The following is a 288,358-nucleotide window of genomic DNA, read 5'->3' as shown; positions in this document are numbered from 1 at the left end:
CCTAACTAACCTAGGATATCACACAACACCCAGCCATCACGAGGCAGAGAAAATCCCTGACCCCGCCGGGAATCGAACCCGGGAACCCGGGTGTGGGAAGCGAGAACACTACCGCACGACCACGAGATGCGGACACGTCAAATGAATCTGAAACGTTCTGAGAACGCAATCGTGTACAGCATCTAACTAGTGCGCTGTTCCATCCACAGCCAAACGGCCAAGCGGAAAGTTTGTCAGACCATTCAAGCATTGCAATTGTTTCACGACTCATATCGCTCGCACCCAGGAGATGACCACCACCGGCGGAACTGCTTCACCGCCGCCGTCATCGCACACTGCTCCACCTGCTCCACCTTCCTCACCACCGGTGCTGAAGGAAGGCCGCAAGTTTCGCTTCGCGGCGCATGATATTGTCTTTGACAGGGTTTTTAGCGGCATCAGACGGTGGGCGCGAGGCAAGATCGTCCGTCGATTTGGCGCTTGCATGTATCTTCTTTCAGATCCAGATGGATTGCAGCGCCGCCATCAAAATCAACTTCGCCTCTGGCATGTACACGATGATCTTTCAGTTTCTCTTCCCACAAATTCACGGGTCCAGAGGCCAGCGCGGCCGCAGCAGCTGCCAGAGGGTTTCATCACGACACCGCGGGACGACCCAAAGGAGACGGAGCTTTCGCCTCCTTCGCCTCCTCTCTTCCTACCGATGGAGCTGGACGCTCCCACACTGCAACAGTCGCCGCCTCCTTCATCTGGTTCAAGACAGCAGCAGGTGGACGCGTACATTTCTGGTCGTTTCGCAGGTGATGTTTCCGCCAGAGCGCAGGCCGGGTGGTGGGGTATGGCCAGAAGCTTGACGTCCTCTGCAGCCACAGCTTCCAACCCGACGATGCCCCCACACTCCTGCATACCCCGCAGTAGTCGCACTCCCTACACGACAACGGTCCGTATCTTTGGAGTGGAGAAATGTTCTGGTGTAACCGAAGAAGAAGAAGGCAAGACCAGAGAAAGCGGTGTGGCGACGTCAGCGAATAGCCCGTTGACAATGACCGTGCCGCGCCATGAGCAACCTCTGCAAGAAGTGAATACACTCCTGGAAATGGAAAAAAGAACACATTGACACCGGTGTGTCAGACCCACCGTACTTGCTCCGGACACTGCGAGAGGGCTGTACAAGCAATGATCACACGCACGGCACAGCGGACACACCAGCAACCGCGGTGTTGGCCGTCGAATGGCGCTAGCTGCGCAGCATTTGTGCACCACCGCCGTCAGTGTCAGCCAGTTTGCCGTGGCATACGGAGCTCCATCGCAGTCTTTAACACTGGTAGCATGCCGCGACAGCGTGGACGTGAATCGTATTTGCAGTTGACGGACTTTGAGCGAGGGCGTATAGTGGGCATGCGGGAGGCCGGGTGGACGTACCGCCGAATTGCTCAAAACGTGGGGCGTGAGGTCTCCACAGTACATCGATGTTGTCGCCAGTGGTCGGCGGAAGGTGCACGTGCCCGTCGACCTTGGACCGGACTGCAGCGAAGCACGGATGGACGCCAAGACCGTAGGATCCTACGCAGTGCCGTAGGGGACCGCACCGCCACTTCCCAGCAAATTAGGGACACTGTTGCTCCTGGGGTATCGGCGAGGACCATTCGCAACCGTCTCTATGAAGCTGGGCTACGGTCCCGCACACCGTTAGGCCGTCTTCCGCTCAAGCCCCAACATCGTGCAGCCCGTGTCGCGACAGGCGTGAATGGAGGGACGAATGGAGACGTGTCGTCTTCAGCGATGAGAGTCGCTTCTGCCTTGGTGCCAATGATGGTCGTATGCGTGTTTGGCGCCGTGCAGGTGAGCGCCACAATCAGGACTGCATACGACCGAGGCACACAGGGCCAACAGCCGGCATCATGGGAGCGATCTCCTACACTGGCCGTACACCTCTGGTGATCGTCGAGGGGACACTGAATAGTGCACGGTACATCCAAACCGTCATCGAACCCATCGCTCTACCATTCCTAGACCGACAAGGGAACTTGCTGTTCCAACAGGACAATGCACGTCCGCATGTATCCCGTGCCATCCAACGTGCTCTAGAAGGTGTAAGTCAACTACCCTGGCCAGCAAGATCTCCCGATCTGTCCCCCATTGAGCATGTTTGGGACTGGATGAAGCGTCGTCTCACGCGGTCTGCATGTCCAGCACGAACGCTGGTCCAACTGAGGCGCCAGGTGGAAATGGCATGGCAAGCCGTTCCACAGGACTACATCCAGCATCTCTACGATCGTCTCCATAGGAGAATAGCAGCCTGCATTGCTGCGAAAGGTGGATATACACTGTACTAGTGCCGACATTGTGCATGCTCTGTTGCCTGTGTGTATGTGCCTGTGGTTCTGTCAGTGTGATCATGTGATGTATCTGACCCCAGGAATGTGTCAATAAAGTTTCCCCTTCCTGGGACAATGAATTCACGGTGTTGTTATTTCAATTTCCAGGAGTGTATAAGCGCCACTCCTGCCTGCCTCGGCCGGACATTCGCAGAGCATTAGCGCGGCATAGCAGAGAGTGCTACGATATCGGATTGCAGTGACCGATATCCATTGCTTGTTTGAACATTGTGTATAGCAAGAACTCGGATTTATGTTGCATGTCGCCCATCGCTTGCGACACCTTTGTCCATTAAAGTTAATTACTGTCAATCTTCTTTATAGAAATAAAACTACTAATATTAATTGCTCGATTTCTTGTATAAATTCCGAGAATGCTGGATTCCTTAAGCATCCTATATGACATGAGTGAGCAAGACCCAACATGGGGTACCGATGAAGAAATGAGGGGTGCTTTGCACAAGTACTGTATGATCATAATCAGTCTTCCTATAGGAAGTAGTGAAGTTGCTGCGAAGAGGAGAATCTTCGAAAAGTGTTTGGGAAGAGTCTCTTCTCATTTCTTCTCCGAATCAAAAGGAAGGTGTCACAAGGCTTCTTCAACACCACTCGCAAAATTAGTGTCTTTGGTGTAGCCTCAAAATTCACACCTTTACATAATAAAGACAAAATTGCATGTTCAAATCTTTCTCCGTAAAGATAAACTTCGAATGTCGTGCGATTAAAATTTCACAAACAATTTGGAAATGAGAGCACAAGAGTATTCTGAAGGCGAGGAATAAAAACTGTAAATGACGCCACAACTCAACTTAGAAAGCTCGTTCAAATGAACGTAGGTTGCAGTGGCTATGCAGGGATGAAAATGTTTTGCGTAGGATAGACCAGCGAGGAGAGCTGATTCAAACCAGTTTCAGACTGAAGACCACAACATCAAGGTTTCAATGTTTGCTCTGTAGTTTATTGACTTGACATTTCTTTCTTGTTACGCATGGTTCGCTCTTTGGGATGACCTCAACCAAGGTGATAGCAATCGGCTGTTTGGAATACTAGGGAGTGAAAAAAATTGGAAATCTGCGGTATGTTCCTATTGGACCAAACTACTGATGTCAGCGGTCCCTACGCCTACAAACTACTTAATCTAACTAAGGACAACACACACACACATCCATACCGGAGGGAGGATTCGAACCTACGACGGTGGGGGGGGGGGGGGGGGGGAGCCGCGCGAACTGTGGCAAGGCGCCCGAGACCACGCAGTTACCCCTCCACGGCTAGGGACTGGACACTTGGTGGTCACACCATAGATTACTACTTGTCCATCCCATTAAATGTAGTAAAACGACTAGAAAGAGAGATGAAACTCTTTACTTACAATGGCGTAGAGGGCTCGAGACATTTTTTGATTTCTTTTTAAAATTAATATTTCTGACACTAAACTTTCAGTTTGATTAAAAATGTCGAAGGACAAAAGCATGATGTGAAGAATAGTTTAGTGCTGTATTACAGTCTGTGGTGGAAATTAAAAGGGACGTTACATCAAGACGGAAATGGTGCTGTTCATGACTCGGGGTTCCTTATGAGTTCTGCGAATGACAAACACACGGCGTAAGGTCGTCTTTACGGAGTAAGGCGAGCGTGCATGAGGTGCTTTAAACAGCACGTACCGACCAGAAGGTGAGGAAATTTTGCAATGTCTGACACTGAAGACTTATTCTGTCATATTACGTGTTCTTCAACCTATTTCCGTAAGATTGCAGAAAATGGAGATTATTAAAAACAAGTTTGTCACTATTCATGGTATGAGGTGCTTTTAGAAAATTCATATAAGCTAGACACTCGATGAGAAGATCAAAATGCTTCCCTTTAGTGAGTGCCTGTGAAATGTTGCTGTTCTCATTATGTTTACAGTATCTCGACAGGTATCACTGATTTGTCAAAAAAATTACTGGAAATTGCGTCCAGAAGTCCTCTTGTTTGTCCAATATAGTATGCACACCAGCATGTGAAACTCTTTTCAATGTGCCACCGTCCTGCTTCCGGGATTATTTAGTTCTGTTTAGTAAACTACACAACATGAAAACCTGTTGTTTGTTATCGGTCTTCCAGTTTCAGCTGACTATATTTTAGGAAGTACATAATAGGTAAGTTATGTCGACAAGCATTTTTCTAGGATTTTCTGTGACTGTTGATATATAGTTTTACTGAATTGTCAGATGTATTCATCGACATAACATGAGTACTATAAAGTATTTTATATGTTTCTGAAGTGCTGGCTGTAACTGGAATATATCAATAAATTGCGATTTTTCCATTACGAAGCATCCAGAACAAGGTGTAGAACATCAAGAACAGGTCCGATACTTAGTTTGTTTGCGACGTTTCGGCACCCGGCATAAAAAATGAAATTAGCTGCAAGCAAATCAACGGACTAGCATACGCTCGGCCAAATGACACGAGTGATTACAGTGTTGTTGGCGTACTATTTTTCTCTGACAGCTAAATTTGTAGGGCTTGAAATCCTATGAACACCGATTTACATAGATAATCCCTAAAGGATGCTTATGGTGAAGTTTTTTTCTTCCCAGCCACGCTCACGCTTTCTCTGTAAAACCACAGGGTGCCGCGAACGGCTTAGCTGTTTATGTACCCAAATGTATAGATACACTTTAAGGTCCAAAATTACTTCCAATTATTTTTATTACACTTTGCAGCATAATGGGAGTTCACATCGACACATCAGTATTTTGCACCGTGCAAGTTTTAATGTTTGTGAGCAACAGTCATCAAATGCTGTATGATTTTGCAATATCCGGTATTTTTAAGTCTCTGTTGTTGGTAGCGTGGGACTACAGAAGTTGAGTGGAAGAACGTGTTCAGATATAAGCTCAGTGACACTTACATAACACTGCCAATTCAATTATAATTTAAAAATTAAACGTGTATTTCTAATTATTGGTGAAAATGATTTCTACCCCGAGTTTATCTTCAGACGACCGTTCAGAACACACTACACATAATCAACAGTACGCTTAAAGTACGATGCATTTGTAAGGTAAAAATCTCCTAACTTGTAACGAATGTGGGACTTTCTGATTATCACTGGTGTAGGCCTATACTACAGAAGACACAATGGACTCCTTACTATCGCACAGTACAGTAAACTATAAATTATACGACATGGCTACTACATTAAGCGGATAATGTAAAAGTCCGACAAAAACATACTTAGGCGTGAATCGAGTTAAAGATAAATAAATAAAATAATATGGCCACGTAGTTTCAGGTGTCATATGACAATTTGCTTAATATGTCTTATTGGTCTACTTGACAAAGCCTGTTCCATGATCTTTATTTCAATTTCTTTGTGAGATCCATGACGATAATTTCTTTTTCCTCCAATATCTTCTGCCTTACTTCCAACATATCGGTCACGGTGGATGCCAAGGGCTTTTGGCACAGCACTCCTGGCAACTGACCAAAGCTTTTAAAGTTTTTTTCTCCACCTGTTCTGTGAGCTTTTATGTGACTCCTTAGGTACTTCCAATCCTTTTGTCAGTATCTGTCAGTCACTGGCAAACGCTAAGTTCGATTTTAAATAGGAAAAACAGGCTAAATTTGTATACCTTTCCCTGATAGACGGCAGCGCCCCCCACCAAAACAAACTCCAATATCTTAGCGTATGATAGTGTTTTACTAAACTTCATTAATGTGGATTGTCATTTAATTAGTTTCACAATACGTTTAAGTTACGACTGGAAATGTAACAAACGTTTGTGTAATACAGTACTGATACACAAATGGAGTTCATCCTATTGGAGGAAAACACAATATTTATTTTCGATCTACGTATCCAGAAAGTACAATGTCATATCTGTAAGTGAAACAGGTCGGATGTGAAAAGGCCGTAAGAACTATCTCCTCTGTAATGCGAATAAAATATAATAATATTATCGACATAATGTCCGCCCCTGATAGCTGTGTGGTCAGCGCAACGAAATGTCATACCTAACGGCCCGGGTTCGATTCCCGGCTGGGTCGGGGATTTCCTCCGCTCAGGGACTGGGTGCTGTGTTGTACTTCTCATCATTATTTCATCCCCATCGACGCGCAAGTCGCCGAAGTGGCGTCAACTCGAAAGACTTGCACCAGGCGAACGGTCTACCCGATGGGGGGCCCTAGCCACACGGCATTTCCATCGACATAATCCTCCATAAGAATTATAAAAATGGATCTACATATGTACGTATGTTCCCCATTTCCTCCTAAAACGGTGGACCGATTTCAAGTAAATATGGTAGACATATCATTTACTGTCTGGAAAGAATAGCTGTGGGAATAAGAAACACCCATCTATCCTTCGTTTAATTATTCCGTATGTGACAATGAGAATTTAGAGACTTGCAACAAACTTTATAGATAATTTGAAAACTTTACGAAACTTCTTCTCACTGACGACCTCCACAGAATGATGAAAGAAATAACTTTACCTTATTTCTGTACTTACTGCATTCATGACACATATGGCAAGACAGTAGTCGCTTATACCACAGAATGTATCAAAAAAATTACATCAATGAGCAACACCTAGTTAAAGATATATGACGCCATAAACACTGACTGCGTCAAAACCTACTGAAACAAGCAATAAGTTTAAATTTATTGATTCGTTCCTACTAACTCTGTTCGCAACACATTTCGCACACGGTATCCACATATTACGCTGAATGCTCCTAGAAAAATACATCATACGGCGACACATATTTCAGGAGATTTGACCTCGTAAACACTGAGACGCGTGAAAAACCGCTGCATCGTGCATGACGTTTTAATGTATTACTTCTTTATTAGTAACTCTAATAGCGACATATTTCGCTGACAGTGGACACATATACCACTGGATGTACCTCGTGCCGGTCACAGTCTCCTTTTGCAGCATTCTAAGCCAAGCAAGCGCCACCACCCTGGGACAACTCGCGCCACAGAGGCGCCGATTGCTACGGAAATAAATCATGTTATTTTCACTGCCTATATGACTCCACGACGGCTGAGGGACTGGTTCGTCGTACTTGCTTCTCTAGGTCCTTTCTGACCCTATTCCGCTATGTTAATCCATACTTAAACACAGAAGTCGTTTATTATACAAGGCAGAAATTTTGTCGACTCCTTTGTGCCTTTCCTTATTATTATCCATCGACGATACTTTCCTGCAGACAACCGCATTCTCAGTGAATAATCTTACAGTACTACAGATTATACCCGATAAATTGTTTCTGTTGTCGTGTTTCTGTCATTGGCATTTGCAAACGCTTGCATTTTTATCCACGCCTAAATGAAGTTTCTGTACAGTGCATCGAATGGTTCTGTATTAGATTACAAATATCAAACGATAATCCTTTTTAGTATATTAGTGGGTAACCAGCGAACAATCTGAGAATGATGATGATTAATGTACTGATTTTTATCAGTGAAAAATTTTTCAAGGCCCCAAAAACTTTATGGAGATGTTCCATATGATCATATCTTGGTTACCATGGGAAATGTTGTACAGTGTCTAATATATTTCAGAAGTATAATAAGGTGGAATCTACCTGTTCACTTCCATTTACTATTTGAAAGACACTGTACGTGGGAATAATCCAACTATACTTGACAGGAGACTGGATTGTGGATTTCTTCGTGGGGAGGATGCAGTGTGTTACGTTGGATAGTGAGGCAGCGCCAAAGATACTAGAAACGTTAGACTTGCACCAGAGAAGTTTGTTGCTGTTCATGTTGAACGAGAACATGTGAAACATTATGACTCAGAATTTTTTGATTGGAAACTCTTAAATTAGTTTAAATAAATGAAACTTCATTAAAATTCTACATCTCTCTTCTTCATGTTTACGTATTTATTTCGCAACATAGTTATCCTGGCGGCGAACTCATATCTCCCAAAAAGAGACCCGTTTCTTGACACCATCAATGTAGAATGTTTGACTTTGTTGACGGAGCCCCAACCTCACCTCTGTTTGCACAGCTTCATCACTATCAAAGTGAAGTCCTCTAAGGTGTTCCTTAAGTTTGGGAAACAGACGAGAACTGTATGGGGCAAAGTCGCGATTGAATGTAGGTTGATCGGTGACTGTGGACCCAAGGCGTCAAATTGCTGCAGGCATCGCAGTGCTCGTGTATGTTTTGGTACTGATAATCTGTGGTCTAACTCTTCAAGTTCTTGCTTTCAGTTTTCTAAGTGTGTCTCACGCTTCAACACACACTGAAGAGCAAAAGGAACTGGTACACCTGCCTAATATCGTGTAGGCCCACCGCCAACACTCTGAAGTGCAGCAACAGACGCGGCATGGATTCGACTAATGTCTGAAGTACTGTTGAAGGAACCTGACACCATGAATCCTGCACGGGTGTCCATACATCCGTAAGAGTACGAGAGGGTGGAGATATTTTCCGAACAGTACGTTGCAAGGGATCCCGGATACGCTCAATAATGTTCATGGTCGGAGCTTTTGGTGGCCAGGGAATGTGTTTAAACTCAGAAGAGTGTTACTGGAGCCACTCTGTAGAAATTCTGGACGTTTGGGGTGTCGCATTGTCCTGCTAGAATTACCCAAGTACGTCGGAATGCACAATGGACGTGAATGGATGCAGGTGATCAGACAGGATGCTTACGTACGTGTCACCTGTCAGAGTCGTATGAAAAAGTATCAGGGGTTCCATATCACTCCAATTGCACATGCCCCACACCATTACAGAGACTCCACCAGTTTCAACAGTTCCCTACTGGCGTACAAGGTTCCATGAATTCATGAGATTGTCTCCATACCCGTAGACATCCATCCGCTCGATACAATGTGAAACGAGACTCGTCAGACGAGGCAACATGTTTCCAGTCATCAACAGGCCAATTTCAACGTTGACTCGTTAGACGAGGCAACATGTTTCCAGTCATCAACAGTCCACTTTCGATGTTGACGGGCAGAGGCGAGACGCAAAGCATTGTGTCGTGCAGTCATCAAGGGTACACGAGTTGGCCTTCGGTTCCTATAGCACATATCAATGATGTTTCATTGAATGGTTCTCACGCTGACTCTTGTTGATGACCCAGCATTGAAATCGTGTAGCAATTTGCGGAAGGGCTGCACTTCTGTTGAGCCGCATGACTGCTACGGTCGCAGATTCGAATCCTGCCTCGGGCATGGATGTGTGTGATCTCCTTAGGTTAGTTAGGTTAAAGTAATTCTAAGTTCTAGGGGACTGATGACCACAGATGTTAAGTCCCATAGTGCTCAGAGCCATTTGAACCATTTTTTTTTTTTTTTTTTTTTGCACTTCTGTTACACTGAATGATTCTCTTCAGTCGTCGTTGGTCCTGTTCTTGCAGGAGCTTTTCCCGGCCGCAGCGATGTCGGCGGTTCGATCTTTTACTGGATTCCTGATATTCATGGTACACTCGTGAAATGGTCGTACGGGGGAATCCTCACTTCATCGCTACCTCGGAGATACTGTATCCTATCGCTCATAAGCCGACTATAACACTATGTTCAAATTCACTTAAATCTTGATAACGTGCCATTCAAACAACAGTAACCGCTCTAACAACTGCGCCAGACACTTTTTGTCTTACATAGGCGTTGCCGACAACAGCGCCGTAGTTTGCCTGTCTGCCTGTTTATACAGGGTGATCCATCTGAAGTTTCGGATGAAATTATATCGAAAACTATACATCGGGTAAAAATAGTGGGTAAGACAAGTTCGTAAGCTCAAAGGAGGCATCAAATGATGCTACACGTTACCTCCAGCCCTCGCCCCCCCCCCCCCCCTTGGGTGGGGCGTGGGGCAGCTTTTGAATCGTAAATGGAAACACCCATTTCTTATTGCAGATTCGGATTCTCCATAAAAAAAAAGTAATCAAGTTTTGCCTGAAACCGTTTTTACACCGGTGACAGATGGCGCTAAAATCGAGAAAATAAAATAAAATTGAGGAAGAACTTCGATTTATTTAGAATTATCCGAGAAAGACGCATCAAATAGATAAAAAAATGTCCACCAATCCTTTCGTTAAGCCAAATTAAGCTTTTTTGTACAAAATGTACTGTATCCTACTTTTAGCTTTACCCAGGAACAACGACATGAACGTAGTAGAATGATGTTCCCATGGGGTGCTTCATTATTGTGAGTGCCGTTGCTTCTCATAATTTCGGGTGCTTAATTAATGAAATTAGCCACGATGAATTTGTTCAAGATTATCCCCATTTTCCTCAATGCATAAAGTCAATCGTCTGCGAAAGTTGTCCACAGTTTTGAACAGCACATCCCGTGGTATGGCTGCACACGCTGTTCGAATGCGTTGCTCGATATTGTTTCGGGTTGTGGGCTGTCTTTCATAAACAAAATTTTTTAAATGACCCCACAAGAAAATGTCTGATGTTTGGTCTGGTGATCATGGAGGCCACCGACCAAAGGACCAATAATGACAATCATGACGATTTAATTCGCCATTGTTTTTGAATGTGGCTTCATTGGTGAACATAAAGTATCTAAAGAAATCATTGTCACCTTTTATCATTTCCAAGGCCCATTGGCAGAAATGCCTGTGTCAGTGTGATATGGTACGCATGATATTTATGTGCCTTCAAAATCTTCAAAACAGTTGATTTCGTTATTCCAGGTTGTCTCTGAATCGCACGACTACTAATTTCGGGATCCAGTTGAACACAGGCGAAAACGATAAGGGTACGAGCAACATTTTCGTTGTATTCGCGATGACAAGGTGGACGGTGCATGTATCCCTTTCGAGCTCGTTGAGTGCAGTTTCGAATAATGTTGTTGCTTAGATATCGTCTGTTTGCGGAACGATCCGCATACAATTGCGTAGCTGCAGCGAATTTGTTATGGCAGTCAACTAAAATTAACAGCATATGCACAATCTCTGTAGGAGGAAAGTGAGCCATGTTTCGCTGAAGAGTAATTTACTTTAGTCATTTGATGTTTACGGTTGGCAGTCTATAAGCGAAGTGACGTCTGATCGCGTTGCAACGACCTTCATACTGAGCCATAGTTCGCAGTTTGGCGGCGGTAGCGCCACAGTCGGGTGAGTAATGCAATTGTAAAGAGTTCTCTTACGAGATTTTGATACCATTCCGCCTCCCTCCATCAAAAACTTTGGTGGGTAGGATACATTCTAATAAAAAAATAGGTTAATTTGGCGTAATGAAAGAACTGGTGCACATTTTGTATCGATTCGATGCGTCCTTCTCGGATCATTGGAAATAAACCGGAGTTCTTCCCCAATTTTAATTTTTTCTCGATTTCAGCGCCATCTGTCAATGGTTTAAAAATGTTTCAGACAAAACTTGATTACTTTTTATGGAGAAACTGAATCTGCAATGAAAAATGAGTGTTTCCATTTAAGATTTAAAGGTTGACAACCCCCCACCCTGTCCAAGGGGGCGGGGCCTGGGAGTCACGTGTAGTATCATTTGATGTCCCCCTTCGAGCTTACGAACTTGTCTTACCCACTATTGTTACCAGATGTATAGTTTTCGAGATAATCTCATCCGAATCTTCAGATGGACCACCCTGTATATCTCTGTATTTGGATATGAATGCCTAAAAGAATTTTCTTGGTGCTTCAGTGTATATAAATGAAGCAAACTGTTCTAGGTGAGCTGCAAACTAGCGGTGTGATGCTTAACGGTGAAGACTGTTGCTTCAGAGTTATGTGAGCTGTTGGGCTGCTGCGACACGATATGAGTGGACGCTGGCTGACTGACTCGCTACCGCACGTGCTTTGGTCACTCAGGAAAAAAAGAGCAGCAAGTAGGACGGCGAGGCCGGCGAGGCGGGGACGCAGATACAGGCGGAGGCCGAGATAGACGGTCCGATTGCCGCGCCGGCATGCGGCTATTAGCGCCCTGTACTGGCCCGCCCGCACCCCAGGTCCGCATCGGTGGGCCGTTCCTCCTGCGTCGACTTCCCGATTCGTCCGCCGCCCAGCGGGTCGCGACCTCCGTGACTCAACAGGCCACAGGGAGTGCCGCGCTCAGTCGGTACGGACCGGTGAGCGTTGCTACTCAGCTCAGCTTAGCTTAACAGCTGTGACTACGTGAGGTACACAGCGAGGAGGAGGAGAAACGCACACTGAGGCGCAAACCAGGCGGTTCACCCAGCAGAAGAAAATACAGGATAACTATAAAGTCCATAAACACAACGTAAAAAATGATACAGTAGATGAAAGAGATATTCTCAATAATCTTTTTAACGTGGTGCCAGCAAGTTAGTCTGAAAGACAGCCGACAGTTTGCCACCGACTTTAGTTGCTGAAAATCGCTTCAAACCAGGCAGAGACACCATTTTGCGAGTTATGATTTTCCCGTTGTCAGTCGGTAGTGAATGTACTCCTACGAAAATAATTTAGTTTGGACGGTGAACGTGTGCTAATGGTTGAGGTATGCCGGCCGGGATGGCGGAGCTGTTCTAGGCGCTACAGCCCGGAACCGCGCGACCGCTACGGTCGCAGGTTCGAATCCTGCCTCGGGCATGGATGTGTGTGATGTCCTTAGGTTAGTTAGGTTTAAGTAGTTCTAAGTTCTAGGGGACTGATGACTTCAGAAGTTGAGTCCCATAGTGCTCAGAGCCATTTGGACCATTTTTTGGTTGAGTATTGGACTATGCTTCGTTACACAGAAGATTATGTTTTGGTGGAGACAAGTAGTTGAACTAACCGGAAATTGAACCTAGGTTCTGGTAGTTATATTGTAAACAGTAGGTAAAGGGAAGCAAAATGGTTGCCAGCCTAATTACGAAAACTGGTACCAAGGGAGTACGCTGTTCATTAAGAAAACAAACTATTGCCTATGTCTTTTACTTGGTACTAAACTCTGTTTTGCAAACAGGTCATTCAACAATAGCACATTCTAGCAATTCTTCGCACACTAATTTACCATAAGCAACAGAAATGGAATCTTAAAACGTTCAGCCACTCACTAACAGTCACTGTCTATATTCAGAATAAGAAAGCTAATACTGATTACTAAAGAAAAATTACTGATGGAGGAGAACAACTAATATAGATATGTGGAGTAATTACCATTTAATTATTTAAAAATACTGATGTAGCAAAGCTCTATAAACTGATATGGCAACTGATGTGATAACTGTATGTTTCCTTTGAAAGCATATTCTTCTTTCTACTCAGTACATCATAAATAAAACAAGGGGTTCTTGAATCTGTTGTGGTCTCATCAGTTGTAACCATTTAATCTTTAAATAGCACAAAAACTATTAAAATGGATACTGCATTTCACAAATGCTTTTACAGTAATAATGACTGAAATACCGGATCAGCATTTAGTAAGGACGGTTAACTTCTAGTCTGACACAACGAGGAAACACTTTTAAACACAAATACAAGAGTATTGTCACTTTTATAAACCGGTGCAGCAGGTATTCATTATGTTGACCCTTACTGCAACGTCCAATGTCCACTTATTATCATCACTGATTTATTCAGTCACTTTCAATGCTGAATATATTTGACTAAGTATGACTGTTAATTGAAGTAATTACTTCTTTTTCTTGCATCTATACTTAAGCAAAACTTCAACTGTTCTTGAATTGTATTCACAGTTGTGAATTCGGACAACCGTCGTCTGTATAATGGAATGACTACAAAGGAAATTAGTGCCAGACCGGGGCTAGAACTCGGATTTCCCGTTTTACGAGAGCGGTCGCTTTAACTGCCTTGGCTATCCGTGCACAACTCATGGCCAGACCCAAAATTCCATGTCGTCGTTCATACATCACAACCTGCACTCCGATGGAGCAGTGAATAATACTTCTTAACAGCACAGGTAATCCAATATCGTATTTAACAACTCCAGCGTGAAATTTTACGTGAGCTGTACAGAGACAAAACTAACCGAATGTCTAAGAAAATCACTACTCCACAAAAGTTAATGAACACTATTAAATTAATGCATATAATGATACTCTCCAATTCAGCTAATGCGACACTCGGATACAACCTCTGAAAATAAAGTTCGGTGTATGAAGTCAATACGGTCGATCGGGCAACACCGGCGACTCACAACGCTGCACCTCTGAGAACAGGACAATGAACGAGCATAGGGTCAATTTAAAATTTTGTTTTAACCTTGACAAGACACCGAAAGAAACGAATGCAATGCTGATACGTGTTTATGGGGATCAATCACTGTCCATGAAGTGTGTGTGCGAGTGGTTTCCCGGTTTTCGAGGAGGCCGCGAAAGTGTTTCTGACAATCCCCGTAGCGGACGACCGGTGACCGCCGTCAGTGATGAAAACAATGAGAAAGCGAGGATATTAATCACGAACAACCGTCGAGTAACTGTGCGCATGATAGCAGATGAACTGCAGATGAACCGTGAATCCGTGTGACAAATCCTTACCCAGGAGTTAGGGAAGAAGAAACGTGTTGCCGTCTTCGGCCACACCACTTGCCTGATGATCAGAGGCAGCTACCCTTAGAGTCTTCCCAGGATTTTGTCGAAAAGTTGGATGCGACACCCATTTCTTGAACCGTACTGTCAGTAAGGATGAAACCTGGTGTATGCATTACGACCCTAAAACGAAACAGCAAAGAATGGAATGGCGTTTTCTGACATCACCTCGTCGGAAAAAGGTCAGAGCCGAAAAATCACACATCATAACGAAGTTCGTCACCTTTTTCGATAGTCAAGGCTTTTTCCACAAGGAATTTCTACCTGAGGGAACGACGCTGAAATTTTGACCCGTTTCATGGAAAGTCTACGCAGATTATGACCCCAGTACGCACAGCAAGGTTCTTGGTTTTTTGTTCACGACAGCGCTAGCCCACACGAAGCCAATATCGTGAAACAGTTCGTAACAATATAGGGGGTGGTGCAACTTGAACATCCACCATACTCACCGGATCTCAATCCTCCAGACTTCTTCCTATCCCCTCGACTCATACTTGCTTTGAAAGGAGAGAGATTTGACGATATTTCTGACATCCAACGAAATGTGACGCGGCCTTTTGAACACCATACCAAAGAACACTTCATGCAAAGCTTCGAAGACATGTATCGCAGAGCTCAGCGGTGCATGATTATGGGCGGTGACTATTTCGAAGGACAATAAGGTAACTGTATTGTAATTCTGTCAGAGACATCAAAGGACTTGAAAGAGCAGTTGAACGGAATGGACAGTGTCTTGAAAAGAGGATATAAGATGAACATCAACAAAAGCAAAACGAGAATAATGGAATGTAGTCGAATTAAGTCAGGTGATGCTGAAGGAATTAGATTAGGAAATGAGACTCTTAAAGTAGTAAAGGAGTTTTGCTATTTGGGGAGCAAAATAACTGATGATGGCCGAAGTAGAGAGGATATAAAATGTAGACTGGCAATGGCAAGGAAAGCGTTTCTGAAGAAGAGAAATTTGTTAACATCGAGTATAGATTTAAGTGTCAGGAAGTCATTTCTGAAAGTATTTGTATGGAGTGTAGCCATGTATGGAAGTGAAACATGGACAAGAAGAGAATAGAAGCTTTAGAAATGTGGTGCTACAGAAGAATGCTGAAGATTAGATGGGTAGATCACATAACTAATGAGGGAGTATTGAATAGGATTGGGGAGAAGAGAAGTTTGTGGCACAACTTGACCAGAAGAAGCGATCGGTTGGTAGGACATGTTCTGAGGCATCAAGGTATCACCAATTTAGTATTGGAGGGCAGCGTGGAGGGTAAAAATCGTAGAGGGAGACCAAGAGATGAATACACTAAGCAGATTCAGAAGGATGTAGGTTGCGGTAGGTACTGGGAGATGAAGAAGCTTGCACAGGATAGAGTAGCATGGAGAGCTGCATGAAACCAGTCTCAGGACTGAAGACAACAACAACAACAATAAGGTAACTGTAGGTCATAGTCCAAAAAAATGGTTCAAGTGGCTCTTAGCACTATGGGACGTAACATATGAGGTCAACAGTCCCCCAGACTTAGAACTGCTTAAACCTAACTAGCCTAAGGCCCGCACACACATCCATACCGGAGGCAGGATTCTAACCTGCGACCGTAGCAGCAGCGCGGTTCAAGACTGAAGCGCCTAGAACCGCTCGCCCACAAAGGCCGGCTGTTCATAGTTCATCTACGTTAAAATTACAGGACTTTTCACCGAACGTCATTATCAGAGGTTGTATATTGCATCACTAGGAAAAGGGTCCTATCTAGGTATCGTGACAAAAGAGCAATCCAAGGTTTTCGACGTGAAGTTGAAGTAAAACAGGTTATTATTTGCATATAAAGCACTGGTCCACGCAGGTCTTCAGATTGTGGTGTTTGCTGTGGCGATCTTTTGATGCTAAAATGCAGGTATCAAACTTACTCATGGTATTTAAAGGTTCTGAAAATTCTCTCTTCGGCGGCGGATTTCTGTGATTCACAGCTAATGAATGCCATCTTCCCCAACCGAGGCATTATTAATCAGTCTTGCCGTTTTCCTTGCCTGCTTCAACATACAAGATGTGATCAGTTTGCATGATAGCCACAGACTGAATATGCTGCAGATACTCCTTTCGGTTCTGTCGAGCAATTCAACCTTTTCTGTCCTCGCCGTGTGAATTTCGTACCGGATTAACTTCCCGCTAGATTTTTGCATCAGTACTAACTTACGTTCCCTATGCATGCACCAGTTCTAAAGTACTGTTTTAACAAAACAGCATTTAAACAGAACGTAGATTTGAAAATTACATGCACAGATTAATTACAGTGAGATAAAATAACAGGAAATATAAATAAGCATTTTAGTAGATGCTTAACCAAAGAACGTGGTGACGCAGATGTCACAATACGCATGAGAAGGTAAATAAATTACTTAATATATGTACAGCCAATATTGTACAAAAATGGTACCAGAGGACTGCGCGAGGGTCTTGATGTTACAAGGTGATACAAAATCTACCCACTGAGCAATTGCACAATTGAATATCCCTCAGGCAATAGAGTTAAAAATCCTTCGTAAGCGATTATGAGTGGAACTATACAAGTTGCAGCTCCTGCGAGCCTGAAGCAACGGCGACTAACTACACCGTCTCCGTTCTGCATTGATATACAGAACCATCTTGATGACTTCATAACCAAATTATCTTAGTGACGAAGACACTTTTCATTTTTCGTGGGAGGTCAACTGAAACAGAGACTCCACAAGCAAATGGCGCACACGTCCGGGATTCCGAGCTACTGTGCATGATGTTCTGTGCCTTCCCCCCCCCCCCAAAGAAAAAAAGGAAAAACAAGTGTTAGGACACTCCGTCTTTGATCAGACAACTTTCAACAGTATCGCCTGTCTCGACATGCTGCAGTTGTGACTCATGCCTCTACTTGAAACTGACAGCTGGGAGTTCATCTTTCAGTATGACACACCTCCACATTTCCGTAACTGCAGTTACCGACCTGGCACTGTCCGACTGGCTACCACTGTCACCAGACTTGACACCTTTGGAGTTTCTCTTGTGGAGTTACATCAAAGGAAAAGTGTACGTTCCACCTCTACCATAGAACCTTGAAGATTCGCGACACTGTATCGCAGCAGTTTCTTTTACCGTTACTCCTGACGTAATAGGTCAGGTGTGGTGAAATAGCTCTATTATTTCCTTTTTCTTTAATTTCCCCTTATTTAATTGAAGTGCTGACGTGATTTCATTAAAAACATAGTGAAAGGCAATAATCGCCGAAGATCCAAAGAACATATTTGATAAATCGATACTTCCAGAAACTGTGTAGGGGGTGACTGTAAAGCCACCGAAAAATGTGAAAGAGTTCTGTTCATCTGTCATATTCTTGATAGCTTATCTGTTGTTAGTGGGGGCTCAAGCTCAGCAGATGTCTGTCAGGTCACCTCTTAACTGTTTACTGGATAAATATTTCTTACATCTCTGTATTTTGTCATCATTGATATGAACCGTCAGTCTGCCTCCTTACCATTTGTTCAGTTTACTTTGTGAGATTATATGTTTCAGGGAAAGACAAGCGAGATTGGCGTCGGACTATTCGGAGACCACCGATAGGACACTATTGGTTTTCTTTCGTTAATCGTTTTTCCAGTACGAGCCAGATACTATATCAGTTACGAGTCACATATTATGTTTGATCATTTTCCTGTTGCACACAACGTTTTATAGTGAGTATGACGTGGGTCTGATCGGTTACTGTTCCCGAACAATGATGCCTGTCAGTCTTCTCACGGCCCTGATAAAACTCAAATTGTTACGATAAAAGAATCAGAAGATGGGCTACAATAAGGTAACCTATCACATAAAACCATACAAACTTCTATGAGCTGCACCGCATCGTGATATTTATGCAAAAAGTATCTAGCGTCTATTTGGGTTGCCTCCATGTTGCGACTGTTATTCTATATTGAGTTAAATAACTAGAAAATTGCTAAATTAATGTTGCATCTTTGAGAAAGCTACACAGCGATCCTCTCATTGCGAAACGGGAGGTAACGTCAGACGTAGCGCCCAGTATGGGGCCCAATCATAAGAAAATTTCCATTACTGTTTGAAATTTTGTATTGTGCCTTTTTGATTCATATACGATAATCGAATCTAGATCAAACAAACATGTTATCTGGAGAGGATTTAATAAAGAGAAACAGGCATGCTAAAGACTAAAATGACAAGAATTTTAAGAAGATTTTTCTTTCTGTAAATGGAGGCAGCACAACAATTTTTTTTCACATATATATTAGCGGAAAATTCAAAACTCAAGTTTAATGATAACAAATTTTAATGATAACAAATCTGTAAATCACATTGTTCAAAAAGTTGGTGATCAAAATAACAGGCAGCGCACACACACGATGGACTGCAGATGACTTCCTGCTGTTTTAAAATGTATCGCCCACTTGTTTAACTGCACATTGAAATAACTTTTGCTGTGCATAATTGTAGCATTTACTATTTGTACTGCAAGGCAAATTAATTTTCAGTAACATTTATCATCATGTGGTATGATCAAAATTGAAAAGGCAGTGCCAATGGATCACGTAGAGGAAATGAATATTGAATCTGATGTCAATGGTAACAGCAATGCCAAAGACGTCAACAGAGGAAATGTATCATGCTACTTCTACTCAGTCATTATCTACTGACGAAATTCGAGGCACTAGTGAAAGTGTAGATCCATTTAGAAATTTGCTTAGAAAGATAGTAGCTACGATCGATACACATGAGCAGGAGTAAGCCACGCGAATTTCAGCTCAGGCAAACGCTACCCATATGAGGCGTTCGGCCAGTGAATTAGTTATTTGCGTGGCAAACTGTTTGTTACTTTCTTGCATGCATCCTGACAATACTTGTCCAGGAAGACCTTCTAAAACTGATCAAATGTTTTGCAAGAATCAGCAGCTTTAGTTGTTCACGTGGGTCCTTCGCCCTAGATAGTAAAGAATGAAGCCAGTGATGTTATAAAATTGCAGACAACTCAGGATACAGTTCTGAGTATGGCGCAGCAGCAAATGGTAGAAAATTTAGTCCCTGAACCCAAAGAAGTGCAACGAGAGCGCCTAGACGCTCAATGCCAAGGAATTTGTACCGTTCTTACAATGTGGTTAGAGGGAAGGGGTAAATAAGTTAATGAAAAATTGAATACCGAGTGGAAAGATGCTATAAAGTCAGCTAGTGCTGGAAAATCACCCAAATCGGGTACCGTAGGTGAAGAAATTGAGAGTGATTTAGAAAACTTAAAACATGTACTAAATCACAATATTCCTGATTTGATGCAATAGCGTATCTGCTCCAACTCAGTAACCTGCACCGCGAAGTCATGGCAATAAAGGCACAACAGCATGGAGGGGGTCCGCTACAGATTGCACTTACGAAATCTATGAGACAGTGAATCCTTACAACCGAACTTATCACAATTAGGCAGGACACATTACTACCGACTCGTCGGAGGTGATGCAATTGGAAGAAAGATTATTGAAGCATCGCCAGTTTCAGGTGATTTCACCCAAAAAGTAATCTCCACATCCAACTGTCTTTATGAAAACCGTTAGAGGTGTCCTTCCTAAGCCTTGGAACTAAAGAAAGAGGATTCAATTTTCCGCGGCGTTTATTCAGGGAGAGGGGCAAATGAAGCTGCTGAGAACTGCAAAAAATACGGTCAGGCTATATTTTATTTCTTTTCAAAACGCGTTAATTTCATGTCGTGCATAAGCGATCTTGGCTCGGTCACAGTGGAACCGATATTGGTGGATTGCGCTGATGACCGACGTCATCCGAAGACGTCCGATGTTTCCAGATCAGTATGGCACTGCATTCGCGGTCGTAATATAGCCGACCTCATCACCCAAACGTACAGATTTTGCACGACAATCGGTGAAATTCAAATCAGCTGGAACTTTTTTCGGTCATAATGGCCGACGCTATACGAAACATGGGCTGTGTGAAAATGGATAAGTTTAGTCAGAGGAATGGTTTGTGGTGTCTTGAGGATGAAAAATATCATAATCGAAATATAGCTCAAAATCTGTGGACTGAAATCGCTGGTTTTTGGAAACCACATAAAGGCACAATCCTTATCGGAAATTCTAGGTGTAGGTTATAGCCTCGAAAAATAAGTTTTTCAAGTGACAAGGACGGTGTATCTTATGATTAAAGTTACTATAGTGGATATGTTTAGGTTTTAGTAGGTGGACATTAGCTGTCTACAAATTATTGTTACTGCTTACTGGCGTTTTTATGCCAGTAGGCTGGTTATTCTGTTCCATGAAGTAGTTTGTAAGCGTAGTTCCCTTATGTTTTTCCAATCTACAGTGCCTTAAGTGTTCAGGGTATCTTAATCCAGACTTCGTGTTTGTCATTCACACGTACGCTGCATGACAGTCATTGCAAGTTAACTGAAGAATGTCTGTACAACTTCAAATAAATTCAGCAAAACAGATTTCTAGGGCTTGCTTATGGATGTGATCTGAGCTCTATTAAAACTCAGATACACTAAAGATGCAATTCTGGCTCAAGTGAAACTAGAAGTGACGCTTCGATATTTGACATCTGGCGATTACATCTTTCCAATGATTAGGCGTAGACCGCGTTCTGAAAAGTGTAGTTCCAAAGTTTTTGTGTATTACGTTGGATGTTATTTACCATGGCCTGAATACTAACGTAAAAGCTAATATTTTCACTCTTGCACCCCAAATACTACGAAATTTTTAATCTGACTTTTGGTCGTACGCTTTGTGCAAGGGCCCTCAAAGACAAAGTAATGTAGTTGATTTTCGTTGTAAAAAGCTACACTGAATATGAAATAATACTACCACCAGAAATCAAGTTATGTCCGTTCTCAAATCCATTGAGCAAGTGTTCAAAGAGCAGAGAAGTTTCCAGTACTAGAATATCATTTTCTGAAAGTACCTAGTGCCAGTACTGCATTAATACACACGGTTTTTAGAATAAAGTGAGTTGCTGTGAAAGCGCAAATCTACTTTTCATTAGTTAAATAATAATTGCTTACTCACAAACAAATTTTATCCACTCATCATTCCCAAGGACAGTGCGTCGTAGTATCCATGCCATCCATGGAGGTTATAATCTAACCTACTTCATACTCAGACCCGATTCTAACTTAACCTAATCTGCTCGACCCTGCTAAAAATTGACGAGTGAGATCGTACGCACCGTAACCAAGCTATCGTCTGAAATTATCGGGTGACATCTGGCGAAGGCGTGTGACGATCTTTCTCAGTGCCGCTGAAACGCAGCCACAGGCCTAATTTTTGGGCTATGTTTTGAGTTTTGGCGTTATTTTAAGTGCTCTGCGTTATTACACTAATAGTATACCTATATAGTTGTGTTACATATAACTTTAGTGACTATTGCGATCTGTAGTTAATTGAATATTACTGTTATTATCTAGACAAATTTTTTAAGATTTTAAACGGCCGTGAGCGAGAAGTGTGTGAGCTGCCGTAGGAAAGTTGGTTCTGGAGTTTATGCAGCTGTTGTGACAGATGGTTAGGTTGGGGGGAATGAAGTAGAAAGGGAATTGGTAATGTAAATGGGCCTCTTCCATGGCATTGCAAATTATGTTCAATGTATAGCAACATAGTTGAACAGGAAGGGAGGATTAGAGCACATAAGGGTGAATTGGATAGTGCTTGGGAGGAACTGATGAGGTGAAGGGGGCTGAAGGTTGAAGACAGGCGAGAAGTGTTTGCAAGCAAGTGGGAACGCAGAAAGAGAACAGCACCTGACAGTTTCATCATTGGCAGAAACAATGGATTTTCCTTGTTGCTTCAGTTAACTAAGGAACAGCCTCATGTAGATTAAGTGTAGTTAACACTCAACAGACCGTTACCAAGAAACCATTTGAGAAAAAAAGAAAAAAAAGCAGAAACTAGGAAGTAAGTTCTCTTTTTAGGAAGTGGCCATGGAAGAGGTGTGGGCAAGATCTTGCAGAAAATATTAGGTGACAGCTAGCAGATTCCAAGTTTTTTCAAGCCCAGGAGATATCTTATTCAAGTGATAGAGGATGCAGAATCATTGTGAAAAGGTTTTAGAAAGTAGGAATATGTTATGATACTGGGTGGAGCTGGAACAGTATTGAAAGGGATCAAGGCTACAGTATTGAGTGTGACCTGTTAAAGATAGTATCTGCAATGAAACATACAAATGTTGGCCTGTTCCTGCTTTCAGGCGGTATGATTGGGCCCAGTTTAACAGCTCTGGCAGGAGGGGTAATGTGGATGAGTTTGGTTCCTGTTCATACTATTGGTAGGTGGGACTTCACAAGGCATGGCCTGCGTCTCAGTAGGAAAGGAAAGGGTAAACTGGCTTGATGATAAAAAAATCTTAAAGGTGGGAGCACTGAATAATACTTTTTTTTTAGCCTAAGATGAAATGCTTAATGAGGGACTCAGATAAACAGACACTAGAGATGTTAAAATATCAGAAAATTCTCATAAAATTAGAGTGAAAAATAATGTTAGTATTTTTTAACTTTAAATGCGAAAATTTTAGGTCGCACGTTACTGTGACTGTATTTGACACTGAATCAAACAACAAATTTACTCTTACCAGTCACTTTTTATTTATCTCACGTCCTGGTTTAAAGGTTTTAATGTCGCCAGAACTGTTTGCCAACCTTTCACGTGGATATTGGTTTAATCGTTAGCAACGCAAATGAAATACAGTAAGTAAGACGGATAATTAACAATTACTGAGTAGCAACAGGAGGTAAAATAAATTGTCACAAAACGCAACTGGAACTGAGGCACATAACCAGCGAATTACAGCAAAATTTGAATACGAATCCGGAGGAGAGACACAATCGGGATTATAAATTGAGGTGAATCTCAGAGAAGCGTTCCCGAATAACTGATCCCACGAACAGCATATAGCTCCGACCATCATCACCCGAGATTCCAAGGGTCCGCGTTCGAGACTCCGTCGGACATACAATTATTAAAACCTACCAGAAAGCTTGAAAACAGCGCACTTTTCAGTGTACAGTGATTCATTCTGAAATAAGGTCTCTAGGCTGTGGATAAACCATTTCTTCGCAATATACTTTCCTCCATGAATGCTAGTAGGCGAGTTTGTTGTATCTTGGAACACTTTTTAGACTTTTCCCTGTAGGCAGCCGCGTGATAGAAGTTCATTGTATTTTCTTATTCCATTTATAAACCACAACTTTCACTTTATATGTGCTGAAGTCTTCTTGTGAAATTACAAAAAAGCACTGCGGAAAAGTGATGTACTCCGGAATGTGAAAAACTGTTCCAAGATATAAGAAAACTACTCTATTCACATTTTAAAGTGTTGCAGTTCACAAAATCTTATCAGTACTGTATTTAAAAGTGTGTGTGCGTGTGTGAATGTGTTACATTGTTACTCTACTAGACGCCAATAATCAGTTAGTGAAATCAATTTAAGGAGAAGTAACATCAGAAACCAGTAACACATTAAAAACATTTTGAAACGAAACATATTGGAAACTTACAAAAAAAATCATTTTCAAGACAGATGAAATTGTTAAGACATTAAAAGAAACTCATTTATTTTGCAACGATCATGTGTTCGGTGGTAAATGAATTCTGTTTCAAGGTACAAGAATATACACGACTGAAAAAGTATGACTTGAAGTCTACAGGTCTGAGCTAGCATGGTACTGTCTCCAGTGCGATAGATCTATTATGATCATCTCAGCCCCTTATGGCCGGCGTTGAAGCGCGCTTGTAGGTACCGCGGTGGTGGCCCTACGAAGATATTATGATTCCGTATCATCGGCAGAGGGCTCCCTAGCAGACTCGTCGGGAAGTCAGTCAGATAACTAAGCCCTAGCGACTTAAGAGGGCTATTCTGAGAGTGAATGCGTGTATAGCGGTGCTGTAGTGAGATCGCATATCTACAAGGTGCATAGTGACATTTCTGATTAGCGATGACACAAACCCATGTATCCGGCATCATTTGATGACATAAGTGATACGATTGATGTATAGAGAAGCGAAGCAAGTTCCTGATGGTGCAGGGTGTATCCGGCTGTGCGTGCAGCAATTTGACGCTGTTTGCAATCTGGAGCAAGTTGGCTTTTGATGATTGGCACAGGTTTTTGGGAACTATTCTGAGCATGCACTCATAAAAGTGAGCATCGTATGTGTTCGATGCATCGGCGTGTTAATAGTATAACTAAAAGTTAATGCTTGAGCTGAATAGGATCTACTAGATCTAATTGTTTTAAATCAATTTTAATGGTTATGTTGTTTTCTAAAAAAAAGTAAAAATTTGTGAGTCATGTTATTATGATGTAATTCTTCATGCTTTCCCGGCGATCTGTTGACATCTTGGTATTCGGGAATCCAGCCGGATGTTCGCGTCGTTCTCGCACGATATTTCAACAGCGTGCCTCGCTGTCTTCTTCAGGTGCTACCTGAGACTGGTCCTTGGGTCGATCGAGTCCAGTATTTAGGCCTGGGAGGAGCTAGGCGTTCCGTCTTCGGTCCGCGCCGACTCGAGTGTTCACTCTGTGGTCCGCGCCCGCCAGACTCGGCTTCAATGGACCCCTGCAGTCGCGGACATTCCGACTGCCGTCCGCGCCCGTTTTGGCCGTCCCCAACGGTTGTGGACGTCATCTGAGGTGTACAAAGTACGCCGAGCTATCAGTTAGTTTTACTAGTTTTATTGTAAAGTATTTTAACGTTTCTGTTACAGAAGTAGAATGGTCTTAATGCTTCAGTCCTTCAGCTATTGCTTTATAGGCTTATGGTTGTTTACATGCTGATTAGTGCAGATACATTAAAATGAAATCATTGTTCTCTTTGGGTAATTACTCTCTTTCTGGCTGACTGATTTAATGTCAGCATTGTTTTGGTCCATATTCGCATGCATTAATACACTCCTGGAAATGGAAAAAAGAACACATTGACACCGGTGTGTCAGACCCACCATACTTACTCCGGACACTGCGAGAGGGCTGTACAAGCAATGATCACACGCACGGCACAGCGGACACACCAGGAACCGCGGTGTTGGCCGTCGAATGGCGCTAGCTGCGCAGCATTTGTGCACCGCCGCCGTCAGTGTCAGCCAGTTTGCCGTGGCATACGGAGCTCCATCGCAGTCTTAAACACTGGTAGCATGCCGCGACAGCGTGGACGTGAACCGTATGTGCAGTTGACGGACTTTGAGCGAGGGCGTATAGTGGGCATGCGGGAGGCCGGATGGACGTACCGCCGAATTGCTCAACACGTGGGGCGTGAGGTCTCCACAGTACATCGATGTTGTCGCCAGTGGTCGGCGGAAGGTGCACTTGCCCGTCGACCTGGGACCGGACCGCAGCGACGCACGGATGCATGCCAAAACCGTAGGATCCTACGCAGTGCCGTAGGGGACCGCACCGCCACTTCCCAGCAAATTAGGGACACTGTTGCTCCTGGGGTATCGGCGAGGACCATTCGCAACCGTCTCCATGAAGCTGGGCTACGGTCCCGCACACCGTTAGGCCGTCTGCCGCTCACGCCCCAACATCGTGCAGCCCGCCTCCAGTGGTGTCGCAACAGGCGTGAATGGGGGGACGAATGGAGACGTGTCGTCTTCAGCGAAGAGAGTCACTTCTGCCTTGGTGCCAATGATGGTCGTATGCGTGTTTGGCGCCGTGCAGGTGAGCGCCACATCAGGACTGCATACGACCGAGGCACAAAGGGCCAACACCCGGCATCATGGTGTGGGGAGCGATCTCCTACGCTGGCCGTACACCTCTGGACACTGAATAGTGCACGATACATCCAAACCGTCATCGAACCCATATCGTTCTACCATTCCTAGACCGGCAAGGGAACTTGTTCCAACAGGGCAATGCACGTCCGCATGTATCCCGTGCCACCCAACGTGCTCTACAAGGTGTAAGTCAACTACCCTGGCCAGCAAGATCTCCGGATCTGTCCCCCATTGAGCATGTTTGGGACTGGATGAAGCGTCGTCTCACGCGGCCTGCACGTCCAGCACCAACGCTGGTCCAACTGAGGCGCCAGGTGGAAATGGCATGGCAAGCCGTTCCACAGGACTACATCCAGCATCTCTACGATCGTCTCCATGGGAGAATAGCAGCCTGTGAAAGGTAGATATACACTGTACTAGTGCCGACATTGTGCATGCTCTGTTGCCTGTGTCTATGTGGCTGTGGTTCTGTCAGTGTGATCATGTGATGTATCTGACCCCAGAAATGTGTCAATAAAGTTTTCCCTTCCTGGGACAATGAATTCACGGTGTTCTTATTTCAATTTCCAGGAGTGTAAGTCGCATCTTGTGACTATTTCTCAATGTAATCTTTCTACCTTTTGGTTGTGTTATCAAACTGTATCTAACTGTTTGACAGTTTTGCCCGTGAGCTTCTGTGGCTTCCGAACTGCTATAACGAGAATCTTACATAATTCCTGGATTCAGTATTACGCAAGAATTCTGTGAAACCTATTTTCTTTTATGCTTGTTAATTTCAAGTTTTCAAGACCGTTGGGTCAAGTTGGTTCAACTTGTCTAAATGATTAAAGTTTGATCATCTTTGCTGCTGCTTGTGAAGTCTCATAAACTACAAGTAAAATAAAGGCTTCTGAATTTTGTTGTAAATAACTTATCTGTGACCTAGTATCTTCAACTTACTGAAATCCTCTGTAGCTGCTTCGACGTCACCTAACTCGTTTTGAAAATGTGGAGAAATTTACTCAAAGTAAAGCTCTTTAGCTGAAGATGAGGAATCCTAAGGCATCGACTGCACACCCACCAGCGCAGTGCAGCGAAACGGCATCAGGAAGGCGCTGACCTGCGCGCCAATGGAAACAGCGGGCAGAGCCGCACCGCCCGGAAGGCAGAGTTCAGCGCCCCCTGTCAGCGCTGATTTAACCAGCCGCCCATTGCTGGTCGGCCCAACTTCGGTCGTAGACTCAGAGCGTGTCGGTACTGAGTAACAGGACGATACTAAGCCTGCGTTCTGCGAGTAGTAATAGGGAGTGAATTTAATGGCATGTAGGAGGCACGAGAAGCACAGGAAATCATTTCATAACGAGAAGTTTCTTTCATTTTTGGAAATAAAGTGTACTATTAATTTCAAAGTTGAATGTACAGATCATTTTGGAATCTTGGCACTGGCCATGGCCACGTCTCTCCTTTCTTCTTCGCGTTGGTGCTGACTTCCAGATTAGCTAACACAACAGAACAGTTAACAATATCTCGCCGATAACTATAAAATATAACACAAAACTTAAACATGTAGAACTCGTAATATTTACAAACGCTGCACGAAACACAGTCTCATAACAACGAAAAGCATAGAAAATGCCGCAAACTGCTTATGGCGGTTTCTAATGTGCATTCCTTTACTTGATTCTCAAGTAGGTCACTAGCCTGAAACATCAGAAAATGCCACGGGTTCCTAGGCGCAGCATCATCGTCCAGGTACAACATTCTTCCCCTCAGCAAGATATTCAGCATAACTTCTGTGATGTTTGGAAAATAGGACAAACGTACTGACGGAACTGAAGGTATGCAGCAGGCGGTGTGACAGCTGAGGCGGTATCAGCATTTTACACGGAAATCAAAAATTCAGGTTAGGTTTCTGGTGTGACCAAAAGTTCCAACCTACCAGGAAGTTTCAAGGTAGCGCACGCTCCGTTACAAAATGGGTCAAATGGCTCTGAGCACTATGCAACTTAACTTCTGAGGTCATCAGTAGCCTAGAACTTAGAACTAATTAAACCTAACTAAGCTAAGGACATCACACACATCCATGCCTGAGGCAGGATTCGAACCTGCGACCGTAGCAGTCGCTCGGCTCCAGACTGCAGCGCCTAGAACCGTGCGGCCACTCAGGCCGGCGCTCCGTTGCAAATTGAAAGTTTCGTTCAGTTAATAGAGAAAGTTTAAAAATGAGTCTGAAAATTAATTGTAACAAGAGTAAAGCAAAGTTTCATCAACACATCGAAAGGAAAATAATACAAATTAACGCTGAGCTAAATAAGTTGCTGAGATTTTGTTGACGACGTCCACTGTAAGAACAGAAAAGGAAATAACATGAAAAGCAAAAAAATTCCGATGAAAACTGAATAAATTCTCAAATCTGAGACTGTATGCTTTCAGTCGGTGTATATGGCCAGTTCTGGCTATTGGGAGTGACACTCGGCGCTGTTAATCACAAGTCTATTAAGAAATTAAGGGTTTCTTCACTTGATAAGTAACGAGGTGTATGCTGGGAATTACTACAGGAAATAAGGGAACTAATAAATAGAATAGAGAACAACTGGAACTGATGACGGATTTTACACCTAAGCCTACATTCATAATAATTCGCAAGTCATATTGAAGTAGTAGTAGTAGTAGTAGTAGTAGTAGTAGCTTTATTCATCTCTAGATCGTTTTATACAAGGATATAGGCTAGGGGGTACGTATTTCTAGAAAGGAATAAAAAAGAAGGAAAAAACCTAAAGTGAAGGTGTTATGTGGAATGTTGGATATTTTATAATTATTATTATTATTTATTTCTATAACATTTTTTTGTCAAGCATCTACTCTGTTTTAGCTAAGTAATCTTTCAATGTATAAAAATGTATTGCATAACAAGTACATTTTAGCTGCCTTTTTAAATAAGTGTATTTTGCAATTTCTTTTTGTGTATGTGCATGGTGAACGGCATTGCCCATTAAACATGATATTAGGTCGTCATCCCGAGCATTTGACCTATTGAGTGCAGGAAGACTGACTGCTTAAACTCCTCTGTGCGTGCAGTACTTAGTCTACTATGGTCTCTACGGGCCCTAAGCCAGAGCGTCTCTGCCGTGGGAGAGTTAAATCTGCACCGGGAATCCTCCAAGTTTCAGTTTGTTCTGCCTGACCTTTAATTCATTTTCCTGATTACGTCTTGGTGTCCTTCACGGGAACTGACGTTACTCTATAATTCTGTCTCTTCAGTCTAGAACCGCGTCGCAGGTTCGAATCCTGCCTCTTGCACGGATGTGTGTGATGTCCCTAGGTTCGTTAGATTTAATTAGTTCTATGTTCTAGGCGACTGATGACCTCATAAGTTAAGTCACATAGTGCTCAGAGCCATTTCCATTTTTTGAAACAATCCTGTCTCAATGTTTTCTTCACTACTACTTCTTTTTTTGTCTTAAGACATTTATAAGACCAGCGTGGTTTGGGTAAAATTGTGAACTAGCTTTCGCTCTCTGTATTTTATTACTGCCACCTCCAGAATCATGAGGTATGTTAAAGCGTTCAGGTGGCCTTTTCGCGGCAGTGGGCGTCTAATGGGTGATGATGCAGGCAGTGATCAGAGGATAGCTTCCACCTTCCACGCAGGTCTTTTAGAGACCTAGACCTTGAGGGAGCTTCCAGTGGGCGTCGCAGCTGCTGAGTCTCTCTCCCGGAGTGACCCGCGGCCTTCGGCCCACGCGTCGACTCCCGCGGGAGCAGCGGGGTGCCGGCAGGCCGCCAGATCGCGGCCGTGCTCTGCGCCCCGCGAGTCACGGCCCAGGAACGCGGGCCACGCCGCTGCCAGCGCATTCCCCACGCTAATGGCTCAAGGCAGCCTTCCCAGAATACCTCCCCTCCCCCCTACCGCTGCCCGCGACTCGGCCTAGCGTGGCAGTAATATCTCACTCCAACCAGTCCAGTCGCGGCGTTCTTGCTCATATTCGTTATACACTACAGGTCATTAAAATTGCTAAACCACGAAGATGACGTGCTACAGACTCGAAATTTAACCGACAGGAAGAAGATGCTGTGATATGCAAAAGATTAGCTTTTCACAGCATTCACACAAGGCTGGCGCCGGTGGCGACACCTACAACGTGCTGACGCGAAGAAAGTTTCCAACTGATTTCTCATACACAAACAGCAGTTGACCAGTGTTGCCTGGTGAAACGTTGTTGTGATGATTCGTGTAAGAAGCAGAAATGCGAACCATCACGTTTCCGGTCTTGATAAAGGTCGGATTGTAGCCTATCGCGACTGCGGTTTATTGTATCGCGACATTACTGCTCGCGTTGGTCGAGATCCAATGACTGTTAGCAGAATGTGGAATCGGTGGTTTCAGGAGAGTAATACGGAACGCCGTGCTGGATCCCAACGGCCTCGTATCACTAGCAGACTAGATGACAGGAATCTTATGCGCGTGGCTGTAACGGATCGTGCAGCCACGTCTCGATCCCTAAGTCAACAGATGGGGACGTTTGTAAGACAACAACCATCTGCACGAACAGTTCGACGACGTTTGCAGCAGCATGGATTATCAGCTCGGACACCATGGATGCGGTTACCCTTGACACTGCATCACAGACAGGAGCGCCTGCGATGGTGTAATCAACAAGGGTGCAGGAATGGCAAAACGTCACTTTTTCTGAGGAATCCAGGTTCTGTTTACAGCATCATGATGGTCGCATCCGTGTTTGGTGACATCGCGGTGAATGCACATTGGAAGCGTGTATTCGTCACCACCACACTAGCGTACCGTCCGGCGTGATGGTATGGGGTGCCATTGGTTACACGTCTCGGTTACCTCTCGTTCGCGTTGACGGCACTTTGAGCAATGTACGTTACATTTCAGATGTGTTGCGACTCGTGGCTCTACCCTTCGTTCGATCCCTGCGAAACCTTACATTTCAGCAGGATAATGCATGACCGCATGTTGCAGGTCCAGTACGGGCCTTTCTGGATACAGAAAATGTTCGACTGCTGCCCTGGTCAGCACATTCTCCAGATCTCTCACCAATTGCAAAAGTCTGGTCAATGGTATGGTGGCCGAGCAAGTGACTCATCACAATACGCCAGTCACTACTCTTGATGAACTGTGGTATCGTGTTGAAGCTGCATGAGCAGCTGTACCTGTACACGCCATCCAAGCTCTGTTTGGCTCAATGCCCAGGCGTATCAAGGCCGTTATTACACCCATAGGTGGTTGTTCTGGGTACTGATTTCTCAGGATCTACGGACCCAAATTCCGTGAAAATGTAACCACATGTCAGTTCTAGTATAATATATTTTTCCAATGAATACCCGTTTAGGATCTGCATTTCTTCTTGGTGTAGCAATTTTAATGACCAGTAATGTATACTGCGACAGCAGGGCGCCAGGCCCCCAGTAAGCCACGCTGTTGAGTGCGCCATCCGGTGAATATGAACACTGCCTTTTGTACTTGTTGTAGAATGGGCTTTACAAAAGTGGTGAAGCAAGTTTAAATATCGAGGGCCCTTAACACTGATCTAAATGGAGGGAGAGGGGCACGGAATTTAACAGTACATTCGCAATCTGATCAATATCTACTAGCGGAAATTAAAATGAGGTGTCACTACTCTTCGCTTTTATGGCGTCATGTCTATCCTTCCTCAAGAGCCGAAACAAGAGAAGACAGTACGGAGGATGCTGGGGTCTGGAGTGAAGTCGACGTTCAGACTCATGCCAAAGGTGTTCCATCAGATTCAGGTTGGGACTCTGAGCAGACCAGTCCATTTCAGGAATGTTGTTACCCACAATTAAATGTTCATTTACCGGCATGAATACGCAACGCTGCACAAAGTCTTCATATGCTTCTGCATTTACCGTTTTCTTAAGCACAGTAAGGGAGTAAGGGCACCACAACCTATCCACGAAAAACACCCCAATATCCTTCATACTTCTCTGTTGGCACTACAGATGATGGCAGCTAACATTTTCCAGACGACTACCAATCTGAAACTCTTCCGCCAGATTGCCACAGGGTGTAGCGTGAGTCACCATTCCAAACCACTAGTTTCCAGTCGTCCACTGTCCAATGGCCTCGATCTTTACACCACCTTAAGTGACACTTAGCGTCGACTGCAGAAATGTGTGACGTCTGAAGACCTGCTCATCAATTGTAGCCAGTTGTTTAGACTCGATGCTAGGGCTTTGGACCTCACGCGTTATTACTTCCGCTGATTTCATCATGCATTTTGTTACAGTCGGCGTCCGTAATGATCGACGGTTCCTTTCCATCAGCACATCAGGTCTTCATGGTCTTGATTTAGCTGTGTTGTTTCCTTGTTTTTCCACTTCACAATCACATTACCAACGTCGACTTGGTCAGATTTAGAAGAGCTGAAGAGTCCGATGTGGATTCGGTACTCGGGTGACATGCAGTGCCTAGCCCACGTCTGACCTCACTGCGTTGTCTTGAGAGGTCCGCCTTCCTACATCACAATACTCTGCGCTTCCTCTGATACTGATATCTAGTAGTCTATACCCCGAAGATATGGAACTATCCGTCACAGTTCAGTCTTATTAACTACACCACAGCGAAAAATCACTATTAACTAACAATAAGTCTCTCCATCCTAAAATGAAACTGAAAGATTCGGAGCACTACTTATTTATGAAGTGTGTACACAAATGTACCAAGTAACCATGGCGCTCCAACTCACGTTTTCACTAAGTGGAAAGAGCAAGGTTATCCCGATTTTACCATCTTTACCATCGCCTGAATTGCAAGCAGACATAAACGACAGTTCTCCGTCGTTGCAGGCACTGACTTTTGCAGACTGTTTCCAGATTGAAAGTTCCTGGTAGATTAAAACTGTGTGCCGGACCGAGACTCGATCTCGGGACCTTTGCCTTTCGCGGGCAAGTGCTCTACCGAGCTACCCAAGCACGACTCACCACCCGTCCCCACACCTTTAATTCCGCCAGTATCTCGTCTCCTGCATACCTCGCAGAACTGTGTAGTTTGGAAGGTAGGAGATGAGGTACTGACGGAATTAAAGCTGTGAGGACGGGTCGTGAGTCGTGCTTGGGTAGCTCAGTTGGCATGGCCAGAAAGAGGGGTAAGAAGGTGACGAACTAATATATACCCAAGCAATGCCAGATAATGAGCAAGTATTTTATGTTAGTGGATGTGCACTGATCAGCCAAAATATTATGACCACCTACCCAATAGCCAGTAAGTCCACCTTTTGCATGCCTAACAGTAGCGATGCTTTATGACAAACAAGCAATGCAGCCTTGGTAGGTCGCTGGACGGAGTTGGCACATGGCCTAATTCCCATAAATTCTGGGGAGGGGAATCCACAAGTTCTGACACCACATTCCATCAGATCCCAGATGTTTTCGATCTAGTTCAGATTCGGTAAATTGGTAGGCCAGCACATCAGTTGTAAATCGCCAGTATGTTCCTCGAGCCACTTCGTCACATTCCTATCCTTGTGACATTGCGCATTATCTCGCTGAAAAAGGCCACTGCCATCAGGAAACGTGATCGTCATGAAGGGGTGTACGTGGTCTGCAACCAGTGTACGATACTCCTTGGCCGTCATATGCCATGCACAACCTCAACTGGACCAATGAATGCTCAGTTGAATGTTCCCAGAGCATAATGGAGCCAGCTTGCCCACATCATGTAGCACAGGTGTCAAGGAGGTGTTTCCCAGGAAGACGTCGGATTCACTCCATCCTATCAGCATGCTGAAGAAGATATAGGCATTCATGTTCCACACCTCCTCCTAAACCATTTGTATGATATCATCAATCCTTGGTACAAATATCACTTACAGACTGGAATTAACCACTGTTGAGGTGAGAACCATCTTTGTCTCAAATGGGTGGTGGGGTTGAAGAAGGAGTGTAGTTAATGATGCACATATAGCCACACTATACTCATCCAGTATATGAGAAAGAGAGCACATAGTGACCAACTTTACATATAATTTCAAAGCTTTACAAGCCTTTTTCTCGCATACACCCCCACAAAATGATGAAAGTAAGAATGTTTATCGCTTATTACGTCTTAGCTCTTCATGCAGAAAACTTGCCGTTTTGGGCATGTTCCTTCGTTTATGACTGACTGTATGCGCAACGTATTTTGAAGACTGTATTTGCATATACTAATAAATGTACTTGCAAAAACATAGCATTGTATGACACACTGTTCAGAAGATACAATGTCATAAACCTGAGATACTTGAAAAAGCTGTCATGTATGACGTTAATTTAATACTTCTTCACTGACAACCCTATTTACAACAAATTTCTCAGAGACTATCCACATGTATCACGGAATGTACACGTCTGCAAAATAATGTTATTGTATGACATACATTTCAGGAGCTATGATGTCATAGACATTGAACTGCATGAAAATCAAGATGAGATTCAGAAGACATACAGGTCAAATATGTGTGCAATTATGTTTTAATTGTGCTAAATAAGGCTGCAATATAAGTAAAAAATGCATACATGGGCAAAGCCATGGGTTAAAAGCACATCCTAAATTCCTGAATTGATTTCAGCCAAGTGAGGCACACATATTATGATTTACTGTCTGGAAAGAACCATTGTGGGGATAAAAGAACCAGCAGCCCCCAACTGGGTTGGTGGTGATAATGTGGAGAGAGAATGTGGGTTGGAGGAGATGGACAGACAGAGATGGGAAGGAGGAAATCGCCATAATTAAGCAGAGGAGGTGGTGGACAGACAGGGGTGAAGGGGGTACAGACAGAGAAGGAAGAGGAGGAGATGAACAGAGGGAGGGGCTGAAGAGGATATGGCTGTACAAAGGGGGGGGGGGGGGTAGATGGACAGGAATAGAGGAAGGAGAAGATGAACAGAGAGAGGGAGGGGTAGGAAAAGTTTTAGAGGGGGGAAGGAGATGGATGAGGGGAAAATACTGATGGATAGCAGTAGGAGAAGTCGGACAATGGATGGGAACAGGAGGAAAAGGTCAGTGGCAGAAAGGAAGGAGAAGTGGAGAGTGACATGATAAAGGAGGAGATGGACAGAGGGTGAGGAGAAGGAAATGGACTGAGGAAAGGAACAGGAGGAGATGGATTGAGAGAGGGGAGAGAGGAGAAGACGGAAGATAGGAGATCAACAGAGAGAGGAGGGATGAGGAAAAGGGCAGAAAGAAAGGGAGGAGAAGATTGAAAGAGTGCGTGGTAGAGTAGGAGATGGACAGAGAGAGAGAGAGAGAGAGAGAGAGAGAGAGAGAGAGAGAGAGGGAGAGAGTGGGAAGATGGAGCTGAGCAAAGAGGGGAGAGAAGGAGACGGTTTAATAGAATATCGGAATTAATAAATTAGTTGGAGTCTGACAGAAAGAAGAAGGTTCTGCTGCTAGGTAGTTTGCTCGGTAGAGGTATGGGCTAGCAGTTGCAGTAAGAGTTGGGGAGTGAGTACCACGTCACCAGCGTTGTCAAGCCTAGTGCGGGGTTGGCTCAGGTGACTGACAGCATTGGGGAGTTATGTAGGAATTTTGCAAAAGAGAATCAGGTAGTGATTGTGGGTGGAGCAGAGCATAGTCTTGACATGGATGGGGAATATGATATACATGGTGACTTTGTAAAAATGGCTACTCAAACTGGTGGCACTAATGAGCAGTTCGTGAAACGATTTCAGCGTCATGATCGGCCACACCTTAATGCTGCTGTTAGGCAAGATAAAATAGGGCTGGAGAAGGCACTGATGGCAGAGGGCATGGCTCACATTGCAGTGGTGGCAGTTGAGTCTACCAATAAATCAGGTTTCACTAGGCATGGCCTGCACCTCAGTATGTATGGGAAGGGGAGGCTGCCAAAACTTATAGGTGACAGTGTAGTGGGTCGTGGTGGGATCACTCATTGAAAAAATTCTGTGGTAGTTGGTGTTCGAGGTGCACCTTTTCTAGACTGAACTCAGCAGATAGGTATACTTGTTTGAATGAAGTGTCTCTAACAAAAGAATCGCCTTCAGAGGAGGTAAGGTACCCAAGTAGAGAAGGAATTATCATATTTCATCAAATTAAAATAGATATTAGTGATTAAGTTAGCGAACTGCTTATAGATGTTGATTCTTAACATTTCTGGTACATCGGAGCATCACTTAAATAATTTGACAATTCAGAGGCTTACTTTACCAGGAGACAGATTAGCTGGCTGTTTTTCAAGGAGTTCCTTGCGGAGTGGGGGAGTAGCCATGTGCGTAAAAAACAGTATTCCATTTGAGTCCATAGACGTGTCACGGCACTGCACTGAACGGGTATGTGAATGTTGTGCTGGGGCAGTTGAATTTAGTGAAACTAAACTTCTAATTGTTGTTGTTTATACGTCCCGTAACTCTGGCTTCAGAGCATTTCTATTCAAGCTAGAGAGGGTTCTCGATTCAATTTATAGCGAGTACCAAAAATTAGTCCTGTGTGGTGACATGATTGTCCATGAGAAAGGGTGTTGGTGGATCTCCTAATTTCGTCTGATCTGATGCAGATTGTGTTTTTTCAATCCACGGTGCATGGGAACAGGTGCACAGCCATAGACAATATTTTTATTCATTCTTCATTACTATTTGGAATTCTGCTAGTGGAAGGGTGAATGGCTTTTCAGTCTGGGATGCACAAATGTAACACTAAAAGGCTTCTGAAGTCAAATAAATGTCACATATAACTACAAACTACTCGTATGTAGGAAAGCTAATCCACTGGCAAATAAAGAGTTCTTTAAACTTCGTTAAGGAACTAAAGTGAGTGGATGTTTATAGAGCCGATAACATAGATGACAAATATAATGCTTTCTTTAACACATTTCTTATGCTCTCTGAGAGATGCTTTCCATTAGAACGTTCTAAAAGGAGTATTTAGCAGTAAAAGGCAGCCTGGGTGGCTGACTAGTGGGATAAGGATATCAAGTAGAACAAAGCAGGGATTATATTAAAGTATTACAAGTAGTCACAATCCAGCTACGGTAGCCCATTACAGACAGTATTGTAAGGTGCTTAAAAACGTTATTAGAAAGATAAAAAGTAAGTGTCACAAAACAGAATGGGTAAATCACAATATGAAAGTAAAACCATATGGTCAGTTGTGAAAGAAGTGTCTGACCAGCAGCACAAGGTCGACGAAATAAAGTCAGTTTGTAGTAAAAATATTTCTGTTACTGATAAGTCTGATATATGTACAGTCTTTGACAATTATTTTCTGAGCATTTCTGGTGAATTAAATAAAAACGTTGTTTCTACAGGGACTCATAAAAATCTCTTGGAAGATGCCTTCCCGAGATTGATGTCGGAAATACTTCTCTGTGATACTGGCAAGGGGGAGACTGAGTCAGTAACTGAATCACTGAAGACTAAGGACTCTCATGGATATGATGGAGCAGAATATTAAAGTACTGTGCTGCACATGTTTGCCCAGTACTTGGACGCATTTGTAATTTTCCTTTAAGATGGACAGTTGCCTGCACAACGAAAGTACTCACTAGTAAGGCCGTTTTATAAAAGGGGAGAAAGGGATAATGTAGACAATTTTAGACCTACTTCTATACCATCAGTGTTTGCTAATTTTTTTGAAAAGGATGTGTATGTAAGGATAATTGATCATTTTATATCACATAATTTGCTATCAAGTGTACTGTTTGGCTTTAGAAGTCGCTTAGCAGCAGAAAATGCTATATTCTTTTTTTTATGAGATACTGGATGGGCTAAACAAAAGGAATCGAACGCTAGGCATTTTTTAAATCTAACTAAGGCGTTTGATTGTGTTGATCACATATATTGCTCCAGCAGTTGGGACATTACGGAATACGGGGAGTAGTTCACAATTGATTCACCTCTTACTTTAACAACAGATGGCAAAATTCATTATTCACAGTGTTGAGAATGGCTGTGATGGGGGTCTGAGTGGGGTATGTTCAAATAGATAGTGCCCCAGGGATCAATGATGGGTCCACTCCTCTCCCTTATTTATATAAATGACATGCCTCTAGTATTACAGGAAATTAAAAAATATTTGTGTTTGCTGATGACACTAGCCTAGTAGTAAAGCATGTTGTGTACAACACTGGCTCTGCAGTTAATGACATATGTTCATGGCTTGTAGTAAATAAACTAATGCTAAATCACAGTAAGAAACAGTTTTTGCAGTTTCTAACACACAATTCAACAAAGTTCAACGTTTGAATTTCACAGAATTGGCATATGATTAGTGAAACTGAACAGTTCAAATTTCTAGGTGGCCAGATAGATAGGTAATTGTCGTGGAAAACCCCCGTTTAGAATCTTGTACAAAGACTTCATGCTGGCAATTTTACTACTCGAGAGATATCTGAAGTTTAGTGATCGTTGGACACGAAAATTAGTCGACTTCGCTTATTTTCATCGCTTATGTCGTATGGTATTATATTTTGCAGTAACTCTTCCCTTTCTTAAAGGAGACTTTTGGCTCAAAAATGGGCGGTTCAGGCAATAAGTAGTGCTATGTTCGAGAACCTCTTGTCGACCCCTTTTCACTAGTCTGTGTATTCTGACATTGAGCTCTATACACATATATATTCTTTACTGTCGTTTATTGTTCACAGTATCAGCTTATTCCCAATAATTAGCAGCTTTCACTCAGTTAATACTAGGCAGAAATCGAATGTGCATTTGGATCCCACTTCAATACGCTAACACAAGAATTCAAAAATCTTAGCAGTAATCTACGTGCTTTCAAATCCAAACTGAAGAGTTTCCCGATGGCTCACCCCTTTTATACTGTTAAGGAGTTTCTTGAAACGTTAAGCTGATTCCTGTGTTATATTGTTGATTGCGTTTACTTAAACCAAAGGCTTGTCTTTTTTGGGTTCATAAACATTTCAACTTCTCTGAGATTACTTTTATGTTGTAGTTTCATATACGGACACGTTCCATGACCTTGGGGATTTGCTGCTCAATTTTTTCCTACGGAACTAGACGTGTAAATAAAATAAAATAAATTAAATCGACAACTCAGCAGTATATATGATGGGGTGCCCTTCCCAAAAACCGTCAGGCACAGTCTTTATGTTGTTTAGGTAGGTATTTATAGGTTTCTTTTCGCAATATTTCGCTGGAGTCTGCCCAAACAAATACTGTATCTTGAGGTTAAAGCTCTTCTTTCTGTGTTTGCTTTAACAATGCGTATGTTTTGGATACGGTGCGCCTTTAGCAAAACGCAATTTTTTTTTTGTAACCCAAACATGTTTTACTGCAGTTACAGCACCTTCAGGGGGCCTTTATTTTGTGGTTGTTAAAGATAAAGAATGTTCTTTACTATTTGTATACATGTAACTATTAGTTTTTAAATCGTAATTACAGTTCTTAGAAAAAAAGCACAGAGAATTATGAATTCATACCTTCTTACCAGAAGGTGTGATTCTTATGTATTATGTTTCTACAGTGACTGCTTTGTTTCACAGTTTGTCATCTGCAAGCACTTACACCTTAAAGTAGATAAATTATTTAAGCTAAAGTTACGATTTGAAAATTGTTCTGGCTATGCCTGAAATTAATTACTTCTGTGTGTGTCTATTTACATTATGTTTCACGTACGTTTTATTTTTCCTCATCTACACCACTGTCAAACATTATACACTCCTGGAAATGGAAAAAAGAACACATTGACACCGGTGTGTCAGACCCACCATACTTGCTCCGGACACTGCGAGAGGGCTGTACAAGCAATGATCACACGCACGGCACAGCGGACACACCAGGAACCGCGGTGTTGGCCGTCGAATGGCGCTAGCTGCGCAGCATTTGTGCACCGCCGCCGTCAGTGTCAGCCAGTTTGCCGTGGCGTACGGAGCTCCATCGCAGTCTTAAACACTGGTAGCATGCCGCGACAGCGTGGACGTGAACCGTATATGCAGCTGACGGACTTTGAGTGAGGGCGTATAGTGGGCATGCGGGAGGCCGGATGGACGACCGCCGAATTGCTCAACACGTGGGGCGTGAGGTCTCCACAGTACACCGATGTTGTCGCCAGTGGTCGACGGAAGGTGCACGTGCCCGTCGACCTGGGACCGGACCGCAGCGACCCACGGATGCACGCCAAGACCATAGGATCCTACGCAGTGCCGTAGGGGACCGCACCGCCACTTCCCAGCAAATTAGGGACACTGTTGCTCCTGGGGTATCGGCGAGGACCATTCGCAACCGTCTCCATGAAGCTGGGCTACGGTCCCGCACACCGTTAGGCCGTCTTCCGCTCACGCCCCAACATCGTGCAGCCCGCCTCCAGTGGTGTCGCGACAGGCGTGAATGGAGGGACGAATGGAGACGTGTCGTCTTCAGCGATGAGAGTCGCTTCTGCCTTGGTGCCAATGATGGTCGTATGCGTGTTTGGCGCCATGCAGGTGAGCGCCACAATCAGGACTGCATACGACCGAGGCACACAGGGCCAACACCTGGCATCATGGTGTGGGGAGCGATCTCCTAAACTGGCCTTACACCTCTGGTGATCGTCGAGGGGACACTGAATAGTGCACAGTACATACAAACCGTCATCGAACCCATCGTTCTACCATTCCTAGACCGGCAAGGGAACTTGCTGTTCCAACAGGACAATGCACGTCCGCATGTATCCCGTGCCACCCAACGTGCTCTAGAAGGTGTAAGTCAACTACCCTGGCCAGCAAGATCTCCGGATCTGTCCCCCATTGAGCATATTTGGGACTGGATGAAGCGTCGTCTCACGCAGTCTGCACGTCCAGCACGAACGCTGGTCCAACTGAGGCGCCAGGTGGAAATGGCATGGCAAGCCGTTCCACAAGACTACATCCAGCATCTCTACGATCGTCTCCATGGGAGAATAGCAGCCTGCATTGCTGTGAAAGGTGGATATACACTGTACTAGTGCCGACATTGTGCATGCTCTGTTGCCTGTGTCTATGTGCCTGTGGTTCTGTCAGTGTGATCATGTGATGTATCTGACCCCAGGAATGTGTCAATAAAGTTTCCCCTTCCTGGGACAATGAATTAACGGTGTTCTTATTTCAGTTTCCAGGAGTGTATATTGAACAGACACAATAAAAAAAAAAAAATGCACTGACACCCCTGAAAGAATCAGCACAACCGCCAGGAACACCTTCAACTGTTCCTCGGTCAGCCATCTTGTTTTTACAGCTTCCACTGTTCCACTGTCCGCCATGTTTGTTTTTACAGCAGGTAAACAGTGAAACAGTGACAGTGACTGTTCAATATATAGTGTTTGATAGTGGTGAAGATGAGGGAAAAGGAAATGTGAAACATAGTGTAAATAATGTGAAACATAATGTAAATACACACACACACACACACACACACACACACACACACACACATATATATATATATATATATATATATATATATATATATATATATATATATATATATATATTAGGCATAGCTGCAACAATTTTCAAATAGTAATTTTGGCTTAAATTATTTATCTAGTTTAAGGTGTAAGTGGTTACATATGACAAACTGTGAAACAAAACAGTCACTGTAGAAACGGTCAACATCAGAAAAACCACGCCATGTGGCAAAAAGGTATGAATTCATAATTTTACGTGCTTTTTCCAAATATCTATGATTACGATGTAAAAAAAAATAGTTACATGTATACAAACAGTAAAGAACATTCTTTATCTTTAACAGCCATAAAATAAAAGCCCACTGAAGATGCTGTAACGTCAGTGAAACATGTTTGGGTTAGAAAACAAAATTGTGGTGGTCTAAAGGCGGACCGTATTCAGAAACATACGTACTGCTCATTATGTGTACCATGCAATGTGTTGTGTTGATGGGAAGCATCTGTTTGTTTCACATGAACAAAATAATTTTGAAAGTAAATTCTACGTGCCTTTGCAATAAAGGGTACCATATTAGTGTAGTGAAATGTTTGGTTTACACGTGATACAGAGTGTTAGATGCTTCATCTCTGCCTCTAACATTTTCCTACAAATATATCACATAGCTTTCTACCTGATATTTTATGCACAGTCATAACTATGCCACAAAATGGACTACACCAGTCAGCCTACACATGTCCCACCTGATGTGCCAGCAATGGTCTTGAGACGTAGGTGGCGGTGGTGGAAATATTCAAAACAGAGCCGTAATAGCGACTAGCTATTGCTGAAGCAGCACATCATCATTAACCAGTTATTCCAGAAGCAGCAGATCACCAGCTGATGGCTGTGGGGATGGGTTGCTCTGGACACCGCCAACAGCAGGTTGCTTTGGCAGTATCAGATCAGCTGCAAACGCCGTTACTGCATCAATTATCCACTGACACCATTCATCATCAAACCAAGCTATGATATTAAATACAAAAACATCTTTACTTCATGATTTGTGTCGTGTCAGAGGGTGATTGGCGCAGTTGAGGAATTTACAGATGATCTGTTATCGCAACAAAAAGCTTTCGTTTGGATGTACATTTATATACCAATTGTACCTGGTTGCAAGATTAGTCCACTGCAGAATTGTTGAGTGACATCATCTAGTAAGAGGTGTCCCTGCCCTTGCCAGCCCATCTCGTCTATACCTAACGCTCATGCCAGACAACACAGGATGACGACCGCTCCTGGGCGTAAACTAAGGCTGCTTGATAGCCGTCAGCCGTTCATTCCCGCCACTTTAATGTGGGTTTAGCAGGCGTGGTTAGTAGAAACCGAAAATTTTTAGCTCCATGTAAGTCATTAGATTACATTACCTACTCTCATGTAAGCTCCCACCAAGTGAAATGAAAAGTAGTGTGCCAGGGAAGTCCAGGGAAAGCCTAAGAGAGTATTAGTTTTAACTAGTAGTTTAGAAAGTTTTATCAAGGCGAGATGATCCATGTCCAAGTAGATGGACATCTAATTTTAAATATTCTCTGTATCATTATGTTTTAAATTAATATTTAATTATAAACTTTATGTATCCCTTTCAACTTAATGTCCTTAAAAGAATATTATCCGTTTTTCCTTATGTTTAGATTAGGACTTTTAATTGATTTATGAGAATCAGTCAACAAGGGAACATAATTTTTAATTTTTTGTATAATTATCATTTCTTTTTGTGTAAAACGTGTGGAGTATATGCCCAAATCTGTTGCTTTTACTAGTATCTTGCCATCTAAAGAGAAATTAATTTCTCCGAAGGATGGCTATCTCCCTCTTGAAGTCATTGGTAAGGTCAGGTTATGGACTTTTGCAGACCGATCAAGACTGTCGTTGGCAAGGCCAAGGCAACCATTACACGCAACCCATACAAAGAAAGAACCCTTAATATAACCAGATTTTAACAGCTAATTAAATTACGAATCGCATGACCTCAGTAACGGATCGATTATACACTCCTGGAAATTGAAATAAGAACACCGTGAATTCATTGTCCCAGGAAGGGGAAACTTTATTGACACATTCCTGGGGTCAGATACATCACATGATCACACTGACAGAACCACAGGCACATAGACACAGGCAACAGAGCATGCACAATGTCGGCACTAGTACAGTGTATATCCACCTTTCGCAGCAATGCAGGCTGCTATTCTCCCATGGAGACGATCGTAGAGATGCTGGATGTAGTCCTGTGGAACGGCTTGCCATGCCATTTCCATCTGGCACCTCAGTTAGACCAGCGTTCGTGCTGGACGTGCAGACCGCGTGAGACGACACTTCATCCAGTCCCAAACATGCTCAATGGGGGACACATCCGGAGATCTTGCTGGCCAGGGTAGTTGACTTACACCTTCTAGAGCACGTTGGGTGGCACGGGATACATGCGGACGTGCATTGCCCTGTTGGAACAAGTTCCCTTGCCGGTCTAGGAATGGTAGAACGATGGGTTCGATGACGGGTTGGATGTACCGTGCACTATTCAGTGTCCCCTCGATGATCACCAGAGATGTACGGCAAGTGTAGGAGATCGCTCCCCACACCATGATGCCGGGTGTTGGCCCTGTGTGCCTCGGTCGTATGCAGTCCTGATTGTGGCGCTCACCTGCACGGCGCCAAACACGCATACGACCATCATTGGCACCAAGGCAGAAGCGACTCTCATCGCTGAAGACGACACGTCTCCATTCGTCCCTCCATTCACGCCTGTCGCGACACCACTGGAGGCGGGCTGCACGATGTTGGGGCGTGAGCGGAAGACGGCCTAACGGTGTGCGGGACCGTAGCCCAGCTTCATGGAGACGGTTGCGAATGGTCCTCGCCGATACCCCAGGAGCAACAGTGTCCCTAATTTGCTGGGAAGTGGCGGTGCGGTCCCCTACGGCACTGCGTATGATCCTACGGTCTTGGCGTGCATCCGTGGGTCGCTGCGGTCTGGTCCCAGGTCGACGGGGACGTGCACCTTCCGCCGACCACTGGCGACAACATCGATGTACTGTGGAGACCTCACGCCCCAAGTGTTGAGCAATTCGGCGGTCGTCCACCCGGCCTCCCACATGCCCACTATACGCCCTCGCTCAAAGTCCGTCAACTGCACATACGGTTCACGTCCACGCTGTCGTGGCATGCTACCAGTGTTTGCGATGGAGCTCCGTATGCTACGGCAAACTGGCTGACACTGACGGCGGCGGTGCACAAATGCTGCGCATTCGACGGCCAACACCGCGGTTCCTGGTGTGTCCGCTGTGCCTTGCATGTGATCATTGCTTGTACAGCCCTCTCGCAGTGTCCGGAGCAAGTATGGTGGGTCTGACACACCGGTGTCAATGTGTTCTGTTTTCCATTTCCAGGAGTGTATGTACATTCTAAGAGGGGAGAGAAAGCAGTATTAAGGGATTATGTGAATGGGACGGTAATTGGTAGATGTGATGTGGATTTACACATTGACAAATGATTACAATTTCAGAAAAAAAGTATATTAATTCATCAGAGAGAGCTAAACAAACTAAACAAGTCAATGACACTTTGGTCCAACTCTGGCCCTTATGCAAGCAGCTATTCGGCTTCACATTGATTGAGAGACTTTTTGAATGACTTCCTGAGGAATGGGCGTGTAGTTAGCACACCGCTCATCAGTTTAGAGACCGGAGCAGCTATTTCTTAATCAAGAAGCTTCTCAGTTTGCCTCACAAGGGCTGGGTGTGTCCCGCTTGCTAACAGAGCCCGGCAGACCGGATGGTCACCCATCCAAGTTCTAGACCAGCCAGACAGAACTTAACTTTGGTGATCTGACGGGAACCTGTGTAACCACTGCGGCAAGGCCGTGTGCTTAATATCCACTCCAAGACAAAAAAGGAAATGATAACAATTCTGGAAAACTGAATGATCTAGTCAACTGAAGGAGCTGCACAAACTGAGGAAATAAATAGCGCATTGGTGCACCTCTGGCCCTTATGCAAGCAGTTATTCGGATTTTTATTGACTGAGAGAGTTCTTGAATATCCTCCTGAGGAACGTCGTGCCAAGTTCTGACCAACTGTTAGATCGTCAAAATATCGAGGTGGCTGGAGGGCCCTGTCCATAATTCTTCAAGTGTTCTCAAGTGGTGAGACATTCGGTGCCCTTGCTGGCCAAGGTAGCGTTTGGCAAGCACGAAGACAAGCTGTAGAAACTCTAGCCAAGTGTGAGCGGGCGCCTTCTTGCTGAAATGTAAGACCAGGATAGCTTGCAGTGAAGGGCAACTAAACCGGGTGCGCGATATCATCGACGTACCGCTGTGCTGTAAAGATGTCGGAGATGACAACCAAAGAGTTGCAGTAATGACATGAAATGGCATCCCGGACCATCACTCCTGATTGTCGGGCCATATGGCTGGCGACAGTCAGGTTGGTACCCCACTGCTGTCTGGGGCATCTTCAGACGCGTCTTCTTTATCGGGATACAGTTCTAGCGGAACTCATCACTGAACACAAACCTATTCCAGTCATTCAGGTTCCAGGCCGAAGACGTGTCTGGAGACGCTCCAGACAGCTTTAGGATACCAACGCTCCAGACAGCTTTAGGATACCAGCCTGACTGCCGTCCGATACAAGGCCCGACAACCAGGAGATACGATGTCGGGTGCAATATCATTTCATACGGGGCCCGTTTGGTTGACGTGGATAGCATATCCACGTCACTCTTACAGCACAGCGACACATCGGCGACAATCTACGCCTCGTTTTGTTAGCCTTCAAGGCAATCCATTGGGCTTACATATCAACAACATAATACCCGCCCGCACATTGCGAGTGTTTTTATTCCTTGTCTTCGTGCTTGCCAAACCTTACCTTGGCCACAAGGTCGCTGGACCTCTTCGCAATTGAAAAATGTCTGAAACATTATGGGCAAGGCCCCATGACCACCAACGGGATTTTGACGATCTAACGCGTTAATTGGACAGAACTTGGCACAGCATCCGTGAGGGGGATATTCAAGAACTCTCTCAATCAATAAAAATCCTAATAACTGCTTGCAAAAGGGCCATTTACTTCCTCATTTTGTGCAGCTCTTTCAGTCAAATAAATAATTCAATTTTTACTAGAATTGTTACCATTTAGTTTTCTTTGACTTAGAGTGGATGTTAAGCCGCTGGTTCCCGTCAGATCACCCAAGTTGAGCGCTGTCGTGCTCGGCTAGCACTTGGATGGATGACCATCCGGTCTGCCGGGCGCTGTTGGCAAGCGGGATGCACTCAGCCGTTGTGAGGCAAACTGAGGAGCTACTTGATTGAGAAGTAGCAGATCCTGTCTCGTAAAATGAAATACGGCCTGGAGAGCGGTGCGCTGACCACATGCCTCTCCATATACGCACCCAGTGACGCCTGCGAGCTGAGGATAACACAGTGGTCGGTCGGTCCGGTTGGGTCTTCATAACGTGTTCGCGTATTGTTTAGTTTTTTAGTGGCTATTAAGCAAGTACGTAAAATTAATGCTCAGATCTCTCACTGAAAATGCACGAATTTCCGAAACTACCACAGTATTATGGAACATTTGGGCTGCCAGAGCCCTTGTCTGATTACCATAAATCACTTTTAATCTTTTAATGAAAATCACGATATGACAGTAGGTATTAGGGAAAGCCACTGCTATCACAGAGGTAGTTTCACCTCTGCGTCTTCACATTGGAGCCACTTTAGAGCGTAATCCCCAATCATAGAGATAGAAAAGTCCTCGCCTATGCCTTAAGGACATAACAAGGTTATTACTGTGTAGCCACCCCAAAGGATTGGCAATGCTGATTATGTTAACCATGGAGGCACACTAGCCGGCTTTATTGGCGAGTTTCTACATAAAAACGTTAGACCATTTACAAATGTTCCCATGCAAGACGTTTGTGACGTAAAGGAGGAGGAGGTATCACGAGACATACCAGAGTTGGTGAAACATAAGTTACAGTCCAGCTATTTTCAGCAGCGAGGAGAATTATCCACTTCAAATACAGCTTTGCATCACCTCGGTTCCGAGAGTTCCGGAACCCGTACAGAAAACTAGAATAGAGATCAACATAAACATCATTTTCGCCCTTTTTATTGTTCATGAAAACCACTCGTTGAATGTAGTACCAATATACAGCGAGACCTTCAGAGGTTGTGGTCCAGATTGCTCTACACACCGATACCTCTAATACCCAGTAGCACGTCCTCTTCCATTGATGCATGCCTGTATTTGTCGTGACATACTGTCCACAAGTTCATCAAGGTACTGTTGGCCTGATTGTCCCACTCTTCAACGGAGGTTCGTCGTAGATCCCTCAGAGTGGTTGACGGGTCACGTCGTCCGTAAAAAGCCCTTTTCAATCCACCCCAGGCATGTTCGATACGGTTCATGTCTGGAGAACCTACTGGCCACTCTAGTCGAGCGATGTTGTTTTCCTGAAGGTAGTCACTCACAAGATGTGGACGATGGGGGCGCAAATTGTCGCCAAGATGAAGAAAGCCTCGCCAATATTCTGTCGATATGGTTGCACTATCGGCCGTATCGTACAGCCGTTACAGCGTCTCCCATGACTATCAGCAACGTACGTCGGCCCCACATAATGCCACCCCAAAACAGCAGGTAACCTCCATCTTGCTGCACTCGCTGGACAGTGCGTCTGAGGCGCTCAGCGTGACCGAGTTGCCTCCAAACACGTCTATGACGATAGTCTGGTTGAAGGCATAAGCGACATTCATCGGGGAAGATAACTTGATGCCAATCCTGAGCTGCCAATTCGGCATGTTGTTGGGCCCATCTGTACCGCGGTGCATGGTGTCGTGTTTGCAAAGATGGACCTCGCCATGGACGTCGGGAGTGAAGATGCGCATGATTCAGCCTATTGCGCACAGTTTGAGTCGTAACACGATATCCTGTGGCTGAACAAAAAGCATTATTCAACATAGTGGTGTTGCTGTCATGGTTCCTCCGAGTCGTAATCCGTAGGTAGCAGTCATCCAATGCAGTAGTAGCGCTTGGGTGGCCTGAGCGTTGCAAATGGTTGAGTTACGGAAACACAAGCCCTATACAGCCTTCCGGGTTGAATGACTGGAACTGATCGGCTGTCGGACCCCCTCCGTCTAATAGGCGCTGCTCATGCCTCATTGTATACATCTTTGAGCGGGTTTAGTGACATCTCATAACATTCAAAGAGACTGTGTCTGTGATCAAAACCCACAGTCAAAGTCTGTCTTTAGGAGTTCTGGGAACTGTTGTGTTCCTCTTTTCGCGTCCCGAGATTGTCAGTGTCAATTTCCAGTTCTTGTAACAGTCCCTGAAAAGCTTCAATATCGTCTTTGCTACGTTCTGCCAAAATAATATGTCGTAAATGTTCAGGAAATTTGATTAAGCAAATGCGGATGAGTTCTGAGGGGCTGTATGGCTTTGAGTGGTACTGATTCTTGTGTAACATTTCACAGGACTGGAAAATTCAGATTCTTCGGAATGTTTCATCATTATGATGCTATGTTTTACTCGGTCTTGAGTAGCTAGAAATCAATATGCTGACAGGAAGGCATGATAAAATTCTCCTTCACTGTGACAATCGTGAATGACCGATCGCATTCTTACAGCTAGTTCATTCTCTAAGTAGCCACACATGAATTCTAATTTGTGCTCCAATGACCAGTTGGGAGGAAAACAATGAGAGAATTGAAACTTCCTGGCAGATTAAAACTGTGTGCCCGACCGAGACAGAAATCGGGACCATTGCCTTTCGCGGGCAGGTGCTCTATCATCTGAGCTACCGAACCACGACTCACGCCCGGTCTCACAGCTTCACTTCTGCCAGTATCTCGTCTCCTACCTTCCAGACATTACAGAAGCTCTCCTGCAAACCTTGCAGAACTAGCACTGCTGAAAGATAGGATACTGTGGAGACATGGCTTAGCCACAGTCCGGGGGATGTTTCCAGATGGTAGAGCACTTGCCCGCGAAAGGCAAAGGTTCCGAGTTCGAGACTCGGTCGGCCACACAGTTTTAATCTGCCAGGAAGTTTCATATCAGCGTACACTCCGCTGCAGAGTGAAAATCCCATTCTGGAAACATCCCCCAGCCTGTGGCTAAGCCATGTCTCCACAGTATCCTTTCTTTTAGGAGTGCTGGTTCTGCAAGGTTCGCAGGAGAGCTTCTGTAAAGTTTGGAAGGTAGGAGACGAGATACTGGCAGACGTGAAGCTGTGAGACCGGGCGTGAGTCGTACTTCGGTAGCTCAGATGGTAGAGAACTTGCTCGCGAAAGGCAAAGATCCCGAGTTCGAGTCTCGGTCTCGGTCTGATAAGCTACGATCGTCGGCACTATCATTTTTCAATTTACTTTGGAGCCTAGTGTTACGTTTTTCACACGCCATAATTATTTACATCTACATCTACTTCCATAATCCGCAAGCCACCCCACGGTGTGTAGTGGAGGGTATCCTGAGTACCTCTATCGGTTCTCCCTTCTATTCCAGTCTCGTATTGTTCGTGGAAAGAAGGATTGTCGGTATGCTTCAGTGTGAGCTCTAATATCTCTGATTTTATCCTCTTGGCCTCTTCACGAGATATCGTAGGAGGGAGCAATATACTGCTTGACTCTTCGGTGAAGTTATGTTCTCGAAACTTTAACAAAAGCCCCTACCGAGCTACTGAGCGTCTCTCCTGCAGAGTCTTCCACTGGAGTTTATCTATCATCTCCGTAACGCTGTCGCGATTACTAAATGATCCTGTAACGAAGCGCGCTGCTCTCCGTTGGATCCTCTCTATCTCTTCTATCAACGCTATCTAGTATGGGTCCCACACCGCTGAGCAGTATTCAAGCAGTGGGCGAACAAGCGTACTGTAACCTACTTCCTCTGTTTTCGGATAGCATTTCCTTAGGATTCTTCCAATGAATCTCAGTCTTTCATCTGCTTTGCCTACGATCAAATTTATATGATCATTCCATTTTAAATCACTCCTAATGCGTACGCCCAGATAATTTATGGAATTAACTATTTCCATTTGCTGACCTGCTATTTTGTAGCTAAATGACAAGGGATCTATCTTTCTATGTATTCGCAGCACATTACACTTTTCTACATTGAGATTGAATTGCCATTCCCTGCACCATGCGTCAAATCGCTGCAGATCCTCCTGCATTTCAGTACAATTTTCCATTCTTACAATCTCTCGATGCACCACAGCATCATCTGCAAAAAGCCTCAGTGAACTTCCGATGTCATCCACAAGGTCATTTATGTATATTGTGGATAGCAACGGACCTATGACACTCCCCTGCTGCACACCTGAAATCACTCTTACTTCGGAAAACTTCTCTCCAATGAGAATGACATGCTGCGTTCTGTTATCTAGGAACTCTTCAATCCAATCACACAATTGGTCTGATAGTCCAAATGCTCTTACTCTGTTCATCTAACGACTGTAGGGAACTGTATGGAACGCCTTGCGGAAGTCAAGAAACACGGCATCTACCTGTGAACTCGTGTCTATGGCCCTCTGAGTCTCGTGGACGAATAGCGTGAGCTGGGTTACACACGACCGCCTTTTTCGAAACCCATCCTGATTCCTACAGAGTAGATTTCTAGTCTCCAGAAAAGTCATTATACTCGAACATAATACGTGTTCCAAAACTCTACAACTGATCGACGTTAGAGATATAGGTCTATAGTTCTGCACATCTGTTCGACGTCCCTTCTTCGAAACGGGGATGACCTGTGCCCTTTTCCAATCCTTTGGAACGCTACGCTCGTCTAGAGACCTAGGGTACACCGCTGCAAGAAGGGGGGCAAGCTCCTTCGCGTAATATGTATAAAATGGAAGTGGTATCCTATCAGGTCCAGCGGCATTTCCTGTTTTGAGCGATTTTAATTGTTTCTCTATCCCTCTGTCGTCTATTTCGATATCTACCATTTGGTCATCTGTGCGACAATCTAGAGAAGGAACTGCAGTGCAGTCTTCCTCTGTGAAACAGCTTTGGAAAAAGACATTTAGTATTTCGGCCTTTAGTCTGTCATCCTGTGTTTCAGTACCATTTTGGTCACAGAGTGTCTGGGCATTTTGTTTTGATCCACCTACCCCTTTGACATAAGACCAAAATTTTTTAGGATTTTCTGCCAAGTCAGTACATAGAACTTTATTTCACACGATAACAAGGAAAGCACAATTTGAAGAGCAAAAATAAGAAAACACTTCAACATAGCACTGAAAATAATATCTAGTAAATCGCAAGCGCAGCTGCGAAATACTTGCTACAAATCTACATGCTTGCCACAACTGTTTTACTGTACAAAAATGACAGACTGCAACTACAAAGGAGATTGTCTCTACAATTAAGTGCTAGCAATAAACAAAAGCTACACTAATTACAGTAACTACAAGAAAAAATCAGAAGATTCCAGTGAAATATCCTCGGCTAAGGGTCGACATATGAAACGTCCCCTTAGAAACATTAATGAATTACTGTGCTGGTAAACCACTTACGTTATTAGATTTTCAAAAAGCTGAGCAAAATTGAACGTACTCAGACATTTCTCTCTTTACTTATTCTGATGATCACTAAACTGACACACAATATTTTTAGCGCATCGCAATCTGACTTTCAATAATCCCTACAAAAGAATGGCCCTGACTAACAATAACCTATGCCTTTCATGAATCACTTACGTCACAAAAATCTTCGTTACTCGAACTACTGCAATACAGTGAGCGCCAACACTGCCAGCTAAATAAAAGATTCAAGCTACTGAAGGCACTAACTACGGACAGGCATAGTTAGCAAATGAAAGATTTTGATAGAGAACAAACAATGTATTTACCTTAATAGTCTTCAAAAGTCATTTTATATATATATATATATAAGTTCATGACATCCAGTCTTACAGATTTACTCTTTCTGATCTTTCTGATGGACACACGTCCAGATCGTCTACTCTCAAAATTCTGCCATCTCTCTCCCCACATCCACCACTGCTGGTGGCTCACCTCCAACCGCGCAACGCTACGTGCTGTTCATATCCAGTTGCCCAACACTAAGATAGCGAATATTCCAACAATGCCAACCAGCCACAGACTGCACATAGCACAGCCAGTGGTTTTCATACGGAGGGATTCGTGGCGTTACCAATATAAAAACCTAAACAGCCTAATTCATTAATTTTGCTAAGGGGACGTTTCGATGATCCCACACCGCGCAACAGTATTCTAAAAGAGGACGAACAAGCGTAGTGTAGGCTTCTCCTTAATAGGTCTGTTACATTTTCTAAGTGTCCTTCCAATAAAACGTAGTCTTCCCCATGACATTTTCTATGTGTTCCTTCCAACTTAAATTGTTCATAATTGTAATACCTAGGTAGTTAGTTGAATTTAAGGCTTTCAGATTAGACAGATTTATCGTGTAACTGAAGTTTAACGCATTCCTTTTAGCACTCATGTGGATGACCTCACACTTTTCGTTATTTAAGGTAAACTGCCACTTTTCGCACCATTCCGATATTTCTTCAAAATCGTTTTGCAGTTTGTTTTGATCTTCTGATGACTTTATTAGTCGATAAACGACAGCGTCATCTGCAAACAACCGACGACGGCTGCTCAGATTGTCTCCCAAATCGTTTATATAGATAAGGAAGATCAAAGGGCCTATAACACTACCTTGGGGAACGCCAGAAATCACTTCTGTTTTACTCGATGAATTTCCGTCAATTACTACGAACTGTGACCTCTCTGACAGGAAATCACAAATCCAGTCACATAACTAAGACGACATTCCAGAAGCACGCTATTTCACTACGAGCCGCTTGTGTGGCACAGTGTCAAAAGCCTTCTGGAAATCCATAAATACGGGATGCACCTGAAATCCCTTGTCAATAGCACTGAGCTCTTCATGTGAATAAAGAGCTAGTTGTGTTTCACAAGAACGATGTTTTCTAAACCCATGTTCACTGTGTGTCAATAGAACGTTTTTTTCCAAGGTAATTCATTATGTTCGTACACAATGTATGTTCTAAAATCCTGATGCAGATAGACGCTAACGATATGGGCCTGTAATTTAGTGGATTACTCCTACTACCTTTCTTGAATATTGGTGTGACCTGTGCAACTTTCCAGTCTTTCGGTACGTATCTTTCGTCGAGTGAACGCTTGTACATGATTGTGAAGTCTGGAGCTAATGCATCAGCATACTCCGGAAGGAACCTATTTGGTATACAGTCTGAACTAGAAGACTTGCTTTTAATAAGTGATTTAAATTGCTACACTACTCCTAGGATATTGACTTCCACGTTACTCATGTTGGAAGCTGTTCTCGATTCCAGTTCTGGTATATTTGCTTCGTCTTCATTTATGTAGCGATAAACGCGCAAATCCTAGTAGTTATGGAAATGTGACAGCGCATCATAGTGTGAAAGCAGTTTTCACAAACAGTGCTCAGCAAGTGGTCCGAAACGTTGCATCCAAAGTTTCTGAAAGAAGACACGACATGAAAACCCAAGAACATTTAACTTCACGTGTCATATGCCCCGTTATTGTTCATTATAATCTTATTTATTTTACATATTTCACATCTCATACTGTTTTACGCGGTCTTACCTGTTTTACACATTTTCAAATTTCACAACATTTATATCAGCGCCGGTCGCGTAACCGTTGCTTTCTTTCGCCTGCACCCTCTTCCGTTCTTTCTCTTTCTACCTCACCCCTATCACCGCAAGTTGCAATTGTGTACCCCCGTGCTGCACACATATGACTACTTTCAAACTTGTTTTACACTGCTACATTTCCACTTTTAGTGTATCAATTTGTCTTTATATGTAATTAATCTTGCCATTTTATGTCCAGAAGTTATCCATTTCACCATGTTTTTATATCACTTTATTAAAATGGTATGTAACTGGCACACGTATGAACCACTTTTGATTATGCTTTCACATTCAGTTACCCTCAGTGAATATGTGATTATGAATAAATGATTGCAAAGAGTTTTCAGCGCTCCCCCATCAGCACCAGGATTTAAAACTGTCATCTAATATTTATGTGCAACGTATATAGTTAATCAGTTCAACTAACGAATGCACATCAGCTGCGTAGTTGCCTTATGCTTTTTTTTATTCCGTTTGTACGTACAAATTCACGTTTCACAATTGTGGAATACTTTTGTTTTCATTTTTCCCAAGTAGATTTGTTGATGACTGTCAAGCCGAAACTGGTTATCTGTTCAAATCAGATAAAACATGACCGAAGGTTTTAATTTTTACGTTTTATTGATATGTCAATGTCACCGGTTTCTCTAGAGGTCAATGCCAGCTGTTCATGATTTAGTTTTTATTTGTGTTCCAACAATAGCGGAAGTGCGTTGGCAACGTGTATTAATACTGTCTCACATTGGTGGCATAAGGCTTTGCCGTTACGAAAAGAGCTGATAGCTTGCATGAAGTGGACGACCAAATAATTCGGATTACTTGTTACCGCGACCCGTTACGCTGCTGGCCCATCACAATGCAATTTGGCAGCGAGGTAATAAACGAATTCGCAATAAGAGGGAAACGACGAACTGTTAGGGGTATTAGCAGTCTCTAATACCTACCTATCTGGTAAACATCTGTTCTCATAAAATACGTAATGGTGAACAGTCTTTTTTATAATCTACAGACTACCCAATACTGTCGAATTCAGGCGCCTTTTACAAGCAGCTCATGACTTCAATACAAAAGATTAGCTTCTTTTTCAAAAGTTTAATTATTTATTGAAGCATCTGATTTGAGTTTGCAACTAAAAGTAATTATTTATATAGCTAAGATCGATAAATGTAGAAACAATATGATCCCTAGGTAATTCCGTAATCGAATGCAATTTCAGTAATTTAGTGGCAGTGGTATATAACATTCTACAGATTAAAGTTTCAGTGTCCCAAAGGCATTTGAAAGTGCCACATTGTGCTGCAGATTGCATTGATTTTACACGAATAATAGCGTAAAGCGTTTCTTTCATGTTTTTGTTTCTTCAAGTTTGATCTGTGCTTCTATATTTCTAGTAGTGGTTAGAATGATGGATTACTTCTCTGTGCAGTTCCAATAGCACTGGAGTGAAATTAAATCCGTAGTAATTGTCTTTGATTTTGAAGTGAGTAGCTGAGTCATACTACGGAGTAGACAATTGTTGACCAGAGCTTTGGTTGTGTGTTGTTGTTGGGTGACGTGTAAACTGCGGTATATTCTTGTTTAAGACATGCTGGGCACGTGTTTTGTCGGCTTTTTTACTTGTTCCAAAGTATCTTTAGGTGTTGGTACAATTGTGAGTTACACAGCGACATAGCAAACCACTCACCTGTAGTATGCTACCAGACCTTGTTCATTTATAATCTAAGTGAAATAACGTCCATCATTAGGCTAAATATGCATACTGTACTCTATCACTGTGCTTATAACACAACGTTTAGAGACAGCTGGTGAACGTATTGGGTAAAGTAAGGTGATTTCGGATTTCGTATGTTGTAATCTACCCACACCCTCATAGATTACACTATATTGAAGTTCTTTGGCTCTGTCATTAGTAATTATACAATAAAAAGTCGGCGTCGTTTCGCAATAACTTCTTTATATGAATAAGAGGAGTAATGTCCCATGTGATTTGTGTGTCAACCCATGTTCACTTTTATTATCAATTAGAAATCGTTTGTGTTACAGATGTTTCAACTTGTTCCCAACAGAAATTTTGCCAATGTCTACCAACTGCTGTACTGGGTTACTCATAAGTACTTATAAAAAAAACCACTGTAAATGTTGCCAAATGTGTATTGTGACCAACACAGATTAATCTAAAGCTGAATAAGTATACTTGGTTATTACAGTTCGTTTGCTTACCTTCCACTGACGCCTTTTGTATTAAGAGCATCTTCACGCAGACGAACAGCTTGTTGCAACCGTGTTCTTGTTGCAAATGCCAAAGTTTTCACACAACCCTGTAAATATTTTACATAGATTTAATGGCATAGCGTGTATATGGATTAAAATTTTCTGTTTTACTTTATTTCATTTTTTTTAAATTTCGAGTCATCAGTCTTCAGACTGTTTTAATACTGTCCTCTCTATTTTTTTTAAATTTCGTATTCAGTCTTTCATCCCTAAAACACTATTAAATTCAACCCACTGTGCCATCTGTGTTGTATGTTTTATCCTTATTGTGCTTCTCACTTTCACGTTCTACTGCTCTTTCCAATGCTGGATGCTCTACCACATGACCCACTAACCGGTTCCTCCTGCTGGTAACCGTTGTCACTAGTACTGCATAGTGACTTTGGACCAGATTTGTCCTTTGATATTGAAATTAAATAACTCCCTACCTCCTTCTCTCCTTCCCCTCTCCTGATCTCATCCTCCTTTCTTCTCCAATCCATCTGACCCTGGTCTCTCCTTTACATCCTCAGTCATTCAGGATCTCTCAGTCGTACCCTTTCACTCATTCAGTCTCCTCCCTCTTTCTAAGCCACACTCCTTTTTTGGAAGTAGGCCAATAAGAGTACTTTGCAGCCGGTTCTGTTACTCTCACAATAGAAGCTCAATATTTGACTGCAATAAAAAGGAAACAGCCAGTCACATTTCTCAGCTCCTTTTAAGCCACGCCACTTACTTAGTAATATGCCAGTCAGAGAGCTACTATGTTTGTATACGTACATTTAGGTCCCTCTATAACAGCACAGTATCACATTTCTCTACGCCTTCCTCAGTCACACCTATCTAAGTAAACTGTATTACATGTATTTAGCTCGGATAATCACAGTTCAATATTTTCCTGCCAGAAAAAAGAAGCTAACAATCAGACAGTTTCCTACAATAAGAAAACGTATGGGACATGGCATCATTCTCATTCATTGGTGACTGCGTAGTTGTTCACGTTACAGGTTGGAACAAACATACACTACACTTGTCTGTATGCCATGCAGGTTCAGATGGATTTAATAGGTATAGATCCAAAGAGAAACACTGAGATATGTAGCACATTGTAGAAGTGGTTTGTTGCACACTGCATCAGTCACATCTTTTCTAAATCTGCAACCAGCGAATTACAATAACATTTTCATCATACATCTCCAACCAGTGTTTTACAATTTCATCGTCATAGTACCTGTAATATATAGGTTACAATGTTAGTTACAAATGCCATCATATATGTATCTACAGTATACAGGGTAGCAGCTTCAGTAGTACATTACATTATCATCAGATGTAGGGTACCATGTCAGAGTGCACCTTTTCTATGTATATAACATATAGGCTACTATTTCAGAACAGTACACTCATAACCACTATTTTACAGCTAAATCAGTTTCAATGCACACTGTAGTGCACAGAACTGCTGACTAGCTCGGTCTCCTGAAAAATCCCCCCCCCCCCCTCCCACAATATATTGGTGACTTTATGACGGTGTACTAAGCGTTTGTCATCTTTTTTCCAATATTGACAATTTATGGTGATTTGTAGTGGACACTGTATGATATGTAGAGCGAAGTATATACAAAACATTCGATGAATGAAATGATCGTACGACATTTTCAGCCGGAAGACCCCATCTAAGGTAGTTTAGCAGCCAAGCTTTAAGTCTTTTCATTTGACGCTACTTCAGCGACTTGTGTGTCGACGGTGATGATATGATGATGAGAACAACACAGCATCCAATTCCGAGAAGACAAAGTGCGACTAAACTGGAACTAAAATTCAGGACACCATGACGTAGAGGCAGAAACGCTGTGGATCCACTAGCTGTGGATTGAAAAGCCAATTTATCAACATCATTTAATACACTTTCACGGTTATCAACCAAGTTTGATTCCTTTGCTGACGAGTACTTCACATTTTAACGCTATGCAGTACATGCTATATTTCAGTTTTGAGAGAGTTTATTTATGCTCAAAGTCTTACGAATTCTATAAAAATGTCACCTCCTTTCATTAAAATACTTTCTTTCCAATTATGTATGGGGTATTATCAATGTTATCAGAGCAACCTGTCAAATATGTGTCAAACCACATACCAACGTCAGTTTTAATAACATCCTAAATATTTTAGGTAATTAGATGATATGCACTGAGGTGAAAAAAGTCATGGAATACTTCCCAATATAGTACTGGATCTCGTTTTTCCCAGTTTAGTGCAGCAACTCGACGTGGCATAGACTCAGTAAGTCGTTGGTCTCCTGCAGAATCATTTAGCCACACTACCTCTGTAGCATCCCCATTTGCGAAAGTGCTGCCGGTGCAACGTTTTTTTTTTCACGAACTAACCTCTAGATTATGTCCCATAAATGTTAAAGGGTTTCACGTCGGGTGGTCTGGGTGGCCAAATCATTGTCTCTAGCTGCCCAGAATGTTCTCTAAACCAGTTGCGAACTATTGCGACTTGGTGACATGAGAACAGTTCTCTGAGAACATGAAGTCCATTGTATGTAAACACAGCCGACTGAATTATCGAGCCAGTACCAGATAGCACATTGCATTGTTGGCAACTTGTCTTCTAGGGTTCAACGGACATGGTCACGAGCCCAGGAGAGGCGGTGCAGGCGATGTCGTGTTGTTAGCAAAGGCAATCGTATCGGTCATCTGCTGTAATAGCCCATTAACGCAACATTTTGGTGCACAGTCCTAACGGATACGTTCGTCGTACGTCGTGCAGTGATTTCAACGGTTTACTTCACGCACTGTTGCTTGTCTGTTAGCACTGACAACTCTAAGCAAACGCCTGTGCCCTCGGTCGTTAAGTGAAGGCCGTCGGCCCCGCGTTGCTGGTGGTGAGAGGTAATGCCTGAAGTGTGGCAATTTTCGACATACTCTTGACACTGTGGCTCTCTGAATATTAAATATACGTTTCAAAGCAGATATCGACGTCAGCTTTAATGACATCAGAAATAAATGAGGTATTTCCGACATGGAATGCACCATGCGCGCAGCTCCAACAACCATTCAGCACTCAAAGTCTGTTAATTCCCTTCATGCGACCATAATCACGTCGAAAACCTGTTCACGTGAATCACCTGAACGCAAATTATAGATCGGTCAATGCACTGCCCTTTTATACCTTGCGTACGCGATACGACTAATCTGTATGCGTGCATATCGATATCCCACGAGTTTTGTCAGTTGAGGGTGTTAAGCTGTCCACGTCCGTGTAAACCATTTTAACATATTTTGCCTCACATGAATACGTAATGGAAATTCGCAGGAAGGGTTGTACAAATATCTAAAATAGTCGTGCCTACACTACATCATTGCAAAACCAGCTTAGGTGTACTTAATTCAATAGCAAATAAATTTTCCTTCAGTACGACACTGAACTGAAAAAATCGGTCTTTCACTCAGATCAGTAGCTCCGTATCTACATTCCCAACATGCTACTAGCTTTATACCACCATTTCTCCCTAATGTGCACCGTTTTGGCAAAAACACAGTTGTCCATTAGTATGAATATTCTTTTCGAAATGACTTTTCTTTGTATCCATATGTTTCTCAGCATTAATATCAATACAAGGTTTCATCAACGGCTGTCGAATGAATGATAATATCTCCAAAATTTTGGGAATATGATCAATGTTCAGACACTGAACCAAATTTCTTTAATGAATCGTAAGATTTTGTTATTGTGTAATGTTGATGTCAGCTCTTTTGGAACTCCCGCTTTGTTGATGTTAGTGGTATTATTTTCTCTTGTATTAATAGTAGATTGGAGTGAAATTCAGCGATATTTTTTGGGTACTTAATGTCTACTTCTAAACTGTAATCTGTGTCTGGATCCTCTGGTATCCACGTCACATCAAAACGGAAGAGTCAGAGCAGGTTACACTAAAGGAATGATGTTGCTGTCAGTTTTATGACAAAACATTACTATTTCATTCATGGTTCTTCAAATGAACTACACGAGTACTATTGACGCCACTTTCAGTTTAAAGTGAAATGGCTGGACGTTTAGTTGACTGTTCATAGTTGAAATCAGTCAACAGTGTAATTCCCAAAACAGAGGAATAGTATATAAAATTCAACAAGTAGCTCCAGCAGTTGAAGTTAATATTTGTTATATATGCTGATATCGAATTCTTGCTATAACATGGTGTCAGCGCACAGACCATGGGGTGTTGCTTTCTGTATGCACTGTCGATATGGTAAGTAATGTTCAAAGTTTCAGCTACACCAATGTGAATGGTTTGCAATCAGCTATATCTAACTGCGGAGTATGCAAAATATTACTTGCTGGGCGACAAATAGATAAATATTGGCTCTGAAGAGGAAGGAGCATGTCGACCAGCTGAAGTTTGCCACATCTGCGAGGGACACTTCAAATAAACTAATGTGAAACACAGAAGCCATTCCCATTTTCAAGCAGATTTTGAGGTGTAGCGCATAAAAGCTGTAATTTAAATTATAGATGAAATTTTGGGGTGCCTGTTGTGTTATACATTCTGATGGATTACGATGCTCATTTTATTATTATTAACCTATACGAAAAAGGGGTAGTGAACATAAAAAGGTTAAAACAAATCAAGCAATGATTCTATGATTGCGAAAAATATGGAAAAGTATAAAACATTTACTAAATCTGTCTCAGTGCAACATCACTAAGATGTGAAATTTCGGTTTATGGATTTCTTCAACTCTCTGGTGTGCTCTCTTGAGAAGTAAGTCTCATGTTTAATTAGTTGAAAACAACAAGAAAGAATTTCACTGATAGGGAACAGTTTAATTTTATGAGAAAGAAATGGATGTTTCCATATACGTATGTAGCTGGCGAATAGGATTTTTGGGATGAACGCTGCCCATAAATTAAAGCATCTGAGAACTAGCTTATCAACGAAAAAACTATCAAGGAATATGATAATCAAAGAGCATGCAAGTGCGGTGTTTCTTTGAATGCAAGACCTTAGGAGACCAGTTGAACAAATATTTGAAAATTGATGGCTTGATATTGCTCTATGTCTTTGAAAATTTCTGCACAGTGTCTCTAACATCACAGACTCACTCCTGCCTATTATATGACTTCACCGTGTTTAGTGTAGGATGCTCCACTGAAAACTGTGATGTACAAAGGCAAGCTATTATTGGCGTAGGACAATCACAGTTTCTTGAACTTGGAATCAGAGGTGGTGTTTTTCACTGTTCATACAGACATGCTGTGTGTGTGTGTGTGTGTTTGTGAAATCTTGTGTGACTTAACTGCTAAGATCTGAGACCCTAAGCTTACACACTACTTAACCTAAATTATCCTAAGGACTAACACACACACCACTTCCCGAGGGAGGACTCGAGCCTCCGCCGGGACCAGCCGCACACTCCATGACTGCAGCCCTTAGACCGCACGGCTAATCCCGCGCGGCACACATGCTGTTACAACCAACAAGTTTCACAATAAAGTTTTCACTCTGCAGTGGAGTGTGCACTGATTTGAAACTTCCTGGCTTCGTAAAACTGAGTGCCGGACCGAGAATAGATTTCGGGACCATTGCCTTTCATGAGCAAGTGCTCCACCAACAGAGCTATCCAAACACGACGGACAACTCTTCTTCACCGCTTTACTTCCAGCAGTACCTCGTCTCCTACTTTCCAAACTTCACAACTGTACTGCGGACCTTACAGAACTAACTAGCACTCCTGGAAGATAGGATATTGCGGAGACATGGCTTACTCACAGCTAGGTTCCAAATGGTTCCAGAAGGTCCAGAGTTCCAGTCTCGGTCTGGCTCACAGTTGAAAACTTCATTCTGGAAACATTACCCAGGCTGTGGTTAAGACATGTCTCCGCAATACCCTTTCTTCCTGGAGTGCTAGTTCTGCAAGGTCTGCAAGAGAGCTTCTGTGATGTTTGGAAACTAGAAGACGAGATTCGAGAGGAAGTAAAGATATGAGGATGGATCGTGAACCGTCGTGGATAGCTTAGTTGGTAGAGCATTTGCCCGCGAAAGTCAAGGGTCCACAGTTCGAGTATCTTTATCTGACCCTCAGTTTTAATCTTCCAGGAAGTTTCAAGCAATATTTTAAGTGTTGATTATAATAAAAATAATGTTTAATATAATATTACTATCCTTTTCAGCGTGCAGCTTAGCTATGACACACATTCCTCCTCCTTCATCTACGTGTTCATCTCTTCCTTTCTCCATCTCATTCTCCCTCACATCTCTCTGCTCACCTCATCCTACTAATTCTATATTTCCATCTCCTTCCTTCCATTCTCCTGCTCTCCCTTTCTTTGTCCTTCTCCTCTGCCCCTCTCTCAATCATTTCTCCTTCCATCTCCTCTTCCCATATCCTAGTGTCCATTTAACTCTTCCACCTGCCTCCTGCATCTGCCTCCTCGCAAAATACAGGGGATAGGCAAAATATGTGAACAGTTGTAGTAATAGGATGGTTGTGTTTGACGGTTGACAACGCAGGTAAATCACTTGTCACCTGGACTGTGCGTGTTCAGTACGGATTTGGCATCAGTGCAGGTCGTTTGAGAGTGGTCCATACTTCGTATTTGCATTCAGAGGCCGAGGTCGACGTACAATGAATGACCTAACAGCGTTCCACAGATGGAAGATTGTGAGGACCCCATTAGCTGAAGCACCAGTAATCAAGATAGTAAACTTATTGAATGTTTCAGGAACAACTGTTTCAACAGTCATGACAACCTACACAAAACATGGAAAGACTTCATCGTGCTAATGTAATAGTGAACACAAATCAAAACTAAATGACGGAGATCGTCTTACCCTAACACGAATTGTGTCAAAACAACACAAAACCACGCCGGTTAAAGTGACTGCAGAGTTCAATAGCCATCTTCGAAACCCTGTATCTATTGATACTGTTCGCCGAGAACTCCATAAAGCGAATATTCATGGACAAGCTGCTATACAGAAACCATTAGTGATGACAACCAACTCAAAGAAGCTTAAAACATGGTATCGGGAGCCTAAATCCTGGACGGCTGATCAGAGGAAACACGTCATATAGTCCGACGAGTAACCGTTTACATTATTTCCAACATCGGACCGGATTTATGTCTGGAGAACACCAAAAAAACACATAACCCTGACTGCCTGATTCCAACGGTTAAGCATGGAGGTGAAAACGTGATGGTGTGGGCAGCCATATCATGGTATTCAGCTGGTCCCATCATTACTCTCAAAGGTCATGTTACAGCCAACGATTATTTGAAGAGTTTAGGTGATCAGGTGCACCCCATGATTCAAATGTTGTTCGCCAACGATGATGCCATATTTCAGGACTATAATGGATACATTCACACAGCCAGGACAGTACAGTTGCAGTATCAGTGCTACTCCCACACAACATGCCTCTCATGCAAGGCAGCCTATACATCAGAGGCTGGAAAAACGTGTCTTGCCCCTGATGTGTAGGCTGTTGGCAAAACAAAGTAGTAAGGGAGGCTGATACTATTCGCACATAATCCGTTTGTCATGCAGGGCAGCCTATTTGCCTATATCCCACAGGCTGAAAAAAAACACGTTTTTGCGCTAACTCCGATCCTAATGGGCCATGAGGTTATAAATCTCACAGCGCTGATACTCATACCACCTGCTGCTTCTGTGCCAAATTTTGCTGAAATCGATCCAGGGGTTTGTGAGGAGATCCCAGAAATAAACACCTACATACACTCTGCTTTATACATTGCTTTATACGCACAGAAGTAGACGTTATTGTTAGTAGTCTCTTTAACTGTGCAACGAAGAACTATCTACCTTTCTCAGGTTTTGCATGTCTGCCTGTGGACTGTTTTGATGTAATGTGCATACCAGCTGATTCAGTGATAGGTTATACTTCAGAAGGACATCTTACGTATCCCAAAAGTATCGTTGATCCTTTCCAACCGACAACTGTGTACAGATAGAATAATACCACCGCCAAGCGTCAACAACCCAGAGGTTCCTCTGTGAAGAACTGGATGGGTTAAACAAAAGGTTTCGAATGCTAGGCATATTTTTTGAATTAACTAAATCGTTTAACTGTGTTGTTTACAAATTATTGCTCCAGAAGTTAGACCATTATGAAATACTACGAGCAGTTCTTAATTGGTTCACCTCTTACTTCAGCAACAGACAGCAGAAAGTTATTATTCACAATGTTGAGAACGGCTGTAATATGGGGTCTGAGTGGGGTATGGTCAAGGGGGGAGGCTGACCCAGAGATCAGTGTTGGGGACACTCCTGTTCCTTATTTATACAAACGATATGCCCTCTAGTATTACGAGTAACTCTAAAATACTCGTGTTTGCTGATGACACTAGCTTGGCAGCAAAGGATTTTGCGTGCAACGATGGCTCGGTTTCAAATAGAGCAGTTCATGACCCACGTTCCTTGCCTGTAGAAAGTAAACTAACGCTAAATCACAGTACCACTCAGTTTTTACATTTTATAACCCACAATTCAACAAAACCTGACATTTTAATTTCACGGAATGGGAATATGATTTGTGAAACATAACAGTTCAAATTTCTAAGTCTTCAGATAGATAGTAAACTGCCATGGAAAGCCCACGTTCAGGATCGTTCAAGGACTTAATGCTGCCATTTTCACTATTCGAATGGTATCTGAAGTGGGTGATCGTTCAACACGAAAATTAGTCTGTTTTGCTCATTTTCATTCACGTATGTCGTATAGTGTTATATTCTGGGGTAACCCTTCCCATACTAAAAGGATGTTTTTGGCTCAGAAACGGGCGGTTCGGGCAATAAGTGGTGTAAGTCCACGAACCTCTTGTCGACTCCTATTCTCGAGTCTGGGTATTTTGACATTGACCTCTCAATGTATATATTCCTTAGTGTTATTTCTTGTTAACAATATTAGTTCATTCCCAAGAATAAGCACGTTTCACTCAGTTAATATTCGGCAGAAATCAAACCCGCCTTTGGATCGGACATCCTCCACTCTTGTGCAGAAAGGTGTGCAGTATACTGCAAAATTCATTTTCAATAAACTACCACTCGAATTCCAAAATCTTAGCAATAATCCACGCGCTCTCGAACCGAAACTGAAGAGTTTTCTAATGGATCACTCCTTCTATTCTGTGGAGTAGTTCCTTGAAAAAGCAAGTTGATTTTTGTTGTATTGTTGATTGTGTTTACTTAAACTTATGGGTTTACTTTTTTCGAGTCCATAAAGATTTTATTTTTATTTGTTATTACTTTTATGTTGTAATTTCATGTACTGACACGTTCCATGACCTTGGAGATTTGCTCCTCGATATGGTCCTACGGAATCTGACGTGTAAAAAAAAAGCACTTTGTACCAGTGTCGCTTTCCTCTTCTGTTCCAGTCGCGTGTGTTCTGCGGAAGAACGATTGCTGTTAAGGCTCCGTGTAGACTCAAGCCTTTCTGTAACTTTACCTTCCTGGTCTTTTCGCGAGATGTACGTAGGGAGAGGCAACCTTTTCTCTAGATATTCGTACGAAGAAACGATATTGGTTGACCCTCCGAGGATGTAAGTTCTCAGAATTTTAACAGTAGACCATAACTTGATGCAGAACGCCTCTCTTTCAACGTCTGCCAAGGGTGTTGGCTGAGTATTTACGTGACGCTTTTGCACTTAGTAAATGAACCTGTACCGAAACATGACACTCTTCTTTGGCTCTTCTAAATTTTCTGTATTAGCCCTATCTGGTATGGATCCCATACTGAGGAGCACTAGTCAAGTTTTGGTGGAAAGGGTGTTCTGTAAACTACTTACTTTGTTGATGGACTGCGTTTCTTATGGTTTCTTCCAGTGTCTCTCAGTCTTGCATCTGCCCTACTCACGATTAATTATATGTGGCGTTCCATTCCATATCGCTCCAAACGCAAACTCCTAGATCTTTTATGGAAGGAATTACTTACAGTAACTGTTCTACGATTTTTTGATCTTACGATGAGAGGTCTTTCTCTCAATATATTCGGAATATGTTACATTTGTGTACGTGAGTGTTAACTACCACTCCCTTCACCAGGCGTTGATCCTCTGCAGCTCTCCAAGCATTTCGCTGTAGTTTTCTAGGGGCGCGACTTCTCCGTATACAGCAGCATTATCCGTGAAAAGCCTCATGGAAATTTTGACGTTATTTTACCACGTCACTTACAGATATTGTGAACAGTAATGGCCCTGTAACAGTCCCCTGGGGCTCACACGAAGTTACTTTTAAGAGTACTTCCCTCCGTTCAGAATAACAAGCTGCGCTCAGTTTGCTGGAAACTCTTCAGTGCACTGAAAAAGTTGGCCTAATATTCCACAAGCTCCTAATTTGTACATTAGACGGCCATGCAGAGCTGCTTCGCACGGCTTTGGGAGATTAAGGAACACAGTACTTACGTGGACCCCTGCATCTGCTGCTTTCTGTGTGACGTGGACAAAAAGAGCACGCTGGGTTTCACACGATCGTTGCTTCCTGAACCCATGTTGGTTCAAACAGAGGAGATTTTTGTCTCCAAATGATGATGATGATGAGACTGGTTTGTGGGGCGCCCTTTGGCGTGGTTGTCAGCACCCGTACAAACTCCCAATCTTTCCACTTTCGAGCCTCGTTATTTTCCTGGGTGATGGTGAAATGATGAGGACAGCACAAGCAACCAGTGGCCGATCAGTGAAAATCCGCTACCCGGCCGGGAATCGAACCTGAGACGGCAGCAACGGTAACCACTAGACCGTGAGATGTTTCTCTTCAAAAACGTCATAATACCCGAGCATGAAACTTGTTCCCAAATTCTACAGCAGTCAGACATCATAACATCGGCCTATAGTTTCCTCCTCGAAAAAGGAGATGACTTACGTTGTTTTCCAATCATTAAGCACGCTTCGTTTCTCAAGAGGCCTACGGTACACCGCTGCTAGAAGAGAACAACTTCTTTCGCATACTCTGTGTGGAATGGAACTGGTAGCCCATAAGGTCCAGAATGTGTATTAAATGACGTCCAATATGTAATTATCCAAGCTCCATAGAGATTCCATTATAAAACAAAAGAAACTGGTATTTTATCCCTTTACACAAATAGTCTCTGGTGTATCTGTGACCATAATGGCACTATATGGTAATACACTTGTTTAGCCCTCCAAAACACAGTAGTTTTATTTATGATTCTGGGACACTCTTTTGGGGAACCCCACCATTAGAACTGAGGCCAGAAACATACAATATAAAGCAAGATGTTAAAAGGCATACAGAACAATAACGCAATAGATCTATGAAAGTTCTAGTGAAAATTAATACAAATTATAAACATACACTATAGTGATATTTAACTCTGCCATCGTTAGCAATGGCGATAAAGGCCTCATACTCTACGATAAAGTTAGCGCTATAACGTGGGCTCGTTTATGAGAATAGGGGGCTAATCAGAAGTTATGCATGCAGTAGGGGCATTTAAAACTGATTTAGCACTAAAATACGGTTTACAAATGTAACACGCTGAAATGTTACACTGTATGTGGTAGATACAGGAAACTTTAACTGAAAAGCTAGAGATGTATTATGACAATGAATACTCACACTGGTTGCAGATGTACCACGATAACCTAATAGTAATACACTGACGGTAAAAGATCTTATTGATGTGTTGTATAATGAACAATGGGTTTCTTAATAATAACTTTTCTGCTGCCAGTCACGATTTTGTTTTCTTCATGTCTCACGACGCCTTTCGTGAAATGATTGCTATTTTAGGCAATGTTTTCGCTGCGTGATGCTCTATTTTGTTTTGTCGGTTTTACTGCAACAAATAAGAAACGGTTAGTCTTAAGCTGGTTATCGTTTCTTACAAGTAATTAGCGGCGAAATTTGGAAGACGGTGCCCTTACAGTTTTCCTATGGTCTATTTGTGCGGAGTCTCACACATGTTAAACATCATACACAACTTTCAGTTCACTATGTACATCGAGAATAATTTACATAAGTGAACAGTTACAAAGACGATTTTAGATGTAGTTAACAGATATAACGTTATAGGTCGTCCACAAAGTGCTATATGCTTTTGTACAGAAGATATTTATCTCACCAGTATGAGTTATAATTTGCTTTTACCTATTATACAATTATTATTTCTATGTGTTACCATTTTCATTTAAATATATTGTCGAAGCATCTGAAAAAATTCTCTGCTTTACTTTCGTATTTTTCATACAACATTTTGTCTAAAATTTTCTATAATGTGCATGTGTCTTCAGGTCTTCTAACAAATCAATTTTATGTCCTTTACTTAGCCAGTGGAGTGCTTTGACTTTTTGCTCTATTTATGCAAATGAGTGGCCTATATTATATATGTGTGAAGCTATTGCTGATGTGCATCTGTTGTCTTTTGATATACTCTGAGCACCTGGTGTAGAAATTTCGGCCTGTTTGTCCTAGGCTGAACATGAAGCATTCATGGCATTTTATTTTGTATTTCCAGAGTCTGAGTATGGGTCATGATTTCACTTTATATTGTCTATTAATTTTTATTGTAGCTTACTTGATATGGAAAACCCAACTTTTACTCTGTCATTTCTGAAAACATCTTCAATCTTCTGTAATATATATTGCCAGTTTATGGCATGCTATATATGTATTTGTTTTTATCTTTTTCTTCGGTTGTGCATTTTCTGTTTGGGTCCCTTTACTCTTTGCCCAGTAATGTGTCAACCATTGAAGCAGTGTAATTATTAGCAACTGCAGCCTGTTTCAATATATTTATTTCTCATTGCGTATTTTCTTGATTGAAAGGTATTTTAGTTGCCCTATGTAACACTGATATGTATGCTGCCTGCTTATGGATGTCCAGGCAACATGAGGTTGCAGGGATTGTGGTGTTAGTTATATATTTCCTATAAATTTTTAATGTGCAAGTGTTATTGTTTCTTGTAAAGTTTAGGGCCAAGTAATACAGGGTTTTGTTTAGTTCATGTTCCATTGTGAACATAATTTTCTCATGTAGATTACTGAAGTAGTTTAGAATGTCTTTTATCTTTGGCAACCCTTTTCATTAACAGCCGTGTGTCACCTACATCTGTTCTTTAGTCAGGATTCAGGTCTACTACATAACTTTTTTCCAAGTGATTTTGTGTGTATATCAGCTATGATACCTGATATACGTGGCCCCATTGCTTGGGCGTCTGGTTGCTCATAAATGTTCCCATTAAAGGTGAAGTAGTTGTATAGTTGGAGGAGTTCCACAATTTCAGTAATCCCTGTGTATGCAAGCTTCTTAAGCTTCATATGATTCTTTTCGATTGCAGTTACAGCTTCTTGTGTGAGTGTGTTAAAGGTCGAAATTCTTAGGTAATAAGAACTGAGCATATTAGAAAAATTTTTGCCTTTTAATTCTCCAGCTAGTATCATGCTGTATTTTTGTTGTTCCATATGTATAATTTTTCATTGGTATCTTATTCAGTTTCTGTGACAGTTTATATGCTGGGCTATTTAAAGAGCTTGGCACGAGACACGTTGGATTACCTTCTTCGTATATTTTGGGCTGTGATCAGAGGTGCGGTGCCTTTAGATTAATGCAAGTAAGATATTTATTTTCAGTTTCTGTCAATAGGAGATGTATGTTCTTTAGTTGTTCCTTAATTATGCTCTGAAATAGTTTTTTGGGTGTTTTATAATATGCTGAATATTATTAACATTAAAGAATTCGTGTCTTTTGTCTGTGTACTCCTTTATTTCATTACAACTAACGTACTGCTTTTGCCTTTGTGATGATGGATTCGTTTTTCAGTTTATTATTTGTGGAGTTTACGGTTTTGTGTCATTTATTGTTTGTTTAGATCTAAATATTTCTTCCCGCATATCTTTCTCAAGGAGCTTACTTACTTTGTAAGGTGTTGCTGCTTTCGTATTTTAATTTAGTTTTGCAGAATCTGCTGCATTTTTAGTTGCAACTGCTATCTGCTTTAGTGTATGCTTGTTGAGGTGAGGCTCTGTGTTGCATTTTCGTCCTTTATGGAGAACGTTATTTTCTCTTTGGTCAAATTTCGTATCTTGTTTGTTCACCACTTTGCTGTAAAATGTGTATGTCTTAGTTAGGTATTACAGGGTTGGATTTGTTATTTTGTTTGGATGTCAAATACGAATGGAGCAACAGGTCACAAAGTAAGTAAGATTCCAGACAAAGAATTGTTGCAACATAAATTCAAGGCCAAATATATAATAAATGATACAAAACCTCAAAAATCCAATAATGACAAACTGAAAAATAACTTATCTGTATTCAAAAAGTCAGACAAAATCAGTAAATTAGTTGTGATGAAAGAAAATGAGTACAAAGGCAAAACACATGGATTCTTTGATGTTAATAATATTCAATACATTGAGAAAGGCCCAAAAAATTTCAAAGTGTTACTAAGGAACAACTGAAAAGCACACATTTCCTACTGTCAGAAACCGAAAAAAATATCTTAGATTTATGAATCCAAAGGCACCATTCCGAGAGACAAAAACACACAAAGAAGGTAATACGATGTGTCGTGTGGCAGACTCTATAGACAGACATGCATAAAAATTCACACAGAAATTGAATAACACAATGATGAAAAATTATATATATGAAACAACAGATTCTATTTAAAAAAACAGCATGATATTAGTTGGAGAAGTAAAAGGCAAAAACTTCCCCCAATATTCTCAGTTCTTATAACTTGACATTAACAACATTGACTTAAAAATGCCCATACAATATGCTGTAACATTAATCCAGAAACGTTATGAAATATAAGAAACCTACATACAACCTATGGGACTATTCCAGCTAACACTTACTTAGAACTGCTTTACATTTAGTGGCAATATTTATAAGTTACCTAGCAATGGGAGCATGCATATGAGGTACATCAGCTGACAAATACATAAACCGCTTAATATAAAAGTTAGTCAGCAGCCAAGAACCCTGCCTAAAGAAAACAGAATTTTATAGGAGATATGTAGAAGATATATTGCTATTAATGAAACAGGATGTCAAAGATATAACAGACATTCTAATCTGTGTTAATAATCTACCTGAGAAAAATACATTTACAATGGAACATGAACTTTAAAAAAAAAGGTTGAATTACGTTGTTGTTGTTGTTGTGGTCTTCAGTCTTGAGACTGGTTTGATGCAGCTCTCCATGCTACTCTACCCTGTGCAAGCTTCTTCATCTCCCAGTACCTACTGCAACCTACATCCTTCTGAATCTGCTTAGTGTATTCATCTCTTGGTTTCCCTGTACGATTTTTACCCTCCACGCTGCCCTCCAATACTAAATTGGTGATCCCTTGATGCCTCAGAACATGTCCTTCTGGTCAAGTTGTGCCACAAACTTCTCTTCTCTCCAATCCTATTCAACACTTCCTCATTAGTTATGTGATCTACCCATCTAATCTTCAGCATTCTTCTGTAGCACCAATTTCGAAAGCTTGTATTCTCTTCTTGTTCAAACTATTTATCGTCCATGTTTCACTTCCATACATGGCTACACTCCATACAAATACTTTCAGAAATGACTTCCTGACACTTAAATCAATACTCGATGTTAACAAATTTCTCTTCTTCAGAAACGCTTTCCTTGCCATTGCCAGTCTACATTTTAAATCCTCTCTACTTCGACCATCATCAGTTAATTTGCTCCCCAAATAGCAAAACTCCTTTACTACTTTAAGTGTCTCATTTCCTAATCTACTTCCCTCAGCATCACCCGACTTAATTCGACTACATTCCATTATCCTCGTTTTGCTTTTGTTGATGTTCATCTTATACCCTCCTTTCAAGACCCTATCCATTCCGTTTAACTGCTCTTCCAAGTCCTTTGCTGTCTCTGACAGAATTGACAGAATTACAATGTCATCGGCGCCCCTCAAAGTTTTTATTTCTTCTCCATGGATTTTAATACCTACTCCGAATTTTTCTTTTGTTTCCTTCACTGCTTGCTCAATATACAGGTTGAATAACATCGGGGGCAGGCTACAACCCTGTCTCACACTCGTCCCAACCACTGATTCCCTTTCATGCCCCTCGACTGTTATAACTGCCATCTGGTTTCTGTACAAATTGTAAATAGCTTTTCGCTCCCTGTATTTTACCCCTGCCACCTTTAGAATTTGAAAGAGAGTATTCCAGTCAACATTGTCAAAAGCTGTCTCTAAGTCTATAAATGCTAGAAACGTAGGTTTGCCCTTCCTTAATCTAGCTTCTAAGATAAGCAATAGGGTCAGTATTGCCTCACGTGTTCCAACATTTCTACGGAATCCAAACTGATCTTTCCCGAGGTCGGCTTCTACTAGTTTCTCCATTCATCTGTAAAGATTTCGCGTTAGTATTTTGCAGCTGTGACTTATTAAACTGATAGTTCGGTAATTTTCACATCTGTCAACACCTGCTTTCTTTGGGATTGGCATTATTATATTCTTTTTGAAGTCTGAAGGTATTTCGCCTGTCTCATACATCTTGCTCACCAGATGGTAGAGTTTCGTCAGGACTGAGTCTCCCAAGGCCGTCAGTAGTTCCAATGGAATGTTGTCTACTCTGGGGGCCTTGTTTCGACTCAGGTCTTTCAGTGCTCTGTCAAACTCTTCACGCAGTATCGTATCTCCCATTTCATCTTCATCTACAGCCTCTTCATTTCCATAATATTGTCCTCAAGTACATCGCCCTTGTATAGACCCTCTATATACTCCATCCACCTTTCTGCTTTCCCTTCTTTGCTTAGAACTGGGTTTCCGTCTGAGCTCTTGATATTCATAGAAGTGGTTCTCTTATCTCCAAAGGTCTCTTTAATTTTCCTGTAGGCAGTATCTATCTTACCCCTAGTGAGATAAGCCTCTGCATCCTTACATTTGTCCTCTAGCCATGCCTGCTTAGCCATTTTGCAGCTCCTGTCGGTCTCATTTTTGAGACATTTGTATTCCTTTTTGCCTGCTTCATTTACTGCATTTTTATATTTTCTCCTTTCATCAATTAAATTCAATATTTCTTCTGTTACCCAAGGATTTCTACTAGACCTCGTCTTTTTACCTACTTGATCCTCTGCTGCCTTCACTACTTCATCCCTCAAAACTACCCATTCTTCTTCTACTGTATTTCTTTCTCCAATTCCTGTCAATTGTTCCCTTATGCTCTCCCTGAAACTATGCACAACCTCTAGTTCTTTCAGTTTATCCAGGTCCCATCTCCTTAAATTCCCACCTTTTTGCAGTTTCTTCAGTTTTAATCTACAGCTCGTAACCAATAGATTGTGGTCAGAGTCCACATCTGCCCCTGGAAATGTTATACAATTTAAAACCTGGTTCCTAAATCTCTGTCTTACCATTATATAATCCATCTGAATTACGTTGAGCTACATATTACAAGACACAACAACACATGCAAATTCAAAATTTGTAGGAAAAACAGAATGACCAACATCACAATCCCTGCAACTTCATGTCATCTGCTTCATGTCATTCCAAGCATGTGTGTCAATTTGTACCTCTATATCTACATTTTTTCGTTATTTATTCACTTTTCAAATTTATACTGACTTTTTGGTCACTCGGCACGTATTATGTCAGTTTGCACCTGTATGGCAGGCAGGTGAGAGAAGTATATGCCTGGTCTAACTGCTTGACAGACAGTTACCATGTTACCATTACCAATGCATGAATTTATTCAACTCCAGATATGACATATCGGAAACGTATACAATGCTGTCTTTCGGATATACAGTTTCCTCAGTTACACATCAATTTTCGCTATCAGTAAAACTCTTATACTGGGGAGAGCATTGTTTCTCAGTGCCCATCTACTTATGACCTACTCTTACATCCTGTGTAATTTGAGATTCTGGATACGAAAAAACTATATCTTCTTACACTATTTTAAGGCACTGAATATTGATGATTAGCAAGTAATTATTTGCCTTTCTACTATTAATTTTCTACGACTTTGGTTTGTTTATCCTAAAGCCATTTTCCTTGCTAAGCTTGTCTGGATATTTCTTTCAGCTGATCCCTCAAGACTTAGTTACATCCAATCCGAATGGCCATGCGGTCAACGAACCTCAGCATTTCCGTAAGTACCCTCTGAAGCTTTATTTCTGTTCCGAAATTTTCTTTGCTTTAATTTATTTCTTTTTAGAAGTTACATCTTAGTGTAGCAATTACCACGTCACTTGCCTTCTATATTTATTGAACATTATTAATAGCGTCTGTTACTGCCTTTTAAGATGTAATTAACTATGTATATGAGAAACAGAATGCATAGTGAAAAGGAAAAATAGAAGAAATGGACCACAACATATTTAATTAAACGTACAGTCAATAAATAATACTTCATTATCAGGACATAAATAGCGATCTCTTATATGACATACACAAACTATTCTAATGTTACCAAAATATTCTTCGGGTAAGTTCAGTTCTTCAGTCTCTTTTATTTCGATGTCTTCTTCCACTGCTCACACTAAGAACAGTTAATTGTACTCAGCCGGCAAATTTTGGGTACTTCAGCCAACAAGCCTTAACAAGTGGTTACACTGTCTGCAATTGAATGCTACCCTTTCTCAACAGCGGAGGATTGCTTGAATGAATTTTAATCTTTTCAAGTGGCACTGTAAGGTTGCCTAAATACGCAGTGGGCAGAACAGACGAATTATGTAATTCTCTGCAATAATTACTTAAGACTGTAGATTTTCGTTCTGGTTGTAACACAGTAAAGACAGGACCAACCACTGCAACATCTTTCTACTTTTTTTATTGTGTTCGTTATAGGGGGAAGTAATGATACATTGGAGATCTCCGTGAAGTAGGAAATACTGGCGCGATCAGTATTTGCAGTTTTTCTAACAAATTGAACGTAGCATGGAAGACTGATAGGATAATTCTGGATGCATAGGCTCTTTTTGAAGGGTTTAGAGAGTTCTTCTGGAGAATAGAACAACTGGGAAGAGATGTAAACATTCAGATCGGTGTAGGACTGTAGGAACTATTTTGATGAAGGGCGAATCAGCTGCAATTAAAAGCTCACTTCATATACTCTAAATTGAGTCTGTGTCTAACACGAAATGTGATATCGAGTAGATAAGATGCAAAGATCATAAATAACAAGAAATTAATTTTTTCAGTAAATTTACAGTTGTTTGTTAAATGATTCAAATGAATAAAAATAAATAATAGTCGGTGTCGTTGAGAAATAAGAACGATTATGCTTTGCTGAGCTGAAAATTATAAACGTTATGAGGTAATGTATGTGGCGGGGTGAAGGCATTTATTTCTTTGGAAAAAGTGAAGTTTATTGGCTGGGTCCTTGCACAGTAGCTCCTTGAAGAATAATACTTTAACAGAAGTACTGTACCGAGAAATGTATTATGAGAACGTAACAGAAAAGAATCGTTCCCTTCTGGAGTATAACTTCTGAAATACACGATAATGCAACCAGTCTTTTGTAACATGAATAAGCTTAATGCATGACCATATTACTTCGAAAGATAGATGTTATATCACGTCGATTTCCATAAGCAGAGGTTGAATGTACAAGTACTTCTCAATCATCTGCCAGAAATATAGAAAATTAGTTCTTCTGCTTACATTCCAGATAATATGCAGTGCAGGGATTTGCTACTTGTACAGGGAGAGAAGCTGAGACAGGTCACCCTAAATATATCCAGAGCTACTGAATATATCGAGAAGCGGTTTCTGAACAGTTACAGCGAACATTTAGGAAAATTGTCTGACATTTGGAAGCACTTTTTATCATTAATAGCTGACAAATTAAAACAGAATTTTTTCCCAAATGAAACAGTGTAATTTTTCTTTGGCACTAGAAAAAGTCTTCTAAGAGGACTTTAACGACTTAATATGTGCGAAACCTGATCATATAGTACATACAGTAACACGTTAACAGTGCCGGAAAACAATGGTACGTAGTCAGGACAAAAAGTCTTACAAACGTCTGCCTTGGTGAAACATATGCAAGGAGACACGTGACTCAGGTATGGCTCGTTTGTCTACCTGCACGCTCGAAACCCATCAGCCAGTGATCTGCCGCTGCAACGATCAGACAGTTTGCTCGTGAAGCTATTCAGATTTTCACGGCAGTCGAAAGAGTGTATATAAGTAGTTTGCGTCCATGGGAATATCGCTGAACGGTTAGAGCAGCGTTGCGGTTCTGTGCTCTAAAGTATCCTGGTCGTGCCTAGTTTTCGCGATGTGTCTTTGTAAACGTTATGAAAACATTTAGCAAACTGAAGTGTTAAAAATAAAATGAGCCAACGAAAATGAATAGCAACCGATGATAAAAATGCACCTAACATTATAGCACCGATAATACTCAAGCCTCACATCACTATGAGGAAGCTACAATGTGCAAGAGGAATCAACCACAGAAAAGTCATGGCAACATCCCCCCGTACAGGTTACACAACTCGTGGGAATGGGGGAGGCTAGCTGTCATGGATTATTGCTGGCAGGACTGGCATAATGTTGACGGTTCAAAGGCTTAGGCTACCACAATGGTGATATGAACTACCTCATGTCGTTACCCAGCAGTGCGACGCCTTACTCGCCTGCGTGAGCAGAAGTGATGTGACATAAAAAAAAACTAGGCTGAGTTTTATGTAAGGCCTAGTACTATCCTGTCTTCAATTTCTGCTGATGCCAAGACATACTTCATGCCAGTCGACATGAGATAATGAAAAGTGCTTATACTAATAAAATTCTTCTGTAGACGGTGGGACTGAGAATGTATGACACATTATCGTGGGGATTAGTTTGGTGTGCATCTAGCTGCTTCACCTGCTAGCTGCTGGCGTAGGAGACGCTACTAGAACTGTGGTTACTGAGGCTCGAGCTGGAGCCATCAACCTGCATGGTTTTTCATCCGGTCTCAGACTCTGTAGGGGGTCCTGGCTCAGGCACTGTGCATTTTCACACTACACGCCTGACTGTACGTGGGAGTGGACGACTATTCTACACACACATCTGTGGCCTGCTTGGTCTAGCACAAGCAACGCCACTGTCGCCACTGTTTCTCTCAGACAACTTGCTTCAGCCTTGGTGGCTTCTCCCTGCCGCAAGCCGAGCGTACAGCCGTAGGCCTGCTAAGGATGCCCCTGCTGCTTCATTGGCGTTTGTTTGTTTGAGCAACTTACTGAATAAAGAATGTGTTGGCTGTTGGTGCTTTTCTGATACCACGACCGCCTAGTTGACGTTGTTACACAACCATCATCTCATGTCTCGAGTTAAGAGACGGCCATCCTAACAAATAATAGCGTCTGCACCCCAACGATATTACACTGGTGTGATATGAGAGCCAGAGACAATGAGCGATGGTGTTGGTCATCATTCATCATACGAGTTTTATTCGTGAAAGTAGACTGAGGCAGTGACTTGAGTCAATTCAAGGAGTACGCTAAACAGAAGATATATGCCCAGTTAGGTGAGGCCAGTACAATTTTCGGGGACATAATGCTACGAGCGCTCAGACTTTAGTGGTGACCTGTTTCAAATGTATAAGGCTAGAGAGTACAAAGCATTCACATAGTCAGTGCTCAGGTGTAAGGACTAGGTGTACTTGTAGTCACGAACGTGAATTTGTTATCAATATTTCCTTTCCCTGTGGTATTTTTTCTGTTGTAATTTTCCTACTGTATTTTTACCTGTTGGTGCAGTCACGCACCTTAAATTTAGCAAACCAGCAGGACGAGGAGTTAATACTACGGTATCAGTTAAAGTTTAGCTAGACCAATTGGCTCAAATGCAGATGCATAATATGGATTTACACAGACATACATATGGATTAAAAGAGGACAGCTCTTAATCCAGTATGTCAGTACCCATGCTAGATGCCAGTCCCACAACCATCGTGTATCTTTCTTGGGTACAGCAGGGGACGACGTGTTTATTCTGGTTTATTAATCGGAAGGGCAGTTGTTACATATTGCCGAGTTACGCTTTGTTGGAGATGTGAAAAGGTACTTGATGTATCACGAGAACTTAAGAAATGTACAGACGTTTCAAGTTGTGATGGAACGCTTGTTGCAGAGTTATAGGAGGAAGAGTGGTTGTTGGTATTACGGGGAGCAGTTAAATAGTACATCAAAAGACAGACGGAGTTCATTGACAGTTCCGGGGATAGAATTAGGATGCTTAATGTGGGTACATATGAGATAATGAAAAGTGTTTATACTAATAAAATTCTTCTGTAGACGGTGGGACTGAGAATGTAGGACACACTATCGTGGGGATTACCATCCAATGTACTGAGGGAGATAGGGCGGAATTTCCGAAAAATTTAGCGAGAGTCATTGGAACAGCAACGGAATTGAAAGAAATACAGTGAACCGTGTCAGCAATAGAAAGGGAATTTTTCTGCTGAAGTCAAATATCACCGATGTGACCGATCATGTCACATACGGTAGAGCTGCCGTCAGCAGCAGAGCAGAAAATGTGGACCGGGAACGAAACTGTAGCCAGAGTAGCGAACATAACGGAAAGGCATGGAATGAAAGTGAGACCTGCCATTAAACGGCAATTCGAGTTAAAGGGGCACCGAACAGCGCTCCCAGTACATTTTAACAGCACTGAAACGTGTGCGGAGGCGTAATTTGCTTTGCTTCGCTTAATGGATGGAAGCAAATATAAGTCCTAATGGAACACAGGTTTACATATGTCTCTCACAAGTTTTGACGTCATAGAAAAGAGGCATTAAGCTCACTACGATGTAAGTTGTGTGGAGTGGGCGGCAGAGACTCGTGTTCACCTGGATCCGCGATGCTGAGTTTTCTTGCAATGGGTACAGTGCAATATTAAGGCTAGATTTTCTATATGAGTGTCTTGATACCTTGAACGTAGGAAGGTTAGCGTAGAATTCGACGGGAAATCGTTTTATTGGAGGTGAAGATTGCTGTCACCTCAATTCTACCACGTGGTTCATCTCTCATGAAAGGGAAACGAAACAAACTGCATGCAAGGCCACTAAGGATTAAGTAGTGTGGTAAGTACCACAAAGTACAGGAATACTTCTATAACGGAGCGTAGGAAATAATTTCTCGGTAAAAATGTTGGTGTGGTTGAGCCACTGAAGGAGAATGATGAATTAGATGCATGGGGGTTTGTACACATGAGTGTTGTACATATACGGAAGATAGATGGTGAGCAGATTGTGTTTGTCAGAACAGATAATTTTGGGACTGAAGACATGAACTTGTCTAAAGGATTGCTGGTCGCCAGTCTTGAAATTTTCGAAGAGAATGATATGGAGCCTGACTATTAGCAAGGTGCCGGTGCAACTGCATTACAGGAAAGATTGGAGTACATAGAAGTAACGGAAAAATTAGCACTGGAGTAGCTGTGCATAGAGTCTGAGGACCAGTGTAAATTCATGTACCTGTCATTGACATCGATGATGCAACACACTCACAACTGTATATGAATTACCTGTATATCGTAAACCATATTGTGTACCTTATAACCAACAACTTTTGAGGGAGGAGGTCATTAATTAACAGTTATGGGATGGTATCATTGATCAAAGTGGCAGCCTGTGAGGACTACCAGCTGTGATTGTACTAAAGAAAAGTGTGGACGGAAACAAAGAGTATGAGTTTTGCTGCCGCTATGTACATCTCAGTATATCTCAGAAAGCAAACAATTACATACTCAATCATAAATATAACATAATCTTTGGACAATTTAGGCTACTGAAGCTATTTTTTCACAAGGGAAATGTAGAACAACTATCATCAGTTATAAGTAGCACTGGAAAACCAGCCAAAACCGAAATGCATGGATCTTTTGAGACATTCGAGTAAAGAATGCTCTAGCCACATTTCAGCATTGTTGGATGGGTTTTGCAAAGGATAAAGCTGAAGCAATTTAATGCATATCTGAATGAAAATAACAATCTCTGCAAAGTATATGGAGGAGAATGTGTAACGATTAAGGGAGATATTTAAGAGGTTACATACAGCTCACCTGACCGTCGATAAAGAGCAGTGTAGATTCATGCTACAGGAATTGTATTTAGAACACGTGACTGGTCATGAAGGAATCTGAACATACCCTAGTTTGTCGAGAGCTGTACAGAGAAGAATTTAAAGTCATTCTTGAGGTTAGTGAATTGTTTTGTCTCAAAATTTGGTCGCACAGCATGACCTCTTACTCACATGTTGAAAACGGAGTGAAGTTCCATTATTACAATTTTAAACACTATCGTCAGGTATAATTTAATTATCAGCAACCGGTTTGGATGATACACTTCATTGCCAATAAATTGACAATGAAAGTGTAGTTGATGGTCGTGTTGAAAATTTTAATATTCCTATCACCTGCGGTCCTCTCCATCTGTTTAACAAATGTGAATATGCCGAAAGTAAAGTCCCATTGGGCACCAGAGTATGAAAATATGGTTTCTAGACTAAAAGAATAGTTAAGAGCTGGCCTGGCGTTGGTTTTCCCAAATTATGAAAAAGAGTTCATATAGTCTCGTGACATAAGTAATCATTTGCATGGCTATGTTTTCAGTCAAAAAGTACGCCAGTTGAACTTCTGGGGCGTTTAACATCGGTTAAATAAAAGGGAAGGAATAATTATGCTGCAGTAATGGAAATGATGAGCTCCATATAAGACATAACCAACTTCTTATGTTACCTATATAGCAGAAAATTTAAAGTAATAAAGGACCAAGCAGCAATAAATTGCCTGCTAGGGTCGAAAGATCTGTCAAGAAAATTAACGTATTGTGCACTGAACCTTAGTGAATACGATTTTGAGGTAATCCATCAAACTGGCAATAATTATAGGGTTGCAGATGGTTTAAGAAGGAAGTCCATTGTGTTACGAAGAGTGGGCCACACGATAGAATTACAGAAAGTGCAATCATCTAAAGAGGAATGTAAACTATCTGCTATGCCAGCGCGGTTCATTATGCATGACGATTTGTTAATGCAAGTAGACAAAACTTGGACCGTGTGCTGTATTTCCAGCCATGTTACATGAGAAAGTATCGAAACTGACACATGATGACGCGTTATGAGGCCATGGGAGCCACAGAACGATATGTGGCCGAGCAGCACTAGTGACGTAAACTGGACGTGTAACAACAAGCGAAGAATTGTGTACCGTGGTGCACAGCATGCTGAACTGTATCGTCGGCATACTTCGCTACAGAGATTACTGGAAGCTAGCAAGCCATTTGAAATTATAAGTGTGGACATCCTAGGTTCTTCTCCACAAACACTGTCAGGGAATTGGCATGTGCTGTCAATAATAAATCATTTTTTCCACTGTGTAGGATAGTTAGCTATCCAAAGTCAGAAAGTGAATAGAACTGGCTCAGGCCAAGGTAAATCATTGGTTGCTGAAATTCAGTTTTTTGGTGACATTAACTGCATCTGAGGCGTTAGTTTCATGTAGAAATTAATGAAACAACTTTGTCATTTATTCCATACTTGCATGGTAAAGGCAAAAGCAATGCATCCGCAGGTGAAAGAAAGACAGAACGAGTCAGACAACAGGAAAGATGTTACGTGATTACGAGAATAACTATCATAACGATAGGAATACACTGTTACCATATTGTGTTGTCATCCTGCGATGTAGTCTGTGGCTGGAAAATGTCATCACTATTCGAGACAGTGAAGCTTATAATAAGGAATAACGCAAGTTCAGTAATAAATTTAAGGAGAAGCTTGTAGTAGGAGAATATGGAAACAATTACAAAAACAAATACAAAAAGCTCAAACGTAAGGAAGAGACAAAACATAATGCAAAGCAACCTGAGTAGCTTTTGGCGCAGTGCGTGATATTGGCAAGCCTGTACACATCCCGAAGAGAAAAACAAATAAATTATTTACTTGGTCAATGCCCATATCAAGTAACTGGAAATGATCTCACTGATGAATTTGAAACTACAATTTACTTCTAGTCCAATGGTCTTACATTTTGGGCATATCCATCCTTTTGGGGTGCACCAGATTCATTCACACTGTTCCTGATGACAATCCTGAAAAGTGAGGGAGTTAGCAATGGAAAGGAAACGCTGCAGGTAGAACAGCTTACATCTGAACAAACTGCATGCATATGAATTAAAGCCAAGGAGGGGAGTATGATTAAGGCTTCACTACTTCAGGTAGTGGCTACAAAGTGAATCACGTTATTGAGGCTGTTACATCTGCCCAACTGTCAAGGGGTAGGTGACTTTCAGATAGGGCCACTGGAGGCTGTGGTACTTTTCACCCTACAAGAATATGTTGACACAACTTATCACTGGCGGATATTGAAATTGACATACAAGTCATGGGGTTAAGAAAAGAGGTTGGTGTGCTGGCTGTACGAATATTTAATGGTGTTACACATAGAAGACAGAGGGAAGGGGCTACAGGGCGAAATACAACGGTAGCACCACGTACTCCATGTTTCTTGTAATCATTTCTGGGAACAATTGCAGGAGGCCTTGGTTCTATGCACAGGTATAAGAGGTAGACTGTTGATGACTTTACTTGAAACTGCAGTTTCTGGCGTTATATGCCAGATAAATGATGCTTTGGTTCAAGTACAGTGAGAAGCGGAAGGAATCAGAATACTGGCGGAATTACATAGTGTTCAGCTGGCCAACCTGGAACAGATGATGCTAAATAAAACCAGGCTGTTGTAAGGCTTAGCAGATGAACTGACCAGCTGTGTTAGGACAGCAAACAAATCTGTTAATCGAGATCTGAGCATATTGCAGGCACAGTAGACCTATTGTATACCTAGTGGCTGAAAGCGTTGGGGATGCTCATGTAGAAGTAGCTGATTTACGGGAAGATATACACCATGCAGTGCATGGACAACTAACCATTACCCTGTTATGAAAGAGTCAGTTTTTGCTGAACTGTGACAAGGATGGGATAAACTGGCAGCTACAGTGGAATTTATTTTATCTGCAGAAGAGGTACACTATCATATTGAATCAGTCGAGGTCAACACTGAAAGTACCTGCTTCCATTTGTCAATACATTCACTAGTAGTGAGAATCAACATTTAGATATGAGCCTTAGATGATTAACCCATATTCCGTAAAATGGAGGATCTTGGGAAAGAGTGTGCAAGCTGAGAAGAAATAAATTCTGCTCATTATTCCAGATGTGAAGCGTCATGCAATCATGTCGGCACACGTACTGCTGCCATACCAAAGGGAGAAAATTGCGGTATGTCCAACCAGGGTGGTCCGAACTGTTACAGGGACGTGTGAGATAGAGTTATTTCAAGGGGTGAGAGGTGCAGAGACATGCCCATGGCATATCTTTGTAACTCTGTCTTACTTACAGAAGGTAGGTCTTCGACTGCTGCTGATGTGAAGACTCACTTCATGCCAGCTGACTGCCCCATGTGGACCAATCAGTTTTGACCACACCTAGCTGCAGCATCCACTAGCTGCTGGTGAATGAGTTGCTACAAGACCTGATGATTCTAGGGTTTAAGACAGAACCATCGAGAGGGGTCACATTGAAAGTGGCCTCATCCAGTCTTTGGGAAACTACAGGTGCCCATGGGTCTGGGCCTGTGAATTTGAACACTTCGCACCTGACCATTCATGGGACCAGCTGGCTAGTCTGCACACACAGCTGGGACCCGCCACGCATCCGGAAGACCACTGGTGCTGCTATTTAGTTGGGACAACATACAACCACCTTAGTGCCCTTACACTGTCATTCGCTGAACATGCTGCAGTATGTTTGCTGGGACTACGACAGCTGCCTGGGCGTTCAGTATACAGGTCTTCAAGTTCATACCAACAGTCATTGTACTAGTGGCTCATTGAACAAAGCATGTGTTGAGAAATGCTGCGTTATTGATTCAATGACCGTTGAGTTGCTGGTGTTATACAATCTATTATCCCATGTTAACTGTCACAATACCAGATTATGGTTACTAAATGCTCACATTTCGAAAATATTGTAAACTAGTCAGTTATTTTATATTTTAAAATTCGGGAAAAAGTATTTTTGTTGTTAATATAATTTTCTCAAAAATTTTATATGTTTTAATTTTTAAGTTAACCTTTTTCAGGATCCTACATGCACATCAATAGCTCTTTAAAAATTATGTTGTGGGTAAAAGTCAACAATAATGAACGAAATTTGCATTTTTTAAAAATTTTTCATGGTCAGAAAATACCCCCCTGCAGTAGTTCTCGTTATTAAAAGTGCATTGGTTTTGCAACGAGTGTGCTAAATTATATTTTCTGGACCCTTCTTACAATCAGCATGTCTTTAAAAAGTTTGTTGTTCATATAAGTCAACAAAAAAAAACTATTTTTAAAAATTGTTTTTAGACTCGCCATAATGTACCTCTCCCCCAGTTTGGCAATGAACATTATGGAAAATGTGTTGCTAGCGTTAAGAGATCGCCGTTGTCTTAAGTAACTCCCCCTCCCCTCTTCCCCTCCCCCCTCTCTCTCTCCCCTCCTCCCACTGCGCAATCACGGAAGCGTTCTGCTTGTACTACTCTTCAATGCCTTTAATCGTCTCCACATTACATTTCATAGACAACTTTTTCTGCAATGACTCTTCGCCCTGTATCATTATACTGCTTCCATTTCATACAACAGGACAGACGTTTGTGTGAGTTCTTCTCCTGACTGCGAAACTATGGGTTGTGGCATAGTTATCTGCTATCTCTTGTATCAGTTCAACAGACATTCTGTTGCTGAAGACTTCCTCAGATGTCCTTAAGATACCACAGAAAAAAGTATAAATTCTCATGTAGTAGAGAGAACCAAATGTGTGTCATATAACCACAGATCGACAGTTCTGGATGCAGCTACAGGTTTTTGAGTGGCCTGCTCAGCTGCCTCGCTAATCACAGACAGGGTAGCTGTTGATGTACGCAAAGTACTTAGCTGACCCTCCTTATAAACTTGGGAAACAGGATCTAATTTTAGCACTGCTAGTAATCGTAAAGCAACTGAAATTTGTCCATAAACGTGCCACATGAAGAGAAAGGAAACAATGGAAAGTAGATGATACGTTGGCTGGATAACGAGGTCCATTTGAAGCCCACGGGCCCCAACGTCTCCGTCTGGAACCCCTGGAATGTAATCGTTGTGGGACCTGCTGGCAGGGCATCGCGTGTCAGACATAGCTGTCTCGCGGGGCGGAGTTGTCCCCACAGACGCCGTTGGCGCTGCCCGACGCGCGCCTGCCGCGGCAGCGAGAGTGCCGCCGGGAGCCGCCGTCGGTGCTTGCGTTGGTGGCGGTGGTGCCGGTGGTGGCGGCGGTGCTCGAGGTGGCGGTGCCCTTGCGGCCCAGCGGTTCGGAGCCGCCAGCGCGCCTCGAGCGCCGCCGACCGCAACACAGCCGCGCGAAGCCGTTGCGGAACTTGGACGACATGAGGTTGTACAGGATGGGGTTCACCGCCGAGTTGAGGTAGTGCATGGTTCGGCAGAAGTATAGCAGGTTGTAGTAGCCCTCCATGCCGAGCGACATGAGCGCCTCCGGCGGCGCCACGATGATCCACAGCGTGAGCGCACGGAACGGCAGCAGGCACACGAAGAACGACACCACGACCGTTCCGAGCATCAGCACCACCTGTGAGCAGGCGAAGGCACTAACATGTCAGCTGGCACTGATGCCTCCACAAGTCCATTGGTTGGAATAGGAAACACAATGGGCTCGTGTAAATTGTGTTATCGTATGAAAGAGTGTATCGAAAATAATGCGCAATAATTAGGGGACTCTAACACAAAGTTGTTGACCCTGACATTCACACTCCTACCACTTCCCCCATCACAGGTAATGTCGACTTTTGCTGCTATTTATATTTACTAAGTACTGTTATGCAGTTAGTACAGTTCGAATTTTAATCTAATAGAGCTTCAATATATTTAAGTTTTATTTTCATGGTGTTTAATTCTGGGGTGTTGCTTTTCATTTTCACGTAGAAGGAGCGAGTGCTTCGGCCGACTGAATTTCGTCTGTTACTGTTTGTAAACTGGCCAGTATTACCCCTGGTATGCAAGCCTAGGATCGTAAGAATTGCACTTTAAGGCGTCGGTAGGCTGCTGACCTTTGTTTCGCAAAAATAACTTTCGTAATTTTTTGTTTTTGTTTCACTGTTAAATCTTTGAGGAAAACGAATGTTCACATAATAATTATTTCCACTGAGCTGAACGTAATAGATATGAAGAGAATATTCATATACAAACAAAGATAACGTTGACTGCATTTTACGTTGCAACGATCAACAAAGCCAAAACTAAATTCCTTCGAGTTAGCTGCCTTCTTCTTCTCTCTCCGTTTTTTCCCATTGTAGAAACGACCACTGAGCATCTGGCTTGTAGGTAAATAACGAAGAAAACCACAACAGAAACTATTCTTAATATATGGAAGAAAGTAGGTCACTTCAGTCTGCATACCAAAACGTTTAATTTTGCAGTTATGCGATTTATCAAACAAAATTATTGTTTCTGAAAACTTATTTTTATTTAGCAGCATTACTTATCTTTTCATTTTTATAGTCATGTCTGTAGCTGCTGTATAATTATGTCAGGTATTTCAAATCTATATATGCAACCACACTGCAGAACAAAATTAAAGGACCGCCGCAAACTGTTCGAAAACCATTAAGTTCTACCTTTAGGTAGAGGAGCAGCCGCGAGACTAAATTAGAGTGAAAGTTCCCGACGGGTACATTTTTAAAGTGCTCAAATTTCAAACTTATACGTCAGGAAAGAAGGCAATTATGGCGTTTCGATAAAGTGATCCTTTAATTTTGTTGCGCTATATGTTACAAATATGTATTTATTCTGTCATGCCCGTTTCACTTTAACCTTTTAAAACGGAATTCGTGATGTGAAATCAAACATATCTGCAGTTTTTGGTTTGGCTCTAGACCTAAAAACAGAAGTTTTCAGAAATTATTCAAGTATGATTTTTTCATTCCCCATTTTCATTCGATTTTAACAACACTGTTGCCTTTTGCAGTAACATGAAGAAAATGTGCATGTAGACGACAAAGCAGTACGCATAAATCCCAGTTCAATATATTTGAAAGGAAATGTTTCTAGATCTATAACAAAATCAAAAACTGTAAATGTGTTTGCTTTCAGAAAACTGACGATTTATTAATGAATAAATATGTATTTTCAGTAGCTGCAAATACGAATTTTATACACCTTACGTATGAATTATTTATAAATCAAGGCCATTTTCGACTACACTGTCATTTTCATACTGAGTGATATCTCACGCAAATGCAGAATGAAGCGTAATAATCTAGCATAGAGTTCAGTGGACATCAAAGAGTGTCGTACACGTCGCATTCTTCATAATACTTCTTATTCTATACCCTCTAATGGCAGAATAGGCTGTTCGAATTATGACTAATTGTTAGTCAAGGTGTCTCAGGTCAAACACCAGCTGAGATGATTGTGGGCACAGGGAGTACAAATTGAGAGTTACTGAGAAGGGATTCCCGTTCGAGCATTTGACTTACGTCCAGATAAACTTCGCAAAAACCTTGGTCACATCTGGTGACTGGTGTGGAGGGTGTACTTGTTAATTTAATTATGTTACAATATGACCCACACAAATCCCTAAATATTTATTGTATATTTTGTATGTGTAAATGGAGTGTCTACATGCACTTGTGATCAAGGATATCCGGACAGAGTACTTCACATATATTTGTGTTCCTTTGTAAGTAAAGAGTCAAACATTAGAAAACCATCTGTCAAATGCACGACATTTTACTGAAAGGCCACGAAAATATAGTACCAGTGTAATAATGTGAAGAAAAACACGAAGTGAGGTAAATGTGCAACTGCTGGCTCGTTTGGAAATGTGTTTCAATTACTTCTCTAAAGCCCATAAACTGTTGTAATATTAACAGTGCCTCATTAGTTCGATAAGGAGAATACGTCAGTAAGAAAGGTGCTCCTCTGTATTTTAGTGTGCATGCCCCACATACTTTTGTGTACGTTATCCCAGTCATTTTATGGGTGTTTGTTTATGAACTATAATAATTTCTGCACCCAAGTACACATGTTTTTCTTCCTGATTCTACATGACTATTCAGATTTCGAAATATTTTATAACTAATTAAGCAGGAGTTTGCTCTAAAAGTTGTAGTGGCTGAAGTGTGGGCATGGAGGCTGCTGCACCTGTGAGGATGTTTTCCAGTTCTTAGGACCAGTATGGTCTTAGATATAATAAATATCTTGGTAATGGGGACTCCTCTACATGCAAAGCTGTAACAAATAAAAATCCATACAACACATCAATAGAAAAGTTGGAATGTGTTGGCCACATCCAAAAGAGGCTTAGTGGTAGACTTCTTTGTTTGCTGAAAGAGAATAAAGGTGAAGTACTTAAGGATGGAAAACCACCAGGTGGAAAAGGCAGGCTTACTCTGAAAGAAATTGATTCTCTTCAGTTATTTTTTGGGAGGACTATCAAGAAAACACACATAATTTAGAGGCCATGTGGCGTGCTGTGTGGGCAGTTTTTTTCCACAAGCTATCCTCTTACCAAGCACCAATGCACAGTCTGTGTCCGAAAGACGATTGGTGTAAGTTCAGCAGCTGAAATGAGACGTATTCACATGAACACTCGTTACCAGAACATGCTATGAATGCGATTAAGCCGACATTCAGGTTTCTTGCAAATCCTGATTTATTGAGTAAGTGTCTTCACGGGAAGACACAAAATGGAAATGAAAGCCTCAATAATTTAAGTTGGATTAGATGCTCAAAAGGGACATTCTGTTGACTTCATGTACTCAAAATAGGTGTCTATGATTCAGTTTTGTTACAGTAAAGAAAATCATGTCAGAACTGCAGTGCTGAAGAGAGTTCACAACAAAAGCATTTTACACCATCGTCGATTGCAGCACCAGAAAAGCTAACAGATAAGTGTCTTATCTGCAAATACGGGCCCAGCACATTCGAAGAGGAGAGAAGAGAAACCTGGAGGATGAGGAGTATCAGTATGGAGGATTTTAAAATTGAGTTACGCATATTACATGTATAAGTATGAGAAGAATATCTTTGAGCCTCATTCGCTCTGTTTTACATTATTTACGCTATTAAAAGCCTTTTGTCAAAATGTATATGTGCTAATGCTGTGAAATTTTCAGGAACTGTTCGAAACGTTTTGCTGTCACTCTGCAACTAAAACATACGAGATCCTGCAATTGGATTCTGATTTTTCGATGACTGTATGTAGAAAAAATGTTAATTTTGGATGTGCAAAATTAAAATGATACAATTTGTACCATAAATTAATAACTGTGGTTAAGTGGTATTATAATCTTCTCAGGAGACTATAATAAAATTTTCAGATTTATTGCATGATTAGAATTTGAGTTATGGCTTTCTACAAAAAAGACAATAAAAAATTAAAAATTCAAAGTCTGGAAAAATATTAATCCTGGATATATTACTATATGTTTCTTTTAAAACATAGCTCATTTGCTTTACACATGCAAAATTTCAGATCTGCACATTAATAAATATGGCTGTAATGTTTTTTTAAATAAATATTTACATTTTCCGTTACATCCCCCCTTAAAAACGAGTGAACACAGAGTTTTGAAGAATATTCATCTTGCGGTGCTGTGTGCTGTAACCTAAATGACCTCTGTAGCTCATCTGTTCAACAAAATTAACATATTTGACAATGTAATTTGAGTATATAAGTGTGTGTGTGTGTAACACAATTAAATAAAATGTTACTAGGGTAGTTAAAAGTAAATAATTTGAATAAAGGAACCGTCAACAATATGTTGAAAATTTGTAATCATAGCGTAAGTATAATTGAATATATCTCTGGACACAGATGAGGTGTATGCTGGAAGATGGATTTCATTCAGTCCATGAGGGAAGGAAGACTAGTCAGCTTTAATGTTTGGGTAAAAAATAAAACTGCTTTCACTTCAGCGTTAGCAGCTATTGCATACTGGTAAATTCGTCGTCATTTGTTTCTTCGATTGTCATGGTCTATAAACGACTACCGTAAACTCACGTAGGATCAATCCAAATTTCATGAATATATCTCGTTTCATTATAAAGGTGTACAAATATCGTCTCCGTCTCATGTAAGTCGTATTCCTCCTTGCTGTGATATTTGTTTAAGTACTCTCATAATTGATGATTTCAGTTCAAATACTTAAATATAATTGTCACCTGGATCCGCAGTAAGAACAAGCATATAATGAAACTGTGCATTGCACGTAAGCAGTTTGACTTAAACTGTCTCAAACTAAGGATAATTAACGTCTTAAAGATATACAAACGTGGCTACTTCATATATTTCAATTAATTGCAAATTGGTAAACATATATACATGGATGAGGAATATGAGTACTGATTCACACTGAGGCATTTCCATTGTTGTTTCCAGGGTTGCTGTTATTCATGATCGGAAGCTGCAGCCTTATGAGATCTGAGTGATAAAAATAGCGCCACATTTTTGCTATTACTGTTTCTATTTACTGGTGTTTCAGTCCAAATAATAATGTTATTGTGAATGGTGATGATTTTTGCGTATCTATTCGTGAAGGTATTTTTTCTGTCATTGCAACTACAAAAATGCGTGATTTTTTTCGCCAGGCGCGTTTCACTTTAATGGTTAAAAAATGGACGAAAAGAAACAATGGTAGACAAACTAAACAAAAAATGAAGAGACAAATAGGGAAAAAACTAACAAAACCGCACAAACCTATACAACTTGCACTACAACAAAAAATGGCGTACAATGACTTCCCACAAGAAATTCACACAAGAAATAGGTAACATATTCAAAAAAACAGGCATAAACGTCGCTTACAAAAAAGAAAAAAAAACAATTCAATGCAGAAGCACATCCCAAAAACGTAAATCAAAACCAGACAGATACCAAAAATCTGGAATCTATCAGCTCAGTTGCAGAGACTGTGGAAAGCTATATACTGGAATGACTGGCAGGACATTCGACACAAGATTTAAAGAACACATCAGAGCATTTAAATACGGTACAAACCATTCTCCATTATCAGATCACCTAAAACAAGAAAAACATAGACGAAGCAATATTGAAACAGATATGAATATAATAAAAATCAGTAAAGACAGACACTTCCTCACATTCCAAGAAAATTTCACCATACAGAAAGCATTAAGAGAAAATAAACAGTTGCTCAATGACCAAATAAATTTTGGAAACTAGACTCTATATAAAATGATAGATGAACTTACATGAAAAAGAGAAGACCTTTCCCACCCTTCACCCCCTTCCACTCTCCCACAACCCTCCATCCTTCCAACTCACAATTTCACAAAATTTCGTTTCACTTCTTGCCTCACACCTTCTCCTGCAACTCATACTCGATCACACTGCTACACACTTATTTCCATTCATCACGGTTTCTCCCTCTCCTACACTGGGACGACAAAAAAATCTTCCATCACTACTCCTTCCCTACTCGTACACAGTATTTAAATATACAGAAACATAATTACAATAAATTGTCGTACTTCTAAATTTGCACAATATTTTAATTTGGCCCCAACGAAATTGGGTGTGACGAATATAATCAATGCAAAAACCGTGTAGTTTGTTTCCCTAGCAGCCGCAATTAAAATAATTCACAGTGAAATAAATAAAAAAGGTTGTATTTTAAAGACAAGGTATTGGAAACGTTATGTTAGCAAGACTACAGAACACAAACCACAACAGATACTCAGAAGTACGAAAACAAACAGAATTCAGTGGCGTGCATGAAAGTGTGTTGTGAAAAACGTAAGAAATGCATAGTGTTGCAGAACAACTAAATATTGAACCAAAATTATCAGTGTCTAACACAGAAAAGCAACGATGTGCTGGCAGACGGCATTTACCGATGTAACCGAAAATCAAGCTAAAATCACCGAAAGTACAAATCAAAATATTCTTAACGAACTGTTTCTCGATGTAAAAGCAAATCAAAATGTGAATAATTTAATTACAGACAACTGATGATGCTTTACCTCAATAAAGAGAAACGCGCCTGGTGAAAAAAATATCACGCATTTTTGTAGTTTCAATGACAGAACAAAAGTACCCTCAAGAAATATAAAGCAACTACGGACACTGTGGCCACACAAATGAAGAGTTCTGCAAATATTTTATGAAGAAGTTATTTAAGTTTTCACTGTGAATTACTTTTATTGCGGCTGCTAGGGAATCAAACTACACGATTATTGCATTGCCAATATTCGCCACACCCAGTTTAATTGGGGCCAAATTAAAACATTTTGCATATTTAGCAGGACGACAGTTTGGTTTGAAAAGACACTCAGGTTACGAAAACGGCCAATGCTAGGCCACCTTAAACAACGAAGCATGTATTGGAGCAAATCAGAAATTCAGTTAGAAGATTGAGGCGGCTGCATAACGTTACAATGTAAGACGTTACCTTATAACACCAAACTGCTGCATAGAGACGCTATAAGGATACTTGTGAGAATTTGACGTCTCTAACTATGCCAAAATGAATCATTAAATTCGATGAAAGGGTATTTCAGTTATGTGGACGAGCAAAACAATGTCTTACGTTATCTATATGAAAGCAGGGCACAAACAGCCACTGGCCTTAACGTATAAGAAATGTCGCGGCCGCCGTCCAAATTATGCGAACTACAAAAGATTGTATCGTATACGGAATGACACCCCAAACTATAGCCCTGTGTGCTGGGTGCTTATGATGATGACTGTAATTTGTCAATAGACGTTCCTTTCAGAGGATACACACAGGTACCTGATGCGTTATGCAGAAATAGTTGTCTCCGGCGCACTTCCGTTAGTTGACCTCTCTCTCTCTCTTCTGCCCTGTCATGGGAAGCAGCGACAATACTCATCATGCCGAGAGTTATCAACTGTATGTGTGGATGCCTGCATTGTTGCAAACAAGCAACAGTTCCATTTAGTGACCCAAAGTGCGTGACATAGGTTCAAATGGCTCTGAGCACTATGGAACTCAACTGCTGTGGTCATTAGTCCCCTAGAACTTAGAATTACTTAAACCTAACTAACCTAAGGACATCACACACATCCATGCCCGAGGCAGGATTCGAACCTGCGACCGTAGCAGTCCCACGGTTCCGGACTGCACGCCTAGAACCGCGAGACCACCGCGGCCGGCGTGACATAGGTGTACGGTCACTTGTGGCGAAGGATACAATATTTCGGTCCTCCAGGGTGTTTACTCGCATGCAGCTACTGAGAACCTGCATTTGGTTATTTATTGCCCTCCTGAACTAATCGATTCCGTATTTATCGACTCCCAAGAAAAACAAGCAGCGAAATCACGCATTGATGAACTACAGTCTAGATAGGCCATGATCTTGCCACTGCCGAATTCTGACACTGTCTGTAGATGTTTCTTCTTCTTACACCAGACTCCGTCTGAACAGGCCTCGGAAGGACCAACGGTTCCAATCGAACGCCGTGTCATGCTCAACCGACAGGGGTCACTGGATGCTGATATGGAGGGGCATGTGGTCAGTACAGTGCTCTCGTGGCCTTTGCCAGTTTTCGTGACTGCAGTCGTTACTTCTCACTCAAATAGCTCTTCAATTATCCACAAAAACGACTGATTGCACCCCGCTTACCGACAGTGCACGGCAGACCCGAATAGTCACCCATCCAAATGGTAGACAACCTGACAGCTCTTAACTTTGGTGCTATGACAAAAACCAGTGTTACCACTGCTGCAACGTCGTTGTCGTAAATCGATATTGTCAGAAGGAAACCAGTGCGTAACTTTGCTTATATACAGAATGTAGGTGGCGTTACTCCTAGCTACACTCATGCTCATAAAATAAGGATAATGCTGATACATGGTGAAACAACGCTCTGGTGGGCGGTTTGTGGGTTTAAAACACCTCGGGGTATGACCATGCGGTGCATCTGACCTGCGGTCGTCGCACGGTGGCGCTGGCAGCAGTCCACATAGGCAGAGGTGTGTCAGAGTACGGTGCAGCGAGTAAGTGTGCCAACGTTTTCAGACGTGCAAACGGTGATTGTGTGTTGAAAATGCCTCAAAGAACACATATTGATGATGTTATGAGGGGTAGAATACAAGGGCGACTGGAGGCTGGTCAAACACAGCAGGCTGGTCCCGGCGGAGGTTCGAGTGTTCCCTCGGGCATGGGTGTGTGTGTTTGTCCTTAGGATCATTTAGGTTAAGTAGTGTGTAAGCTTAGGACTGATGACCTTAGCAGTTAAGTCCCATAAGATTTCACACACATTTGAACAAACACAGCAGGTCGTAGCACAGCCGCTCCGTATGCCACAAAGTGTGATCTCACGATTGTGGCAACGATTCCAGCAGTCAGGAAACGTGTCCAGACACTACAGTGCGGGACGTCCACAGTGTACAACACCACAAGAAGACCGATATCTCACCCTCAGGGCCCGTAGACGGCCACGGAGTACTGGAGGTAGACTTGCTCGGGACTTTACCGCAGCCACTGGAACATTTGTCTCCAGACACGCAGTCTATAGACGACTGAACAGACATGGTTTATTCACCCAGGGAAGGTGCACTCCACTGACCCCTGGTCACAGGAGAGCTCGTAAAGCCTGGTGTCAAGAACACAGTATATGGCCATTGGAGCAGTGGTCCCAGGTTATGTTCACGGACGAGTCCAGGTATTGTCTGAACAGAGATTCTCGCCGGGTTTTCATCTGGCGTGAACCAGGAAGCAGATACCAGCCCCTTAATGTCACTGAAAGGGACCTGTATGGAGGTCGTGGTTTGATGATGTGGGGTGGCATTATGATTGGTGCACGTACACCCCTGAATGTCCTTGACAGAGAAACTGTAACAGGTCAGGTGTGTCAGGACGTCATTTTGCACCAGTATGTCCCCCTTTTCAGAGGTGCAGTGTGGTCCATCTTCCTCCTGATGGATGGTAGCGGACGGCCCCACAGAGCTGACATCGTGGAGGAGTACCTTGAAACAGAAGATATCAGGCGAATGGAGTGGCCTGCCTGTTCTCCAGACCTAAAGCCTATCGAGCACGTCTGTTTTGCTCTCGGCCGACGTATCGCTGCACGTCTTCAAACCCCTAGGACACTTCAGGAGCTCCGACAGGCACGAATGCAAGAATGGGAGGCTATACCTCAGCAGCTGCTTGACCACCTGATCCAGAGTATGCTAACCAGCTGTGCGGTCTGTGTTCGTGTGCATGGTTATCATATCCCACATTGATGTCGGATTACATGCTCAGAAAACAGTAGCGTTTTGTAGCACATGTGTTTCGGGACGGTTTTCCCAACTTATCACCATTACTGTGGACGTACAGATCTGTGTCGTGTGTGTTCCCTATGTGCCTATGCTATTAACTCCAGTTTTGTGTAGTGCCACGTTGTGTGGCACCACATTCTGCAATTATCTTTAATTTATGAGCATGAGTGTAGTTTGCGCACTTGCACTGACAGGTGGTTATTTTTACATCGAAGCGTGTGGTACATTTGACGCCAACTCGACGTTTTCTGTTTGCTGCCTTTCTGGCGTTGCACTTTTAAAGGGAATCAATGTAAATTATGGAAGTGCCTTAAGGTTGAGTGGTAACATTTTCATGTTCATGCCTAACAGAAAGTATAGCCCTAACCTCCGAATTTGTGAGGAATACTACTCTTGAAGCTGAGCCAGGTAAGGAAGGTTCATAGGAGTTGGTCTGATATTCAGTCTGTCCGAGTATCTCTTCGCATCGACTTCACACAGTGTTTTTCTACAGTCGCAGAACTAGCAACGCGGCTAGCCGTCAGCGCCAGGTGGTGGACGACTTACTTGCTTCCGGTAGCGGTAGTGGTTGTGCTGGTGGTGATGGACGATGTCGGGCGCCTCCATGAGGTGGCGCGCGATGACGCTGTAGAGCGCCACCAGCACGACGAGCGGCAGCAGGAAGAAGAGCGAGATGGCCCCCACGAAGAAGGCGGCCGCCCAGAAGGTGGCCGCCTCCGTCAGGCAGATGGCGACCACGCTGCCGTCTGTGTACTCCGCCAGCTCGTACGACGACAGCGCCGTCACCGGGCTGCGGACACGCACCGTCGAGGGAGCCGGTGTGGGCGCAGCATTTCCCTCTAGTCTCACTCTGTACTCTCGCGCTAGACAGGTTTACTTGTTAAAGCATAGGTTCATAATGTCGTTGGGGCTGTAACGTTTAGCAAATAAAATTTAAAATATCAACGCGTGGCTCAGAGGCTCAGTGAACTGTGCTAAAACATTGGTGGAGCGTACATTGTCCCAATAGCATCAAAGTCCTCTCCTACAGAGGTGGAAATCAATATAAAGGCAGAGTTCCTACGAAAGTACACTACTGGCCACTAAAACGTCTACACCAAGAAGAAATGCAGATGATAAACGGGTATTCATTGGACAAATATATTATACTACAACTGACATGTCATTACATTTTCACGCAATTTGAGTTCATAGATCCTGACAAATCAGTACCCATTTCTTGTCGTTCGGTATTATTAACTAACTTCTTTCTGAACTAATTCCTCACAAATCAGGTCGTTTTTTTGTCGCTTGTGCTTGATACTGTGCCTCGTTACGTGGCAGGTATCTCGCTGTAAGTTGTGGATTCGATTTACGGTTCTCGCATATTCTCATGACACATATTGAACTGCATTCGCAAAAGGTTAGTAATACATAGTTTCTCTTCTCATGCCATCCGGTTACAGATGAAGAAAAGATGGCCCGGCGAGCGCTGTTTCGACAATGGCTGCTTGCTTAATTTTGTTGCGAAGTGGTCTCGCTTATTACTGTCGTATTAAGTGGAAATTATATTCAGAAGTAATATGGTGATTTTCATGGGTCAGTTACTCTCTTATGCTTGAAGCCAATGACTAAAAAGGCGAGGAAACATCCTCATTATTACCGCTGGACGCAGAAGGTAAACACTTATTTAACTGTAGATCACTTTCTTGATGAACCAGTGTTCAAACTATAGCTATATGATGCCCATTGTTCAGTGCATTAGGCTTTGTAAGAGTGTGTGACTATCTCTATTAAATATTATGGGTTAGATTGCCTTTTCGAGTTGTTTGAAGGGGCATAAGATTTGTAGTTATTGCGTATCTTAAAGGCCCAGGGCTTAACTATTAATACGTAGCAGAACAGTTCAATTCTCTTTACACTACACTCGCCTTACAACAGCATATCGTATGCAGTCTTCTTCGACTATATGTTTTATAAATTCTTGGGAACTACGTCGTTCTTCTTCCAAAGACTCTATTGTAAGTTCACCGAGTGTTTGTGTATGGGCTATACCGACTAATTACGATGCTCTTCTAACTTCGAATTTATTCGACTGTTCCGTCGTCCTACGTGATTACTGTAGACTCCTAACACTGGAACTGATCGCACTAACATTTTGTATGCCACAACCCTTACAGATGCACTGCACTTTCCTACAGCCCTTCCAAGATGTACAGGTTTCATGTGATCGTTCTGATTCATATCGCTTCATAATGTTACGCATAAATGCTTACGTGATGCGACGACCTTTCCATGTTCATCACTAATATACTAATTCCGATACTATCAGGCTCTTTCTCTTGGTTATGGGCATTGCATTTAATTTATCTACAGTTAAACAGAACTGTCATTCATTAAGCCGAGTGGAAATATTTCCCATGTCATTCTGCATTTACATATCATCATCCAACGACGATCGTTTCCTGCAGACAACAGCAACGTCAGCGAAACTTTTTTGCGCTGTTGGTCCTATATGATAAATCGTTTAATGCATATTGATAACGTCTGAGGTCCTGTTTATCTTCCTAGGCACACAGCGGATGTTCTTTTCGTTCTGCGGAGCATTGACCATGAAGTATGGCTCACTGAATGCTACTTATCGGCCGAATCACATTTTTGAGAATTCATTCTACCCAACAAGCTGCGGTTTGTATAAACTTACATATTTATAAATAATTGTGTTACAATTTATAAATGAGCTATATTGTGGAAAATTTTCAAACGAGACAGTCTCAGATTTAAAATCGCTAACCCAAGACTCCCTTCGGGTCTAATATTAATAACTGTTAAAGAATTTGACGAGGATTTGGACAAACACCAACAACTCTTCCCAATGTACGTCGACCATAGTGATTACGTGGACACAGTCACTGAGACGATACCCACTCAATAGGAAAGACGTAACGAGAAGTTAAAAGACCGCCGCTATTGAGAATAGTGTCACCTTTATTCACATAACAGCTCATCACTCCTCAGTTGCAGTTATCAAGTAAGGCAAAGTGACTACCAACTGCGAGTACATAAACTAAAACCGATTTATGGTTCGCACAGAACAGCTAAATGTGGTTACTGAAACCCTCCCCTCTCTAAAAAGAATACAGTATCTCATTCAGAGCCGTGGTTGTTCTTAACATACGTCCGTTGCTCATCGTTCCTGGAGCAAGAATAATAAACGATGTTTGAGCACGTGCTGTGCAACTGAAAACAAAACGTTGATGTACGTGAGTTACGGAATGTAACCCAGAAGTTAAAGGTACTTATTCGCTGGTTACTGGACTTGAAGTTATGCAGCTTAGCAACGAGTATTTTCTGATTAGCCATATTTGATGTGACACATTTCGTCACTTACTTCGTGAACAACATGAAGCCTTGAAATATTTCGCTTTTAAAGGCGTACGCCATGTACAGAAGTATAAAAGAACAGACCCGTAACATTACATACCAATATCCTTAACATCCTGGAGAATTCTCGACTACATTCTAAATTCGAATGTAATAAATTTCCTGGACACAGAAAAGTTTCTGTGCATAAATTAGCACGGCTTTAAAAATGAGCACTCGTTCGAAACGCAGCTTTCTATTTTCCCAAACGATATCCTGCCAACAATGGACGAAGCGCAACGGCCAGATTCCAACCACCAAGCTTTCTGGAAAGCATTTGACACTGTATCCCACTGCAGACTGTTAACGATGGTCCCAATAAGAGTAATAGGCTTCCAGACATGTGAGTAGCTCGAAGACTCCGTTACTAATAGAACTTAATACGTTCTCCTCGAAGGCGAGTAAACAATAGAGATATCATCAGGAGTGCCCCTGCAAAGTGTCACAGGAACGCTCTTATTGTCTGTATTCATAAATCATCTGACAGACGCGATCAGCAGCAACATGGGACTGTTTGCTGATAGCGCGATGATGTACGGGATCGGGTCGTCGTTGGGTGACTGTAGGATCGGGATAACTTTGACAGAATTTCTATTTGGTGTGAAAATATCAGTTTGCTCTAACTCACACAAAAATGTAAGTTTATGCATACGAGTATAGTGTTAGTGGTGTACTGCTTGTGACAGTCACGTCCATTAAATATGCAGGCGTAACGTTCAAAGCGATATGAAATGGAACGAGCATGAAAGAACTGTAGCAGGGAAGGCGAATGGTTGACCTCACTTTATTGGGAGAATTTTAGAAAAGTGTAGCTCATCTGTGAAGGAGACATCGTATAGAACACTAGCGCAGCCCCCGCCAGCTCAGATTAAAGAAGACATCGAGGCAATTCGAAAGCATACTGCTAGATTTGTTACCGTCACTTTCGATCGACAAGCTAGTAGGCCCTATTACAGGGATGCTCCCAGAATGCAAACGTGAATCTCTGGAGGGAAAATGACGACCTATTCACGAAACACTGTGGCGCAGGCAAGGATGGAAGTGGTAAGTGGCTGGGAGTAATGTCGGCGTAAGTACCTGTGACTTCATTATAATTTATTAATGCCCTGACTTTAAATCAGAGCGCCTTAGAATCAGTAACACAGAAAGAAATTGCGCTCAAATTCCGCAAACATCGCTTGACAAAATCATAAACTAAATATTGCTTTACAAAAAAGAGACAGGCCCTCATATGCCAATTTGCCTCTAAGCGGTACTCTGATAAATGCAGTGGATGTTGCTTCACAAGAAAGGGAGCACACACAACGAATCAGAACCTATAACTAATTAATATGCAACTCTAAGAACAATAATTAAAAAAGGCTGCTATGTCCAAGCTCACTTCTAGACTAAAGCAACAAGCACACAGAAATCATCCAAAAGCTTAAATTGATTCCGCAGTTCAAATTTAACTGACCAACAATAATAATTTCAAGTAACGCGGACAAGGGCCACATATTGCTGGAATACAGGAACATCAAACGAATTCAATAGCTGCAGAATCACTAGATTACAGACAAAATGTAAGAATTCAAATCCCTAACATAAGTTTAACAAAGATATAATAACACTCGCAAGGTTAGTTTAACACAGAACGCTCCAGAACAGAGGGTTATTTCATTAGAGTGCAACTTGGACTAACAGTGACAGTACCCCTAAGACAATCAAACACAGAACGACTCTGACTCATACACTTGCTGGGACAACATTAACCCTTTGGCCTATGCTGTTCACTGCAGTAGACAGCTTTTTATGGTCGCTTCTCTGGCGTTTTCGATCAGTCATGAGACTGCAAATGCATGCAGGACGCAGCACCAGTAGGGTGAGCACACTACAGTGGTTAGTTATAGTCTCAATACTGACTCAAAACGCCATAGAAGTGACCATTAACAGCTCTCCATTGCAGTGGACGCTATTGTGCCGCGGAGTTAAAGAGAATTACTGCTCAAGTGTACAATTAACCTCTCTCTCTGTCTGTTTCTGTCTCTTTCTCTCTATCCTCTTGCGGCTCCGCCCTGCAGGGACCAAAACTGTGGGCAGAATTCACTTGTCTCAGGAAACAGCCAGGCATCGTCCATCCGCTTGGCTCAGGACCCGATGTCGGCGTGTTGACACCAAGTTGCCACTAGCCAAGAGTCCAGGCTGGGTCCCCACACAAGGCTATCCTACTTACAGCTCCGTAACGGCTTTTCCAGCTCGCTTCCTTCCTAGCTGGCACTCCGCTGACCCACTACCTTTCTCCAGCTGCTGCGTGAGGAAAGGCTAGTGTGTATAGACCGCCCTGCTTGCGGGATGCAAGGCACCGGGGACAGCCTTTGTTGTTCGCAAAACAACTCCTGGTGGCCGTCCCTCCTCTCGGCCACTGCGCCCACCATTCGCAGTCCAAGAACCGACTGTCGGGCTGACTTCCCACCGGTCAATCCAACACTTTCGCGTCTCGTCTGCTGGCGAATCTCAACTCGCCCCATGCCAGCTTGCGGAGGCACCGACCACAAGCTATACTTTGTATCCCCTGTACGCGACCGCGGCGTTACTTATCATTCGAGACGCCCAGCAAGCGGACGGAAATTTGAACATACCGTAATCCACAGCACAAGAATGGTCAGGAAACTTTGAGAAGCGGCACTAGCCGTTGGCTGCAGGACGATTCTACTGATACCAACTGACACTGCCTTTAAGGAGCGTGAAGACAAGAGAAATTAGGTTTCAAATGGAGGCATATGGCAGACGTTTTTAACACGCTCCACTTGCGAGTGGAACAGGAAGGGGAATATTCCATAATGTTTGAGATTACATCTGGACAACACTGACATCTTGTCGTGATAGTTCAGCTGACAACCATTCATCCATGTTCAGATGAGTGTTTACATTGGATATTGCTGGTGCACGTTGCTAAGTTTATATCAAAAATTAGCCGGAAGAGTGTGAGCGTAGGTTACCGTTGCATGAGAGCCTTTTGTCCAGTGTAACGCCCTCTTTCGAATATGGGTGCAAGATATGGAGTTAAGGCTCAACCCATCCAAAACCGAAGTGGTAATGTATGGACATTCTAGGCTCATAAGTCCGAAATATCGGGAATTCCAACCATCTCTAACTATAAATGAGACAAATATCAACTTCTCTCCATCAGAAACTCTAGGAGTAATAAGAGATGAAAATCTAAACTGGAATGAGCACGTCACTGCAATGTGCAAGAAGACATCAGCCTCTCTCCGTGCACTACAGAACTATAAAAAGCTCTTCTCTCTTGACCTGAAAAAGAAACGTGTAGAAACACTTATACGTCCAATTATTGATTACAGCGGCGTTATTCGGTGAGGTCTTTCTCGGGAATGCTTCCAGCAGCTGTAACTGGTTATAAATACCTAGTTTCGTTTTGTTTGTGATGTTCGACTGTTTGATCACATTGCACCATCCTATTCATAGCTATACTGGCTGCGACAAGACAACCGCAGAGATTTCCATACCTTTTGTTTTCTCTACTGTCTTATCAAACAATACAGTCTCTTCGACCTTACCGCGCTTGGCTGAACAACATGTCAGAAATACCCGTTCTTATCAGAGCCAAATCCTTACTGCCTCACTGCATCGCACAGCTCCTTTCTCGAAGTCCTCTGTCAGAAGCAGGAACCCGACTCTAAAATAACCTCACCTGTTTGTTGTATTAGAGAGTTGTATAACATCTTTAGGTACAGAAGACAGTTAATGACATATCTATTATGGGGTGTAGCACGTCAAACGGGCCGACTTGGAACAGGAGAGGCGCCAAGGACGTTTTAATTTGCAGTGTCTATACTTTTACAAATAACGTCATAAAACTTTATCAGCATTACCAGGAAGGATTCAGGATTCACACTCATAGCAATAAAAAATTCAAAAACATAACAAAATATTTTTTTAGATGTGAAATTTCTTCATAGTTCCACTTACTACTGGTTGCATTTTGTTGCTATAGGTACAGTTTTTCATAAGAAAGATTCTTCTGAATTTTGCACAGCATGCAAACCTTACTTACACTCGTATGAAGCTCAAGAATTTTCCAAATCTGTTAAAAACTGTGGAAACGTTACGATAATTAGCTATAAAATTTGAGTTTTTTCTTAACGCGAAGTTTAAAATATAACAGCTCATTCAATTTTTTATAAATCATATAAATTCTGGAGTTTCATACAGTCTGTTAGTGTGGTTCGTATGCTGTGCAAATTTCATCGAAGAATCTCTCTTTCTTATGAAAAAAGTGTACCTATAGCAACAAATGCAGCCAATAGTAAGTAAAAAAATTATAAAATTTCACATGTAGAAAAATATATTTTGTTATGTTTTTGAACTTTCGCTGCTATGCGTGTGAATTTTGAATTTTTCCTGGTCATGCTGACAAAGTTTTATGAATTTATTTGTACAAGTATAGACACTGCAAATTAAAATGTCCTGTGGTGCCTCTGCAGCTCCACCTCAGCCCGTTTAACGTCCTATCCTCTTTAAAACAACAATAGGGATTAGAATTACCCTTCTACATTCTCTTTCCAACAGAATTTCCTCATTTCCCAGTATTCTTAGCTGATGCAGTCTCCTTAAATTTTCTTTCCCCCAGAATACGATATATAAAAAAGCAGCTGTTGTGTACACTTACAAATGCACTTTACATATGCTACTGCCATATTGATATTGTTGTCATCTTAATTGTTAGCGTTATTATTTCTACTACCACTAACAGTGGCAGCAGATGCAATAGTACAAGAACTGTCAGTATTAACGTTATTAGTTCAAACTGAAGAAGAGACACTAAAAGGTATCAGATAGATTATATAATGGTAAGACAGAGATTTAGGAACCAGGTTTTAAATTGTAAGACATTTCCAGGGGCAGATGTGGACTCTGACCACAATCTATTGGTTATGACCTGCAGATTAAAACTGAAGAAACTGCAAAAAGGTGGGAATTTAAGGAGATGGGACCTGGATAAACTGAAAGAACCAGAGGTTGTACAGAGTTTCAGGGAGAGCATAAGGGAACAATTGACAGGAACGGGGAAAAGAAATACAGTACAAAAATAATTGGAAGCTTTGAGGGATGAAGTAGTGAAGGCAGCAGAGGATCAAGTAGGTAAAAAGACGAGGGCTAGTAGAACTCCTTGGGTGACAGAAGAAAAATTGAATTTAATTGATGAAAGGAGAAAATATAAAAATGCAATAAATGAAGCAGGCAAAAAGGAATACAAACGTCTCAAAAATGAGATCGACAGGAAGTGCGAAATGGCTATGCAGGGATGGCTAGAGGACAAATGTAAGGATGTAGAGGCTTATCTCACTAGGGGTAAGATAGATACTGCCTACAGGAAACTTAAAGAGACCTTTGGAGAGAAGAGAACCAAGTGTATGAACATCAAGAGCTCAGATGGAAACTCAGTTCTAAGCAAAGAAGCGAAAGCAGAAAGGTGGAAGGAGTATATAGAGAGTCTATACAAGGGCGATGTACTTGAGGACAATATTATGGAAATGGAAGAGGATGTAGATGAAGATGAAATGGGAGATACGATACTGGGTGAAGAGTTTGACAGAGCACTGAAAGACCTGAGTCGAAACAAGGCCCCCGGAGTAGACAACATTCCATTGGAACTACTGACGGCCTTGGGAGACTCAGTCCTGACAAAACTCTACCATCTGTTGAGCAAGATGGTATAAAACAGGCGAAATACTGTCAGACTGCAAGAAGAATATAATAATTCCAATCCCAAAGAAAGCAGGTGTTGACAGATGTGAAAATTACCGAACTATCAGTTTAATAAGCCACATCTGCAAAATACTAACACGAATTCTTTACAGACGAATGGAAAAACTAGTAGAAGCCGACCTCGGGGAAGACCAGCTTCGATTTCGTAGAAATACTGGAACACGTCACGCAATACTGACCTTACGACTTATCTTAGAAGAAAGATTAAGGAAAGGCAAACCTACGTTTCTAGCATTTTTAGACTTAGAGAAAGCTTTTGACAATGTTGACTGGAATACTCTCTTTCAAATTGTGAAGGTGGCTGGGTTAAAATGCAGGGAGCAATAGTTTGAACAAGAAGAGAATAAAAGCTTTCGAAATTGGTGCTACAGAAGAATGCTGAAGATTAGATGGGTAGATCACATAACTAATGAGGAAGTGTTGAATAGGACTGGGGAGAAGAGAAGTTTGTGGCACAACTTGAGCAGAAGGACATGTTCTCAGGCATCAAGGGATCACCAATTTAGTATTGGAAGGCAGCGTGGAGGGTAAAAATCGTAGAGGGAGACCAAGACATGAATACAGTAAGCAGATTCAGAAGGATGTAGTTTGCAGTAGGTACTGGGAGAAGAAGAACCTTGCGCAGGATATAGTATCATGGAGAGCTGCACCAAATCAGTCTCAGGACTGAAGACCACAACAACAACAACAGTTCAAAGTGAGTGTTATTTACTCATACTGCCACTTCTGACACTCAAATCTTTTAATACGAGCTCTATTGTCATACTAAAATTGTTATTTCTTAAGTAACTGTGATGTAAAGGGATACTGTACATGTGAAACCCTTGTCCGATGTAAGAGAGGGCCTGACGGCCTTAATCAGATCACATTAAACAGATAAACAGAATGTCGCTACAGCAAACAAAGAAATAAGAGAAGAGAAGAACATAAACTATATGTGACTGTAATTAGAAGAATACAGTAGAATTATTTAATCCTCGGTATTTTGCAATTGGTTCTATACTACGGTAAGAACCTACACTTAAATACATTATATGCGTCATACAATGTCCGTTGTTGCACATCAGACGCAAAGAAAATTAGAACCGTTACGGTTTTCGTCAGTGCTACCTTTTTTGAACACTGCATTTCCACACACTGTACAGTGTAAGGGTCATTTCCAGTAAAGAGCGTTGATGTGCACTGTATTTGAGATATCCGTATACGGGATGTTAAGTATAATGCAAAGGTGTTGTGAATGCTCCAGGCTTGAATGGTAGACAGATACTGGGGATACTGTTCATTGCTTGTCCGTTATTCCTAAGGCAGTTACGTTTGGACATTACTTTGCTTCAGTAAAAATAACTTGAGAAAAAAATACATCAGTGCACACATAGCATGTAATATATTTTGAAGCTGCCCGTGTAATAAATGACAGCTAACGAAAGAGTAGTAAAAATCCTTTGAGAGGAATACCTTTTAATCTGATATCTTACATGAGGCTTGCTACTGTAGGAGGCTCCTACCAAATTATTTTAAACTTCGTTAATGAAAACTGCTCCAGAGTTCTGGTTCTTGTTCCACAGATTTCATTCTTCCCAGGAAAAGCGTTGGGTTCTGGCCTAATTTTGGTTTCCTTTCACTACTTTTACAGAGGATCCGAGACAGTCGGTTTCAACATTCACAAATGATCTCTTTCGATGCATTTTGTTTCCATTTCTATTTGCTGAGGATTCGAATCTTGAGGTTGAAGATAATCCTCGTCCTTACAGCCCAGCATCTACATCTACATCTCGGACACAATCCTCAAGCTACGAGGGGACCGGCTATAAAATGACGGGTCTGACGCTGCCACAGAGTAAGTATACGTGCGACAAAGATGAATGACCAGTAACTGTGAAGCGTGAAGCTTTCTTAGTCAAATGTCGCATCTCTGGTGTTGCTAGACAAATCAGTGTGGCCGTGGCCTTCGTTTGTGTAAGAGCTGTTGGTTCGTTTTGCCAGATAAATGGTAAGTGTGACAACAGAGAAACGAATTGTCCTGAAGTTTCAGATGGTCCTAAATAGACATCCGCCGTCAACTTGGTCGTACTTACCGCATAGAAAGTTTTATAAAGGAATTGGTCGCATTGTGTGCCTCGCTGTTCAGCGTTACGGCAGCTCAAGGTGGCGACATCCGCAGCTCCAACTCTGTAAGGCGCTGGTCGCACCTGTCGCTAGGAGGGGCTCCACTTTCACATAGCGCTGGTCGCACCTGCCGCAAGTAGGGGCGGACGCCTCCCATTCCGATGTGGCGCGCATCGGTGCTTGATCAGCAGCTGCCACCCTCCTACATAGGAAGAGAAACTGAGAGAGCTGCTTCCACACCGTTCTTAGCTACCCGTGCCAGCTGCCGGTGAATGGTGGGCCACTCTTGCCGGCTGCCCAGGCGCATACAGAAAGCTCTTTTCTGCACCATCTGCGAGTCTAAAAAGAATAGCAACTTTACGCCCCGAAGTGTAGCGCATTCGGGCACTGCGTTCTGAGAACTAAACACTATACCTGTTGTGCCCGGTCCGGCACACAACTGCATTCTGCCAAGAAGTTCCATCTTAAGTAACAGAAATCAGGAGTCTAACATATCCCGGACATGTTGTTCGATGACAACCGTATGTATAAGAAATGGTCTCTAACACATAAAAACGACGCATCACGAAGGGGATATCGCAATGGGTCGGATATCGGTAGATGTGATCTACACGTTCAGACAAACAAAGTATTATAATTTCAGAAAAGTTGGATCATTTATTCAAGTGAAAATTGAGCCAGTCAATAACACGTTAATCCACCTCTCGCACTTACGCATGCAGTTATTAGGCTTGGCAATGACTGACAGAGTTGTTGCACATCCTCCTGAGGGATATCGTGCCAAATTCTGTCCAATTAGCGCTTTAGATAGTCAAATTCCCGAGCTGGTTGGAGGGCTCTGCCCATAATGCTCCAAGCTTTCTCTGTTGATGTGAGATCAGGCGACCTTGCTCACCAAGGTAGGGTATGGCAAGAACGTAGATAAGAAGTAGAAACTTCCGCTGTGTGCGAGCGGGCATTATCATACTGAAATGTAGGCCCAAGATTGCTTGCCACGCAGGGCAACAACATGAGGCGTAAAATATCGTTGACGTACTGCTGTGCTGTGACTGCAGCGCGGACGACAACCAAAGCGGTCCTGATATGAAAAGAAGTGGCACACTAGACCATTACGCCTGGTCCGGAGCGAGTGTCAGACTGGCATGCCACCTCCCTCTGGGGCGTCTTCGGTCTGCAATCTCATTGTCTGGAATAGAATAGTCCTTAATGAAGAGTCTCGCTTCGAAATGTGCCCCAATAAGCAGCGAAGACTTTTGTGGAGACGCTCGCCAGCAATACCGTCCGACAGTCAGGAGTGATAGTCTGTGGTGCTATTTCTTAATCCTTACTTTGCCCAGCTAGGTCTCCGGATCTCTCTTCAATTGAGATTGACTGGAACATTATGAGCATGGTCGTCCGCTGTGGCCGAGCGGTTCCTGGCGCTTCAGCCCGGAACCACGTGGCTGCTACGGTCGCAGGTTCGAACCCTGCCTCGGGCATGGATGTGTGTGATGTCCTTAGGTCAGTTAGGTTTACGTAGTTTTAATTCTAGGGGACTGATGACCTTACATATTAAGTCCCATAGTGCTTAGAGCCATTATGAGCATGGTCCTGTAACCAGCTAGGGATTTTGAAGATTTAATTCACCAGCTGGACATAATTTGGCCCGATGCCCCTCAGAAGGACGCCAAGCAACTCTGTCAATCAATGAAAAGCAGAATTACAATTTGTACAAGGGCCAGAGATTGACCAACGCTCGATTTGTGAACGTCTTTCTCTTGAACAATTCATACAAATTTTCTGAAATTGTAGCCATTCGTTTACTGTGTATCACATCTAACAATTTCCGTGTCAATAGGGTAATTCCTTCGTGGTGAGTCGTTTCTTTATGCCTTAGAGTTAACACGAAGTAGATTGACAAGCCGCTAAGAACTACAGTATATTAACCCTCTTAATGCGTAGTCATAGAATACTTTACATTGTTCCTTATTACTGAAACTGTTTGAATTTCTAGCCACAGATTGAGCACCTGATAATTGGATCCCTTTGTGAGTGCGTGCATACAGTCATAAGCAACTGTGGATACAAGATGACTTGGACAGGATTTGTGATTGGTGTAAAGAATGGCAGCTAACTCTAAATACAGATGAATAGGAAAAATAATTCTGTAATGCTTGACTACTCCATTAGTAGTGTAGCGCTTGACACAGTCACGTCGATTAAATATTTGGGCGTAACATTGCAGAACGAAATGAAGTGGGACAAGCATGTAATGGCAATTGTGGGGAAGGTGGATAGTCGTCTTCGGTTCATTGGTAGAATTTTGGGAAGATGTGATTCATCTGTAAAGGAGACTGCTTATAAAATACTAATACCACCTATTCTTGAGTACTGCTCGAGCGTTTGGGATCCCTATCAGATCGGATTGAGGGAGGACATAGAAGCAATTCAGAGGCGGGGTGCTAGATTTGTTACTGCTAGGTTTTATCATCACGCGAGTGTTACGGAAATGCTTCAGGAACTCGGGTGGGAGTCTCTAGAGGAGAGGAGGTGTTCTTCCCGTGAATCGCTACTGAGGAAATTTAGAGAACCAGCATTTGAGCCTGACTGCAGCACAATTTTACTGCCGCCAACTTGCATTTCGCGGAAAGACCACAAAGATAAGATAAGAGAGATTAGTTCAAATGGTTCAAATGGCTCTGAGCACTATGCGACTTAACTTCTAAGGTCATCAGTCGCCTAGAACTTAGAACTAATTAAACATAACTAACCTAAGGACATCACACACATCCATGCCCAAGGCAGGATTCGAACCTTCGGCCGTAGCAGTCGCTCGGCTCCAGACTGCAGCGCCTAGAACCGCACGGCCACTCCGGCCGGCATAAGAGAGATTTGGGCTCGTACACAGGCATATAGGCAGTCATATTTCCCTCGTTCTGTTTTGGAGTGGAACAGGGAGAGAAGATGCTAGTTGTGGTACGAGGTACCCTCCGCCACGCACCGTATGGTAGATTGCAGAGTATGTATGTAGATGTAGATGTAGAGGCTGCTTAATTATATCTTACCACAATTGTTGAATCTTAGGACATATTCTGAGCTCAACCTTAAAAAAACTTCTTAAACGCAATGACCTCAGCCTTAATAACAAGCGCGGATTCCGAAAAAACTTGGGCATGCGAAGCCGATTTCTCGCTTTTCTCATATGCCCTCCTAGAAGCCGTGAATCAAGGCGACCAGAGGCATGTGGTATTTATTTAGTTGGCAAAATCATATGAGTCAGTAATACACCAACTGTTATTAACGTAATTACGAACATAGGAGTACCAACGGAAATTTGTGACTGGACTGAGGATTGATCGGTAGCGACAAAGCAGTATAGTATCTTGGACGGAGAGTCATCGTCAGATGTAGAAATAATTTCGGTCGTGACCCAGGTGAGTGTAATGCGACTCTTGGTGTTACGTTGTATGTTAATGATCTCGCACACAACATTGTACTAACTGTAGACACTTAGCAGATGGTGCCGTTTTCCATAACACTGCTGAGTTATCCAGTCTGATTTTGACAAGGTAGAGAAGTTGTTTAAAGATTGACAAATTACTTTAAATGTCCACAGATATAAAATCTTACGCTTCACATAACGTAGAAACCTATAGTAACGCGTTAATTTTGAACAGTTTCGTGCAGTTACGTAAATAACGTGGTCGTTTCAATCTAAATGATGTAAAGCAGATGAAGGGTGTAAAATTGCTTTTGTTTCTTGTAACTAGAGTCAGTGTGTATGTGTGTGTGTGTGTGTGTGTGTGTGTGTGTGTGTGTGTGCGTGGGCGACCTGGCCGCTATACAACAAAACAGCAGCAACAAGATAATATATTTGATTGTTATAGAATAATGGTAGCGCCCTACGTTTGTCTAGATTTATGGTTCAGCTATGGTTTTGTGGAAAGAAGCAGTTAGTCACTATCTACACTACTGGTCATTAAAATTGCTACACCAAGAAGAAATGCAGATGATAAACGGGTATTCATTCGACAAATATATTACAACTGACCTGTGATTACATTTTCGCGCAATTTGGGTGTATAGATCCTGAGAAATCAGTACCCAGAACAATCACCTCTGGCCGTAATAACGGCGTTGATACTCCTGGGCTTTGAGACAAACAGAGCTTGGATGGCGTGTAGAGGTAAAGCTGCCCATGCAACTTCAAAAAGGTACCACAGTTCATCAAACGTAGTAACTGGCGTATTGTGACGAGCCAGTTGCTCGGCCACTACTGAGCAGACGTTTTCAATTGGTGAGAGATCTACATCTACATCTACATGACTACTCTGCAATTCACATTTAAGTGCTTGGCAGAGGGTTCATCGAACCACAATCATACTATATCTCTACTATTCCACTCCCGAACAGCGAGCGGGAAAAACGAACACCTAAACCTTTCTGTTCGAGCTCTGATTTCTCTTATTTTATTTTGATGATCATTCCTACCTATGTAGGTTGGGCTCAACAAAATATTTTCGCATTCGGAAGAGAAAGTTGGTGACTGAAATTTCGTAAAAAGCTCTCGCCGCGACGAAAAACGTCTATGCTGTAATGACTTCCATCCCAACTCGTGTATCATATCTGCCACACTCTCTCCCCTATAACGCGATAATACAAAACGAGCTGCCCTACTTTGCACCCTCTCGATGTCCTCCGTCAATCCCACCTGGTAAGGATCCCACACAGCGCAGCAATATTCTAACAGAGGACGAACGAGTGTAGTGTAAGCTGTCTCTTTAGTGGACTTCTTGCATCTTCTAAGTGTTCTGCCAATGAAACGCAACCTTTGGCTCGCCTTCCCGACAATATTATCTATGTGGTCCTTCCAACTGAAGTTGTTCGTAATTTTAACACCCAGGTACTTAGTTGAATTGACAGCCTTGAGAGTTGTTCTATTTATCGAGTAATCGAATTCCAACGGATTTCTTTTGGAACTCATGTGGATCATCTCACACTTTTCGTTATTTCGCGTCAACTGCCACCTGACACACCATACAGCAATCTTTTCTAAATCGCTTTGCAGCTGATACTGGTCTTCGGATGACCTTACTAGACGGTAAATTACAGCATCATCTGCGAACAACCTAAGAGAACTGCTCAGATTGTCACCCAGGTCATTTATATAGATCAGGAACAGTAGAGGTCCCAGGACGCTTCCCTGGGGAACACCTGATATCACTTCAGTTTTACTCGATGATTTGCCGTCTATTACTACGAACTGCGACCTTCCTGACAGGAAATCACGAATCCAGTCGCACAACTGAGACGATACCCCATAGCTCCGCAGCTTGATTAGAAGTCGCTTGTGAGGAACGGTGTCAAAAGCTTTCCGGAAATCTAGAAATACGGAATCAACTTGAGATCCCCTGTCGATAGCGGCCATTACTTCGTGCGAATAAAGAGCTAGCTGCGTTGCACAAGAGCGATGTTTTCTGAAGCCATGCTGATTACGTGTCAATAGATCGTTCCCTTCGAGGTGATTCATAATGTTTGTATACAGTATCTGCTCCAAAACCCTACTGCAAACCGACGTCAATGATATAGGTCTGTAGTTAAATGGATTACTCCTACTACCCTTCTTGAACACTGGTGCGACCTGCGCAATTTTCGAATCTGTAGGTACAGATCTATCGGTGAGCGAGCGGTTGTATATGAGTGCTAAGTAGGGAGCTATAGTATCAGCGTAATCTGAAAGGAACCTAATCGGTATACAATCTGGACCTGAAGACTTGCCCGTATCAAGCGATTTGAGTTGCTTCGCAACCCCTAAGGTATCTACTTCTAAGAAACTCATGCTAGCAGATGTTCGTGTTTCAAATTCTAGAATATTCCATTCGTCTTCCCTGGTGAAGGAATTTCGGAAAACTGCGTTCAATAACTCCGCTTTAGCGGCACAGTCGTCGATAACAGTACCATCGGCACTGCGCAGCGAAGGTATTGACTGCGTCTTGCCGCTTGTGTACTTTACATACGACCAGAATTTCTTCGGATTTTCTACGAAATTTCGAGACAATGTTTCGTTGTGGAACCTATTAAAGGCATCTCGCATCGAAGTACGTGCCAAATTTCGCGCGTCTGTAAATTTTAGCCCATCTTCAGGATTTCGCGTTCTTCTGAACTTCGCATGCTTTTTCCGTTGCCTCTGCAACAGCGTTCGGACCTTTTTTGTGTACCACGGGGGATCCGTTCCATCTCTTACCAATTTATGAGGTATAAATATCTCAATTGCTGTTGCTACTATATCTTTGAATTTGAGCCACATCTCGTCTACATTCGCATAGTCAGTTCGGAAGGAATGGAAATTGTCTTTTAGGAAGGCTTCTAGTGGCACTTTATCCGCTTTTTTAAATACAATTATTTTGCGTTTGTTTCTGATGGATTTGGAAGAAATGGTATTGAGCCTAGCTACAATGACCTTGTGATCACTAATCCCTGTATCAGTGATGATGCTCTCTATCAGCTCTGGATTGTTTGTGGCCAAGAGGTCAAGTGTGTTTTCGCAACCATTTACAATTCGCGTGGGTTCGTGGACTAACTGCTCTAAATAATTTTCGGAGAATGCATTTAGGACAATCTCGGAAGACGTTTTCTGCCTACCACCGGTTTTGAACAAGTATTTTTGCCAACATACCGAGGGTAGGTTGAAGTCCCCACCAACTATAACCGTATGAGTGGGGTATTTATTTGTTACGAGACTCAAACTTTCTCTGAACTGTTCCGCAACTGTATCATCGGAGTCTGGGGGTCGGTAGAAGGAGCCAATTATTAACTTAATTCGGCTGTTAAGTATAACCTCCACCCACACCAATTCGCACGGAGTATCTACTTCGGCTTCACTACAAGATAAACCACTACTGACAGACACCAACACTCCACCACCAATTCTGCCTAATCTATCTTTCCTGAACACCGTCTGAGACTTCGTAAAAATTTCTGCAGAACTTATTTCAGGCTTTAGCCAGCTTTCTGTACCTATAACGATATCAGCTTCTGTGCTTTCTATTAGCGCTTGAAGCTCAGGGACTTTTCCAGCGCAACTACAACAGTTTACAACTATAATTCCGACTGTTCCTTGATCCAAGCACGTCCTGTAATTGCCAAGCACCCTTTGACATTGCAGCCCATCCCGCACTTTCCCGAGGCCTTCTAACCTAAAAAACCGCCCAGTCCATGCCACACAGCCTCCGCTACCCGTGTAGCCGCCAGCTGAGTGTAGTGAACTCCTGACCTATTCAGCGGAACCCGAAACCCCACCACCCTATGGCGCAAGTCAAGGAATCTGCAGCCAATACGGTCGCAAAACCGTCTGAGCCTCTGATTCAGACCCTCCACCCGGCTCTGCACCAAAGGTCCGCAGTCGGTTCTGTCAACGATGCTGCAGATGGTGAGCTCTGCCTTCATCTCGTAAGCAAGACCGGCAGCCTTCACCAAATCAGATAGCCGCTGGAATCCAGAGAGAATTTCCTCAGATGCAAAGCGACACACGTCATTAGTGCCGACATGTGCCACCACCTGCAGCTGGCTACACCCTGTGCTCTTCGTGGCATCCGGAAGGACCCTTTCCACATCAGGAATGACTCCTCCCGGAATGCACACGGAGTTCACACTGGATTTCTTCCCCTCCTTAGCCGCCATATCCCTAAGGGGCCCCATTACGCGCCTAACATTGGAGCTCCCAACTACCAGTAAGCCCACCCTCTGCGATTGCCCGGACCTTGAAGGCTGAGAATGATCATCTGAAACAGGGCAGGCGGCTGCATCTGGCTCAGCCAGAGACAGTGCCTGAAACCGGTTTGTCAGACGCACCGGGGAGGCTTTCTGATCAGCCTCCGGGGACGCCTTTCGCTGCCTGCCACGCCTTGGAACGACCTCCCAATCAACCACAGGGGAGGGCTCAGCCCCACTGCGGGCAGCAACCGGGGCAACCACAGCGGCAGACCGATCTGGGGACAGACGGGATGAGGTTGACATCACCGTGATACCCGAGTCCGGCTCCCCACAGTGGTGCCCATTGGCAACAGCCTCAAGCTGCGCGACCGAAGTCAGCGCCGATTGCAGCTGTGAGCGAAGGGATGCCAAGTCAGCCCTCATCCGAACACAGCAATCGCAGTCCCTGTCCATTCTAATTGATGTTTAACAACAGTTACTGAAACACGAGTCCGTGCCTAGATAACGCAAGCGGAACACACAAAGAATGTATCAACTAACCTGTACAAATGCCTAACGACTGCGCTACAATCTGCTGAATTTACGATTACAGTAACTAAAACTCGAAATTGCACCTCCTATACGAAACTCACACGCAATTTAAATAAGAATCTACGAAGTAAACACTAAAGCGCGATGCTACAACCCTCAAATACTATAATACGCCCGAAATATATGAATTAAACAATGCAAGTACCCAAAAACACGCAAAGAAATTAATTAAACTATCTAACAAATAAGTAAGCTAGGGTTATACGACTTGCTGCAGCAGCTGCTTATCCAACGGCGGCAGGGAGCACACTGACTGGCCAACCGACACTGGCCGTTCACAACAAAAACAGAAGACAGACGACTACGCGAATTTGCACTATTCAGGTACTAAGGCGCGATGCTACAACCCTCAAATACTATAACACGCCCGAAATATATGAATTAAACAATGCAAGTACCCAAAAACACGCAAAGAAATTAATTAAACTATCTAACAAATAAGTAAGCTAGGGTTATACGACTTGCTGCTGCAGCTGCTTATCCAACGGCGGCAGGGAGCACACTGACTGGCCAACCGACACTGGCCGTTCACAACAAAAACAGAAGACAGACGACTACGCGAATTTGCACTATTCAGGTACTAAGGCGCGATGCTACAACCCTCAAATACTATAATACGCCCGAAATATATGAATTAAACAATGCAAGTACCCAAAAACACGCAAAGAAATTAATTAAACTATCTAACAAATAAGTAAGCTAGGGTTATACGACTTGCTGCAGCAGCTGCTTATCCAACGGCGGCAGGGAGCACACTCGGGAGAATGTGCTGGCCGCGGCCCCAGTTGAACATTTTCTGTATCCACAAAGGCCCGTACAGGACCTGCAACATGCGGTCGTGCATTATGCTGCTGAAATGTAGGGTTTCGCAAGGATCGAATGTAGGGTAAAGCCACGGGTCGTAACACATCTGAAATGTAACGTCCACTGTTCAAAGTGCCGTCAATGCGAACAAGAGGTGAGCGAGACGTGTAACCAATGGCACCCCATACCATCACGCCGGGTGATACCCAAGTATGGCGATGACAAATACACGCTTCCAATGTGCGTTCACCGCGATGTCGCCAAACATGGATGCGACCATCATGATGCTGTAAACAGAATCTGGATTTATCCGCAAAAAATGACGTTTTGCCATTCGTGCACCCAGGTTCATCGTTGAGTACGCCAGCGCATGCGCTCCTGTCTGTGATACAGCGTCACATGTAACCGCAGCCATGGTCTCCGAGCTGATAGTCCATGCTGCTGCCAACGTCGTTGATCTGTTCGTGCAGATGGTTGTTGTCTTACAAACGTCCCCATCTGTTGACTCAGGGATTGAGACGTGGCTGCACGATCCGTTACAGCCATGCGGATAAGACGCCTGTTACCTCGACTGCTAGTGATACGAGGCCGTTGGGATCTAGCACGGCGTTCCGTATTACCCTCCTGAACCCACCGATTCCATATTCTGCTAACGGTCATTGGATCTCGACTAACACGAGCAACAATGTCGCGATACGATAAACCGGAATCGCGATAGGCTACAATCCGACTTTTATCAAAGTCGAAAACGTGATGGTACGCATTTCTCCTCCTTACACGTGGCTTCATAACAACGTTTCACCAGCAACGCCGGTCGACTGCTGTGTATGACAAATCGGTTGGAAACTTTCCTCATGTCAGCACGTCGTATGTGTCGTCACCGGCGCCAACCTTGTGTGAATGCTTTGATAATCTAATCAATTGCATATCAGAGCATCTTCTTCCTGTAGGTTAAATGTCGCGTCTGTAGCATGTCACCTTCGTGGTGTAGCAATTTTAATGGCCAGTAGTGGAGTAGCCGAAGGGGACGTGATCTTGAGTTGGTAAGACGACTGTTGTCTTACTGCATGTTGGTCGAGACACGTTTATGCGTGTCACTATCGATACTTTGATATGAGACTTCGGTATCAACTATCACAACAGTTGGAGATTTTCCCTGTATTTTGCTGGAAAGGTATCGGAAGCTGGTAATGAGCATTTAGATTTTTAAACGTAGGATGACACAATCAGTGGAACTGTTTGACGAATTTTGTTGGAATGTAGCTCCCAGTTTTATTTTGTACTTGAGCTATTGTCAAGCGATCTTTGTGCGACGGGCTTAGTGTAGTGTTGCTGGTATTCTGTGTTAGATTGAAGACTGGTATGTGTTTTGTCGTAGATGGAACCGTAAACGAAAGTTTTAATGTCAGTCATTGTGTCTGACAAGGTCGGGTTTTGTTGCCTATAATAGTTGGTTGCACAAATCAAAGTATTTGGGTGTTGCGTATAGTACGAAGATTTTGGGATAATCATTCTCTAAGGTAGTCAATTACATTTTTAGCACGTAGATTTGTGTAGGATAATGTCGCTACCAGGTATTAACTAGTTTTATTCTGTGAATTATTTAATAATCTAGCGTCGTTCTCGAGTTTGTCTTGATCGCAGAATCAAGCACGGGAACAAAAGGACCGAAAGTGAGTTGTGACTACCAGTGTATTTAGCCTGTACTCATTGTTACTGACGTAATTATAGAGATTCCCTTGCCCGAGCTGAAGCATTTGAAGATGGATAATCCAACTGCTATAGTTATTCTAGTAGTAAGTCACTAGTGACAGTCAATTAGATTTTTAATGGGTACACAAGAAGCCAACACCTTGAAGTAGGTGAGTTCTGAAAATCTGATTTTAAGTTGAGTTTGAAAGTGGTCGACCGCTTAGGTTTGTGTCATATTTTTGTTTATTTTTTACTTATATCTCTTTCAATGGTGGAATCAGACTTGTGGTAGCTCGCTCACATCTAAGTTTGCACGTGTAAATATATGATTCATTCGTTAAAATTAAAACCAAGTCCCCGTATTATCATTTTATTCACTACTCTAAACAAAATGAAATCCAGTTTCGAACTTTGAAACGACAAAAAATTTATAAAGGTTGAAAGTTTAGTGATCCGACGCATAGCAAGCAAAGCAAGCGCGCTCAGTTCAGTGATATAATACAAATAAATGAAAATGAAACTTTTAAATGAAAGTAGAGAACTATTTTATCAACGTTTAACGACGCAAAGTTTACTATTTGCGTAATGTCAGGAGTTACGGTTAAGAAATATTGATTGTTATAAATCAATACCCAAAGATATAAAAACGTAAGCTTCCGCGGCCGGTGTCATAGTGATTAAAATTCTTCTGGGTATTATGCCGCGTCATTGCTGGAAACTAACAACAATAATAAACTAAAACCGACGTTTCGGCCGAATTGCAACGACCTTCCTCAGGGCACGACTGGTTATGCATGGGGATAAGTGCTTCTATTTATTAAAGACTATCTATGTCTGACGTCACTGTGTAAAACTTATGAATTGGTCCTCTAATACGATTGGCTAGTCATGACGTAAGGGAAGATGGAAATAAAGAAGCTGTTCGTGGATGTCCATATCGTCAACGATTGCTAGCTGTCCGCCAATCAGCGTTCGCGTTCTGGTCGGCAAGTTTTGCTCCTGGTGTGCGCGGTAGTGGACTGACAGTTGCTCTACAGCCGTTTGTGCAGATACGTCCGTGTCCCGTGTAGCTTCTGCCCCGCGACCTCTCACGGCCAGTTGGACTGGGATTGCCGGCAGCCAGGACGCCGGAAGTTTGTAGCCATCTTCTCTGTTGATGTTGTCAGGCTGCTTAAGAAATGTTGATCACCTCCCGTATTTTGCGTTCTCGCATCCACGAATCTTTCGCCAGTACTCGGGCTTCCTGGAACCTAATAGGTTGTCCGCAGTCACGGTGGTGTTCCGCTATCGCCGATTTGTTATGTTGTTGTAATCGTACATAGCATTCGTGTTCTGCTATTCGTAAGCTGACAGGTCTCCCTGTTTCTTCTATGTAAGTAGCTCCACACTCACACCGTAGTTCGTAAACACCTGTAGTTTTAAGATTGTTGACTACGTCCTTAGTGGTACCTATCATTTCGTGGATCCTGTGGCTGCTTCGAAAAATCGGTTTGAAACCTCGTCTGCGGAGAACGTTGCCTAGCCATTCACTGATACCTTTTACATATGGTAAGTGTACCAGTGGTAGCTTCTCTTCTTTGCCTTCTTCTCGTGTTCTGCTCCCTTTGGTTTTAGCTACCGCCGCGCGGGATTAGCCGAGCGGTTTCAGGCGCTGCAGGCATGGACTGTGCGGCTGGTACCGGCGGAGGTTAGAGTTCTCCCTCGGGCATGGGTGTGTGTGTTTGTCCATAGGATAATTTAGGTTAAGTAGTGTGTAAGCTTAGCGACTGATGACCTTAGCAGTTAAGTCCCATTTGATTTCACACACATTTGAATTTTTTTTAGCTACCTTTCTTATGATGTTGTCATCATAGCCGTTGGCACAAAACGTGTGTTGTAGCTCCTTAATTCTTCTTTGATGTTATTTTCATCGCTTATCCGGTAGGCTCGGGCAGTTAACGTATGCAAAAGAGAATACTTTTGAGCTGGGTGGTGGTGGCTCTCCGAGTGCAGGTACCGATTAATGTGCGCTGGTTTCCGGTACACTTTGTGTCCCAGTTTACCGTCGGCAGCTCTGTATACATTCAGTCCAAACGTATTCGGACAGTGGGAAGTTTCACAATGAGTACTCGAGAAACACTGACTATGAAACCCAAACATATTTATTAGCAATATATATGCGTAACAACATTAATTACAAAAGAATTATTGTATTATTTGGGTTCCAAAACATAAATGACAGACAAAATTAACAACAAAAAATGAAACATCCTGCTGCTACAAAAGTATTCGGACACTGTCCAATAAATGTTCATAAGTTGTACGACGAAAATGTTAATACCTTGTGGGTCCACCTTTCGTTTTCAATACCTCCTCCAATGTACTAGGCATACTTTCCAAGAGTTTTTTCGTGAAATCTGGGCCTATATTTGCCCATTCTTGGCGCAGTTTCTCTTTCAAGGTCTCCTTCGTATACAGGGTGTTACAAAAAGGTACGGCCAAACTTTCAGGAAACATTCCTCACACACAAAAAAAGAAAATATGTTATGTGGACATGTGTCCGGAAACGCTTACTTTCCATGTTAGAGCTCATTTTATTACTTCTCTTCAAATCACATTAATCATGGAATGGAAACACAGAGCAACAGAACGTACCAGCGTGACTTCAAACACTTTGTTACAGGAAATATTCAAAATGTCCTTCGTTAGCGAGGATACATGCATCCACCCTCCTTCGCATGGAATCCCTGATATGCTGATGCAGCCCTGGAGAATGGCGTATTGTATCACAGCCGTCCACAATACGAGCACGAAGAGTCTCTACATTTGGTACCGGTGTTGCGTAGACAAGAGCTTTCAAATGCCCCCATAAATGAAAGTCAAGAGGGTTGAGGTCAGGAGAGCGTGGAGGCCATCGAATTGGCCCGCCTCTACCAATCCATCGTTCACCGAATCTGTTGTTGAGAAGCGTACGAACACTTCGACTGAGATATGCAGGAGCTCCATCGTGCATGAACCACATGTCGTGTCGTACTTGTAAAGGCACATGTTCTAGCAGCATAGGTAGAGTATCCTGTATGAAATCATGACAACGTGCTCCATTCAGCGTAGGTGGAAGAACGAAACTAAAATGAGCTCTAACATGGAAATTAAGCGTTTCCTGACACATGTCCACATAAAATCTTTTCTTTATCTGTGTGTGAGGAATGTTTCCTGAAAGTTTGGCCATACCTTTTTGTAACACCCTGTAGATGTTTTCCGCGCGGAGGGTATGTTTCAAATTATCCCACAAATGTTCGATTGGGTTAAGGTGCGGTGATTGGGGAGGGGGGTGCAATACTTTCTGTCAATTGAAGAGCAACCACATTTGTACAATATGCGCGGTATGCTTGGGATACAAATGAAAGCTGTTCGCAATACCTGAGTAACGAGTTAAGTGGTGTCAATATTACGTGGTAGAGCACGACTGTTCCGTATAATTTTCATTAATAGTTATTTGTATGGTACTCACTTTTGTGTTGTGTTGAGGATTTCTATAATTATTTATGATGTTAACTTAAAAAGATCCGTGGGGTAGTTACAATATTAGCATTGGATAGCTTACTCACCCAGTCTGATCAGTTACATAAGTGCTGAATCTCATCTGAATCGGTTCAAACGGTTTAAATGGCTCTAAGCACTATGGGACTTAACATCTGAGGTCATCAGTCTCCTAGACTCAGAACTACTTAAACCTAACTAACCTAAGGACATCACACACATCCATGCCAATGCAGGATTCGAACCTAAAACCGTAGCAGCAGCGCGGTTCCGGACAAGCACCTAGAACCACTCGGCCACAGCGGCCGGCTACCTGAATTGCTCACACTGTGTTTTCAAGAACCTGTTCCCTTTTGAGAGATTAGATCGGCATCTTTTGAGCCTCATCACGATTTCTTAGCACATTATTGGATCTATATAATTTTTTTTCTCGATTTCCTCTTGTACTGGGTTGGGGCATTTCCGGCACAGTGGACTATGATGACGCGGAGTATCAACAACTCACAGCTGGAATCAATCAATTCCCATAGATAATTTGAAGTAAGCATTGTGAAGATCTGAACTGCAATCACCTCATGGGTAAGGAAGATGGCAGACTTCGGTTCGTTGGGAGGGTATTGTGCAAATGCAGTCTACAAAGGAGACTGTAAAAGAAACATCCTTGGTGCCGTTGTAGAATACTGCTCAAGCGTGTGGGATCCATACCAGATAGGACTCACGGAGGATGTCATTTATTCTAATAAGGGCAACACGAATAGTGACTAGTTTGTCTGAGCTACAAGAGACCGTCACGGTAGTGCTGAAAATCCTGATTTCGACGACACTTGAAGATAAATTGGCAGACGCTTGAAGATAAACGGAATGTATCCCGCGAAATTCTGCCCTCAAAGATTAAAAAATTAGTATTTAGCGAAGAGTCCAGGAATATACTGCAGTTTCCTACTTAGCGATCCGTTATGGACAGAGAAGACAGAATGGGACTAATTATAGCCCGTACAGAGTCATTTGATCAGTAATTCTCGCATGCTCCATCAGTGAATGGAAGTGGAATAAACAGAAGTACGTGGTACGGTGGGAAGCACTCACCCATTCAGCCATGTACAATCTTTTCCAGAGTATTTCTTTAGGTGTACATGCGAATTAAAGTAAATGACCTTGGTAGACTTCTGCGCACAATTCAGAAGTTGATGGCTTGCAGGACAATCCTTAACGATAAATAGTTAGAAACATAAATGAATAATAAATATTCGACGTATGTAGAAAGGAAAGACACTCTCAGTTATGGTGTTGCGACAGAATCTAGTATAGCTAGAAGAACATGTCACACAAAAATAATTCGCGAAAATATATCAAGAATGTCTCCACAGGAAGATATTTCTCCAAAACTGGAACAAAACTTTGGATGTTCTGCTGAAGAAGAAATGAAAAAGACCGGAAATAAAACATGAAAAGACGGGTTACTGTACTTCCTCTAAAGCTGCAGGTATTTGCTAAAGCTACCAGCAACCACAAGAACGGATTCTATTAAAGCATGGGAATAAGTTGACTGTAGAAGCAAATATAACAATTTGAATGTTGGGACAGAAAGCACAGAACGTAGTATTGAGTATGAAACAGTGCTTTGTTTCAGGTTCAAATTTTTTGAGGAAATTTATTCACGTGAGAAAGAAGTCAATGAATTATCCTATGTTTGTATGTTAGAGACAATACGCAGCAACTCTTAAACTACCACTAGACTCCATCAGGACTCAAATTAAAAACTGGAAGAGGAGTAAGGCAAGAAGATTAAATTCCTTCAAAGTTATTCCCAGCTGTCCTAGAGGATGTCTTCGTACTCGTGACCTGGGAAAGCGAAGAAAAAATACGTGGTAATGCGAGAGCCTCGTACGTTTCGATGATGACATTTTGCATTCTTCCTGTGATATGGAGAAAGTACAACGAATGAGAGCACTTGATACTGCAAGTTAAAAGTTAGGTATGAAAGTCGATGTCGTAACACTAAAGTGTCATAATACTTTAACATACTGAAAAGGATTAATTCAAAATTACGAAAAAGTCATTTAAGTCGATGATAAGCTTTTGTAAGTACGGTGGTCTAGTAAAAACAACTGGATGAAAAGCATACAGGGAAAAATGCAAGTGGCTTCGAGGGCTTGTGGTAAAATAAACTGGTTTTCCAAAGAAGGCTTCTGCTATCAGCAGGAAAATCAAAAACAATTTGTTTTAAGGAAAAATTCTCTAGAAGATAAAAACTGTTGTTTAAATCGAAATTTTACAAGTTCCGTATTTTAACTTTCTGGGATGTGACATTGGATACGAATATTTTAAGGAAACAGAGATGAAACTAACAAATCCATTTTGGCCAAGTATAACAAAAAGCATTGAATAAGACTGATAGGAGATGCGTCGCAAGTATACGGAATAAATCTATTCCAAAGACTGCAGCAACGATGGGAGAAAACATCATAAATAACAATGGAAGACTGCTTAGAGATTTAGATCCTTTTAACAAACTAAAGGTAACCAATAATTTATTCGGCAAAGGAAGATTTCCATGAACACACATTGTCATCTCGAGGACGTAAGCCTCTTATTGACTAAAACTAGAGGTAACCAATACTTTCTTCCGCAAAGGAAGTATTCCATTAACACACATTGTCAGCTAGAGGACTTAATCCTCTTATTGACTACATTACTATTAATGAACAGTGGGAAGGCGGGGTAAGAGACACAGGAGTGTACTGTGGATAAGAGATAGGTTCTGGCCATTTGTTGGTGATACATATTTACACCAAATGATGAAAGAGCCACAAATTGTCAGAAGAAAAGAAGAAGAAAGAAATGTACCAAGTATATCAACTAAACGAACATACAAGATCTGAACCAGAGAAGACATGATGAATCACAAGTTTGAGAAATAGAGAAGGAATAGACAAACAAATAAACTGTAGCTAAGGAAACTTCCGAAGAAAGTATAAAAAATTTGATAAAGTTAAGCAGCGTGTCTTAAGAATTTGAATGAACCGACAGAGTAGAATCATCATATACACAAACAAGACAGAAATTTAGAAAATCAAGCAGTGAAACGAACTCGTCAAGAATCTTGGAACTAGTTTATAATCGTAAAAGAAGGCGATATTCACGGAAGGAAAATGATAGCTTATCAAACAATAAAAGTGCTTAATCTAAAAAAAAGAGATTGCTCAAACAAATAACATCCAAAGAGCAAAATAGAGAGAACGCGTGTATGAAAAAAATCCACCACAGAGAATGAAGGTGATGAAGTTGAATATAATTCGTAGATGATTTGTGTATGAATCAATCAAGAGAAATCTCAACGCCATAAAAAATAGAAAAGATACTGGTATGTAGTGATGGGGAGCTCGTGAATGAGTCGTTCAAATGAACGCTGCACTCCAGTGAAGTGTGAACTAACCACTCAATTTCAACGAACTGGTACTTCAAACTCTTCAGAGATAGCACACTCCACACATTTTTCTAGTTCACTCACTCTCTTCCCCTCTTCCTCTCCCACTACATCGGCGCTACGTCACTCATTCTCCCTTCATTTCAGTCCTCTCTCTACTGCCTGTCGACGAATCGCGTGGTGTTTGGGGGAACGATAGGTGTAGGAGGGTTTGGGGAGGTGAGAGGCGAGCGGAAGGCAGCGTTATCTGCTTCCTGCAGTGCTGACATCATTAACCGTGACTATTTGTACAGTAATACATCGATGGCAGCGCTTGCAGACAAATGAATATTAAAGAATCAAACGAAGAGGAAGTGGATTGCCTTGTCACTATTGCAGCAGCTCTCGGGTGTGGATTTCTCTGCAGTCTGGAAAACCATTAAATTCGAGCCAGAGACTAGAAGTACATTCAGTGGTGGGAACTGAGATTGTTGCAGCAGCAGTGGATGTGTTCGTCAAAGATTTCTCACAGTGCCTGATCAGGTTTTATTTCACCTTCTCAGCAGTATTTTTAACAGAAAAACCATGTAATTTGAACGGGGATCTCTGCAGTCTGGAAAACCATTAAATTCGAGCCAGAGACTAGAAGTACATTCAGTGGTGGGAACTGAGATTGTTGCAGCAGCAGTGGATGTGTTCGTCAAAGATTTCTCACAGTGCCTGATCAGGTTTTATTTCACCTTCTCAGCAGTATTTTTAACAGAAAAACCATGTAATTTGAACGGGGATCCAATGAAGTTGCTTCTGCGCAAATGGAATTTTCCTCTATATTTCGAAATCGTCGTTTTATGTCTTCAGCTAACTTTTCGGCCATCTGTTGCTCATCTACATGAATGTCAGTGTTATTAACCTGAAACACCTTTTATTCAACGAGCGATTAAGGAGTGTAAATGTAGAAGGAGTGACAACATTTTCTCTTGACATTTCCTCAGTGCAGTCTTCGAAAACTTTCAACAGGTCACAGGCTTGTGTTACACTTGCAATGTCCTCTGCAGTCCGATTTGGAAGATCCGGATAATTCAGAGTGATAACTGTCGTTAGGGAATTCTTAACCTCGATTATTCTTCGCAGCATATCATAGGTTGAATTCCATCCATTAATAGGGTCCTGTTTTAGTGTCAGAACTGGCTCTTTTAACTATCCCTGTGTCTTTTTCAGTTTCGTGCAGACCTGCGAACTTCTTTAAAAAAATTCAACAATATTTTTTTTTACTTTATTAAGAACGGATTGAATGTGCGGAAGTCCATTCTGAGCAACTGCCACAATATTAGCAGCATTGTTGCTAACAACACACACGACTTTTTCTTGATTGCCCCATTCCCTTGTGACACGTCGCAGTTCTCCGGAGAGTTTTTTTCTGACTTGCGCCTTTCGTCGTACTTAAAGCACTCTAGGAGGGAAGACGCCAGCTCCAGGTCTTTAACTTAGTGTGCTGTCACCGATTAATAACTCTCATTTATGGTTGAGATCCACTCATCCATTGTCAGCACAACCGCGTCCGCAGAATTAATTTTGACCCTCACAATTTCTTTCATCATGGCGTACTGTTGTTGTAGCAGTGTATTGGAAATGGTATTCCGAGCTGGCATTCTGTAAGCACCATTCAGTTTGCATAAAAACTTTGGAAATGTTGTTGAAGGGCAAATAATCCTTTACAACAGTCTCCAGAAGTGCGAAACCTTTCTCCTGATTTCTTTTGTTCGAAAGAGGTTTCGGAAAATACATAGGTAATGTTTTGTGATATTGATATCAGCTATCTGATAATGAAGTGATACTTCTGGCAATTGCTGATGTTGGTTCCGGATTGTCCGGGTTATTTGTCCAAGAAATATCGGAAGATGCTGGAGCAGGGGCTGCTAAGCGTCTGACTGACAATGACACTGTTGGATGCAGCACTCGAACATGACGCGCTAGATTAAATGTATTTCCTCCTTTATACGAAATACGCTTAGAACAACTGTTGTACTTTGCTTTCCCATCACCTAAATCGGCGAAGGAACCCCAAATTTCACTCCTTTTACGCGATTGCGAGTTGCTAATCATTGTATAAGAGTGAACAGACACAAAAACTGCTTTCCGAATAAAATAAAGAGGGTTTTTACCTGAAATCGTACCAATGGCTACAGGTGCCACTTAACGTTTTGAATTTGGAGGGTTATTATTCTCAACAAAAGTAACATCTACAGGAAAGCTTCTGAATAATTGCTCAACGCAGGTGTATAAACACACTCATTCTACTTTGCATTAAATTTTAAAAGGAACATAATATAGGACTGCATTTCGTTGGTAGCCCTAGTTTTCAGTCCATGAATACAACAAATAGGGTTTCACTTGGCACTTTTGGGCGCTTCATGAGAAAATGTCGAGCAAGATTGAATGTAGTACCTTCTTTGTATGTTACAGGTGTAATGGTACTTGAATTACGTAACCATTACAGCACCTCACCTCAACCTCTCTATACCAGCAATATTCTGCTGTGCTTCTGTAAAATAGTTAACATATTTCTGTGACAACATTCAGATTTGATTTCATTAATGTAAAAGTACTTCGATACATCGATATGTATATATTATAATGATCTTATTCTTACGTGTATTGTTTCTTTTGTCGCTATGAGTTTTGACATACTTGTAACTCTGATTTTTGGGCGCGTAAGCAGTTATTAGAGAGTCAAGCTTTGGTCGTCATGCTAAAAAGACGAAAATTGTAGTCAGTTTTAACAGTGAGGAAGATATTTTCAAGTATGTTTTATATTGTGAAGTGATATTTTGAAATGAGTTACGTGATATTGCAACATAAGTAATAAAAAAGAAGTGTAACTTAAAGTCAGAGTACTGATTACTTTTTTACATCGCCATTGTCCTAACTTGCAAAAGTTTAATCTTCAAGAATGGTTTGTGAAACACATCTATAAAACTGTTTAATATCGCAGAGTAACACCTAGGCCTCTTTGCATCCGAGCTTGGGATCATCACTACCTAGATTTTCGACGATTGATCCATGAGTTCACAACGAGACCAGCGTGGGAAACACGAAAAGACGAGTGCCTAGTTTATCCACTATTTCAAGAAATGACTTTATTAACTGTGCTCTAATGACACCTGCCACATAATGTAACCTTGTTGTTGCCTGAAAATGCAATATTTAGCAGCGGGAGCAACACTACAATCATATTTAATTTTTTACCTTTGTTGTGGTAGGGTTGTTAGGCAGGCTGCCCCATGGTTCGGCCATCTGTTGGTAGAATTGTGGGGTGTTGCGGGGCTTTAGTGTGCGGGCGGCACCGGGCGGTCGTGGCCACGGCTGGGCGGCGGCTTCTGGAGGCTTCCGTGCTTCATGAATGAATGAGCTGCTTCGGCTGGGCGCTTCGCGGCAGAGCTTGGGGCGGGTTGGGTGGTTCGCACGGATGGCCCACCTCTACTTGTATGGACGCGTCTTTTAGGGTGGTGAGGCAGATATGGAGAGGATAAAAAGTAGGTAGAATGTGCAACGACAAGTGGCATTGCAGAGTGCGCGGCGGCCTGGTGCCTCCATGTAGAGCTGCCGCTGATTGCACCATCAGAGTTTCCTCAGTCACTATCAGCAAAGGCCTGAGGTCATACCCGAGGCTACTCACAGCAAGATGTCGGATGTAAGCACGGTTTTCTTTCTTTCTTTCGGCCTTCGTCTCGCGTCAACGCCAGGTCGGCCGGGTTATTATGGGTTTGGCGGAATTAGTTTGGGAGGGTGGCCAGATGGAGACAATAGCAAAGGCAAATCAAAATTCACAGTGCACAAATTAGCCACCAGAAGTATAACACAAAAAAGGATCTCATTTGCATGTATTTCTTCAGATAATAAAGTAAATACTTTGAATACCTTCAGCGTAGACGCGCTACCGATAGGGATGTAGGGTAGGGCGCGGCGTGCACATACGATTGCCGGTGAAGGCTCGAGGTACGGTGAGTTATTATGGTTGCCAAGCTTCAGTAGACAGTTTCGCGGGTCAATGCGGTGAATTACAATGGATGCCAGGCTTCAGTTGGGTTTCTCAGCTCATCTGGTTTATGTGGCTTGGCATATGGCCGATTTCTTGTGTCAGTCGGCATTTAACACAGCTTACCTGGTTTATGTGGTTTGGCATACGGCCGATTGATTGCGTCAATCAGCATTTTAGGCAGCCGGCTTAGCATACGGCCAATTGATTTCGTAAATCGGCATTCATTATGTAACTTCTGTCAGCATCTAAGGCAGCCCATCTGGTTTATGTGGCCTGGCATACGGCCAATTGATAGAATAACGGCGAGAACTTAAGTGGAATGAGCTTCCTGGACACCGCACACAAAGTTTACGCAAGAATAGTAAACCAAGGGGTTAAAGGTTATAGCTGAGAGTTTATTAGGCGAAGAACAAATGACAAATGGAATTTTTGTGTGTGTGTGTGTGGGGGGGGGGGGGGGGGGGGAGGGCGATGCGGAGTATTGTTTGTTTGCAAATAAACAAAAAATCTAAAAACAAAAAGGGGGAAACCCATTTAGCATTTACTGATTTTATTGAGGTATTTGGTAACACTGATAGAAAGAAACTATGGAAAATTATGAGGATACGGAGATATCCACGACATCTAATAGACTTTTAAAGCGTCTATACACACACACCATTGTACTTTTAAATATAAATGTTACCCTATCACTGCTTATAACCACAAAGGCGGATTTACACAAGGATACAGCAATTCACGCATGATTCTAAATTTAAATTGATCGGCCGATGTAATGAGGATGTTGTTGTTGTGGTCTTCAGTCCCGAGACTGGTTTGATGCAGCTCTCCATGCTACCCTATCCTGTGCAAGCTTCTTCATCTCCCAGTACCTACTGCAACCTACGTCCTTCTGAATCTGCTAACTGTATTCATCTCTTGGTCTCCCTCTACGATTTTTACCCTCCACGCTGCCCTCCAATACTAAATTGGTGATCCCTTGATGCCTCAGAACATGTCCTACCAACCGATCCCTTCTTCTGGTCAAGTTGTGCCACAAACTTCTCTTCTCCCCAATCCTATTCAATACTTCCTCATTAGTTATGTGATCTACCCATCTAATCTTCAGCATTCTTCTGTAGCACCACATTTCTAAAGCTTCTATTCTCTTCTTGTCCACGTTTCGCTTCCATACGTGGCTACACTCCATACAAATACTTTCAGAAACGACTTCTTGACACTTAAATCAATACTCGATTTTAACAAATTTCTCTTCATCAGAAACGCTTTCCTTGCCATTGCCAGTCTACATTTTACATCCTCTCTACTTCGACCATCATCAGTTATTTTGCTCCCCAAATGGCAAATCTCCTTTACTACTTCAAGTGTCTCATTTCCTAATCTAATTCCGTCAGCATCGCCCGATTTAATTCGACTACATTCCATTATTCTCTTTTTTCTTTTGTTGATGATCATCTTATACCCTCCGTTCAAGACACTGTCCATTACGTCCAATGCTCTTCTAAGTCCTTAGCTGTCTCTGACAGAATTATAAGACAGTAACAGGACACATTTTAAGATATTTGAAAATAAATTCTGTGATACTATAGGGAGCCGTAAAATTGTAAGACAGGAGACAGAATGCAATGTATACAATGATCAGCTGATGACGGTGGGTGTAACTGCAACTGTGAGATGAATAAATTGAAATAGGAGCGGAAGTCGAGAAAGGTTGCTTCAAATCAGTCACAAGAGGGTGTATTTTCACTGTCAAAGCGTCAACCGTTATTTTGTCTTGTTCTTTGGTATTCATTGCCCTTCTTTGTTACAGAAAACTGGAACATAGGGTTACGGTACAGATCTTCACTTCTCTGTGCTAGATGAAGAATGAGTATGGATATGTGTGAGTTTTGTTTTATTTCCGCTGGAATCGATATTTTCTCCTGAAATGGGCGGACAGCGTTCACCCCATTAATTCAGCTAAAGCCCTAATGGACGTGCTAGAGAATGTCCAAAATGAAAGATCGACGTCATCCTTCCACATCGTATAATTCATTCAATGAAAACAAACTCGAATATTTTGATTTTACTTGTTGCTCTAGGATTGTTGATATACATTTCCTCGGAGTCCTTCGTGGCGGCATGACTGAATGAAATCTTCGCGGTTTTCAAGCCGCGTCAGTTGGAATAAAAGGCTTGAGGTATCAGTAGCCGTCACCGCCACCGTCGTCGGCAGTGACACCACTGACTGCCGCAGCTGGCACGGTTTTCCGATTATGTAGCCACGACTCAGTCTTTTGCGCCAATCAGATAGGGCCGAAACGACGCGTGCGCGGAAGGTGATTGGTCAGCTCATGGCAGCTCCGGCCGGCCGCGGGACCTAGGCCTACGAGAAAGACAGGACGCGACGCGTACGTCACGAAGGTTAAGCCGTCGGCACACGGGCCGTGCTGCCGAACGTTAACGTTGATCGTGCCAAGATCAAAGTGCTGCTCAACGCTCAGGAACGATGCGCCTTGTGCATACGGTACGCGGACCCCAACGTGGTATACGCGATCGCAATGCACTCCAGCGACAGTTGAGGGTTGTTTCTAGTTCGTTAATCACACTGTTTACTCAACGGGCGCGCGTAAAATTCCCACGTTAGCTCTATTAAAACGCACATTTCTTCCAACGTCCATGAGGAGGAAAATACCACGTCCAATCAATAAGGACAAAGGCTCATAAAAGATCCATTACAAACAGTGCTTTACAAAATCCTTTCTTTCAGGAGTGCTAGTTCTGCAGGGTTCGCAGGAGAGCTTCTGTAAAGTTTGGATGGTAGGAGACGAGGTACTGGCAGATGTACAGCCGTGAGGACGGGACGTGAGTTGTACTTGGGTAGCTCAGTTGGTAGAGCACTTACCCGCGAAAGGCAAAGGTCCCGAGTTCTAGTCTCGGTCCGGGACACAGTTTTAATCTGCCAGGAAGTTTCATATCAACGCACACTCCGCTGCAGAGTGAAAATCTCGTTATGGAGTGCTTTACAAATATGGAATACTTCTCCGCATACGATAAACATTATTTAACATTCCCACATTTTAGTAAAACCCCAAGGTCAGCCTTACTTGATCGCTATTCCTACCCAGCAGCAGAATCTTTGTAACATGAATTATAAAGCGTAAAAGAAGAAGGAGCAAAACGTCTTTATACAAGTTGCACTAGCTGTCCTTCAGATTGAGCCAATCGAACGAACTCACCCCTCAAAAAAGGGGTACTTGTATTTATATAACATCAAATATTATAGTCTATACTTATATTAAACTAATAATAAAGTATCAGAACCTAATAAAAACGCGAATGTTAGGGAAAAAAATTGGTTGGGTCAGGTCGCGAACCACCGCCCCAACAAAGAAACTGATTATTAGACAGTGACGCCATTCATTACGCTTAACCAACATCACACTTTTTGTATTTTATCATAGTATGTTACATCCCGCTAAAAACCTTAATCGTACATATGTTACTAACTACAATTTAATTATAACACATTGTAAGAAGAACAATGCGTTTTGAGTGGATCTCAAGTGTGTCGTTGCCTTCAAATAGCCTACTCTCATTATACGCAAGTTACAATAATTCTTTTGCCACCAATATGATGTTTCTCATTATTTTACTGGAACAAATCACACAGTTAAGAACGGGTTTTGCAGTGATTCTCAGTTTCCTGGTGCTCGGAACGGCATATATACATATAGGCTTGAACTGAATGCCAATATGGCGCCTGACACCTCTGTACTGAAGGGAGACGGCGTGCTTGTGACGTAGGTGGCGTTGTGCCATTTCATTGGTCAACGCTCAGACGCACGCACAGAATATCTGACATGCCAGATATTGCCCTGCACGTTCGGAAAGACTCCAGAGCTTGCTATTTCATGCTGTGACGTCAGAAACACGGCACGCTCAACGCTCGACGTTAGGATGCACGGTCCGTGTGGCGACGGTTTAAGCCTGAACTCGCTCGCTCAGCTCGGCAGACAAAATGTGTTTCTAAACCTGTTGACTCACAGCTGGGCGTGTCCGTACTAACGAGGATTGCATCTTCTACCGGAATCTGCTTTTATGAAGTCAGTACTACAAAAAATTTAATTTAAGACCAGTACTCGATGTAAATGGTGTAACAGCTTGTTTATAGCATTTAGTCTCGTTGTTCAACAGTCCTCATTTCAGACAAGAAGTGGTGCCTCATGCAACTGTTAATGATTTTGGCATGATTTAATTTTTATTGTACCCCAATACAGCTGTACCATAATTATAAGTAGAACTTCCGGTAATTGTAGGACTCATAGCAGTAAGACTCCATAATAGCGGATTCCAGAGAAGATGCAGTTTTCGTTTGTACGAACACACCCACTTACGAGTTAACAGGTGTACAAACGTATTTTGTCTGCTGAGTTGAGCGAGCGAGTGCTGGTCTACCTTCGTTTCGTACGCGCTGTGGCCTTTCTTTCTCGTAGGCGTCGCGCAGAACTGAGTGACGTCAGATGTGGTGTGGGGTGTGGGGTGGAGGGTGCAGCCTCACATTTGAAACTACATCTCTCGCCCCCCCCCCCCCCCCTACAAGAGTCAATCATTCGTCGTTGCTTCCTTCCGACGGCAAGATCCCACTCCCCACTATACTGAGTGACTAGCCCTTGTCTCTGTTTAAACTGTTGCTGTTCATTCTGATTTCAGACACCTCTTTTATAACGGAATCCCAGTATGTTGACGCATGAGCCAACACTCACGTGTTTTCAAGCAGTATTTTGCGCCATTTTCCAGCCAATGCTCAGCTATGGCATTCTTGTCAAGCTCCCTTTGTTTAATAGATCGCTTGTACACGGTACACCTCTCTACAACCGTGCGAACTGTCTAACCTACTAGATGCTGCCGGGCTGGTCCCGGCGGAGGTTCGAGTCCTCCCTCGGGTATGGGTGGGTGTGTTCGTCCTTAGGATAATTTAGGTTAAGCAGTGAGTACGCTTAGGGACTGCTGACTTTAGCAGTTAAGTCCCATTAAATTTCACGCACATTTGAACATTTTTGAAGGCGCTGCCGCATTCGCAAGGAACAGCATACCCACCGGTCACACGAAGAGCTGTGTTTTCTTTAATAGGGTACAATATATTTCGTGTCTTTGGGAAGGGTCGGGACACTGGCCTCATTTCGTGTCTTTGTTGCAGATGTCCTAGCTTGCTGCTCGTTTCCCCACAGTATGCCCAGAAAACAGCCGTCTTGGCCTCTTCAACCGATTCGCAAGCGTCCTTCTTCGGTGGTACCTGAAAGCGTACGAAATATCTCCATTGCTATAACCACTCTCTCTGAATACGTATCGTCAGAAATAACTGTCGCACTTTTTATTAACGTGTTCAGGACTGCTTGCTAGAGTGCAGGGTGGCGAAAACAATCGGCGTTCAAGTACCGATCAGAATGCATTGGTTTGCTGTACACCGAATGAAAAATCCGGCCTCCTGCTTTCCGATCAACTAAAAGACAGGCGAAATACCTTCAGACTTCAAGAAGAATATAATAATTCCAATCCCAAAGAAAGCAGGTGTTGACAGATGTGAAAATTACCCAACTATCAGTTTAATAAGTCACAGCTGCAATATACTAACGCGAATTCTTTACAGGCGAATGGAAAAACTGGTAGAAGCCGACCTCGGCGAAGATCAGTTTGGATTCCGCAGAAATGTTCGAACACGTGAGGCAATACTGACCCTATGACGTATCTTAGAAGCAAGATTAAAGAAAGGCAAACCTACATTTATGGCATTTGTACACTTAGAGAAATCTTTTGACAGTGCTGAATGGAATTCTCTCTTTCAAATTCTAAAGGTGGCAGGGGTAAAATACAGGGAGCGAAAAGCTATTTACAATTTGTGCCGAAACCAGATGGCAGTTATAAGACTCGAGGGGCCTGAAAGCGAAGCAGCGGTTGGGAAGGGAGTGAGACAGGGTTGTAGCCTGTTCCCGATGTTATTCAATCTGTATATTGAGAAAGCGGTAAAGGAAACAAAAGAAAAATTCGGGGTAGATATCAAAGTCCATGGAGAAGAAATAAAAACGTTGAGGTTCGCCGATGACATTTTAATTCTGTCAGAAACAGCAAAGGACTTGGAAGAGCTGTTGAACGGAATGGACAGTGTCTTGAAAGGAGGATATAAGGTGGAGATCAACAAAACCAAAACGTGGATAATGGAATGTAGTCGAATTAAGTCGGGTGATGCTGAGGGAACTAGATTAGAAAGTCGAATTAAGTCGGGTGATGCTGAGGGAACTAGATTAGAAAATGAGACACTTAAAGTAGTAAAGGAGTTTTGCTATTTGGGGAGCAAAATAACTGATGATGGTCAAAGTAGAGAGGATATAAAATGTAGACTGGCAATGGCACCGAAAGCGTTTCTGACGAAGAGAAATTTGTTAACATCGAGTGTAAATTTAAGTGTAAGGAAGTCGTTTCTGAAAGTATTTGTATGGAGTGCAACCATCTATGGAAGTGAAACATGGACGATAAATAGTTTGGACAAGAAGAGAATAGAAGCTTTCGAAATGTGGTGCTACAGAAGATTGCTGAAGATTAGATGGGTAGATCACATAACTAATGAGGAGGTATTGAATAGAATTGGGGAGAAGTTGTGCCACAACTTGACAAGAAGAAGGGGCCTGTTGGTGGGACATGTTCTGAGGCATCAAGGGATCACAAATTTAGCGTTGGAGGGCAGCGTGGGGGGTAAAACTCGTAGAGGGAGACCAAGAGATGAATGCACTGAACAGATACAGAAGGATGTAGGTTGCAGTAGGTACTGGGAGATAAAAAAGCTGGCACAGTATAGAGTAGCATGGACAGCTGCATCAAACCAGTCTCAGGACTGAAAACAACAACAACAACAAAACATCCAAAAAGGTAGCTTGCCATCATTCTCCATCTCGATGGTAAACTTAATGTTGGGATTGACACCTTTCATGTGAGCGACGAACTGCTGCAGTGCATTTTCGCCGTAAGGCCTTATCAGGGAGATGTTGTCGACGGACCTTAGGAAGAAAGACGAACGCAACGTCACCGAGATCGGAGCCTGGTCCTCAAAATGCTCCATGAAGAAATTCGCGACTACCAGAAACAGTGGTAAGCACATCGCTGTGCTGTCCGTCATTTCATAATATTCGCCGCGCTATAGCAAGTCATTGCTGTTAGAATATGGCGGAACAATTAGAAGATCCCAGATGAAAGCTGTTGGGCCGAGAGAGCCAACGTATGGCACTGTGGTTCTGAACGCTGACGACTGCCACCTGAAGGTGATACGTTTATTAGAAGGCTGTGCGTACCGGAAGCTTAGCAGCTATCCGACACAGGCCATCGTCAGGAAGACAGGTAAGTTATTAAAGCACTCTGCTTTACCAGACGAAGTAGTAAAGAAATTAATGCCACGTGCCTCCAGACCTCTCAGTCTTTGTGATTTGCCGGAGATACATGAGAAAAAATTACCCATTTAGAGAGCATTCATCCTGCCCTCCTACAGACTGGCAAAACACCTCGTACTATTGTTAGCACCGAAACTGGGACTTTCTGAACAACATGAGATACTTTTTACGAAGGTACCGATACAAGATGCGCTGATCTTTCGGCCCAACAGTTCCCAACTAATATCGTCTAATTGTTCCGCCATTTTCTAACGACAAAGTACTTTTTGCACTGTAACGAATGTTATGAAATAAGGGATTCGCTTACCACTGCTGCTGGATGTGGCGAATTTCTTCATGGAGTACTTTGAAGAGCAGGCTCTGAACTCGGTGACGTTACGTCCGTCTTGCTTCAAATGGATCAAATGTCTCTGAGCACTATGGGACTAAACTTCTGTGGTCATCAGTCCCCTAGAACTTAGAATTACTTAAACCTAACTAACCTAAGGACATCACACACATCCATGTCCGAGGCAGGGCTCGAACCTGCGACAGTAGCGGTTGCGCGGCTCCAAACTGTAGCGCCTAGAACCGCTCGGCCACTCCGGCAGGCCTGTCTTGCTTCCTAAGGTACGTCGACAACATCTTCCTGATTTGGCTTCACGGCGAAAGTACGCTGCACCAGTTCGTCGCTCACATGAAAGTTGTCAATCCCAACATTAAGTTTACCATCGAGATGGAGAATGATGGCAAGCTAACGTCCTTGAGTGTTTTAATTTAGCGGAAGGGAGGAGACCGGCTTGTTCATTCACTGTACAGGAAACAGACGCACACTGATCGGTTCATGAATGCCGATAGTTTTCACCACCCTGCACTCTAGCAAGCGGTCCTGAACACGTTGATACACATAGCAAAAGTAATTACTAACGACGATCACCTACAGTCCGAATTGCAGCGCTTGAGACACGTGTTGAGGAAGAACGGTTATAACAATTGAGACATCTAAGACGCTTTCAGGCACCACCAAACAAGGATGCCTTGCGAATCGGTTGAAGAGGCCAAGCCGGCAGCTTTCTTGCCATACCGTGGGGCAACGAGCGGCAAGTTAGGACGTCTGCTACAGAGACATAGACAGAGGCCAGTGTCCCGACCCGTCCCCAAATTACGAGATATATTGCGCCCTGTTAAAGAAGACATAGCTGTTGGTGTGCCCAGTGTGTACAGTGTTCCTTGCGAATGCGGCTGCATCTATACTGGGTGGTCCATTGATGGTGACTGGGCCAAATACCTCACGAAATAAGAGTCTAACGAAAAAACTACGAAGAACGAAACTTGTCTTGCTTGAAGGGGGAAACCAGATGGCGCTATGGTTGACCCGCTAGATGGCGCTGCCACATTTCAAACGGATATCAACTGCGTTTTTTTAAATAGGAACCTCCATTTTTTATTACATATTCGTGTAGTACGTAAAGAAATATGAACGTTTCAGTTGGACCACTTTTCTCGCTTTGTGACAGATGGCGCTGTAAAAGTCACAAACATATGGCTCACAATTTTAGACGAACAGTTGGTAACAGGTAGGTTTTTTAAATTAAAATACAGAACGTAGGTACGTTTGAACATTTTATTTCGGTTGTTCCAATGTGATACATGTACCTTTGTGAACTTATCATTTCTGAGAACGCATGCTGTTACAGCGTGATTACCTGTAAATACCACATTAATGCAATTAATGCTTAAAATGATGTCCGTGAGCGTCAATACATTTGGAAATACGTGTCACGACATTCCTTTCAACAGCGAGTAATTCGCCTTCCGTAATGTTTGCACACGCATTGACAATGCGCTGACGCTTGTTGTCAGGCGTTGTCGGTGGATCATGATAGCAAATTTCCTTCAACTTTCCCCGCAGAAAGAAATCCAGGGACGTCAGTTCCGGTGAACGTGCGGGCCATGGTATGGTGCTTCGACGACCAAACGACCTGTCATGAAAAATGCTTTTCAATACCGCTTTAACCGCACGCGAGTTATGTGCCGGACATCCATCATGTTGGAAGTACATCGCTATTCAGTCATGCAGTGAAACATCTTGTAGTAACATCGATAGAACATTAAGTAGGAAACCAGTATACATTGCACCATTTAGACTGCCATCGATAAAATGGGGGCCAATTATCCTTCCTCCCATAATGTTGCACCGTACATTAACCCGCCAAGGTCGCTGATGTTCCACTTGTCGCAGCCATCGTGGATTTTCCGTTGCCCAATACTGCATTTATGCCAGTTTACGCTACCGCTGTTGGTGAATGACGCTTCGTCGCTACATAGAACGCGTCGAGAAAATCTGTCATCGTCCTGTAATTTCTCTTGTACGCAGTAGTGGCAGAGCTGTACACGTCGTTCAAACTCGTCGTCATGCAATTCCTGGTGCATAGAAATATTGCACGGGTGCAATCGATGTTGATGTAGCATTCTCAACACCGACGTTTTTGAGATTCCCGATTCTCGCGCAATTTGTCTGCTACTGATGTGTGGATTAGCAGCGACAGCATCTAAAATACCTACTTGGGCCTCATCGTTTGTTGCAGGTCGTGGTTGGCATTTCACGTGTGGCTGAACACTTCCTGTTTCCTTTAATAACGTAACTATCTGGCGAACAGTCCCGACACTTGGATGATGTCGTCCACGATACCGAGCAGTATACATAACACACGCCCATTAGGTATTTTTATCACAATAGCCATACGTCAACACGATATCGACCTTTCCCGCAATTGGTAAACGGCCTATTTTAACACGGGTAATGTATCAAAGAGCAAATACCGTCCGCACTGGCGGAATGTTACGTGAAACCACGCACTTATACGTTAGTGACTATAACAGCGCCATCTATCACAAAGCGAAAGAAGAGGTCCAACTAAGACATTCATATTTCTTTACTTACTACACGAATATGTAATAAAAATGGGAGTTCCTATATTTAAAAAAACGCAGTTGATATCCGTTTGACCTATGGCACCGCCATCTAGTGGGCCAACCATAGCGCCATCTGGTTTCCCCCTTCAAGCTAGACGAGTTTCGTTTGATGGTTATTTCGTGAGAAATTTCTCCCGGTCACGATCAATGGACCACCCAGTACAGCCACGACGTCGTAATGTCTGGAAGTATCAAGGCGACGTGAGGCGGAGGGTTCCAGGCGCTTCTGCTCCAGTCTTAATAATTTCGCCGTGGCCTCAGCACTGGCTCGCCAGCGCCAGAATTTACCCGAAGGTTCGCGCACCGGTAAAAATTTTAAGTGTGCTCGCAACGCCAAACACTATCATGATTCACACCACTTGTTTTCAGTTAACCTGCTTACTACCGTAATAATTACTACTGAATGTACCGGGTGAACAAAAAGTCAGTATAAATTTGAAAACTTAATAAACCACGGAATAATGTAGATAGAGAGGTAAAAATTGACACACATGCTTGGAACGACATGGGGTTTTATTTGAACAAAAAAAAAATTGTTAGACGCGTGAATGATCTCTTGCCCTCGTCGTTTGGTGATGATCGTATGCTCAGCCGCCACTTTCGTCATGCTTGGCCTCCCAGGTCCCCAGACCTCTGTCCGTGCGATTATTGGCTTTGGGGTTACCTGAAATAGCAAGCGTATCGTCATCGACCTACATCTCTAGGGATGCTGAAAGACAACATCCGACGCCAATGCCTCACCATAACTCTGGACATGCTTTGCAGTGCTGTTCACAACATTATTCCTCGACTACAGCTATTGTTGAGGAATGATAGTGAACATATTGAGCATTTACTGTAAAGAACATCTTCTTTGTTTTGTCTTACTATGTTATGCTAAGTATTGTAATTCTGATCAGATGAAGCGCCATCTGTCGGACATTTCTTGAACTTTTGTATTTTGTTGGTTCTAAAAAAAAAATGATCGTATGGCATTGTTGTCCGGGAGGCTCCATGCGGGTTTTGCTAGTTCTTTTTAGTTGACACCACGGCGACTTGCGAGTCAGTGATGATGAAATGATGATGAAGAACACACAACACCCAGTCATCACGAGGCAGAGAAACTACGCGCCATCTCCGTGTCCTTCACAGTAATCGCTCAAGATCTGGCTCTGTTCACGTTCTTTATATACCTTACCAGGCCTGGTAACAACACTAAACACAAAAACACTAATGTAATCTGGTGGCACTTCTATCCGTGACAGAGACCTGCAACTCTAAGTCATTTGCATACCCGCTGAATGTGTGTATATGTAGGGCCTATGAAATTACATTGACATCCGAACATCTCTTCTGTGTCGTTAACATTTTCTTGTCAAGCTGTGTACTTATTGTCTGGCCTCAAAGAGGCTATATGGTCTCACAAGTAACTTATGTAAAAAGCACTTGAAGATCAAATTCCTCGCTCTATGGTTGTGTTAGTGATGCTCCTAGAAGCCTGATTTATCTAGGTGATCGTTGATCGTTGTAAATATCTATATTTTCAAACATTGCAAAAATATGACCGAACTTCAAAACTAATTGGTGCCCCTCTGTGAGAAAAATTTATAATGTGAAAGTAAGTCATTTTTGTAAGATAGATGCAGCGTTTCATCACACGGATACATGTACGTTATATGCTTTTCGAATAAAACCTTACAAATAAACAAACATATATATATAGACTTTATTTATAGTCAAACAATGTACAAAATAAATCAAAACATTACAAAACTCACATTAATACACAAAAGAAAACAGAGGGACATTTCATCAAACCATTAATACACAAGAAATAAGCCAGAAATATTTCCTTACATCAATCTTTCATATGCATTCCTGTGTGAATGTCCCAAGTACGTATCAGAGGAAGAAAAAAGTATCTTAAGTTGTACTGTTTATGATTTTTGTTTCTGAATATCAGCCTTCAATGTCAACAGCTGCCTCAAAATGTCGCACAGTGAGTACTCAGTATGGCCAATGCGTTTTGCGGAGTAATAGTTTCTGCAGTAGCAAACAGAACGTTACTGTGACTTTACCACATCGTTCCTTCTATATTTCTTATTTGATAGTAATACTTCAACAACATAAACAGACCTGTCCTACAGTAGTCATACACGGCTGAGATTGGTTCATTTTATGACTATTAATGCTACTTAGTGTGTTTAACTGAGATGTAGCCGCTTTAGAAGTGTTTGACAACTTCTTGGTGTTTTAACTAACTGTCTAATTTTGCCCCTTTTGGTAGAAAGATCCCTTACAATCCTAATGAGTTTAAATTTAGTTTACTATGTTTCAGTAAGTAGCATTGCAAAAAAATTTTAAAAAAGTAATTTTCTGGTCCTTATATTGTAGACATGTTTCATTGTACTGGGTGTATATATTAGTAGTTAAATGAAAGGAAGAAGTAGTGTATGAGATTTCAAAGATTTCAACTATGCACCTTCCTGAAACATTGCTTTCGAGATATTTCTCAGAGTCCCTATGCAAGTGAACTAAGTGTGTAAGGATAGCTTCTGAAATCGCACCGGAAGGAGGAGTGTGTGTACTAGGACATTCAATTTGCGAAAATACTCCAACGTGTATTTTTCATTACATTAACGGCATTCAAGGATTAAAATCTGAAATTTTCGTCGCTGCTTTAAGTAGCAGTTTGAAGTGTTTGCTAGCCCACTGTACGACATTTTAAATATACAGCGACCGCCGTTAAATATGCTGCGGTCATGTACGGCAATGTGTGGTTATGGCATTTACCTGAGGTATACAAATGTAAACTGAATGAAATGTTAATGGATAACACAACGCAGCCCATGAAAAGTCTTAATATGCGGATGATATAACTGGAAAACGTTTCATAAAATATGTTTGGTATTGGATAACGAACAGAATTTACACACATTTTAACAAGCTTTTGTGATTTCAGCAAAAATACGTCGGATAGTTCGTAAAACCAAGTTCAGTGGCTGCTGTGTGTGTCTGTCTCATAAGCAACAGATTTTACTACTAGAGGCCATGTTTTTCCATATATGATAGCAATTCCTGGAGTGAAATACGAAGAGAATATCTTCACCAACTATTTATTTCTTTTTGTCTTCAGCTTCGAGACCAAGCAGCCTAAACGAATTAGGAATCACGACTTCTTAAACACGGACGAGAAGAGAAAATATTCCAAATAATAGCCATCTCAACGAGGTAAAATAAAGTGTTTTGTAATTAATTTTGGCTTCAGTTTGGCAGTTTTTGTAACTTAAAAGTCAATCCTTTAATTTTTAGTCCCGTGGCACATTGCAGTTTCAGAAATACAAAACAACGGGAAGCCATTGAAGTCTCTTCAAAAACGTTTGGTTAAGTACAATCCATTCTCAGGGGCTGTATTTGTGTGGAAATTGTCCGTCCATTCTGCACATCAGACTAGGCACACGTGTCTCAGAAAATGATAAAATTTTTGCAACCACGACGATTTCGTATGGTAATTGAAGTAATATGTAAAAACATTTAATTGGTAGAGTCTTTCAGTGTCTGTTATTAATTATGATTTCTTACGTTACTAATGTATGTAATATATAAAGATGAAGCACATAATGTATTTCGAAATGAAGAACTACACAGGAAGAAAAATGTGAATTTCATCACCATATACTGAGGTAGATAATATACTGGACGAGATACCTTCTTGTGTACGTTGTGAAATCGCTCAGTAAGTTGCATGGCGAGAGTATCGACGACGGAGTTTCCAAGACGCTCAACTGAAATGAGACGCAGCAGTTCGCAAGTGTGCTTAAGAAATTAAGACTGCAATATTTACTTCATTGTCTGTGATGAATCTTACATAGCTGAGCTTTCTGCCATTTTGTACACCATTTCTTAACCTGTAGTCTCTGTTTTTGTGTAGTGTGTCGTCGAGACAGAAATAGAAGCTACTGAATAACACTGACTGAAAACACGCACACACATAGACAGAAGGACTTTCATGGTCGTTTACGGATGTGATGTGACCATTTAGGCGTCTTATTTCGTCCGCAGCTCAATTGAGACTAGGCTTCTCTGCCTGGTAAAGTTGCAGTGACCACGTCGTAGTCATGTTGTCTACAGCCTGTAGGTCGTGGACTGGTGTGGTCTAATAAAATAAGTAAATTGTCGGTCAGACAGCATGTCTGCATATATTGACTTCACAGCTGACTTGGTCGACCTCGTGTCCCAATAATTTTTGTCAAACTTAGATAGTCTCATTGAGCATCCTAAGCTGAATACTTGGAGATGAGAAGCCAACGATAGGAAACAAGCATTTCAGACGGTGCGAGTTCTCGAATGAGGGCCGTATTTTATCTGCTCATGTTTCAAAATGGACCATGTTACAGGGTGCGATTTTGAGATGTCCTAACGCAAATATAGTAGATCATACTATCTACTTTCCGAGAAATGATGGGGTTTCAACAGAACGATATTCCTAACCACCTTAATAGCAATGTCCGTGATCATTCTGAAAGCAGATGATCCCAGTGACAATTTCTTCTGTGCCAATTCCGAAGAAGACAGGTGCTGACAGGTGTGAATATTATCGAATTATCAGTTTAACAAGTGGTTATTTTAAAATACTGAGACAAATTATTTACAAAAGAATGGAGAAACGTGTAGAAGTCGATCTCGGGGAATATCAGTTTTGGTTTCGGAAAAATGTAGGAATATGCGAGACAATACTCATGCTACGTCTTATCTTGGAAGACAGACTACAGGAAGGTAAACCAAATTTAATAATATTTGTAGACTTGGAACAAGCTTCCGATACTACTGCCTGGATTATACTTTTGGAAATTTTGGAAGTAGTAGAGATAAAATATAGGTAGGAAAAGGGACTTACAGGTTGTACAGAAAATAGACCGCAGTTATAAGAATCAAAGGACAAAAAAGGAAGTTATAACAGAAGGGAGTGAGACAGGGTTGTACCTATCCCGATGTTATTCAAACCGCACAATGAATAAACATTGCCGGAAACCAAGGAGAAAATCTGAACTAAAATTAAAGTTCAGGGAGGATAAATAAAAACTGTGAGGTTAGCTGAAGACACTGTTACTCTCTTAGAGATGTCATAGGATTTAACTGGTAGGTTAATGGGAACGATGGTGTCTTGAAAAGAGGTTATAAGATGAAAATGAAGAATGGTGAAGTGATCAGAACCGAATGTAGTCGAATTAAGTCAGGTGATATTGACGGAATTAGGTTAGGAAATAAGGCACTAAAAGTAATAGGTGTGTTTCGCTATTTGGGCAGAAAAATAACTGATGAGTGGCAAAGCAGACAGATATAAAACACATAGTGTCTATAACAAAGAAATCAGTTATGAAAAAGATGAAGTTGCTGGTACTGAATATAAATTCAAATTTTATGAAGTGTCTTTTGCAGGTATTTGCGTACAATGTATCCTTGTACGGAAGTGAAACATGGACTAGGAGATCATACAAGAAGATAATAGAGGCTTTGAAGTAAGGTGCTACAGAAAAAATGCTGATAATCACTCGGTTAGATCGAAAAACTAATGAAAAGGTATTGAGTCGAATTGGGGAGACAAAATAATGGCACAACTTGACATCAAGATGGGATCGATTGATAGGATGTATTCTGAGGCATTACGGAACTGTCATTTAAGACCTGAGAGCAAGTGTGAGGGTAAAAATTGCAGAGGGAGCCCAAGATATGAATGCGAAAGGGAAGCAGTAGTTAAGAAGGAAGTGATACAGCGTATTAGCTACTTACGTAACGTAAGTAGTAATGGAAACTACGGAGAGGACTGGGAACAGAATTACAGTAAGAGATGAAATTAAAAGTTTGGAATTTACGGAAAACATTGAAACTCTCTCAGAGATTGCAGGAGCTTGGGATATCACCCGAACGGAGTAGATAGTGTCCAAAAGTGGAAACAAAATGAACATCAACAAAAATAAAACAAAGGCGGAAGGTAGTAACATTAAGTCAGGCGATAATGAAGCAATCATTTTAGCAAATGAGACACTAATAGTATTATACTAGTTGTAAATCTAGAGCAGAAAAATTACTGATTCCGGTGGAAGTAGAGATAATATATAAACGTGTTAGGCATTTGTTTGGGGTGTAGCTTTGTATGGAAGTAAAGTGTGAACGATAAATAATTGAGGCAGGAAGAGAAACGTTTGAAAATTTGTGCTACCCGTAAATGCTGAATGTTATGTGAATAAATCGAATAAGTAATGGAGAGGTATTTGAGTATAATTTGGAAACAATATAATGTATGGCACAAGTTGACGAAAGGATCGGCTGATGTGATACGTCTTGAATACCACTGGGGGGGGGGGGGGGAGGGGGGGCGTGAGGGAGCGGCGGTTAAAATTTTAGTGGGTGCCAATGTCTGACTTGAAATGGGTATAGGGTGCATCATTTTTGCAGAGATGAAGAGAGTTGGATAAGGTAAGTGCTGTGGAGAGCTGAATTATAGCCATCTTCTGAAGATTAAAATAATAGCAGCGCCAGTGATGATAAGACCCTTCCGACGTTTAGAAACACAGATATAAAACATATTGTGAAAATCATTGTGAAGATTTAACAGGTTTCCTCAAATCAACAAATTATTTGCATCTTACATCAGCTGAAGTGAAGTACCACCTACATAATCAAGATCTAGATCAACGTACGCTTCGACAGCTTCAACAGGGCAAACAAGGTGCCTCCAGATACCTTGAGACAGATTGGCATTCACCCTGTTGCCTTTCACCACGTCTAGGTGCAGAGTGTGGTGCTTAAATTGGACGCTAGGAGAAGGTCAAGGTAATGAAGTCTAGCACTAAACGAAGACGGAATTCATTCATCTAGACCCCTATTTATTTAAACCTAATCTTCGTTAGTGCTCTACCTTATTTTTAAGCAATTATCGAGTGTTATGTTGTATAAAATGTATAATTCGTTGCCACCACATATTTTACCTCCACATCTTTTTAATATCTTTAATTTTTGTTATAGCGTTTCTTCAGGTATGTGAATAAATATTCGCACTTATATGTCTGAAATTATTAGTCTTTTCTAAGCTTTATTCTTTGGTCATTGTTATATATCTGCAAATGTCTCCCTTCTTACGTGCTGTTATTGTCTGTCAGTTCATCGAGCCCAGTATAGTTTGTAAACGAACACGAACGGTAGTACATCACACGATTACGCTGTCATTTTCATGTGTGTTGCTCCTTAGTCGACGTAACTATCTTTCTGTTAAGTTACATTCGCAATACTGTGTTCCCGTTTCGTGGCGGTAATGTGATGTGCGTTTTATTCTGCAACGCTATTGGAGTTTTACCTGTTGGCTTCTTTAACGATCTTCCTGACGTTCCACCAACGATATAGTGGCTGGTGTTACTACTGTAGTAACCAAAGCCAACCGCGGGAACGCCTTGGCCTGCGGATCGGAGCAGCCAGGCGGGGAAGTCGCAGGCGGTGGAGCACGCACCACCGGGTAAACACGGGACGAGTCGGACGACAGACCAACTACCGACAACGACGGACTATGACCGACACAACAAGGAAGAGGTAAACAACGGAGGCTTGTAGAAACCACAACAGCAAACACCAACAGTAAATACACTCGGAACTAGAGCCAGTCAAATGTCAACAACGAGCAACGACCAGAACGCAGTACCACCGAGATAGAATCCATAGCGAGTACCAGACTGCTGGACTAGGTTTCTGTTTTTTTCTTTATTGTGATTTCATTCCCCTGCCCCATATGGGCAGGGGAGAGCTGTCAGCGGCACAATCCGCTGCTCTTCAGCTGAGTGACACGATAACTAAAACAAGAATAAAATTGTACATTTATAGGGAGATAAAAAAGGGCTGGACTAGGGCAGAGCGGGTCCCTATATACGAAACCGGAGGTAGCGGCTATTGGCCGCGGTCTGCACGTAGTGTAGCACTGGCGCCCTCTCTGCACGAGAGCCGCTGCTCTGAAGAGCCGCCGCGAACGCAGAGCCCTCTATGGGCTGGCCAGGTCCATTTGTTCTGGCGCGTGTTCGACTTCCGCGGCGGGAGGTACTAGAACTACCGGGTCCTTCTCAACTGCTGGTGGTGCAATGATAATGACAGCAACTCGTGCTGACGAAACGTCAGGAATGTTGTTAAATAAACTCAGGCGTAAACCCCGAGAGGGATGCCAGTAGTTAATACATCACAACTGGCCTCGAAAGCCTCAGTTATTTGTACTTGACAGCAGCTTAGAAGTTGGAATTTTATGCACAACGAGGAAGTGGTCTAAATAAATAGAGTGCAAGTGGAAAAAAGCGCCTTCATTTAATTAGTGTATGGCTGTTGCGTCCATTACGAGGAAGATGTTGACAGCGAACGTTCAGACGCTGCTGTCCGTGGCGTTGTTTCCTTTGAGGGGTTCCGAGGCATCGCGGCCCCTGCCGTCGAGGTCGAAGCTGAGCGCCGTGGAGCGCATGACGGCGTTGCGCCGGAAGGACGCCATGCGGCTGCGCGCAGAGCGCTCCTTCCACGTGGGGCCGGCGTCGGAGGCGGTCCGCTTGGCGGGCAGCGGGCAGTGGGCGCGGGCGCGCGCCGCCGGGCCGCGGGCAGCCGCCGCAGACGCCGACGCCGCCGCCGCCGCCGACCGCACCGACGCCAGCGAGGAGCGCGACCCGGAGCGCCAGGCGAACAGGTCGGGCGCCGAGCGGTGCTGCCGGCGCACCGCCGCCAGCGTCGGCCACGCCCTGCCGGCGCCGTTGCGCATCTCGCCGTCGGCGCCGCGCAGCAGCGCCAGTTGCCGCTCGCGGTAGCCGAAGAGGCGCGCGAAGCCGGCGCGGAACTTGGACGACATGAGGCTGTACAGGATGGGGTTCACCGCCGAGTTGAGGTAGAACATGGTGCGGCAGAAGTAGAGCAGGCTGTAGTAGGCCTCGATGCCCAGCGCGCGCACCGACGCGCTGCTGGCGAACACGATCCAGAGGGTGAAGGCGCGGAACGGCAGCAGGCACAGGAAGAAGGAGAGCACCACCGTGGCCAGCATCAGCACCACCTGGCGGCGGGCGCGCGCGTTGCCGCCCGCCTCCGGCGGCGCCCCGGCCGCGCCCGGGGCGCTGCCGCCCCCGCAAGTGGTGTGGGCGGCGGCGCCGGCACCACTTGTGGAGGCGGAGGAGGTGGAGCCGGCGGCCGGCGCCATGAGGTGGCGCGCGATCTTGCCGTAGAGCGCCAGCAGCACCGCCACCGGAACCGCGAAGAAGGTGGCGCTGGACACCGTGAAGAACAGCTTCTGCCAGAGGGCGGCCGCCTCGCTGAGGCACGTGGGCACCAGCGAACCGTCCGCGTACTGGTGGTACGCGAACTGCGAAATGGCCAGCATGGGGCTGCAGCAACAGACACAGTGTCAGCTCCTTCTTTACGTCCGGGCGTCGTATCTTCGGTTAGTTCACAGCACACCTGGTCGTTAGTCTGATGCAGTTATTAAAACTGTTAGTAATCCATCACCACGCTGTTAAAAGCTTCAGCTAAACGACTCTCTACCATTTTTTCAGGAAGGACCTTCTTTCAGCCTTCCACTACGTCCTCTCATCCTGGTGGTTAGATAATCTTTTAACAGTCACTCGTGAACTGCATTGTCACCATCACAGGGGCGCGGCGACAAACAGAACGCCTCCTCCTTCACGTTCCGCAGTCATTTATACGGTTACTGGAGATTACATCTTTCCGTTATTGCTGAATTAGTAATTAAGTCGTTAGTAATCTGTCACCATGATGTTAGACTTTCACCTACTCTATTATCAGACAGTGTTTTAGAAGGAATGACTCAACACCTCTTCCTCGTGCCTAGATTAGGTCAGATTAGGTAAGACGCCCCACTTACAGGCCATAAGTGGCTCATCTGGACCGTCCGACCACCGTGTCATCCTCAGAAGAAGATGTGGATAGGAGGGGCGTGGGGTCACCACACCGCTCTCCCGGTCGTAAGGATGGTATTTTTGACCAAAGCCGCTACTATTCGGTCGAGCAGCTCCTCAATTGGCATCACAAGGCTGAGTGCTGCCCGAAAAATGGCAACCGCGCATTTCGACCTGGATGATCACCCATCCAAATGTTGACCAGGCCTGAGAGTGCTTAACTTCGGTGTAACCACTGCGGCAGGGCCGTTGCCCTGACGCCCCCTTAGGAATCGTTTTTCGCGTCTGATACTGAATTTTACTCTATAAGTTCTAAATTTTGATCTGATGACAGCAGTAGCCTAAACGATGTTATAAATTATAAATAATGTACCGGATTTAGAGATCCAAACAGAGTTATATATGATACATCCACAGTAATAGCAGACTCGTCAGGAAATTTATTTCCATCGTTCATAGATTACCCATTCTATCGTTCACCGTATATTAACACGAGCTCCAAAATATGTTCCGAAACATCCTACACGAGTGGGGAAGTTGGCCTACAGGTAACCACAGATTCACGTCTTTTGTCTCGGTGGTTTAGTTGAGAGTGGAGTCTCTGATTAGCATAGCATAAGTGCTATACATGTGACCTTACCGCAACTGAAATGTAGCGCTAGACTTGTCTGATTAAGCCAGTGACTTTTACAACTGAGCGGTTACCTCCTGTTGATTACTTCCATGTGACCGTTCTTTACATCAACAGACTCCTTCGCTCTGAGTAAAATCGCATTTCTTAACGATCTCCTATTGCACGAAAAAATTGTAGAGGGTATACTGCATTAACAGCACCAGTCTTCTAGCATTAGTTGAAATCACTTTACTGCTCCCCTAAAGTATGATAATAAGTTTCCTTTCATATCACTGTGGACGGTAACCGCAGGACTGCACAGTTACAGGGTGTGGTATCGATAGCTACGATGCCACTGCTTAGCTTGGCACTACGACAGATACCGACGACAGCGCCCTCTAGCCGACGCTGGAGAGCTCTACGAGCATCGCTACAGATTCTCCCCATTTCATCAGGTGCAGACAGCCAGGAAACATCGCTTCAGCTTAGTTTGCTATTGAGACTTTGCATCAGTTACCATGGGGTCACAACGTCGCACCTAGGTGTCATCACCGAAAGTTATATATTCTATTTGCTAAGGTAAAGGTGATTTAATTTCATCCTGCAGTACCTACGTATATTACCTTTTCCTGCTCCTACCCACGCGCTGCCTTCCAGGAAGGATACAAAACAGGGTACAATGACATCAGCTTCCGAAAAGATGACTCTGAACTACAATTCTTGCCATGTTACTATGGGTACCAGGTGAAAAATAAAATTCATTTGTTAAATAAAAACTTTCCTCTGCATTACAGCACAATTCGTCTCACATAAGGAAAACCCACTTCCAGAAGTGGATTAGTGCTGACAATGTAATAACGAAGTGAGTAGCACTTGGTAGTAAACCTTTGGTAGGTTTGTAAATACCTCAAAGAGGCATTTCTAGAGCACTCATCAAGGGAGAAGAATGTTCATATTAATGGCAAATTACGTTATTGAACACTATTGCTGATGTACAGGCAATAACTGCACAGTGTGACAACAACTGGATCTCATACGTTTCGTCTTAGAAATTCTATACACGTTACTAGCTACTCAGTATCATCTTAAAGCCAGCGCGACGTTCAGATGCACAGGCATAATTAAGTCTACACAAATGTAGAAGTAATCGTTTGAGAGTGACAACAATGCATAGTATCAACGGGAAGGAGTCGAAGTTCTCATATTTTTCATGTACGGTTCGTTGTCATGTTTATTATCAGTAGAACATGCTCCATTGCACTGTTACAGATTTCGCATTCAAGCGGAGACGACGGTGGTATTTCAGTCCGTAATATCATATCCTTAGGGCCACTGTACAGACCATGTGTAGTGGGTATAATGAAACATGTTGACAAATCTGCTATGATAAGACGTTATTAGGAACCGTTGAGGCCGTAAAACAGGTTAACATTCATTGCTGTTTGTAGTGAAAATTTTGGGAACATATACTACTGTCTAAATGTAGCAGAGTCCAATATCAGGAAGTTTTAATCTGACGCCAATGTAGTTATGTAATACTGTTTTACATAGAATGGCCTCTGACTTTTTCAGTTGGGGTGTCCATGAAGTGATGTGTCCCGGCAAGTTGTTTATTGCAAAATAGTGAGACTCACATGCCATAAAAAGAGTTCACATAATTGATTTTATTTGGAGATATTCCTTATGCAGGAAAATCACGTTTACTTGCATCATGGATTGAGGGAGGAAACCTTAACAACATGCCATTCACAAGACAGGTGCTTCACAAGCCGGTGACTCCCTTTGGTACCGCGTAGAAGCACTCTGCACAGACATTACTTCGTTACATATAAATGCGTTTGATTCGAAACCAGGCATTTCAAAATACATGGTGGCTCAACGAAACATTCAGTCTGCATATGGTAAATCTTCGTCAACAGTAAATGAGAGCGGAAGAGAAAATCGCTTTCTGTAATCATTTAGTCGGTGCGATCATATGAGTCCTTATATAAGAACCGCCTTTTTTTCTTGGTTTGTATTCTGGAATACCCATTGTATACACCGTTAGCTTATTCACTTAGAATTAGGTCGATCCCTTATTAAATACACTAGATTCAGTTTGAATACAAAGTCAACTGGAAATACGCTCCTGTTTCTCTTAAACGACGATTTCTTTCTTCACTTGTGGAGCATCTCTATTCTAAAGTGTACGATTCTTTTTCGTCATCTACTTAGCAGTGGGCTGTGGGCAACAACTACTGATTTCTCACTTTTTGTTCTCCGAGAACTATTTCATTCTTTCACGGAGGTTCTTACTTCATTCTTCTGGCAAGTATTCTTGCTATCTGTTCGTTGTTTGTCCTGGCGCAAGTCATCGACTTTTTGCTGGAAACCCCTCTTTATTCCATTTTCTTTGACCAAGAAGAGTTTTACTCATATTTCATTTCCTCCCTTTATTTTCCGCTTGACTTTATTTGGAAGAAACACTGTTTGTCATTAACACTCTAGGCAACTGTATTTTTCTCTGGTAGGAATTCGACTCCGGACAGCTGTGTTTTAATTTGTATTTATTTGTTACAATCAACGTCATTAATCATTTTTGTTTAGTCTAATGCTTATGATAATTACGTTGTGTTAATGCTTTTATGGAGTAAAATGGAAATGGGCCATCCACTGCTTATAAATGTCTTGTGAGGGGTCTAAAATGCCAACGGCCCTGCCGCAATGGTAACAGCGGTTACCGTCAGATCTCTAGGTTAGGCGCTTTTGGGCTTGGCTAGCACTTGGATGGGTCACTAACTAGTGCTGTTGGCAAGCGGGGTGCAGTCAGCCTTTGAAGCTGATTGAGGACCTACAGAGAATGTAAGCTTTCGTAATGCGGTGCTACAGAAGATTGGTGAAGATTAGATGGGTAGACCACGTAACTAATGGGGATGTACTGAATAAAACTGGGAAGAAGAAGAATTTATGGCACAACTTGACTAGAAGAAGGAATCGGTTGGTAGGACACGTTCTGAGTCATCAAGGGAACTTCAGTTTTTAGTATTGTAGGGAATTGCGGAGGGTAAAAATTGTAGAGGAACACCAAGGCATAAATACAATAAAAAGATTCAGAAGGAAGTAGGTTGTAGTAGTTACTCGGAGGTGAAGAAGCTTGCACAGGATAGAGTAGTATGGAGAGCTGCATTAAACCCGGCTCTGAACTGAAAACCATAACAACAACGAGGACCTAGTTGATCGACAAGTAGCTGCACCGGTTACGAAAATTGACAACGACCAGAAGAGTGGTGTGCTGGGCGCAAGCCGCTTTCGTATCTGCATCCGGTAACGCTAAGAACTGAGGATGACATGGCGGCCTGTCGTTACCTTGGAGTCTTCAAGGTCTGTTCTGATGGTGTTCCACTTAAATGCCATTAATGTATCCTTATTTTAATATATTTCCTTGTTGCTCTCTTGATTGTGTGATTTTAAAAAGCAAAGCCATCATGAAACAGAAGTTCGTTTTGAACATAATAGTGCTTTGCTACGCTCGGTTCTATCGGACGTGGAATACTTTTATTTTCTTCCGACCTTTGAACTCACATACCCAAAGGGATACAGGAGAACCCGTCGTTTGACGTTGACTGTGATCCTCATTGCATCTCAGCACTTTTCTCATTAACAAAAATTAAATAAGTGATCAGTGAGAAATAAAAATCTTAGCTCTGCCCAGGGATCTAATCTGAGACTCATCCGCAGACTAGCACTTTACCATTGAATTACAAAGCAGATTTCCACAGTTTCTTCCATCTAACCGCCAGCTTAACGAGAGAGGTCGATTACATGCATCCTTCTGGCAGTCCTACTTTGAATTTGCGTCTTGTCTTTGTCTGTATCTGCTGTTTTTGTTTCTCGTTCTCTTTTTCAAGTGATCTAAATGTTGTACAAACGATGTCAAAAATAGCCTACAATGTTTCATAAAACTAATTTGGATCGTTCCATCGAATAGACACATAGGTCTCTGCTTTAAAAATCATTCTGTTTTCAATGCGAAACGAACGGACGCTCCCCATCGACGACGGTTGTCTTCTGCACACCACAGAAACGAAACTGCGAATATCCGCCGTAACACCTGACAAAATGCGCCTGACGGCACGTACGAGGGACAAATGCAGCCAGTCGATCGGAGGTTTTATTACGCTCATGTACTTCATAATTGTTGTGTTGTTTTCTCTCGTTGACGTTTACACATTAATGACCTTTATGTCGACCGGACATTAAACGTAACGCTCGTGTGTGTACAAACAACGCCGAAATTTAACAGCACATTAATAAAGTAGAGTCCACTGCCATCGTGCGTAATGAGCTGGCTAGACTGGGCGCTACTCTGCTTTCATTGCCTCACGTAACACTGGGAGCCCAGACTGACAGCGCTTTTGTTTTGCAGGCTAGAGACAGCTTGGCTCAGAGCCACCGACATGCCCTGAGTGCTGGAACGTAACGTTATACGGGACCAGTAAAGAAAAATTCCAGACGGCCGTGACGGACTGGAAGGGCTAGCAAAACAGAGCTCGCTTCAGATTTCACGGAAGCGCTTAGAGTGTGGACGAGCAGGTGTGCTTTGCTCAGAAGTCGCGCGGGACAGCAGGTGTAGGATTTCAGCTTCACAAAGAGCGTACCTCTCTCAGCAGCAGGTGTGTTTGGCTTAGGAGACCCGGGGGCGACAGGGAGTGAACTGACGTGAGTAACGACAGAGGGCTGTGGAAAACAATAGTCCCGTCTACTCTGACAGCGGCGTCGGACTGAAGTAGTGTCTGCAGGATCAAAGCACTAGTCACTGGCGTAAACACTCTGCTAACGAGTTGTTCTATAGACACTGAGACGATGAAGTGAGCTTTGAGATTACGATACGTGAAAATGGGGAATATCTTCCCACACATTAACATTGAACAAACAGAAGCGAAGCACCCATGTCTGTGAGGCACTCATGAATATTCTGCTACACATCTTTATTCAGTAAGTGTAACTTAAATGTGAAAAAAAAAGAAAAAAAAAAAGATTTTGTAGCTGGCGTTTAGATATATGCTGTGACTTGTAACCTATCGACGCCACCACACTAATTTGTTTCAACAGTAACTGACAACACAAAACACAGTTGATATTTGTATGGTTTAGTGTAGCTCACTAATTTATACATGTACGAGTATCTTATAACTCTACATTTAAGATATGTCTTCTGTTTCTGAATAATATTGTCATACGAATTCTAGGCGCTTCAGTCTGGAACCGCGTGACCGCTACGATCGCAGGTTCGAATCCTGTCCCGGGCATGGATGTCTATGATGTCCTTAGGTTAGTTAGGTTTACGTAGTTCTAAGTTCTAGGGGACTGATGACCTCAGATGTTAAGTCCCATAGTGCACTGAGCCATTTGAACCATTTTTTTGTCATACGAATTAGTAAGCATTTATTTAAAGCGTATACCAATGTCGGCCATATTCCCTAGTTGGTTTCATTGTCATCGTATCGGTTTACATCCACAGGTGAATGTATGCATTCATGTTGATTCAGTACGTTTTCTCCTGTCATTTTCACAAATTCCGCTCTTAAGCCTTGGAACCCACTAAAGAAATAATTAGGCCCAGCCACCACCCATTTCCCCTAACTATATACCCCCTCCACTCACATCTCATTCCCAGAACGATCATAACAGGGACTTCCATTCCAGTCTGTTTCCTTACACATTCTTTTGCTGTCCTGTATCTCCTAGCAGAACAAAGCAAGCATCTCCCTTTACTCACTGGGTAATCCACTGTTTTCGAATTGTTCTTACATTAAAAATCTGTGTCACGTTCTCGTAAGCCATCTGATGACACACACTAACCATATAATTTCCTTTGTGGAAATATGGGAAGCTTAGTTTTGGAAATTTTATTACTATCTTGTTTGGCCCTTTGAAGAGCAAGTAAAATCATTAATTTGCTTTAGTATTCTTACCTTCCTAAATCTTTCATCTTCTCACTAGCGGTTTTAGTCATTTCTAGTGTCGCTGTGTTTCTCCTTCCAGACTTGTTTACTTTCAGTTTGGACGCGATCTGGTAAGAGTCGCACTCCTGTCTATATGTAGTGCTTTTAGTTGTTAGTGGCTCAACAGCGACTTTTTTGACATCCTCTTACAATACCTGGTCAAAAGAACACGTACATTATGTCCATTCTTTGCCATTATGACGGTGAGAGCAGTGCTGAAGTCACTTTCAACGAGGTGTCTATATATCTGTGGAGGAATGTCGGCCCATTCATCCCAAAGAGCCCAAACCACAGAAGGCAATTATGTACAACGCGATTCATAGCTCCAAATCACTCGTTTCCAGTTATCCACTGTGCAGTGGTTTCTATCTTTGCACCGCGTCAAACGTCAGCCAGTATTCACTGCAGAAAACCTTTTTAACTCCCTACTACGGTGTTTGTGCCAGATGGGCCGCTGGTAGGACTTTGGCCCTCACGTGTAATTTCTTCCCCTGATTTCAATCGACTTCTTACAAACACCTTCCTCAGTGCTCGGCGGTCCCTGTCTGCCAATACAAGAGGTTTGCCAGGCCTCGGTTAGCTGTGGTTGTTCGTTTGCTGCCCAATGAGCGGTCCGTGTTCGAATTACTGAGGTCTGCTGAACGACCGCTTTTCTACTGCCAACACAGTAGTCTCTGCCTCTTTCGTTAATGGAGGATGCGCCCTTTCATGACATCTAGTCGTCAAACTGCATTGCATAGGGGTGTCCGGACACATTCGATAGGTTAGAGCGTAAGGTTTCTAGTTTATTTTGGTATTCAATGAAAGCGATGTGTACTCTCTTTTTATACGACATATCATACTTCGTACTCTTTCTCTGGATATTTTTGAAGCAATCGACATGCTATGCCAAGGAGGTTCTGAGTACAAACAATGTGATCTTTGGTTATAAGTGGCATTGCCGTTGCCAGTAGATCTTTCAGTGGGAAGTAAATGAGGAAGTCGGTTGTTGGTTACTCTGCTGAGAGGTCTGGTAACAACGAGCAGAACACAGACATGCAAACGTAGAGGATGCTGCTTTTCGGAAATAAGATTTTCTAGAATTTGATTCGAGAAGTGTGAAGGTATTCGGGTAATGTTTGTTGTCGCTGCATTGCTGACTGAATCGTAATTTTTGATGAGTTGAAAGAGGCAAATTTTTAGTATGATTTTTCCTAATTGGTTCGTGTCAGTGAATTTAATTGTCGAGACGTTCCTTTTGAAAAATACCTAGTAATATATGTCCGGCCAGTGTCACAATGCACAGGTGACATCATTTTGGGGGACTACGTTGAGAGTGTTGACATTTAATAAACAATATAAAAGTATCGTTGCAACCATCTATCTACATCTACAAATCTACTTAAATACTGCGCTACCCACCAAGCGGTGTGTGGCGGAGGGCAAAGTCATATCTTTCCATTCGCGTATCGCGCGAGGGAAAGACGACTGTCTGAACGCCTCAGTACGAGCTCTAATTTCCCTTATCTTTGATTGGTGATCATTGCGCGATTTGAAAGTTGGTTGTAATAATATATGCTCTACATCCTCGGTGAAGATCGGATTTCGGAATTTAGTGAGCAGCCCCTACTATTTAGCGCGCCGTCTATCTGCAAGTGTGTCCAACCTCAAACTTTCTATGAGATTTGTAACACTCTAGCAATGGCTACATGTAGCAGTTACGAACCTTACCGCTCTTCTTTGGACCTTCTCAATCTCTTGAATCAGACCCAACTGGTAAAGGCCCCATACAGACGAGCCATACTCTAAGACTGGACGAATTTACCTATTGTAAGCTATTTCTTTTGTTGCAGGACTGCAACGCTTCAATATTCTACCAATAAACCGCAATCTAGAGTTTGCATTACCCGTTACTTGTGCAATGTGATCATTACATTTGAGATCATTTCGAATAGTCACACCCAGATGCTTGACGGATGTTACCGCTTCCAAGGGCTGGGCATTTATTTTGTAGTCGTAGATTAATGGGGATTTTTGCCTTGTTATACGCAGTAGGTTACACTTACAAATATTGAGAGATAACTGCCAGCCATTACACCATGCATGAATTTTCTGCAAATCCTCATTGATTTGTTCACAACTTGCGTGTGATACTACTTTCCTGTAGACTACTGCATCATCGGCAAACAGTCTAATGCCGCTGTCAATACCACCAACGAGATCGTGTATGTAAATTGTAGAAAGCAGCGGACCTATTACGCTGCTCTGGGACACACCTGAAGCTACGCTTATTACTGTTGAAGTCACCCTGTTCAGGGCGACACACTGCTCCCTGTCTGTTAGAAAACTTTCTATCCAACTGCATATGTCATCGGATACACCGTAAGCGCGCACTTTTTGGAGCAAGCGACACTGCGGGACTGAGTAGAGCGCCTTTCGAAAGTCGAGAAATATGGCATCAACGTGGGAGCCGGGATCTAGAGCCTGTTGTATATCGTGCACAAAGTGGGCCAGATGTGTCTCGCATGACCGCTGTTTCCTAAAACCGTGCTGGTTTCTGCAGATGAGCTTCTCAGAGCCTAGAAAGGTCATTATGTCTGAACACAAAATATGTTCCATGATTCTGCAACAAATCGATGCCAGTGAAATTGGCCGGTAATTTTGTGCATCCGATTTTATACCTTTTTTTTATAGATTACTATGACCTGGACTTCTTCCAGTCCCGTGAAACTTTCCGCTGTTCCAATGATCTCTGATAGATGATGGATAAAAATGGTGTTATATTTGTAGCATAGTCAACATATAACCTTACGGGGATAGCGTCTGGGCTAGATGCCTTCCTGGCGTCTAAGGATCTTAACTGTTTTACAGTCCCAGATACACTAAACACTATGTCAGCCATCCTTGCGTTTGTTCGATAATTGAAAGGGGGAATGGTGCTGCAGTCCTCGACCGTAAACGAGTTTTTGAAAGCTAGGTTTAGAATTTCGGCCTTCGGTATCTTCAGTTACATTACCCGTACTGTCAGCAAGAGAAGGTACTGAATTATTTGTAGTGTTCACAGATTTTACATACGACCAAAATTTTTTTGGGGTTATTTTTAGAATCTGCAGATAAAATATTGTTTTCAGATTCATTAAAAGAATCTCTCAATGTTCTTCTGAGAGCTACTTTCATTTCGCAAATTTCTGTTTGTCAGCGGGGCAGTGACTACGATTAAAACGACTGTGCAAAATTCTCTGCTTTCTCAGCAACTTCCAAATATATCTGTTGCGCCAAGGTGGATCCTTTCCCTCCCCTATATTTTTGCTAGGCTTATACTTCTCTAGCACACGGTGGACAATACCTTTAATTTCCGACCAAAGATGCTCAATATCTTTATGTCCCGCGGTGAATGCTTGGAGCTGACTATGAAGATATTCATTAATGAAACTTTTATTTGCTTTTCCAAAGAAGAAAACTCTACGCTGTTTCATAGGTTTTTTTGCATCTTCCACCGTCATAGAACCCACAACGAAATTATGGTCGCTTATAACTTCTTGTAGATTAACTTCCTCAAAAAGATCAGGTCTGTTTGTCGCCAAGATATTTAATATGTTCCCATCTCGTATTGGTTTTCTAACCAGTTGTTCAATATTGTATGTTCAGAGCGCTCCTAGCATAACTTCACACGAATCTTTGCTTCTGCCCCCTGTGATAAACGTGTAATTTTCCCAGTCAATGGATGCCAGATTAAAGTCTCCAACTATAATTAATGAATAATTTGGATATTTATTTCCTATGTACCCAAGAGCATAATGGAATGTAGTCGAATTAAGTCGGGTGATGCTGAGGGAATTAGATTAGGAAATGAGGCACTTAAAGTAGTAAAGGAGTTTTGGTATTTGGGGAGCAAAATAACTGATGATGGTCGAAGTAGAGAGGATATAAAATGTAGACTGGCAATGGAAAGGAAAGCGTTTCTGAAGAAGAGAAATTTATTAACATCGAGTATAGATTTAAGTGTCAGGAAGTCATTTCTGAAAGTATTTGTATGGAGTGTAGCCATGTATGGAAGCAAAACATGGACGATAAATAGTTTGGACAAGAAGAGAAGAGAAGCTTTCGAAATGTGGTGCTACAGAAGAATGCTGAAGATTAGATGGGTAGATCACATAACTAATGAGGAAGTATTGATTAGAATTGGGGAGAAGAGGAGCTTGTGGCACAACTTGACTAGAAGAAGGGACCGGTTGGTAGGACATGTTCTGAGGCATCAAGGGATCACCAATTTGGTATTGGAGGGCAGCGTGGAGGGCAAAAATCGTAGAGGGAGACCAAGAGATGAATACAGTAAGCAGATTCAGAAGGATGTAGGTTGCAGTAGGTACTGGGAGATGAAAAAGCTTGCACAGAATAGAGTATCATGGAAAGCTGCATCAAACCAGTCTCAGGACTGAAGACCGCAACAACAACATCCCAAGACTTCCCCTGAAACGTTCTGCGAAGTATGGTGCGGATGCTGGTGGTGTATAAAAACATCCTAACACAATGGTCAATCCTTGTCTGATTGATAGCTTTATCCAGACTACTTCACAGTCCAACTCAGATCGATCTCAATTGCGTTTAAAAAGCTTTTAACTGCAATGAACACACCACCTCTCATAGCGTCAGTCCTATCCTTTCTAAACATAGTCGAATTCGAGTTCAAAATCTCATTGCTTTTTAGGTCTGGTTTCAACCAGCTTTCGGTACATAATGCAATATTGGCACTGCTACTCGGGGATATCGTTACAGACACTTCGACAATTTACTAACATGAGTTTAAGCATATTTAAATCCTTTGGAATGACCTCTTTAGGTGAACTAACAATTTTTACAGTTAGCACACCCACATCAGTGACATGAACTGGTAATTGTTCAGGCCAACGGTGTGTTGCCCATGGGGAGGAACCTAATCTAAAAAACAAAAAAAACCATGTGCACGCCACAAGTACTGTGCTACCCATGTAGCTGCTTCCTGCGTGTAGTGAACCCCTGATCTATCTAGGGGCGTCCTACAACCTTCCACCCCAAAGCGTAGGTCGAGGAATGTACAACCATTTTCGTCACAGAGTCGACGTAGCCTCTGGTTTAAAGTCTCTACTCGACTCCAAACCAGAGGACCCCGGTCCATCCTGGGTACGATGGTGCAGATCGTCAGCTTGGCTTCCACTCCTCGAAAGATGGAGGCCGGCTTCGCCAATTCAGCCAGCCGTCGAAAGGACCGACGGATTTCCTTGGAACCCCGACGATAGGCACCGTTGGTGCCGACATGTGCAACAATCTGCAGCTAGCTGCACCCCGTACGCTCGATAGCCGCCGGAAGAGCCTCTTGCACATCCCGAACAAGGCCCTCCGTCAAGCACACCGAGTGAACGTTGGGCATCTTCCCCGTCCTCACCGCTATGTTCCTGAGGGGCTCCATGAACCGATTAACATTAGAGCTTCCATTATCCATTTGTTCAAATTATGTCCTTCTCTACCTTCAATTTCCCTTTCTATTTTTTTTCCTCGTCAACCACTTATTCGTTAAGCTAGGCTACATTTGTTCCAAGTGAAGTATGTCAGGTCTTTCGCTTAAAGATTTAGCTGATAATTAGTTGCAGCGGAGTGTAACGCAGCAATTATGGGACGGACACAGCGCCCTCCTTCGTCACGATCTGTGGCCGCAAAAGGCAATTCGGATCATTAACGGTGATGTCGCCACTGTAATTACAAAAAGCAGCGAAGCGTGGCGGGTGCTGTAGTGCCCCTGCCATTGTTCGGGCGCTCTGTTGCGTGGGAGAGGTGGAGGCCCTGTGTCGACGTAGAGGCTACAGTTGCGACGTGCGACGTACTGTGGCCGCACTGGCCAGCAGAAAACGCGACGGCAGGCGCAAATCGTAGCAGGGCAGCAAAGAGCAGACATGTGGTGCATGCGCTTGACAGTCATGTGTACTGCTCCTGGCGGGCAAACAACGAACGGTCAAAGTTTTCGATGTACTGAGTATGCCTTTCAGAGAGTAAACTGTCGAATGGTTAACATCGCAGCTATAGACTTTTGCCCCCGTGTTCGAAACTCGAAGATTATTTTTATTTTTATGTTCCTTTTTCTTTTTCATTGCCCTACACATGTCTGTAGCCGACTGCTACACGAATGTTTAGTGTATATTGAAATAACCTTATCCTTAGTCGTCTACTAATTTTATGTCTGGCGAATGAATTAAAAAAAGAAAAAGAAATGAATGTAAAAATATTCGAAATTATTTTCGGTCAAATTTCTGTAGTGTGTCTTGACTCATGATCAGCTGCAAGAGCCAGTTTTCGGAAAAGTGATCAGTTATGTGTGGTTTGCCGCGAATTTATTACCATCGCGTGAAATCTTCAGGAATATCAACGATGTTTCTTTCGCGAGTGAAACTCATATGAAGAAATGTAGCTGTGACAAACCTGCCATCATATGATGCTTATGGTGCTCGGAATTCCTATGTTTCGAGTGTTTCTACGATCAGTATCATCGAAGGGAACGCACCAAATTATCCTAAGGAATAAACATAAGAATAATATATAAACGTCAAGAATTGGCATAGGAATGGAATATAGGAAAATGATAATTTAAGACATTTTAATCCTTGAAAACACCATAGACTCATACATTATGTAATAATTGTACAACATTTTTTGTGACATCCAGTTGGAATTTTACAATTAATATAACGCCCTTTTATCCACTAACTTGATAAGGAACATCTACCGACATGGATAAATAATGAAAAAAATAAAAAGAAAACTACAATCGGGCTTCGAACACGGACGCGACAGTGGATGACCGCCACGTAGCCACTATGTCGCCAGGTGGGCTGAGTTTATGGCGCGCAAAAAGGTTTCTAAGTTGTGACGAAAACTTTGACAGTCGTTTTCTCAGAAATGGTCTAGTATCTACGGATAAGCCGACACACGAGTTCATTTATTTAGGCTCCTTTCCCACTGAGCGAAGATTCTGTTTATGGCACTTGCAGTGCTGTCGTCGTGAGCGACAAAGGGAATCAAACACATTTCAACGCCAACTAGACTGTGGATGGCAGCATTGTAAATAGCTGGTGACGCCAGATGAAGATCGCGTAAGACTCTTCACTTTTGTTTCCAGCTCTGCTGATTTGCTGACGCTAAGACTGGTAGTTTGCTTTTAATGAGGAGAAATGCAAAGCCGTGCACGAAACGGAAAGGCGTGATATCTTTTCACTACATGATTAATGGGTCGCAATTACAGTCAGTTATTTAAAATGATAATAATAATCACTGCTGACCATTCAAATCGTAATAGCATGAAGTCAGCGCGCGACAGATGTGAAATCGACATGAAATGTCGTATATTCTTGGATACGCCAATGGTTTTCGTTTCAGCAGAACTCTACAACAGAGACAGAGTAACAGTGTACTATGCAGAGGGTGTTTCACAATTTCTAACGCATCACTCTAGGGATTATAGAGGAAGATAAAGTTTTGGCAAGGCACTTACGTCCGGAAACGTACTGTTTTGATATAAATTAGGTTTGTAGATCGTACCACTTCCAAATCTCCTGCTTCCCCCGTACGGTGTTTTCCAGATCGCAACAGCCCATCACACACCATTTGAGTCTAACAACGGCTTCGAGGAACCTGTGCGTTCGCAACTGGGAGGGTTGACGGACGCACGCCAGCGTTGGTGGACGTTGTGTATGGAAGCACGCGTTACAGATACAGCTTGTGGACCTAACAGTAGCGCCGCCAGGTGGATCAGCTCCTGTATTGTACACTGGTCAGAATCTATTGCCTCCGCTGAGTGTGTACCGTGATGAGGGACATCTGAAACTTATAACATCTTATTTTAAATCCGAATAGTACATTTCAGGACAGTGATCCCTTACCAAGCCTTTATCTACTAAGTCCCCTCTACAAACCCTAAAGCCTGTAATAGGAATTGTGAGACCCCTGTATAATGGAGGATTACGCTGCGGGTTTCTCATTAGGAAATTACAGTTAATACTTTGTTTGTCAAAAGATCATGTTATGGCACGAGTAAGAAGGAGAAATGTCTATCAGCGTGTGGTATCGTCCAAAGGTGGCTGCGTCATACCAATGTCGGCAACGCAAACCGATACCAGACATTAGGGATGTCTCGCTGCAGCCCAAAACGGTGAATGGTAGAAGGTGAAGAAGACACACCCTCTCCCTAAGCATAGTGGCCCTATCACACGGAGGCCAATGTGGAGCCGAGCTCAGAAGCGACTCTGCCTAACTCATAACCTAAGCTAAAGCGGTTGACAACATTGAGCAAGATTAAAGAGTAATTAAAATCTCAAAGGGAAATGTACTTTTGTAAATGCACAGGAGAATAATTTGTTACTCAGGCTTCAGATGATGCTTCAGTAGTCAGTGAGAGTTGTAAATTCTCAAGCTCTCCTGTGTCAAAGGAATATATCAAGTTAAGTAAATCTTTTTCTTCATTCACGTAATAAAGGGAGCTAATATTTCACCTACTGTAGTTCCAAAGAGCAATCTCCCAGAGGAATGACAAACTGGTGGGTATGGCCAGACAACTGTAGTTTCATCTGGCCGTAATACAGAACGTGACGGAATTCGACAGCGATAGTATCATCCTATCAAGACGCCAGTTTGTCATTCCACGATATTTCTGTTCCCATTGATCGCGATTCCACGACTGTCATGTGAATATGGATGGAATCGATATGTTCAGGAAGGCCATACCCAACGCCAGGCTGTTTGTCAGTGGCACCACAGTACTGGCGCCCGAGAGACACTAGCTGCTGGATCGTACAACCGCATCATGTTGCTTCAGTCAACAAATGGTCTTGTTTTACCAAACGAACAGTTCGACGACGTTTGTAGCACCACAGACTGCCAGCTGATGTGGTTTTCCCTGACGCTGCAGCAGACAGAGATGCACCGAAAATGGTGACCCCAAGATAGCACTGGACATTTGAGTGGCATCACATCGTATTTTCAAACGAGTCCATGTTCTGCGTACATAACATACCCGTGCTTGGAAGCTCGGAGAATAATGACTCTCTCTACACTGCATTCGTTATCGCCAAGTGTGCAAGCACATGCCGGATGGTATGGGATGGCATTGAGTACCTCAGCTTCGCAAAACCTGTAATTTGAACATAGCCGTTACATATATAGCGTGTTAAGGTCGATGGCTGGAACCTATCTTTCAGGGTCTCCACGAAGATATCTTCCATCTGGATAACGCAAGACCCCATGTTGTCCGTGCTCTCCTGACCTTCCTCAGTTTCGACGGTGTCTGACTACAGCCGTGGCCAGCACGTTATATCCAGATATCTCCTCGACTGGCGATAGACTGGCAAATCGTCACTTGCAACCTACATCGAGCAGTCTGGGGTGACACACCCACTTCTATCATACAAGATGAGCTCGAATTAATGGCAGATGGCTTAGGGCCATTGTCGCTGCTAGAGGTGAAAGCTCTATATGTTAAATTCCGCGTCCTCCAAACCCCTAAATCAACTGCAAATTCAACCATTCATGCATCCTATTACATTGTATACACACTAAGTAAATTTTCTTCATTTTGTTTCTTTTCTTTGGTCGGAAATTTAACATACAGCAACGTAATAAGGAGTGCCGAGACATTGGCTTCAACGAAGGTAATCTAGTAATGTGGAGCATCGCTAACTAACCAAACGATACAGGGAATTAAACGTAAGTCCGAAGCCAGTCGGATTGTGGGCCCGCAGTATTGTGGGACAGATGCACAGATTTGTCTTTGATATTGTTAATTCGCATATTGTCCCCTTATATTTCATTGGACATTAGGGGTCGATGTTTAACTGCGTCAGTCTGAATTTTTTATTTTGTGTGAAGGGAAGAGCTAGATCTCACATTCAGGTTAACAGATGATCAACAGGCGTGACAATATGCCTAGTACCGAACCTACGTTCCCGTTACATTTTAGTTCTTATTGATTGTTATTTATTTCAGTTCAGTTAGATAGTTGTATGTGCGTTATTTACACTCAATAATTAAGAACGAACAAAACTCGCAAATACTGTCATTGTTTATTCACCATTCATTTCAATTATGACACTTCCCGTTCACGCTGTCACTAGCCCTGATTGTTACAGTTCTCTCTATGGCCAGAGTTATTATGAATTGTTCACCATGAAGCCTTAAAAAATTAGATGACGCTGACGGTTATTTACATTATCATCCACACCTGTTTAACAACTTCAACTAAACTCACTATTTCTTTAATATTTCCATGTTACCATGTTTTCATATGGTTGCTTTGAACACATTTCACCTGCTTTAACTATGGTATACATTAATCTTACACTTTATATTCATTAATTTATATTTATAACCGTTTCTCAAAATGCTGAGTGGCTCCACCAGACTAAAACGACCTACTGACTATATCAACGGGCACGCGTGCTCATTAATGAAGAGATAACAAAAATAATTGCAGAGCACCACGAATTGGAGTGTTTGGGATCCACACCAGATCGGATTGAAGAAAGAAATCGAAGCTATTCAGAGGCAGGCTGCTAGATTTGTTATCAGTAGGTTCGAACAACATACAATTATTACGGAGAAATAGAAATAAAAACTCAAATGAGAATTACTGGAGGGAACAGAAAGATCTCTTTGACGAACAAAATTGAGAAAATTTAGAGAAGGAGCATTTGAGGCTGACTGCAGAATGAGTCTACTGCCACCAATGTACATTTCGCGTAAGGACCAAGAAAATAAGATTGCAGAGATATTAGGGCTCGCACGGGGATGTATAGACAGTAGTTTTTCCGTCGTTCTGTTTGCTAGTGAAACAGAAAAGTAAATTACTAGTAGTGGTACAGAGTGCCCTCTGGCACGTGGCTTGCAGAGTGTGTCCAAAAGAACAGACACCACGCGGAATCTGCAGCTGTGATACATTATATGTATACTGAAGGTAGAGGGGGAGAAAGGAAAGGAAAGGGAATGGACTGTTGACGTCACCTGCATCGGGACAATACGCGGAATCAGCGGTGACGAGTGAAAATGCGTGCCAAACCAGGACTCAAACGCAGGAGCTCCTGCTTACTAGGCAGTGGCGGTAAACACTGAGTGTGGGTGACGCAGAAGTTAATGCTACTGCTTAGTAGGCAGAAGTTCCTGGGTTCGAATCCGGATCCGTCACACATGTTCACTCGTCACCGCTTATTCCACGTGAGGTCTCGATGGAGCTGACATCAGTAGTCCCCTCCATTTCATTTCTTTTCTCCTCCTCCACCTTCAGTTTACATATGGCTCTGAGCACTATGGGACTTAACATTTGAGGTCATCAGTCCCCTAGAACTTAGAACTACTTAAACCTAAATAACCTAAGGACATCACACACATCCATGCCCGAGGCAGGATTCGAACCTGCAACCGTAGCAGTCACGCCGTTCCGGACAGAAGAGCCTAGAACCGCTCGGCTCAGTTTACATATAATCTAGACGTTAATTCAGAGAAACACAGAGGTTCGGACTATGCAAAACGTAAAAGGCGTGTGCTTTGACTGCAGCATCAACGAGTCACAACGAGAGTTAGTCATGCCATACAAACATTTTTGAGTACCTGTATGTAGAGGCGTGACGTGGAATGAGAACGAAGGCTGAGTAACAAATAGCGCGCTTATATTAAATTACCTGTTTCAGTGTCATCTACGTCACTTCAGGAGTTTTTAAACATTAATAAAAATGGCACTATAGGTCAGGGTTCCGAGACGGTGGAAGGCGTACCTCTGGTGCTACGCCATGACACTGCAGGTTGTACACGTAAATGTAAACAAAACAGGTACTGATATAAGTACAATTACTGTATTACGTTATTTTACTTTTAAACTGAAATGACAATGAGAAAAACTGAAATTACAATGAGAAAATCGACTGATAAAAGTAGGATTTGTACAATGTAAATGAAAATGGAGTTAACTGCAGATTGAACAATGTAAATGAAAATGGAGTTAGTGAAGATTGTTTGTTTCGGACTGTATGCAGGACAGAGAAATGTCCATCTGTAATCTCACCACCCCTCCCTTCATCAGTCATCGCTGCATTGGCCGGGAATGATTCATCTCGTTTCGGCGATGACGATATATTAATCGGGTCTTGTCGGTAGTTATTCGAAAGTATTCGGGCCTCTTTCCAACTGCTGCCAACTTGCGTGCTGCATAATGTTTGATGCTGTAGCAGTCAATAGGCAGTGAACGGTTTATTGTTGTTATTGTCGCTTTGTTGCGCATTACGTTAATGGAACCGATTTTTAAGTCTGATTCATCGTCAAAAATTTGCTTTCGAACTCTCAACTTAGCATGCTCCATGTTCAGTTTGTTACTCTTCCGCATAAATGGTTCATATTGTTTCTGATGTAAAAGTTTCATAAATATTTGAAATCTAATTTCTCTCTTACTCGTTGAATGTCTGTGTCAGAACCGGTTTAATTTAATTTCATATTATTTACTACAGATTAGTACCATAAAGTGAACATGAATGACTCTCTAATTGCTTCGACCAATCCTGGTTACAGTACTTGTACATGTCACTTTTCTAGCATATATAGCAGTTGATCGGTATGACGTAAAAACCGTATATGTCCACCGTACTATTTCTCACTACTGTGGCAGTCGCCATTCAAACTTCCGCAACCCTCCCGCTTTTTGCCAGTTCTGGGTTTCACCTTCTCTCATCATTCTTGTCAACATAATCACTGTCACGATACAAAGCAATCATAACATCACGTTACAGGCGTATCCGTTACTGACAAATGTTGTTCTTGTGGTCTTCAGTCCGAAGACTGGTTTCGTGCAGACCTCCGTGCTGCTCTATCATATGCGAGCCTCTTCATTTCTTAATAGCTGCTGCAACCTACATCTTTCTGAATCTGCTTACTATATTCATCTCTTGACCTCTCTCTACAATTTTTACCCCTCACACTTCTCTCCACCACTAAACTGATGAATCCTTGATGTCTCAGAATGTGTTCTATCACACGATTCCTTCTTTTCGTGAAGTTTTGCCACAGATTTCTTGTCTCCCCATTATTCTGTTCAGTACCTCCTCATTGGTTACGTGATCGACATGCCTAATACTCAGAATTCTCCTGTAGCACCACATACCAAAAGCTTCTATTTTCTTTTTGTCCAAACTGTTTATCGACCATGTTTCAGTTTCACAGATGGCTGCGCTCCAGACGCATATCTTCAGAAAAGACTTCCTAACACTTAAATCTATATTCGATATTAACAAATCTGTCTTCTTCAACAATGCTTTCTTTGCCATTGCTAGTCTACATCTTATATCCTCTCTACTTCGGCCATCGTCAGTTATTTTGCTGCCAAAATAGCAAAATTCATCTACTACTTTAAGTGTTTTGTATCCTACTTTAACTCCCTTAGAATCACCTGATTTCATTCGACTACATCCCACTATCCTCCCTTTGCTTTTGTTGACGCTCATCTTTCATCCTCCTTTAAAGACACTGTCCATTCCGTTCAGCTGCTATTCCAAGTTTTTGCTGTCCCTGCGAGAATTACAATGTCGTCGGCAAACCTCAACGTTTTCATTTCTTCTCCCTGAACTTTAATTCTTTCTGCAGATTTTTCTTTGGTTTCCCTTGCTGCTTGCTCAATCTACAGATTGAATAAAATCTGTGATGGGCTACAACCTTGTCTCACACCCTTTTCAATCACTGCCTATCTTTCTTACCTCCCGACTCTTATTATTGCCGTCTGGTTTGTGTACAAGTTGTAAATAGCCTTTCGCTCCCTGTATTTTTCCCCTGCTACTTTCGGAAAATCCAAATTGATGTTTCCTGAGGTCGGCTTCTACGAGTTTTTCAATTCTTCTGTAAAGATTTCATGTTAGTACTTTGCCGCCATGACTTATTAATCCATCAGTTCGGTAATTTTCACACCTGCCAGCAACTGCTTTATTTGAAATAGGAATTATTACATTCTTCTTGAATGTCTGAGGATATTTTGCCTGTCTCATACATTCTGCACACCAGATGGCTCTCCGAAGGCTATCAGTAATCCTGACGGAATTTCGTCTAGTCCCGCGGCCTTGTTAGAGATTTACATCTTTCAGAACTCTGTCAGATTCATCTCGCAGTCTCACATCTCCTCCCTAATCTTCTTCTATGTCCACTTTCCTTTCTATAATATTGCCAACAAGTTCACCTCCCTTGTATAGACCCTCTATATATTCCTTCCACTTTTCAACTTTCCCTACTTTGCTTCGGATTCGTTTTCTATCTGAGCTCTTCATGTTCACACAGCTGCTCTTCTTTTTCCCAAAGGCCTCTTTAATTTTCCTGTATGTGGTACTCCTCTTTCCCCTAATGAAATGTACTTCCAAACCTTTACACTTATCCTCTAGCCATTTCTGCTTAAACATTTTGAACTTCGCATCAGCCTCATTTTTTAGGAATTTTTATTCCATTTCCTGTGTTTCATTTGCTGCATTTTTAAATGTTCTCCTTTCATCATTTAAATTCAATATCTCTCGTGTTACCTAGAGATTTCTACTAGTTATTTTTTTTACCTACTTAATCCTGTGCTACCTTCACTACCTCATAACTTAAAGCTACCCATTCGTCTTCTACAGTGTTCCATTCCCCTGTTCCAGTCAACTGTTACTTAATGCTCCCTCTGAAACTCTCTACAACCTCTGATTCCTTCAACTTACTTTGGTCCCATCTCCATAAATTGTTACCTTTTCGCAATTTCTTCAACTTTAATCTACAGTATATAACCACTAAATCGTCCACATCTGTTCCTGGAAGTGCCTTACAGATTAATATCTGCCTCCTAAATCTCTTTCTAACCATTATATAATCAATGTAAAATTTTCTCGTAGCTCCAGGTCTCTTCCATGAGTACACTCCTCTTTTATTATTTCTAAACCGTTAGCGATGATTACATTATGCTCTGTGCAAAACTCTACCAGGCGTCTTCCTCTTTCATTCCTTTCCCATAGTCCACATTGACCTACTGTTATTTCCTTCTCTTCTTTTCCTAGTGTCGACTTCCAGTCGCCGATCACAATTAAATTTTTACCTTCTGTAACTATCTGAATAATTTCTTTTCTCTCATCACACAATTATCAATCTCTTCATCACCTGCGGAGCTGGTTTGCATATGGACTTGTACTATTGTGGTAGGCGTGGGCTTCGTGTCTATCGTGGCTAAGATAATGCGTTCACTATGCTGTTCATTGTAGCTTATGCGCATTCCAATTTTCTTACTCATTATTAAACCCACTTCTGCATTGATAACCTTGTATTCACCTGTCCAGAAGTTCATTTCCTCCTGGCACCGAACACCACTAGGTCTTGCTACATTTAACTCCACTTAACATCACTTATCCATTTCTCTTTTTAAATTTTATAGCCTACCATCCCGATTAAGGAATGTAAATTCCACGCTTCGATCCGTAGAATGCTGGTTTTGTTTCTCCTGATGGTGACATCTTCCTGAGTAGTCCCCCCCCCCCCCACCCGGGGGGATCTGAATGGGGAACTATCTTACCTTCGGAATGTTTTACCCAATAGGACGTCCTCCTCGTTTATCCATACAGTATAGCTGCATGACTTCGGGAAAAATACCGGCTGTAGTTTCCCTTGCTTTCAGCTGTTCGTAGGATCAGCAGATCAAGACTGTTTTGGTTGATGTTACAAGGCCAGATCATTCGATCATCCTGATTGTTACCCTCGCAACTTCTGCAAAGGCTGCTTCCCCTCTTCAGAAACCACATGTTTGTCAAATACACACAATAAATACACATATGACAACTGTCACATATCCGCAAGGAAAAAGGGGGTTTGTGCTCGGGGGAAGAAAACGCGGCCGGCAGGTGTGGCCCAGCGGTTCTAGGAGCTATAGTCTGGAACCGCGCGACCGCAACGGTCGCAGGTTCGATTCCTGCCTCGGGCATGGAAGTGTGTGATGTCCTTAGGTTAGTTAGGTCTAAGTAGTTCTAAGTTCTAGGGGACTGATGATCATAGATGTTATGTCCCACAGCGCTCAGTGCCATTTCAACCATTTTTGAAAAAAACGCTTTCCTACTAGGCAAGTGAATTTACTCTTCGGTTTCTCAGCCGACAGTGCCATACTTAGTTCAAAGTTTTTCTGGGAAACGCAAGATATCAGCAATCTAAATTTCGAAGGAAGTATTAGTCCTGCCGATACTATTGTACAATACTGCTGAAGTGTATAGCACTCTTACCAGATCAGACTAACAGAGCAAAGCACATGTGCAAAGAAGGATGTTTCGAATGATAATGAGCTCTTCTGACTAGTGTGAGACCGCAAAACTTGAAAAAAGACACAATATATCTACAATTTGCTCCGAGAGCAGTCATTAAGGACAGAAAATTCTAATGTTATTCATACGAACATTTCATTTCATCTGACGTAGGTGAGGGAATCAATGACCGTAATACCGTTATAGCATAAATGACTAGATGTGTTACAAAATTATAATAAAGGATTAGCAAAAATATATATCATTAGAAAATGTGAAAGGACACAAACTAAGGATAATCGGAGTAGTCAGCATCAAAGATTCATCTTTGGATATGATAATGTTGAGGTTAAGAATTTCAATATAAATTTCAGTGAACTCAGTGCCATGTTCACAAACAAAAGTTAACGAAGCCAAATTACCGCAATTAGAAAAATTCAATCATTAAAGATAAAAAGCAGAATTTTGCCATGCGATTTGATTAAAAAAACAAGAAGATTTATTCTACAGTCATATATGTAAATGCATGAAAATAGTTTATTCAGAGGGATCCCTCTGAAATAGGAACTAAACATGATAGAGAAATGGGCGAAATACTAAAACTTCCGAAATTGTTTCACTGGGAAAGACAGTAATATGATTCCTCCTTTCAGTCGTCTCGTGAACGACGAACTGGCCGTTTTTGAGACAAATTACCGCGGAAGGCAAAATCAAATAAAATCGCTTAACAGAGGACAGAAAACTGGGTATGATGATGTACCTGCACGAAATAAAACTGCAAGAGTGAGATTAAAAATCAAGGCGACAGGATCTCAATGATAAAGTTCACTTTGATATCCTCAAAATATCTTCTTCCACTTCTAACAGCACTTTAACTTGATGGAACGATGAAGGGGTATCAAGCGACTTAGGTAAAATGACAGCATTCCCGGTTTCAGAAAGGATTGTCCGACAAATGTATGTAATTGTAGGCTGATATTTGAGGCGTAATTTGCTGTGTAATTACTTAATGACAGCGCATATCACCATTATGGAGAACTAACATCTACTCTAAAGATATCAACATGGATTATGCGAGCACAGATTTTGTGAAAGTCCGCTTGCGCTGTTCGTGCATGAGATCTAGAAGACCGAACGTTGATATCGTTTTCCTTGACATTCTGAAGGCATTAGACACTGTTCTGCACTATACATTAGTGAGTAAAATGCGAGCTACTTTGACCCGATTTGCGTCTGATTCATACGGAGTTTTACCAGCAACGTTCCCCGCTTCCTCCATTTGCGAATGTGACAGGAAATTGGAGGGAAGTAATAGCGCGCACCAGACACCGAAGGATTGCTTTTGAATTCAGTATTTCCCCTAGACAGTGTGCTCTTGAGGCATTTACCGTCACTACCTTTCGTGTCCTACCATACCAGGCACTTCGGAAAAGCTAAAGACCTGAGTGATGCATTTACATTCACACACAGCACATGTTCAATTAACATAATTTTGGGGAGCACATTATCTGAGTTTTTTGTCTAATAAACTCTCTCTGCAACATGCAGTCCATTATTGTCATCCTTCGCAAAAGATTGTTGTGAAAATAAGCGAAAGAATCAACATTCACACCAGTGTTCCATTGCACAAAGCATAGAAAGGATTCATAATTACTAATTTCCATGCCCCACATATACTGTACACCAATGTGGGGATGGTCGCCTCTCACACTCTTTCTCTAGACAAAAGGCGAAAAAGTACCACCGCGGCTCGTGATAAGACATGACATGGATCTAGTTGGTAGAAAGGAAGATGGATTGCGGTTCAGTATACCCGGTGGCGACAGTGTCTTCAACGACGGGGATGAAGCTCAGGATGGACACACGTAGAGTATGAAATTGGCCATATTCCTTTCAATGGAATCGCCACTGATTTGTCTTAAACAACTCAGAGTTACCACCGGAAGTGCAAATCTGAAGCGACGAACGGAGACCTTTTTTTTTTTTAAGTCCTGAGTCTTCTGACTGATTTGACATGGCCCGCCACAAATTTCTCTCCTGAGCCAATCTTTTCATCCCAGAGTACCACTTGCAACCTACGTCCTCACTTATTTGCAGGATGTTTTTCAACGTCTGTCTTCCTCTATAATTTCTGCTCTCTGCATCTCCCTCTAGTACCGTGGAAGTTATTCCGTGTTGTCTTAACAGATGTCCTACCATCCTGTCGCTTCAAGTTGTCCGTATTTTCCACATATTCCTTTCCTCGTCGATTCTTCGAAGGGCTTCCTTTTTCCTTATCTTACCAGTCCATTTAATTTTCAATATTCTTCTGTGCACACATCTCAAATGTTTCTGTTCTCTTCTTTTCCGGTTTCGCCATAGTCCATGTTTCACTGATGTACAATGCTATAGTCCAAACGTACGAATAGAAATTTATTTTTCAATTTAATGCCTGTGTTTGATACTAGTAGACTTTTTTTGGCCAGAAATGCCCTTTTTGCCGGAGCTAGTCTACTTTTTATGTCCTCCTGGCTCCGTCCGTCATGAGTTTTCTTGTTGCCTAGGTATCAGAAGCCCTTTACCTCATCTACTTCGTGATGACCAATCCTTATGTTCACGTTTCTATTACTTCTCATTACTTTCGCAATTCTTCGATTTACTCTCAATCCATACTCTGTACTCATTAGACTGTTTATTCTATTCAGCAAATCTCTTAATTCTTGTTCACTTTCACTGAGGACAGCAATGTCATGGAGAATCTTATCATTGATACCCTATTGCCTTGAATCTTATTCCCACCGTTGATCTTTTATTTCCGACATAGAGTCTTCTGTTTATAGATTGAACAGTAGGAGCGAAAGATTGCAGCCTTGTCATACACCCCTTTTAATCCGAGTACTTATTGTTTCCTCTTGGCTCTTGTGCATATTGTATATTACCTGTCTTTCCCTACAGCTTATCCCTATTTTTCATAGAATTCCGTACATCTTGCACCATTTGATATTGTCGAACGGTTTTTCGAGCTCGACAATTCCTAAGAACTACCAAATCCTTAATTTTCTTTTTCATTCTTTTGTATATTGTTCTTGTCAGCAACTTGGTTGCATGAACTTTTAAGGTGAATGTGTAGAAATTCTCGCAGTTGTCGTCTGTTGCAATCTTCGGAAATGTGTGAATGATGTTTTTCCCAAAATCAGAAGGTATATAGCCAGACTCATGCATTTTACACACCACCGTGAGTAGTCGTTTTGTTGCCAATTTCCCCAATGGTTTTAGAAATTCTGATGGAATGTTGTGTATCCCTTCTGCCTTATTTTATCTTAAATCTTCCAAAACACTTTTAAATTACGATTCTAATACTGGATCCCCTATCTCTTGTTTATCGACTCCCGTTTCTTCTTCTGGCACGTCATCAGACAAGTCTTCCCTCTCATAGAGCCTTTCAGTGTACTCATTCCGCTTATCTGCTCTCTCTTCTGCTTTTGACAGTGGGATTCCCATTGGATTCATAATGTTACTGCCCTTGCTGTTAATTTATTTTGACTTTTCTATATGTAGAGTCACTAGATCCAAGAAACTTTTGTACTTTGATTTCTTCATATTTTTCACACGGCCGTTTCGCCTTGGCTTCGTATTTATTTCATTCTTAAGTGACTTGTATTTCCGTATTCCTGAATTTCCCTGAATATTTTTGCACTTCATTCTTTCATAGCCCAACTGAAGTATATGCTCTGTTGTCCATGGTTTCTTCGTAGTTACCTTCTGTATACCTAAGTTTTTATTTCTAAATTCTGTGATTTCTATTTTCAGAGACGTCCATTCCTCATCAGGTGAACTCCTACTAAGGTATTCCTTATCAATGTATCTACAACCTCAGAAAAACGTCAAGGGTATCTCTTTATTTCTTAGTAAAAAAATACTGATCAGTCTAGATCGCATAAAATATTTCTTTATTGAAGACAACTGGTTTCCAAGGATTTTACCATTATCTTCACGTCTTAATGACCTTCTTTTGAAACGTATTCATTTTACGTTTGACTTCATGTTAAGTTGTCAAGCGGATAAAGATCAGCATGTTATAAAATGTTTGTCGTAACTAAAATATTTAAAAACATAAAGCACTTTGTGCAAAAGGCCATGAATATATATATATATATATATATATATATATATATATATATATATATATATATATATATATATATATATATATGTATATATATCGCTCACAGATGCTTGTTACGTCGCAAAAACACGTATACAGGAGCACATCTATTTGCTTCAGCCTACTCTTCATCACTACTAAATTGTGGTCTCAGTCTATATATGCTCCTGGGGACGCCTTACAATGCAGTATCTGATTTCGGAATCTCTGCCTGACCAAGATGTGATCTATCTGAAATATTCCCATATCTCCCGACCTTTTCCAAGTATACCTCCTCGTCTTGTGGTTCAAAATGGTTCAAATTGCTCTGAGCACTATGGAAGTTAACAGCTATGGTCATCAGTCCCCTAGAACTTAGAAATACTTAAACCTAACTAACCTAAGGACATCACACAACACTTAGTCATCACGAGGCAGAGAAAATCCCTGACCCCGCCGGGAATCGAACCCGGGGGCGGGAAGCGAGAACGCTACCGCACGACCACGAGCTGCGGACTCTGACGATCTGTGAGTATGCAGTTACTGTCGTCTCCGGCCACATGTTTTTCAGTTACAGTTATCCCAGGTACGTGAATACGTCCTGAACTTTGAACGTATGTTTATAGACATGAAGTAGCTTTGTCGAGCACAGCAATGACATGTCTGTGTTATGCCCTCAAAACCAATCTTTCACTCTTCAGCTGAGCGTACGCTGTTTTAAAATTGTGTGCAGCACCGGGACTCGAGAAAAAACTGTTCCTTCCGCGGGCAATGCTGTGAGCAACTAAGCTACGCAGACACGGCTGGCGACCCTTTCTCACAGATTCATGTTGCCGGTACTTATCTCCCATTTCTGAAACTGAACAGAAGCTCGCTCACTAAGCAGTATCAGTTTAGGAAGAAAGGATATCACAGAGAAATGGCTTAAGTGTATCCTTAGTGTTGTAGCAAAAATATGGTTCAAATGGCTCTGAGCACTATGGGACTTAACTTCTGAGGTCATCAGTTCCCTAGAACTTAGAACTACTTAAACCTAACTAACCTAAGGACATCACACACATCCATGTCCGAGGAAAGATTCGAACCTGCGACTGTAGCGGTCGCGCGGTACCACACTGAAGTGCCTAGAAGCGTTCGGCCAACCCGGCCGACTATTTGGTACCACACGCGGCAGCAGGAAAATATGGAAACACTGCGAGAAATGCATGCTTGAACATAGATGCAGAAGATGCAGGTAATGGCCAAACCTGGAGGCTGCGCTCTCGTATTTGGCCACGAAAGGCACCTGTGCAGTGTCCTCAGTACGTTGTAAGTGTCAGCCGTGGCCACAACTGTGTACTTTGTAGTTCTAAGCGCATTATTTTGGAGCTCAGTGAATTTGTACGTGGGAAAATTGTTGTTGCTCGTATGGTGGGTTCTTTCATAACCAAGGTAGCCGAAGTGCCAGTTATTTCAAAAGGCATCTTACTGAAGATTTACGACGCATACAGGGAAAACTGAAAAATAATACTCGTTAAGTAACAAAGCGGACGAAAGTGTGTCGAGGAATCGTAACAGACATCACTGAAGAGAACTGCGAAGGAAAATTACAGGACGGCAGCAGCAAAATTCGCTACAGAAGTGAATGTCGCACTCGCGAACGCTGTCAGCATCAAAATAACATTAAGTTAGCTGCATAAGCAGAGAATTTCAGTTCAAACTGGAACTACAAAAAAATTCTTCAATGATCAAATGCTTGTAACACCAACAACTGGTGTCCAAGCTACACTATTGGCCATTAAAATTGCTACACCAAGAAGAAATGCAGCTGATAAACGGGTATTCATTGACAAATATATTATACTAGAACTGACATGTGATTACATTTTCACGCAGTTTGGGTGCATAAATCCTGAGAAATCAGTACCCAGAACCACCACCTCAGGCAGTAATAACGGCCCTGATACGCCTGGGTATTGAGTCAAACAGAGCTTGGATAGCGTGTACCGGTACAGATCCCCATGCAGCTTCAACACGACACCACAGTTCGTCAAGAGTAGTGTCTGGCGTATTGTGACAAGCCAGTTGCTCAGAAACCATTGACCAGACGTTTTCTGTGGGTGAGAGATCTGGAGAATGTGCTGGCTAGGGCAGCAGTCGAACAATTTCTGTATACAGAAAGGCACATGCAGGACCTGCAGTATGCGGTCGTGCATTATCCTGCTGAAATCTAGGGTTTCGCAGGGACCGAATGAAGGATAGTGCCAGGAGTGTAACACATCTGAAATGTAATGTGCACTGTTCAAAGTGCCGTCAATTCGAACAAGGGATGACCGAGACGTTAACCAATGACACCTCATACCATCACGCCGGGTGATACGCCAGTATGGCTATGACGAATATACGCTTCAAATGTGCGTTCACCGCGATGTCGCCAAACACGGATGCGACCATCATGATGCTGTAAACAGAGCCTGGATTCATCCGAAAAAATGACGTTTTGCCATTCGTGCACCCAGGTTCGTCGTTGAGTACACCATCGCAGGCGCTCCTGTCTGTGATGCAGCGTCAAGGGTAACCACAGCCATGGTCTCCGAGAAGACAGACCATGCTGCTGCAGACGTTGTCGAACTGTTGGTGCAGATGGTTGTTGTCTTGCAAACGTCCCCACTGTTGATTCAGGGATCGAGACGTGGCTCCACGTTCCGTTACAGCCATGCGAATAAGATACCTGTCATCTCGACTGCTAGTGATACGAGGCCGTTTGGATCCAGCACGGCGTTTCGTATTACCCTCCTGAACCCACCGATTCCATATTCTGCTAAAAGTAATTTGATCTCGACTAAGGCGAGCAGCAATGTCGCGGTACGATAAACCGCAATCGCGATAGGGTACAACCCGATCTTTATCAAAGTCGGAAACGTGATGGTACACATTTCTCTTCTTTACACGAGGCATCACAGCAACGTTTCACCAGGCAACGCCGGACAACTGCTGTTTGTGTATGAGAAATCGGTTGGAAACTTTGCTCATGTCACCACGTTGTAGGTGTCGGCACCGGTGCCAACCGTGTGTGAAAGCTAATAATTTGCATCTCACAGCATGTTCTTCCTGTCAGTTAAATTTCGCGTCGTAGCCCGTCATCTTCGTGGTGTAGCAATTTTAATGACCAGTAGTATATAAAATCTGGTCTGTGGAGCAACAGAAGAAATTCAGTTGGTCGGATGAGTCTCATTTCCGATTTTTGTCCGAGCTAACGTTCCAAGAGTGAAACATGGTGGGGGTTCGGTGACTATTTGGGCAGGTATATCGTGGCATTCTGTGGGCCATATTGTTAGTCTGCAACGTCGCATTACTATCAAGAATTCCAAGGATTCTAAGGATTGTTTGACAATTTTGGCTTATCAGATACATCCCATGGTACAATGTTTGTTCTCCAATGGTGACGCTGTGTTTTAAAAGGACAGGGCACTTCACAGAGCTCACATCACTTAGGACTGGTTTTGTGAGGACAAGGATTAACCGTCGCATCTCCTCTGGTCACCATAGTCATCCGATCTCGTTAGTGTTGAGCTTTTGTTGCCGATTTTGAAAAGAAGGATACGTGGTTGCTATCCAACTCCATCATCCTCACAAGAATTTGCTGCTATTTTGCAGAATGAAGGTTAAAAGATTGCCTTGTAAAGCATTCTGGACCTGTATTCAGAGACTACTGGAAGTTGTTAGGATGTCAACGCATTTCCCACTCCGTATTAAGTAGTGCAATTCGTTGTGTTTGTGTGTTTCTACTTTTTGTCCCCTCCCCCTCCCCTGTGTACGATTTACACTCACAGCATGAGGCTCTAACTTGCGGTTATGCCCCAATATGTCTGTTTGTTTGAAAGCGAATTCATAGGTATAAAATAAATATTTTTAACCACTGAAATAGTTTTGGGTGCTATATGTAGAGGAGATGTGTCATTCACTCTACAGCAGAATGTGCGCCGTTTAGAAACTTTCTCGTAGGTTATAATCACGCGATATCTTATCTTGCAGCAGTACTATTTCTGAAAGCAGGATATGTATGAGAGAGATGTTGACATAAGTGATGCTGTGATGATGGGCCGTGAGTCGTACCTCGGTAGCTCAGTTGGTAGGAAGGCTACCCTCGGTAGAGCCCTGTTTCAGGCACAGAGTTTTAATCGACCATTACGTTTCTAAATAGCGCACACTCCGCTGTATAGTAAAAGATCACTCTGGCCGCTCGAGATACCAAAAACGATAGGAGAGTCCGACAGTATCATTTCAAATCTATAATCTCATCTTCAAATAATGCAACCTGCTGAGACATCCGCAGCAATTAAAACCCTATGCTACGAATGAAAACATAGCCCGGACCCGGTATGTGAATTAGTTGTACGTAGCCGTCTAACGATTCCAGGAGCAACAAAAATTAGATTTTCAGTATTCTCGTAGTTAACTCGCAAATTGAACAATGTAAAGTGCTTTTGTAGTCCAAATATAAAGAGATACGTTCCTACGTTAAATGTTTGACTCAATAAGACAAGTACTGGCAGTGAGGTAACGCAAAGTCATGAGACAGCGATAAGCACAAATACAGATGGCGGTAGTATCGCGTGCAGAAGACACAAAAGGGCAGTACATTGGAAGAGCCGTCTTTTGTACTCAGATGATTCATGTGAAAAGGAGCCAACATGAATATGGCCACACGACAGCAATTAACAGACTTTGAACACGGGATGGTATTAAGAGCTAGACACATGGGATATTCAATTTCGGAAATCGTTACGGAATTCAGTATTTTGATATCCACAGTGCCATGACTGTGCCGAGAATACCACACCACCACGGACGACGCACGGGATTCGCTTTACGAACGATAGCAGCGGAGTTTGCGTAGAGTTGTCAGTGCTAGCAGATAAGCAACACTGCTTGAAATAGCCCCAGAAATCACTGTGGGACGTAAGACGAACGTATCCGTTAGGACAGTGCGGCGAAATGAGGTGTTAATGGTCTATGACCGCAGACGACCGACGCCAGTGCCTTTGCTAATAGCACGACATCCTCTGCAACACCTTTACTGGGCTCGTGGCCATATCGGTTGCACCCTTGATGACTGGAAATCCGCGGCCCAAGAAACCCGAAAACCCAAATAAGAATGTCACGATAATTTAAAGTAGGGAACGGTGTTATCTTGACAAGTACGACAACTTTGGCAATAATGTAGCACCTTAAAGTTTTGATGAACACCAATTTCAATAATTACTGAGTATCTCATGATAGAAAGGTAGAAGAAAAAAGGTGATTTTTAATTAGCTATTAACATCTTGTAAGGTGCCAGGCAAATCCAACACCTTCCATGAAAACCCTGACATGATAAGCAAATCCAGTAGTATGTCATATAGTTCCGAATATATCGTGAAATTAAAAATAACCAAAGTAATACGAGTAACGAGTGAGCGAATGGAATACCACAGACTAACACAAGAATGCCTAAATGCATGTCATACCTTCCCAAGGTGAGACAGACGCAGTTCCGAAGGGAGAAACGAGAACAGAAGCCGAGAGCAGAACCGTGTTAAGTTAGAAGGCCCTACGATAAGGGCCGAACTGGACACCCACGTCGCCAGCTAACCACTAGGACAACGCCAGCTGCAAGTTTTAGCGTGAGACTTTTTCGCGTCTCTGTTACGTCAAGGACCACATCCCAGCCCATGTTAAAAGCTAGAGCCCTCCAGAAAAACAGTATAGATCTTACGATAACACAAAAAGGGCCACACCACCCGCAAGTTTTAGCGTGAGACTTTTTCGCGTCTCTGTTATGTTATGTTAAAAGATAGAGCCCTCCACAAGAACAGTATAGATCTTACGATAACGCTAAAAGGACCGCACCAGCTGCAAGTTTTAGCGTGAGACTTTTTCGCGTCTCTGTTACGTTGCATACTTTAAAAACATTGCCCCACCACGAAAAGTATAACGTTTCTCATTGGATAGACAGAATTTTTGTAGGCGGAGCTTAAGGTTAACATTGAGACCCTGATAGGTCAGATGAAAACTCAGCCAGATAGTTTTTTTTAAACCAGCTTCGGTAAATAGTGGTAAGGAGAAGCGAGGAGAAGTTAGTTAGTTCCGAGACGGCGAGCTGGATGGGTGCTGCGCCGGCCGCCGCCCCCTGACGAACACAACAAGGTAATGAACGCACGCGATACTCAGAATTGCAGAAGTCTCATCTATTACACCCGCTTTTTGCGTAATACTAGTGTCGATCGTCAATTAAAGCTTATGGTATTCACATTTCCCACTGTAATTTAACAAGTTGGATAAGTAATTAAAGATAATTGAGGGTCACTGTAGACCATTTTGGTAGTTTTCTCTTTTGTGAAACTTAATTTAAACCTAGATTATAGATGTGATATGGCATTGGTCATCCTTCGATCCATTGTAGAACTTGGAAACCCGTTCAGGGAATATTCGTTCACATTTTTGTTGAACGCAGTTGGTTTTTACCATCCTGTATTAAAACACTTCCTTTTATCAATAGTGCAGTTTATAAAGAATGTTTTGTGAGTAGAATAAAATTTCCAATGGTAAACTTAACTGCTTTTTCGACGTTATTTTACCAGCTAACTAAAAATAGGAAAGCCTTGAACCCCTTCCGCTAAATTTAGTTAGTATTAAGATTCTTTTACAGGAAGTGCAGTGCAGCTGACGCTGAAATCATTAAGTATTTGCTTACATCAACGCTAGTCTCACTGAACTCTTCTGAATTCCACATGTCATGTGTGGTCTGGCGTCTCCTTACCAGCAACAGGTCCAAGGTTCAAACTAGTCAATTCCCTAAAAAACACGCCCAGAGCGTCGTTGGGTGGAAGTGGTAGAGTGACACGATATAGAACAAACAGACACCATGCAGAATGTTAGAATCTCAGTAATATCTGCAAATCAGTACGACGAAAGTTAAGTCCAAAGTAATATGTTGGTCCGAGATAACATTTATTGTGAAAGAGAGTTGTAAACGCGGCGAAAAGGAAATTCAATGCGTCTACAATGCTCGATCATGGAAATGTGAGTGACTTGCTAGCTTGCTTGCTATCAAGTCGTGAGGGAGCACCGTTTGTTACAGTACTACAAACGGAACCCTACGAGATTGTTTCTATTAAAAAAAAGTACTATTGCGTGATATAGGTGCGAGGACTTTCTTCTCAGTTATTCTGACTTGAGAACTTGAACTGAAGTGATACTCTGATAGTGTACGACGAATTAATGAACTCTAATTATTAGAGATATTATTGTTGGACTCAACCTTCATCAAAATGAACAGTTACAACGAAGAATGGACATAGTATCGAAGACTGAAATACCTGATTAGCCTTGAGTAGGAAACATTAATACGACCATACGAAGATAATACAAATACGCAGATTGTAAAAGAGTGTCGTAATTGTCACGATCACCGAACTGAAAAGAATCGCAATTGATCTGATCCATCAGTGAGCGTGTGGTGTGATGATTATAAACTAACTGCTATGATGGAACAATAAAAATTGTTCATCAGTAATGGAACTCTCACGTGTTGGCTCCATCGTTAATTGAACTATGTGATAGTTGATGATCAAAATTAATTAACTGGGAACACTTTAACTGAAAGAGTGAATTGATGAACATTGGGTATTGAAAGGAGTGTTTTGCCGAAATAATATTACGACGCACGAAAGCAAGATAGCATTACAGATTATATCTGATTTGCGTCGTGCCGTAGTGAACAATTCTGTCTAGCAACGTAACAACGACTACTGATTCTGAACCGCAAATGAATTTTTCCTCGCTTAAGTGGTGTGAAACGACGCCGGTGATGATTGATTCGCTCAATCCTGCAATAACTAACTAACCGGGCATAGCAAATCTCCATAAAACCATAACAGACCATTAAAATCAGCAGTTCGCATCGCTGAGAAGTCTGTGCGGACTCGCAAACGGACTTTCATACATTACACGAGGAATTAGAGATTTTCAGGTGCTGTTCCGAGTTATCAGACGGGGACAACCATCACTGCGCGTCGTGTCTCCATTCTACCGACCGACCTGCAACAGTAGCGGCTCAACATCAACAGCGACAACACAAGGGGAGAGGGGACGTCATACCAGGTCGGATGACTCCCGATTTCATTTGGTAAGAACTGACGTTTCGAGTATGGCGCAGACCTCACGAAACCATGGACCCAAGTCGTCAACAAGGCAAGGTGCAAACTGGTGGTGGATCCAGAATGGTGTGGGCTGTCTTTACAGGGAATGTTCTGGGTTTTCTGGTCCAAACGAGCTAAACATTGACTGGAAATAGCTACTTGGAGATCATTTGCAGCCATTCATGGACTTCATGTTCCCAGACAACTGTGAAGCCTGTCACTGGGACACAATTGCTCGTGATATGGTTTCAAGAAGATTCTGGACAGCACCAGCTGATAATTTTGCCACTCACATCAGCCGACATGAATTCTCTGGAATATTTCTGGGATATAATCGAGAGGTACGTTCGTGCAATAAATCCAGCACAGGCAACACATTCACAATGATGGACGCCTATAGAAGAAGCATGGCTCAGTATTTAGAGGAGTTCCAGTGACTTGTTGAGCCAATGCCACGTCGGGCTGCTGCAGTACGCCGGATAGAAGGAGGTCCGACATGATATTAGGTGGTAATCCATGACTTTTATCACCTCATTCGCAGTCGGAAACAATGTATTTGTCTCGAGACAGTGTAAGATACCACGTGCAAGAGCACAGACTTAGCTCATCCAGTATTTGCGACTTCGTACACATTTTACGCAGAACTTCAAACCATTGAGGAAACTCTTTCTCGCTGAACCCCCTCCCCCCCCCCCCAAACCACACAAAATGATGAATGGAGAAAAGTGTATCGTTTACTGTATTTTCGATGTTCGTGCAATCAAACTTCAACATTAGACATGACGTATTAATTTATACTTTTCTACTACCAAATCTATTTGCAACCCATTAGGCAGAAACTATCTACATTTGCCACTGAGTGTGCTTGAACACTAACATCACTGACTGATACATAATTGAGGAGATATGACGTTATAGACACTTAAATGAATGAAAAATTGGCTGCCGCTTAATATGGCACACAATGAAATTTCAACGTCAGGCATGACATTTCAATTTATTACTACTTTACAAGCACCTCTAATCAGAAAACGGTCTTCACACAGTATCTACATGTATCAGTGAAGCAGCCGTGGTGGCCCAGCGGTTCTAGGCGCTTGAGTCCGGAACCACGCGACTGCTACAGTCGCAGGTTCGAATCCCGCCTTGGGCATGGATGTGTGTGATATCCTTAGGTTAGTTAAGTTGAAGTAGTTCTAAGTTCTAAGAGACAGATGACCTCAGATGTTAAGTCACGTAGTGCTCACAACCATTTGCCATTTGTATCAGTGAATGTACCTGGAAAATTATATCACTGCACGATAAATAGTTCATAAGATATGACGTCATAAACATTGAGACGCGTGAATGACTTACTTTTGTTTATAATGTAGCGAGAATTGCTCAGACTACATTCAGCCAGTTTCTCATAATGAGAACACCTAATGACCTAAACAAACTTTAATCCTAATTTCAAATTTTTTTCTGAACTTTTCACGCTTCCATGCGTAACGTCAAATACGTAATACACTAACTCACTTGTAAAGTAATTGGTTTACTGAAATCCTACCAATGGCTTGCAGTGCCACAGATTCCCATAATCCTTGCTGCTGATACGTTGCTTAGGAGCATTTACAGAGAACGGCAATTCCTGGAACTTGTATACGTAAGTAATACTTAGTGTATCAGTCTTGTCTCGCTCCTCTCAGAGTTTCATCTTAACGACCCCACCAGCAGAAAACACACACACACACACACACGCGCGCGAGCGAACGAGTCACACTCCCATTGGGTGAAATTCGAAGCGGAAGCCTTTGTTCTTCCAACACAAAGCCAAAACGGCGGTTGCCCTGGGGAACCTATCTCAAAGCGAGACGGCAAAGAAACTTGCATCGAACCGCTCTAATTTAGAGACCGAACTTAGGCCTCTGCTCGGGGGAAGTATTGCCTTACAGGGGGACAATTTCCCAATTTCCAACCGGAAAGCCGCCAGGTGTGCCAATTTGCGCACGCTTTTGGGCTTAATGCGAACCGCTTCTGATTGACAAAATTAAGCTCGGTCTACGGCGTAGAAATGAAAGGAACTAAATGAGGCAGTCGGTGATTCCAATTAGCGGTGGGTACTTAAGACGACAGACTCATAAAGCAGGCGGCGGCGTGAAAGGAAACTGTTGCGTGGCAGAGGGCCTTATTTGTTTGATTCTTTGGCAGATCGCATATCTTTACTCAGTTTAGCGGTTCGTGACTGAAATTTCACCTGACATCGATTAAAGTAAAGGAGTTATTTTTTCTAGAATTGCTACTCCATAATTTGCCAAGACATCCAGTAATAGTGTTTATAGACTACCAGCCTCAATGTGCATCGGAACGATTTACCATTTCAGTCAAAAGAAACGAATTTCCCTATCGACGAAAACAAGTACTAACTTTACAGCTTTCAAACACAGACATCTTCTATTAGATTATGATCTCTATTTTTTGAGCATTCCGAAAATATTTTATTCCTCTGACGAACAACCATTAAGTCGCTCTCAAAATGAACTGGGAATTGATCTTCATTATCAGCTGCCTTTTCCATCGGACTTCCTGCTGGAATGATACCATGAGGTTCGTACGTCCTGAACCGACGGATGAGAAAGAATGAGGAAAAAGAAACTCTAAAATGGGGAGATTTTTGTCAATTTTCGTTCTTGCAATGTGCTAAAATGTGTACGGAACTTAATTTGAATATTGCGAAATAAATCTATTAGTAACATATTTAAGATTATGGTTTCCTTTCTAAACATTTTATTTATTTATTTATTGGGAAGAGGTGACATCTCCTTCACAAATTGTCGCTAAGAGCTTTTCATGTTGTTTAACTATCGTACAGGATGCAAATTCTTTTTTTTTTTTTTTTGTATACCGTTAGGTACTAGATTATATCCTACATCGAGGATGTCGTCCAACTTTAAAAAAAGTTGTCACCACATTACCAGGATACGTAACACATTTAATTGACTCCTGTTTCTTGCTCTTTATCTAGAAAATACATTTAATTATACAAAATTTGAATGTATCATGCCCTGCTAATGCGACGTTTTTGAAATATACTTAACTGCTCTATAAAAGCACAAACCTTATATTGACTTTCATAGTTTTTGGAAGATCACTGTTACCAGAATTTATTATTGATGACTGAGAAGAGCGATCAGTCTCTTTAAAAAGATATTTATATTATCAGCAACATCTATCATCGGAAAATATCTTCATACGGCTTGCGTCTGTTAACATAATTTGATTTACATGGTAGAAGGCGTCACCTCTGAACGGCAGGTAGTACTAATATATTCCTGTATGTATTTACGTACGCCTCAGTATACAGTACGTTGCAGGATAGCTGAACATACGAATATGTGGCAGAACATAGCTGACATATCGCTTCATAAGGATGAGTAGATGATTAGCACGTCGTCCTATTATGCACCTTCTGTGCAGAACGTAACATGAATATGCAATGTAACTTTTCATTTATTTATTTGTTATTGTACGACCAATGTCTATACGCCACACCCCGCCTCCCTCCCGAGAGGTAAATTAAATTATATACTTAACAATGCACTCCATCTGAAGAAAGTGGTAACTGAATTTTTTTAAGGAAAGGTACCAGTTGCGCTGCCAGGTTGTTGAAGAAGTTGTCCCATAATGTTATATCACTGATCGAATAACAACATTTCTGACAAACAGCACGAGATGTTAACTATTTTCGTACGTTTATACGAAGAAGAAGTACTTCATTACTTCATATTGCTTCCTCTGTAGTATTTCCGAGACTGGAAACAAAGATTCATACAAATGGTCGTTTAAACTTGAGAACCAAAGATATGGCTACTGAGTATCCATGCGTGGAAACAAATATTAAATTTTTATTTAGAAAGTGAAGGGGTTAGGACAGTGCAATTTAAGATACATGTAAATAATGAAACTCAATAAGCAAAACACATCTGCTTCGCATACACATGTTTCATCAACTCTAAGTTGTCGTCTACACCTGGAGTTTGAACACCGCACCGTAGAAACTAAACGGGAATGAACCAGAACATCACTGACAAACTATCACAGGGGGCAGTGTAGACCAAAACAAGAAAAAAATCTAGTAAACGTGGATTCTAAATTGCTTATCGTAAGAGCTATGAGCACTTGTTCTTCTTCCATACTGGGAAAAACATCTCTTCTATTACAAGTTCTTTGCTTTACATATTTTAGGAGGAGATAATATGGACCAAACCAAGAAAAATACGATTCAGCAACCATTCGCTCTAAGATTCATTGCTTAAGAGCTACGATCACTTGTTCATTAGAAGAAATGTGCTTCATAATGGTGAAGATGAAAACATTCTCACAGATCTTAAGTTCAGCATTTTAGAGTCTATATTTGCTGGACACTTTTTGCTTGTTTTGGTCCTTACTAAATTGGAAAATATAAGAGTTTTATGAGTGGAAGAGATGTGTTTCACAGTAGCGAAGATGAGCAAATGCTCACGACTCTTAGGGTAGGTATTTCAGAGCCCTTGCGTAGTAGACATTTTTTTCCTTGTTTTGATTCTTACTTCTACCTCTAAAATTTTGTCGGTGGAATTCTGGTTCACCCTGTGCTTAGAGACGAAGATACGTTACTACCGACTCCAGCGTTTTCAGTGAATGATGGTACTAACTTCCACTGTCTTCGTCAAATTTCAAAGAGTTTCAACTGATCTTCGACTATAATGTACGAACCAATATGACAGGTAAAAATACTCGCAGTGTCTCTGAATTCCTTTGACCACTCCTATCAAGTTTCTTAATCACCGTCTGCATTTACAACTATGTGATTTCTCTGCATGTCACCTACAAATGTATAGCAAAGTATCCATTGTCCACTGGAGATCAAGAAAGCGTTCATCAGATTTCCAGAAGTCTTCACTGTCTTTTAGTAATGCAGCTACAGCTCATTTGGGGAGCCAAACAGGACACAGAAGCAGAAAAATACGAAGGGGCAAATATACATGAGTTAGATGTTGAATACTGCAGTTAAATACTGTTCGGGATGACGTATACAAATTTCAAAATGCGGTACAAAAAATATATATGTGGACAGCCACTCGATCTTCTCGCAGCATTTAGTAAAACATGACCGTCGGTAATAGAATATGGGACAAGATATGGTTATAACAATCGACAACTTCTACTGATGCATTCTAGTATTCCAGGGAAAATTTTACATACAGTAACACCTAGTACTGAGTAAGAAATTGGATAACATACCCAAATTAATAAACGTAACACCTTAAAGAAGTTGTTAGCTGCTCAGAGAACGACAAACAGGCGAATGGAGCATAATTCTACGAAACTGTACAATATCCTCGTTCCGGCCCTGGTAGACCATTCAGTTGCTACTAGCCACCGTGACATCCTCGGACAATGGCGTCATTCCAGCGCCATCTGGAGGATGTGGGGCAGTGCAACGCTCTTCCAGCCGTGGTCAGCTTCTCACACCTTGGAGTCGTTACTTCATCAACCAGCTACTCGGTCAGAATTACGAAGCTGAAAGCGCCCCGTTCCAGTGTTAACACCACGGAAAATCTCCTGTCGTTGCCGTGAACTGAATCCAGGACCTCCGCGTGACTGTCATACACCGTGACCATTCAGCTAAGGACACGGACATACTAAATACTGACCCACTAAAACTCCTCTGCATTCTACCTGTGGTTGTCCATCCAGCTTCAGTGACAATCGTTTTCATTTGAACTGCCTACTGTGACACTCATTACCACAACATCCATAGCCTCAGAGAACTTCAAACAGATAGCATCATTCCATAGTACTTTGCTATCAAACTTCTTTTTTAATTTTTTTTACTTATTTATTTATTGTTCCGTAGGACCAAATTAAGCAGAAGTCTCCATGGTAATGGAACGAGTCAATACATGAAATTATAAAACGATAGTAGAAACAGATAAAATGAAATATAAGAAAAATATTTAGGCGACAAGTCGTAAGGTTAAATAAAGAAAATCAACAATGTAACACTGGGATTTGCTTAATTTTTCTGCACTTCCAGGAGCTCCTCGACAAAATAGAAGGAGTGAGGCATGAGGAAACTCTTCAGTTTAGACTTAAAAGTGTTTAGGCTACTGCTAAGATTTTTGAGTTCTTGTGGTAGCTTATTGAAAATGGATGCAGCAGACTACTGTACTCCTTTCAGCACAAGAGTCAAGGAAGATTTGATTTCTGCCTAGTATTAACTGAGTGAAAGCTACTAACTCTTGGGAATAAGCTAATATTGCTAACAACAAACGAAATTAAAGAAAATATATAATATGAGGGCAATGTCAGAATTCCCAGACTATTGAATAGGGGTCGACAAGACGTTCGTAAACTTACACCACATATAGCTCGAACAGCCCGTTTTTGAGCCAAAAATAAACTTTTTGAATCGGAAGAATTACCCCAAAAAATAATACCATAGAACATAAGCATATCAAAATATGCGAAGTAGACTACTTGTCATGTTGAACTGTCACTTATTTCAGATACTGTTCTAGTGGTAAATAAAGAAACATTTAGTTTCTGAACAAGATCCTGAACATGGGCTTTCCACAACAGCTTACTATCTATCCTAACGTCTAGGAACTTGAACTGATCCGTCTCGCTTATAATATGACCATTCTGTCTGATCAAAATAACGGTTCTTGTTGAATTGTGAGTCAGAAACTGTAAAAATGGAGTCTTACTGTGCTTTAGCATTAAATTATTTTCCACAAGACACGAACTTCTTTCATGAACTACATTATTTGATGCTGTTTCAATATTACACACAAGATCCTTCACTACTAAGATAGTGTCATCAGCAAACAGAAATATTTTTGAATCACCTGTAATACTAGAAGGCATATCATTTATATAAATAAGAAACAGCAGTGGCCGCAGCACGGAACCTTGGGGAACGCCCCACTTAACAGTGCCCCCTTGGGACTGAACATCACTACCACTATCAATATTGTGGAGAATTACCTTCTGATTTCTGTTCTTAAAGTAAGAAGCGAACCAACTGTAAGCTACTCCCCTTACTCCATAGTGGTCCAACTTCTGCAGTAATATTCTGTGGTCAACACAGTCAAAAGCCTTCGTTAAATCAAAGAAAACACCTAGAGTTCGCAACCTTTTATTTAATCCATCCATTCCACATTGATTCTGCTGACCAAAACTGTCTACTCTGGCATTCATTCTTACAGTCCAATATCGGATTCTAGGATCTCAGTCTGGCGGTGATGTAGTTAAGCTAGAATCTTCCTGTGCCCCTAGTTTTTTCCATTCTCCTCTTGTGATTTTTGAACAGTGTTTACGATATTACTAGCTGAAATTTGTGGCTGAACTCAATCTTTCTCCTCTGTTACTCCTCCTACCAACTCTTTCTTTTACTTCTTCCCCAAGTACCGCGCTCGAATCCCCATGATTATTATTAGATATTCATGTCACTCTACAAACTGAACTATCCGTTCAATATCCTCGTATTCTGTATTCACTTCCTCTTCCTCTGCTTGTGACTTCGACACGTATAGCTAAACGTTTGTTGTTGGCCGTAGTTTGGTATCGATTCTTACTAGCGCAAGCCTGTCACTGAACAGTTCACGGTAACTCACTTTCAGCCATACCTTCCTATTCTTAACAAATCCTACTCTCGTTATTCCATTTTCCGTTATTGTCGATATTTTTCTCTATTCGTCTGACCGTTTATCCTTATCTTCTTTCTGTTTCACTTCATTGATCCCCGCTGTCTCTAAACTGAGCATTTGCATTTCCATTTTCACATTTTCTAGCTACCCTACCATGTTCGAAATTATGCCATTGTGGAACGCTGTCCTTTCTTTGAATACTCATTTTTTTATGGCCACCTCCTCGTTGAAAATCTCCTTTCGGAGATCTGGAAGGGAACTATTATGGATGGAGAGACCATAGAGAGATCATCACGACACTTTTCCGATGCAGGCTACATGTCCTATCGATACAAATTACTTGTCTTCAGCATTTTGGTTTCCTTTGCCTTCTGCATCCTTGCACCGTTGGTAATTGCTTATTACTCTGTCTTCTAGCTACAGTTTTCCACCCAAGGGCAAGAAGTTGGCCTGAAAGCCTGTCCACTACCTCACCGTCATTGACAAGGCCGTTGGAAGAACCACAGTGACTCCTTATAGCGGAAGCCTTTGGCTGCCATTGCTAATTGACTTTTATTCAGAATTTGAGCACTGACTGAGATCGATCCCAGGCGTTCTGATTACTACCCAAAGGCGCTACCCCTATACCAAAATTACACACTCGACGCATCAAACCACATCATTTTCTTGACAGCACCTTCCTTTACACAACTATCTAGAAATATGAGAAACAAACCGCAACTGATGGCTGTTTCTCTATCACCACCTAATTTGGGACTACTGTGATAATTGACAGCAATCTATACGAAAGAAAGGCGCTTGAAAACGTGTTAGTTAATATGAGCTGTAGTTCTCTGAAATATTCACTCTGATCTTCGATGTATCACATATTAGACTATATAAAATTACTACCGTGTCCCTGTTCTGGAGAACGATTTGCAAGAATGCAGAAGTCGATCTAAAGACTTTTAAAAATGCGGGTGACCTTAGTCCAATTTTCTTAACTTGACAAAATGAAGCTAATGCCGAGACCTCCGAAACAGAAAGTCGTTTAAAATACAGAACCAAATACCTTAGTATATACGGAAGTAAATATTTATATTACATATGACTTTCAATGTTTTATAAATAAAGGAAGCGAAACTGGAAATACTTTTTATTTCGTTGCAGGGAATGATACTGAATGCAAAGAAAGTAATCGGTTTAGAGATTAAGGAACTACAACAGACATAGACAATGAAGAAATGTTAAAGACGCCTTCATATTTAAAGTATTATTGATTTGTGGAATTACGTTTCTTTTGAACTGTGGTTCTGGACGATGCAACAGAAAATGAAGTCGATATTTATTCTGAGGGAAACAAGTAATACAACAGCTGAATACAGGCAGTTTACTGGTTTCTAGAAAAACGAGTTTAACAACTAAATGTGTGAGAAGCATTAAGTGAACTATTTTATCAATTTAAAACTTAAAACAACTGTTTACAGAAACTGGTTTGCGTTTCCTTTCACATACAAATTCTGAAGCTGAAACGCAATAAAGTAATTTTTGTGCATAAACTTTTAAACTTCGAGCCAGATGGAAACTCTTTCTAACACTGGTTCCAATCTAGTTCTTTCCTTTTACTGACGACCCTCTACCGATTTTTTTATCCTGAACTCCCTTTGAACAACGATCCAAATAAATACATTGAGCTTTTCAGTATTAAAAATTTGACTCTAAATCAAAATCTAATCTGCTAAGAAATTGCATGGACTATTACAATCTGTTAGTGAATTCCGTGGAAGTGATTATTCCACTACAGAGTGGAAAAAGAATCTGATATTTGGCCACCCTTAATAGCTGCAATCGTATTTTCATGCATACGTATCTTCCCGTAGTTGTTGAAAACATTCCAAATAGTCATTTAAATTGTAATATGACCACTTGAACATTGCCCGCGGCTCGAAATTATTTACAGCATTTTTTCTGTTTCAGGATTCTTTCAACAACTCACAGTAGCAATCATCGGTAATACATTATTACTAATTTCTCTCGCGTACATACGGTACTAAGAAAGATACTTCTCGTAATTATGTGCGTTGAAGGGTTATATTATTGTTTTACACTTTTGGAGCCTATTACCTCGTGGAAAGACATTCATATTTATAGACTTCGGAAACAAAACCACAGGAATATGTACGGCTGTATTGTTACATATTGGTGAGGTCTTAGTGTCGAACCACACGAACTAAATAGCGTTTTCATTGACAGATGCTTATTATAGTTCCCTGGAAATTATAAAAAGGACGGCGTCTGTTTCAAATTAATATTTCTCGAACACAGGTTAATTGTTCTATTATTGTTCACCTATGTGAAATTCTTGAATGTCTTTTTGTTCAGATTAACCGTGTGTGTACTAATAAAAAAGCATTGATGTGCCCTGAGTTGGTAAATTGAGAACATATCAACTTCATAACGATGGTCTATTATTATTTAGAACGCACTGATGTTTACTCGTCTGCTGCACTCAGCTGATTTTAAAACGGATTCGATCAGAACAAATTACCATTACTAATTTGAGAAGAAATGGAAAGCTTTTCAGCGAAAGTTTGAGAACTTCTTAAAAGCCATTAACGTTGGCTGCTTGTAGAGCAGCTTATGGTAATAAATGAGAAGAAATTTGTAGAACTTGAGCTCGAATAAATGAAGATTTCATCAAGAGGGGAAGAAAGGAAAAGGAATAAGGCATTACAGCTTTCGCAGCTCTAATTCCATGAGAATACAAGAGGACATTCCGCGATTCCTGAAGCGTTGTAGGGGCTTTTTGTTAAGTCTTACGTTCAACTGTCAGAACAGGGTATATATTATTTCAGCATTCTAACGGGAAAAGACTTGGACGCTGATTAATCTCTGCACAATTCGTACGTAAAGGAATTTATGTGACAGGGTTCCATATAATTCAGGCCATATTAAAAGAATTATATACAAAAGTAGTAAACAGAATTGGGTTGAAAGTTTCGTTGTTCTGTCCGTGAAATATTCTTCGGATCGTTACGGAATCTGAAAGCAGTGGATGATACTGTTACAAAGAGTAAAACAGCCGAAACGGAGATTAGTGAAAAATCGTAAAGCCTCCACATAAACGTGAATATTTTTATGTGATACGTTTATAAGTCATCTGCACAATAATGAGAAATATTTGTAAGCTTTCACTGCTGTAGTCACTTTTCATAAAAGTATTCTAAACTGCAGACCGCGTCTTACTGCAAAATGGTGACACAATGTTACGGCCAGTATTGCAGATGGTCCTCATCGTTTATGCACTACACGCATATTACAGCAACTCAGAACAATATAATGGAATGTATACGATCACATTAGTCCGGTTTGCTCAGTTAGCGGATTGTTCGAGAAAACCGCAAACGCAGGACATCGTTAACATATTTCAAGAGATGCACTTTTCGTTAAGAGTTAGTCGACAATGTTGAGAATTTTCTGATGACCGCGAATTATATTTAACGGTAATAGCTGGCGATTGACGCAAACATTTAGAAGGAGGGGTACATCATTAATGGACCATGATGAAACAGTAACGAAAAAATCACCGTCAACTACTATCCTGCTGTCCCGCAGAAGAGGCGCCACACACGTCCCCCTTGCTGTGCCAAATATCAGCTAACGCGTGTAACAAGTGCCGTTAGGGTGTTTGTTATTATTACTGTCTCACCAAATGCTCAAACTTTTCACCTTGGGTACTGTCTGACCCTACAAACCGATACCGGACAGATAATAGTGTACGTCAGATTTCATCTCCTCGGGGGTCGGGAGTATTTCCTGGTAGACCCTTGTTTTGAATGTCTCCACAGAGAAATATCCAGTGTCACTACGTTTAGTGATCGTGCAGGATATTTCTTCTTCCACGAACGCACGTTCGAAGGATCTTCAAATACTATTTAAGAAGGTCTGTAATTTTCTGTGAAGATTAAGCGGTATATCTGTGATGTACCACAATGATTATTTTATGTCCACTGGGATAGCTTCCAACAACTGCGCCAGCATGTCTGTAGGTATGTGTCGCTATTTACAGTCCGTTGATTAAATCAGGGTCTAACGATGCGATTATTCAAAGGCCTGCAAACTATGACACTACAAGGTCGTTTCTGTCATCATTTTCAACACTACCGTCAGCGTAATTTCATCATCTATTTGTTGGAAACCGGTTTCGACGATTCGCTTCATCGAGCTATATGTTTACTGAGCCTGATGATGACGGAGTGTGTCGTCGAAACCGGTTGCCGATGAATTGACGATGTAATTACAGAAGACGGTAGTGATGAAAAAAAAAAAGTTACAATCGCTGGTGACGAGATCAGAACTGTACGGTGGTTAATCAGTGCTGTTCCCAAGCGATTCGTTTGGCATTCTTGTGCCACGTTTTTTTCTTGAACAGTAGGTGCTCAGTGACAATTTCATGCTACAAGGCTCGGGGCCTGAGCAGAGTGTGGCTGCGTAGATCCACAGTGCACTGCCGCACAAGCTTCACAAGGCTAGTGAAAGAATTAGAGCCGCCATTTTCAGCCAGTGCTGGAGCGCTGCTAACTGTAGTGGATATTTGTCCGACCGATACATTTCCGGCTAAATACATTCACTTAAAAAAGAAGTGGGGAGATGTAATTTACGAGTGAGCTTGCACTTCAGGAGAGCGTCACCGTTCCGCAGATGCAGCATGCCCCGAGATGTAAACTAAGCGAACTCCCGATGCTGTTAGGAAGCCTCTGTGGAGGGGTAGTGTGGTTAGAGCCCGCCACGTCGCTAGGTAGTTCGCTGTGACAGTCGCCGCATTAGCAGGTAGGTGAGCGTGAGTGCTCACCTGGTGAGGAGGGCTGCGAGGGCCCAGGCGAGCAGACAGATGAGCAGCGCGCGCGCCTTGGTGCAGACGTAGCCGGCCCGCAGCGGCTCGCAGATGGCGTAGTAGCGCTCGAAGCTGATGGCCAGGATGGTCAGCACCGACGCATGCGCCACCGTCAGCTCCACGAACGGCACCGCCTTGCCTGCAACACAGCACGCCTCCTCAGTACCGAAACCTGGCGGGTATAGTCGAGATAGCTAAGGTGATCCCTGACTGCTCGCAGCGCTGTTGCCAGCTTTCAAAAGCGCTAACGCACGCAGGCGCAAACAGTAGCCGTTTACACAGCTGTGACAACACTGAAGCGTTGCCATAGAAACGTTTACAAAATCGCATGCGCCACCGTCAGGTCCACGAACGGCAGGAACCGTTTTGCCTGCAGTACAACATATCTCAGTACCGACCCCAAGCGGATGTAGTCGAGATGGCGTTAACATGATCCAAGACAACTCGTAACCGTTTACAGAGCTGTGACAACACTGAAGAGTGCCATATAGGCGTTTTCAAAATCGCGTTACATTACTGGCTGAGGTAGGACCGCGAAGCTGCCACGGGCAGGCAAGTTCAACTGTAAGGGACCAACTTACGCCGTCTCAACTACATATACACTACTGGACATTAAAATTCCTACACCACAAAGATGATTTGCAACAGACGCGAAATTTAACCGACAGGAACAAGACGCTGTGATATGCAAATTATTAGCTCTTCAGAGCATTCACACAACGTTGGCGCCGGTGGCGACACCTACAACGTGCTGATATGAGGAAAGTTTCCAACCGATTTCTCATACACAAACAGCAGTTGACCGGCATTGCCTGGTGAAACGTTGTTAGGATGCCTCGTGTAAGGAGGAGTAATGCGCACCATCACGTTTCCGTCTCTGATAAATGTCGGATTGTAGCCTATCGCGATTGCGGTTTATCGTATCGGGATATTGATGCTCGCGTTGGTCGAGATCCAATGACTGTTAGCAGAATATGGAATCGGTGGGTTCTGGAGGATAATACGGAACGCCGTGCTCGGTCCAGACGGCCTCGTATCATTAGCAGTCGAGATGACAGGCATCTTATCCGCATGGCTGTAACGAACCGTACAGCCACGTCTCGGTCCCTGAGTCAACAGATTGGGACGTTTGCAAGACAACAACCATCTGCACGAACAGTTCGACAACGTTTGCAGCAGCATGGACTATCAGTTCGGAGACCATGGCTGCGGTTACCCTTGACGCTGCAACACAGACAGGAGCGCCTGCCATGGCGTACTCAACGACGAACCACGAATGGCAAAACGTCATTTTTCGGAGGAATCGAGATTCTGTTTACAGCATCATGATGTTCGCATCCGTGTTTGGTGAACGCACATTGGAAGCGTGTATTCGTCATCGCCATACTGGCGTATCATCCGGCGTGATGTTTTGGGTGCCATTGGTTACGCGTCTCGGTCACCTCTTGTTTGCATTGACGGCACTTTGAACAGTGGACGTTACATTTCAGATGTGTTACGACCCTACATTTGAGCAGGATAATGGACGACCGCATACTGCAGGTCCTGTAACGGCGTTTCTGGATACAGAAATTGTTCGACTGCTGCCCTAGACAGAACATTCTCCAGATCTCTCACCCAATGAAAACGTCTGGTCAATGGTGGCCGAGCAACTGGCTCGTCACAGTACGCCAGTCACATCTCTTGATAAACTGTGGTATCGTGTGGAAGCTGCATGGGCAGCTGTATCTGTATACGCCATCCAAGCTCTGTTTGGCTCAATGCCCAGGCGTATCAAGTCCGTTATCGCGGCCAGAGGTGGTTGTTCTGGGTACTGATTTCTCAGGATATGTGCACCCAAATTATGTGAAGATGTAATCACATGTCAGTCCCAGTATAATATATTTGTCCAATGAATGCCCGTTTATCATCTGCATTTGTTATTGGTGTAGCAATTTTGATGGCCAGTAGTGTAGCAATGCACGTATCATGAGGGAGCAGCAGATCATAGACGCAGTATTACCACACAGCGCCTGGTGGGCAGTTTTGTCATTACCGACATATTGACCACTATCTGCTTCGTCAGTGGCTAAAACACAGCACACTGTAATCCGGTGTGACTTTGTGCGGCGCAGGGGAATATCCTGTTATTCCTATTATTTGCTGTAATAACCGTAAAAATCGAGAAAGATTGAAAAATTTTCACTCTCCCAGTATCAAGATATTTAGAATCAAAATATTAAATATGGAAAAGAAAGAAAACTTGGTCCGTCCACCGTTCGCCACTTTTCTCGACAACACATAAGTGGTTCAATACTACAAAAAATTCCACTATTCTCTTACTGATTCTACGAAATGATTTTTGATCAGGGTTACAAAAAACTAGAATGTGGTTGAATACTATAAAAAATTCCAGTATTCTCTTACTGATTCTACAAAATGATTCTTGATCAGGGTTACGAAAAACTAGAATCAGTAGGAGAATACTGGAATTTTCTGTAGTATTCAACCACTTATCACTTGTCGAGAAAAGCGGCGAACGGTTGACGGATCATACCACCATTTGGCCATTACGAACGAACAGCCAGTGTGCAATGGTGCATTGGTGCATTGCACTTCACTGAAACCGCACTTCTTAAAATAGTTCCAGATTAGGGTTGGTGCTATTCTGTAATACAACTGATGTCCGAAGACGACTGCAAGAATGTAGCATTAGACCAGTTGGGGGCCAGTCTTGAACACTGCATGTACCTGGGTGTCATCTAATAAACCACGCCACACGTAACAGGTACGTTATTGTCTCAGCAGCGCTGTGCCAATTTTTATGCTACGTGTTTGTTGATTGGTTTCTGTCGGCGTTGTTATTAAGTTATCACTGATCGCTTTTCTCATGTCCTATTATAACGCTATATTTCAAAGTCATAGAACTTTTACGAATAAAAATTAATCTTTTTTTTTAAAGTTTATTGAGAAACCAATTTTTAGCACTGCTACTATGGCTAACCGTTATTTAATTTTTTTACTCGGTTATTAATAAAAAATTAAAAAGACCTGTTATAACCAAGGCCAATCAAATACTGAGAACCACCATTTACTCAAAAGTGAAATACCGGTGACAGTTTTAACCAGTATGTTTTCCCCATCCCCATTTTGTGGTGCGAGCCTGTTTACCGGAAACTTTCTTTTGTGTCTCACGAAAGGAAGAATATCAGCAAACTCTGGGTAGTTTTTACTACATTATTCATTAGTCTGATGCCACAGTATGAATGTCCTCTCACTGATAACTTTGATACATTGGCAACAGTTGTTAAAAATTGAAAAAATGCAAGGGTGTCATTGTGCCATGCTTTCGATAAGGCTTTGGATGACTTTTCAGTAATACGCTGTACCGATATTCATAATACTAATTTGCTGTGGACGATACTGTTATGGTGCCGCGGAAATGTAAAAAAAAGTCAAAGATCGTCGTTCCTATCCGAGCGACACTGACATTTCCTTGAGAAGAAAATTTCAATTCATGCAGCAACTAAGAAATATATTGTTTTCTGAAATACCCCCATGAACAAATTGCTTGGGAAACATCATGCATCATTGGGTGGGTAAACTGTATTTAGTAAAGAAGAGGAAGATACCTGTGTATTTGCTGCTCATGCTGTCACAATGTGTGATTCTGAGTCCCATTTTCATTGCTGGACCTCCGGTCCACTGTAAAAGCGTATCTCTACCGATGTGAACGAAGAGTGTTCACCTTCTTTTGTATTCCTGATTTTAATAAATATGTGGGACCAGTAAGTTTGTAAAGAACAATAAAATTTGTAATAATACGTTACATATTCAATAAAATATATTTATTTAGGTGTTTTAATACGAGTATTATTGTCACAAAATTACTTCGTAGGCGACTTACTGTTCACCACTGAAGAACTCAAAAACAATACAGTGGTACAAAGTTGCAAAATGACCTCCTAGGCCCCTCAGTGCGGTGACTTTATGCCAAGTTTCCAACAATATCTTCATAGAAAGGGGTGCTCTAGGGAATAAGTACTAAGTTAACCGCAAGAGGAATGTGTTCATCATATACAGGATGAATCACACAAAACTTGCACGACAAATATTTTGGAAACGGAAAGTGCTATCGTCGTGCAGTTTTCATAAAATAGATTGGTAGTCAGGGGCATGTATCACTAGCCAATAAACAGATTGTAATAATACTTCGAAAGTCTGTTTTTGTGCAAACATACATTTTTTAAATGGAACAATTCCTACTGACATTAACAAACTAAAAGTAGCGTAAATTAGAATGTCAGTAATCTTGAGTTTCCGTGCAAAAGTCAATCGCCGACACAGCACGACTTAGATAATGATATCCAGGTTACTTTAAGGTACCTACATTTTGTGTTCCAAGCTCTAATTCCCTTTTTGTTAATTCGCTCACATGGACCCTACGACCCTTTCTGAAATGAACGCCACAAGACACAAGAAGCAACATTAATATTTATGTTGTGTATATTTTTAATCGTAAATTTATGATTTTAGAGTTACGATACTGTTACATATTTAACTGTAGCCTTCATTTCAAACAATAAGAGTGAAGACTGTTTACACTTTGTGTACTTTTACTGACCTGTTCAACTGGGAATTTACTATGCAACAGGCCTGATGAAAGGTACTGAAGCACACAGAAAAGGAGGAGGAAAAAAATGCAACTTCACTGTTTGAGATGGTATGTAATACAACTGTAGGAATTAAAAAATGAAGTCAAATTTACAAAGAACTTGGTAGTAACACTGAAACGTCCCCTTAGAAAAATTATACACGACTGTGCTTAAACTGACACACAATATCTTTAGCGCAACGCAATCTGACTTCCAAAAATCCCTACGAAAGAATGGCCCTGACTAACATTAACCTATACGTTTCACAAATCACTTACCTCACAAAAATCTTCGTTACTCAAGCTACTGCAATACAGCGAGCACCACTACTGCCAGCTAAATAAAAGATTCAAACTACTGAAGGCACTAACTACTGATAGGCATAGTTAGCAAATGAAAGATTTTAATACAGAACAAACAATGTATTTACCTTAATAGTCATAATATATATATCAGTTCGTGACACCAATTCTTACAAATTTCAAAACTCCGCCATCTCTCTCCCCACGTCCACCACTGCTGGCGGCTCACCTCCAACTGCGCAACGCTACGCGCTGTTAGCATCCAGCTGCCGCTGCCCAACACTACAATGGCAGACAACAATGCAAACTAGCCACAGACTGCGCACAGCACAGCCAGTAATTTTTCATACAGAGCGCTATGTTGCGTTACCAATAAGAAAACCTAAACAGCCTACTTACAACACCCACTTAAGAGTATGACGTTACAAATCCCCAGGCTTCGATGCATGCACAGATTCGGTTTTTAACGGTGTTCTAAAATTGTTACATCCCCTCATGAGCCAAGCTGGCTCAAAATTGTTGTCACTGGTCCTTGATACGATCTGAATGGAAACCGTGAAACATAAATTCACGAATACAGACGGTACTCACAACTGCCGAGTCTTGGATGGAACGATGGCGTATTAAAGTAAATGTCTACAAGTACGAAGAAGTTCTGTTCACACGCAGACCGAAGCTACAGCGAAAATATCAACACTGTCGACAGGCAACACTGCACGAATGCGCAATACTTTTCCGAGAGAAAGTCAGATATCTCGGTGCCTTGCGTGACCGGAAACTTACATGGTGATGGGGAGGGGGAGGGGGGGGGGGGGAAGGGACGGGGACCGCATTGAATATGTTGCCAACAGAGCGCGCGCGAGGCTCAAACAGCTCTACCCATTGCTCCTGAATATGTGGGTGTCGAGTTCCATATACATGACACTGATTAGACCTCTGATGACGTGTGCAGATCCCGTCTGGGGATGCGCAGCTCCTACACGCCTGCGCCACCAGCAGATCATACAGAACAAAGTGCTATGCATCATTAGCAACGCTCCACACTACACACGCACCGTGGATTTTCACAGTGAATACCGCTCTTTACTCTGGGAATGTATGACCACAACCTTAGATTAAAGCATAAGCGACCAAAGACTCTAATAGCTAGGGCATAACCACCTATGGCAAGCTAACATACACTCAGAAGCGAAGACATCGGCAAGCCCCTCCATACCAGCAACATTGACTGGATATGCCAGCTGCTATTAAAGCTGACCGCCAATACTACCCTACACTGTGAATCATATATATGATTTATCGCACACAAAAAGATGATGAACCAAACTGTTACAGGTTTGCTGACGCTGAACGAGAAACCAATACCGGCACCCAGCAACAGCCGTCATGTAACACCACCACACAACGTCAAAGGTATCGACCTGCATATACCTACTACTATCAGTACTAACAAAGTCTGCCCTTGCATGACCTGTCGCAGGCAGCAAGAAAATCGCTACTGCTCTTGCAGCTCCAGCAAACTACTGCAGAGATTTTTTCCCTCTTGGTTCTTGCTTAGGTACTTTTTTCCCTCGCCTTTCAAACCGCTACCCATCGTTCAACTTTAGACCCAATCTATGTCCAGATGAGAGCATATTAATGGTTAACCTTAACGAGACGTACGCAAACATCGCAGTACCCAAATCCTGCGAGACCTCACTTTCATGGAAACTAACACTTCTGCAGAGATGGAAGTAGACCTTTTGTGTTGGCCATCATGGCGGTGTGGATGTGGAGGGTCTCCAACGCTTTCTTTTTATATTCTGCGAACTATCAGTGTGATGGAGTTGATGTCCAAGCTGGTCTCACCCATGTTCTGGCAGGGACAGATATGGGTATCTTCCTTTTATAGGACTACCTCAAGATTATGCAGCCAGGTAGTAGAAACGCTTGTAATGTGTGAATGAGCCTTGTGCTGTTGCAAAGTGGCAGCGCGATACTGTCACATGAGAGGTAACACCGAGGATACAGGATGCCCGTGACGTACAGTTGTGGTGTTAGAGTTCCCTCAATCACTAACAACTGTGATGGCTCCCCACACCATGAATCACTGTGCCTCTCCAAAACATTGGAAGAATGGGAGCTATTCCCAGGTTACCGTCGTTCAAATCAACAACAGTCACCCTGAATACTTGAGATCCACGATCCATCGCTGGACACAGTGCGAAGACATTCATTAGCTGCCCATGATTTCTGATTAATGCATCACGACAAACGCAGACGTGCGGGTTTTGGCGTTAACTGCAGCCGGCGCATCGGAGGATAATTCCAAAATTCAGCTGTTGCTAGTCTCCGATCAACGGTGTGGGATGACACAGAATGTGACTGGGAGTCCATCACTTGTTCTAGGGTAGCAGATGCAGATGTGAACGGGTTACTGAGTGCTTGGTGCACAAAACTGCGATGCTGCCTCGGGGTGGTCAGGAATGGTCGACCGGAATATGGACGCCGAGTCTGCCGGCCTTCATGTTCCTACACAGTCCAGCATCAGGCCACTGTCCTTCCCCAATTCCTTAAAGATCTACAGATTGCACTTTCGATCAGCCTACCAAATGAAGACCTACAATGTGGCCTCCTTGTAAGCTCTGTCAGGTGCTGATAACGCTGTCTCAGACGACTATGCGCCGTGTCTCTGTCCTTTGCAATGAAGAGTCAACATCTGATGTTGTACACCCTCTCTAGCAGACGTGGTAACAATGCAAAAGAGGAAGATGCGTTAAAGATATGCTTGCATTTGTTCGGCCAAGTTGGTGTTTCCATTTTGAGTAGAGCACCCTGGAACACACAGTTCATCAATTGCGCCGGCAGGTCTGAGAGATCGTAACACTAATGGACATTTGTACCTCTCGCAGAGAAATGGAAGGTTAATTTACGTATCGAGCGATGGTATGTACGCGAAGGAAATACACTAACATCCCACCCTGTCTCCTGGGTGCTTGGCTTTATGTCATGCTGTGTATTTTACTAACCTCCTTTTTAATTTACTGTAAACAGGTTATCGGCAGTTGATGACTTGCTTGAAAGTAAAAATCGGTAGTGGTACTATTTATGTGACCTGAGACTGCAAAATACAGCTATCAGATGTTGTCATGTATCAGGTAAACATGACCCGGCCGCGACAGATGGGTCAAAATATCGCGCGTCTTTCCAGCCTGCGCCGCCTGCCACGCTTACTGCGAGCATAAGGTGTGAAGATGTTACTGTGATGTCATACACGGTTAAGGTGAGAGTATGACGCATAGTGGGCCACCCACATAGACCGCCATTGGGTAAGAACATGTGCAAGGGTAATAGACCATGCCTCACTCCTACAGGGCAGGTGTCTTCACCTGCGCTTCATGCTTTGATAGTAAAAACCGCTTAAATTCTGTGCGTAATCGAAAGTGAAATGGTTCAAATGATTCAAATGCCTCTATATACTGTGGGATTTAACTTCTGCGGTCATCAGTCCCCTGGACTCAGAACTACTTAAACCTAACTAACCTAAGGACATCACACACACCCATTCCCGAGGCAGGATTCGAACCTGCGACCGTAACAGCAGCGTGGTCCCGGAAGGAAGCGCCTAGAAGCACTCGGCTACAGGGGCCGGCTGAAAGTGAAATGATGTCGATGATGTCGACATATTTAATAAAGATCCTAACTGTAACAATTTGTGGAATTATCTCAAGGAAAGGAAACACTACAAAATATAATGAAGTACATTACATCAACACAGCAGACAACAGTGACTACCTTACACAGTACTATTTGGTAGGTAACTGTGACAGTAACAAAAAATTTCTGTGTGTGCAGCGCAGGTGCGCGCCGTACAATTTTTCTCGAAAACATAGCGATAACAAATGTTTCACATTAATACGTAATTTAATGATCAATCTATTCAACACGTTCGTTACGTAGAATAGCATACTAGGTTCAGAGCACATAAAATGATATGTCTGTGCTGTCGCTGGCCGCAGTATACCCGAACAGGCATCTGCGCAACCGCTTTGCACTGCTTTACTTCTTTTTCAACGCTGCCGTAGCTTTTGAATTACTTCGGCACTTGACTTTTAGGGCTTTATGGATTCCTTTCGACTCGAGCTTTTCTCTGACTTGCGCTTTCTATAATTCCGAACAAATTTATGAATTTTACGAGGCGTCATCTTTTATTACTTTTTAATTTTCAATAATTTTAATACTGATCTTCACTTCGAATACGGCATATATTTTCATCGTCTCACTTTGGACCCTCGTATTCCTCCGCAGGCTCTTCAAACTGACAGCCGAATCAATAAACTAACTGAACGCGTTTATATTTTAACACAAAGCTGATTCCTAATCACGCGCGTGGGCCTACACTGGTACAAGAATGTCAGAGGAAAAACAAATACTGCTCGACAAACACGCACAGACACTTTTTATCTGTTGTACGCTCAACTAATCTACGAAGGATGCAACTTTGCCGGACGTTGTGGCTGTGCGGTTCTAGGCGCTTCAGTCTGGAACCGCGTGACCGCTACGGTCGCAGGTTCGAATCCTGCCTCGGGCATGGATGTGTGTGATTTCCTTAGGTTAGTTAGGTTTAAGTAGTTCTAAGTTCTAGGGGACTGATGACCTCAGATGTTAAGTCCCATAGTGCTCAGACCCATTTGAACCATTTGTTGCAACTTTAATAGTAGCAACTATTTATTTACAGCTAGTTCAATATAGATACGAGTTCCAAAGTTTTACTGACCTTCAAAGTAGTCACCAACATTGTGTGTGCCTAAAACTGGTCAGGCACCACAGCTGGCTGTTACTAATTTGTTTGACTGATGGGGCTGCTAAGTGCTGTACCACCTACTGCACTTTCCTGACTTAAGCCCTTGTGAGTTGAACTCGATTTCTAAACTGAAGGAAACACTTTATGGCATTCGCTTCAGTACTGCTACAAATTCGTCGGGCAATAGACCGCGCCGTTCGAACTGTCGACACAACTGGCACTGCTAAGAGTATCCCACGACTTCCACGCCGCTGGCAACGGGTTTTGCACAATGCTGGTGACTACTTTGAAGGTCAATAAAACATTGAAACACTTATCTATTTTGAACGAGCTGTAAATAAATATATGCCACTATTAAAGTTCCAACCCTCGTATATGCTTTATTATTACCGTAGCTGTTAGCGATTCAAATCTGACGGTATTTGGTCACAAGAAATTTTGACGGACAAGCGAGTAGACTTCTTACGTACAAAATAAATAAATAAAACTGGGTACCAGCCGAAGCGTTTCCACCTCTACCGACTCATCCTTCTTCAGGTCTTTGGAGCTCTTCTGCTTCTCCTCTACCACCAGCGTCCTTATTCATAACAGTATCTTTACGGCACAGACTTGGGGCCAACTGCGCCACCTAAACGCGAGGCGGAGCGCCGCTTCCGAACCTGTCAGGGAAAAATGTCGCCTGGGGCAGCGCGGACCACCCACAGCGCCACACACAACGCACCACGCGACACGCCACTGCGCGTCTGCTCTGCTTGCTAGGAACCTGCGGCAGTGTCTGCCACCGGAATAGCTTCAGGCTACTGTCAGTCTGCTGCCACGCTACTACTGGAATATCCCCTTCGGTGTGCTAACTTCAAGTTATCTTCCGTTACCACAACGGTTACTAGAATACGCAGTAACCTGGCATACGCGAGAAAGTTTTATGCTCTCAGACAGCTTGGTATTCTTTATTAGTACTCGCAGAATTGTTTACAATAGGAGCGAATTTTTCCTGATACTTACTATATGATACTTCCTTGGGAGTACTTTCTGTAAGTGCGTGAGAGTCTTGTGAGAGCACACACAGCAGGGCGAGATTATCTGTGAGAGCTAAGACATCACTCTCTGTCGCGGTTCTGTGCATGGAGGAAGAGGTTGCGATGGAAGAGCATCGGGATAGAGTTAACCTTTTAATACTTTTAATGGTACAGAAAAAAACGTAAACGACCTTGTTCGTGTTGCATAGGAGAGCGCAATAGGCAGTGGGATGATGTTGGAGCCTGCAAAAATCTCAGTCTAAAGCTTGTGATGGAAAATCCGCAACAATTTCGAAATATTACGAGAATGACAGCGATGGATGTATAAGAATTACTATTTGTTCAAAACATGGTTCTGAGCACTATGGGATATAACATCTGAGGTCATAAGTCCCCTAGACTTAAAGCTACTTAAACCTGACTAATTTTTAGGACATCACACACATCCGTGCCCGAGGCAGGATTCGAACCTGCGATCGTAGCAGCAGTGCGGGTCCGGACTAAAGCGCCTAGAACCGCTCGGTCACAACGGCCGGCCACTATTTGTAATATGGCCCAAAATTTTCAGTCTGCATGCTGCTAAGCGAAAATCAGTTAGTGTTTAAGACCGACTGCTTTTGACACCAATATTATGAGCATGAGCTACATTTTTTCTCTCAAATATTTTCGTAAAGTAAGAATTACTAAGAAATAACATTACACCCATTTCGTCCTGATACCCATAGACTTTCAAAAGCCAAATAGGGCGGATATCTGACAAATGAGACATTTGAGGACGAACGTATATTTGAACTTTTTTACTTGTGACTTAAGGAACTACTCGTAAATTTCTTTCTGTTCTTCACCTCCCTATGTAAGGGTAATAAATACACACCACGGCATATAAAATTCAGTCCAGAGACTCGTTTGATGAAGCTCTCTATGCCATACAGTGAAGCTGCATGCCCTCGGGAAGAATTACGGTTGTAGTTTCCCCTTGCTTTCAGCCATTCTCAGTACCAGCACAGCAATGCCGTTTTGTTAAAGTTACAACGCCTGGTCAGTCAGTCATCCAGACTGTTGCCCCTGCAACTACTGAAAAGGCTGCTGCCCCTCTTCAGGAACCACACGTTTGTCTGGCCTCTCAACAGACACCCCTCTGTTGTGGTTGCACCTACGGTAGTGCTATCTGTATCACTTAGGCACACAAGCATCCCCTCCTACGGCAAGGTCCATGGTTCATGGCAGTTTTCCGAGTTTCAAAAAGATTGCTTTCAAACGTAACTTCATTTGATTCTCTATGTTAATTAAACTATGTTATAAAACTAATTTACCTGATTCCTTGAACTGCCGATATTCTGGCACATTTCTTCTGTGGAGTTGTTAAAAACTGTAGTTATTTCAACCAACAAACTTTGTTTCTTATCTCAGTTCCTGCAGTCCAGTAGCTGTTCATTGCACAACACTGGCCATTCCATTTCACATCCTGGTAGATTGTAAGGTTCTCATATTTTTCTGCTATTGTATATAATTCACAAAGGTGAATGAGGGCACTGCATGAATAGTGAATATGGGCCTTGACTCTGTTTTTAGTTTTATCTATGGTTGACTAGCTGCTCAGTCAGTGTACAGCCCTGGCGCGTTCTTATTTGAGGCGTAGTAGCGAGCAGTTCAGGATTAGGTCTGTTATTTGTGGATCTGGGAGAAACTACCCGGAAATTTTGTTATGGTGTTGAAAACTGATATTTAAGACTTTCTTGTTCTTTGTAAAGATGAAGAAGACTTTTGGGAGAATTGTTAAGATTTGTTGGTAATTTTTGTTATGAGAGAAATTTGAAATTGTTAGAGTGGATGTTGTGCTGTCTTTTACTAAATGATCCGAGTTTGATTTCTCCAGAAATATTTTCTTTAGAGTAAAACCCACCTCTATGATTCATAATGAAGAGTAGACTATATTTTGTTTTGTGTGCACTTAACCTTACGCTACGCGAAGTCACAGATTGTTTCTGACAAGCAAAAAGAAATAAGTTAGTAGTGAGTAGTTTATTTTGCCTTAGCTGCTGCATCTGCTGTTTTGTAATTGCTTTCGAGAACGCCAGTACATCAGACACGAAACAGCACGGCAAGAAATAGGTAATTCGCTTTTATTTTACGGCAGATCTCACCTTGTATTCTTTAGCAAACAGTATGTAGCCGGGATTGTCAGGTGTCGTGCCAACAAGTAAGTTAATTTTCAGTGAACAGTGTTGGCATTTTCAAACAGTTATTTATTTTTGTGTTCGTGCCAAGTAAAACGTTAAAATTTATATCACACAACGTTCATATAATGTGCGTCGGTACGCAGTTTTGATTATGTTGTTTCAACTGAGCAGACCATCAGTTTCTTTTGGTATTTAATGAGAGTCATCGTACTCACTTTAAATTTTGCATTTCATGAAGTTTAAAGTTTTATCTCAAGACACTGTTCACATGCGGAAGACAGGTCCAACCAGCAGTCAGTTTTGCTCAACAATTGAATACGGTATCTAAAGTAAACGTTACGTGAGTTTTTGAACTCAGTGTATTCAGTTTTCTCACATACAACCAAATTTAATAGAAATATTATAAGCTTTCTTTGTTGCTTTTCTTGCAGCCACATTTCTGACATTCACTCAGAGTGCGTAATCATCGCGTCAGTGGTTTCAACTGTCGCAAAAATGCCGGAACATGTATATAGACAGCGGCTCGTTGCTGTGTTGGTTGGCACAGTGGATAGTGCAGTAGTGTTTGTGTCGTATCTGTATTGTAACGTGGGTCGGATCTATTCAGTGGAAAAAAAAGGTTCAAATGGCTGTGAGCACTTTGGGACATTACATCTGAGATCCTCAGTTCTAGGGGAACTACTTAAACCTAACTAACCTAAGGACATCACACTCATCCATGCCCAAGGCAGGATTCGGACCTACGACCGTAGCGGTCGCGCGGTTCCAGACTGTAGCGCCTAGAACCGCTCGGCCACCCTGGCCGGCTATTCAGTGACAACGTCTTTTTATTTTTGTTCGTTAATTCTATATAATATGTCTGTGATGTTCCAATATTTTATTTTCTGCCTACTGTTGTTTAAGTCTAGATCTTTCTAAATAGGCGACCTGGTCATGCTGCTCGTTCAGGAGGTAAAACGGGCGATTTCATCGCTGAGAAATATGCCACGGCCACATGTTATGGCTGAAAACAAGCGGTTTTGTTTTTACATTTGTTTAATGTGTGCTCTGAGTGGAGCAAATATTTAACCAAGGAACGATAGTGCAAAAATTGTAAAATATGGCAGAAATATGGGACGCGATATGCCGCTCAGCACTCTACGAGTACTCTCAGCTCTCCTGACAATGACGCTACGGCGAACAGCTATCTAGGGGTAGTGCGTGCTGTCTACACGAGAGGTGTGAACTTGTAGAGTGCGACTGTCTGTTATACTGGCCCAGTTTTGGGAACTGCTGGTAAGTTAACTCGCGTTGGTGTTTACTCGACACGTATTGCTCGCATACACTCTGACATGCACACCTAGCGCAGATGTTCTGTGAGACGTAAGGCGCCGCTGCCCCATTACCCTCAACGCTCTGTGCAGAAGCGTATAGGCACACGGAGCACTCATGCTCAACTTATACACAACTGTAGATACAACCCGGACTTTTTCTTGTTGTACTATGTACCTATTATTAACTTGTTTTGTAGATAAATATTCAAATTTCCCTTTCTTTAAAATGTAACTCTTTGAAGGACGTACAATACAAGGACGCAACCGTTGCCATATCTTAAAATGACCAATTAGTACGCAGTAATTTCATAACCATTTGTAGTCCGCAGTCAGCGAAAGTCACTCAATTACTTTATGAAAGCATTTTATTTTAATTAACTCAGCATCCCACTGCGAGAGACGAGCCTGAAAATTTGCTTCCGTTTACCTGTGTTCTGCTATTTCCTTTTCCATAATTTATAACTGTAGTCTCACAAACGCGTTGCCACATTTACAGATTGGTTTCTTTTAATAACTGATGCCTTCTCTACTAAAAGTTAATTCATTAGTTGGTCACATATTGACCCGTGAACTCTCTTCTACTTCTTTACGACAAATTTGCTTTTCTGCCGGAATCTTACTCTCAGTATTAGGCTCGCTCCTGACCCCTAAATCAATTCTACACGATGGGAGACATAGACATGGGATAGCGTCAGACATCAACTTGTGTTTCAGAGAAATACTCGACAGTTAAATATAAAAATCCCTTTTATAGTCCAAATCAGTAAAATGTATTGAGCACTTACAAGTATCACAGAATGAAAACGAATAAGACTGTCTACAAGTATTTACTTAATTTTCGTCACACTTTTCTTGGGAATTACATTGAATTAAATCCTAACGGTCACGTAGCAAACCATTATTTTTCGCCGGCCGTTGTGGCCGAGTGGTTCTAGGCGCTTCAGTCTGGAACCGCGCCACTGCTACGGTCGCGAGTTCGAACACTGCTTCGGGCATGGATGTGTGTGATGTCCTTAGGTTAGTTAGGTTTAAGTAGTTCTAAGTTCTAGGGGACTGATGACCTTAGATGTTAAGTCCCATGGTCCTCAGCGCTATTTGAACCATTATTTTTCACTGAATTCAAGTGTAAACATTGAGAATTCCTCAGTACATTAATAACTCCAGTTTAGCTCTAAACCTAATCACCAGTCGTCGATAAGAAGTCATATTAGCGAGAGCAACCTTGTATACAATCAGAAACGCAATGACAGCACACATCACAAGGTACTGTAGTGGCAAGTTACTGACCGGTGTCAATGCAAGCTGTGACGTAAGCGTTGGAATTTGATATTATGCACAAATCTTACCGTGTATTCTAATAACCGTGGCCACTACAGTGACTTCCTGGCAAGATTTTCCATGTTTACTGCACAATGACCGTAGGAACTGTATCTCTAGCGTGCGTAGGAGTTGCTTAACAATTGACCCACTCTAGGAGATGCTTTTCATATTATGTGCAATCAACTCATCGAGAGTTACAGACGTAAACAGCTCATAAAACTTGCCGTAGTAACACACCTAATAACCGCAGCGCACTCATTCACAAATACAAATCTCAAGACGTACTGTTATTTTCAGATATCACATGAAATTAATGTGACGCAATAATTATAAATGTTTGTACTTTAAAAGCAAGTGTCAAAATCATTAACTATAAACTATATATGACTCCATTTTTTTTCAAAATATTTTCATGCATTTCATTACAATTTTGCTCTGTTACACTTTTTCGTGTAGACCTTTTCGTGTAGATTGCCACTGGTAAGAGAAGCGAATTCCGTTCGCAAGCTGTGTGTTTTTGTCCAATTCAAATGTAGAGAATTTTCGTGGCACGCAAATGAAACGGTATTTTAAGTAAAATTTTTTCAGCTATGTAGTAAAAAGGGAGAAGATGTTAATTTTGATTTCTTTCATGCCGCAAAACAATAACTGTAGTACGTGCATGAGAAAGATACGATTTCTGACAAGGTCTGTGTACGACATATCTGGTCACGCTATCAAGCTTTGGCAGCTATTTTGGGTTTTGAACGCGACTATAGCAGTCTTCATTTGCATAGTGTTCTCCAGAAAATAAGTCTCCTGTTAGGAAGTTTCGAAATGGGATGCCAGATTGTACCGTATTGTAACAGTAATTCGTCTAAAGAGATCAGGTTATTCAGATATCCTATAGACAATGATCATAGAGCAAAAAACTTACATAACTGTAGGAGAGATGAGTCTAAACCGACTAAACCTTCCAAGTTAAGCGATGTAAGTAAAGTAACTGGTTAAAGTAATTAAGGCTGATGTATCGTGTGATTTTTACACAACATATAGGTTTATGAGTTCTCCAAGCTCCGCTTTCATGTGTCAAAATTCGAGGTGAAGAGAGATGGTGGATGAATGCAATTCCTTCGAAATCTGACGTACCAGATCCCCGAAACCAGTCTTTTCTAAACTTAACTATATAATATCAAGGATAGTAACCAAATCAGACAGTAATGAAAGGGAGAAATTCATCAGTGTTTGCCAGCTTTCAAGTATCCATGTTTGCGACAGAACGCAGTTCATAATCTTAAGTTGTTGAATGCAAGCTCTCAATGTTTGAACTGTCGCCATCGCTTGTGTAGACTAAATTCTAATTAGTTAAGAGGGTACCAAATTAGTGGCGAGCAACTTGTGCCCTGAATTAAACTATGGACGCCCATAAGTTTATAAGAAGCACTAGCGTTTAAAACTCTGCTGTACTGTAATTTCAATTTCTGTTGATTACCAGCACAGTCTTCCCTTGCTTTCTGTCGACAACATACGTATGTACATTTTGTTACTTTGTAATGTAGTAAATGAAATCATTCATGTAAAGAGGAAACTTGAAGATAGCAACTGTCAGGCCTGGCACAGGAATTAACTGTATTATGCAAGTGCGATTTTGTGATTGGGAATATTGTAAAAAGCGAATTTGGCTCCTTAGCTGAGAGCGTGCTTGTGGGTATATTATCACTGAGAAAATGAAATAACTGCAGCTGTAACACCATAGATCAGTGATGGTACGAAGAACTATGGAATCTAGTTCTGGTAAAAAGGCTAGTGAAGAGGCTAGAACATTTTTAATTGGGACATAAAGGAGATTCTGAAATATATTTTCGGCCACTGGAGTGTTCGAGGAAGAAACGTGTAAAGTGAGGTAGGAGATGCGCAGTAGAACTGAAGATGTTATTGTAAATTTTCAGTTAAGTTACAAAAGACTGAAATCAGAGATGAGGTTTCATATTGACGTCACTTTCATCATAATAAGGTTCACTAGTGGGAAACGTTACACAGTAATCATCATTTACATGTTACTGGATGACAAGCCTATATTAAATATTCTTCTCTCTTCACAGATGCAGAAGGTGAAAGAGAAGATATTTGTCATCATATTGGCGTACCCTCATTAATCAAAAACGATAAATTAACTGTAAAACATTGCCTCAAACGTAGTGATACAGAGGGGCTGTTTCAATTGAAGCTTGTAGTGCTAAATCACTATTGCTACATGACAAATTTCAGTTTCATTGCTATATCTTAAAGGTGAAAGCATGCAGAAATCTTAATTTGGTACTTTTGTAAAGTTATCATATACAGGTTTTCATTTGTAAATCCACAGTGAAATAGAAATTTGTAATAGTTTTGGAATTTTATTCATAGAGAACCTTTGCTTAATCCTCATCCCTCTATAATTTTAAATACCGGTTTCGTATGATCCTTCATCGCCTTCCAATCATTTAAGTACCATAATACTGACAGAGCGTGAGGGTTTCGGATGTGGAATTGTACGCTAGTCAGCATTTCTGGCCAGTTTGATTCGCATACTAACATTTTATGTAGACACATGAAAAGGATAAATATGCACGTAATGAGTTACTTACTGTCACATTACATAACTTCCGTTTGACATATTTGTTGCTCATTCAGGATACAGTAAAAAATAAAATGCCATAATAATTTAGTTAAAATCGATTTCTGTATGTCCTAGAAAGAAACGTTTCGCAGGTGATGCTGTATCAGATTTTCTTGTCAAATATTTACGTTGATCAGATACCGTAGTAAGATTTCTGAAGGTGTACCGTTTTACTCAGACTAAGGGAACTAAACCGGCCTTGCGAATAATCAGTGTCTTATTTTTAAACTTAAAAAGATAATTTATGACTCCAAACCAGCTCAGAACGATAGTAATTTCTGAAAGAGTAGGCGGGGAACGGGAGGGGGGTTGATGGGTGTTGACAGCGGTACAAATAACCTGCTCTTCAGCCAGTCGCCGGCCGCGATGGTCTCGCGGTTCTAGGCGCGCAGTCCGGAACCGTGCGACTGCTACGGTTGCAGGTTCAAATCCTGCCTCGTGGATGGATGTGTGTGATGTCGTCAGGTTAGTTAGGTTTACGTAGTTCTAAGTTCTAGGGGACTGATTACCACAGCAGTTGAGTCCCATAGTGCTCAGAGCCATTTGAACCATTTCAGCCAGTCGAACAGTCGAACAATGGTGTCCACACCATTCTTATATAGACGTTCATTTGTGACCGACGACGGTATTGCCATCTGATGTAAATAATGATTACTTGAAGGAATGAATATGGACTTTTGTCGAGAGTGACATCTGTGGGTCAATGATGTAAACTTGAAACAAATCACAGAACTTTAAATCTGTGACATCGTGTGATTACAAAGTATTAATTAGCCCTTTTTTAATATGTAACAATAGGATTATTCCTAATATCTGTGGTCTATTGGAGAAACAGATAGCTTTCGAATAATGAAAGATCTGTGAGGTTATTGGCATCAAATTGAATTTTTTCCCGGAAAATCAGATTGATAAGGGAAATCACAATGAATCGATAAAAAAGTTCCGGAATGTTGTAAAAAAGATAAGGTAAGGGATTTGAAATATTTCTAGTTTTCATCGTCTCGACTGTGGGTTGCTAGCTTTTTTTAAGATCTTGCAATTAGCGACAACTTTGTAGGCGAATCATTTTGGGAGTTGGATGTAGGTGTAAGTAATTAAACAGACAGCACATTGCACATACGTGGCAGTAAATTACGACTTTTTTTCAGAGAGCCTCGTAGCTTGACATCTATTCTTCAAATATGTAAAAATCAAATTCCCCTTTACGAGAGTTGAAAGCTAATGTGACTTACATTGTGGCATAGGTTATTCTGGCCTCCCTGTGTGTAACACCAGAGATGAAATAACATTTTCAAAAAAATTGTTTACAAACATTTTGGTCCGCAGACTACAGCTGGTTATATTACAAAGCCGCCTACGTATTTTTTAGCAGCAAAACAGTCTTTATTGTGAGGCACAGATATCCGCATTTTAAAAGCAAAAGAGTTTCTCTTGTGAGACACAGATCTAAAAGTCACTGAACATTACATTGCCTACAGCAACTTCACCTTTACAGTTTTTTTGGTCCAGTGTTTTGGTGACTGATTTTTCAAACATTAACTGCATACGGTACTTCATTTCGCTTTACTAGCGATAGTTTGGGGTCTAACAAGATTTTCAATTTTTCGGACATATCTCTCGCATTCATAAACTACACCCATTGAGAGATAAAAAAGTTTTGCAATAGGATACTACAAACAATCGAGCGGAATTACTTTATGTTAATAACTGCAAGGCGCCGTGGCTGTGGATTAAATTAATCGAAGAAATACAGCAACCAGCTACAGCATACCGGTTCCCTGTATTTCTTCAACTAATTTAAGTAAAGGATACTTGCGTTCTTCAACTGATTGAAGTGAAGCACATTTGTTTATTAAGCGATTGTTTGTTGCTACTGACTGCAGGTATGTGTGAAAGTGTAATGTAAATATCACGGTGTTTTGATACCCTTTTAGCTGTTGCCTTAGTCTGAAATGGGAAGGGTTGCACTACAACAAATGAACTTTTTGGGCGTCTAGATTCTGATTGATTTTTATGCTGTTCTCCATCATTAAAGTTGCTACGCATCTTTTACATCCAATACATCATATAACCTGTCTCTTTGTCCGTACTTCTTTTTCCCTCTAGTCTTTTCTTCAGAACCAAAGTAACTAATCTCTCCCTTCTTTTGACAAAATTATTACTCAGTTTTCTTGCCTAACCTACTCCATTTCGTACTTTATCTCTCTATTGAACTTAAGCATTCTTTGATAGTTTCGCATTTTAAGTTCTTCCTGTTACTTACTCTCCTGAGTTGTCGTCAGCCGCGTGTCATTTCCAACGGTGCTGTGCCCCTGACGTGACATGTACTTCTGCCTCATTTCACCATCAACATCTGATACCAGTAGACACGTTCCAGTCTACTACTATATTGTTTGCTTCGGTCGTCCAGCGTAATCCGGTTTCCTTGACAGGAGAATTACATTATTTCTTCCTCCATTGTAACGCACTCAATTTCCATGTTAAGCGGGTTATTTTTTTATTACTTCTTTTCGTCATCTGTGTTTCTGTTCTGCTTACCCTTACGCCATATTCAGTGGTAAGTTTGCCACCTATCCGTTTCAACAGACTGAAGTCAGTGCCTAGTCTTCGTCTGTCAGAATCGTACGCCATATAAACTGTGCAAGGATAGATTTTGTGTAGCCATTTACACGCGTGAATTCCACCATTTCCTTCTAAAAAGACAGAAAACTCAGCCGACGTCCTGTGTTATGTAATGTGGCTAAACCTCTAGAGATCTTGGAGTAATTTCATTAACGTGGAGTACAGCATAATCCTTCATCACATTATAATTCATTTTGAGAAACGAGCACTAACTTACATAACGTAACTTACGATGAATATCACAAGAATACAAATCTCCGGGTGAATGAAATCTTGAACAGGTAACCTGATAATTTAGTAGCTCCTGCGGAAGAACACCGGGTGTAAGGGTCCAACGATCAGTTCTTTGTCGGTCCACATAGTTTTCTCTAACTAATCGCTTCGTTGACAACTGTCAATGATTTGTATACACGGATTAAGGCAAACATTACGACCATTGCCCACCGCAATATTAAATGTTGCTTGTGGGCGTTGTGGGCACGAGACCGCGGTGAGCAAGGAAAATAAGTAACACAGCGACGAAAGCGTAATCATTCTACGAAAGATTCGAGCCGCAAGTGAGAAAATCCACTGACATAATCGACTTCGACAAGCGGCAGATTACTGTGGCGAGAGCCAGGAAACTAGCGTCTGGGAAATGGCGAAGTTGGTCGGCTGATTGCTCGCTACTGTCGCGAGCATCTGTGGAAACAGCAAGCGGTTGAACGACAGTGAATCCACGAGCGAGTGACAAGGTGTTGGACGTCCACTCCTCAGCGCAAAACGTAGCGATCGAAGAATTCCCGCTCTGCACAGCAGGATATGCGACAATCTACAGCAGCTTTGATAACAGAGGAATTTTTTGTCTCAAATTTCGACCATTTATAGTAAAATAAAATTTCGTTTACAAAGATCTGCATGGCAGTGGTCACCAACAAAGGAAAAACAAATTCAATTCTGGTGCAGGCAGAAGATTTTCGGAGCACTTAATTTAGTGAACGTCATTACGTCATTGAATATAAGGCTACGCGGCAGACAACCTCTATATGATTGCAGTGGGCATTGGATCATGCAGATTGGACCGAGGATCAATGGAAATATGTCGCCTAGTAGGATGAACCACATTAATGTTACACTAGGTCGATGGTAGCCTCTGGATATGCCATTATTAAGCGAACAGCTGCTTGAAACGTACTGTGCCACATACACAAGCCACTGGGTCCAGTAATATGCGTTGATGACATTCACCTTGACTTACATGTGGATTTTATAGTATTCGAAGGCATCACGAGAGCTGGTGAGTGAGTCAATATTATTGCAGACCACCTGGATGCCTTCATACTTGATGTCTTCTACAGTGCGATGGTATTTTCCAGCAGAATAGCTGTCACTGTCACAGGACTATAATCGTTCTAAAGTGGTTTAAAGAGCATGATGGAGAATTCAAAAAGGTGTGTTGACCACCAAATTCTTCTGATCTGATCCACATGAAACACTTCTACGATGCTATCAGGCACTAGCTGTGGTGACACAAACCACCAGCTCGCAATTTACTGAAGTTGGATAACCTGTTTGTAGGAGAGATGACGTTTCAATCCTGAAATGTTTCTGATTCTAAATGTCTCTCTAGTGACGTCAGTGCATGCAACGAAGACCCTAGGCCAGGTTTCTGCAACAGCCTCCCACACCAGGAGCTGAATTATTCATTTGAAAATTACAGAAAGAAACTTCTCCTAAGCTGCAGAAAAACACGCTATAGACAATGTGTATGTAGGTATTCAGTTACCTTGCTGTTGTGAGGAGCTTTAGTTAGCCACGAAAAAAATTGAAAGTGGAGAAAGGTTCGTTCTTCAGAGCACTGTATTAATACAGGAAACACTTTCTTTCGTTATTTTTTCACTCCAGATTTGAAAATACAGCTTTCAAGGACCAGCCATTCCTGTCCATTCGACAGTTCACTGAGAGAGACGATGCTCTGTGGAGCAGGCAGCGCTTGGCAGGTGATCTGGGAGCGAAGGAACTGTAAGGAATTTACTCACGAGAGATGGTGAGCTAGACATAGTAAAGTCGCTGACTAACGATCCCTGACAGCTGGCAGTGCTGTTTCCAGATTTCCACTGTGAGGTACAAATAGCTGCAGGCAAAATTAATTGTAGAGCGGTGACAACACTGAGGGGTTGCGATACACATATGCAAAAATGTCCTTCCGATGTGGCCAAGCAGTTCTAGGCGTTTCAGTCTGGAACCGCGCGACCGCTACTGCCGCAGGTTCGAATTCTGCCTCGGGCATGGATGTGTGTGATGTCCTTAGGCTAGTTAGGTTTAAGAAGTTCTAAGTTCTAGGGGACAGATGATCTCAGATTTTAAGTCCCATAGTGCTCAGAGCCATTTGAATCATGCAAAAATGGCGTTAAGTGACTGGCTGAAATAGATGCATAGAACAGGTGCGCAAAGACCAGCGTAATCTTCAGGGGTCTTCTATTGACCATTATACTACAGCCCGCTGCTCACCGTTCGCCACTCCCCTACCGCTTCTTACTCTGCATCATCTGGATCACAGGTGAGCTAACCCATGGCATTTGGTATCCCTGCTGATCCTCGATGGAGTCGACCACAAGGCGACTCAAGAGACACCAAGCTCATTGTGTTCTTAGCACACTCACCGTTTCAGCTCGCTGTGCTCTTGCTCCTTCACTGATTCAGCTCAAAATTCAACCTGATTTCTTCTTGACCCAGCGCTCTCCTTTCAAGTTCAGCTCGCTATGGATATGGTTCGCTGTAATAATAAGGGAATGAGGGTGAGCTGGTTCGTTTCTGGCACCTGTTTCCATCGATTGTCATTTTGATCTTTGAGTCGACTTCAATGCTTATTTGTCTTCTTCACATCTTCGGCGACGGGATTTAACGGCAGCTCGTGCGCTCCGTCAGAGGCGGGTGCGGGTATCCGCTGTGTGAGGTGGAGTGATGCCAGACTATGTATGTATGTAGCACGCCATGAGGCCGACTCGGCATCAAGAAGGAGCGTGGCCAGCCGCCACGACGTGTTTAATCGTGCAAGGCAGATCCATTGCCCATGGTGATGGGGGTTTCCTAGAGGTTGGAAGAACAAGTTCCTTCCAGTCTGTTACAATCTACACAAGACGAATGAATTGGAGTCGTCGGGTTGCTTCGGTGGATTGTGTGCATCTTAACTGAATATTCAAGTGTACTAAAACCATTTGGGACTGTTCTAGTTGTTTATCACTCAATTCGGTGTCGTGACTTGATACCTAGACGGCAGGTAAGGAAGTGTAGCTACGCAAACAAACAAACACGAAGTATGGCTAAATACGTAGTTAGAAGTGCAACAAGCAGTGCGTAAGTCGGTGTCTAGTGTTCCAAGCCACGCCGGGATATTTCTCCCATTCTACCTTGTAGTTCATTATTGTAGTCTGGCGTTTAAATGTGCGCCGTGATAACTGCGTGTCTTTTTGACTTCTAGGCCATTATTTTATTTGTGGTTTTAAGCAATTAGTTCATTAAATTTTAAGGGCCGTGACTGACCAAGGAACTCACGGAGGTTAATTGTGTTTGCATTTATTTCTGACGTATATCATTGACAGTTAGTGATAACCTGTTCTCTAGATAAGATTGTGTGCCTCAGAATATTGTCTGCCGCTGATGTGTTTTATGTTGCAGAACATTGGCAATGGTCGACGTGAGCACACCAGGGGCCGAGTACCACGGTAGCAGAGTGATATTTAAGGCCCTGCTCTCCCCCTCTTTCCATATCGGGTTATGTTGTTACTGTTTTGTGATTCCACCCTTGTGGTCAAGATTTATGGTGTCTGAAGTTTAAACTGCAGTGCAAAGTTGAGTGCATTTCTATTTCATTTTCTGTCCCGTGGATCTCTTGTATCAATTAAAATCCTTTGGTGTGCTCGCGTCTATCTGATTCATTCGCAGAACTGAGGTGGCCTCATTTTATCGTCCATTTGTCATATTGTTATGTTCTAGTAACAATGAATATTTTTCATTAATCAACTTGGTTAACCAACCTTAAAAAAATCGTTTGGCGAAACTAATCCACCTCCTTCGTCGTAGAAATGGTTCAGGTTTTTATTAATAAATCTTTTATGAATATTGTTTTATTTAAGGAAAGTTGGCCAGCGAAGCGTTGCAAGATCTGTGTTTTGGACTTAATGTATTTTGTTTGCGGTTGGAAGTAATTGGAGTTCTGATAGGAATCGTTCGGAAATTAGTTTCATCTAAGTAATGAAATTTATCTGAGTTAGTTCACACAGTTACATTCAATTTTTCAGGTTTTATTGGCATTGTTCTAATTCAAGAAATTTGTTTGTCATTTGTTAAAGTTATGTGGCTTTATAAGGCAATCCCCTTTGTGTTATTGTTATGACTGGGATTTGATAAAAGCTTTGATTGTAATAGAGGAATATGTGGCAACTACAATTGATTACTCCTGTGATTTCGGTGTGTTCTTTAGATACACATTCCAAAGGGAATGTATATTATATTATTACATTTTACATGTATATTAGTGCTTTTATAGATTACAAAATATACTGCATGTACATTTGTTAGTATTTTAAGTTTTTACCATGTAAAAAGTGCAACTTAATGCTAAGAGTTTTAATTTTTCCACATAATGTCTTTTTCGGTGCTTCAAGTGACATAGGATCATATTACCAAACAGGATAAGGAAAGGAAACACTGATACTACCAGCTGATAACTTCCTGTCCTTCTGGCTCATCAACAAAGCTGAAAGAGACATCTAAAGTCCAAGCATACAGTAGTACCTCTGGAACAGTGTTGGTCACAAAGACAGTCAAAATCTCTATCAGCTGATGTTTCTTTCACAGAATTTCGAGAAATCGTCTCTCACAAATCGTCCTCAGCAAAGTCTGCTCCCATTTCAGATGAGATTCTATTTCCTGACGGTAAAAGTGTTTTAAGTTTGTATGCAGCCTGCCATTATCATTTGTTTCCTGATCGGATCTTGATTTATTTTTTGTGATGCCGTCACATTGAAGCGATTTTCGTTGGCAACAACCCATAAATAAGTCTGTTGAAGTTATAAAGATTTTCGCATTAATTAAAAGTAAGCCATTAGGGACTCAAAATTCTTAGAATTAAAAAAATGGTTTGCCCAAATTATAATTTACGAATTCGAATAATGTTATTAAGTTCTGTAATGCTCAGTAACTTAAAAAAAAAACTGGAATTGATTTGACCACTGCAGAGTCACCAGTGGTTTTACAACTATAAATAATATTAGTTTCTATGGACTCATAACACATTTTGGAGACAGGGAGCCTCAATTCAAATCGTATCATTGTGAGTGCTTATAAGCTGAAAAAAGACATACTGCAGAAATACTTTCAAACTGGATAAAGGTTGTTATCACCAAATACTCGTATAATGTCAAGTTTCAAATTATTGTTATAATAATGGAGAATGTTTCCAATATAAAATCATCTGTCATACTTCTGGACCTACAACATGGTCAATGCTGTGCACATTTTTTAAATTAACTTGTCCAACATGCAATTAGAAGGTCAGTACAGTGACATATTGATGATGTCAAAAGAGCTTTTATGTTTTCCACAAAGAGCCGATCTGCCTTAAGAAAACTTGCTAAAATATAAGAAGATTTTGAAAAAGTCAGTCGTCACAAATTATCAGTATGGAAAGAGTTGCTTGATATCGTCATCAGATCCAAGGAAACTACAACTGCATTTACTTAAACCAGGGAATCCTTGAACTTTTCGGAATCCAGGTAAGTGCCTCAAGCAACCTTTCACCAGTTGGTTCTGTACAGAGTATGTATTCCAGCTATGTCGGTGACCTCAAAAGAACGAGGAATCAATGCTGTATTGAAAACGCAGCTGGAAGGAATAAAGTGCAAGATCAAGAAAGAAAATTTTTAGTTAACAATTGCGTAAAGCAGATTTGTAGCTAATCATCATTGTTGCTCGACTTGAACATTGAAGGAGCAATCAAGGAAAAGAAAGAAATTTTCGACAGAAGAACAAACGGGTAAAGGAAAAGATATCAGTGCTAGATTTTGGAGTGCACATAGCTCTTCCAGTCGCTTGTAGGGAAAACATAGAAGAACGTACTGAAAGGAGTGGGCAGCACATTTAACACAGAATTCGATTTCAAGGAAATAAGGGAAACAAAGCAAAGAGAAAGGTTATGAAGAGTAATATAAGAAAGACTATTGACTGACTTAAAACCGAAATTGGACCAAACACAGCAGCGGGAGAAACGAAAGAATTTTGGATGCTAAAACTATTTTAAATGTCCATTGCACACTGTTAAATTTTTTATGCAGATGAACTGGTATAGGTATGCGCATTCAAATATAGAGATACATAAAGAAGCAGAATACGGCGCTGCGGTCGGCAACACCTGTATAAGATAAAAATTGCCTGGCGCAATTGTTAGATCGCTTACTTCTGCTATAATGGCAGGTTATCAAGATTTACGTGGGTCTGAACGTGGTGTTGTAGTCGGCGCACTAGCGGTGGACACAAGCTCTCCGAGGTAGCGATGAGGTGGGGATTTTCCCGTACAAGCATTCCACAAGTGTATCGTGAATATCAGGAGTTCCGTAAAATATCAAATCTTTGACATCGCTGCGGTCGGAAAAAGATCCTGCAAGAACGGGACCTACGACGACTGAAGAGAATCGTTCAACGTGACAGAAGTGGAACCGTTCCGCAAATTGCTGCAGATTTGAATTCGGGGCCATTAACAAGTGTCAGCGTGCGAACCATTTAACGATACATCATCGAAATAAGATTTCGGAGCCGAAGGCCCACTTGTGTACCCTTGGTTACTGCACGACACAAAGTTTTACGCCTCGCCAGGGTTCCTCGACACCGACATTGTACTATTGATGAATGGAAGCATGTTGCCTGGTCGTACAAGTCTCGTTTCAAATTGTATTGAGCGGATGGACGTGTACGGGTATGGATACAATCTCCATGGATCCTACATGTCAGCAACGGGCTGTTCAAGCTGGTGGAGACTCTGCAGTGGTATGGGGCGTGTGCAGTTGGAGTGATATGGGACCCCTGATACGTCTAAATGCGACTCTCATAGTGACGCGTACGTAAGCATCCTGTCTGATCACCAGCATCGATTCATGTCCATTGTGCATTCCGACGGACTTGGCCAATTGTAGCAGGTCAATGCAACACACCACACGTCCTGAATTGCTACAGTGTGACTCAAGAAATACTCTTCTGAATTTAAACACTTCCGTTGACCACCAAACTCGCCAGACATGAACATTATTGAGCATATCTGGGACGCCTTGCAACGTGCTGTTCCGAAGAGATCTCCACCACCTCGTACTGTTACGGATTTATGGACAGCCCTGCAGGATTCATGGTGTCAGTTCTCTCAAGCGCTACACTATTTGAGTCCATGCCAGGTCATGTTTTGCATGATCTTGGATGCCCTACACAATATTACGAAGGTGTACCAGTTGTGGCTGTTTTCAGATGCAATTGTGTCGGTGAAACGTGCATCTCCTTCCTTGATAGCTAATTACGTAGGGTGGTGGAAGAAGAAAAAGGAAAGTATCAGAAGAAAACTGTCGTGGCGAAGAACGCTTTGTTCAGTGATGGGGTTCTACTGATATCAGATACTAATATAAAAATGAGGAATAGTTTTATGGAAGTGTAGGGGAAGGACAGGCATAACAGCCTCCTTAAGGTTTCACTATTTTCTTTAGCTGCGTTGCAATCAGTCTAGAAACTCCAAAAACATATGGTGTGCAGTAAGACTGTCCTCCTACTTGCCAGTTTCTTTTTTTCATTCTTCTTGGACAGAAGCGAAGCACATACATAAGCAATAATCGGAAAAATGCGCAAGTGGTCATTACGCCGGCGAGGTAACTCATGATGGCTACATAGCTAAAAAGTGCTAAATAAATTGAGGAAACCAGTTTTAACTCTGGAAAGGCGTAGTGAGAGATAAAAGAACTACTTTACACTACAAATTACATGTTCAGAGGAAAAACTAAGTACACAGTAAATTTATTATTTATTTTCCAGGAAAAATTGCTTATTACCACTGAGAAACCGTAAAGTGACTGAAATTTTTAAATTAATTTTTGATGTCATAGCGATATGATATCAATAGTATTTAAAACTGCAAATAGCAGTAATTATTTATTTATTGATTCCGGTAACGGTTTCTGTTAAAGCAACCTTCTTCAGACCAGAAGCTCCTTAGTGACTTATGGAGCAGATTCACGGAGCTACTGTGAGTGCTTACAGGTACCAATCACCAACTAAGCGGGTGGGTGGGTGTCTTGTGTGTTGCCTGATTGGAGCCACAGTGATGCAGATGTTTTAAAGTAACTGGCGTCTCCGCCAGATAATGTCACGCCGTAACCACAATCAGACCGAATCTGAAAGCAAGGTCGTCAGTGAAGTGCAACGCTTAAATACTGAAAGCGATGTTAATGCTGACACGAGCGTACACACAGAACAGAACTGCTTCCTGGACGAAGAGTATTGCTATTTATACAAGCACTGAATATTGCCAAATGTGCAAACACTACAAACATAAGAAATTTCGAGAAGTTTTCAGAAATGATAAACACAAAGTAACAATATGTTCTGGTGGTTGGATTTGAAATGACAACCCTCCTCACGCCTGCCAGTGATGATTACTGCTACTCTACATTTCGCGGAGTGCTCAGAATACATAGAAAATGTTTTGGGGGAGGCTAACCAAGGACTGCGTTTTATTGGAAGGGCACTTAGAAAATGAAAGAGACCTACTAAGGAGACTGCCTGCACTAGACTTGTCCGTACTGTTTTAGGATACTGCTGCGCGGTATGGGGGATCCTTACCAGATAGGAATGGCGGAGTACATCGAAAAAGTTCAAAGAAAGGCAGCACGTTTTGTATTATCGCGAAATATGGGAGAGAGTGTCCCAAAAATGATACAGGATTTGGGCTGGACATCATTAAAAGAAAGGAGTTTTTCGTTGCGACGGAATCTTCTCACAAAATTCCAATCACCAACTTTCTCCTTCGAATGCGCAGATATTTTGTTGACACCTCCCTACATAGGGAGGAACGATCACCACGATAAAATGATGGAAATCAGAGCTCGTACGCAAAGATATATGTGTTCATTCTTTCTACGCGCTATACGAGATCGTAATAACAGAGAATTGTGAAGGTGGTTCGATGAGCCCGCTGCCATTCACTTAAATGTGATTTGCAGAGTATCCATGTAGGTGTAAATGCAGATGTAGAACCTTTGCAAAAAGCATCTGACGGGGGCCGCCGAAAATTTCCCTCTCGCTCACAGAAATACTGCTGGAGTGCCGCGCGTGGAAGTGGTGATGGCCTGAACTCTTAAAACCATCGGTGCCGCCTCTTGCTCGCATAAAGGGTGTCGCTACCAGAGACTCTTCATGCCGCCAAACTTCTCTGCGTACTGTGAAAATAATTCTGGAGGTCTGTGGTCATCACGAAATGGAACGAGATTCAGACGTACATTAGCTGCAGATTGCAAATTACACAGAGATTATGACGTTCACGTGACTCCGGAGCATGGTTCTCACTCTGTTGTAGATGCATTTCTGAGTCCAAAGTCTATTTTGCGGAAGCATCTTCTCTACACAGCTACTGAATCCTGTTCACACAAAAGTTGTCCATTTGGACCCGTTTCCTGAAGTCAAATCTTGGTCTTCCCTGTAATTCCCTCCTCCCTATTCCACACAAGTCTTTCTCCATTATCAAGTTAAATATTCCTTGAGGTCGCACGATGTGTAACACCACCTATCATTCTTTTAATCAAGTTGTGGAGTAAAGAGTTTTACTCTGTGATTTGTTTCAGAACATCTTCATTCGTTATCGAATTTACGCACACAATCTTCAGTATTGTTCTGTAGCACTGTACTTTAAAAACTTCTAATCCTTTTCACCTGTAGTATTTGTCGTCTACATTTCACTTCCACACAGAGACACATTCTATAGAAATATCTTCAGAACAGACTTCCTACCACCTAAATATATCTTCGGTGTTAACATACACTGATGTACAAAAAGAACAGAACACACTGAGATACTAAAGATAGGACGTTCATTTTCATTGGATACGTACAGCAGTATGTTGTGCAGAAATGATTCAGCTTCGATATCGTGGCGCAACCCCAGCTACTGATAAAATGTGCCTGCGGCTCTCGTTGGCGTTATAAACCAAAGGTAATGGATGAGTGTGACTTGAGAAGACGTGCAGGATGCTTTTTAGACATTCGCGTAAACCGTATCGCCAAATCGGTGAGTCTGAAAGAGAGCACATTATCCGGGAAATTGCTGCTTGTGTGGGACGAATTGTCTCGGCAGTGTATCGAATGTGTTCGGAATGGTTCACGGGACATGAGTGAAGTCGAACGACCCCCCACACCCTCCCCCAAGAATATCGACACCTCATCCGAATGGCGTTGAAGGACAGATCTCCGTCCTCCTCTGCTCTGGCGCAACAATGTAACACATCATATACTATCAAGTGTGACAATACGTCGCCGTTTATTACGGCATGAGTTACGTGTGCGTCGTCCACTTCTCCATCTATCTTTGACGTATGTGTAAAAACATGATAGACGGCATTGCTGTATGGAAAGATGTCACTGGGGTCAAGAATGGCATCGGATAGTGTTTCCGGACCATTCCACGTTCCGTTTGTTTGAAAATTAAGGCTGCATTTTGGTTCGCCGCAGACAGAGGAAGTGGCATCACAGAGACTGCGTTCTCACAAGACCTACAGTGCCAACTCATGGCCTTACAGTGTGGGCTGCTATAAGGTACATCTACATCTACATCTACATGACTACTCTGCAATTCACATTTAAGTGCTTGGCAGAGGGTTCATCGAACCACAATCATACTATCTCTCTACTATTCCACTCCCGAACAGCGAGCGGGAAAAACGAACACCTAAACCTTTCTGTTCGAGCTCTGATTTCTCTTATTTTATTTTGATGATCATTCCTACCTATGTAGGTTGGGCTCAACAAAATATTTTCGCATTCGGAAGAGAAAGTTGGTGACTGAAATTTCGTAAAAAGGTCTCGCCGCGACGAAAAACGTCTATGCTGTAATGACTTCCATCCCAACTCGTGTATCATATCTGCCACACTCTCTCCCCTATAACGTGATAATACAAAACGAGCTGCCCTTTTTTGCACCCTTTCGATGTCCTCCGTCAATCCCACCTGGTAAGGATCCCACACCGCGCAGCAATATTCTAACAGAGGACGAACGAGTGTAGTGTAAGCTGTCTCTTTAGTGGACTTGTTGCATCTTCTAAGTGTCCTGCCAATGAAACGCAACCTTTGGCTCGCCTTCCCGACAATATTATCTATGTGGTCCTTCCAACTGAAGTTGTTCGTAATTTTAACACCCAGGTACTTAGTTGAATTGACAGTCTTGAGAATTGTACTATTTATCGAGTAATCGAATTCCAACGGATTTCTTTTGGAACTCATGTGGATCATCTCACACTTTTCGTTATTTAGCGTCAACTGCCACCTGACACACCATACAGCAATCTTTTCTAAATCGCTTTGCAACTGATACTGGTCTTCGGATGTCCTTACTAGACGGTAAATTACAGCATCATCTGCGAACAATCTAGGAGAACTGCTCAGATTGTCACCCAGGTCATTTATATAGATCAGGAACAGCAGAGGTCCCAGGACGCTTCCCTAGGGAACACCTGATATCACTTCAGTTTTACTCGATGATTTGCCGTCTGTTACTACGAACTGCGACCTTCCTGACAGGAAATCACGAATCCAGTCGCACGATACCCCATAGCTCCGCAGCTTGATTAGAAGTCGCTTGTGAGGAACGGTGTCAACCGCTAATCACAATTGGTGCGTGTTCAGGGCACTGTCATCAGCGTGACATCCTGCAACCCATAGCCCAAACCTTTCGGAACCTCATCTCAGTCGCCATTTTCCAGCAAGATCTAAGGCGAAGGAGAAAAGGGACCCACTTGCATAGTCGGGAATATACCGTATACCATGCACATGTGGAAAAATTTATGTCGGAATGACTGGACGATCCATCAACACCAGGATCAAAGAGCATAAGCGACATTGCAGGGTGGGGACAAGTGGAGAAATCGGCTGTGACAGAGCACGCCCTGAATGAGACCGACCACGTAATAAAATTCGCCAACACGGAAGTTCTGGCTGTAGAGAAGCACTATCACACGCGCTTGTTCAGAGAAGCTGTAGAAATACAAAAACACGCGAACAGTTTGAACAAGAAAGAGGAAAGCCTTAAGGTCAACGGATTCTGGCTTCCCGTACTGCAGCGAACGACCGTTGCAGGTAGCAAGAGGAGAACCGCACCGGAAATGACCGTGGGGAAGCCCTCGGACGTTGCCGCGCCAGGTACATATAGTCTGCGCCCGCGAGCTGGGCTCCAGTTCACCACCGGCAATGGAGGGTGAAGCTTTGACAGTGCCAGCCACTCGTGCTGGCGAAACGTCAGGAAAATCATTAGATGAACGTCGTCCGAAGAACCCGAGACAGAAGCCAATAGGCAGTTTGTCAACAAGTGGCCACGAAACCCTTAACAATTTTGTAATACCAGATGTCTATTGTTTCACATACGACCCAGCTGGATGCCTCCACCAAGCGGTTCCTGATCCTGATGCACTATGACTGACGTCCATAATAAAGAAGTTAATTAAACAAATCTTATTTCGTCCTGATGTCTTGTTCACTGTTCAAATGTGAGAATCCATGGCTCATGTAACATTTAGTTTAATTTTTATGGTGTCCTGTACACTAACTGCCTGTCCTATCTCCCATTTGACAACACCCCATATACTTTTAGTCTTACTAATTAGAATATGCATATTTCTCGATATTTTAAAGACTTTTCTTATAACATTACAGAATTTCTTGTAGTATGCAAGTAATATCGGTTCTTGGTGTGTTCTGTTCTTCATATAATTTTCCATCTTCCTCTTACATGAGATTTTAGTTCACTTAAATATCCATGGCTTCCTTGCCTTTTCAGTGAATTTTTGGATTATTTTTAAGAAAGGTACTTTCAAATGATGAGATAGATTTTCTATGGAATAAACTGACTTTGACGTTAGAATCTCTTCCCATGTATATAGCCTCCTTTAACTCACTTTTGTAACTCACTCTTAAGACACTGTATTCTGTTCTTATCAACAAGCCTTATCGGTTTGTGTAAACTTGCTTCAGGACTGTAATTTGCTATATTGTTTATTTACATTATCTATGCTTCATGATCAAATAATCCGTTGGTAGGTGGGTACACAGTAATTGTTTCAGCCTGAGCACACTCTTTAAAAATTTATTCAATCAGATTCGTACTATTTTTCTGCACAGGAGTTGGAAAATTAACTATAAAACTAGACTGAAATACCTGAATAATGATTCCAGTTAATTACTTCTCTTCGTATGCTTTAAGAAATTTACATTAAAATCCCCGTGATCTATTAAATGTTTCTTCTTTTCTGCCAGGTAACTCAATAATGTAAATGCCACAGCATCGCCACCTTCGACTTACTTGTGCTGTTGTCCATGTCTTTGTGTCTAAGCTGGCATGTGTCAGACTAAGAATGGATATTACGAATATTCATGATCAGGAATTTGAGCTGGCACTGATTTCATTTCTCTGTATGGATTTGGTGATTATTGTCGCTGTGTGATGTTTATTTTTTAAAATAAAATTTCCTTATTTTGTAACTCTATGGGTCTTGTGTTTATTTGTCGTATTCTGCTTTGTTATATGACTGTAACTTGCAATATTGGTGTTTTATTTATATTTGGGGATCCTTGTATGTTTTCTTTATACGTGTCATACATAGGCTGGTATAGAGTGGTTAAGGGCCTTATTTGTGTTAATTAATATTTGACTGCCGGCCGGAGTGGCCAAGCGGTTTTAGGCGCTACAGTCTGGAACCGCGCGACCTCTACGGTCGCAGGTTCGACTCCTGCCTCAGGCATGGATGAGTGTGGTGTCTTTAGGCTAGTTAGGTTCTAGGGGATGATGACCACAGCAGTTAAGTCCCATAGCGCTCAGAACCATTTGAACCATTTAATTATTGACTGTCTGACACGCTTTGGCGCAACTGAAAACAATGACACATCCCCACAAAACCCACGAAATCGGCAGGTGAAGTGCCATAATCGTACTTCTTTTTGTTAGGAAGTGAAGATTTTTTTCTGAACAGTATGTGTGTGCGACGACCTTAAAGAGCTACACTGCTAATGACTCTCAACCTTCTATACCAAAACCTTAAGAGTCATACCAAGGAGCATTTTAACATTTTAGTGCCAGGCTCCCTGAGGGAACAGGGCACTACTTAAGCCACTTCAGCCGGCCGCTGTGGCTGAGCCGTTCTAGGCGCTTCAGTCCAGAGCCGCACTGCTACGGTCGCAGGTTCGAATCCCTCCTCGGTCAAGGATGTGTGTGATGTCCTTAGGTTAGTCTAGGGGACTGATTATCTCAGATGTTAAGTCCCATAGTGCTTAGAGCCATTTGAACCATTTTTAAGCCGCTTGAGGAGAGAGATATTTTCCCGAAAGCCAGGCAGGCACAGTTAAACTGTAGTGCTTGCCTCGCTCTGAGAGGTTTGTTCCAGTTTAAGACTGTCTGAAAGCAGAGGGCCTCCGCGAAGCCCCAAACACCTGAGAAGACGCGGCTTTGTTATGGAGATGCAATCTTCTTTGCAACTTAGAAACTAAAACACACACGTGAAAGAACTATTGGGGATGTTGACGAAAAGTCCGACATAAGCCAACGAGAAACAACTGAGGGCAACGTGGGAGTTCCCGTGTCACACACCAGCCGTCACCGAAGAACTTCTCGGCACACAAGGTCGGAAATTTTGTTACCTGTTTGAGGACTGGGAAGGGTAATTATACAGTTTCGATCCGTCATTAGACACGAGATAGCAAATTGAGGCCACCAATCACACGAGAAATGTAATAAGTACAGAATTGGGGAAAGTCAATAAACTGACGAGCTTGGACAACGCAGGATCAGACGGCCAGTGAGTGACGACTGAGAGTTGGAGTTCAAAAATGGTTGAAATGGCTCTGAGCACTATGGGACTTAACTTTTGTGGTCATCAGTCCCCTATGACTTAGAACTACTTAAACCTAACTAACCTAAGGACATCACACACATCCTTGCCCGAGGCAGGATTCGAACCTGCGAACGTAGCGAGAGTTGGCGTCAGAGATGCTTGATGAGAAGTGATCTGCTAGCTGCTTCGCATGACGTGTTCCAGCTTTGCCTTCTGGAGGCATGTTAACTTTTTGACCACTCAGTTTTCGGACTTCGAGTCGTATACCTGCATTCATTCCGATGTCATTCACCGCCTTGTTTTGTCCTCATTTTCTTACAGTCCGATGATAAAATCGTTAAACATCCGCGAATAAAACGTTATAGGGTTTCCAATCGCGTTAAGTAATTAAAATTACACGAGCTTTTGGCCGATTAACCCTTCGCCACTGTCAAGTTGGGTGATACGCTGGAACACCTCTAGCTGTCGGCTGTGGCGTCGCTGGTACCTCCGGCATCGACATTTACGGGAATATGTCGGCTCGGCATTCAATGAACCCGCTTCAACTGCGTGATCCCTGGATCCTACGCTGTGTTGAACTGCAGGCCACTGTCTCATTTTAGGGTGTTACCGGAGATTTTTATTTCAATGGCTTTTTTAATTAAACAATCCCCGAAGCATTTTTGTGATCCAAGACGGATGTTTCGTCAAAATTTATCAGGTTTCCTTTTTCTGAAGTAAGGGCAACTAAAAACTCTCATACTTCTTTTTCTGTTGTTCCACAGTGCTTACTGTTTGTCTGATATAAGCCTGGCCACACTCGCAAGGTATCTTGTAGACCTGCTGCGACATTAACTGTCTCAGAAATTGACGGATCTTTGTCGGACACCTGAAGAGCGATTTGATCATCTCTAAATTCAGGTCGGACGGAGTGGCCTTGCGGTTCTTGGCGCTACAGTCTGGAATCGAGCAAGCGCTAGGTCGCAGGTTCGAATCCTGCCTCAGGCATGGATGTGTATGATGTCCTTAGGTTAGTTAGGTTTCACTAATTCTAAGTTCTAGGCGACTGATGACCTCAGAAGTTAAGTCTAATAGTGCTCAGAGGCATTTGAACCACTTCTGTAATTTCAGCAGGCTGCTTACGTTGCCCGACACAGAGCCACAGAATGACAAGAAAGCATGTTTATTTTCCACCTCCTCGTCGACCGTATTGCTGTGAGTCTTGCGAAAAATCACTTTATTATTCGATGGACTGTATAGCCTATGTTAGTGGAAACCTGGAGTAGGTGGCTCAGCTCATGGGGCGGATTATCAGCGCCTGATATCTCACACAAATGTTCGTAAAACGTTACGCTTTGGTACTGGTGATGGCTTATGGCGTGTTAGTAGGGATCTGTACAATTGTAGCACCCTCTGTCAATAAAATTTGACTGTATGCAAAATGGCATGTCGAAGTAAAGTCTTAGCATGATGTATTTTCCCTGAGTTTTCTGTGACAGCTGTGTTTATATACAGGTAAAAAAAGGACTTGCTGTGTCGTTGAATGACTTTGTAATGACCACGTAGCTAGTTGATAGTAGTGTTTTTACTTATATGGAGTGTTATATAATGTGAGTGTCAGACCCCACAGAGTACGAACCGGTTTTAAATTTGACGCACATATCAACAACACTATGATAGTACTTTAGCAACAATTGTAATATGCAAGCATAATGATGTTCACCCATGTGTCTTGCGTGTTTACTGTTCATTTGGTACTGTGTTCGCATGTATTTGAAAGTGGCCAACGGTGGAAGCTGGCCATTAATTTGAAATATATACGTGGTGCACTTTGCGTAGTAAAACAAATAGCCTACAGTGGATTTTGAAAACTTACGTGTGATTTACAGAGAAATGATGTAAATGTACGTGTAGAAACTAACTCTTAACGTACAAAAATTTTAGTTAGATGGAACCTCTAATGGCATTTTGCAGTGAAGCAACGATAATTTTGTCCCTTAGTACTGGACTACTATTGTCTGCAGCTTCCAGTGTTGTTGATACTCGAATAAAACGACCGCTGCTGATCCTGGAATATTATGGGACTGCGCCAGGAGCAGGACAGATAACGGCGGGTCTCCTGGCGACTGCTTGGTTCCGGGGCGCGCTGCATTTCCGCTGCGGGTGCAATTTGAGCGGCCGCCGCCGCAGCCGCTGCTGTGCAAGTGATGGCGCCGCGCCTGCACTCAATAGCCCAGCCAAGCACAGACTTTCTCAGGACTGCAGTGAGCAGATAGGCGGTCTCGAAACACAGTGGATGTCCCAGAGGCTGGCAGGCTCCTAGGGAACATCTACTGGAACACCCTAACCACTCCTAGTAACGTATTTGTTACACAGACGGAAGTTACATCACTTTGATATACTGGCACATATTTCCTTTGTGATACATTAATTCTATTAAAGTGAACCCCAGGAAAGTTGTTACATCTCAGTAGGGCAGTAACACAGAAGATAGATAAAATCAAGCTTATCGATTGTGTTCATTTTTCATTTAACTTCAAACTGAAACGTCATGTTAACAGAAGTAACATAGTTTATTGGTTTCATCCTAATACTCCTAAGAAAAGTCACAGTAAGTTAACATTCCGACGACTAGTCGCCCTTGTAGTCTTCCAGCTGGTCGGTGTGGCAGTGAGGTTCTAGGTGCATCAGTCTGGAACCGCGCGACCGCTACGGTCGCAGGGTGGAATCCTGCCGCGGGCATGCATGTGTGTGATGTCCTTAGGTTAGTTAGGTTCAAGTAGCTGTTAAGTTCTAGGGGGCAGATGACCTCAGATGTTGAGTCCCATAGTGCTCAGAGCCATTTGAACCAATTTGTGGCATATTTCAATAGAATCTACTTGCAATACAATAAAATCTTGCTTGGCATAGATCACGACCGCTCGGCTCCGTGCAGGTCCCACAGGAAATCAATATGTAAATGAAAAGGTGCCCACTACAGGTCTTAAATCTGTCGTAAGTTTTCGATTGCTTGCATGTATTTAAACTTGCAGTTAAGAATTATTACACTCGTCTGAAATAGTAACTTGCTCCCCACCGGAGATATCCTCTGGCACTCGTAAGACCTGCAGTGCTGTGACGAACGCCACAGGGCCCGTATATTTCGTTGGCCCCGGCGCGGGACTGAGGCCTTCACGAAGGTAGTCATGCGCTCGCTCACACACTCATATCAGCAAACAAACTACGTTTCTACACGTGTTAACTCGTAACTAGGCGTGTCCGTAGAAACGACAGCTGAATCATCTACTGGAATCCGCTATTATGGAATCTTACTGTTATTAGTCCTATAATGATGGGAAGTCCATGAGCCTGCTTATAATTTGTTACGGCTGTACTGGCGTACAATAATACACTACTGGCCATTAAAATTGCTACACCACGAAGATGACGTGCTGCAGACGCGAAATTTAACCGACAGGAAGAAGATTCAGTGATATGTAAATGATTAGCTTTTCAGGGCATTCACACAAGTTTGGCGCCGGTGGCGACACCTACAACGTGCTGACATGAGGAAAGTTTCCAACCGATTTCTCATACACAAACAGTAGCTGACCGGCGTTGCCTGGTGAAACGTTGTTGTGATGCCTCGTGTAAGGAGGAGAGATGCGTACCATCACGTTTCCGACTTCGATAATGGTCGGATTGTAAACTATCGCGATTGCGGTTTATCGTATCGCGACATTGCTGCTCGCGTTGGTCGAGATCCAACGACTGTTACCAGAATATGGAATTCAGGAGGGTAATACGGAACGCCGGGCTGGATTTCAACGTCCACGTATCACTAACAGTCCAGATGACAGACATCTTATCCGCATGGCTGTAACGGATCGTGCAGCCACGTCTCGATCCCTGAGTCAACAGATAGGAACGTGTGCAAGACAACAACCATCTGCACCAACAGTTCGACGACGTTTTCAGCAGCATGGTCTATCAGGTGGGACACCATATCTGCGGTTACTCTTGACGCTGCATCAAAGACAGGAGCGCCTGCGATGGTGTACTCAACGACAAACCTGGGTGCAAGAATGGCCAAACATCATTTTTTCGGATGAATCCATGTTCTGTTTACAGCATCATGATGGTCGCAGCCGTGTTTGGCGACACCGCAGTGAACGCACATTGGAAGCGTGTATCCGTCATCGCCATACTGGCGTACCACCAGACGTGATGGTACGAAGTGCTATTGGTTACACCTCTCGGTCAGCTCTTGTTCGCATTGACGACTCTTTGAACAGTGGACGTTACATTTCAGATGTGTTACGACGCCTGGTTCTACCCTTAATTCGATCCCTGCGAAACCCAACATTTCAGCAGGATAATGCACGACCGCATGTTGCAGGCCCTGTACGGGCCTTTCTGGATACAGAAAATGTTCACCTACTGCTCTGGACATCATATTTTCCAGATCTCTGACCAATTGAAAACCTCTGGTCAGTGGTGGCTGAGGAAGTGGCTCGTACACCTGTCACTACTCATGATGAACTGTGGTATCGTGTTGAAGTTGCATGGGCAGCTGTAACTGTACACGCCTTCCAAGCTCTGTTTGACTCAATGCCCAGGCGTATCAAGGCCGTTATTACGGACAGAGGTGGTTGTTCAGGGTACTGATTTCTCAGGAATCTTTGCTCCCAAATTGGGTGAAAATTTAATTGCATGTCAGTTCTACTATATTATATTTGTCCAATGAATACCAGTATATCATCCGCATTTCTTCTTGGTGTAGCAATTTTAATGGTCAGTAGTGTATAAAATCATGCTAAAATGATTATGAGTTGCATAAGGCACCACTTCCAGCATGTAATGAATACTGTTAGGCAGAAGAGACTAAACGCTATAAACAAGCCGTTATACCATTTATATCGAGTATTGATTTTAAATTAAACTTTGCTGCGCTACTGCTAATCAGTAAGACTTCATAACAGCACATTCCAGTGGAAGATGTAGTTCTCGTTAGTACTTACACGCCCAGATGCGAGTTAACAGGTTTGAAAACGCGTTTTGTCGGCTGAGCTGAGCGAGTTCAGGACTACCTTCGTGACGTACGCGCCGCGGCCTGTCTTTCTCGTGGGCCTCGCGCGTGACCAGTGACGTCAGACGGCGCAATGAGCCAGCTCTGCGACCGCTCCCGCGTCCCTGAAAGCGTCAAGCCTCGGTCCTTGCTTTCGCTCAGTGCCCTAAGCCCTCCCCCATCCAAGCGTGTACTCCTCGTCCGTGCTAAAATTGTTGCTGTTCATTCTAGCTTCGGCCGCTTCTGTTATAACAGAAGCCTAGTACGATGATGTTTGAGCCAAAAGTCTCGTCTTCTCAGATTGTAATTTATATCCAGTTTGTAGTCAATGTTCAGCCACGGGCGACTTCTCAAGTTCTCTTTTTTTAACATGTCTTGGATGTTATGCACAACGCTCAGCAACAGTGCGAATAATTTGACATGTGTAAATGCTACCACACTCACAGGGGACACTATACATACCTGGAACTCGAACATGTTTTATTCTCAAGAGTACGAGATCCACAGCGTTCAGGATGATACGGTATTCCTCGACTTCAGGAAGGCATTTGACACAGCCCCGCGCTGTCGTTCAGCATCTCTCCAGGTTTGCGCCTGCATTCAAGACTTCCTTGCAGATACAACTGAAAATGTCGCCCTCGATGGAGTAAGATAGACAGATGTACACGTAATTTTGGGGGTACGTCATGGAAGTGTGGTAGGACCATTACTGTTTAGAATGTGTATAGAGGATCTACACTCTTGGAAATGGAAAAAAGAACACATTGACACCGGTGTGTCAAACCCACCATACTTGCTTCGGACACTGCGAGAGGGCTGTACCAGCAATGATCACACGCATGGCACAGCGGACACACCAGGAACCGCGGTGTTGGCCGTCGAATGGCGCTAGCTGCGCAGCATTTGTGCACCGCCGCCGTCAGTGTCAGCCAGTTTGCCGTGGCATACGGAGCACCATCGCAGTCTTTAACACTGGTAGCATGCCGCGACAGCGTGGACGTGAACCGTATGTGCAGTTGACGGACTTTGAGCGAGGGCGTATAGTGGGCATGCGGGAGGCCGGGTGGACGTACCGCCGAATTGCTCAACACGTGGGGCGTCAGGTCCCCACAGTACATCGATGTTGTCGCCAGTGGTCGGCGGAAGGTGCACGTGCCCGTCGACCTGGGACCGGACCGCAGCGACGCACGGATGCACGCCAAGACTGTAGGATCCTACGCAGTGCCGTAGGGGACCGCACCGCCACTTCCCAGCAAATTAGGGACACTGTTGCTCCTGGGGTATCGGCGAGGACCATTCGCAACCGTCTCCATGAAGCTGGGCTACGGTCCCGCACACCGTTAGGCCGTCTTCCGCTCACGCCCCAACATCGTGCAGCCCGCCTCCAGTGGTGTCGCGACAGGCGTGAATGGAGCGACGAATGGAGACGTGTCGTCTTCAGCGATGAGAGTCGCTTCTGACTTGGTGCCAATGATGGTCGTATGCGTGTTTGGCGCCGTGCAGGTGAGCGCCACAATCAGGACTGCATACGACCGAGGCACACAGGGCCAACACCCGGCATCATGGTGTGGGGAGCGATCTCCTACACTGGCCGTACACCTCTAGTGATCGTTCTACCATTCCTAGACCGGCAAGGGAACTTGCTGTTCCAACAGGACAATGCACGTCCGCATGTATCCCGTGCCACCCAACGTGCTCTAGAAGGTGTAAGTCAACTACCCTGGCCAGCAAGATCTCCGGATCTGTCCCCCATTGAGCATGTTTCGGACTGGATGAAGCGTCGTCTCACGCGGTCTGCACGTCCAGCACGAACGCTGGTCCAACTGAGGCGCCAGATGGAAATGGCATGGCAAGCCGTTCCCCAGGACTACATCCAGCATCTGTACGATCGTCTCCATGGGAGAATAGCAGCCTGCATTGCTGCGAAAGGTGGATATACACTGTACTAGTGCCGACATTGTGCATGCTCCGTTGCCTGTGTCTATGTGCCTGTGGTTCTGTCAGTGTGATCATGTGATGTATCTGACCCCAGGAATGTGTCAATAAAGTTTCCCCATCCTGGGACAATGAATTCACGATGTTCTTATTTCAATTTCCAGGAGTGTATTAGAATAATCGGAGTCTCTTAAAGGCTGTTCACAAAGAATGAAGTTGTCTTCAAGAAGGTAGTAGTGCGACACACAGTAAGGATTTACAGAGGGACCAACAGAGGACTGATGAATGCTGCAGGGACTGGCAATGAACCCTGAATGTACATAAAGGCGATATATTGTGCATATATAGGAAAAGAAATCCACTGCTGTAAAAGTATGCTATTGATGACAAATTGCTGGAAACTGTAATCACCGTAAACTATCTAGGAGTATCTATCCGGAGCGGCCTTAGTTCGAATGACTACATTAAGCAAATAACAGGAAAGGCAGATGCCAGACTCAGATTCTTACGAAGGATCTTAAGGAAATGTAATTAATCCACTAAAGAAGTCCCTTACAAGGTGCTTGTTCTACGAATTATTGAGTATTGCTCATCAATCTGTGGACCTTATCAGGTAGAACCGACAGAAGAGAGAAGATCCAACGCGATCAGGAGATCGTTCAGTCGCCGCGAGAGCGTTACGGAAACGCTGAACAAACTCCAGTGGCTGGCGTTAAAAGAGCCGCTTTTTGTATCATGGAGAGGTTTAGTATTAAAATTTAGAAACAGTAGTTCCCGTGAAGGGTGTGACAAAATATTACTTCCTTCCTCATACGTCTCATGAAATGACCATAACGAGAAAATTTGAGAGTTAGAGTTAATTGCAGAAGCTTACCATCAACCATTCTTTTCAAACACCATTCGCGAACCGAAGAGGGAAGGGACGAACAGGTACTGGTAGCAGTCGCCCCTTCCGGCACAAACCATCAGGAGGCTTGTTGAGTGTTGATGCAGAAGTAGTTTGATGGACATCTTTGAGACGCTGTCGCGCTTACTCAACGAACTACTGTCACGAAACCGACTATTCTTCCTTTGATCTTCACTATTTCCTCTGTCTAGTTTACCTGGTGATTTCCCAAATTTAAAGCCACACTTAAGTATCGGTGAAACCATGGTTTCGCAAGCTAAGTCGTTTGTGGGTGGAGCACACTTTTTGAAGAGTCTTACAAAAGACACTCAGGCTGCCATCTCCCTCTCCCACTATTACTTTCATGTGGTCGTTATACTTTAAGTTGCTCTGTACATGTTCTCCCATTCATTTAAGGGGTGAGACTGCATTTACTCAATGCTCTGGAAACATGTAGTGGGCGATAAAATACATCTCTTTATGTTGAGGAGCAATACCTGCACCAGGCCTCGCTGCACTGCAGGTATTACTGCATTTTTGTATGGTTTTCTACTGTTTCCACTTGCGTATATACAAATGCTTCATCTTCTAACAGTCTTAGGAGCTTCCAGTCTATATACAGAGTGATTACAATTAAACTTTGAAAACGCTGGAGAAATATCAGCACTGGTGAGAATTACGTCAAATTGCAGCGAAATGTTAGCAGCGAGGATGGGGGAGGGTAGGGTGTGTGTGTTGGGGGGGGGGGGGGGGGACGTAAGGCACAAGAAAAAAAAAAAAAGAGTTTTAAAATTGATCAATAGATGGCGCTGTATGTGCCACAATACGTAAATGAAAACACCTCTCATTTGCAAGACCCATTGAGGTTGCTATAAATACACCGCGTAAACGACTTTTCCTCCTTTCGCGTTTGCGACGTTCTCCATGATTGTCTCAATACAGGATCGCGCACTGCTTGTAAAGCTTTGACTGTGCACACGTCACTCTACTGAAGTTCCAACACTGAAGGGTTTGGAAAGAGGTGTTGGTCTGAAGGCTGCCGTGCGTCTGGAGAAAATGATTCGGAAATTCGAAAAGATGGGTTCTTTTGGTGTGCAACCTGGTAGTGGGATTAAACGAATTGATTCGACGTCAGTGGATGCAGTAGCCACAGCAATGCAAGAGGAGTCGAGTGGTGGTGTGCAAATGTGTACTGCACGGAGACTTGCCCGAACATTGAACATACCCGCGAGCACAGTGTGTAAAAATCCTACGAATCATCATTCTTTGCTATCCATTCAGAATTACCCATGTGCACCAGTTGCTTCCTGTTGACCTGCCAGCAAGAGAGACCTTCGCTTTAGGATTTGTTGCTCGCATGGAAGTGGGCAGTGAATAGCCCTGGAAGATTTTGTGGACAGACGAAGCCCACTTCCATGTTACACGCGCACCAACACAGCGAGCTGCCGTTGCTTGCGGAATTCATGTTTATTCATACAGATAAGGTGTTTGTTTCCCAGAAAGGTTTTAATATGAAGGATAAAACGTGTTTCGAAATCATACTACGTACTGACGTCAGCGATATCGCCCAACACTTATGTGCGCCTCCTTGATGGAAACGGGAATACTTCGAGCATTAGTACACTGAAGCGCCAAAGAAACTGTGTAGGCACGCGTATTCAAATACAGACACATGTAAACAGGCAGATTACGGTGCTGCATTCGGCAAAGCCTATGTAAGACAAGTGTCTGCTGGAGTTGTTAGATTGGATACTGCTGCTACAACGGCAGGCTTAGAGATTTAAGATTTTTGCTGGACACAGCTGACTCCGTTTTCCCATCTGGGTTTCTTCATCTGGAGAGAAAATATTTCATCCACAACAATATCTGATAATATAATAAATCCAGAAAAATATTTTCAACTCTTGAAAGGCTGATTCATGAAACGTCACATAGCGCTCATAGTCCCAATAGTACTCAGAACCATTTGAACCATTTTTGACGTCCCATTCCTCCAGCCACCTGCGGTAGGCTGGTGGAGTTGTTAGATCGGATACTGCTGCTACAACGGCAGGCTTAGAGATTTAAGTGAGCTTGAACGTGGTGTTATAGTCGGCGTACGAGTGATAGGACGCAGCATCTCCGAGGTAGCGATGGAATGGGGATTATCCCGTGCGACTATTCCACAAGTGTACCGTGAATATCAGGAATCCGTTAAAACATCAAATCTCCGACATCTTTCCGGCCGGAGAAAGACCCTGCGTGAAAGGGACCAACGACGACTCCAGAGGATCGTTCGACGTGGTAGAAGTGCATCACTTACGCAAATTGCTGCAGATTTCAATGCTGGATCATGTAGAAGTGTGAGCGTGGGAATCAATTAACGAAACATAGTCAATATGGGCCTTCGAAGCCGAAGACCCTCTCGTGTACCATTAATAATGGCACGACACAAAGCCATAAACGTCGCCTGGGCCAATCAACACCAAAATTAGAGAGTTGAGTGAAAAAAAGAAACAATCAACTTTAAAAAATTAAATTTGTTTTTAAGAAATTAGATATCTTAGGAAACGATTAACATCCCATTTCTATAAATAATCTAACAATAATTATGACACGTTAACTATAAATTATTTGTGGAAACGTGTTGCCTGGTCGGAAGAGTCTCGTTTCAAATTGTATCGAGCGGACAAGCAAGTCCTCCGTATCTTCTATGCATAATCTTATAGGTATTCGATCACATCTAGAATCCTTTCTTCTGTTGAGTGTTTTTAGCCGTTTTACCATTAAGCAGTCGTTTACTTGGAATGTCCCATTTTGTGAAACGTTTGACGATTGAAAGGAGGAACCGTAATACAATTTTCATCAGTGCAGCAATCGACACTTAAACAGTCTTCAATAATTGGATGACATTCCATTGGAGAAGAGTAGCAAAGTAGGCTTATTTCCTTATCGTAATGTTTTCAAATGTGTGAGAAGCAATGATAGTAATTCGATAATTTGAAGAGCCACTAAGACCCAGTCTAGGTGTGTGATAAAATTCACGGTTGCATATTATTTTAAACTGCGGACAAGCGCAACCAAATTTTCCACATTTGAATTAAATGAACCGCATTGGCTGTAAAATACTTTTATTCAAAGTTACGGCCGGTTTCGCTTCAACTGAAGACCCAGCCTGAGGAAATCTGTACAAAAATAAGTAACTGTAAAAATATTTCTTTATTAATTTTTGTAAGGATCACCTGAGGATGCGTCTTCAACTAACTCGAAACACGTCGTGAGCGTGTAAAAAGTATTTTGTAGTCAGTGCGGATCATTTAATTCAATACCGAGAAGATTCTCTTTAGTGCAACACTTTTTCCTTAACTTATTCCTTTGTACTGCTTTTGGCATAGATTTTTGGGACGCCTTGTATGCATTGTTGTCTTGTAGGTAGTGTCGACGTATTTTTGCTGGACACAGCTGACTCCGTTTTCCCATCTGGGTTTCTTCGTCTGGAGAGAAAATAATTCATCCAGAACAATAGCTGATAATATAATAAATCCAGAACAATATTTTGAACTCTTGAATGGCTGATTCATGAAAAGCCACATTAGTAAATCAGCTATTCTTACTTTCGTTCCATCTGGTTGTCGCATAGTTTCTCTCAAAAAGTCTTTCATCTATCAATACTTCGTACCCGAGGAAGACGTCAGTTCACTAATACGACATTTACGTTAAAGCGTATAGCCTGCCACAATAAGGGAGGTAATATATATATATATATAAGCAAGTGGTGCGCCAGTTGACTTCAGAATTAATTTCTGCTATGTAGCTGGAAGACTTTCGCTAATATGAGTGTTTCATTAATTGGCAGGTGAGAAGGTCTTCTACAGCTAGCATAATGTTGTTAATAGCAAAAACACTGTGTAGCCACACAAATATCCCAGGAACTCACAAAATATGGTGTAACTTAATTTAGTAACTGCTGGTTTTAAAGTTGTTAAACAGTTTGTGTAAAACCCTGTGAAACGTTTAATTCCTGTAAAATGTTTAGTTCTTTATAGCAACAATTCTTTAAGGTTACATAGAGGTGCCGTACATAAACCTTTTACTAGTGTGCGTGCTGATTCATAAATACATGTGACTATGTACTACGAGATTTGAGTGAGCAGCCGCGGGGGATTCACAGAGCGGACTTAGGCGCTGCAGTCGTAGGTTAAGTAGTGTGTAAGGTTAGGGACTGATGAACTTAGCAGTTAAGTCCCATAAGCTTTCACACACATTTGAACATTTGAGTGAGCACCACATTCTTTGCATTTGATTCTCGAAAATTACTCATTATATCTTTACGTTTTTCCTAGTATTTGAAAATACCGGTAACCTCATGTAGTAGTAACCTATTATTTGTTCTTAATTTTATTAGTATTTGGTGTACTCCTACGTTGGTAATACATCTGAAGTTAATCTGTTAATTTTACCATCGATCCGTACCTCGTGTAAAGTCACTTCAATTGGAGGTTCACCATTAATACCATAAAAATTTTGAGGAACCACAACTCTTTACTGAGCTGTGAAAAGGGAAGTAAACGCAAGTGTTTCAAACAGACTTGCTGTTAATGTGTGGTCAATTCGAGTGTCTGGCGCGTTCCGGCCACAACTAGACGCCAAGCACCACGGCGACGTACCAGAGGGGGTCACACAGTGGATTGCGGCTGGAGTGGAGTGAACGCGTCCCGGTCTTATCTCTATTGGTTTCCGATACCTGGCGACCGCCGCACTACTTCAAGATCCTCCCCCACCCTTTCCCGTGAGAGCCCGGCCCCGCATGCAGCTGTCTGTCCTATCGTCGATCGTTGCCCACACCAGTTACGGCCACATCTGTGAAGATATTGGAACATCATAACGCCTTCTAGCACTGTATATCATCACCTGGTGCCTCTCACCCTACATCAGTTTTGACACGTAATAAAATCCAATAACACACGATGTTGACGTGCCTAGTTTATTGTTATCAGAAGGTACAACTACTGAGACATGCTGATCGAAATTTTTATCAAACCTTCCGCACAACTGTTGTGGATTTCCATTGAATGTGATACTTCTGTAGTCAAGATACAATAGGTTAAGCTGTAAAGTGATCTTTGCGTGAATAATGTGACGAAGTAGACTGCTTTACAAGACTGACTGATGCCTAGCAGAAGCTACTGCTTCATTACTTCATAGACGCCACCAATGCTGTTTCACTGTTAACATTTTGGTCTCCATATGACCGCAAAGGATGTATCATAAGTGATAGCGAAAACTGTCACTGGAGGAAGTATACGATAACAGAAGCAAAAATGTTCTAGCAGCTGGGAGTCAGCAGAAGAGCAGTCTCCCAGGAAATAACGAATCAGTGATTACGAACCGACACCGATTTAAATACGAAATATGGTCCTGGTTTGGTACAATTTTATTTGAAGAAGAAACTTCTTGATTAAGTCTCTATATCATTGGACTTAAATTTCACCAATGTCTTACCTTAACACGAAATACACTCCTGGAAATGGAAAAAAGAACACATTGACACCGGTGTGTCAGACCCACCATACTTGCTCCGGACACTGCGAGAGGGCTGTACAAGCAATGACCACACGCACGGCGCAGCGGACACACCAGGAACAACGGTGTTGGCCGTCGAATGGCGCTAGCTGCGCAGCATTTGTGCACCGCCCCCGTCAGTGCAGTTGACGGACTTTGATCGAGGGCGTATAGTGGGCATGCGGGAGGCCGGGTGCACGTACCGCCGAATTGCTCAACACGTGGGGCGTGAGGTCTCCACAGTACATCGATGTTGTCGCCAGTGGTCGGCGGAAGGTGCACGTGCCCGTCGACCTGGGACCGGACCGCAGCGACGCACGCATGCACGCCAAGACCGTAGGATCCTACGCAGTGCCGTAGGAGACCGCAACCGCCACTTCCCAGCAAATTAGGGACACTGTTGCTCCTGGGGTATCGGCGAGGACCATTCGGAACCGTCTCCATGAAGCTGGGCTACGGTCCCGCACACCGTTAGGCCGTCTTCCGCTCACGCCCCAACATCGTGCAGCCCGCCTCAAGTGGTGTCGCGACAGGTGTGAATGGAGAGACGAATGGAGACGTGTCGTCTTCAGCGATGAGAGTCGCTTCTGCCTTGTTGCCAATGATGGTCGTATGCGTGTTTGGCGCCGTGCAGGTGAACGCCACAATCAGGACTGCATACGACCGAGGCACGCAGGGCTAACACCCGGCATCATGGTGTGGGGAGCGATCTCCTACACTGGCCGTACACCTCTGGTGATCGTCGAGGGGACACTGAATAGTGCACGGTACATCCAAACCGTCATCGAACCCATCGTTCTACCATTCCTAGACCGGCAAGGGAACTTGCTGTTCCAACAGGACAATGCACGTCCGCATGTATCCCGTGCCACCCAACGTGCTCTAGAAGGTGTAAGTCAACTACCCTGGCCAGCAAGATCTCCGGATCTGTCCCCCATTGAGCATGTTTGGGACTGGATGAAGCGTCGTCTCGCGCGGTCTGCACGTCCAGCACGAACGCTGGTCCAACTGAGGCGCCAGATGGAAATGGCATGGCAAGCCGTTCCACAGGACTACATCCAGCATCTGTACGATCGTCTCCATGGGAGAATAGCAGCCTGCATTGCTGCGAAAGGTGGATATACACTGTACTAGTGCCGACATGTGCATGCTCTGTTGCCTGTGTCTATGTGCCTGTGGTTCTGTCAGTGTGATCATGTGATGTATCTGACCCCAGGAATGTGTCAATAAAGTTTCCCCTTCCTGGGACAATGAATTCACGGTGTTCTTATTTCAATTTCCAGGAGTGTACAATAGAGGTTGTTTCAAAATGAACAAACTGGTTTTAAGGCATTTTAGCAATTATTACATTCAACTTACAATTGTAAATAATACACCAAATGAAAGAGTAACTCAAAAAGTTTCGTTTCTATACCTGTGCTCATTGAGAAGGGTATGGAAAGAGAAAGTGTGACTGAAAAACGTGTTGAACGAGTGTGAGTCTTTCACGCTTAGCCCCAAAAAATATCCCCGCGGCGAATAAACTGTAACTGATGTTTCTCTTCTTGATGTGCTATAGCTATGGCCCCTACCTCATTGGGAAGAAGCTGAACAGCACATCTTTATTTGGTAGCAAGATGGTGCGCCGCGTCATCGGCATAACTCAGTACGCAACTGGTTAAACGACGTTGTATCCGACAGGGGGATTGGGCGCAAGGCGCCGGTTGACATAACAAATATTATGTATTATCTTCACGTTCACACACGATCTGACGCGATCATGTGTGTGTGTCTCCCACACCAGCTGAAAAAATGGTTCAAATGGCTCTAAGCACTATGGGACTTAACATCTGACGTCATCAATCCCCTAGACTTAGACCTACTTAAACCTAACTAACCTAAGGACATGACACGCATCCGTACCCGAGGCAGGATTCCAACCTGCGACCGTAGCAGCAGCGCTGTTCCGGACAGAAGCACCTAGAACCGCCCGGTCACAGCGGCCGGCTGATAACAGCTGATCTATCCGACTTTAGAAATAGTGTTACTGCAACAGGTTTGAAACAGCTCGCCTAGCGACTTTCTGTGATCGGTGTCCACACTGAATAATTGTAAGAAAAACTTTTTGTGTTTTTCTTTCATTTGGTGTGTTATTTACAGGGTGTTTCAAAAACGACCGGTATATTTGAAACGGCAATAAAAACTAAACGAGCAGCGATAGAAATACACCGATTGTTGCAATATGCTTGGGACAACAGTACATTTTCAGGCAGACAAACTTTCGAAATTACAGTAGTTACAATTGTCAACAACAGATGGCGCTGCGGTCTGGGAAACTCTATAGTACGATATTTTCCATATATCCACCATGCGTAGCAATAATATGGCATAGTCTCTGAATGAAATTACCCGAAACCTTTGACAACGTGTCTGGCGGAATGGCTTCACATGCAGATGAGATGTACTGCTTCAGCTGTTCAATTGTTTCTGGATTCTGGCGGTACACCTGATCTTTCAAGTGTCCCCACAGAAAGAAGTCACAGGCCAATAGGGAGGCCAATCCACGCCGCCTCCTGTATGTTTCGGATAGCCCAAAGCAATCACACGATCATCGAAATATTCATTCAGGAAATTAAAGACGTCGGCCGTGCGATGTGGCCGGGCACCATCTTGCATAAAACACGAGGTGTTCGCAGCGTCGTCTAAGGCAGTTTGTACCGCCTCAAATTCACGAAGAATGTCCAGATAGCGTAATGCAGTAATCGTTTCGGATCTGAAAAATGGGCCAATGATTCCTTTGGAAGAAATAGCGGCCCAGACCAGTACTTTTTGAGGATTCATGGACGATGGGACTGCAACATGGGGCTTTTCGGTTCCCCATATGCGCCAGTTCTGTTTATTGACGATGCCGTCCAGGTAAAAATAAGCTTCGTCAGTAAACCAAATGCTGCCCACATGCATATCGCCGTCATCAATCCTGTGCACTATATCGTTAGGGAATGTCTCTTGTGCAGCAATGGTAGCGGCGCTGAGGGGTTGCCGCGTTTGAATTTTGTATGGATAGAGGTGTAAACTCTGGCGCATGAGACGATACGTGGACGTTGGCGTCATTTGGACCGCAGCTGCAACACGGCGAACGGAAACCCGTGACCGCTGTTGGATCACCTGCTGCACGTTGCCCTCTGTGGTTGCCGAACCCGGGCGCCCTACCTTTCCAGCACGTTCATCCGTCACGTTCCCAGTCCGTTGAAATTTTTCAAACAGATCCTTTATTGTATCGCTTTTCGGTCCTTTGGTTACATTAAACCTCCGTTGAAAACTTCGTCTTGTTGCAACAACACTGTGTTCTAGGCGGTGAATTCCAACACCAGACAAATCCTCTGTTCTAAGGAATAAACCATGTTGTCCACAGCACACTTGCACGTTGTGAACAGCACACGCTTACAGCAGAAAGACGACGTACAGAATGGCGCACCCACAGACTGCGTTATCTTCTATATCTTTCACATCACTGATACCGCCATCTGTTGTTGAAAATTGTAACTACTGTAATTTAGAAAGTTTGTCCGCCTGAAAATGTACTGTTGTCCCAAGAATATTGCAACAAACGGTGTATTTCTATCGCTGCTCGTTTAGTTTTTATTGCCGTTTCAAATACACCGGTCATTTTTCAAACACCCTGTATAACTGTAAGGTGAATGTAATATCTGCTACAAAGCCTTAAAACGCGAATATATTTTTTTGAAACACAAATATGGAGACGTCAAAGGGGAGGAGGAGGAGATGAACAAAGATAGGGGGAGGGTGGCAGGGGAAGAGATTATGGACAAATAGAGGGTGAATGAGCGGGAAATGGAAAAAGAAAGGGCAGAAGGAACTGTTCATTGAACAGAGATAAGGAGAATAACGCATATGTCCAATTACCCTTGCATATTTATGAGTTGGAACGCACTGACGAGTGTGCTAGTTGCGTTAGTGGTGTATATGTTAGCTCCAGTCAGGTTTCCCTGCAATTTAGGGCACACCCTGGATAATATAAACCAGTCGCCAAATACACAAAGCAGCAGTCTGTGTTCTTTTAAAGTTAGTTTTCGACAATTAGTCTTTGTTCTTCCTTAGATGCTGTGTCTAAAATGGTTAAAAAGTAACCATTTCATTTTGCTGAGGCTGGAACCTCCTGTTGCCTTTTTCCGTGTTAGCGCATTAGATATAGATTTTTAAACTCTACCTTCTGCCAAATACAATGTGTTTCCTTTTTATATTTACCCATATTCTTTCTGCATCTATGCGACATCTTCTATCGGTGTCGATTTATTTCTGTATAAATATTGTACAAAGATCATGGTTCTTTATCTACTTTAGTCCTAAAATATGAAAAAATATACAACTTTGTATAATATTATGCAAATAATGTTATAGAGGTAAAGTAACTTCAAACAGAGCTTGTGGTTGTCTTAGGTCCAATACAGGAAAAAGCCGTAATATTTGTATAATATTTTTACAGAAACAAATATTGACTCCCAGAAGATTGTAAACAGGTGCCGAAACAAGTTTATTTGGATAGAATAAAGGAATACATTGTGTTTTGCTGGAAGCTGAGTTAATAACCCAAATTTAAAGCGCTTACACGTCATGAAGGTTATCAGTTTCCAACCCCAGCAAGATGAAGTGATGACTATTGAAATCACTGGCACATACTGATAGCCAAGAAATATCTTTGGCTTTTACACAAAAACTCTATGGATGTCGTACTGCCTGAATTTTCTTTGTGTGTTTATGTGCCTCGTAGGACTAAATACTGAGTGAACTCTACGAACAATAAAAATTGTGATCCTAAAGTGATGAATTGTGACATCAACTCGCTCGTTGACAGCGAATGTGATCCAGTACCTTATGAACTGTCATGAACTCCACAAGCGTCTGGACGTAGGAGACATGGATTCTCAGTCATTTCAGTCACCATAACTCTGGAAGGTCTGCCAGATTATGTGGCTGCCGTCACTACCTTTGATATGTCGTTACAGCTCAAGAATTTTTCAATTGAGACTGGAAGCTGCAGATTTTGTGACTAGATCAGATATGTAAACAGCTTCTGAATCTTCTACATTCCATTACTTCATAGTTTTAGCCTGATCGATTCTTCTTCAGTTGTTTTGCAAAGCAGGACTCATCACCTCTTTCAGTGACTTGCTACTGTTAATTTTTTATGTTGCATCATGGATCAGAGTTCTGTTAGGTTCTCCTACATGTGGTCTGGCTGGTCAGTACATGGGTCTGAGCATACCTCCTTCTGCAGTGCAATGCCTAGAGAGGCGCAGTGGTGCACAATGTAGATTTCAGGGGCCGCGTATTTTTCTGCATAACGTTTCGTCTCTTACTTTGGGAGACATGATCAGAGGCTGTGAAGAAATTTGATTAGATTCTCTGACAATCAGTTCTCCAAAGAGCGAAAACTTGAATTTTTTCATCGGTGCATGTTGCTGCAACACCACGAATGTCTACTTCTCAGTGCGTAGTGATTTTCACGTGCCGTTAACTAAACGTTGTCGAATACTGTGATGAATTGCTGCAAAGTCGACTGGAACTCCTTAACGGACAAGCTAGACCACTTTGTATTATTTGATACTAAGGCTCACAACTTATCTACTGTAAGTCTTTCTTCTCCTTTTCTCTGAAATTTTTTATAATTTTTCGTACTTCTGTGAGCTCTTGCACATTCCAGATTTTACCAGATTAACAAGCAAGTCCCATCAATTTCCAGTAATTTTCGGGTTTGCAGTCGGATTCCATCAACATTTTTCCGTGATATTTCGGACCAGAGGCGTCCGGCCATCCTCAGGTGAGTAGACGAAGTACTGAAGAGACCTGATGAAGTCATGGTATTTATAGCGAATTCCGCGTATGCGAATCGTACTCAAGGTTTACGGCGCGTGCGTTAGGAAGTGACATGCGCTAGGCAGCCAAGTAGTGTGTGGTGCCCTCATGGTGAAGTAAGAACCGTGTAGTCACTGAGTATCGACTGAGCATGTCGATTCCGCCGTGACTGCATAATTTTAATAACTGGATTCCAATTTTTATCCAACTGAAACCAGTTATCACGATTCATTAAATTGTCAGCGAGACGTATTTCCACGGATTTTTTAATTACAGAGTCCGAAAGCTGGAACCCGGTGCTAAAATTTTGGTGATATTGTTTTCCATTGAATGTCCCATGGAAATGCAATGTTCTGCTACTGCTGATTTTACGGGTTGCCGCAGAAGGGTGTGTCTTTCGTGATCTACTCAGCGTTCCTGGACCGTTTGTGTCGTCTGACCTGTATATGCCGCGCCAAACTCACAGGGAATTTTTTAAACTCCCACTTTCCTCAGTTGTAAATCGTCTTGAACGGATCCGACTAAGGCCCTGATCTTTGCTGGTGGACGGAAGATGAGATTGATGTTATTCTTCCTAAGAAATCTGCCTATTTTAGAAGATACGTTCCCGGCATATGGAAGGAACACAGTTAATTTATAGTCCACAGTCTCCTCAGAGCGTTGCTTCTTGTTATTCTAATTGTGCATAGTCTTCCCTATTTGACACGAAATATAACCATTCTCTTTAAAAACCTTCTCCAGATGCACTAATTCTTCGTGAAGGCTATCAGCATCCGATACTACATGCGCCCGATGAATTTAAGTACTGAGAACACCAGCGATTTGTGCGGGGTGATGACAGCTGGACACCTGAAGATATAGATCTGTGTGTGTGGGTTTTCTGTACACTGAATGTCCCAAAGACATTTTTCCTACGGCGAACTAACATGTCTAAAAAGGGTAAAGTCCCATATTCCTCAATCTCCATAGAAAATTTGATGTTCTCATGTAAAAGGTTTAAATGAGAAAGGAATTTTTTCAGTTCTTGTCTGCCATGAGGCCATACAACGAAAGTATCATCTACGTAACGACCAAAAACCGTGGGCTTTAAGACTGCCGACTCAAGAGCTTTTTCCTCAAAGTGTTCCATAAAACAATTGGCCGCCACAGGGGGCAAGGGACTCCCCACGGCGCACCGTCAGTTTGTTCAAAAGATTCGTTATTAAATAAAAAAATAAGTTGAGGAGAGACTATGTTCAAACAAACCCGTCAAATCATCACTGCGCATGTTATCAATAAGATGTAGTGAGTCAAATAAAGAAACTTTGGCAAAAAGTGATACCGCATCGAAGCTAGCTATTACATCCAAGATGCTCAGCTTGACAGTCTTCAAATGATTGATAAAATCCTTGGAATTACGTGTATGGTAGCAGTACTTACCCACATACGCCTTGAGTAATGAGGCCAGATGTCTGTAGTCGAGTAAGTAGAAGAACCAATATTACTACTATCAATCGTAGTGGAACACCATTCTTGTAAACCTTGGGCAGCCTGTACAGTCTTGGTGAAGCAGCATTGTGTGGTCTCAGCCTCTTGATAAATTGCTTGGGTATAGAAATATCGTTTAAAAGAGTAGCAGTTTTTCTGGATATACGGCTCGTACTTCGCCTGTTTCATACATCTTGTTCACCAGATGGTAGAGTTTTGCACGGACTGGCTCTCCCAAGGTCGTCAGTAGTTACAATGGAATGTTGTCTACTCCGGGGGCCTTGTTTCGACTCAGGTCTTTCAGTGCTCTGTCAAACTCTTCACGGCGATGTACCTGAGAGAAATGTTATGGAAATGGAAGGGGATGTGGATGAAGATGAAATGGGAGATAAGATACTACGTGAAGAGTTTGACAGAGCACTGAAAGACCTGAGTCGAAACAAGGCCCCCGGAGTAGACAACATTCCATTGGAACTACTGACGGCCTTGGGAGAGTCAGTCCTGACAAAACTCTACCATCTGGTGAACAAGATGTATGAAACAGGCGAAATATCCGCAGACTTCAAGAAGAATATACTAATTCTAATCCCAAAGAAAGCAGGTGTTGACATTACCGAACAATCAGTTTAATACGCCACAGCTGCAAAATACTAACACGAATTCTTTACAGACGAATGGAAAAACTAGTAGAAGCCGACCTCGGGGAAGATCAGTTTGGATTCCGTAGAAATGTTGGAACACGTGAGGCAGTACTGACCTTACGACTTATCTTAAAAGAAAGATTAAGGAAAGGCAAACCTACATTTCTAGCATTCGTAGACTTAGGGAAAGCTTTTGACAATGTTGACTGGAATACTCTCTTTCAAATTCTAGAGGCGGCAGGGGTAAAATACAGGGAGCGAAAGGCTATTTACAATTTGTACAGAAACCAGATAGCAGTTATAAGAGTCGATGGACATGAAAGGGAAGCAGTTGTTGGGAAGGGAGTAACACAGGGCTGTAGCCTCTCCCCGATGTTATTCAATCTGTATATTGAGCAAGCAGTAAAGGAAACAAAAGAAAAATTCGGGGTACGTACTACAATCCACGGAGAAGAAATAAGAACTTTGAGGTTCGCCGATGACATCGTAATTCTGTCAGAGACGGCAAAGGACTTGGAAGAGCAGTTGAATGGAATGGATAGTGTCTTGAAAGGAGGATATAAGATGAACATCAGCAAAAGCAAAACGAGGATAATGGAATGTATTCGAATTAAGTCGGGTGATGCTGAGGGAATTAGATTAGGAAATGAGATACTTAAACTAGTAAAGGAGTTTTGCTATTTGAGGAGCAAAATAACTGATGATGGTCGAAGTAGAGAGGATATAAAATGTAGACTGGCAATGGGAAGGAAAGCGTTTCTGATGAAGAGAAATTTCTTAACATCGAGTATAGATTTAAGTGTCAGGAAGTCATTTCTGAAAGTATTTGTATGGAGTGTAGCCATGTATGGAAGTGAAACATGGACGATAAATAGTTTGGACAAGAAGAGAATAGAAGCTTTCGAAATGTGGTGCTACAGAAGAATGCTGAAGATTAGATGGGTAGATCACATAATTAATGAGGAAGTATTGAATAGGATTGGGGAGAAGAGAAGTTTGCAGCATAACTTGACCAGAAGAAGGGATCGGTTGGTAGGACATGTTTTGAGGCATCAAGGGATCACCAATTTAGTATTGGAGGGCAGTGTGGAGGGTAAAAATCGTAGAGGGAGACCAAGAGATGAATACACTAAGCAGATTCAGAAGGATGTAGGTTGCACTAGGTACTGGGAGATGAAGAAGCTTGCACAGGATTGAGTAGCATGGAGAGCTGCATCAAACCAGTCTCAGGACTGAAGACCACAACAACAACAACGGCTCGTTGGGGCCTATAGATTTTTCGGTTCAAAGAATCATTTAGCTGACCATATATTTTCCCGTTGTAGGCTTCCCTTGTCAAAAGAACCGTAGCATTACACTTATCAGCAGGGAGTACGACCGTACCAATACCGAGCAATGAGCAGCTCATTGTGCTGGAGAGATGTTGCTCCGTTGTGACGCATATTTCAGTAAGGTACGACACAATTCCCGTCGAATTTCGTCTGTAGAATCGGCGGAAAGAGGTCTCATACACTCCTCAAATTTCAGAAGCCACAAGTCTTTTGTATTCCATTTGCTACAGTGCAACTTATCCCCCACTCACACACACACAAAATGGATACGCTGTAGCCAACTCATAGTTCACATTTCCAGTCTATGGCGGGTTGTCGTAAATTATAGAACACACCAAGGGAATAATCCAGATAATCCGGAGTCAAGCCAGTGCACCAATAGTATCTAGAACGGCAATCCTAAATAGGGTGCAGATGAAATCCAGTAAACAAACCACGAAAGTACGGTGGAAGAGCGTAGAGACATTAGTTTAGCGTGATACGAAATGTCATATGGCCACCCGGTGGCCTGGTTTTATCTAACTTAAACCGTGGGTGCCAACAGCTTCTGTTCTTTCAGACATACATTAAAATTGTTATACCACGAAGATGACATGCTACAGACTCGAAATTTAACCGGTGGCAACACCTACAACGTGCTGACATGAGGAAATTTTCCAACCGATTTCTCATACACAAACAGCAGCTGACCGGTGTTTCCTGGTAAAATGTTGTTGTGATGCCGCGTGTAAGGAGGAAAAATGCGTACCATCACGTTTCCGACTTTGATAAAGGTCGGATTGCAGCGTATCGCGTTGCGGTTTATCGTATCGCGACATTGCTGTTCGCGTTGGTCGAGATGCAATGACTGTTTGCCGGCCGCGATGGTCTAGCGGTTCTAGGCGCGCAGTCCGGAACCGCGCGACTGCTACGGTCGCAGGTTCGAATCCTGAGTCTGGCATGGATGTGTGTGATGTCCTTAGGTTAGTTAGGTTTAAGTAGTTCTAAGTTCTAGGGGACTGATGACCAGAGTAGTTAAGTTCCATAGTGCTCAGAGCCATTTGAACCATCCGAACCAATGACTGTTAGCAGAATATGGAATCGGTGGGTCCAGGAGCGTAATATGGAACGCCGTGCTGGATCCCAACGGCCTCGTATCACTAGCAGTCGAGATGACGGGCATCTTATCCGCATGGGTGTAATGGATCGTGCAGCCACATCTCGATCCCTGAGTCAACAGATGGGGACGTTTGCAGGACAACAACCATCTGCACGATGATTTCGACGACGTTTGTAGCAGCATGGACTATCAGCTCGGAGACCATGGCTGCGGTTACCTTTGACGCTGCATCACAGACAGGAGCGCCTGCGATAGTGTACTCAACGCCGAACCTGGATACAAGAATAGCAAAATGTCATTGTTTCGGATGAATCCAGGTTCTGTTTACAGCATCATGATGATCGCATCCGCGCTTGGCGACTTAGCGGTGAACGCACATTGGAAGCGTGTATTCGTCATCGCCATACTGGCGTATCACCCGGCGTGATGGTATGGGGTGCCATTGGTTACATATCTCGGTCACCTCTTGTTCGCATTGACGGCACTTTGAACAGTGGACGTTACATTTCAGATGTATTGCGACCCATGGCTCTATCCTTCTTTCGATCCCTGTGAAACCCTTCATTTCAGCGGGATAGTGCACGAACGCATGTTGCGGGTCCTGTACGGGCCTTTCTCGATACAGAAAATGTTCGACTGCTGCCCTGGCCAGCACATTCTCCAAATCTCTCACCGATTGAAAACGTCTGGTCAATGGTGGCCGAGCAACTGACTCGTCACAATACACCAGTCACTACTCTTGATGAACTGTGGTATCGTGTTGAAGCTGGATGGGCAGCTGTACCTGTACGCGCCATCCAAGCTCTGTTTGACTCAATGCCCAGGCGTATCAAGGCCGTTATTAGGGCCAGAGGTGGTTGTTCTGGGTACTGATTTCTCAGAATCTATTCACCCAAACGGCGTGAAAATGTAACCACATATCAGTCCTAGTACAATATATTTGTCCAATGAATAATCGTTATCATCTGCATTTCATCTTGGTGTAGCAATTTTAATGGTCAGTGGTGTACCTGTAAATATTACACACGACAATGACAACACTAGTCTCGACTCCTAGTTGCCTCATTCTCCCTGTTGCGGGAAACCAAGTAACATTGTGAGGATTGTTTGATGTGTGTAGTGGATTACAACAAAAGAGTGTAGAGTGTGTGACTTACAGAAGTTTGGGACGGTCCAGGGAGCGTGTGCGAGCAGCCGATGTGCTTAAGGCGACCGCTTGCGAGGAGCGTGATATCCGGGTTCGACCCTAACACAGGCGATGTCAAGGTATTACCATTCAAGGAGCTAATATCGGTTAATAATCAAGGAATTAATTTCGATGAGTAATCAGCACTGTCTTTGAAAATGAAACAAATACGTCTTTATAATTCGTTGATTTTTGTATAGAAAGTTCTTTGGTACAGTATGTACAGACAATGGTGCTTTAGAAAACAGTATTCTTACCCCTGAAAAGGGCAGTAAGTGCTGTCTACACTGTAAGTTCTCTGACACCGTGCAGGCCTTTAAGATAAGATTTGCCATTGTCAACTATACACAAATGGATAGCATCTTCAGTTGTGTTCTGATATCGAAGTTCAGATTTATTTAAAGGAATTATGAGTCCTCTCATTTGCGGATTAAATTAGAGCAAGACCTTGGTGCACGACAGTATCATCTGGTCCCAGTGCAATATAGATAATGGTCTGCAATACTCCTCCCAGGCCACCTGGTGTAAGTCTGACGTGACGGATGGTCGGGGTCTTCCCCGAAGGGAGTCGTTTAAGAGTCGTCCTCTGAGGTACGTGAAGTGAGAAGCCTATCAAGGCGCTGCTACATAACCCAACATTTAGCTACAAGCTGCGGGTAGACTTTCCGTCAATAATCACAAGCAAGACAGTGTTGGGTATCTGTATAGAATTACAATACAGATAGTTTAAATACTTGCTATACCGGAAACATTTAATGTTTTAATTTCATTCCCTCGGCTAAACGGTAAGGTTAAGATGGCAGCAATAAATAAAATTGCTGCTCTTCATATAGTAGTACTCGAAAATTAAAAACAGAGTGTTTAGTACCGTACATAATCTATGTGATATTTATGTGCGTTTAAAACAAAGAGGCTGGTTTTAACAGATGTTATAAAAAAACTATTTTTTGTCTTCTAAAAGCAGCCGTAAGTAATATTTTTCTCTGCCACACTGTCCTTTATTAAAGACAACTGATTCCTGGAGATTAATTCTCCATCTTCAGGGATCTGTTAAATCCAACTACAGCATTGTGCAGACCAGCTATTAAGCAAATGAAAAATTATTAAGATTAACTGTAATAACATAACACTCAGACATTTTCAATCAAATTATAGGTTACTCGACAGTGTCTAATTAAAGCCACATTGCATAGCATGGGCCATAGTAACAATGTAGAGTTTCACTATGGCACTTAAACCTTCGTCACCGTCAGCATCCGTATCTGCTTATGAAGACTGAGTCAGTCCTACCCCATAACTGTTCAGTCAAATGAGTTATAAGTTGATGAATGTTTCCATTGTTCTGACATTACCTTTAATCTCAATTATTTTCGTTCACCTTAAAGCTCTATTGTTCAAAAATACAGCTATGTTAAATACCCTAGCGCCTTTTTGGTTCCATAAGGATGATCTTGGTTTGCACAAGGCGGACGTATACCGTACTCTTTATAGTTGTGGCATTTGTAGTGGCCAGACAGTCACTACCGTGGAGGACCAGTGTACAGAGCATAAGCGTCTGACACTCTCACAACAGCCGAGCGAATCCATTATTGCTGAACGTTTTCTTGGCACCAGTCATCCAACGGAATGTAACAAAACGGAGACTCTGGCAAGCACTTCTGGTTACTGGGACAGTGTTATTAAGCAAACATTTGAAATTAAATTAGCAAGTAACCTTATAAATTCTGCGCCGAACCCCGCTCTCTCCCTTGTCAAAAAAACAGAGGGCAGAGTTAATGCTACCTCATACTTCTGTTACTATTGTCAATAACTTCGGGCTTTGGTTACCTTGGTTGTGTGATGGCACTAGTATTTATAGTGTGTGTGTGTGTGTGTGCGTGCGTGCGTGTGTGTACACGTTTCTGTGTTATTTTTTCGGAATTCCTCTGCAAACCATGTTTTAAATCCCCTTGCATAGCGGTTACTTGCTGAGCTGTTGCCTTGAATATGACGGCGTGTAGTCCATTCTAAATATAGGCGGTCGTCGACGATGTTACCCGGTTGCACTCTCGTTAGTTACCGGAAGAGGAGACATAACATTTGCGATAGAGGTAATTTGGATGGAGGTTAGGCCACGGTTATGAAAAGGATTGCGAGAAATTGATTACAACAGTTCAAGTTCCAAATTGAGGAAATAGCAAAATTTCAAAACATTGCCTTAAACATTGTTTGAATATTTGTGAGGCACCGCAACGTCATATAAATTTTGTTATTTTAAATAAATAATATTGAACAATCTCCTCTCCACAAAAATGATATATTAAATAAGATAAAAAAAGACTCAGGCTGCACAAGTTCTTTCTTCAGCTGTGACAGTCTTGTGTATTCTCATATGTATGAAAAAAAACTAAAGATAAGGAGAAGTTATACATAGTATGTGATCTGTGTTCCTGATCCTTTTTCTTACATAATTAGCGTATGGCTACACTAGCACTGAACATGAAAAATAAAAGCAAATAAGGCTGCATATGCAAAGCCATCCCCAAACAAACATGTTAGTTCTATCGCAATGGCGTAAAGCATTGTGGACAGTGCGCAGTTTCACCATACTTAGTGTATGGTATAGGTTCTGTTAGTATTCCGCTGGTGAGAAAGCTGGACTGGCCCTTCGAAGGAGGCGCATGACCTCTTGCGTGGACGTCCGGAGACGCGCCATCTGGTCCATTAGCGCACTGAGGAATGCATGACTGATGAGGTAGTAGCCTCCTCACTGGGAGGTACTTCTTAATAGAGCTGTCTGTAGTGTGTTATGAGGGCATTGGTGATGAGAGCTTGCAATGTCAGCTATCGCACATCTGGTACGTCTAAAGCTGATATTAAGGCCTTTAGAAGTCGTCGACAATTTTTAACGATGTTATGCATGGAATATTCCGCGCTCGTATAACGGCTCCTTCAAAACGGCACCTGGCCAAGGTTAAAATTTTTGGCTTGAAGCTTTGGGCTTGCTTTCACGGTGTGTGTACGGGGGGTGATTCGTAGGATCCTGTAGAGTGCTGTAGTAAGAATATGTCGTGTGGTGGTTCCATCAGGCTTTGAATCTACTATACTGTGCCAAGACGTGGCGGATGATCGGTTTGGCGCACAGTATCCCCAACTGCAGTGTGATCCCGGCTCCCATGACGCATTTAACAGAAGAGTGCCACGTGTCCGTGACCTGTTGTCCACATTCGGGGTTCGCAATAGTGCGGCACAGAGTTTTCAGGGTTCCACTCAGAGCCAAATAGATCTTCTACGAAGGTTGATAATACGGATCTAGATGTCAGGAACCGAAAAGGCAGATGACCAACGTTCCGCGCATAGTAGGTAGTGTGTTAGAGCATCGGCGGTATACAACCCATCCAGTCGGCTATCGGAATGACTGGTAACATGTATACGCTTTGGGCAGTTACTAAGTACCTCTCTCCAAGTGTCGAAGAGATGAAGGTGGTCGATGAGCAGGAGAAGTTTTGGGCATATAGTGAAATATGGATATTGACCTACACTAAGAGATCAAAAGTATCCAGACACCTGGCTGAAAATGACTTAAAAGTTCGTGGTTCCCTCCATCGGTAATGCTGAAATTCAGTATGGTGTTGGCTTATCCTTAGCCTTGATGACACCTTCCACTCTCACAGGCAGATGGTCAATCAGGTGCTGGAAGGTTTCTTGGAGAATGGCAGTCCATTCTTCACGGAGTGCTGCACTGAGGAGAGGTATCGATGTCGGTCGGTGAGGCCTGGCTCGACGTCAGTGTTCCAAAACATCCCAAAGGTGTTCTATAGGATTCCGGTCAGGACTCTGTGGTGGCCAGTCCTTTGCAGGTATGTTATTGTCATGTAACCACTCCGCCACATGCCGTGCTCTATGAACAGGTCCTCGATCGTGTTAAAAGATGCAGTCGCCATCCCCTAACTGTTCTTCAGCAGTTGGAAGCATGAAGGCGCTTAAAACATCAACGTAGTCCTGTGGTGTGATAGTGCCACGCAAAAGAACAAGGAGTGCTGGCCCCTTCCATGAAAAACACGACCACACCATAACACCACCGCCCCGAATTTTACTGTTGACACTACACACGCTGGCAGATGACGTTCACAGGGCTTTCTCCATACCCACAACCTGCCATCGGATCGCCACATTGCGTACCGTGATTCATCACTCAACAAAACGTTTTGACACTGTTCATTCGTCCAATGTTTACGCTCCTATTCCAAGCGAGGCGTCGTTTGGCATTTACCAGCGTCACGTGTCGCTTATGAGCAGCCGCTGGACCATGAAATCCAAGTTTTCTCACATCCCGTCTGTCATAGTACCTGCGGTGGATCCTGATGTAGTTTGGAATTCCTGTGTGATGGTCTGGACAGATGTCTGCCCATTACACATTGATGACGATGAGGCCCCATACTCCGAGGAGCAAAGGGGATGATGCGGGAGACTCGCACAACAGTACTAGGCAAGGCCCTAGGGGTGGTTTGCCATTGCCTTCCTCCGACCGTAATGGGGATGAATGATGATGATGAAGACGACACAGCAACACCCAGTCATCACGAGGCAAGAAAAATCCCTGACCCTCCGGGAATCAAACCCGGAACCCCGTGCGCGGGAAGCGAGAACGCTACCGCCATATCACGAGCTGCAGGCCTCTTACACATTACGACCCTCTTCAACTGTCGGCGGTCTCTGTCAGTCAACAGATGGGGTCAAAATGTTCAAATGTGTGTGATATCCTATGGAACTGCTAAGGTCACCAGTCCCTAAGCTTACACACTATTTTACCTAAATTATCTTAAGGACAATCAAGGGAGGACTCGATCCTCCGGCGGGACCAGCCAGACGAGGTCAGCCTGTACGCTTTGGTGCTGTATGTGTTCCTTCACTTTTCCACTTCACTATCACATCGGAAATAGTGGACCTAGGGATGCTTAGGAGTGTGGAAATCTCGCTTACAGACGTATGACACAAATGACCCCAATCACCTGACCACCTTTGAAGTCTCTGTGATACGCGGAGCACCCCATTCTGCTCTCTCACGATGTCTAATGACTACTGAGGTCGCTGATATGGAGTACCCGGCTGCAGGTGGCAGTACAACGCACCTAATATGAAAAACATATGTTTTTGGGGGTGTCCGCACACTTTTTATCACATAGTGTATCTGCTCGGGAACAGGGCTGAAATCACCCCCGACAATGAATTAATCTTATCTGCCGAGAGAGAAAGCTGTGATATCTTCTACTTAGAACTAGGAACGCTTCCTCCATGTACCCATGCTAGGTGGACTTACACATTTATGATTCTTGTATCCCTAACTGTGTGGACCACCCCTCGCACTTTTGGTAGATATGCGACATCAGAAAGTACAATCCCCTCTTGAAGAAGGGCGGCTACACTGTTGTGTTCCATTTCCGTTGAGGCAGCGTGAATCTCATACCCATATGACCCGAAAGAAGACGCTGTCCTCAGTACTTGTAGGACGATGTTGACGTCTGCTGTTCGTAGCATGTCGAGCAATCGTTGAAGTTTAACTCAGAAGCTGACATTACTGGTGTTGGTAGCAGCTATTACTTATGCCCGGTGGGGGATCCATGCTGCCGATAGTTGTTCTGGAGGAGTGAGAAAGTCGCAGGGATCGTCGTGGGAAGATCCCCATTTCGGTGTTGGTCTAGCGGAGAAACAGACTTCACTTATGTATCGAGTGGAGGCGGCAAATCCCCGCTATCCGTCCATCAAAACAGTCCGTCAGGCACAACGTCGGCAAGAGGTGGCGGCGCTGGTCAAGTCGTCTTAACAGCTTCGGCAACGTCGGGCGTGCTGTTGTCCATGGGTTATGGTGGTGGATCTTGTTCATAATCTCCGATGGACGACTAATAGTCTTGTGGAGTACGCGTCTCTGTGGCAACGGAAAAAGATTCATCGTGTATGCCGTCAGGTTTGTGCGCCACCTCTTTGTGTTGCGAAGGCGGCTCAGTGGACGATTCTCATGCCTTGCGGCATTTGGTTGAATTTTGCTTCTGCAATGTGTGTAGTGTCTGAGGAAGGAAGTGACTCGCGCCATTCCAATACAAAAGCCGAGACCGGCATGATGTGGCCATCAGTATTCATAAGACTCCCCCGGGTATCTTTACGAACTTCGAGCAAAGGTGTATCCGGTGGGAAATCGAGTTCGCGGCTGTCACTGCCGATAGCAAAGTGCTGTGACGCACCCTGTTGTTTCAGTCCTGGGAGAGGGTTATGATCCCCGTGTTGTGAGGGCTTGACGTGCATTGACATCACTTAGCTGAGCGGAAAGGAGGTTGTGGTTCGGTCGGCGTTCGTATCATTGTGCCGTAGTTGTGTGATGCCGCGTTGCAGGCATTCATTTCGGACGAAGCCTTCATTACAACAACCGGAACATGTTCGAGGTCGTTCATCGTAAATCACTGCTACTCGGCAGCCACCTACAAAAATATATGGTGGACCATGGCGTTTGTCTATTCGGACCTGTATCACGCAGTTAAGCACAGGATACGTCATAAATTGTGCCCATGTTTAAGCTACATGACCGTGGACTTTTCCATACGGGTTTAGCCCTGCGATGGCTTCATCTTCCTGTTCATCATAAGTCAGTTCGAAAACACATTCGTCGTGGACCACGTCCAACAGCCCTATGTTGATGCCGGAGTATCGAAATTTGAGCCCGTATCGCGCCCTTTGGATAATGTCGTTGCAGGCAGCGTCGGACGTCAGCATAAAGGACGCTGCTGACGATCAGTAGATGAATGACGGTAACTTCGTCGCAGGAGATCTTTACACATCACGTAAGACGTGCTTGACGGCCAGTGCCTTGGGTCGTACGTATTCATTCCAAAGGTGAGCTAAAGTGTGATATTCCTTTAAGTGTTGGCCATGTTCGGCTTTGAAGCGCAGTGACGTGGAAGTAAACAAAACTACGCGCACGCAGCAGACCGTACGCCTATGCGCGAGCCGCACCTCCGAAATGTCAAGGCCACACTGACTTTGGCGACTTGTGTGTAGATGATGATGAGATAAAATGATAATGCAACTCCCCGAGCAAATAAAATCTCCGCCCCCGCCATGATTAGAATCCGGAACCCAGTGATCTAGAGACAGCGACGCTAACCACTTTTCTCTTTCCTGTTCATTTAATTTGTTATTGTTCAAGGTATTTGTTCTTGCCGAATGTCACATAATACCCCTTTCAAGTTCATTGTTGAATAGTATACTCACTGCATCACTAGGCCACAAGCTGCAGACGGAAGGATTATGATGGTGTATGTCATTTCTTAAGAGGGGTAGTTTGTTGTGTTAAGAGAGGATCTGCAGTGTGTGAGGGTGTAAGATGGGTGGAATGGTTGCGTATTGGCTCGGCATCATGCCAGGCGGGAGACGATGGTGTTAGAGTTTTCAGGATTTGTAGCCTGCACGGTAGTGTTTAATGTTAATGAGGAGGGAAGACGATTAGCGTGCGCGCGGAAGAGAGTAGGCAGGTGTGGTAAGAAAAAATAAATGTGTGGCAAAACTTATGGATTAAAATCCTACGTCAAGGTCGCAAATTACGTTTATTGATAAGCGGTTTCGCCTCATTGCCAAGCCGCCTTCCGACCTAAAATACAGGAAATTACATATAAAAAATGAAGAATAAAAATAGGTTCAATATCTGAATTTCTACTATGCAAAGCATATCAAACTAAAATGATGTTCAGTGTATGACAATTATTAGACTTGGGGTCGTATTCATAGAGCTTAGTCGCCCTAGTTGAATAAGAAATCATATAGGTATAACGCGAAAAATATTAATATGTGACACAATAAAAACATGCGAAAACATATGGTAAGTGAATTGAAATACAGTACCTAAAATGAAAAATCGTACTTGGTTTAAAGTGACAACGTTAATCAAATGGTTCTGAGCTCTATGGGACTTAACATCTGAGGTCATCAGTCCCCTAGAACGTAGAACTACTTAAACCTAAGGACATCACACACATCAATGCCCGAGGCAGGATTCGAACTTGTGACCGTAGCAGTCGCGCGGTTCCGGACTGAAGCGCCTAGAACCGCTCGGACACCGCGGTCGGCTACGTTAATCACTAATCAAATGTAGTTACGTTGCGCATTTTGCTCCTCCCGTTGTGGCCGAGCGGTTCTAGGCGATTCAGTCCGGAACCTCGCGACTGCTAAGGTCACAGGTTCAAATCCTGCCACGGGCATGGACGTGTGTGATGTCCTTAGGTTAATTAAGTTTACTTAGTTCTAAGTTCTAGGGGACTGATGACCTCAGATGTTAATTCCCATAGTGCTCAGAGTCTTTGAACAATTTTAGCCCATTTTTCCGCAAATGTGTGCAGACGATGGAAAGCAATGATAGATGCATCGCTCATGAGTCGATGTAAACTAGTTATAACTTCTAAAAGTTTATATCAGGAACAAGACACAGGCACAGACACTTGTGCTGTGAACATCAGAAATGATTTCTGGTTTACATCGACTTATGAGCGATGCAACTACCGTTGATGTCAATCGTTTGTACCGTACACAACTCTGTACCAAAAGCACTCGTTCAGTAAACGACCTTGCAAACCACAATATCCAGAATTTCTAATTTCGTGTTTAATTGACACGGAAAAGAAAGTGAACCCTATAGTATCTGATAGAAGTATGAGTGGTGAATGTCTGGGCACGTTACGACCTTTAAACTTGTAGAGTAATGCTACAGAAGCGATGGTGAATCGGACAAACCGGTAAATTCTGTACTAGAGAAGAGCAATTGAAGACTTAGATTCGTCAGAAATGTTCTTTGATAGGTAAATATATCTGTGAAGGAAATATTATAAGACAACCAACTCTCAAGTATTGCTCTACTCTAGTTACGAAATAGGCAGGGCAGCAGGCGAATTTGTGGAAGACATACTCGATGACTTAAGTGAAAATCCTTGGAAGAAAGATGACTTACTTCTTGCTACACTCGGTAGGAGAAATTTAGAGAACCCGCATTTGAAGATGACAGTGCAACAATTACGCCGCCACCAACGTATATCTCGCTTAGGGGTCACGATATAAGTGTGCGTATAGAGACGTTTACGTAGTCATTTTCCCTCATTCAAGAATGAAATCGAACAGCCGCGCAGGATTAGCCGAGCGTTCTGGGGCGCTGCGGTCATGGACTGTGCGGCTGATCCCGGCGGAGGTTCGAGTCCTCCCTCGGGCATGGCTGTATGTGTTTCTCTTTAGGATAATTTTGTTTAAGTAGTGTGTAAGGTTAGGGACTGATGACCTTAACAGTTAAGCCCCATAAGATTTCACACACATCTGAACTTTTTTTTTTTGAAACCGAATAGGACAGAAAATAATGAATATTAGGCCGGCCGGAGTGGCCGAGCGGTTCTAGGCGCTACAGTCTGGAACCGCGCGACCACTACGGTCGCAGGTTCGAATCCAGCCTCGGCCATGGATGTGTGTAATGTCCTAAGGTTAGTTAGGTTTAAGTAGTTCTAAGTTCTAGGGGACTGATGACCTCAGAAGTTAAATCCCATAGTGCTCAGAGCCATTCGAACCATTTGAATGAATACTAACACAAATTACACTCCACCATACACTGTACATTGACTCGGAGAGTATTTACGAAGATGAAGACACAGAAAATGTTAAAATTTGAAAGAAACACGTGATCAAGTAACTGTGTTGTCTCCGACTCATTTCATTAGACGTCTCGAGGTGAAAAACAATGATCAAGTCGCAGATCAGATTTTTTCTGGTTCGTTGATAGAGGCCAGCGTTAAATAAGAGACCTTTACTTAGTGGGCGTACACTTCATAATGTTGGAGGCGGATGAAAAACGATCTCAATTTGGGGAGCAGCTCGATTTCCATGTATCCTGGGTCCCACGAGGCGAAGACACACTTCATCACGCTAGGTAATAGCCGTGGGTCCACAGCGGCACAGCACTTGCCCGTTGACAAATAGTCTCGTTAATAGGACTCTTCCGAGCGTGCGAACGCGGCAGACACACACACACTCACACACACACACACACACACACACACACGCACGCACGCACGCCCCAGTCGCGACGATATACAGTCTCGCAATCGAAACAAATTACATCCGTGCAAGAATGTTGTCAGGGATTAGCAAATAAAGCCGTTTGCATTAAAAAATTTTCCTTTACACGCTCCAAAATATTATCTCCGACGTGAAGGTAGTGTCGAGTTTCAGTTTTTGAATATTCATAATACACCGTTTTCGACAGGACTATAAAGCGCCCACGTATGCGGGTTAATTTATTGGGGCCTAATTGCGGGCAGTGAACAGAGACGTCTGAAGCACTGGCGGCGGCCCGTTATAACGTTAATGAAATTCGAAGAGGCCGTCGGGGCGGCGTGGCGCGTGTTTGCGCTTCCTGTTGGCGAGACGTGAGCGGCGCTTGGAGGCTGGCCAAGGCGCCGTCAGTCGCCTCCAGGAATACGACGGCGGGGGAGGGAGAGCGGGGGCGGCTCGCGGGGGCCGACAGCCGGCCGGGCTGGTAGCCACGGTGCGGCGGAGACAGCCAGTGTAATAAGCACAGCCGGGGATTTGGGGTGCCAAAGGAAACGGAAATGGGACAGAAATTTGATGGAGGATGATCACACAATCTGCAGTCTACATTGTAACGGGATATCCTCCTCTAGAATCACTTTTCCTCAACACTAGTTGTCGATACTAGTATGTTGTTGTTGTCGTGGTCTTCAACCCTGAGACTGGCTTGATGCAATTCTCCATGCTACTCTATCCTGTGCAAGCTTCTTCATCTCCCAGTACGTTCTGCTGCCTACATCCTTCTGAATCTGCTTAGTGTATTCATCTCTTGGTCTCCCTCTACGATTTTTACCCTCTATGCTGCCCTCCAATACTAAATTGGTGATCCCTTGATGCCTCAGAACATGTCCTACCAACCGGTCTCTTCTTCTTGTCAAGTTGTGCCACAAACTCCTCTTCTCCCCAGTTCTATTCAATACCTCCTCATTAGTTATGTGATCTACCCATCTAATCTTCAGCATTCTTCTGTAGCACCGCATTTCGAAAGCTTCTATTCTCTTCTTGTCCAAACTATGTATAGTCCATGTTTCAGTTCCATACATGGCTGCACACCATACAAATACTTTCAGAAACGACTTCCTGACACTTAAATCTATACTCGTTGTTAACAAATTTCTCTTCTACAGAAACGCTTTCCTTGCCATTGCCAGTCTACTCTTTATATCGTCTCTACTTCGACCACCATCAGTTATTTTGCTCTCCAAATAGCAAAACTCCTTTACTACTTTAAGTGTCTCATTTCCCAGTCTAACTCCCTCAGCATCACCCGACTTAATTCGACTACATTCCACTATCCTGGTTTTGCTTTTGTTGATGTTCATCTTATATACTCCTCTCAAGACACTGTCCATTCCATTCAACTGCTCTGCCAAGTCCTTTGCTGTCTCTGATAGAATTACAATTTCATCGTCCAACCTCAAAGTTTTTATGTCTTCTCCATGGATTTTAATACCTACTCCAAATTTTTCTTTTGTTTCCTTTACTGCTTGCTCAATATACAGATTGAATAACATCGGGGATAGGCTCCAACCCTGTCTCACTCCCTTCCCAACCACTGCTTCCCTTTCATGTCCCTCAACTCTTATAACTGCCATCTGCTTTCGGTACAAATTGTAAATAGCGTTCGCAACCTGTATTTTACCCCTGCCACCTTCAGTATTTGAAACTGAGTATTCCAGTCAACACTGTCAAAAGGTTTCTCTAAATCTACAAATGCTAGAAACGTAGGTTTGCCTTTCCTTAATCTGTTTTCTAAGATAATTCGTAGATTCAGTATTGACTCACGTGTTCCAATATTTTGACGGAATCCAAACTGATCTTCCTCGAGGTCGGTATCTGCCAGTTTCTCCATTCGGCTGTCAAGAATTCGAGTTAGTATATTGCAGCCGAGGCTTATTAAACTGATAGTTCCGTAATATTCACATCTGTCAACATTTGCTTTCTTTCGGATTGGAAATATTATATTGTTCTTGAAGTCTGAGGGTATTTCGCGTGTCTCATACATCTTGCTCACCAGAGGGTAGAGTTTTGTTAGGCCGAATTTTGGACAGGTCAATGTATTCTCGGTTGCTTTTCTGAAAACTTTCATGTAATTTTATGTTGTTGTTGTTGTTGTCTTCACTCCCGAGACTGGTTTGATGCAGCTCTCCATGCTACTCTATCCTGTGCAAGCTGCTTCATCTCCCAGTACCTACTGCAACCTACATCCTTCTGAATCTACTTAGTGTATTCATCTCTTGGTCTCCCTCTACGATTTTTACCCTCCAATGCTAAATTTGTGATCCCTTGATGCCTCAAAACATGTCCTTCCAACCGGTCTCTTCTTCTTGTCAAGTTGTGCCACAAACTCCTCTTCTCCCCAGTTCTATTCAATACCTCCTCATTAGTTATGTGATCTACCCATCTAATCTTCAGCATTCTTCTGTAGCACCGCATTTCGAAAGCTTCTATTCTCTTCTTGTCCAAACTATGTATAGTCCATGTTTCAGTTCCATACATGGCTGCACACCATACAAATACTTTCAGAAACGACTTCCTGACACTTAAATCTATACTCGTTGTTAACAAATTTCTCTTCTACAGAAACGCTTTCCTTGCCATTGCCAGTCTACTTTTTATATCGTCTCTACTTCGACCACCATCAGTTATTTTGCTCTCCAAATAGCAAAACTCCTTTACTACTTTAAGTGTCTCATTTCCCAGTCTAACTCCCTCAGCATCACCCGACTTAATTCGACTACATTCCACTATCCTGGTTTTGCTTTTGTTGATGTTCATCTTATATACTCCTCTCAAGACACTGTCCATTCCATTCAACTGCTCTGCCAAGTCCTTTGCTGTCTCTGATAGAATTACAATTTCATCGTCCAACCTCAAAGTTTTTATGTCTTCTCCATGGATTTTAATACCTACTCCAAATTTTTCTTTTGTTTCCTTTACTGCTTGCTCAATATACAGATTGAATAACATCGGGGATAGGCTCCAACCCTGTCTCACCCCCTTCCCAACCACTGCTTCCCTTTCATGTCCCTCAACTCTTATAACTGCCATCTGCTTTCGGTACAAATTGTAAATAGCCTTTCGCTCCCTGTATTTTACCCCTGCCACCTTCAGAATTAGAAAGAGAGTATTCCAGTCAACATTGTCAAAAGCTTTCTCTAAGTCTACAAATGCTAGAAACGTAGGTTTGCCTTTTCTTAATATTTCTTCTAAGATAAGTCGTAAGGTCAGTATTGCCTCACGTGTTCCAACATTTCGACGGAATCCAAACTGATCCTCCCCGAGGTCCGCATCTACCAGTTAGTATTTTGCAGCTGTGACTTATTAAACTGATAGTTCGGTAATTTTCACATCTGTCAGCACCTGCTTTCTTTGGGATTGGAATTATTATATTCTTCTTGAAATCTGAGGGTATTTCACCTGTATCATACATCTTGCTCATCAGCTGGTAGAGTTTTGTCATGACTGGCTCTCCCAAGGCCGTCAGTAGTTCTAATGGAATGTTGTCTACTCCGTGGGCCTTGTTTCGACTCAGGTCTTTCAGTGCTCTGTCAAACTCTTCACGCAGTATCTTACTTCCCATTTCGTCTTCATCTACATCCTCTTCCATTTCCATAATATTGTCCTCAAGTACATCGCCCTTGTATAAACCTTCTATATACTCCTTCCACCTTTCTGCCTTCCCTTCTTTGCTTAGAACTGGGTTGCCATCTGAGCTCTTGATATTCATACACGTGGTTCTCTTCTCTCCAAAGGTCTCTTTAATTTTCCTGTAGGCAGTATCTATCTTACCCCTAGTGAGATAAGCTTCTACATCCTGATATTTGTCCTCTAGCCATCCCTGCTTAGCCATTTTGCACTTCCTGTTGATCTCATTTTTGAGACGTTTGTATTCCTTTTTGCCTGCTTCATTTACTGCATTTTTATATTTTCTCCTTTCATCAATAAAATTCTTTTTACCTACTTTATCCTCTGCTGTCTTCACTACTTCATCCCTCAGAGCTGCCCATTCTTCTTCAACGGTGTTTCTTTCCCCCATTGCTGTCAATTGTTCCCTAATGCTCTCCTTGAAACTCTGTACAACCTCTGGTTCTTTCAGCTTATCCAGATCCCATGTCCTTAAATTCCCACCTTTTTGCAGTTTCTTCAGTTTTAACCTACAGGTCATAACCAGTAGATTGTGGTCAGAGTCCCCATCTGCCCCTGGAAATGTCCTACAATTTAAAACCTGATTCCTAAATCTCTGTCTTACCATTATATAATCTATCTGATACCTTTTAGTATCTCCAGGATTCTTCCATGTATACAACCTTCTTTTATGATTCTTGAACCAAGTGTTAGCTATGGTTAAGTTATGCTCTGTGCAAAATTCTACCAGACGGCTTCCTCTTTCATTTCTTAGCGGCAATCCATAATCACCTACTATGTTTCCTTCTCTCCCTTGTCCTACTGACGAATTCCAGTCACCCATGACTATTAAATTTTTGTCTCCCTTCACTACCTGAATAATTTCTTTTATCTCATCATCAATTTCATCAATTTCTTCATCATCTGCAGAGCTAGTTGACATATAAACTTGTACTACTGTAGTAGGCATGGGCTTTGTGTCTATCTTGGCCCCAATAATGCGTTCACTATGCTGTTTGTAGTAGCTTACCCGCACTCCTATTTTTTATTCATTATTAAACCTACTCCTGCATTACCCCTATTTGATTTTGCCCTGTATTCACCTGACCAAAAGTCTTGTTCCTCCTGCCACCGAACTTCACTAATTCCCACTATATCTAACTTTAACCTATCCATTTCCCTTTTTAAATTTTCTAACCTACCTGCCAAATTAAGGGATCTGACATTCCACGCTCCGATCCGTAGAACGCCAGTTTTCTTTCTCCTGATAACGACGTCCTCCTGAGTAGTCCCCGCCCGGAGATCTGAATGGGGGACTATTTTACCTCCGGAATATTTTACCCAAGAGGACGTCATCATCATTTAATCATACAGTAAAGCTGCATGTCCTCGGGATAAATTACGGCTGTAGTTTCCTCTTGCTTTCAGCTGTTCGCAGTACCAGCACAGAAAGGCCGTTTTGGTTAATGTTGCAAGGCCAGATCAGTCAATCATCCAGACTGTTGCCCCTGCAACTACTGAAAAGGCTGCTGCCCCTCTTCAGGAACCACATGTTTGTCTGGCCTCTCAACAGATACCCCTCCGTTGTGGTTGCACCTACGGTACGGCCATCTGTATCGCTGAGGCACGCAAGCCTCCCCACCAACGGCAAGGTCCCTGGTTCATGGGGGGCTGTAATTTTATACACAGTATGTTATGTTTCAAACTAAAATTTATGAAAAGGTGTTACTTTATGAAATATTTTAATTTCGATGTTATAATCGGTAAGTACTAGTTCTGAATCTGTAGTTAAAATTTTTTAAATAACCATTTGAAATTACGAATTACTAGCTCACTTAAAATTTATATTATTAATTTCGCAATCCTGTACTGTTTACTGTGCTAATTTCTGGATTCATTTATAAAATAATAATCGAAATTACTAATGTAACGAAAATTTGTAGAAATTCATTTAAGAAGGAAAGTTGTAAACCTTTTGGTGTAATGTTATTTCCGTAGAGTGTGAGTGTTGTAAGGTTGCTCTGATGTGATCGGAAATATTTTTGTTGTTTTGTGCGAAAAACGTACTTTCGGCTTTGTTCAAATATGGCTCTGAGCACTATGGCACTTAACGTCTCAGGGCATCAGTCCCCTAGAACTTAGAACTACTTAAACCTAACTAACCTAAGGACATCACACACATCCATGTTTGAACCTGCGACCGCAGCAGTCGCGCGGTTCCGGACTGAAGCGCCTAGAACCGCTCGGCCACCGCAACCGGCCGGCTTTGTTAATGTGAAAAATCGAAATACTGTATGATGTACTAAAATGTGAGATAATATATTTACGTAAAAAAAAATGCTACAACAACCACCTTCAGATTTATCTAGTTCAAACCAACAGTGAGGACCTGATGTGAGATTCTCAGCTCCAAGAATCAGATCAGTAGACTAGAACAACTGGAGCCATCTCAACATGACCAGATAAGTAAACTAGAAAGTTTACTGTAATCTTCGCTACTCTCAAATCAATTTAAAAGACTTTGCTTATTAATTACTTGGATTGGACATTGTTTACTGGATACAATAAACGGAAGCAGGAAGGAGGGAGGAGGTTTCAACATCTTTGGTGACATTTGTCATCTGAACATTAACTCGTTGTCAGAAGCGTGGTCCATTGGCTAGTGTTTCCTCTTTTGATGACGGAGAGATTACCAGAGGCTATGAAAACGAACTTAATAATTCAAACGTAAACAAGACCGACAAAGCGCACTGTTTGTAAATATCCGGCATTTCGAACGACAAAAGACAATTTAAACGTTTCCGTTCTTATTTTTTGCGGCTGTCCCACATTTGTTTGTCTTTTAACTATGTTACATCGGGTGTGCATTTCTGGCTATTACTTGAAAATTACTATTCAATGGAAACTGCGTAGAAACGGTGACTTGAAAATAAGAATTCAGCGTGAGTCAGAAAGAACTCCCTTTTTCAGTTGGTGTTTGTGATTGCAGGTTCTCCCGTAGCTAGTCGGTGACATGCTTAAAAGCATTGAAAGAGGTTCGGAAATTCAGCTAAGAAGGGGAGTTCGAGTGTAGGAAGACAGTATCCCTGTCGTGGAGCAATATGTGCCCATGATTCAGAAATATGTCGTCCCTGCGCTAGAACAGCATCTCCGTCCAGTCTCGTGGTAAAAACAGCACCACCAAACTTCACACACCGCCCTTCTGTCAATGGTCGAAATGCGTGAACGCTTTCCTGGACGTCTCTTCTTCTGATTTGGTGATGTGTCTTGGTCTGCACGTTCCCGCAATCTGATGGCTCACAATGCCTTCTTGTGGGAGGTATCTTGATTTCCCTACAAACTTTCTGGCGCTGGAAGCCAACATCCGCAGAGTAGTCGCCGGGACTCCTGTTGCTATATTGGAGAACACTCTGCGTAGAAGCTTCATATCTCTTGTAAAGGAGTGCTCTAACAAATGCGAGGCTGATCTGAGGGATGTGATCATGAAGAAGTGAGTGCTGCATAACGCATGAAATTTCGAAGACTCACTAACATGTCTGCATTTGTAAATTATGAAGACTTGTATTAGTAAAGATATTTTAAACTATTGAAAATTGGCGTTCTTTCTGGATCACCCTATGTATTTCAATATAACCAACGAAAGTTAGTGTAGCAAAACTCGAAAACTAGTCTAACTTGAAATTATGACATAATGTTGCAATGGAACGAGAGTGTTTTATACAATTATTTTTAATATGTGTGTGTGGATGGGTGTGTGGGTGGGTGTTTAATATGTATGGAGGAAAAGCTTTTACCAAAAGAATAAAAAAAAATTCTTCACTGGTTTACTTCAAAATTTTAATTTTACACATTACTCCTACAAACGTTTGGACAATTGTAAACGAGATCTGTTTGAAAATATTCCGGAACATTCGTAATTTTGCGATAATGATGTGTCGGAGCGAAATGCGGATGGCATCCTTGCATATTCCTGTGTTTAATGTGTAACTGCCAGAAGTTTTATTTTTGCATGTCTGTTAGTTACTTTTCAGGGCTGTATTGAGTAGAACGTTGCGTCGCACAGTTTGCGAGTTTCGAGGCGCACAGCTAATAGAGCAAAGCGTCTGCATTAAATTTTGCGTGTAACTGAAGAAGCGCTTTACAGCGACGTATCAGACGATGCAGGAAGCCTACGATGATAAGTAAAACTTATTTGGTGTTACCAATGGTTCACACGATTTAAAAATGTCCGGACGGTAGTCGAAGATGACCCTTGTTACAGACGCTCTTCGACGTCTACCGACGACGCTCATATCAGGAATGTCATCGAAATTGTGGGTGCTAATCGAAAACTGACTGTCCGAGAGATTGCATGAGAATGTAACAATTTAGCTTGATCATGCCGTGAAATCCTGACACAGCGTCTTGGAATGCATTGTGTTGTCGCCAGGTTCGTGCCACGGCTAATGAGTCAAGACCAGAAAGACCTTTGCCTCGTAAGCTGTGAAAAGCTTTTGGATCGCGCAAATGACAACGAGACGTTCCTTAAGAGAATCGTAACTGGTTTTATGAGACGTGGGCCTACGGTAATGATGTTGAGACCAAGGTTCAGTCTTCACAGTGGGTCGGGGAGTTTCTCCAAGACCAAAAATAGCTCGTCAGATCAAATGTCAAAGCCATGCTGATACTTTTCTTTGACTTTGAAGAATCAGTTCATCATGAATTCGCGCCACAGGAACAAACTGTTGATCGGTGGTACTATCGGGACAGGTTGCGACGTCTGCAAAAAATGTGACGAGACAATTCATGGGTCTTGCATCACGATACGCACCCGCACATTCATTCCTGTTGGTGCGTGACTATTGCACAAGAACCGAAATCACTGTGCTGCCTCATCCTCGCTACCCTCCACAACGCGGCCTGCGGACATTTGTTTTATTTCCAAAGCTGTTACCCTGTTGAAAGGACTTCGATTTGCAACGAGAGACGAAAATTCCCAGACGGCGCTTCTCGCGATCTAGCAACAGGTGTATCAAGACTGCTTCCGGAAGTGGGAAAGGCGTTGGCAGCGGTGTGTCAATTGTGGAGGAGAGTATTTCGAAGGAGACCATGCGTAAAAAGTATAAGGTAAGCGTAGAAAAATTTTGTGAACAAAGTTCCGAAATTTTTTGAACAGACCTCGCATATATACACTCCTGGAAATGGAAAAAAGAACACATTGACACCGGTGTGTCAGACCCACCATACTTGCTCCGGACACTGCGAGAGCGCTGTACAAGCAATGATCACACGCACGGCACAGCGGACACACCAGGAACAGCGGTGTTGGCCGTCGAATGGCGCTAGCTGCGCAGCATTTGTGCACCGCCGCCGTCAGTGTCAGCCAGTTTGCCGTGGCATACGGAGCTCCATCGCAGTCTTTAACACTGGTAGCATGCCGCGACAGCGTGGACGTGGACCGTACGTGCAGTTGACGGACTTTGAGCGAGGGCGAATAGTGGGCATGCAGGAGGCCGGGTGGACGTACCGCCGAATTGCTCAACACGTGGGGCGTGAGGTCTCCACAGCCACAGCCGTCTTCCGCTCACGCCCCAACATCGTGCAGCCCGCCTCCAGTGGTGTGACGATAGGCGTGAATGGAGGGACGAATGGAGACGTGTCGTCTTCAGCGATGAGAGTCGCTTCTGCCTTGGTACCAATGATGTTCGTATGCGTGTTTGGCGCCGTGCAGGTGAGCGCCACAATCAAAACTGCATACGACCGAGGCACACAGGGCCAACACCCGGCATCATGGTGTGGGGAGCGATCTCCTACACTGGCCGTACACCTCTGGTGATCGTCAAGGGGACACTGAATAGTGCACGGTACATCCAAACCGTCATCGAACCCATCGTTCTACCATTCCTAGACCGGCAAGGGAACTTACTGTTCCAACAGGACAATGCCCGTCCGCATGTATCCCGTGCCACCCAACGTGCTCTAGAAAGTGTAAGTCAACTACCCTGGCCAGCAAGATCTCTGGATCTGTCCCCCATTGAGCATGTTTGGGACTGGATGAAGCGTCGTCTCACGCGGTCTGCACGTCCAGCACGAACGCTGGTCCAACTGAGGCGCCAGGTGGAAATGGCATGGCAAACCGTTCCACAGGACTACATCCAGCATCTCTACGATCGTCTGCATGGGAGAATAGCAGGCTGCATTGCTGCGAAAGGTGGATATACACTGCACTAGTGCCGACATTGTGCATGCTCTGTTGCCTGTGTCTATGTGCCTGTGGTTCTGTCAGTGTGATCATGTGATGTATCTGACCCCAGGAATGTGTCAATAAAGTGTCCCCTTCCTGGGACAATAAATTCACGGTGTTCTTATTTCAATTTCCAGGAGTGTATAAATGGTATTTTATAAGTAACTAAAATCAGTTGTTGAACGTATCTTACGCACTTTTATGTCACCAAAGCAGTTACCTTTGATGCAGGTACAGTTAACGAGCAAAAACACAAAAAACTATGAAACTGTTATTGTTATTTTGTACTCAACAAAACGTTCTTCTTCATGATCAAAAGCAGACTACCTGTTATTGTTGACAAGTGCGAAAGTTGATTAGAGATAACTAAAACATACTTTATAAAAGCTCGGCGATATATGAAAGCGACCATTGATATGTTTTTGTTTCTCTTTTTTTAAGTTTGTCTGTTTTTGAGGAAATTGCGTTTTATAGCGTTACACGATAAATCTGTACTTTTCTATTTTTACTACAAATTCTTTCTGTTTCACGTTACAGATCAACAATTTTCGAATAAAACCTCAGTTTAACATTGAAAGCTTTAATTTTCCTGTAAATACTGTTTGTTTTAAGTAATAGAGACGAGGATACCTACGTAGAAGAGAAGTGTTCCACAGGTTACGCGTCTCTTTATATATTACCGTTCAGTTTCTAGGCGGTTCACCGCTTGCAGTTTCTAGGGGACTGTAATCGGACACTGATGGCATATGCAACGAAAGTGGTCTAAATGAGGTAACACTTGTTAGGTATGCAACACACCTAACAAATAGGTAAAACTATTACCATCCTAACTGACCATAGCTGTAAGGAAAACTACCGTAGCCTAAACGTACTGTCATATTCTACAGTAGCCTAGGTAATTTTACAACTCTAAGCATCGACATATTGGCAATGGGTTAGAGTGGCGTACCAACACAAACTCTGTGATCGCCGCTTATACATAAGGTAACTGCGGAGGGAAATGACACGGTTCCAGTAAACATAATAATTAAAATTCTACCGAGGGCATTACTTAGGCGAGAAAGTTGTTCATTAGAAAAATTGCCAGTAATGATTCAGGGCCAATGCACACTAGCCCAGGTCTTTCATCAAAAATATTTCTCGTGAGATGCACAAGTTGCCTAACTTATTATTCTCAACTGGAATACTAAAAACGTTTTAAAGACCTGGAAAGTCTTAGGATATTATTACGTCGCGTCCTCTGATTTAAACACATTTTCATTAGGTCGCCTTCTTTGTTGCTTGTATGGTACAAATTTTACAATTGATCTTAAACTAACAGCCCGATGGGCAAGAGACTTGAAATTTTAAGCATAGCTCAGAGCTGGATAAGAATAACTGATTTCTTGTCTGGTGTGTGGTGGAGGGTATTTTGTGCACCAATACCATTTCCTCATCTTCCTGTTCCAGACGAGAGTGGTTCCCCAGAAAAAACGAGTCGTAGTACGTTTCCTTCTGAACTAGATTCTATCAATTTTTTACCTTCACGGTCATATCGTGATATATACGTAGAAGGAAGCAATATGCTGATCACGTAAAGTGAAAAGAAACTTAAATTAACCTGAATTTGAAATGTTTGATCTCGCTGAAGAATTTTACATCCATAATACTAAAAAGCTAAAAATTATTACTTAAATAAAAATTAATTTTTAATATCTCACGTTTTCAAATCTGAGTAAAAAGCATAAAACAATAACACATTCTTTATTTGAAGTTCATTCGGTGAGATTAAAGATGACTTAGCATTTGGTTTCTATAATAGCTACACGATTATATCACGACGCTACTAATATGTGACACGATTTACATTGTTGCTTTTGCGGTGTATCTGTTTTATATCTGCACAGTTTTTCTGTATTATTCTGGAAAGTAAAACATGTTTCAGTAGTAACTTTTGTGGTATAGCTACAATGAGACAGCCTTTATCGTAGCACAACAATACGTTACATTATAGTACTTTCCTGATCACGGTAAGGTACGTAATAACTACGATATCTATACGGAAAGCATTTCACCTTCGTTTATGATGAGGTAAGTACATTGACTTCAGCAGAACTTTGCTTACAGAGGACGATAACTACGACAGTTCCACAGAGATTGTCTTACAGCAAGACGCACATTTAGCGCTACAGGACACGCATTAAACTATTTATTTTTCAACATATTTGAATTACAAAGAAAGTTTTCCGTGATACATTTCATTCCACTGCTGTAATCTGTAACACCTGAGGATATAATTACATTATCCTCAGGGTGGTACACGTCTACTTTGTGTACCATGTGTTCGGCAATTACAAGGAGCCCTAGCTAATATGGTATTTGCTTATACAACTTTACACATCGGTACCATATTTCTCTAACACATAAATTACAGAGCTATCTGGTCATTTAACTGAGAGATAAACATTTTTTTTTTACTACATCATCAGTGACACATGTTTACGCAATTACACAGTTGGATGACTTAACACCTATGAAATTGTATTTTTTCTGTACTTTGTGAACTGTTTATATTTTTTCGGAACCATTATGATACTATGAGAGCTTTGAATGACATATTTGGTATGGGATCACGATTTTTAAAGTATGTTTGTGGCAGATGACACTTTTGACATGAGCAGAGAATTTTTTTTAGGTTTTGAAATTATTGGAGGAAGCTACGGAGATTTTGAGAATTTGACTGTGGTGTTATGATGTTATTATTACGACGACGATGTGAATTATGCTGCTGAAGTATGCTTAAGCTGATGCTATAGGAGTTATTTGGTTATGCTACGTATCTGTTATGATGACATATTGAAGAAGTGTCGACGAATATACATATGTGTAATAAGGTAAGGAATAATGAATAGTGGTTAGGGACTCTGGTTTGTGAAAAAGGATGTTGGAAACCAAGAATCGTACTTTAAGAGTTATGAAATGTGTGTATACGCGTGAATGTATCACAAGGCCGCCAAAAATTTTTGGACACTGTTATATTAATAGAATTTTGTTTCTACAGATGTGTAACGCAAATTCATGAACTGTGAAATTTTTTACATGAGACTGCCACTGTAGCGGATACTGGTGTCGTAAATATTTCGTTAAGACAGTTAAGTGACCACCTACACGTAATGCGTCGTGGGCACCCAGCTGCGCGACAACCACCTGACAAAAGAAAGCCATTAGTGTGTGCCTTTCAGAGGCACAGGTAAAAAAAAAAGGCCATTATCCTCTCTATTGACATTCCTTTGTAGAAAGCACCGCAAATACGACACGCTCATTACTGAGAAAGATACTTACATCTGACACCTGATTATAACAAACGTCTTTCTACGAAAGTTGAGAGAATTCTACTAACTTATAAAATGTCACATGACTATTGAATGATATTTTTATGCTTTGTCCATAGTTGCTTATTTCATTTGATATCTGTTTTCCAGCTGTGTTGCAGCTTTGGTTTTATAAAATTAAATGCATTTGCTAATGTGAACACTTTCTGTCGACAGATCTATTAAATAATTATTTTATGATCCACATTCTGCGAAAAAGGAGCTCTTGGAATGGAAAGAGCAATAAGAAGCGACTAATAACAGTAACTGTATATATATATATATATATATATATATATATATATATATATATATTTTCTTTTCAAGTACTTGGTAATTTATTTCATTGAATAAGTAGTGGTGCACCATTTTAATTATATAGACATTAAGATGTGAATATACATTTCCCTTATCTGCATTGTTGTCTTTAGCGTAATATTTTTTCTGCTTGAGCTTTGTCATGTTTAGGTATAATTTATAGCATTTGCTGCTGCTGCTATGTGCCAGGCATAGTGCTACTGAATGTCACTTTGTATTACTAGGTTAAGCCAATTTTATTACTGATTTATTTTTCTTGTTTGCTGCGCATTGCCTTATATTAGTTGTAATATTGCTGCCTTATTTTTGCCAATTTCCATTTTTTAACATTGCTGTTTGTGTAAATTGTTTTGTGCTGCTGCATTGCCTCATCCCTTAGTTAAGCATCTGAGCTCAGTAGATTTAAGTTAGCTTAAGAGGGGGTAGCCTATATAAGAGAATGATTTGCGATGGATTGGAAGAAATGCATTGAGAAGTTAATACGAAAAAAGTACAGAAATCAGGTATAGATAGGACTTTTTGGAAATAATGAAGAACGAAGGGAGATCTCCGAGAAGTAAAGAAAGTTTTGTTTGCAAAATACTGCAGTAAAACAAACCCTGCCCTTTCCTTGTGTTATCCCACTATATGTTTGTGTACCGTTGTATATTTATGTTCTTCCTGTCTTTATATGTTCATCTGATAAGACTTATGTTGTAGAATTTTCTAATATTCAGCTACATTCACTATGGTGAGGAATACTGTTATCCTCAAATATAATTTGCGTTAATAACATGTTATTTACTTTGTAAAGATGTTGACACATTATTTATTCTGTTTTATTCTAATGCTCATGTGTGAAGTTGATGTTTCAAAAGTTATTCTGATCTTTTATGTATGTACTTATGTCGTAATTTTCGTAACACTGATGTATTTGCTATTTTGATTCTTTTGTAAAGCCTGTACTACTGCAAATGTTATCAGTATTGTTATGTTCTTTAAAGATGTATTTTGTACCTTTGTTATTGCATTCTTATGTTATAAAATTGTAATTGACACCAGTTCATCAAATTAATTAACTTGTAAATTATATTTCGCTGCACACGTTTCTGTTGGTCATTGTATATGGACAATATGTGAGAAGTAGGGACTGATAGTGTTTGCACGTGTGTTAATAATTCAGTAAGGGACTGGATAACAGCATTGCTGGTTCTAAGGACATTTCAAAAACAATTTTTGTGAGTGCACAAGTGGTGGTTATGGACTTGCTATATTATCCGCAAGACTCTTTAATGGTGATTGTGCGCCTGCACAGTCAAACAGATGGCAGCTGGCCATCTCTACAAGGACTACAGTGGGTCTACACCTTTGATGACCCACCAATACCATTATTTCTACAAGGACTGCAGTGGGTCTGCACCTCTGGTGGCCCACCAATACTGTAATCTGTACCAGGACTACAATGGGTCTACTCTGTGACGACCTACGTACCAATATTCTTTAAAACTTCCACTGACTCTGCTGTGGGTTTGCTCTGTTGTGGCCCATTACCTGTCTGCATATCAAGAGTCAGCACTGTCTTTCCGTTGGAAGGACAACACTACTTCTTCAAGACTGCATGGAAATACACTACTTCCATGTGCATTTTCTTTTACTGTTCAGACTTTGAGAAAAACACTGCAATTTTACTTTGATGAATGATCATGACTGTCTTTATGGACTGTGAGAAAATTTTAGCTTTTGACCAACATTGTATCGATAAGTGTGTGCATTTCATTTCTTTGGTATTGTAATTATGAAAAATTTTTTCAAATCTGTATTGGCCACTGCCCAAAACAATTTGTAAATTTTTTTGTGGGGAGCATGGGGGCTATGTAAGTAGGCTGTTTAGGATTTTTTATTGGTAACGCCACCGCCACGTAGCGCTCTGTATGAAAATCACTGGCTGTGCTGTGCGCAGTCTGTGTTTAGTTTGCATTGTTGTCTGCCATTGTAGTGTTGAGCAGCGGCAGCTGGATGCTAAAAGCGCGTAGCGTTGCGCAGTTGGAGGTGAGCCGCCAGCAGTGGTGGACGTGGGGAGAGAGATGGCGGAGTTTTGAAATTTGTAAGAATTGGTGTCACGAACTGCTATATATATTACGACTAGTGAGGTAAATACATTGTTTGTTCTCTATTAAAATCTTTCATTTGCTAACTATGCCTATCAGTAGTTAGTGCCTTCAGTAGTTTGAATCTTTTATTTAGCTGGCAGTAGTGGTGCTCGCTGTATTGCAGTAGCTTGAGTAACTAAGATTTTTGTGAGGTCAGTGATTTGTGAAACGTATAGGTTAATGTTAGTCAGGGCCATTCTCTTGTAGGGATTACTGAAAGTCAGATTGCGTTGCGCTAAAAACTATTGTGTGTCAGTTTGAGCACAGTCTTGTACAATTTTTCTAAGGGGACGTTTCAGTCTGGAAAATTTCCGATTGTGAAAGTGTAATAGCTATGAAAATATTTATAAGATCTGGAATGAAAAACATGGGGTGCAAGAAATACCGAGTGGTTGTAATTAAACTTTAACTATTTAACACGTTGTAACATGGAAACTAATTATCGTATGAGTAGCAAACTTGATAGCATTAATGTCCAGAGTATGGAGTGCATGATATCCATGCGTCACATATCCACAGTCTACTTCCAGCTATAGCCACCAGGTGCCGTGATCAGTCATGCTGACTTATAGTCTCACGCAGCTGACCAGCTGCAGTGCACTTATTGACTGACATGTCAACTTGGGCTTTGACGAAAGGAGGAGGGCATTATTGGTGAAGCTCTAGTATCAAAACAACATTAATGCCGCAACTGCACTTCGAGAAAATCGCCGGCTGAAAGGATTACGCCAGGATCTTCTTCCTGTACCTGCTGTGCGGAGCATGATAAGTTCGAATAAGCTGAAGAACAGGGTGTCGCTCCGGACAGAGGCCGACGACCGGTTGCACCACAGGTGGTTGATGACATCGCTGTTACTACGGCAGGCAACGCTGCGTCCAATTCCCGATCGTCAGCCAGTGCCAAGGGCGCGACAGTTGAGCATCCTGTGATCCACTGTTGGGAAGGTGTTTCGAAGAATTCTCAAATGGTATCCTTACAAGATACATATCGTACAGTAGCTGGCACCAGCGGTAGCACAACGACGTGTTGGATTCGCTCTCCACTTTCTCGCAAGGATCAAAGTTGACGAGGGCTGGCCCTGGACCATTCTATGGACAGACGAAGCTCATTTTTCACCGATGTGTGAAGTGAGCATACAGAATCGCCGAGTGTGGGGATCTTCGCCTCCAGACACTGTGCATGAAGGTCCTCTGTATGGCGAACGTGTCGCCGTATGGTGTGGTTTCAGGGCTACATTCATCACTGGCCCTTTCTTTCTTGAACAAGTTAGCGCTCAACGACCAAAGACGGACAGTGTGACGCTCAGCGTTACTGCGATATGCTTCACCAGCGTGTCATGTCTCCCCTGCAAGAGAGAGACGCATTGAAGTCAACAGTTTTGAAGAAAGATGTGGCCCCACCGCACATCGCTCGCGAAGTTCACTTTTTTCTCCGAAACACATTCAGAAAAGATCGAATTATCAGCCGGTCGCTTCCAAATGTTTGGCCGTCACTATCACGTGATTTCACTCCCTATGATTTCTGGTTGTAGGGCTACCTGAAGGACAGGGTTTACCAGGGGCACATTCACACGTGTCCTGACCTGAAGCGCAGCATATCAGAAAAAGAAGCCAGTATACCTACGAATATGCTTCGTTCTACTGTGAAGAATGCAATCCTGCGTTTTCAGGCCGTTCTGGACACTGATGGGCAACATACTGAGCCGATTTTGTAGCAGTAGTGGTACCGGTATGTAGCGGTATGATGTACCGTAGAAGAGCATTAAATGTGGTTCAGTTGAATTGATACTGCATTATTTCTCTTCCCCATATCCTTGACATTAATACTGCTAAGTTTGGTACTCCTAAGCTAATTAGTTTCCGTATTACACTGTGTTAAATAAGGAAATTTTAATCATAACCACCCGGTACATAATTTATTCACCAGTAGTTCATCTCTTTGCTACGACACTACTTACTAACTGGCTCATCAGTATCTCACTTCCTGACTTCCGTCTGTTTCATGCGTCCCGCGTTTTTCGTCCTAAATCTTACAAGTATATTCATAGCTATTAAAAGTTACTAATCACTATGTCTTAGGACTATCTGTACGGGGTTAATAACCTGCGTTGGGCGAGGAGGTATTATTTAATATTTTTAGTACTATTTAAAAAGTGATGTATTAAAACTTCATTTTTATTTAAAACAATTATTTATTTTAATTTTTGAGTCAAACATACTTCTGTGAGCTGTTAATGATGGAAACATTTGGCTGTTTTTCTGTATTATTTACCGCCGAGTCTGCCACAAGCAGGCTGTCGTCAGACTTGCCTCATCCATCACAATTGGATTTAACAGCATCCGCTGCTACGCTGTAATATTTTTGGACATGCAACGGGGCTTTTATTGAGTCGGAGCGCCAGAATCTCCTGTTTATTTATACACTTCGGACTAATGAGAAAATATCGTTTTCATCATCAACTCAGTCGTTAATATCAGTATAACTTAAGTTCATCAACATAACTGGACACCACACTATGTTTATTGGGTCGGTGAAAATGTTTGTAGCATTTTTCCATAAGATCAATAAACACGACAGATACACATAACAGAAACCTTAGCCATCAATAGTATGTTCTCCTTCACTATTTACAACAGTTTGCCAACGTTGGGATAACTTTTCAACTCCGCGACTGTAGAAATCATGTGGTTTTGAGGTGAAGAACTCGTAGAGCCATGTTGGAAGAGCAGTTTTACCCGAAAAAGAATTAGTTGAAAGTTGTTCGATAGACAGCGGAAGAGGTGAAAATTTGAGGGCACAAAAACAGTTGAATATGGCAGGTGTGGTATGACTTCCCAACTCAACTCCTTTATAAGCTTTTCGTGTCAATCAGAATGCTGGAGGCCGCTATCGTGGAGTAGCATCACTTCACGCATTCCTCCTGGTCACAACAGTTCTATTGGACTGCGTCTGGAAGACGTCTCAGTTGAAGGAAGTAAATGTGAGCAGTGATGGTTACACCTCGGGAAATCAGTTCGTAGTACACCGTACCGTCGCTATTCCATCAGATGCATAACATTATCTTTTGTGGATGCGTGCTGCTCTTTGTACGGGGAATTGCTTCTTTGTTACGACTCAATATTTCCTTTATTCCCCTTATGTTACCATAGAGAGACTGTTTCTCGTCACCAGTAACAATGCAGAATAGGAATGGCCGGAGTTGTTCACGAGCGAACTGATGGGCAAGTAGACATGCACATATGTCAACACGCTGAAATGATTTTTGCTTACACTTAGCGCTTGCGGTACCCATGCATTCGATTCTTGAACCTTCCGCATTGCAAGCAAATGTAGCACGATGATGGAATACTATTCATCACATTTGCCACTTCTAGAGTACACTGATGTAGAAAATTGTGGATTAGTGCGTTTAAATAGTTTTCAGCAAACACCGAAGGTTTCTTGCACGTGGAGAACCGAAACAATCCTCCTTTAAATGAGAAACAGTTTTCTGCCACGCTCTCTGCAGTAGCATTTTCCTCAAACACGGTGCAAATGTTTCCGCCTATCCCCACTGCTGGCACCACTCTCACCCCTCTATTGGTCTCAGACAGAAGATTATGTCGGAAACGTTCCGATTTCTCAAGTTGGCACTCCACTTTCTAGCATCCAAACTACCACTCACTGTCTCCAAATGACAAAATGATAATATATAAACTCAAACAGCAACAGGGTACTACAAATAAAAAAATACAGTTGACAAATAAACCGATACCAACCGGAATACCAACGAGAAAAACAAAAACGCTACGAACATATGCATCTAGCTGATATATGTACTCCATCAAAATCGAGTAGGTTGTGGTAGAAGACGATGTAGTATATTACATACGTTAAAAGAGCAAAGAGAGAAGAATGGGAGGAGTACTGAGAAATATTCACCTCGAACAAATCTAGCTGCTACCGTGAAACTTGGTAAAGGTGTTACTCGTTCTTCACATATTTTCCCTTTAACACATCAAATTTATCGCAGCTATGAATGACTCGCTGGAAATCTTGATTCTGGACATCTGCATTTTAGCTGTTCAGAAAACTTTCCACCTAGAATATCAACTCGTACCCATCCTGGAAATGCCAGCCGCGTGACTGTTTCTCCATCTGAATAGAGTGGAAGTATTCGCTCGGTGCTATATCAGGAGAATACTGGAATCTGAGAGCCCAAAGAAGTAGCGCGTCTGACCGTGTTTTGATCAGTACGAGCTGAGGCGTTGTCGTGGAGCATAAAGACTCCCTCTTCGAGCAGCTTCCCACTACGTTCTGTCCTGAGAGCTTCCCGTAACCTGGCCATGAGTTTTCGGTGCTACGTCCTGTGATAGTTTGCCACTCTTTTTGTTGTTGTTGTCAACAGTGCTGAGACTGGTTTGATATAGCCCACTACGAAGCCTCTCCTTTGCCAGCATCTTCACCTCACAGTAACACTTATACCCTACAAGCTCAGTTATTTGTTGGATCACAAAAAGATTCCTTGGTGTCTTGATGTCCTATCATCCTGTCGCTTCTCCTTGTCAAGGATTTTTCTATCAGTCCATTCGATTTCCAGCACTCTTTTGTAGCACGACATTC

General features: G+C 42.5%; 1 protein-coding gene across 1 annotated transcript; it reads right to left on the bottom strand.

Moving 5' to 3' along the window:
• Positions 1–86,022: 86,022 nt before the first annotated feature.
• Positions 86,023–217,673, bottom strand: LOC126267823 (uncharacterized). Its single transcript, XM_049973129.1, has 7 exons — positions 217,598–217,673; positions 197,107–197,287; positions 148,733–148,921; positions 147,931–148,654; positions 146,180–146,334; positions 96,704–96,947; positions 86,023–86,478 (listed from the first exon to the last, which is right to left on the bottom strand). The coding sequence occupies exons 1-7, from the start codon at positions 217,671–217,673 to the stop codon at positions 86,023–86,025; spliced, it is 2,025 nt and encodes a 674-aa protein (XP_049829086.1).
• Positions 217,674–288,358: the final 70,685 nt, after the last annotated feature.

Source organism: Schistocerca gregaria, chromosome 4 (assembly GCF_023897955.1).
Source record: "Schistocerca gregaria isolate iqSchGreg1 chromosome 4, iqSchGreg1.2, whole genome shotgun sequence".
Taxonomy (NCBI): Eukaryota; Metazoa; Arthropoda; class Insecta; order Orthoptera; family Acrididae; genus Schistocerca; species Schistocerca gregaria.
This window is presented reverse-complemented; position numbering and strand designations above follow the sequence as displayed.

Excerpts from the sequence above, each read along its gene's own strand:
- LOC126267823 (XM_049973129.1), bottom strand. The coding sequence starts at position 217,673 with ATGAGGCAGAAGTACATGTCACGTCAGGGGCACAGCACCGTTGGAAAT. Across the intron at positions 197,288-217,597 it reads GCTGACGACAACTCAGGAGA|GCAAGGCGGTGCCGTTCGTG; the intron begins GTAAGTAACAGG and ends GCTGTGTTGCAG. Across the intron at positions 86,479-96,703 it reads ACTACCGCTACCGGAAGCAA|GTGGTGCTGATGCTCGGAAC; the intron begins GTAAGTCGTCCA and ends GCCTGCTCACAG.